The sequence below is a fragment of the Nycticebus coucang genome, chromosome 6, assembly GCF_027406575.1.
Source record: "Nycticebus coucang isolate mNycCou1 chromosome 6, mNycCou1.pri, whole genome shotgun sequence".
In the NCBI taxonomy this organism is placed as follows: Eukaryota; Metazoa; Chordata; class Mammalia; order Primates; family Lorisidae; genus Nycticebus; species Nycticebus coucang.
Window position 1 is genome coordinate 64223182 of NC_069785.1, and position 288358 is coordinate 64511539.

General features: G+C 36.8%; 2 protein-coding genes across 3 annotated transcripts; one reads left to right on the forward strand and one right to left on the reverse strand.

Moving 5' to 3' along the window:
• Positions 1 to 1561: 1561 nt before the first annotated feature.
• VPS13C (vacuolar protein sorting 13 homolog C) lies at positions 1562 to 219210 on the reverse strand. 2 transcript variants are annotated; one of them, XM_053595814.1, is made up of 83 exons: positions 219047 to 219210; positions 205938 to 205981; positions 203573 to 203615; positions 197374 to 197469; positions 195847 to 195948; positions 183458 to 183567; positions 181366 to 181425; positions 179006 to 179065; positions 178338 to 178418; positions 177427 to 177484; positions 168669 to 168796; positions 166326 to 166432; positions 165656 to 165827; positions 163789 to 163851; positions 156790 to 156919; positions 155810 to 155904; positions 142916 to 143058; positions 141878 to 142070; positions 140559 to 140673; positions 139245 to 139381; positions 137173 to 137296; positions 135958 to 136075; positions 126087 to 126216; positions 125377 to 125452; positions 124626 to 124765; positions 122019 to 122172; positions 120367 to 120446; positions 118802 to 118861; positions 117486 to 117648; positions 116362 to 116478; positions 114809 to 114912; positions 114292 to 114459; positions 113528 to 113832; positions 111659 to 111806; positions 110858 to 110966; positions 107418 to 107554; positions 105545 to 105701; positions 104249 to 104328; positions 103662 to 103721; positions 102771 to 102933; positions 100647 to 100763; positions 98611 to 98714; positions 98066 to 98233; positions 96484 to 96788; positions 95307 to 95454; positions 90703 to 90856; positions 88239 to 88351; positions 85709 to 85878; positions 83543 to 83787; positions 82359 to 82588; positions 80783 to 80875; positions 78419 to 78784; positions 77907 to 77993; positions 75413 to 75562; positions 74981 to 75245; positions 73713 to 73873; positions 72591 to 72712; positions 71314 to 71608; positions 69215 to 69604; positions 67587 to 67691; positions 66654 to 66818; positions 64957 to 65085; positions 64545 to 64678; positions 62811 to 62937; positions 49547 to 49782; positions 41978 to 42119; positions 40877 to 41017; positions 40049 to 40130; positions 39857 to 39926; positions 39182 to 39293; positions 38956 to 39069; positions 30723 to 30862; positions 28368 to 28449; positions 26047 to 26160; positions 25173 to 25248; positions 19687 to 19850; positions 18443 to 18488; positions 15956 to 16079; positions 15481 to 15595; positions 10036 to 10124; positions 5370 to 5493; positions 3843 to 3926; positions 1562 to 3516 (listed from the first exon to the last, which is right to left on the reverse strand). In XM_053595814.1, exons 1-83 carry the CDS (start codon positions 219144 to 219146, stop codon positions 3415 to 3417), a joined length of 11130 nt encoding a protein of 3709 aa, XP_053451789.1. In that variant the 5' UTR covers positions 219147 to 219210; the 3' UTR covers positions 1562 to 3414. The 2 variants fall into 2 exon arrangements, with proteins under 2 accessions (XP_053451789.1, XP_053451790.1); XM_053595815.1 differs by lacking the exons at positions 1562 to 3516; positions 3843 to 3926; positions 5370 to 5493; positions 10036 to 10124 and adding an exon at positions 10132 to 14684 and having other exon boundaries at positions 219047 to 219170.
• A 6593-nt stretch (positions 219211 to 225803) lies between these two features.
• On the forward strand, positions 225804 to 228661 carry C2CD4A (C2 calcium dependent domain containing 4A). Its single transcript, XM_053595965.1, has one exon. It carries the CDS (start codon positions 225804 to 225806, stop codon positions 226935 to 226937), a length of 1134 nt encoding a protein of 377 aa, XP_053451940.1. The 3' UTR covers positions 226938 to 228661.
• Positions 228662 to 288358: the final 59697 nt, after the last annotated feature.

Genomic DNA, 288358 nt, shown 5'->3' on the forward strand with positions numbered 1-288358 from the left:
TATCAGTAGAACTCTGTAATGGTTTACAGTTCAACTCCATGCATTTTGTTCTTAGTTCTGGTTGTGCATTAGAATAGAGACAAGTTGTATGTCTCATCATCAAGTTTTTATTTTCTCACTCCTACCAGGAAACTGTCACAGTAGTATTAGGCCATATGTAAGACTTCTCCAGCATAAAATCAAAAACAAGCCTAAATTCTTCCAGTAGAGGCACAATTACCCAGAGAAATGTGCTCCCTCTGCTCCAGTAAGTCTCAACTTTTCTCAGAGCCAAGACACATGGCATAGAATGTATTTCCACCAGGACTAATGGTCATTCTGGCAGTGATTCACAACCAAAGGGCTTACATGATGGGACAGATGATCCAGATATGAATAATCTGCTATCCTCTTAAGAATCTTTGGGTTTTCCCCAATAAAATGATTCTTCTACTTCTGGCAGTAGTTACAACTCTACAGAGGGTGCCAAAAACATGTATATACATTTTAAGAAAGGAAAAAAACTGTATGAAATTGTAATACTCAACAAAAGATGAATACACGTCACAGCAAGCACTTTTTATAATTGAAGAAGTCAAATGGGACTTATTACAAATTCAATATAGATTTTTTTCCTTTCTTAAAATGTGTTTACATTTTTTTTACACCCTCTGTATATTTTAACTGGCACTGACATCTGTAGAGCTCTTTACAAGTCTGACTATTTTAAATCCAGAACATTATTTTTTAGTCCTGGCTGTACCTTAGAAATGCACATGGAACTTTGTTAAAAATACATGTCCAAGCAGCACCACGTCAACGTGCTTAGAAGACCCAAAGCACCAAAAAGATGACAGTGTTCCCCTTCATACATAATTCAAAATAAAAACAATACTAACTTATAAAACAAATCACAGAAGTTCACCCCAGACTGAACTTTACTTACAAAGCTTGGTTGAACCTTCTTCCATTTTTTGTTCTGTTTTGATTTTGATGCCCTTGTTTTGCTACAGTCCTCAGTATGCACAGCCTTCCCCACTGGATAAGTTTCAGGCCTGAGTGAGTTTTCAGGCTTGTAGTCTGAGCCCGAAGAGGATGACAGAGGGGAGGGGGAACAGAGGGACAGAGCGAGTGACACTGGGTAGAAGCATCCCAGACTGCCATGCAGTGCATACTGTTTAAGAAAGTTCTCCAAGACCACTGAAGCATCTTCAAACCAAAGTCAGCTGTCAGAGAAGTTCTGTGTCTCCCAGGAAGGGCCTGTTAAGTACACCTGCCACGCTCAGTTAGTGGCAGAGAAATCATGGAAGGCCTGGCCTCAATGCAAATGCAGCAAAAGATTTCAAAGCGCAGCTGGGCCTCTGGTCAACTGCGCTCTCGGCACTCCCCTGTACTGGAGGTCTGTGCCACAGAGCTCCAATGTGCTAAAGGGGCCAGTATCCCTGGGAAATAGCTTTCCTTGACTAGCATGTTTTAAAGTGCTCCATAACTCTTAATCTAGCTTCTGACTATTACAGGATCAGAAGAAGAAAAGGGAAAGACAAAGTAAAAGCAAATGTTTCTGAATTACACAAACGCACAACATTTCACACCTGTGAACGATGTATCACAGGTTTTATTTCTCTCAGTAATACAGATGCAAGTAATCCAACTCTCAAAGCATTTTTCAATAAACACAACAGACATTATTACACTTTACTCATGAATTACCTCTGTCCCAGGAGATTAAATCAAGTAAAAATGAAGGCATGCTTGAAAGTTTATTTTTAAATGAACTGAAATGAGCTTAACAATTTCTATACTTTTTCTTAGTTCAATGTTTTATGCATGCATTTTATGCATTACATTTTAAGCCATCAGTGTAATATAATTTCTTAAATATCAGTACATTTTCAATCGCTGTGATTCCTATGAAAAATATAATTAGATATCCCAAATTCCTGATTAAGTCAGTTTTAAAGACACAAAATAATAGAACATTTGTTATGAAGCTGTTTATAGTGATCATTTTAATAAACTCCAATTAACCACTAATATGGTAATTTGGTTTACAACAACAAGTTTTATATATGATACTTTTCTTCAGAGAAAAAAAATGACATTAAAAAGGCACTGATTACCAGAGATAAACATTTGGGGCATTAGTTATCACATTCCCTTTTCAGATTGTACGTTAAATAGCATTAGGAAAATTTTTAAAGTTTTATGGCTAGGTCTTTAAAAACAGGAAGAACAATGACAGAATCACCACCATAAATAAACAAAAATAGCAGAACAAGTGTGTCCACCTTGTCATCTCATTATGAATTCAGTGATTTGAAGTAAATGCCATGTTAAATACCATTAGCAAATATGAAGTTTCATTCAAAAAAAATTTAATAATTTTTAGTACTTTTTAAAAGTTTTAATAAGCAATGTATCTCTGATCAGCTAAGTGAGAGCAGAAAAGACTACAAAGTACTGCAGTGAACTGATTCTCACGGGCCTGCTCCCTCAAAGAACACATCTAGCACTTATTTTTCACAGCCTTATTTTACTTATATATAAGGCAACTAGAAAATTTTCATTCTTCTTGATAAGTATTTCGAATACATTTCTACGTATGCAATATTAATTCATGATGCCCTTTAAAGCCTTTCAACTTCTAAGAAACAATTCTGGAAATATAAAAATATGGAGTCTTACATATTTCTGAACCTTGAAAAACTTAGAATAAAATATTTTCATATATCAGCAAATCATAATTATACCACAAGTTCATCTTCAGTGAGCATGTAAATAACTTCCAAAATTTTGTGAGTGCTCTAATACAAAGAACAAAATATAAGATATTTTAAAGACTGATTGTCCACGTTCCTTTTATTATAATGCAAGGAGGAAAAATATGCACGAAAGTAAAAACATTTGTCTTAGGAGAAAAACAATGTTTCCATTAGAAAAAGTAGGAAAAACACCATTTCTCCTCTACTGGCTTTTCTTCAGTCAATTACTTCTTTTACCAAAAATGTTCTCTCAGTTCAATTACTGAACGAATTACCCTTAAACAAAATGTCAAAGTGTCCAACATCTGCCTACTGGTAAAACTTTTTAAACAACACTAGTCATTCTAAGCTCCTTTCTTATTTTCCAGTAAGTACTTTAATTCAAAATAAGCCTATTGCCCTTTGTTTACATTTTAATACTAATGAAAATTTCCCTCTGAGTTTAAAGTGACGTTCCTTCAATGTCCTGACCCATTCAGGTGGCATTGTACAAGTGGATCACTAACATAAGCATGGTTACAAAATTAGAGTAAAAACGAAAGGGGAAAAAAGTAGAAAACCCAATCCTAGGAAAATAAAACTATGAGTTCTTGAAAAATTCTCTTTAGCAATAGAAGGCAGAGTGATTCATAGACAAGACAGATGGGTTGTAGTTTCTCCCCTGAGATCTGTATTAAGATGGTATCTGGGGCCTGCAGAGTTTCAGTGAAGTCTGATTCCTCAGCTTTTGCTGGTGTCTTGTGGACTGTGCATCCTCAATGGCATTACATGCAATCTGTAAAGCAAAATACTTATCATGACTTGTAATGAGAAGTATAGGCTCTCTTGGTGAAGAGAAAGGAAAGGTTCAAAAGCAAAAGTTGGAGCCCTGTACACAGGCCCCACACCTGAGGAGAAGGGTACAGTCCAGACACGCGATCGAAAGTAAGCCCATTCTCCCTACTGAGTCCACACTGTACTGTTATAAGCTTATAGATCCACCATAAGTTATAACTGAAAGAGCTTTGGGGATAAATAAAGGGTATTGCTAACTGTAACAGGAGCTTTTGGTTTTTAATCTTTCAGTTAAAAAAAGTGAAGGGTGCTGCTTAAATCTTTTACCTCTGCTGTGGCAGTATCGTTTAGATAAATCTTCCGAAGGCGGCCTTGATTGGCACTGTCTTTCTTGTGGAACAGACCCTGTTCCTGTTTCAAAAGGACAATGACAGATAAGAAATTATTCTGAGGAAGAAACGAATCGTAACCTTTAATTAGATGTTTAAATGTCAACTCTATTTTATAATCAGTAGACTAACCAAATACACATATTCAAGGATGACATAAAATGAATCATCTTGGATAAGGATGCTGGCCCCATGTGTGAGTTGTTAGAATTTATAAAATTGGATGAGTATATATCAATCTGTATAAAAGGTTATCATAAACAGACTACAAAAACACTACTTGATAACACATCACAGCTGACAAATCAAAAAACCATTCCTTCATTTCCTGAGCTCACAGATACAATTTTTACACAACGTAAAATACAGAGTCAATTCTCACCACTGATGTGAAAGAAAAGTCGTAACTGGGAAAACTGTAAAATATATGCATAGTGACATAGTCTTTCTTAGTTTGAAAATTACGTTTCATATATCAAGGCACTCTTTAAATTTTGACACTATACAATGAGGAAATCCTGAAATACCAATAGTAGGGTGACAGAGTAGTTCTTTTATTTGTAAATTTCCACAGAAAGAAAAATTAACATTAATTAAAGGATAACAGTACTCGTACCTATTCAATTTTATGTATGTTTTTCAGATAGTTTCAGCAATGGAAATAACATTATTGTTTAAGAAAAACAAATATAGATAGAAACTACAAAATTTATAATGACAATGTATAATTTAATGGCATTAAAATAAATTTATAAAATATGTAATAAATACATGTTCCAAAGTTAAGTTCATGAATCTGAGAACTAAAAACATGGGGTATCATTTTTGCTAACTAAATAAAGTTCTTTCTTAGAAAATCATGAGGATAAAAGGCAAAGTATTATTACATATTCTATAAATGTGAAATACTATAAAATATGGATAAATTTAGATATACTCTTTGTTTTTACCAAATCTCTTAATACCCTCCTAAAAGCCTAAAGAAGAAACTTTTCTAGAAATGTCTTAGATTATAGCAAAATGAGTATCCATATGAAGTACAAACATTTTCTATTTATTAATGCTTAATTCATCAAAAAGGAAATATCAACATATCAGAATTCTTTGGGTGAACAGACTGATATTTCACACTATGCAATCGAGGACTGTTAGAAAATAAAGTACAAGGGAGGTGCCTGTGGCTCAGTGCGTAGGGCGCCGGCCCCATATGCCGAGGGTGGCGGGTTCAAACCCAGCCCCGGCCAAACTGCAACAAAAAAAAAAAAAAAAAAAAAGAAAAGAAAGTACAATTATACAAATAAACTAATTACCGCTTCCTTTACATCTCAGCATTTAATAATAACAATAATGATGACATTAATCCTTCAAATGTTTTGTATAGTTAACTGTAAAACTGTCAGAAAGCATTGGTTTCCACTCATTTAATAAATTCTTAGCCCTAAAGATGTGATTCATGTTTTCTTACCTTAGATGAAATTTTTAGCAAATTTTCATCAATGCTAGGAGGATATACAAAATCTTCAAATGGACACTGCCAGTCTACGGACATATGGCCTAAGATTTCCACTTCCTTTATATACAACACTCGCCTATTTGGCAAAAGAAAACAAAAAATGTATAGGTAGTGATAAAGACAGGCAATTATTCTCACTAATATTTTACTTTCCTGAAGAACACAGGTAGCCGTGGCTTAGTAAACTGCCACTGGAAAAAGAAAAGTGCTTCACATTTTTAAAAAGTTTAGATAACTGTCAAATAAAGGGCAGATATGATAACTACTCAAGGAACAGAGCAGACTTTCAAAAATTTCCCTTCTGCCAATCTTGCAGAATTCAGAAAAGTGTAATTGTTTGTTGTAACTAACCAAAAAACTGATAAGGAAATCCATCTTTGAAACACATAAGGAACAGGCTGTACTCTAACCTAGGAAGTAATAAAGGCAAAACCCCTGAAAATGCTTTGCCTGGAAAACTATTAATTGCTCTTTACTCTCCAGTCATTTATGCCTTCCAGTCAAGAAAGGAACTAAATGCTGCCAACATCAAATGAGCTTGGAAGTGAATTCTGCAGTGATCTGTTGTGCAGCAACACAGAACTTAAGCGGTCTCTAACTGGCCTCCCTGCCTCCTATCTGATCCGCTTCTAATCCAGCACCCAAAATGCTACCAAGGTATAAACCTCAGTTTAGTTTATACTTCACAGTATAAACCTCACCACATCCCTCCTTGTTTACAAGTCTACAGTGTTGGAAGAAAAAAGAGAATACTTGTGTGTGTACCATGTGCACGCGTGTATCTCTATGTGAGAAGCTGTGATACGGAATAATAAAATAACAGATTACACCTTAAAAACACTGATTCTCCATCAAATTAATGACTAAAATCTAAACCATTAAGGTCTCCTGAGCAGCCACCTATGACTCTTGTTTCATCTCCCAACAATTCCCCATTAACATCCCACCCTCCAGGAATTCCAAATTCATCATACAGGTCAAAGTGTCATAGTTTATGTCTCTGCTTGCCCCTTGTTTACCTATGTGACATTATGTACTGTGTAAGACTCAGCTCAAGTACCCTCTCATCTATGTGCAGGGTGCAATGGTACATTTCAAAACCATTAAGAAATGAGTATAATTGTGACAGATGTGTTACTTAGTTCAATGTAAGCATTTCACATCGTATATTGAAGCAGTAGCCTGAATCCCATAAATGCATCAATGTACAAAGTTATGATTTAATAAAAAATAATTTTAAAAAAGTATCCTCTCATCTAAAAGGCCCCCTTGTTACCTGCCCCAAGACATTTTAGTCCCTACCTTTACTAGACAAAGAGTTTTTCTATGTCTTCAGAGTCTCTGTGCATTACTTTTTTTTTTTTAGCAGCTATCACATTATGATGTCACTGATAATTTGTAAGTTGCCCCTTTAGATGAAGGGAGAGAGATGTAGTTTTCTTCTTTGTGTCCCTGTATCTATCATATATTGATTGTTAAAACGATTACTAAAATAAATTATGGAGGAGTTCGGAGCAACTAGTGGAGCTATCGCCTAAGAAATTTAGGTCATGAGAACATATATTTTGTTTCTAAAGACTCATAAAGAAAAAAAAAATGGGATTAAATTCTAGATGAAATTCAATATGGAAAAATTAAAGTGACATATATTGGAAAACTAATATATAATTATTAGCATGTCAATGCATTGGATAAAAAGTGCAAATATCATTAACTTGCACAGTGCTCTTTAAATTCATTAAATAAAAGACTAACATATCAATAAAAAATGAGTAAAGGAAAAAAAATGAGTAAAGGATGTGAACAAGTAACTCACAGAATAAAAAGCATAAGTGGATATTGATATATTAAAAATTTTCATACTCATTGGTAATCAAAGAAATGCTAATTAAAACAAAAAATCATTTTCCACTCATTAAGATAGCAAACATAAAAATTTAAATGATAATACCAAATCTTAATAAAACACAAAAGAAAGCACACTTTCATATATTGTAAGTGGTATGTAAAAAAGTGATATAACCTTTCTGAAAAACAACGTAGCAATATACTGAAAGAACCTCAAAAATCTTCACTTTTAAATTATAAATCCCATTCTTAAGAATTTTTTCTGAGAAAAGACAGAAAAAAGAACTGCAAATATAAAAAAAATAAAATACTGGGAAAAGGAAAACTGAATGTCAAATAGTAAAGGAGTATTTGAATAATTTATATTCACAAAAGCAATATTATGTAGTCACTAAAAATGTAGTCAAAAACATTTAATGGTTTGGGAAGAATAATACAGTATATTGTTACGTGAAAAACTTAACATTATTAAAATGTATGATTTTTTCCAGATAGTTTTTATGAAATATGTTAAATATATATTGCAGAAATATGATATGCCAGCTAAGTGGTCTGTGTCTGGATGGTGAGATTGCTGGTAAAAGATGTTTTTAGGGATAATATGATTTGTTGTTCTAACCAGGACATTTTTAAGAATGAAAAGGGATAACTATTAATAATTACCTTGGGAAAAATGGTAGACGTGAGAATGTATAATTACTTAACTTCATCTTTTGAATTATCTATATTAAGATAGGCGAACTATGGACTATGAGCCAAATATAGGTCAAGGGCTGTTTTAATAAATAACATATAACTGGACACAATCATGACCATTCTTTTACGTGTTGTTCATAGCTGTTTTCCCACTGTGAGGACAGAGTAAAAGGTTCAAAAACACAGCATGGCCCTTGAAGTCTAAATAGTTACTGTCTGGCCCTTTAAAGAAAGTTTGCTGACCCCTCATCTACATTATCCACAATGAATAAGCATAGCTTAAGCAATAAAAAGGTTATTTTTAAGAATACTGAATTTAGGCTGGACGTAGCGGCTCACACCTATATTCCCAACACTTTGGGAGGCTGGGGTGGGAGGACTGCTTGCTTGAGGCTAAGTGTTCAAGACCTTTCTGAGCAACACAATGAGACTCTGACTCTGTCTCTACAAAAAGTAAAAGCAAAAATCAGCGGAGTATGGGGGCTTGTGTCTGTAGTCCCAGCTCTCCTGAGGCTGAGGCAGGAGGATCACTTGAGCCCAGGAGTTTAAATCTGTAGTGAGCTTTATCACACCACTGCACTCCGGCCTGGCCAACAGAGCAAGGCCTTGTCTCAGAACAACAAAACCAACCAACCAACCAAACAAACAAAAAAATCCCTGAGTTTGGAAAAAATGTTACTCTTTTTTTTTTTTTGGCCAGGGCTGGATTTGAACCCCACCACCTCTGGCATATGGGGCCCGCACCCTACTCCTTTGAGCCAGAGGTGCCACCCCAGAAATGTTACTCTTTTCATGTAACAGTTCATTGAAGGCCAAATGGATTAGCTAACAATTACCTCACACATAAAAAAAAATTTTGTTAGAAAGAGTTTACTTAAGCTAGCAAGAAGACTAAGTCTTATACTGGTCAGGAATATTATTTTACTAATCGTCTCCTAAAAACTCCATCAGTGACTAGACTTAAAGTTATTATGCTTTCTCGATTTACTTGAAGGAAAACCAGATGCATGATGTATATAGTAATATTCCCACAGAATGCCATGAAATCAAATAAATATTAATCAGTATTACAAAACACTTGATTTCCACTGCCTAGTTATTTCAATTATATATAAGGTATTTGAAAATGAATTAATACATTTCTACTCTCATCTAAATGTAATATATAATAAACATCTTTTTTGGTTTAATCTAATGGAGACAATATATAATTAAGGGCATAAAAATAAGTAATTACTTGTCAAATTTATAGAATCTCCCTGTTAGATCATTTTGTGGCTATATCTGCCTCTTAACCAAAGGGCAAATCAGGTAATAGGATAACTCTCTCTCATATGACTGATTAACCTTTTCTTTGAACAAACTCACAGGTTTAAAAGTCTGAATCCTCCTATTCAGTTTTCCTTTCTTTCCTTCTCATCCAAATACTATACATTTAAAAACACTGTAGTGACAAACCTATGCAGATTTTGCCTATTATAAATAGTAATTTGTCTTAATCCTACAAAGCACACCACTTACAAAGTTCTGAAAATTATTAATCTATAATTATCATTTGGGATATAAAATGTTATATATAGCCTTGTTATCTAGGGCAAATCCCAGGAAAATAAGCTTGGTAGCTTAGTCCAAGTTCTTTTATTTGGAAAAATTATCTACCATTTCCAAAATACTTACACATGGAAATAATGCTATCCTTTAAAAGGGGTATGCTAATCACCTCAAATAAAAGAAGAAAAAAATGAATCATGAATTAACCCCCTATAACTGAATTTGAATTCATATATAATAGTATCACTACTGCAAGTCGGAACTCTACTTGTCTCTCAGAAATGATATAATTGGATAAGCTCCTAAACCATATTGAATCTCAGTTTCAGTATTTCTAACATGAAGGACTTGGAATACATGATCTCAAAGGACATATTTAGATCTGTATTCTTGTGATTCTATGAAAATGAACATTTTGCCACTGAAGGATAGTTCTCTAAATCCTCTGCCATTTTAGCCTTCAAGATTCTTATGATCTACACAACTGTGTCGCATTTGAAAAAAAGTCACTTCAAGTTAATACCTATTAGTAACCATAAGGATTGTCGTCTTGCCTCCAGGAACAGCACAGTGGTATCGGTAAGTCTCTCCTTCCAACTTTTTGATATGATTCTGAAAGGGAAACAAGACTGGAGATTTGGAAAGTATGTGCATTCAAAAAGTATTTACAATGCCATATATTAGCCAATTACGAAAAAGTTGGGAAAAAGTTTATTAGAAACCAAGGCACACTGGCACCCGAAACTAGAAAAACATTCATAGCATGTTTATAAATTAACTTCCATAGTTGCATGAAAAGAAAAAGGAGGCTTAAATGCTTACCAAGTTATCTTCTTGTAAAACTCATTTTGTTCTATAGTAACTTAGAAATTTTAAAATATCTACCAGAAATAATCACACATTTTAATTAAATAACAAACACATGCTAATATAAAACTACCACGTTAACATTAAAGGAGTTCTCAAAGAGGGATCCATGGTAGGACTATGGAGTGGGTCTATACACCACCTAACCTAGAATATAAAATTTTGAAAATGTGGTTCTCCAACTTTTTTCAAAGGACAGTACACACTTTTCACCAGATTGTTTTGAAGGAGTCTGTGATCCCTCTCAAAGATTAAGAACCACTGATTTACATAGAAATAGATATTATACATAGAATAAAATTCCGAGATAACTAATGTTTAATGTTCTGAACATTTGGTCTTATAAATGAATCATGCATTCAGAAGTTTATTTCCATATCAAATTATATTTCTCATAGAAAGGAAAATATAATGAGAATATATTCCTTATGTGGACATAAAGAATTTCTAAGATTTCAAAATAGCTGGTACAATTTATTTTTAAAGACAAAGCATAAAATAATTCAAGTATAAATAGCAGCCCATTAGAATACATTTATTTTCTTTTTCAATTATCTCAAAACTATTGTGACTTGAATTAAGTCAATACCATTAAAAACCAACCGGAGTTTTTATAATGAATATTATGAAATATATTAACATTATCTATACTGCATGATTGATAATCAGACAATAGATAGGAAAATACAGAACATAAACATACCAAATACATTAAGACTTTAACATTTTATAACCAAGGCAATATTATTATATTAAAAGGATAATCAGTATGATCACAAGCAGAGAGAGTACACTTGATGTTATTATTTCAGTGCTTGAATGTACAATTTTAGAAGATGCTTGGTTCCCAGTCATCCTGTGACAATTCCTAAAAGCCACGAACAAGGAAGAGGAATCCACAAAGAAGTGGGATCTCCTTAGAACGAGTCTCTAAAGAAGAGAGGACTGCAGATTTCATAGCAATAGTTACTTGGTTCACAGTTCACCTGTGTGAATTATCTAAAATCTTTTAACATTTATGTCTCCATTTCTTCAAAGAGAAAATGAGAAATTAACATAATAATTTAGTTCATTCTTTAGGTTGAAATTTAAATATGTTAAAATATTTAGATTTAAGATGCAAGTACCAGAAGTACTACCCACTTCCTACCTTGCATACACTTTCATTAGCTGTCAGGCTATTATTGTGCTTCAAAACACTGAGAGTTTGTAAAGTACATTTATCACCATAATACATTTTATTCATTCATTTATTTATTTATTTTTAATTGAGACAGGGTCTTACTTTGTCACCCTTGGTAGAATGTCATGGCATCACAGTGCACAGCAACCTCAAACTCTTGGGCTCAAGAAATTCTCTTGCCTCAGCTTCTCTAGTAGCTGGAACTACAGGCGCCCACCACAATGCCTGGCTATTTTTTTGTTTGTTTGTTTAGCTGGCCTAAGCCAGGTTCAAACGCCTCGGAGCATGTGGCCAGCGCCTTAACCACTGAGCTATAGGCACCCACCATAATTCATTTTAGAGAACCTTGCTTTAAGCACTACCAAAACTCCACTACATCCCGAGATTCAGATTAAGATATTCTGTCACTGACAGCAACAGACAACCAGATTACTTGATAAAATACAAATAAGGGATTCGATAATACTCTGTAAAAGCCTTTTACCCAGCAATTCAATGTTTTCAAATAAATTCTAAAGAAATAAATGCAAGATACAGAAAGGCAAAACATTTAATGATGCTTACCATAGCATTATTACTATTAGTAAAATAGCAGAAACAATTTTAATGTCAAGAATTAAGAATCACCAAAAACAGAACATAACCTCAACAGATGGGAAAGCAAGAATTAAAAATGTCAATGAAGCATTTCTAAGAACATAGAAAAATTTAACTAAAAATTAAAAGGAAACATTTTATTAATAATTACCATATGATTACAAGTATGTGAACCAAAATGAATGTTAAATAAAATACTGGCGCTCTCTCTCTCTCTCTATATATATATGTAAAACATATGTATAGAGAACAAAGGATAAATAGAAGAGTATATCCTAAAAACTAGTATATAATTTAGTAACTCTCAAAGCTGAGTATTAAAGAATACAGTGAAATATGCAGGGGAAAAAGAAAATGAAGATCCAAAGATCCCCCAAATAAATTGTTTAGAATATGCTCATACTACATTAAGGGTGAGGAGGACATAATTATACATGTTAGTGCTCTTTCCTATTTATACATTTTGTTATGTTTAGACATTTAAGGGTAGAAGGCTTATTACTTTTGTATATCCAGCACAGTCTAAGGCATGTCCAACCAGTGGCCCAAGGGCCACCCCTGATTATTGGAGGACTGTTTTGCTTATCTATAGTATAAGATATCAAGAAAGGTATACACAGACCTCTTTGTTTGGTCATCAGCTTTTGTTAGTTGTCTGTGTGTTTAACATATGGCCCAAGGCAACTCGTAATTCTTCTAATTTGAAGCAGAGAAGGAAAAGTGTTGGACACTCCTTAAATACGTCTTACTCAATTAACTGATCACAGCAAGATGGGCAAAAGATGAAATAGCCTAATTCCGTAATTATCCATGTCTACGCTTGCTACCCATGGAAAAAACTACCAAGTCCTATACATTATGAAGTTTAAAAAGTGGTCTGGAATCCTACCAAAAATTAATAAATCAGACAATATGACTATATGTTGCTAAAGTAATAAAAATTTTCTTGATGTTTTGTGCTTTTTGACATACAGTAGTTAAAAAAAAAATAAGTAAAAGGTTACTAGCATGAATAGCTTAACAAAAAGTACATAAAAATAAGGAAAAAATCTTAACAAGTCATTGGAGTGCCCAAAATTAAGTCTCATTAAAACAGCAATATACACAGGAAAATTTTAAAAATATTACTTCAACCTAAGAATCTGGGAAAGAGTACTTACTAGTGATGACTTAAGACAACATCTTAAATTATTGTTCTCGATTCCCATAGAAAACTATCCATGCAATGACATTTTTGCCAACCACAGATTATGTAGGCACAAGACAAGTTCATCAGTTCCTCTTAATATTTACACATTTTGTTACACTGGGTCCCTTAAGGACAGAGTTGTTTCTTTTATATATCTAGCATAGGCTAGTCTTTGGATGTTACTCTTTCTTCTTTGAAGTGCTGGCTTAAAGTATGAACAACTCAATTTATTATTTTGATAACTGTGGTTTTCAAATTATATAATGTAACTGTGTAGTTGTATTTTAACAGTTTCATTTTCTTCAACTATACAACATATTCTGTCTTAAGCTTAGACCTTGGTTTCAATTTTTGGGAGAAGCATGAAAGTTAACTAGCTAAGACACTGCTAAATTTAACATTTTCATTATTTATTTTAAAAAAAGAAAGGAAAACATAACTAACTTTGAGAATTAACTATCGGCACTAATTTCAAGATAATTATTTTTATTCTCATTAAGATAATGAATATACTCCAAGGATTTCTTCTTTAAGGATTTAAAAGCGAAAACGTTTAGTTTACAAAAATAAAGACATCTATATGTTCAATTTGCCTAATTACACATCCAACTTCTATTTACATTAATTAAAACTAATAATTATGAAATAACAATAACCAGTAAGGAGATTCAATTTTTCAAAAGCATAAATACTAAAGGCTTAGAATGAACATAATGTAATTACAAAATTACCAACAGGTTAAAGAAAAGAGAGATTGAAGACGTATACTCCAAATTCATGTGCTATTTGTACTATTTGAGCAACTGACACTTCAATTATTAAAACATATGCCCAAATTAACAGTTTCATAGTTTGGGCATATTTAAAGTGATCTGTGAAACAGAAAGCTATGTAATTCCATCACTGGGACTCACAAACATAAAGAACACATTCATTAGACTGGGCATAATAACCGTTCTGTTCTTCATCTTAACCAGAAATGCACATGAGTGACACAGGAAAAGATAAAATGTGCAAAATGATAGTAAAAGTATGTTTCTGAACTCAATAGTCTTTCACCCACTAAATAAAGGAAAAAACTGATTTCCTACATCCTTTAATCTTTTATACTCATCTTATTCCTGGTACAGTATGACTAGGAAGCCACCATTTTTATTTGTCATCAAGACCCTATAAAAAGCTCAGATGGAAGTGAGAGTTGTAAAGAAAATTTCATTAAAATTGACAGTCTCATCGACACACAAGTCAATAAATATCACAGTTTGTTTTGATTTTTAAGGATGAAATCAAGTAGTAGTAGTATAGGAAACATTTACTCCTGTATTTCCAGTTCTTGCTGTGTAGGCAGAAAAACAAAGAAAATAAAGTTAGAAGTGTGCAAAAAAATAAACTGTAGTCATATACGATAAAAACCAAAGGCTATGAACAATTAAGAGTTACTTTATTTTAAAGTTCAGGTAGAAAAATATTAATAAATTTCCTTGGGGAGAAAGCCAGTCGTGAGAGAGTAGCAATTTACATATATATATATAAAATATATTATAATATATTATAATATAATTATATATATAATATTATATAATTATATATTATATATTATATTATATATTATATATATATAAAATACCTCAATATAATAAAGTTAAAACTAAAATAAAAGCCAAAAAAGCCTTACTTTTTAAAAGGTTTAACCAGATTATAAGTGCTTATCATCTCTTCTTTCAGTTCTGTTCACCAAAATAAATCTAAATTTACAAATTAGGGCAAATTAATTTAGTTGGAAAAAATGGAAGCAGTGAAATTTTAATAATTAACTACAAGGCAGGAAGCCAAAATTAACTATGTAAACTAAATGAGCTATCACAGAAACAGTGATATAGCCTATGACTTCTTTAATAACTATCTATTCTGCACAAAAAGGGCTTTGCTCCTATGCAGAAAAAATATTCACGCTTATTTCTATTGAACATGTTATGCTAAAATAAAAAACAAATAATCAGATTCTACTCTACAAATCATGTGTAATCCTTGAAAGAAGTTCATGAATCAGGAACTTAGGAGCTATTTATGAAATCCTGGACCTAGTAATTTTTAAAATTCAACTTCATTCCTGACCAAGAAAAACAACTTACCTCAAACAAGTCATAGCCCTCTGACTCTTGTCTGTCATATGGACGAATGATGCCATCTTCGCGGATCAGGCGAGGGGGTCGCAGGCTAGACACCTCTTCAGTTGATTCTGCTACCCTAAATAAGGGATCAGTTTAAATGTAAGAAAATGTGTGAGAATCTGACTCCAAGACTCCCACCCTTTCCTAAAAGAAAAGAAAATACCAAAATAAGAAAAACAAACAGTAGGTCATGTATTCTTATACAGTGCCTGGCATACGGTAGACACCAACAAACATTTGTTGAATAAAAGAGAAATTAAGCCACAGAAAAAGTCTTTTTTTATTCATTTCTGGTGGCATTCTACCTTGTGAAACTATAGCTTTCAATTAGACTTTATGATCTTTAAGAGCAGGCAAAGTTTCTAAACAATTTATGCACTCCCAGCAACAATTAGCCCACAGACACATACATTGCACACAGTATGTACCCAATTACCTCTGAATGCCTTGGAAAGTACTGCTGGCCATATCTATGATTCCACCAGTTGGACGAGCCACAGCACCCACAAGTCCTTTTCCAATCCCTTTGAAGAATCCAGCGGCTCCCTCCTTTTTGGCACCTTCAGAAAACCAAGGACAATGAATATGTAAAGATATTTTAACATGAGCAAGTTTGAACTCTTCGAAAACTCTTCAACAGGCGGCGCCTGTGGCTCAGTGAGTAGGGTGCCGGCCCCAGTGGCAGGTTCAAACCCAGCCCTGGTCAAATACTGAACTGTTTTACCTAGGAAGCGTCAAAAATTTGGCTTTCTGAAGAACTTAAATCCTATCATGATAAAATTGTTGTGCTCAAAGTGTGTCAGAAATGCACTTAGACATGCACCAGAACTGCTGAATCCCAAATTCTGGCTATAAGGCCAACATTGAATGACTGTTGCAATCCGTGTTTTAATAAGAACCCCAAGTAATGCTAAGACAGGGTTAACTACTAATAGGAGTTTCATCAGTACCTGTAACTGGATAGTCTAACGAATGACCAGAAAGCATTCTCTTTTTCTAGGCTAACCATCAGAAGATTTTTCAAGCAGTGTACTTTTTTAAAAAATTAACATCTGAAACATATTGAAATATAGCTCATGTACCATAAAGTTTACCCATTAAGGTGTATAAATTAAATGCTTTTTAGTATATTCACCTGTACAACCATCACCACACAATTTTAGGAAATTTGTATCATCTCAAAAAAGAAACCCTATATATATATTTAGAATCATTCCCCATTTTTCCTACCCCCTGCCCATACAATCCCACCCAATTTACTTCCCCTGCTGACACCGGATCCCATACCTAGACAACCAACCTAGAGATACTTTCTATCACTACGGATTTACCTATTCTGGACATTCCACACCAATGGAATCATATAATAATATGTGGTCTACTGGGACTGTTTGTTTTTTCACTTAGCATTATATTTTCAAGGTTCCTCCATTTCATAGCATGTACCAATATTTAATTCCTTTTTATGGCTGAACAATATTCCAGTGTATGCATATATCACCTTTTGTTTACTAATGCATCAGGTGATGGACATTTGGATTATTTCCATATTTTGGCTATTTTGAATACGGCTGCTATGAACATTCACATACATGTTTTTGTTTAAACACCTGTTTCCATTCTTTTGGGTATAGGTATGCAGCTAGAATTGATGGGTCATAGGGCAACTCTACATTTAACCTTTTGAGGCACTACCAGACTGTTTTCCTCAAAAATGGCTGTACACTTTACATTCTCCCCAGCAGTGTACGAGGGTTCCACTTTCATCATGTCCTCTTTGACAGCTGGTTATAGCCACCCTAGTAGGTGTGAAATGGTATTCCATTCTCATTTTGACTTGCATTTCCCTGATGCCTACTAATGTTGAGGCCTTTCATGTGCTTATTGGCCACTTGTATGTCTTCTTTAGAGAAATGCATGTTCATATCCTTTGTCCATTTTAAGGTGGGTCATTTGTATTTTTATTACTGAGTTGTAAGAGTTCTTTATATATTCTAGGTATGTCTTTTCTTATCAGAGGTATGATTTGCAAAATTTGTCTCCCATTCTGTGGTCTATTCCTTTTCTTAACGGTGTCCTTTGAAGCATAAAAGTTTTAAATTTTTACCTGTCACTTGTGCTTTTGATGTCCTATCTAGGAAGGCTTTACCTAACACAAGTCATGAGAATTTACTCCTATGTTTTCTTCTTAGTTGTATCATTTTCCTCTTATATTTAGGTATTTAATCAATTCTGAATTCACTTTTATATATGACGTAAGTAGGGGCCTAATTTCTTTATTTTGTACATGAATATCAAGTTGTCACAGTATCATCTGTTAAAAACTATTCTTTACTTATTAAATTATCTTGACACCCTTGTCATAGATCACTTAACTACACATGTAAGAGGTTCATTTAAAGACTCTTAATTATATCCCACTGATTTATGTCCATCCTTGTGCCAGTACCACACTTAGTTACTGTAACGTTATAGTAAGTTTTAAAATTGGAAAGTGTTAGTCTTCCACTTAGTTCTTTTTCAAGATTGTTTCAGCTATTTGGGGTCCCTTGAATTTCCATATAAAATTTAGATTCAGCTTGTCAATTTCTGCAAAGATACCAACTGGGACCTTGATAGGAATTATACTGAACAAGCAATGTGCTTTTTTAAAAACAAACAAAAAAGTGAATTAATTGCTATTGAGGGTCCAAAGAAATCTATTACAGCTTATCGATGGCCCTGCTGAAAATGACATTCAAAGTCTGAATTAGTCTATTATTTAGCCTCTCTACTTTCTGAGGAAAATGTATTCATTAAATAATTTAAGACTATGAATAGAAAATCCAGCCAGTAATTCTCTCAAATATCCAGTAGCAGTAACATCTATGGTTTACCATGCTTCAACTCTTCTGTGTAAAAGAAGGAAATATTCTCAACCTACCTTCCACAGGTTTTGTTATTATTCCAGTCACTCCACCAACAACTCCCTGAAAGAGAAATCAATCATAAAGTCTCCACTGAATGGATGCTGCTTAATTTTAAACCAACCACTAGAGGTCTCTACAGGCATACCAGAAATAACTTAAAAAAAAAAAAAATTTAGGACTTAATAACATATACACATAAGAAAGCACTATGATTTCATAAATACTATATCATAGAAAATTTTAAATGAAAGCACAGTACAGGAGCAAAATTGAAAATTTTATAACAGAAATGAGTAAAGTAGGTGAAAATATTTTAAATCTGGCCTTGGTACCAATCATCTATGTATGGGATCATCAGTAGTTGACACAATCTCTATAAGCCTCAGTTTCCACATCAGCAAAATTAATAAATTGAGCCAAATAGCTCTAAAATCAAATTATAAATTTTAATGAGATAACTTAGTGAAAATGTAGAAAATTTAAAATAAATGGAACTCACAAGGACAGCAAATAAAGCACTTCAGAGAATACATCACACATTATAAATCACTGTCACACACAGCAGTTACAGTTGCCCAATGTAAAACATAAATCCATTAATACATTCTTAAGTGTCAAGTAACAGTAGTAACTAAAACTACCTGCATATTCTAAAACACACGTAAGGAGAACTGAAGGATATACACTAAATTGAAAGATGACACAGCTCTGGAAAGAGAGGAGGGCTGAGTAAAGAGTACTCCAGCCTTATATTATTTTACTTACTAAAAGGAGAACTTATAATTTTTCATAATAATAAGGAGAATATCATACATTACCTATATAATTAAACAGGATTCATACATAATTTCAAAAGTACTAAAAAGTAATAAAAGGCAGTTCCTGGTTTATCAGCATTTAACTCTCACATGTCCCTTCCACAGAAGTGTTCTGAGAGCTCCTCATCCCTCTAGTTACTGTCATTACTACACATCCCTGCTCCTCATGTCCTCATCCTCCACACTAGTGCTAAACTGCCATCATTATAATTTACTTTAGCCCATCTCCAAACCAAGTCCGCAGATGTAGTGGAAAGATCAAGTGGTAACGAGAGGGAAGGGGAACAAAAAGAAACCAGAAAGCCCACAATTAATCATTACCGCTACTCTGACTAACCTAGTCTCATAAATAACATTCTAAACTTCCGACAAGCTAGAGTACTTATCTTAAAGTGCGTTTAAAAGTTAAGGCTTTCTTAAAGATTTAGCAGGAGACTCACTCGCAGCAAGCCCTTTCCTCCTCTGGCCAGGCTGTCTCCAAAATCTTTGGGCTGTCGACTCAATTCTTCTCTTCTTTTTTGCTGATATTCCTTGTCCATTGTAATAGCTGCCAAACCTTTCCCCACAGACCCAGTGATTCGAGATACAACTCCCGCTGCACCACCTATCAAGAGATAAGGGATTAATACCTAGAATATATAAGGAACTCAAACAACAGAAAAATAACCCCATAAAACTATTAAAAAATGAGCAAAGGATCTGAAGAAACATTTCTCAAAAGAAGATATACAAATTTCCAACAAGTATATGAAGAAATATTCAACACTGATTCTTCAGGAAAATGCAAATCAAAACTGTAAGATATATCAGCTCACCCCAGTTAGAATGGCAGTTATCAAAAAGACAAAGGATAAGGAAGTGTTGGTGAGGATATGGAAAAAAAGGGAAACTTACACACTGTGATTGGGAATGTAAATTAGTATAGCCATTATGAAAAATGGTATGGAGGCTCCTCAAAGCAGTAAAAATAAAACCACCATGTGATCCAGCAATCCCGCTACTGACTATATATCCAAAGGAAAGAAAATCAGTACATGAAAAGGATATTTGCCCCCCATGTTTATTGTGGTGCGATACGAAATCAACCTAACTGTCTATCAACAGGTGAATGGATAAAGACAGTGTGGTGTATATATGCACTGTGGAATGCTATTCAGCCATAAAAAATGAAATCCTCTCATCCTCATTACACCGATGAGCCTAGAGTACGTTAAGTGAACTAAGTCTAGTGCAGAAAGACAAATACCAAATGTTCTCACTTACGTTGAAGCTAAAAATGTTGAGATTACAGAAGCAGAGAGTAGAATAATAGGGGGAGAGACAAAAATGAGGAGACACTGGTTAATGGATACAAAATTACGACTTGGGAGGAAAAAGTAGTTGTAGTGTTCCACAGCACTTCAAGATGACTACAGGTTAACGATTTATTGTGTATTTTCAAATAGCTAGAAGAGAGAATTTTGAATATTCCCAACACAAAGAAACAACAACTGTTTGAGATGTGGATGTGCTAATTACTTTATATGATCATTACACATTGTATACATGTATCAACATTTCAGTCTGTACCCAAAAATATGTACAATTACAACATGTCAATTTAAAATAAAGTAAAAGATTTAACAAAAGATTCAGAGAAGTTGGTCACATTTTGTCCTTAAAAATCTGTCTTATCAGTTTCAGAATCCCAGCAAGACTCAATCCAAATACAGCATTTCCTAGACCCATTGTGATTAACTTTGCCAAAGTTAAGACAAAGGAGAAAATTCTGCAAGCATCCAGATGTAAGAAAAGCATCACCTACAAAGAGAGAAGTATCGGAATGACTGAAGATGTCTCAGCTAAAACGTTTCAAGCCAGAAGAAAATGGTCATCGACCTTCAGTCACCTAAAACAAAATAACTTCCAGCCCAGGATCCTGTATCCAGCTAAACTTAGTTTCACTTGTGAATGGAGGAATCAAATACTTTAATGACACAGACATGTTGAAGAAATTTGTCATAACTAAACCAGCTAGCCAAGATATTCTCAGACCCATCCTCCACAACAACCAGCCTAATGCTCTATCTCCAAAGTAAACTCACCCAGAAATTTTTGAACAAAAGCCAACTTCCACAGTGGTGAAAGGATTAAAAATGTCCACTGGACTTCCGAATATCATGACACCCAAAATATAACTAGGCTTATCAATTCTCTCAATTAATGTGAATGGTTTAAATTGTCCTCTAAAGAGGCACAGGCTGGTTGACTGGATACATAAACTCAGAAGGAAATTTGCTGTATACAAGAATCTCACCTTACCTTAAAGGATAAAAATAGACTTAGGGTGAAGGGATTGACTTGTATAATACAGGCAAATGGAAACCAGAAAAAAGCAGGCGTTGCAATTTTAGTAGCAGATACAATTGGCTTTAAACCAACAAAGATAAAGAAAGATAAGGTCATTACCTATTTGTCAAGGGAAACACTCAACATGAAAAGATTTCAATAATTAACATTTATGCACCCTACCAGGATGCTCCTAAATTCATAAAGCAGAGCCTAATGCTTATGAACAACTTGATATCTTCCTGCACTATAATAGTTGGAGATTTTAACACCACTTTGACAATTTTGGATAGATCCTCCAAGAAGAAACTAAACAAGGAAATATTAGACTTAAACCCTAGAACAAATGGACTTTACACACCTCTACAGAACATTTTACCCTAGTAAAGCTGAATATACATTCTTCTCATCAGCCCACGGGTCATCCTCTAAAATGGATCATATCCTTGGACATGAGTCTAACCTCAGCAAATTTAAAAGTATAGAAATTATTCTTTGTATCTTCTCGGACCACCATGGAATAAAAGTTAAACTCAACAGCAACAGGAATTCTCATATTCAAACTACGTCATGGAAACTAAATAATCTTAGGCTGAATGATAGCTGGGTCAAAGATGAGATTAAGAAGGAAATCAAATTTTTGGAACAAAATGATAATGAAGACACAAATTACCAAAACCTGTGGGATACTGCAAAGGCAGTCCTAAGAGGGAAATGTATAGCATTGGAAGCCTTCATTAAGAAAACGGGAAGTGGGGCAGCGCCTATGGCTCAAAGGAGTAGGGCACCAGCCCCATATGTCAGAGGTGGTGCACTCAAACTCAGCCCTAGCCAAAAACTGCAAAAAAAGGAAAAGACAATGGAAAGAGAGGAAGCCAGCAACTTAATGGATCATCTCAAGAAACAAGAAAAGGAAGGACATTCCAACCCCAAATCCAGCAGAAGAAAAGAAAATAACCAAAATTCAGGCAGAATTACATGAAATTGAGAACAAAAGAAATCATTCAGAAGATCAACAAAACAAAAAGTTGGTTTTTTGAAAAGATTAATAAAATTGATAAACCTTTGGCTAACCTAACCAGAAACAGAAAAGTGAAATCTCTAATATCATCTGTCAGAAACGATAAAAGAGAAATAACAACACACAGTTCAGAAATTCAAAAAATCCTCAATGATTACTACAAAAATCTCTATTCCCAGAAATATGAAAATCTGAAGGAAATGGACCAATACCTGGAAGCATGCACCTTCCTGTACTCAACCAGAAAGAATTAGAAATCTTGAATAGACCTGTATCAATCACTGAAATAGCATAAACAATACGAAATCTCCCAAAAAAGAAACATCTGGGACCAGACGGCTTCACATCAGAATTCTAGCAAACCTTTCAAGAGGAACTACTACCTATATTACACAATCTTTTCCAAAACATAGAAAAAGAAGGAATACTTCCCAACACATTCTATGAATAAATATCACCCTGATACCCAAACAAGGAAAGGATCCAACACAGAAAGAAAATTAAAGACCAATATCATTAATGAATATTGATGCAAAAATATTCAATAAGATCTAAGCAAACAGAATTCAATAACACATCAAAAAAAATATACCCCATGATCAAGTTGGTTTTATTCCAGGGTTACAGGGTTGGTTCAATATACTCAAATCTATAAATATAACACATCACATCAATAAAATAAAAAACAAAGACCATGTTATTCTCTCAATTAACTCAGAAAAAGCCTTTGATAACATCCAGCATCCTTTCATGATCAGAACACTTAAGAAAATAGGCACAGAAGGGACGTTTCTTAAACTGATAGAGGCCATGTATAGCAAACCCACAGCCAATATCATATTGAATGGTATAAAATTGAAAACATTTCCACTAAGATCAGGAACGAGGCAAGGACGCCCACTGTCTCCACTGCTATTCAACACGGTAATGGAAGTCTTAGCCATCACTATCAGGCAAGAAAAGGTGATCAAGTGTATCCAAATAGGGTTAGAGGAGATCAAACTCTCACTCTTTGCTGATGATATGACCCTATACCTGGAAAATCCCAGGGAGTCAACTTCAAAACTCTTAAGAAGTGATCAAGGAATATAGCAGTGTCTCAGGATACAAAATCAATACTTACTAGTCAAAAGCTTTTATGTATGCCAAAAATAGCCAAGCTGAAAAAACAGTCAAGGACTCTATTCATTTTACAATAGTGCCAGAGAAGATGAAATATCTGGGAATTTACACAACAAAGGACATGAAAGATCTCTATAAAGAGAACTATGAAACTCTGAGAAAAGAAATAGCTGAAGATGTTAACAAATGGAAAAATATACCATGTTCATGGCTGGGAGAATCAAGAATCAAAAGAATAAATAACCCCATTTCTATGTGGGCAAAAGACTTGAACAGAAACTTCTCTAATGAAGAAGGCGCATGGCCCACAAACACATGAAAAAATGCTCATCATCCGTACTCTTCAGAGAAATGCAAATCAAAACCACTTTGAGATATCATCTAAGTCCAGTAAGATTAGCCCACATCACAAAATCCCAAAACTACTGATGTTGGTGTGGATCTGGAGAAAAGGGAACGCTTCTACACTGCTGGTGGGAATGCAAGCTAATACAACCTTTTTGGAAAGAAGTTTGGAGAACACTCAAGGAACTAAAAGTAGACCTACTGTTCAATCCCACAATTCCTCTACTAGGTATATACCCAGATGATCAAAAATTATTTTACAACAAAGACATCTGCACCAGAATGTTTATTGCAGCCCAATTCATAATAGCCAAGACATGGAAACAACCCAACTGCCCATCAACCCATGAATGGATTAAAAAATTGTGGTATATGTACACCATGGAATAGTATGTGGCCATAAAAGAGATGGAGACTTTACATCTTTTATGTTTACCTGGATTGAGCTGGAACATATTCTTCTTAGTAAAGTATCTCAAGAATGGGGAAAAAAATATCCAATGTACTCAATACTACTATGAAATCAATATATAATCACCTACACACTCACATGAATGGCAAAATGTAACTATGGTCCAGAAAGTAGAAGGGAAGAGGAGACAGAGGGGAGGGGAGGGGAGATATCAGAGGAGGAAGGGTATTTGGGGCGACCTCACCTAATGTGCATGATGCAATGAGATTTCAAAACTATTAGGAAATGAGTATAATTGTGATGGATGTGTTACTTAGTTCAATGTAAGAATTTCACATTGTATATCAAAGCAGTACCCTGAACCTCATAAATATATCAATGTACAAAGTTATGATTTAATAAAAAATAATAGAAAATAAAAATAAAAAAATCTCTTATATACAAAAATGTAAAAATTAATTTCTCCCATGTATGAAGAATAAAACTATTTAAAGTACCTTGGCTTAACACTACAAAGACATATAAAAACGAGAAGGCCACTGTTAACTTATTTTCCATTTAAAGCAAGAAAACATGTCTTTTAAAAGGTATTATTAGGAAAGTAATTGCTTTTTTATTAAATATAATGATTTTTTCATAATGAAGCATTTTGTCACACAATAAAAATATATACAAATACACAAACACATGACACATACCTACTGTGTGTCCAAAAAGACTTCTTACTCCAATTACTAACCCCTCAGCAAATTCTTCGGGGCCTTGAACAGCACCCTGGTCAAGAAAAACAAAAAGTTACTGTTTAAAATTTAAATAAGTTTAAAACTTTTAATCATATATTCCAGGGTATCCATAAAGGCACATAATCTGCAAATATCCATAAACATTGTGATGAAACAATTTTCACCATCTACTCCAAATATTGATAGAACACTTTCGTGTCTGAAGATACTTTCAGCCTATGTTATCTTAGCAAAATCTCTATGTCAAAAATTAGGTTAAGTATAAATCACGGATTTTAATCACAACTTGAAGTTGGCCTCCCAGTACAAAGTTTCATCAGACTGGTTAAGCAAGCTGCACTAGTAATAAGGCTAGAGCCAATAAATTTTTTTATCTCTTGTTCTCCCATTTATTCTCTCTGCTTTATTGTTCTGAAACCCTGATACAATGAGCTCTTAGATCCCTTAAATGGAGGTGGACAGGTTAGATAAAAGCTTGAATATGAGACTGAGTTTTCTTTTAATGCCCCATTAATCCTTTGCACAGTGGTGGAAAAACCTTGACACCGTCTTAATTTACCTAGCACTCAGAATATCTTTACAATTACATTAAATCCTGGAAAATGTGGGCATGTTTTATTGCCCAGATACTAGAAATACTCAATTCTAAACAATATTTCAATATCATCTCACGTTTTGAAATAAAAATATAAAACTGATACATTTTTGGTGTTTCAACATTCGACTTAAGTACCAAAATACATTTAAAAAACAAATTATTATCTGTCACTAAAAGACAGAACATCCAGTTTTCTATACCTATTCCTTAAAATAAATGCAAGATAAATACCTGGAAGGGTTCATAAAATAAAGCTTCAACTCCTTCAGACAGACCTCTAATTAATCCAAATGGGTTTCCAAGCACATCTAACCCCAATACAAGGACATACATCTGTTTCAAGAACTAAAAAAGAAAAATTAATTAAACTAAGTAATTTACAACTGTTGTAAGAAATAACATCAAGATGAAATATTTAAAAAGGGGTTTACTAGTTAAATTTAAGTTTGTGCTAATGAAAAGCTATGTGGCATAACTACTACCTCGTCCATTAAATGATGATCATTTAGCATTAACCAGGAATTTTGCTAACACTTTCCAAGGAGCTTTCAAATTAGAAAGAATTAGGTTTGAGGCACAGTCTGCCATTTGGCAGTTAAGTTATCTTAGTCAAGTCACTTAGTAACTATGAGCCTCAGTCTTCTCATATATAAAATGGGAGGTTATACAAACTGTGTATGGATGAGTAGGCAGATTAAATGAACACATAATTCAAAGTTGTTAGTTGTTTTTATCACCTTTTCATGACTACTGCTGTTAAACTATATGAGAATAATCAGTAATTAAAACAAAAAATAAGGAAAATACATCCTTATTTGAATATGTAATATAATGTAACATATTACATAACATATATATAATATGTAACTGTAATGTCTATACACACCATAGAAGAATGGGTGTTCTCACAGTGGAAGAAAGAAAAATGTCACCCTGCACTCCCATGGTACAGCAATGGCACCCAAGTAGCCTACAATGACTACTCTGCACATGAGGTTTGACAATTAAGTTTGTGAACTTGCCACTGTGTGCTTACTGGCAGCACTACACAAACAACTCGGTAAGTTTCATAATCTCAGTGTATCAGTGTCTCACAGTTGTGTTCATCTCAAGATGTGGTGGTGTCTTGCTGAGTGCCATTCATTAATCCTGTTGTGTGTTTTTAGGTGCCATTGTGAAAATGTCAGAGCTTGAATTAGAGCAACAAGCAAACATTGTAAATTCCTTCGCAAGAGTAGAAGTAAAATTGGGGACATGTTAGTCCAAGTCTAGGGGGATGATGTCATGAAGAAAACAGCACTATACAAACAGATTAAATGTTTTCTAAGAGGAGAGAAAAGTGTCACTAATAAAGAGAAGTCAGGGCAGCCAGTAATGAGCAGAATTGACGAAAACATTAAAAATTCACCCAATTGTGTAAAAATTGTTGGCTGACTGTGTAAAGCACAGAAGGCCAAGTAAACATTGATAGAGAAATGGTTAGGGATGTCTTAACTCAACATCTTGGCCAACAACTCAGGGTTCTTGCATCACGACATGCATCGGCTCCAACAGCACTGACTGTGAGGGAGTTTCCAGTCAATAAACAAGTAACTGTATTAGAGGACCCTCCTTCCTCATCTGATGTGGGGCCCCAATGACTTTTTTCTTTACCAGAAGATAAAGGAAATATTGAAAGGAAGACATTTTGATGACATTCAAGACATCAAGTGTAATAAGACAACAGCTTTGATGGCCATTCCAGAGAAAGGAATCCCAAAATTGCTTTGAAGGGTGGATCAGGCTCTGGCACCAGTGCATAGCTACTCCCAAGAGGAGTACTTCAAAGGTAAACGCAGGGATCTTCAGCAATGAGGTATGTGGCACTTTTTCCAGGATGAGTTCACAAACTTAACTGTCTATAGAAATTAAGAATAACTGAAGCACAGGGAGGAAAATGGCTTAGAATTTCTCTCATAATACACAGGAGACTATAATCACTGATGAAATCAAGTGTACTGACTCTAAAATCACTATTCTTCCCACAGTGGTGAAAGTATACTCACAAAGGAAAAAAGGAACTGGAGGAAATTTTAAAAAGGCATATATAGGCTTGGCACCTGTAGCACAGTGGTTACGGCACTGGCCACATGCACCGAGGGTGACAGATTCAAACCTGGCCTGGGCCAGCTAAACAACAATGACAACTGCAACAAAAAAAATAGCTGGGCGTTGTGGTGGGCACCTGTGGTCCCAGCTATTGGGAGGCTGAAGCAGGAGAATCACTTGAGCCCAAGAGTTTGAGGTTGCTGTGAGCTGTGACACCACGGCACTCTACTAAGGGCAATGTAATGAGACTCTGTCTCAAAAATAAATAAATAAATAAACAAAAAGGCATACATACTTTTTTTCTACTAAAAAAAGTAGAAATTAATTATTCAAGAAAACCAAGTAACAAGATCACAAACTGAGGTAAATTAGGTAAATATTACCACACACTACACAATGACGTACAAATGTCTCATCTTTATATTTTGTGAAGTATATTCCTTACTACTATGATAGGAAATTACCTGTTCACTGTAATGCCTAACAACGCTCCACATGAGCTGATCTCGCTTGTAAAACTGATACCGGATTTCATAATAAGCAAGCCTGGAAGGAGAAAAATGAAAGATTCACAGACACTAAAATTGTATGATGAAAAAAGGAACTTAAAATTTCAATGATCGCTAATTCTAATCATAGCTAATGCTTTCAAAATTAGCTTTGCACATCTGCCATATATAATTTATGGTTGACATCTCAAGAGCATAATAACTGAATTATTAAAAAAGTGGTGTATTTCCATACAAATTTTCATAAATACATAAAGAATAGAAAAGGTTTTAAAAAGTCAACCATAAGCTGGGCGCAGTGCTCATGCCTATATGGGAAGGCTGAGGTTGGAAGGTTGACTGAGGTCAGGAGTTTGACACCAGACTGGGTAACACAGTGAGACTTTATCTGTACAAAAACTTTTAAAAATTAGCCAGATGCGGTGGTAGATGTCTATAGTTCTAGCTACTTAGGACACTGAGGTAGGAGGATCCCTTGAGCTCACGAATTCCAGGTTACAAGTGAGCCATGAACATGCCATAGCATTCCAGTCTGGGCAACAGAGCAAGACTCTTATTTCCACAAAATAAAAATAAATTTTAAAAAAAGTCAACCACAATTCTTGCCACACAGTAGATTTTAAAGTGTTTTCTTCTCCTCATTTCTACCTGAAGTCTTTCCTTTTATAGGCAATTATAAAATATTTAAAACACTGTGTATGCTATTTTACATGTAACATTATGGATAAGTATTTCTATATGTTATTTAAAATTCTCCATAACCATTTTTAATGGATGCATAGTATTCCAACCATGTGGCAGCGTTCTAACAAACAATTGTTCCACTGTCAAACATTTCCAATTTTTGCCATAATAATGAATGATGCCAGGTGTATACTGAACTCTCTGATTGCATTCCAAGTTTATTTTTTGAAAAGAATTCCCAAAAAAGAGAATTACTTAGAGAAAAACAACAAAAACATGTAAGGTTCTTGGTAAACTTTCCCACTTAATGTCAAGAATATAAGAAAGTGCCTGTTTCTTAGACTCACCCTCTCAAAACTAGGATTGCTCATATTTTGACATTTTTAACAACTTGCTTTAATTTGTATATATTCTTTGATAAATAACAAACTGAACATTTCAACTATCAGCTGCTGTATCTTCCATTTTGTGAATTATCTTATTGTCCTCTGGCTGATAAATCAATGATATCTTTAGGTTTTTCTTACTAATGTTTTCTAAATTCTTATTTCTAAATTCTTTTTCGAATATTTTCTAAATTCTCTTTTTGTTTTGATTGATTTTGTTGTAGTGTTTAATATTTACATAGTCATATCTACCTGTATTTCCCGTGGGATATTTTTTTTATTGCTTTTAAACTTAGACATCTTCTATTCTGAGATTTGATAGCAATTAACTTGTTTTTAGTCTTCTCAATTTGAATTTTATCTTTTATCCTTTGTTTTCTCTGAAACTTGGTAGTGTACATGTAAGGTGAAAAGGATCTAAATGGGGTTTTTTTCCTCCCACTAAACTACTTGTTCAAGTATCATTGTTGAAAATTCAATTGAATAAACATTTACTTAATTTATATGTATCTGGCATACATATGTGTTCTCATATTAAGCGTAGAAAATTCTTCCTATTATCTATAATTTACCATACGATTACACTGAAATCTTATCCCACTGCTACATATTTATAAATGTAGTTCTATTTTAAAACACGGTCAATTTATGATACACAACTAAAACAATTCAATTTTATTCTACATTCATGTATATATAAGTAACCAAAGAAAATATGACTCCCTAGCTTATCATTATGAATAAAGTAAGCATACCTAAAAAGTATAATTAGAAATGAGCCAAAGTCTTAAAATGTGTATAGAAAGATAAGTTATCAGAGATGAATCACAACTATAGCACAGGATGAAGGAGAGAAGGGGAGAGGGATAGGAAGGGAAAGGGTGGTTCGATAGAGGGAAGGTTAAATGGTAGGACCTCACCTATGAAACATATTGCAAGGGTACAAGTTGAATCTATCAAATATTGAACACAAATGTCTTAACACTATGATTAAATAAATGAGGTGAAAGCTATGTTAATTAGTAGTATGTAAGCACTCCAATTTGTACGAATAATCAACACATTGAATCCCACAAAGGCATAAATATATTCATGATCTATGTATATATGACTTAATAAAAAAAAAACAAAGATAAATTATCATTTTTCTAAGCTAATATTGCATAAATTCAGAGAACTAATATCAAGAAACACGACCTTGGTACACATGCTTTCCAGTGTGCTCTAACAGAAGTCTTACTTGAATATAAGGTCATCCACATCAGTCAGAGTAGCACCTATGCTTTTCAACAGCAGGTTGACAGAATGTATTGCGATCATTTCCTGTTTTTCTTTGTCCGAGTCTTCACCTCCAGAACCCAAAGAAAGACTCAAATGCAACTGAAAGAAAAACAATGTATAATAAGTGAAAGCTAAAAACAAAAGAATTATATACACAGGAACCAGGTCTTTCAGATACAAAGAGTATTACAGTCCTCATGAAAGATATTATTTGTCACTCTACACATTATACAAATTCACATCTGATTCTCTTCACTTTTTCATAAAATCCAAAACAGATCCAATTTTATTAAAAGTGTGTAAGTAGCATTGTGTTCATATGGAGGAGACCAACACACTTTACAAAAATGGCATGATGGTTTTAAGAAGAAAAGCAAGTTAACTGACATACAAGCAAGTCTGCTAGTCAAAATAATGTATTATCATTTATTTTCATCTAATAAGGTAAATTACTGTGGCAACAAATAACAATTATATAATTATAATAACAAATGGCAAACAGGCAACAATAACAAAGTTTCCAAATAAATATTATAATAATTTTTTTATTGTTTGGGATTCATTGAGAATATAACAAATTATGTTATACTGATTGCATATGTTAGATAAAATCCCTCTTATAACTGTGTCCCACCACCCAAGAGGTGTGCCATACACAGTGACCCCCCCTCCCCCTCCCTACTTCCTAATTCCCTGACCCCCACCCTTGTATTAGATCATCTACTGCCTTCATATTAGAATAGAGTACATTAGATTCTTGCTTCTCCTTTTTTGTGATGCTTTACTAAGAAGAACGTGTTCCACCTCCATCCAGGTTGACACAAAAGATGTTAAGTCTCCATCTTTTTACTGGCTGAATAGTATTCCATGGTATACATATACCACGGCTTGTTGATCCATTCCTGGGTTGGTCAGCATTTAGGCTGATTCCACATTTTGATGATTGTAAATTGAGCTGCAATGAACAGTCTAGTGCAAATGTCCTTATAATGAAAGTTGTTTTGTTTTTCTTTCTTTCTGGGTAGATGTCTAGTAATGGGATTGCAGGATCAAAAGGGAGGTCTAATTTGAGTTTTTTGAGGATTTTCCGTAATTCCTCCTAAAAAGGTTGTATTAGTTTGCAGTCCCACCAGTAGTGAAAGTGTTCCCTTCTCTGCACATCCACACCAGCATCTGCAGCTTTGAGACTTTGTGATGTGGGCCATTCTCACTGGGGTTAGCTTATTATCTCAGGGTAGTTTTGATTTGTATTTCTCTGATGATGAGGGATGATAAGCATTTTTTTCATATATTTGTTAGCCATTTATCTGTCTTTTTTAGAGAATGTTCTATTCATCTCTCTAGTGCTGTGATTGATGGGATTGTTGGGTCTTTTTTTGTTAATTTGTGTTATCTACAGATCCTAGTTATCAAGTTTCTGTCCGATTCATACTATGCAAATATCGTTTCCCATTCTGAAGGTTGTCTGTTTGCTTTGGTTGTTGTTTCCTTAGCTATACAAAAGCTTTTCAGTTTAATTAAATCCCATTTGTTTATTTTTATAGTTTTTGTTGCAACTGCCACAGAAGTCTTCTTCCTAAAATCTTTCCCAAGGTCAGTATCTTCAAGTGTTTTCCTCACATTTATCTTTGAGGATTTTTACTGTTTCATGCCTTAGATTTAAATCTTTAATCCATCTTGAATCAATTTTTATAAGTGGTGAGAGGTGTCGGTCCAGTTTCAGTCTTTTACATGTGGTTATCCAGTTCCCCCAGCACCATTTACTGAATATGGATTCTTTTGCCCAGTGTATGTTCTTGTTTGATTTCTCAAAGCTCAAGTGGCTGTAAGAGGTTAGTTTCATCTCCTGGTTTTCTATTCCATTCCAAATGTCATTTTCTCTATTTTTGTTCCAATTTTTGTGCAGAGGAGGTCAATCTCTTGCTCACTGCTAACGATGTAATCTTATACTTACAGAACCCCAAAGACTCAACCACAAGACTCCTGGAAGTAATCAAAAAATACAGCAATGTCTCAGGATATAAAATTAGGATATTTCAAAATTTCATGCTATTTGGATGACTATGGCCTTGTAGTATAGCTGTAAGTCTGGTAGGGTGATATCCCTGGCTTTGTTTTTATTACTAAGAATTGCCTTGGCTATATGGGATTTCTTCTGGTTCCCAACAAAACAAATAATTATTTTTTATAAATCTTGAAAGTATGATGATGATATTTTAATGGGGATTGCATTGAATCTCTAGATTTAACATTTTCACAATGTTAATTTTTCCAAGCCATGAGTATGGTGTTACTCTTTCATTTGTTGATATTTTCTGTTATTTCTTTTCTTAGGGTTTTGTAATTTTCTTTGCAGAGGTCCTTCACCTCTTTTGTTATGTATATTCCTAGGTATTTCATTTTGTTTGAACCTACTCTGAAGGGAATTGTGTCCTTGATTAGCTTCTAATCTTGGCTGATATTGGCATATACAAAGACTGATTTGTGGACATTGATTTTTATATCCTTAGACATTGCTGTATTTTTTTTTATCACTTCCAGGAGTCTGTGGTTGAGTCTTTGGGGTTCTCTAAGTATAAGATCATATAGTTGGCAAAGAGTGAGAGCTTGACTCCTCTGTTCCCATTTGGATGCCCTGTATTTTTTTCTCTTGCCTGACTGTATTGGACAGAACTTCCAGCACTATGTAGAATAGTAGTGGTGACAGAGAACAACCTTGTCTGGTTCCAGTTCTAAGTGGGAAAGCTTTCACTTTTACTCCATTCAGTATAATATTACCTGTGGATTTGTCATAGATGGCTTCAATCAGATTAAGAATTGTGCCACCTATACCAAAATTCTTAAGTGTTCTAATGAGAAAAGGATGCTGAATGTTATCAAATGCTTTTTCTGCATCTATTGAGAGGATCACATGGTCTTTGTTTTTGCTTCTGTTGACAGGATGAATTACGTTTACAGACTTGCATTATGTTAAATCAGTCTTGCATTCCTGAGATGAAATCTACTTGATCATGATGGTTTTTTTTAATGTATAACTGCTAGAATTTTATTGAGAATTTTTGCATCTATATTCACTAATGAAATTGGTCTGAAAATCTCCTTTTTAGTTGCATCTTTTTCTGGTTTTGATATCAAAGTGATGTTTGCTTCATAGAACATGTTGGGGAAGATTCCTTCCTTCTGAATTTTTGGAATAATTTCTGTAGTAAAGGTATAAGCTCTTCTTTGAAGGTTTGATAGAATTCTAGTGTGAAGCCATCTGGACCAGGGCTTTTTTTGTTGTTGGTAGATTTTTTTTAATTGTTTCTGCAATCTCAGTTTTTGAAATCAGTCTGTTCAAGAGATTTCTTCTTGATTAAGTCCAGGGAGAGGGTGTGACTCCAGGTATTTAGCCATTTGCTCCTCACTGTCAATTTTCTGGGCATGGGTTTCTTATAGTACTCAGAAATAATCTCTTGTATCTCTGTGGCATCTGTTGTTATTTCCCCTTTCTGTTTCTGATTGAGGTTAGCAGAGATTTTACTTTTCTGTTTCTAGTTAATCTGGTCAAAGGTATAACGATTTATTTTTTTTCAAAAAAACAACTTTTTGAAACACAACTTTAATTTTCTGAATGATTCTTTTGTTTTCAATTTGATTCACCTCTAACTTAATTTTGTTTATTTCTTTTCTTCTGCTGAGTTTTGGATTAGATCGTTGTTCTTTTTCCAGTTGCATAACATGGTTCATGAGTTTATTGATGCACTCTCTTTCAGTTTTTTGAATGTAGGCAACTAATGTAATAAATTTCTCTCTGAAGACTGCTTTTTTTTGCTGTATCCCATAGGTTTTGGTAACTTTTGTCTTCATTGTTGTTATGTTTGAGGAATTTAATGATTTCCTCTTTTATCTCCTCCTAAACCCAACTATCATTCAGCATAAGGTTGTTTAATTTTCAAGTCTTTGTGGGGAGGGGGAATGAACATTTTTGTTGGAGTTGAGTTCCACCTTTATTGCCTTGTGGTCTGAGAAGATAAAAGGTATAATTTCTATTCTTTTAATTCTTCTGAGGTTTGCCATGTATCCTAGGATGTAGTCAATTTTAGAGTACGTACCATGGGCTGATGAGAAAAAGTGTATATTTCTTAGCTTTGGGATGGTGTGTTCTCTATATGTCTATTACTCCCATTTGTTTTAGGGTCACATTTAAGTCCTCTGTATCTTTGTTTAGTTTCTGTTTAGAGGATCTGTCCAGTTCTGTCAGAGGGGTGTTTAAGTCTCCGACTCTTATGGTGTTATGGGATATCATATTGCTCAGACCTATCATGGTCTGTTTCATGAATCTGGGAACATTTAAGTTGGGTGCATAAATGTTTAAAATTAAAATTTCTTCTCGTTGTATTATTCCTTTGACCAGTATAAAGTATCCATCTTTGTCTTTCTTAACTTTAGTTGCTTTAAATCCACTTGTATCTGAATATAAGAATGCAACCGCTCCTTTCTTCTGATTTCCATTTGCTTGAAATACTGTTTTCCATCCCTTAACCCTGAGTCTTGATTTGTCCTTCAAGGTGAGGTGTGTCTCCTGGAGACAGCATATGGATGTCTTTGCTTTATTATCTAGCCAGACAGCCTATGCCTCTTCAGTGGTGAATTCATTCCATTTACATTTATTGAGAGAACTGATAAGTGTGGTGGAGTTCTACTCATCTTATTTTGTGGAAGTCTGTTGTGTAGTTTTATCCTTTGTGCCACTGTTGAAGCTAAGTTTTAACCTTTAGCTTTTGGGTGTTTACTTCGCAAGTGGTCCACTGTGGTGGTCAGTGCTGTGAATAGGTCTAAGTATTTCCTGTAGAGCTGGTCTTGTGGTGGTGAATTTCATCAGTGCTTGTATATCTGCAAAGGATTTGATTTCTCCATCAATTTTGAAGCTTAGTTTAGCAGGATACAGAATTCTGGGCTGAAATTTTTTGTTTAATTGTTGAAGGTGGATGACCTTGTTCTTCTGGCTTAGAAGGGTTCAGTTAAAAATTCTGCTCTTATCCTAATGGTTCTGCCTCTGTAGGTCAGTTGGCACATACTGCTGCTTGCAGAATTTTTTCTTTCACCTTGAATTTGGACAGGGTCATTACAATGTGTCTTTGAGAGGCTCTGTTTGAGTTGAGATGACCCAGGGTTTGATATCCATCTGAAAGTAGTGTGTTGGGGTCTTTAGTAAAACTTGGTAAGTTTTCATTTATGATAGTCTCCAGTAGGGCTTCCATTCCTTTGGGACAATCTTCTTACCCTTAAGGAATCCCTGTTATTCTTATGTTTGAATGCTTTGTGGAGTCTCACAGTTCCCTAAGTGCCTGTTCTCCTTTCTCTCTTTTGTTTTCCGCTTCTTTAACAACCTGGGTTAACTCATAAACTTTATCCTCTAGCTCTGAAGTTCTTTCTTCTCCATGGTCTAACCTATTTTTTATACTTTCTACTGCCTCTTTACATTCCCCGATTGTCTCCTTCATTTCCTTAAGTTCCACCATATCCTTTCTATATTCTACATATATCCTGTTGGACTTTTGTTTCTGTCTTTCCATTTTCTCTTCCATTCCTTTCATTGTCTTTATTATCTGTATTTTAAATTCCCTTTCTGTCAATTCCATTAATTCTTTATAGGTGGACTCTTCTGCAATAGCTGACTCATGGTCCCTTTGGGGGAGGTTTCTCTGTTTTGGTTTTCATGTAGCCTGAATTTTTCTGTTGGTTCCTCCTCATGCATTCTTTCTTCTTGTTCACCTTCTTGTCTCCCTTTTTACTTCTCACTGCCTCCTTTGTTTCAAACAGAAGTCCTTATTCTTGATGACAATATGTTGCAATATGTCACTGGGACATCAGGTAGTGCTATAGTTTTTTTAGGGGACAGAGAGCACAGCCAGCAATTTCCATGGTCCTTATTCTAAACTTAGACGCCTTTGGTAATTGCCTGATTGTGTCTTGAGCATTCAGACCCTGTCGGACTGAGATCTTAAAACTCACAAGAATCCTTCAGGGGCAGGTCTCACAATGCTCCTGAGTCTAGTCCCGTGGGATGTGGAAGTCCTTCAGCCTGTCCCAAGAGTGGAGTTCTGATCCTGGCAGGCAGAATTCAGGCCCCTGCTAAGACCTTCTCATGACCTTCCCACAATGACAGCCTCCTGCCCATGGAGACCTCAATATGACTGCCTCACCAACCCACCTATGGCAAAACCAGTCCAAATGGCATTCAAATCTGGATGCTGTTCAAGTCCACCCACTCTTCCGAGCTTTTCACTCAATGCGCAGCTTCCCCCAACAACTGAAAACTCTGGAAAGGCTTCCTCCCATCCAAGACCTCTGTGGGCAGCTAGCCAATCCCAGCCAATCACAATCAGTTGCCTAATTCATCAGATTTCCACCACTCGAGATCATATGCTGTATTTAGCTTACCACCTTGCTGTGCTCCTTGAGCTATGACTCTGGGTAAGGTCCCTGCACTAGGTATTCTTCTGGTCCATCACCTTGCTCCACCCCCTGCCTGGCTCCTCTCTCCAAATAAATTCTTAAAAGGTTTTCAGTTTCCATGGACCCTCCAATTCAGTAAATATGAGATTTTCACATTCTCATTAGCTTTTAATTAGTGCAACAGTGAAAGAAGACACAAAAGGCAATTCAACATATGTAAATAAAGCAGATGACGCTGCTTTTCCATTTTGTCATTTCACATATTAGCTAACCAGTATATAGCTCAAGTAAAGTAGACTTGGGGCAAGGCCAGGAGAGCCTGGCTGTTCACTGTTACTTTGTTGTGAACTTCTGACCATGTGCAGAGTCAAGGTGTGTTGGGATCCAGGGAAGGCAAACACAGGTAGACAGAGATCCTACCTTTCCCTAGGACAAAGTCACCATGCACTAAAAAATAACTGTGCCTCATCCTCTTCATTATTCAATTTCATGGCACAAATCCCAGAACATGAATAAATTATCAAACTTTAGTACCCACCACCAGATTATAGACTCAATGAAGTCATTTTATTTCTCCACAGCAACTTTGAAAATAGGCATTCAGCAAATATTTGTCGAAGGTATTATTCAATCCCATAACTGATTTTCACTTAATAATGAGAAGGAAACTATGTGTATAGCCTATCACATAAAACAGTATCACTGTTAAATCTAACACTATGAATGTCTAATATCATTAAATTAATACAATATTTAAAAATAACTTGATTTTATAAATTTATTCATTTAGCTGAATAGATTAGTGAATGTAATTGAAAATAATGTTCTGGGGCGGCGCCTGTGGCTCAGTGAGTAGGGCGCCAGCCCCATATGCCGAGGGTGGCGGGTTCAAACCCAGCCCCGGCCAAACTGCAACCAAAAAATAGCCGGGCGTTGTGGCGGGCGCCTGTAGTCGCAGCTGCTCGGGAGGCTGAGGCAAGAGAATCGCGTAAGCCCAAGAGTTAAGAGGTTGCTGTGAGCCGTGTGACGCCACAGCACTCTACCCGAGGGCGGTACAGTGAGACTCTGTCTCTACAAAAAAAAAAAGAAAATAATGTTCTGTAAACAGTTTTTGAGAATGTAAAGGATCATCAATATTTTAAAGAGTTACTTAATTGTAAATCTGGCCCACTACACAAGTTTAGAGCATTTTAGTTGAAAGCATTTGTAAATTTACTTAAGCAGTGACCTTTTCCTACAAAAGCTAAAAAGAACAACAAAAGGGGAAAAGGAAATGGATTCATAAAGCACAAAATCAGGCAAGTGAAAGGTATCCAATTTTCCACTCCCTTAGTTACAATCAAATTTTGGAAGGGGTAAAAACACCGCAGGATAATACCTACTTCAGCGTTTTCACATTCTGGTTAGGACACCCATTATAGCTTTCTGTTTAGACAGTGATAGCAGTTACTGAGCATAACCAAAACATTAAACGTTGGCAAGCACTTCTACGCTTAATTAAGAAATGCTTTTGTCAGCTCCTTCTTTGAATAAAGGGGTTATTAATTCAAGACTAGAGAACATGCTCTAGTGGTTTCTCTGTGGGCATTAAAGCTGTACATATGTTACAGAGAATTGTCTTAATTATTTCAATTAATCAAACAAAATTCTCACCAAATATGTGATGTAACAAATCAAACATTTGGACACAAGATTGTTTGAAAATTCCACAATTATTCCACTAAATTTTGAGAATAATAATTACCACAAACCTTAACAGGAGAAATATGGAAATGTTCAAAGAAACTAAGAATTGACATGTCAGTCATTGAAGTCTCCATTAATTCTGTGTTTAGAGCATCAATATCTTTTTGGATTAGCTTTGTCTGAAAAAAATAAATCAAGAATTTTTGGTTTAATATTTTTATCTACTACGATTAGTTCAAAAACAGTTGATTTTTTAATTTTATATTTTTCCAAAGAAATAAAAATTGTTACCCGTCTTCTTTCAGCTTCAGGGTCAGTTGTTGGGGTAAATAGTCCTACAATGGCTCCTAGAAACCCCTGATCAACTTTTAAGGCCATTTCCTGAATGAGGACCATAAAATACCTAAAGAAATTTGTTTTTAAAAATGGAAAAGAATTTTTATTAAACATTGCAATTTTTTATGTTAAAATTGATTTTAGTCAAAATCCACAGTTAAGACCTCATTCCTTCATCTCTTTAAAATTATGTTAGTAAGATCAAAGCCTACTCAGACTTTTTTCACTAGAGTAAAAGCTTGACTCACAATAACACTGGTACATTAGCACATAAGTCCCAAATGTCCACATACATCACCCTATAGACAAGACAACTGGATGATGTAGCAAGTATTTTTCTGAATTGTTAAAGTTCATAGCAATTGCTTTAAAAAACTTAAACACGTAATTTATATTTCACTTACTATTTTATATTCTAATTGGAGTTACAAAGGCTGAAGGAATTCCACACTTTAAAATATGTGCAAACTATTATTAAAATAAGTTGAAGCAAAAAGATCATTCGACTAAAAATAAAATAATATGTTCAGCTGGAAACTAATTAGGTCACTTTCGAAAAGAGTAAAATTTATTTTCAAAGTAGATTATAATTTTACATTCCTTTAGCAAACAGGGAGAATATTTACTTACTTAAATTGTAAGACTTTACTGTACTCATTAAATCTTGTGATGACACTCACATCTATAAAAGGTTTGGGCTCTACAAGGAAGAAGGAGCACAATGGGGAAAAAAAAACATGGTTTATTTATACTACATTAAACTAATGTCTATTTCATTTTTATAAATATGGCGTATCTGTATTTCAATTTAATGTTATTTACCGGAATCCAAAGCAATAGATTTAGGAGGGGCAACGGGATGAAATACAACAGGAAACATTGCACCTGGTAACTGATTATCAATCTGAAAGAAAAGAAGACCAACTTTGAAAGGTTTAAAATAAATTACATTTAAATTTTGAGTCGCAAAGATAATGTTATTAAAAAGTCATTAATTTCATCATAATTATCTACATGTATATGTGGTACAATTAGAAGTTTCATTTTAACTCTATAAAACTTCTTCCACGCCTCATCAAGAGCAAGCCTTTGAATAAAAGAATACATAAATACTCTCATAATTGCATTACCACTGCACAATATGTAAGTCATTAATGGAAATATTCATACCTGTAGATTACGTGAGATTTCAATTATCTATGGTTTAAATAAAATGCAAGTAGAAACTAAATATGAAACTAGAGGACAGGCAGAAAAAGAATAAAAATGCTCCAAATAGTATTTAACAGTTAAAGGGAAGGAAGAGAAAGATGCCCAGAGGGAGGAAGCAAGCATCCAGAAAGAACCTTCAATAAAAAAGCTCTGCTCTTTGCCAGGAAGGATGTCAATAGAAAATCTTATTTAGGTATCCCATGACAAATTCAAAGAAACATTTAAAAATATATAAGCTCAAAGCAAAAAAACACTTTTCATGCCAACTGATCAAACCAATAGTCTCAAGTCTCAACAGACACTCTGGACTTAGATTGTAAGGTACTCAATCCATAGGATATGAGGAAGGAGGAAAAAAAGCAATCACAATCAGAAATTTCATTCTCAAGATTCCCAAAGTGATGAGAAATACTATTTAACAGAGGATGGCAATGTTACCTGAAGCCAGTACAACCGGGCCCTTAAACTTCTCTGGTGAGGAGATTGTTTAAATTCAATCTGAATTCCTGATAAAAAATCTCGTTTTATAGGGCACTGAATAGGGAGGCGCATTTCCATTGGAACTCTGTCAAAATTGACCTAGAAAAAAAAGTACACGGCTTTGTGATGAGCTGGTATTAGCACAGTAGGTATTCCATTTTAAATATCTGTTTATTTATCAAATTAAAAGAAACAATAATCTTTATCTCTTTGTCTCACCAAGAGATATCTCTTAAAGTGATCTACAGTTGACATTTTTGAAGCAGAAGCATAAATTTTCTAACAAAGCTATTAGAAAAGTAAGAAAACAATTGTGAAACTTTTTAATTATAGAAATGTTTCTTAAAATAGCACACTTTATGTAAAACAAATTCAATAGTAAAGGATAATTCCAGACAGTTGTTAAACTATTTTACAATGAATAGTTAATTGCTTGCTTATGTGGAGACACTAATTATGTAGTTTTTCTCATTTAAACACAGCTAACTTTGGTGGGGGCAGGTAGGGAACTTGACTGACGTCCAGTGCAAACTAAACCATCAGACACAAAGAAAAAGAGTAAGCAAATTGCATAATTATACCACAGCAAGCTGGAAACTTAAGAGGGACTTAGACCTTTAACTGTGTAAAAGCCCATCTAGAGCACAACTTTATTTGTGGATGCCTACTCATGTCCTACAATTACTCACATTTAATGAATTTAATTGAGCAGGTTTTTGTATATATTCCATCAATGAACTACATTTAGTCATAAATACTAGTATAATTCAAAATATGAGAAACAGTTTTAATAAGCAACCTTAACTTCTCCATAATCTTACTGAAAACAAAACAAGTTTCATGAAACTGATTTGTAAATAGAACACATTATAAAAATATAGAAGAAAACCAGGCTTAAATCCTGTTTCATGTATATATGATTTAATAACTGTTTTAACTGAAAATAGACAACATATTATTAGTTTCTGCATGTCTTTACTTTGGCACTAAAATTTTACTAACATCTCCAACACAACAAAATACACATATAAAAATCAAAACAAAATAATTTTAATATACCTCAAAATTGTGTTCTAGCTTAATCCAGCCATGCCCTCTTGAACCTTGATATTTCTGATAAGATTGCTCCAATAAAATTATCTGCTTTTGACTAAATGGCTTCCATTTCTGTTTTGGTTTCATCTCCCAAACAACACCAGAACTAAAATAATTCACAAAGAAAATTAAATCAAGAATACATATTTAGGACTTTTATCCAACTCCTGATTATTATAACTATCAATCTTCTATAAAAATTATATTGATATAAGAGATTTTTTAAAATAACAAAAACTATATCTGTGTTGCAAAGTTACATAAAAACAGGTCAGGGAAGAAAATATTTTTCTATCACACAGTGACATCAATCAATTAAGGGATTGGCAAATATTTTCTGCAAAGGACCACACAGTAAATGTTTTAGGCTTTGCACACAGAGACAAAATTGAGGTTATTATACAGGTACTCAGATATGAAAGAGAAAAAAATCTTTCATAAAATTTTAATTAATGAAATTTAAAATACAAAATAATACTTGAGTGCAATTTTTAAAAACACAACTCTATCAAGAAAAATAAACTTCTGAGAACAAGTGACATTTCACCCAATTACTGCTACTTATTATCAAAATAAATGGCAGTACTGGCACAAAAATACAGACATAGATCTATGAAACAGAATAAAGAGCCTAGAGATGAAATCAACCACATTATCACCATGTGATCTTTGATAAACCAAACACAAGCATTAACTGGGAAAAGAATCCCTTTTTAATAAATGGTGCTGGGAGAACTGGTTAGTCACATGCAGAAGACTGAAACTGGACCTATGCCTCTCACCACTTACAAAAATTGACTCTCGCTGGATAAAAGATTTAAAGTGAAGACACAAAACAATACGAATTCTAGAATAAAGTGTGGGAAATACTCTTGATGGTGTTGGCCTGGGGAAAGGTTTTATGAAGCAACCCCCAAAATAAATAAATGGAACATGATCAAGCTTAAAAGCTTCTACGTAACTAAGGGTACAACAACTAAAACATGCACACAACCTTCCGAATGGGAGAGAACATATTTGCATGCTATGAACCTGACAAAAGGCTGATAACTAGAATCTACAGAGTCAACAAGAAAAGTGCAAACAATCCCATCTATCAATGGGCAAGAGACATGAACAGAAACTTCTCCCAAGAAGACAGAATGGCCAAAAAACACATGAAAAAATTGCTCATCATCCCTATTCATCAGAGAAATGCAAATCAAAAACACCCTGAGATGTCACCTAACCCCAATGAGAACAGCCCATCTCACAAAGACACTAAGACCCAGAAGCTGGCGTAGATGTGGAGAGAAGGAAACACTGTTACAGTGCTGGTGGAACTGCAAACCAATACCACCTCTATGGAAAGAAATATGGAAAATCCTCAAAGAGCTGAAAGCAAACCTTTCATTTGATCCCGCAATCCCATTACTAGGTATCTACTCTGAAGAAATAAACTCATTTTACCATAAGGACATTTGCATTAGAATGTTCACGGCAGCTCAGTTCACAAATGCCAAGATATAGAATCAATGCAAGTGCTCATCAACACTTGAATGTGATACAAGGTACCCTGTTCAGGGCAGAACAGAGAACCCCATTTTATAGGGCTGGTGAACTCAGGAATCAGTCTCATCAAGACCCCCATCTCTAGGCACAAAAAGACCCTTTCTAAGCCCATTCTCTGGGCCCTAGCAAGGTCACAAAATAAAGCAGCCTCATCAGTATCTCATCTGGACAGTGGCTGCTAGAGTAGACAGCACACACTCTTATGCCTTGCCTGGGCCAAGGACTGCAGAGATGGTATTCCTTTGCTAATTTTTGGATTATTTTCTGTCTGCAGGCCCCTGGCCAACTGTGACATGTTCTGGACATACATTCTCCAAACGCCCTGCCTGCAGGATAGGAAAAGCAGTATATAAAACCCTAGACAGGAAGAAGCCCAAATGCCCAGAGAACCATGAATGTATCAATAAATTGTGGTATATGTACACCATGGAATATTATACAGCCTTGAAGAAAGATGGAGACTTTACCTCTTACATGTTTACATGGATGGAGCTGGAACATATTCTTCTTAGCAAAGTATCTCAAGAATGGAAGAAAAAGTATCCAATGTACTCAGTCTTACATTGGATACTGATACTTGAGTGAAACATTTTCTCAAGCTTTGCAAATCTGTCCAACTGCTCCACACACATTTTCCCCACAGTCAGTTGTAATGTATCTTAGAAGATTACACTTCAGGTTACACTAAAGTAGTGTATCTTCACCCTGTTTGAAAATACTCTTACCTGCAGTTGTGCTAGGCTGACTTCTCACAGAAGCTAAATTTTCACTCACTTCAAACTCAGCACTGACTTCTCAAATGCACAGCTGAGTGTTACTGGTAACATCTTTTGACTCATCAGGAGCCAAGGAAAACCACTCAATATCATATGCCTTATTTTTTTAATTGACTAGTGATGTTGGCTCTGAATGTCCTCCATTTTTCAAGCAATTCTTTAAGGTAGTAGCCTTAAACAAGTTTATTTTCTAAGGATACATTTCTTTTAGCTGCTGAAATAACAAGTGATTCAATAAACTCAGCACTGGTAAAACGTTTTTGTTGCTTGACTAACAAATGAGTCACTCAGAAACTTCCTTTCGTTGCAGCCTGAGGGAAAAATGCAGGTTCCCCCCAACATAGGGTGTGGTAGCCTAGAGTGCTCAGCAAAATTGTTATAAAGCAGAGTAGACAGGTGCCAAAATAACTACTCAGGTCAGGAAAAGTGCCCAGCACATTCTTGGGTGCCATAGTACTTTCTTGCTCTGAAACAGCCGCCAGAAATGGCCCTGAACTGTTTTGGTTATCCTGTACTACCTTTTAGCCAACTGTAAATGCTAAAATACACACTGAATGTACCCTTAATATTACACAGATTACATGTCATGATGACAGTATTACATGTGTGTGGCCCTGTTTCATTGTGAATAATCAATAATACAATGCAGAAGCTCTACTTTACTCACCTGGAAGAGATTTAAGGCCGCAACACATGGTGGGCAGATGGGGATTTTTGCATGAAAGCAAGTTCTTGTAGAAGAAATTCCTATGCCACCCAGGAACAAGTGCCCTTGTAAGTAACCTCTAATAAGCTCATGAAACTCCACAAGTTGGACTTGGATGAGCCACTTTTTGGTCTTTGGGCTCCCTCTCAGTTAGAGGGGTGATTTTTCTACACTGGGACGTAGCCAGAATAAATCCTCATTATTGTTTTATATTTTTGTGAAGAAATTCTACTGTGATGAGATATTGTGCCTTAAATTTCCTAATTTTTCTGGGCATCACTTTCCTATGGTTTGGAAATGTGATATTGCTTAGTTTATAAATATCAACTCTAATCTCATTACAAAATAAAACAATGCTTTGCCATTTAATTTGACAAACAGATAATCTACATTCTATTAAGCCCTTAAAAAGTGAATTCAAAGTCTACTTTTCTCTCCTTGTTTTGAAATGATGGGATACAGTAATAATAAATAAATACTGGAGCACAGCAATATACATATGTGACACTCAAACACTGTGATTTGTGGTGCACTGAGCAGTGGCACAAAGTAGCCACAAACAGGTAAAAGAGTAAAAATAGCTGTGCCAGTAAGACTTCATCAGCAAAAAACTTTGAATTTTATAACTTTATATTACAAAATGTTATATTTACCTTCTGATTTGTTCTAACATTCAAAAATATAAAACATCATTCTTAGATCAAAGCTGTATGAAAGAGGCAGCAGAGCCTAGATTTGACCTATCGGCAATATTTTGCTTACATTTGAATTAGAGAGTATTTCTTACTAATAAAAAATATAAATCTATAATATCTTAATATAGTTTATTGATATTAGTCAAGGTCAGTGTTAACAACATCCTCAACATATAATGTGTTTGGGGGTACCAGACAATAAAGGTACTGAATAAAGTATCTATTATAAATTGCATAAATCTAATACCTATTCACGATAAAAACTCTGAGCAATAGAGGGGAACTTCCTCAACCTGATAAACAGCACAACAAAAAACCTATAGCTAATATCATACTTCACAGTGAGAAGCTACACATTTTCCCACTATGATCAGGAACAAAGCAAGTATGTCCATTCTCACCACTCCCATTCAGCATTGTACTGGAAGTTCTAGATAATACACTAAGACAAGAAAATAAATATGAGCAGGAAGAAACAGTATCCTTGTTAAAGAGATGATAGTGTCTACAGAGAACATCCCCCAAATCAACAATAACAACAACAACAAACAGAAAACAAAAACATAAAGTCCCCCAAAAACTGCTGTAACTAATAAGCAATTATAACAAGGCTAAAACATACAAGGTCAATATATGCCAGCAATAGACAACTGGAATTCGAAATAAAAACACAATACCATCTACATTTGCACCAAAAATTGAAATATTTAGGTATAAACAAAAATTTAAAAAATATGACCATGGTCTATGAGGAAAACTTTAAAACCACGATGAAAGAAGATCTCAATAAAGACAGAGATATTCCATGTACTTGGATATGAACACTCAGTATTTTCAAGATGTTAATTCTTCCCAAGTTGTTCTACAGATTCAGTACAATTCCAGTCAAAATTCTGACAAATTATTACATGGATATTATCAAGCTGATTCTAAGTTTCTATGGAAAGGCAGAAAACCCAAAAGAGCCAATATAATACTGAAAGAAAGAAGAACGTTGGAAGATTGATACCATACAACTTCACAATTTACTATAAAACTACAGTAACGAAGACAGGGTGGTATAGAAAAAATAGAAAAATAAATGGAATAGAATGCCCAGAAATAGATGTAAAGAAATACAGTCAACTGAACTTTGAAAACTGCAGAGGCAATTCAATGGAGAAAGAACAATCTTTTCAACAAATGGACATGCGAAATATATATAGGATAAAAGACTGGTATCCAAAGTAAACAAAAAATTCTTAAAATTCAACAATAAGAAAACAACCCAATTTAAAAAAGGGCAAAAAATCTGAACAGGCAGCTCATGAAATAAAATATACAAATGGCAAATCAGCATATTACATTTTATATGATCAGAGAACTACAAAATAAAATAACAATGAGATACCACTATATACTTATTAGAAAAGCTAAAATCCAAACCACTGACAACATCAAATGTTAGCAAGGATGGAGAGCACTCTCATTTCTTGCTGATGAGAATGCAAAATGGTACAGTCACTTTAGAAGACAGTCTGGTAGTTTCTTTCAAAAACTAACATAGTTTTATCATCTGAACAGAAATCATACTCCATGGTATTTTCCCCAAACAGGTGAAAACTTACGTCTATGGAAAAATCTTAACACAAATGTTCTTATCAGCTTTATTTATAACTGCCAAAACATAGAAACAACCAAAGGTGACCTTTAACAGTTGAACAGATATTTCTTCAATGGCATATTATTCAATGAGAATAAGAAGTAAGCTGTCATACTGTGAAAAGAAATGGAGGAATCTTAAAAGCATATTGCTAAGTGAAAAAAGCAAATCTGAAAAGTTTACATATTGTACGATTTCAGCTATATGAAATTCTGAAAATGGCAAAACTTTTGAGATAATAAAAAGATCAATGGTTTCCAGAGGTTTAGGAGTAAGAGAAAGGGAATAACAGGAAGATGACAAGGGACTTTCAGGGCAGTGAAACTACTCTATGGACCACTGTAATAGTGAATATACACAAAAATGTGCAGAGAATTTTATCCAATATCGACAAATTTAAGGTAATTCATGTGGGAGTAAAATAGTTTAAATTACTTAACAGCTATGATTACTTGGAATTAGTTCTTCTCCAAAGAAATGTGTTAACTGTGGATAAAAGCAAAGCCTACTTGAGGTTTCATGATATAAAATTAGTGCTGGGAACTTGCTAGAAAAAGACAGAGGCGATCTAGTTTCAATGCACAAACGGGTAGCAACTAAGCCTGAGGTTACTTGGATCGGTTCTACTAAAAAAAGTTTTTTAAGGTTTAGCCTGTAGGAATAAAATAGGATTATATAAGTAAGCATAAAATAATGGTACATTTGATGAAGTATATGGACTAATACAGAGCAGGAAAAAAATGATAATTAAATCCAAACCATAAGACCTGGAGCCAGGCAGACATGTTTGACATCCTAGTTTTATTGTTTACTATCTATATAAATTTTATAAATCTTGATTTTAATGCTTGAAAAAAAAATAGTGAATATACATTACTATACATTTGTAATTCATAGAAAGTATAACACAAAGAATAAACTTTACTATAAATTGCAGACTTTAGATGATACTAATGTAGTATCAAATAGTAACAAATGTATACCACTGCAAGATGTTAAAAACAGAGGAAACGGGGTTGTGGGAATATGGGAACACCATACTAAATTTTTCTCTAGACCTAAAGCTGCTTGAAATAAATAAATAAATAACCTGGATTTTATTGAATGTGTACCATGTGGGGAAAAAGGCAATCGAATTCTTTTAGATGAATTTTTAAATGTCCTTTTAAGTAAAGACCAACCTGACAAGATACAGTAGCATATATAATATTAAAAAGAAGTTATATCAAAGAAAAAAAAGGACAAAAATCAGACCTATATGACTAAAATGATTTTCACGTTTAGTTTAAAATACCATATTATATTGAACTGTATAACCAAGAGAAGATATCACTTACATACACATAAATATATTAATGTTATACTAACAGTACGTTATGACACCACTTACAGAACCTGTAATTTTTAAGGTGTTATACAAAGTGTATTATATAACCTATTTACTTAATTTTCTCCTTAATTTGTTTTTAATTCCCTAAACACATGATTATTGATAGATCTCATGCTGGTTACATTTGGTACTATGTTAACTGTTCTACCTATCAGCCTCCAAAAAAAGAATGAAACTTCTACCAAATTAAGTGTGATTTTAAAAACCAAATAAATATACAAATATTTTTGTTATTCAGGTATCAATGGAACCAGAGAAAAGAAGTGGGGTCCCATACAAAGTTCTGAATGACCACAAATTACAGATGAAATCCTCGTATCAAAGACTGTATCCTTTATGAATCTTTTTTCCAATTTATTTCTGTTGCTTTCCCTGACCCATGCCATTTTGTCCAACTTCTACTGCAGGAAACAAATTACTTACTTATAACCTCTATATTTCCACTGCACATGTACATCTTTCTTTGTATAGTGTATAGCTTTTCAGTGTTTTTATCATTCATTTTAAAAAAACACATTCAGACAACAAAGAAAGAAGCAGACCACTTTCTTTCCACACTAATCAACAAGAAGTATTGTGAAGGCAAAGACAGTACCAGTATCTCAGTCATCTTTCTATCCGTGGGGCTTTTCAACTAGTAGTTCACACAATTATTAAGTTTTACTAAATGAATGTAGAGCACATCAAATTTGGGACAGGTATCAGTTTGCTCTCATCAAACTGGATATCAGGAACTTTCAGGGTTTCTGATGCCTATTTTCCTTCTTACATACCTGGTTATCCCAATATATGAAACTTCCTGTTTGTTTTCATTGTTAACCAGTGAAAGTCCAAGACTGTGGAGAGACAAGATTACTTCATGGTTGGACTGTTCCATTTCTTCTGCCTGCAGTGCTTTGGAAACCAAGGCAACATCATCGGTGAAAAGCAAAACTCTCTGGCGCCCATCCAGAAACGATACCCAGTGTATTTGAATGTTTGCATCATAGGGAAACTGTCCACAATCATCCTGAGAAAAAGAAAGACTTTATTAAACCCCCAAATTGTAATGTTTTATTACATGAAGTTGAACTATAAAAACACAGTAAGATTACAAAAGTTTGAAAAGCATTAACTACAACTGAAAAATTTTAACCATCAAAATGAAACATATAAAATAAAACTACAATATACTTTAAAACATACTCACCAATGATTTTCAAACAATGCCTAAGGTTAATAGCGATTAGTTTTGTATACTTCAGTTTGAGTTACCCAGTTAGTACTCAGAGGGCACTGAGCAGGTACAAGAGTATCATCTGGTGATAACAAGGCCATAACATGATAACCTGACTCCAAATTGGAGAACAGAATGGTTTGCAAATTTTTTAGAAAAGTAACCTCAGGCAAAACTAATTTAGTTTATTTTTATGCTGTAATAATCTACAACAAAGGAAATATTTATATAAATCACAATGCCAAATAAACTATGTGGATCAGCTTCTCCTATCTCTAAGAATAGCCTTCTTGGCTGGGCGGCGCCTGTGGCTCAGTGAGTAGGGCGCCGGCCCCATATGCCGAGGGTGGCGGGTTCAAACCCAGCCCTGGCCAAACTGCAACAAAAAAATAGCCGGGCGTTGTGGCAGGCGCCTGTAGTCCCAGCTACTCGGGAGGCTGAGGCAGGAGAATCGCAGAAGCCCAAGAGTTAGAGGTTGCTGTGAGCCGTGTGACGCCACGGCTCTCTACCGGAGGGCGGTACAGTGAGACTCTGTCTCTACAAAAAAAAAAAAAGAATAGCCTTCTTGGATGAGGGTTACATAGAGCACTTAATACTGGGCTTGATTTGGTCACTGTTTTCAGAGACTAAAATAATAACAATAAATTCCACTTCCTTCTGCGCTTAACAGAAACATAATAGTATTTCGTTTCAACAGGCAGTACAGCACTTACTCTGTACTTTTCATCTCACGCTTTCCTAGGGGAAAAAAAATAAACAACTAAGATCATAGGAATAGCTAAATGTTGTTATTTAAATTTTACTATTACTTGTAGGGTATGGTCAAGGTAGTCCACCTTTTTTTTACTCTAATACACCATCAAATTTTAAAATACCTTTTAAGGTGAATTTTCTTTGTAAACTAAAAATTTTATATGTATCTTGGTCCAAGCTCAGTCATTATTCCAATACTCTGTAATTCTATCTGTTATCCATCTATTTGATCCGTTGAAAATTAAATCAGATATGTTCAAATATCCCTTATGAATTATATTTCAGCATTTTAAGTTTTATATGTTGCTGTGATGCTATTCAATGCATGAAGGTTTATGGCTATCATTCTTCCTTTGTCAAAGTATCATAATCTATTTAATGATTTTGCTTTAAACTACAATTGGTGAGAAATTAAATTCAACAGAGAGAGTAACATCACCAAAATGACAATGCGGAAACAATCAACCTTTCCCAAAGAAATCCAAACACAAACCCAAGATTATTACCAACAACATCCCAGAACTCAAATCTGAGGTTAAGATGTTCCTTGATAACACGAAGAACTGAAAAACTCCAAGTAGACAATAGGAAAAACAAACTTCTCTATCTGTTAAGCTCCTCCCGCTGTATGTCAGGCACCATATGTAGAAAATTCCTCCTGGATTCATATTTTCTACACTGGAAAAAATGAGATCAAGGTGGACAGCCAGCTTTCCCCAAGATCTTGGGTTCCCTTAAAGAAAAAACATCACTGCCTAGACCAGTGGTTCTTAACCTTCCTAATGCCGCGACCCTTTAATACAGTTCTTCATGTTGTGGTGACCCCCAACCATAAAATTATTTTCACCACAACATGAGGAACTGTATTAAAGGGTCGCGGCATTAGGAAGGTTGAGAACCACTGGTCTAGACCCAAGGGATGGTATTACCACTGCCTGCAAGGAGGGAAACTCCTGAGGGCAGGTAAAAACAAACAGGAGAAGTTGGACTAGAAACCCAACACCACAAAACTCTGCTCTTTATTGCAGTTAAAGGAGATGCCAATTCAGAGTGGCTATTCAGCAGCACCATATTATGGAAGGCACAGTCCCTGTCTTCTTCTGGGTATGAACCCGTAGCCAGCCTTCCTGTACAGCCAGGGTATCCCTTTTGGAATCCCTTCCACCCAGAATGGGCAATGTGCAATAATTCCAAAAGCCAAGGCAAACCTGGGTTGAAGGCACCATCTAGTGCCTAAAAACAGGTAGTTCTAGGAGGAAGGGGACCCGTGGACAACTGCAGAGGACCTCTAAGTAAACATAATCTAGAAATTCTGAAACAAGTCAGAGAGCAAAGATTGGGATAATTAATTCTTCAATTAGGAGTCACAGAAGTATGTCCACACAAAACAACAGCAGACAAGGAATCATGAGCTCCCGAAGTGGACAAAGAGCCAAGTAACCAAAATAAGACAGCAATGTGTGAACTCTCAGATCAAGAACTCAAAATAGTTCGAAAGGAACTCAGCAAACTCAAAAAGATAACAGAGAAAACAATTCAGAATTTCATCAAAGAAATTTAACAGCAATTGAAATTTTAAAAATCAAACAGAAAAGCTAGAACTGAGAAATATATTTGCTAATGGGAGTGGTCTATGAAAGAAAAGGTTGCTAATGTATGAAAAGAAAACATTTGGGCTGGTCTTAGTACACTGGTAATAATAAATAACTGATCACACTACTTACAGATTTCTTTTTTCCTTCTCCACTCCCATTACTTTACTTAAATAACTTCAAAAAAAAAAAAAAAAAAGGAAAAAAGAAAAAAAGAACAAAAACAGAAGGGAAGAAGAAAAGAAGAAATTAAAAAAGACATTTAAAGTTATAAAACTCTAAAACTCATTCATAAAAGTATACATATAAATTCAGAATACTCCACTACTGTAATTATGATATGTAATTTACTTATGTCTCTAGAGTGAAGACTAAAAGATTAATTTATCAAAATAATAATTAACAGCAATCTGCTAGGAGATAGGCACTATAAAAAGATGTAAACTGAAATGATAAAAAGCCAAACTGGGAGGGGATAAAGTTAAAATGTAGAGTTTTTCAGTTTGTCCTTTGTTTCTTTTTTTTCAACCAAAGTTAAGTTGTCATCTTTTTTAAAATGACATGTTATGTTTATAAATTGTGTTTTGCAATCTTCATGGTAACCACAAACCAGGAATCTATAATAAATACACCAAAAGTAAAAAAGCAACAAACCAAAACATAGTACCAGAGAAAATCACTGAACCAGGAATGAAAAAAAGAAGGGAGAATTAGAAAAAAAAAAAAAAAAAGAGAAAACAGGTAAAAATTGCAACAGTAAGTCCTTAGGCATTAATAATAACATTGAAAGTTAATGGACTAAATTCTCCAATTAAATGAGACAGAGTTGCTGAATTAATTAAAAAAAAAAAAAAGACCTAACATTATACTGCCTACAAGAAACTCATTTCACCTATAAAAACACACATGGATTGAAAACTATGGAAAAACATATATCACGTAACTGGAAATCAAAAAAGAGTAGGAATAGTTAATACTCAGATAAAACAGAGGTGGGAGCAAGATGGTGGACGAGTAACAGCTTCCCTGCAACTGAGCACTGTGAGTCTGGGGAGATAAGACTCCAGGCATCTCTGGCAGGTGGGATCTGCCTATAATCATCCCTTTGAGGATACAGGGAGTCAGCAAGGGACTTCTGGACCCCAAGAGGAGGACAAAAATAGTGGAAAACTGCCAAATGGTTGCGTATGTTCGATCAACCTAATCCCGCCGGCAGCCGTAAGTACAAGCAGCAGTGAGACTGCTAACTGGAAAGGCCTTACCTGTAAACTGTTTCAGTGTTTTTGGACTTCACACTCAGTTAAACTGCCTTGGGAAGAGCTTGAGCAGGAGTGCGGAGAACTTTGGGCATTGCCTAAGGTCCCAGCCTGAGCAGCTGAGCCGGACGGACCTAATAGTGTTCGGCTGTGGGTCGCAGGGAGCCATTGTGAGAGAACTGCCCCGGCAAACTCCGCCCTCAGGGTCCCAGAGTAAGGATGGGGCGGGAGCTAGTAACCTAGTGACTAAGCAGCCTAAAGGCGGGGACTGAGCTGCCTTACAGCCTTAACCCTCAGGGGCAGAGTGAGACAGTTTTGGCACACTGCAGCCTCGGGCTGTTGCCCTGGGTACAGTGCTGTAGCGTCGCAGCTCATAGCAAACTCAAACTACTGGGCTGGGCGCCGTCCGGACCTCCATAAGAGCTGTGCCATGACCCTGGACCCACAACCCGCGCCTGCCAGGCCTCTGCATGACCTGACCAGGAACTACGGGAGCAGCACAACCCTGCATCCTTCCTCTTGTACCCTCCCTGCCTCCACACTGGCCCGCTCATCTGGCCAGGGACTCTGGTAGTCGTGTGCTCTCCAGAGCCCTCCCTGACTCTGTGCAGAGCACTGCTCCTGGCCAGAGACTGCTGGAGCCTTGGGCTCTCTGTGCCAAAGTTACTGGGCACCAGGAACTCCCAGAACCATGCGCACCACCTCCCACCCTGTTGCTGGATACGAGTTTGTCACATGCTGGAGCTGCTTCCACAACCAGAACTCCCCGGCTGGGGCAGGCCCAGAGGAACTACACAGGGTCACTCCCTACAAAGATCCCGCTGGGGTGTAATCTTGGAGAGACACCTCCCCAACTCTGAGGACGGCCATAAGCAACGGTGAAAAACAATCATGAGGTGAAAACAACAGAAAAACTCTGGAAATATGAATAATCAGAGTAGATCAACTCCCCAAAGGATCAAGGGGGCAGACACAGCACAAAGGTCCCATGCACAAACAAATAGCTGAGATGTCGGAAATCGAATTCAGAATCTGGAAAGCAAATAACATCGAATTAGAATTCCAAGCAGTAACACAAAAGATATCTCAAGAATTCAACGAATGAAAAGAACAAATGACCAAAGATTTTGACACACTGAGACAAGAATTTGCAGCGCTCAAAGATCTGAGAAACACAGTAGAATCCCTCAGTAACAGAATGGAGCAAGCAGAAGAAAGGATTTCTGATATTGAAGACAAAGCTTTCGAACACTCCCAAACTCTCAAAGAGGAAGAGAATTGGAGGGCAAAAACAGATCACTCTCTCAGAGAGCTCTGGGATAATTCGAAGAAAATCAATATTCGTCTTATAGGGATCGCCGAAAGTGACAAAGTGCCTTCACAAGGCACAGAGTCCCTTCTCCGTGAAATTGTGAAGGAGAACCTTCCAGACATGCCAAGAGATTCTGAAATTCAGATAGCAGACAGTTTCAGAACTCCAGCACCACTCAACCCAAAGAAGACATCCTGCAGACACATCATAATCAATTTCACTAAAGTTAATATGAAGGAGAAAATTCTGAAAACATCCAGACAAAAGAAAACCATCACCTACAAGGGGAAGAATATTAGAATAACTGCAGATCTCTCTGCTGAAACCTTTCAAGCTAGAAGAGGATGGTCATCGACTTTTAATCTCCTAAAACAAGATAACTTTCAACCCAGGATCCTGTACCCAGCTAAATTGAGTTTCATTTATAATGGAGAAATTAAATACTTCAATGACATTCACATGTTGAAGAAATTTGCCACAACTAAACCAGCTCTCCACGATATTCTCAGACCTGTGTAAAGACCAGCGTAATCCTCCACTACAAAAGTAAACCCACCCAGAAAATTTTGATCAAATTCCAACTTCCACAGTCGCAAAAGGATTAAAAATGTCCACCGGATTCTCGAAAGGCCTATCAATATTCTCAATTAATGTGAATGGTTTAAATTGTCCTCTAAACAGGCAAAGGTTGGCTGACTGGATACAAAAACTCAAGCCAGATATCTGCTGCATACAAGAATCGCATCTTACATTAAAAGACAAATATACACTCAAGGTGAAGGGATGCTCATCTATACTCCAGGCAAATGGAAAGCAGAAAAAAGCAGGCGTTCCAATCCTATTCGCAGATGCAATAGGCTTTACACCAACCAAAATAAGGAAGGATAAGGATGGATACTTCATACTTGTTAAAGGTAATACTCAACATGAGATTTCAATTATTAATATTTATGCACCCAACCAGAATGCACCTCAATTTATAAGAGAAATTCTAACAGACATGAGCAACTTGATTTCCTCCAGTTCCATAGTAGTTGGAGATTTTAACACCCCTTTAGCAGTGCTGGATAGATCCTCCAAAAAGAAGCTAAGCAAAGAAATTTCAGATTTAAAATTAACCATTCAACATCTGGACTTAACAGACATCTACAGACCATTTCATCCCAACAAAACTGAATACACATTCTTCTCATCAGCCCACGGAACATATTCCAAAATCGACTACATCCTAGGCCACAAATCTAACCTCAGCAAATTTAAAAAAATAGAAATTATTCCTTGCATCTTCTCAGACCATCATGGAATAAAAGTTGAACACAATAACAACAGGAACCTGCATACCCATACAAAAACATGGAAGCTAAACAACCTTATGCTGAAGAATAGATGGGTTATAGACGAGATTAAGAAGGAAATCACCAAATTTTTGGAACAAAACAACAATCAAGACACGAATACCAGAACCTCTGGGATACTGCAAAAGCAGTCCTAAGAGGGAAATTTATAGTACTGTAAGCCTTCCTCAAGAAAACGGAAAGGGAGGAAGTTAATAACTTAATGGGACATCTCAAGCAACTGGAGAAGGAAGCACACTCCAACCCGAAACCCAGCAGAAGAAAATAAATAACCAAAATCAGAGCAGAATTAAATGAAATTGAAAACAAAAGAATCATGCAACAGATCAATAAATCCAAAAGTTGGTTTTTTGAAAAGATCAATAAAATAGATAAACCTTTGGCCAACCTAACCAGGAAAAACAGTGTAAAATCTCAAATTTCATCAATCAGAAATGGTAACAATGAAATAACAGATCCCTCAGAAATTCAAAAAATCCTTAATGAATACTACAAGAAACTCTACTCTCAGAAATATGAAAATCTGAAAGAAATTGACCAATACCTGGAAGTACGCAACCTACCCAGACTCAGCCAGAATGAAGTGGAAATGTTGAACAGGCCTATATCAAGTTCTGAAATAGCATCAACTATACAAAATCTCCCTAAAAAAAAAAAAAAGCCCAGGACCAGATGGTTTTACGTCAGAATTCTACCAAACCTTTAAAGAAGAACTAGTAACTATTTTACTAAACCTCCTCCAAAATATAGAAAAAGAAGGAATATTACCCAACACATTCTACGAAGCAAACATCACCTTGATCCCCACACCAGGGAAAGACCCAACAAGAAAAGAAAATTATAGACCAATAACACTAATGAATATTGATGCTAAAATACTCACTAAGATTCTAACAAACAGAAACCAACAACACATCAAAAAAATTATACACCATGACCAAGTGGGATTTATCCCATGGTCTCAAAGCTGGTTCAATATATGTAAATCTATAAATGTAATACAGCACATAAACAAACTAAAAAATAAGGACCATCTGATTCTTCAATTGATGCAGAAAAAGCTTTTGATAATATGATCAGAACACTTAAGAAAATTGGTATAGAAGGGACATTTCTTAAACTAATAGAGGCCATCTACAGCAAACCCACAGCCAATATCGTATTGAATGGAGTTAAATTGAAATCATTTCCACTTAGATCTAGAACCAGGCAAGGTTGCCCATTGTCTCCATTGCTCTTTAACATTGTAATGGAAGTTTTAGCCATCACAATTAGGGAAGAAATGGCGATCAAGGGTATCCACATAGGGTCAGAAGAGATCAAACTTTCACTCTTTGCAGATGATAGGATCGAGTATCTGGAAAACACTAGGGATTCTACTACAAAACTTTTAGAAGCGATTAAGGAATACAGCAATGTCTCAGGCTACAATATCAACACCCATAAATCTGTAGCCTTTATATATACCAACAACAACCAAGCCGAAAGAACAGTCAAGGACTCTATTCCTTTCACGGTAGTGCCAAACAAGATGAAATATTTGGGAGTATACCTAACAAAGGACGTGAAAGATCACTACAAAGACAACTGAAACTTTAAGAAAAGAAATAGCTGAGGATGTTAACAAATGGAAAAACACACCACGCTCATGGCTGGGAAGAACAAACACTGTTAAAATGTCTATACTACACAAAGCAATATATAATTTTAATGCAATTCCTATTAAAGCTCCATTGTCATATTTTAAAGATCTTGAAAAAATAATACTTCATTTTATATAGAATCAGAAAAAACCTCAAATAGCCAAAACCTTACTCAGCAATAAAAACACAGCAGGAGGAATCACACTACCAGACCTGAGACTGTACTATAAATTGATAGTGATCAAAACAGCATGGTATTGGCACAAAAACAGAGAAGTAGATGTCTGGAACAGAATAGAGAACCAAGGGATGAATCCAGCTACTTACCGTTATTTGATCTTTGACAAGCCAATTAAAAACATTCAGTGGGGAAAAGATTCTCTATTTAACAAATGGTGCTGGGTGAACTGGCTGGCAACCTGTAGAAGACTGAAACCGGACCCACACCTTTCACCATTAACTAAGACAGACTCTCACTGATCAAAAGATTTAAACTTAAGACATGAAACTATAAAAATACTGAAGAAAGTGCAGGGAAAATTCTTGAAGGAATCGGCCTGGGTGAATATTTTATAAGGAGGACTCCCCAGGCAATTGAAGCAGTATCAAAAATACACTACTGGGACCTGATGAAACTAAAAAGCTTCTGCACAGCCATGAACATAGTAAGTAAAGCAAGCAGACAGACCTCAGAATGGGAGAAAATATTTGCAGCTTATACCTCCGATAAAGGTCTAATAACCAGAATCCAACAGAGAACTCAAACCTATTAGCAAGAAAAGAACACATGATCCCATCTCAGGGTGGGCAAGGGGCTTGAAGAGAAACTTCTTAAAGAAGACAGACGCATGATCTACAGACACATGAAAAAAAGCTCATCATCCTTAATCATCAGAGAAATGCAAATCAAAACTACTGTGAGATATCACCAAACCCCAGTAAAAGTAGCCCACATAACAATATCCCAAAACCAGAAATGTTGGCGTGGATGTGGAAAAAAGGGCACACTTCTACACTGCTGGTGGGAACCTACACTGCTGGTGGGAATGCACACTAATACGTTCCTTCTGGAAGGATGTTTGGAGAATACTTAGAGACCTAAAAATAGATGCCAATAGATCCTATAATTCTTTTACTAGGTTTATACCCAGAAGACCAAAAATCACAATATAACAAAAGACATCTGTACCGGAATGTTTATTGCAGCCCAATTCATAATTGCCAAGTCATGGAAGAAGCTCAAGTGCCCATCGACCCACGAATGGACTAGTAAATTGTGGTACATGTATATCATGGAATATTATGCAGCCTTAAAGAAAGATGGAGACTTTACCTCTTTCATGTTTACATGGATGGAGCTGGAACATATTCTTCTTAGTAAAGTATCTCAGGAATGGAAGAAAAAGTATCCAATGTACTCAGCCCTACTATGAAGCTAAATTATAGCTTTCACATGAAGGCTATAACCCAACTATAGCACAAGACTATGAGGAAAGGGCCAAGGAAGGGGAAGGGAGGGGGGAGGTTATGGTGACGGGAGGGTTATGGGTGGGGCCACACCTACCATGCATCTTAGAATGGGTACAGGCGAAACTTACTAAAGGCAGAATACAAATGTCTACATACAATAACTAAGAAAATGCCATGAAGGCTACGTTGAACAGTTTGATGAGAATATTTCAGATTGTATATGAAACCAGCACATTGTACCCCTTGATTGCACTAACGTACACAGCTATGATTTAACAATAAAAAAAAAAAATACTCAGATAAAACAGACTTCAAGTCAAAGTGTCCATAAAAAGAGACAAGGAAGTTCACTATATAATGTTAAGAGGGTCAATTCTGCAAGAGAATATAAAAGTTGAAAATGTATATGCACCCAACACCAGAGCACCCAGATAAATAGAACAAATATTAACAGATTTAAAGGGAGAGATAGACTTTAATATAATAATAGTAAGAGATTTCAATAACCTCCTCTCAGTAACAGACACATCATCCAGACAGAAAATCAATAAGGAAACATTAGAGTTAAGCTATACTCTAGACCAGTATTGTTCAACCTTTTTTTATCTCAGGGCACACTTAAACTATAGTTAAACTTCCATGGCACACTTAAGTCATGTTGATCCAGAAAAAGAGTTAAAAAAAGAATATATTTACTATGCTTTGAACTTCTTTTGAAAACTATTTAATTAATGACCTTTAAAATTTTTTCACAGCACACCTATGATCCTCCCAAATGTTCTGTACATGTCTGTGAGGTCCTTTTGGTCTAGAGCAGTCTGTTCCTGAAGGACCTACCAAGAAGGACTTTGGAAACTATACAAACATGGAAATCAAACACGCCCCTGAACAAACAATGATCAATGAAGAGATTAAGAAGGAAATTTAAAAATTTCTTCAAACAAATAAAAACATACAACATACCAAAGTTTAAACACTACAACAAAAATAGTATTAATGACAAAGTTAAACACTTACATCAAAATAGTACAAATATTCCAAATAATCTAATGATACATCTTAAGAAACTGGAAAAGCTAAGAAGAAATCAAATCCAAAATTAGTATTAAAAAACAGCAACAATTAGAGCAAAATAAATGAAGTGTGACTGAAAAGTTACAAAAGATCAGTGAAACAAAAAGTTGTTCTTTTTTTAAATAAGCAAAGTCGACAAATCTTTAAAGAAAAATAAAAGACCCAAATAAATAAAACCACAAATAAAAAAAGAGATACAAAAAAAAAAAAAAAAAACCAGGCTGACTCTAGAGACCAGCATCCATCAGATCTCCACTTGAAACCTGCAAGTTCACTGTTGCAAAAGACTCCTCTGATGTTTTGTCCAGTTTCCATCCAAATAAATCTCATTTTGCTGATGTCAAAAAAAAAAAAAGGTAAAATGTAAAAGAATAAAAGGTTTCAAAGTGTAAAAAAAAAAAAAAAGAAAAGTCCACCAAGTTTCTATTCTCAGAATATTAATTTGAAAAATCAAAGGTCTATTACTTTGGGGAGGATAATAAATAATATCCATTAAAGTAAAAAAAAAAAAAAGAGATACAACCATTGCTATTACAGAAAGATAAAGGATCATGAGATTCCATTATGAGCAACTATACATCAACAAAACCTCGAAGAAATGAATAAATTCCTGGACACATTTAGCCTACTCAGATGACACGGAGATACCACGAAGACATGGAAAACCCTAACAAACCAATAACAAGTACCAAGATTGCAGCAGTCATAAAAAGTCTCCCATCAAAGAAAAGCCCAGGACCTGATGGAGTCGATGTTTTAATTCTACCAATCATTTAAAAAACTAATACCAATTTTTCTCAAACTATTCCAAAAAACTCATAAGGAGGGATATTTGAGGTGATGGATATGCTAATTACCCTGATTTGATCCCTACATATTACATGCATATATAAAAATATCACAGTATCCCCAAAATATGTACAACTATTGTCAATAAAAAAGAAATTAAAACCAAAAATTTTGCTTTCTTTTTACTTAATTTGCCTGTTAAATCTTTACTATCTCTTTATGGTTATAATATTATGTATTAGTTTAGTTAAGGCAGATCTTTTGTGAGTGGCATATAGTTAGATATTATTTTTTAACTTAATCTACATGTATTTGTCTTTTAATAGGAAAATTCAAACTATGTTTATTTGCTGACATAGTTGATAGAAAGCGTGGTCTAGCGGGGAAAATTCAAGGACTATAGAAGTCAGGCAGATCTGATTTTTAATGCCAACCAGAAATCCTAAATTCCTATCTTAAGAATGAGTAATAATATGTGAAATTCATTAATATATGATATATAGGATGCACTCAATAAAATATTATCTGTCACTTACATACATTCTTAGGTTTGCTTCTTTTAAGGAAAAAGTTTTCTTTATTTTCACTGTCTCAACTGTTTTGAAATTCCTTTCTTGCTAACTTTAGTTCTACTAATTGAAAGCTTTAAGAATGTATATAATCTTTATAATTTCTCTAATTAAAATTTAGGATTAAATGGGATATATTCATACAGTAACTAGATGATCTATCACTAATGCAGGAGGAATTCTTGTATCAGATGGGAGACTGGCAGATGAATTCTTAAGCCTATTCCAGAGATTAAGACTCTAAGAAATGACATATTCAATTAATTTGGCTACCTAAACATTGTTTTCATAAATATTTCATTAAATGGATTATGTGAGATAATTTACATATTATCTGACTTCACTAATTAATAACACATATGCCTGGCTTGGTGCCTAAAGCTCAGCGACTAGTGGGCACCAGTCACATACACTGGAGCTGGCGAGTTAAACCTAGCCTGGGCCTGCCAAACAACAGTGACAACTACAAGCAAAAAATAGCCAGGCAATGTGGCAGGTGCCTGTAGTCCCAGCTACTTAGGAAGCTGAGGCAAGAGAATTGCTTAAGCCCAAGAGTTTGAGGTTGCTGTGAGTTGTGATGCCACAGCACTCTACCAAGGGTGACATAATGAGATTGTGTCTCAAAAATAAATAAATAAATAACACATATGCCCTTGCTTAGGAAAACATGCTGTATTCCAATGTTCAAAATAAAGTTATTTTCAATTACCCTTAAAATTCCCTCCTTTTATAAAGGTTTACAAAAAAAGGTATTTTACTGATCTTGTCTTGGTCAAGATAAAGTAAGCCTATTTTTGAAAATTGTAAGTAAACTATTTGGATTAATCTAAGTTAAATTATTGCTTTCAACTACAGTATTTGTGATCTAAAGTCGAAAAGTAATTTATCAAAAAATACTTCTAAATAGATTTTTAGTTCAGTAAGGACAAAGAAGACTTGGTAAGGTTAGCTTGTCTACTTCCCTTGCAAGCAGGTAACTCACACAGCACCATTCACAACAAATAATACCTTTAACAGATCGTGTTCCCCAACATTTGCTGCATATCTCCATGTAAGTTTTCTGGTACCAGTAGGATCTGCCCAGGCAAAAAGCCGAACTTGTCTTGGCAGCAATTCCACTTGTTCTGGTGACCCACTAAAACACAATTAACAGAGGAATAACTGGAATATCTTGGCCTTGAGAAAGGTAGACTGATAGTTTATTGAAGAGAGGATTGGCACAAAAGTCCTATGAGCTTGCCTTAGTTAATAAAACACTGCCTAAAAATAAGTACCCTAAAAGGTCCACTAACTAGTAATGGTTTTTAGATTGGGGAAACAGAATACTGCCCCTTCCAAAGCTTCCATGCACTCTCAATTGTTCCAGGCAGACTCAGACCAATGGCATTCATCAGATAAAGAAACTGGTACATCAGAGTCTACCTGCAGAAATGGCATCAATAGTAAATATCTTTAGTAGCACAATTTCGCTTAGTGCTTAAACTGTCTGTTAAAGAGACAGGGTCTTGCTATGTTGCCCAGGCTCAGTGCAGTGACTGTTCACAGGCAAGATCATAGAGCACTGTAGCCTAGAATTCCTGGGATCAAGTGATCCTCCCATCTCAGCGTCTTGACTAGTTAGGACCACAGGCGTGTATCACTACACTCAGCTAAACTTTTTAATCAAATAAGATTATTGATTTAAGATATATTACGAGTTTTAGAAAAAAAAAAAAAGGGGGGTCCATACCATTACTACACAAAGTATGGTCTATAGACCAGCATCATCAGCATTACCTGGGGGCTTGTTTGAAATGCAAAACCCTGGACCCCATCCGAAACTTACTAAATCAGAATCTCTTTTTCAGTATCTTAACAAAATTCCTAAAAAATTTTTAAATTGATCATTAAAGGTTAAGAAGTATTTGTCCACATACTAATACAAAAAACATTCCAGAGACCTGGAAAAAAAAGTAATCCAACTAGGATCACAAAACAACATTCCAGAGATTCCAGAGATGTGGATAAAAAGTAATCCAACTAGGTTTGAAATCTCTTTTATCTGGGTTTACTTCACAAGAGTTAAGAATAGGAAAATCTTCAAACATTTTACATATATGCATGTATGTACATGTATATATGTGTGTATATATAATTATTATTATTATATACTTTAAGGCCTTAAATTATCTACCATCACATAGTGACATCATCTAAACCAAATGACAGCAGAGACAAGAGAAGCAAAACTCCTGTCAGCCTATACTGTACATTCAACACCACTGTCTACTCATCTGTTTTCTTATTTAACCAACTCTGCTTCTAGCCAAAAAACTAGATATGGTTTACAGATAGAAATTCACTGAGCACTACCAGATTACAAGGGAAAAGTAATGCTTAACCAGGCTTACTCCCTTATCTGCCATTCTGAAATTTTTAAAGCTCCAAAAGCCCAAAGATTTGTCTGGAAGTTTGGTGTTAAAAGTCATTTGATAGCAAAAGCTAATCTGAACCAGAGACTATTACTGGTTCCTATTTATCCCACTTGGTGTGAATATCCCTCAGTTTTTCTGCAGCAATATTAACGTGCTTGTTTATAGAGTACCATCTCAAAACACGCTGAGGATATTAGTACAAGCAGCATGTCTGCCATATTACCCTCAGAAAATCTAAGAATATTTGAAACATGAAACCCAAGTATTTCCCAGAAGGGACAGTGGACCAATAAAAACAAATCATTTTCCATTAATTTTTTTTTTGTACCTCTGTTTGTATGTGAGGATGTCCCATGGCGTATGATTTATTATCAGGGCAGGGGCAGATCCCTCATGGTAATCAGAAAAAGTTATGACAGTCGAATGTTCGGCAGTGTTTATATCCACCAAGATACCGCAATTCTATTGTAGAAAAAAAATTTGTCTGATGTATTGGTTTAAACTTCACCTACATACGGAATTTTAATCAGTTACATACACACGAAAGCTTTGTTTTCTGAAGTTCTGAATAAAAACCAAACTGGCTCTGAACCCTCACACATGTATATATGGCATTTTATGTTAATACAACAGCACCTTCAAATAATTACCAGTAGAGATATTTATAGCATGGTTTAATGAAATATTTAAGGTAAATTTTAAAAGTCAAAAACAATTTATTTTAAAATATGAAAACTTACCAGATCTTCTAAACTTAATAAAGTGCCATTATCCTGGCGGTTATAAAAGAATGGTTTGGAAGATCCTTCACAGCCAACCACTCTCACACAAAGTTTGCCTGACAAATTTTCAGGCCAAAATGGAAGGCACTAAAAATATAAAAGTGAGTAGCAGTCATAAAACAATACTGTGGTATATATAAGACATTGCCTAATTAAGTTTCAATTAAAAAAAAAATAAATCTCATCCTGATTAAATTATCACTAAGTTTCTTAAAATCAGCTCTCTGTATCTCATATTAAGATTACTGACAATATAGTGACTACTTATGAAACCAAAGAAAGTTCATCAGAAAAATACAGACATATGAATATGTATGCACTTGGTATATTTATACCATAAGAAATGAAAGAGCCTATTGATTAAGAATGCCTCAAATACCTTGACTACTTAAAAAATATAATCTTAATAACATTTGCTTTGGTGCATATTCTATATTAATAAACTAATACATGATTAATTCTTCCACAGAGTATCCTACCCTAGATGAACCAGAAAAAAGGCAGCGGAGAGACCACCGCACATCTTGCTGGAAGTCCTTACACTATCATCTAAGCCAGTGGTTCTCAACCTTCCTTATGCCATGGCCCTTTTAATACAGTTCCTGTGGGTCGTGACCCACAAGTTGAGAACTGCTGATCTAAGCTATTTGCTCTTAATCAAACCATATACTACTTTTGCGTTTCAGTTTTCTTGTCTATAAAACTGGAAGTTTAGTTCCTAATACAAAACATCCTTTTGTTAGAGAATACCGGGTAAATCCTATTTCTGAATAAAAATACTACTATTATCAAACATACATTAAAATAGACAATAAATTCTATGGAGATCATCCTAAGGGCTTTGAAAAGAGCAAAAAAAATTTAGAGCTCTGAATTTATTCATGTTGGAATCCTTTCTCTTAAGCCTTTTGCTAAGTATTTTTAAAAATAACTATACAATCTTTTTTTATAAGAATAAAGAATAAAGAATGACCTTCAGCTATCTTGAGGGTTAGCTGGCTTGCCTGAAAACTCAAAGTCAAGTACTAATGCTTATCTCTGCACCTGTCTTCTTCTACTCATTTTCTAATATTCTTCACTGCTTCAATCTTACTAATAAGTTTAGCTCAAATCCCATTTCTATGAAACTTCACGTTTTGATCTAGAACACCATCCCAACTACCAATGACTTTATTAATTTTGGAAAAGTCTGAAACTCAGTTTTTTGTAAAATGGGAGGAATTTTAGTTAATTTTCAAGGAAATTTCTAGCTCACTTATTTGGAAATTCTACAACCACCTTTCTCTCCATGTATTGATTTATGAGTCTTAGGCTCTTCCAACAAAATTATAGCTTCTTGAATACAGACAGTATGTTGACTACTGCAAAATTTTCTCTGTATACTTTTTATACGACATATATATGTTCTACACATATAGGAAGAACTAGAAGATTATTAACCACCTAGGACTAGGAGAATGACAAATATCACTAAAAAGAATTTTTTTTAACCTATGGTCACAGTGTAAAAGAAAAGTCTTTCAAAGCTGGCGGTCACACTTTAACACATAAATATGAAAACAAAGTGAGTATGATGAAGAGGTATATACAACTCTTATATGTCAATATTTATTTCTATATTTTAGGAACCAGTTATATTAAAGAAAAAATTTTACCTCTGATGAACCAATATAGTTCCATTTACTAGTGGGCATTGAGCCATCAGATGCAATTTCACCAACTTCCAGTTCTAATGATGACTTGTTTGCAATAGTACAAAAGGGAGTCAGAGTAACTATTCGTGAAAGATTAAAACTGCTCATTTTGATGCTAACACCAACCTGTAGAAAAAAAACAAACAGTGCTTTATTCAATCTCTTTGAAAAATATACACAAACTTCTTAAAATACTTTAAAATAAGAATTTTAAATAAAGTAACTACTTACTATAAGCCATATTCTAATACTACCTTCTGAGAAAAAAAAAAAATTTAGTTCTTTATTCTGGCTCCACCACAAATCAATTCCAAAAATATCAATCAGCAAATTAAACTAATAAGGAATTGCAATGACAAATTTAATTTGGCTAGTATTTCTTACTTTTTAACATTCCAAACATAAATTGCTTTGTAATTATTGTAGAGGCTCAGGTTTTTCTGATTTTATTTAATATTTATTATTTAAAAAATAGAAATTTCAAATCAATAAGAGAGATCAGCTGGCATTATTATTCAAATTTTTGCAGTAGTCTAATGTAGGATTTAAGAAATGTTTGGCAGGGGGTGGTATGGAACAAGGATTCTAGTACACAGTTGCTCACTTAGATGAGTGGTTCTCAACCTTCCTAATGCCGTGGCCCTGTAATACAGTTCCTGTGGGTCGTGACCCACAGGTTGAGAACCACTGCCTTGGATGGATTCAACCACATTTAAACGCAGGAAAATTCAGATTTTACTTTGATACCAGTGGCCGTAAAAATCTGAAGAGGTAACAGCCCTCCACATAATACTGTGAATTCAAATTTCTCTACCCTTTAGGAGCCAACTTGTTTACTGAACTACATAAAAAGGCTGAGTAGAGTCAAAGATGAATAAGCAAGCAGAATCTTACCAGGTATTCCATATTATTGGCAGGACACTTCACGCACCCATAACTTCCCACTGTGTCCAATGAGAAACTATTGGACCAAGAGCTAGTTGAAATTTTTAATTGTACCTATACCAGAGAAAAGATACCATGATATGAGAAACCTAAAAGACTATAATAATTTTATTTGATGGAAAGTTGCTAAATTACTAAAACTTTCTTTAGTATCATGGGACACAGAAAAATATTAACAAAGCCATGTTGGAAATGGGTAACGGCCATAGAAAACTCTTGGGAACAATACAGCAAAAGTTTTGACCTTCCCATTCACCTGTGCAGTAAGTATAGTGAATTTAGAGATTTGTAGCAATGAAACTTCGTGTTATTTTTAAAGAATTCTAATGCAAAATGATATTTCCCAGTGTTAGACTTATAGAGCTAACAAACTCTTAAAATTTTAGCACATAGAAAAAGTGTATCTTTAACTTTATTCAGTGGATACAGTATGAAAGGTATTTGATAGGTAGAAGGGAAGACAACAGGACATATTTCCTGTTTCCAGTGAGTTTCCAACTAAACAGAGAAAAAAGGAAATAGCAGTGATTACAATGCAAGGTTCAATGTGGTAAGAGCTATACAAGAGGTAAAAAATGCTATCAGGATGTAAGGGTAAGAAATTTACTTCTGGCTCTGGGATTTAGATAAAGTCTTACAGAAGAGGTCTAACTGAGCCCCAAAATAATCCTACCTCTATCAATCCAATTAGACTATTTAAAACCTGAAGACAACCTTAGATCCAACACATAAACAAATAACTACAATACTATGTATTAGTCAATACCCGAACACAGTAATTCTCAAAAGTGGTCCCCAAACTAGGTGCATTAGCATCACCTGGGAATCAATTTGTCTGTTAGAAATCTAAATTCTCATACCCTGCACAGACCTAGTGAATCAAACTTTAGAGGCAGGACCCATCAATCAGTTTCAAATTCCTTTTAGATGATTCTGATGTATGCTGAAATTTAGGAGAACTACTACTCATGGATAAGAAATCCAGACCCATTGTAAATAGTGAGAAAATCTATACACATACCAAGTTTGAGCAAAATGCCAAAGGATGAATTGCAGACACCCAAGAGGAGGCATTCTAGGCAGTGGGAGCAGCATAGGCCAAAGTCTAGAGGTGAGCACTCAGGAAAGCATGTGATGAGAAGTAACAAGACATGAACCTGAAGAGCAGAGAAGGGACCAGAGCACAAAGGACCAGGCTCGGGCAGGAGGTTTTTCTCCCAAAGGCCTGGCTTAGTGTTTCCTTCTAAGGAAGGCTCAGTTAATGTAAGCTAAATTCAACAGTTGCATCTTTAGAAATGCCATTTAATCACTGATAAAATATGTAAAATCAAGCTATTCTGACACTACTTCAAGAACAGAAGTAATTTTACGGGCACTGGAGAAAAGGGTATAACGCAGCCTTGAGAAACTGTTGTCAGTTCCTAATAACCCACTTTATTATGCAGTCCTCAAGAGAAATCGGACCTAATTCATACCAATAGCACTTAGCAAACAAGAAAGCATCGCAGGGCAAATAATGCCCAAGTTTCTAGATTAGAAATTTATCTATTTTATTTGGTACAGAAACAAAAACATACCTTATTTTTACTAAAAATGTTCTTCTTCTTGAAAGAGAATAAAATAATATCCCTGAAATCAGCTGGATGTTTCACATGAATATCTTCTGAACGATACTGGAGAACCCGGGAAGTCTTATTGATTAGCCAGTAGGGACTAAAGACAGACAGCACCAACCGGCTGCCAATTCGCCTGACATGTACTGACAAGTCAACTGTCATCACTTCTCTGGAGTCAGAGGAAAAACACACAAGAAAGAATTCAGGAAGTGTATCACTTATGCGGAAATGTCCATGCCAATTTTTGCCCTGGTATTTCACCAGAACTAATTCCATTATTTCTCCGCTGATTCTCGACTGTAGAACATCGGCAGCACTGCCTTCTGCTAGCTCATGTGTTTCTGCTGTTCCCTAAAAACAAACAAAACAAAAACTAAGTTTGCTTAGTATTTCTGAAAACGTCTGAAATAACAAAATCCGTATTTTATACAAATGCTAAATAATTAATCAAATGCATGTTAACTGCCAAGTCTTCCCTGAAGTACCTTGTTTATATACTATGAATGTCCAATAACAACTAAAAACTAAAAAGAAAAATCTATGTCACAGCCACAAGCAGAAATCGACTTTGGACCATTAGTCAGCCAGTAACCAAAATGAGATTTATATGAACCCTCACCATTATCCATTCGAGCTATGTCATTAAATGAACCATTTGTCTGAGCTTCAGTTTTAATCTCAATTCACATGCCATGCCTAATGGTTCCCATATGAATGGAATAAAGAAAGTGATGTCAAATAATTCTGACAAGCAAAGTAAAATGGAATTGTTTTAAAAATAAGTAACAGCAACATACAAATCTGGCTTCTTTATCAAAAACTTCTCTTGTGTAAATACTGTAGGATAAAGCTTAAGTTAAAAGTCCTAGGCACTACAAGCAGGGAAATTTGGGAAAAAGCCAAGAATCACTGCTGGCCATGAGTACTCACTAAACACAGCATACTAAAACAATACTCACCAGACACGGCATACTGTCTCAGCCCTAAGTGGTATATTAGCAGTGGTAAGATGAGGGCAAGGCAGGAGTGCAGTAAACAGGATATGTTAGGAGTTCTATCATGCAGTTAAAGATAAACTACTTGTTTATAACCTTAACTCTCTCTTTGAAGCTTTCTGCTATATTTTCTCATGCCTGAGATTTCAATAAAAGCCAGTGAGGAACACTGCAGAAGGCCACACTCTTGTCTCTCCTTGTGAAGGGCTTGTGGGTGTTGACCTCCCCAGGTCCCTCAGTTCAGTGCAAATGGACTGAGTAGGTGTTATCTGTTTTGCATCAAGTCACACCAACAAAATACTATTTAGTTCATTTAATTAACTTTCGTCTCCACAACTCAGGCTCATTATTAAATAATGAAAACAAATTATGTAGGTTCCAAACACTTCCCAGATTTTTGTGTTTTATAATTAGGCAAGACATGTACTGACAAGTCAACTATTATCCCTGTGTTTTAAAATAGTATGGTATGCAGAACATTAAAAATATTTATCTTACCTCATTACTAGAAAATACTCCCTATTATTTCTTAAGAAAGACAATAATTGTTTTTATTTTCAATAGAACCTTGGGCCAATAATCATAATATTAATATAACATGAAAATTTCAAGATGAAATATTTTTTCATTGCCTTTTTTCTATCATTTAATTAATGAAATTTTACCTAATAAAGAGATGGTTATGGTTCTTAATTTATGGCAGACACAGCAGAGAAAAGTGGTAGTGATCAAGGAGCCAAACCCTCTAGGTCCAAACCCCAGCTGCACTAGTCACTACCCATGGGACCATGAGCCTGTGACTCAGCTTCCTCATATGTAAAATGAGTCTAATGATAGTATCTACTTCAGGAAGTTAATGTAAGGATGAAATATGTTAATCCATGTAAAGTACACAGTATAGTTCCAAGTACATAATAGATTATATGCCAGTTTTTGCTATCATTATTATTATTAAAGAATTACACATATGCTCTTCATGACACCAACCTTAACTAAAAATACCAAAAACCAAAATCAGAATTAACTGTCCAACAAGAAAACTCAAACAAAATTCAAGAGATATACCTCAAGTAAATATCTTAGAGAATATGGGAGAAGATTCCGCAAAGTGAGAGGAGGATAAAGGTGAATGATGTAAGCTGGATCCCAGTCTTCCCCATGTGCACATATATAGCTCAGTTCATCGGGCAGAGCAACTGTATTCACTATGAGAGGCAGGAAGCTGACTTCGGCTGATGGACACTGCAACACGCATTGGACTTCCTTGCTTCTGTGAAGTTCTTCCTTCCAGGAAATGTAAGTGGTGGATTCTTTGTACTGATGCTCTAAGATTCCAGCTGGCTGAATAAACAAATGGCATCTACAAAAATGAAAACAGTGAGAAAAAAACTTTAATCAACAACTTAAAGAATCTCATTAAATTGTCATGCTAATTCTACAAGGTAGGTGCTATTATTCCTATTTTGACAGATAAAGAAGACATGGCCAAAAAAAGTCACATAACTTAACACATGAAGGAACTTTCTGGAAAAAAACACTCTATAACCAAAGCCAACTTAACAACTTTTTTCCCATTCCTGAGTAGGCGTGATGACTCACGCCTGTAATACTAGGACTTTGGGAGGCCAAAGCAGGAGGATAGTTTGAGCTCAAGATTTCAAGACTACTAAAATTAGAAAAAATTAGCTGGGCACAGTGGCACCTACGGATAGTTCCAGCTACATGTGAGGCTGAGGCAGGAGGAGGATCATTTGAGCCCAGGAGTTTGATGTTGCAGTGAGTATGATGACACCACTGCACTCTAGCCAGAAGGACAGAGTGAGACATTTTTTTCCTCAAAAAAAATTTTTTTCCATTTAAAATACAAAGGCAATCTAAGAGAAAGAGATCTCAGAGAATTCTAAAACATCAAATATACAGTAAGGAATTTTTGCCTGGTAAATTCAATAATATAAATGTATTTCCCTACAGAACAGTAGTTCTCAACCTTCCTAATGCCATGCCCCTTAATACAGTTCCTCATGTTGTGGTGACCCGCAACCATAAAATTATTTTCCATGCTACTTCATAACTGTAATTTTGCCACTGTTATGAACCGTAATGTAAATAGCTGACATGCAGGATGTATTTAGGCAACCCTTGTGAAAGGGTCGTTCAAACTCCAAAGGGGTTGCAACCCACAGGTTGAGAAACACTGCTATAGAAGAATAAATGATACATGCCTTAAATCTGACTTCTGCAACATAAGAGGTTTTTATCCAGAATATATATCCTAAATTCATAAAATTAAAAATACATATTGTAAGTTTTTTAAAGCTTAGTATATTCAGAGAAGTATCTACCTATATGAATCTAAAGGAACATGGAACTCCTCTTCAGGTCTGGCTATTCCAATGCGCTCCAAGAGCTTAACATTCTTAACAAATTTATAGATGATAAATTCAATGGAGAAATGGTTTTTAATCTGTTGGAATAAAGAACGTAACAAGTTGTTAAAAAATACGTAAGTGCAAAAGAAAAATGTGATTTAAATTACTTTTCAAGTACTTAAAAAGTTTCAAACTCAGTATTGGAAGATACTTTTATAGGCAATTGAAAAATTTTAGGGTAGGTAAGCATCATATATATTAAATTTGATATTTAAGTAGCAGTTAAAAATTAGTAAGATATTCACAGGCTCTATATATTATACACTTATACTTATTGTCAATATTATCTTTCAAATATGTATTATTCTTTAAAGATTTCAGCTATATTTTCTCAATTACAACTTTTTCTCAATGAGTCATATTACTAGACAGAAAAGGACAGCAAAAGAAATACAAGAAAAGTAATACAAATTTATGTTTGTGTGTTTACTTCAATCTAGAAGTATATGCTAGAACTAATAACAAGGAGATAACAATGGTCAAAATTTGAAACCTTTCATTTTATCTTATGTTATTAGCAGGAAAAATATACTCTTTTGCTGACCATGTACTAAAACTTGTAGTACACAGAAAAAGAAAATTCTTGATAAAGCCTTCAAAGTAAAAAAGAAAGTATTACATAAATTAAGATAATTTTTTCCCAAAGGAGTAGATCGTTCTAATATTCCTTTACACTTGAAAAATACTATTCCAAGTGATATGCAGAGAGAATGGAATGTAATGCTATTTAACAACTAAGTACAATCACAATATTTCTCATTTCTGACTATTTAAGGAACTATACAAAAAACTTCATTAACTTCAAATCCAGAAGACAAAAAATAATGAGCTTTAAATGAACAAAACTATAGATATTTAAAATAAAAAATATTACTAAAGCAATTTGGATAGAGAGTAGAAGCCGCTTCAGTTTACTATTTATTTCTAAATAATCCATATTGACTTAAGGAAGTTTTACTATGCTCCTACATATATCCAAATTATTTACTATTTCTTAATACACTCAAAGGGACAGAATCCACTATAAAGTATTACCTGTAGAGGAGAGCGAAGGGTAATTACTTTATTCCCTTCAGTTGCATCAATCTGTACCAAGACTGAGTCAGAATGACTGGCATTGGGATTCCGTACATTATACAACTGCCGTCCAGGTCTGGCAACAGGGATATTTGCAACTTCTGTATATCCATGAGGTACTAAAGCAGAGCGTAAGTGAAAAGAATTCCAAATGTTAACTTACCAATATTTCTTTGTAACAGAAAATCATCAGCCCCTCAATATAACAATAAGAGAATTTTTCCTCATGACTAGAAATGATCACTATAAAATGCTTTTCTAAGACACAAAAACTAATAAAGAAAGGAAAGCAGTTATTGATATAAAATTGCTGACCCAAATGATTTTTCTTAGGGTTTTGAAAATATTAAAACAAAATTCAGGCCAGGCACAGTGGCTCATGCCTGTAATCTTAGCATTCTGGGAGGCCAAGACAGATACACAGCCTAAGCTCAGGAGTTCAAGACCAGCTTGAGCAAGATCCAGACCCTGTCTCTATTAAAAATAGAAAAACTAGCCGGGTATCGTGACAGGCACCTGTAGTCCCAGCTACTCAGGAGGCTGAGGCAAGAGAATTGCTTAAGCTCAGGAATTTGAGGTTGCTATGAGCTATGATACTCTACCGAGGGCACAGAGTGAGACTCTGTCTCAAAATAAATAAATAAGTAAGTAAAGACAAAATTTAATTTTTTCTTATTCTCTTAACTATACAGCAATTATGTCCTTTTCCTTGTAATAATAATAATTACTGTCACTATTTCAGGACTTCTGAATATAGTTATTTTCTCTCCTCATTGAACTCTGATCCTTTTAAAGGCATGTTATGTTATATAATATAATATAATAACATTGTATTACAGTAGAACCTCTGCAAGTTGACCACCCAAGGGACTGCAACAACCTGGTCAACATAAGGAACCAGGCCTACTGTACTGATACATACATGTGGTACATGTCCAGTCTATGAAAATTAGGTTGACTTAAGGAGGTGGTCCACTACTCAGGTTCTACTATATTAAAAGCCATATAAATAATCTAGCTTTGTAAGGTACTTAAATTAAATCAGTAAAGTTTAATTGTCTCAAGTTTAGAAGAAAACGAGACAAGTTTCAACTATACGTTTAAAACCTTTAGAAATATTGTATCCTAAGACATTTGCAGGAAAATAGTTTCTTCATATTTTATAAAAAATAAGCCCACATCAACAATCTCCAAGATGCCCTTAAAATAAAATAAATGTAGCTTACCAAAGGTCAGAGTGAAGAGGGAGCTTTCTTGACGGCTCAATATGGATAGTTTCCCTTGACGTGAAGGTTCCATGCCAGCATATTCCAATTCCAAATTCTGGCCAGTATCAATATCAAAAATTTCAGTCTTTTCTGGGCAGCCCATTACTCTGAGATTACAACTGGGTTGAACCTTAACGGGAACTCCCACGGCATTTTTTATTGTAAAAGGAGCCCTATCTTTTAAACAGTAGTCAAAAGTAGAAGCAGTGCCCTCTGAAAAACCCTAAAAAAGAACATAACATCACATTATATTTCTGCAAAATGTACATTCTTTCCAAAAACATACTGTGACTATATTTTTCAAACAGTAATTCTGATGACAAAAAAAAATCCATAGACGTTTCATTTTTAAATTCTATTTGAAATATTCCAAGCAAGAATCAAACATACTTTTGCTAAATTGTTGAAAACATTAAGACAACTTTTAGATATTGTCATATTCATTGTATCTCCTGAAGAAATATGAATTGCCATTTGTGGCTCAGGAATAAAATCGTCTCCTGGCATCAAACTTTTATCCTGGACTGGGTTTTTCTTTACCTATAAAAATAAATGACATAACAAATTTAAGTTATTAGCCAATTAATAATAAAATTAAAATTCTCAATAGATTTAAGTTCTTCTAAATTGGTCACTTTATATTTTCAAAAGTCTTATTTCCAGAAATATTCACTGCTTCACTTTGATTTCACACAGATATACATTCCTTTGTTCAGTGCATAGTCTATGCATATGTTCAAAATTATGTCATGAAAATAATCAAACTCAGCTACAATATTTATCTCTTGTGCATTCTCCAAAGCACAGCTGTTTATTCAGTATCACCTAGTTGGTAATTATGTATTGATGAGCAATCTAAGATTTCTCTGAAATATAAACTGATCCTTACTGAGATCTGAATAGACTCTTACACTTGTCAGAAGACACACAAAATGGCCAACAGATATAAGAAAAAAAGTTCAACATCATTAGTCATTAGAGAAATGCAAATGAAAACTACCATGAGCTGTCATCTCACCCCAGTTAAAATGGCTTTTATAGGGTGGCGCCTGTGGCTCAAGGAGTAGGGCGCCGGTCACATATGCCAGAAGTGGCGGGTTCAAACCCAGCCCTGGCCAAAAACCAAAAAAAAAAATGGCTTTTATAAATAAGACAAGCAATAATAAATGCTGACAATGTTGTGCAGAAAGGGGAACCCACATGAACTGTTGATAGGAATGTAAATTAGTGCAACCACTACAGCGAATAGTTGAGGTTCCTTGAAAAACTAAAAATAGAACTACCATATGACCTGGCAATCCCATTGCTGGGTATATATCCAAAGGAGGGGAAATCAATACATTGAAAAGATATCTACACTCCAATGTTTGTTGCAACACTATTCACATAGCTAAAGGCCCATTAATGGACAAATAAAGAAATTGTGTTATCTATGCACATGGAATTATATAGCCACAAAAAAGAATAAAATCCTCCCATTTGCAACAACGTTGAAGGAACTTGAGAACATGATCTTAAGTAAAATAAAACAGGCACAAAGAGACAAATCTCACATGCTCTCACTCATATGGGGATGTTAAATTTTAAAAACAATTGACCTCATGGAGACGGCAAGTAAAATGATGGCTGCCAGAAGCTGGGAAGGGCAGCAGGGAGGAAGGGATAAAGAAGGCACGGTTAGTAGTGCAAAACTAAACAGTTAAAGATGAATGATATTTGAAAGCACAATAGAGACTATAACAAACAATAAGTTAGGATAGACTTTAATATGGTAGAACTGTAATGCTCCTAACACAAAGAAATATTAAATATCTGAGGTGATGGATATCTCAATTACCTTGATATGACTAATTCACATTGTATGCCTATATCAAAAGATCAAATATATCCTACAAAGACAGATGACTATTATGGATCCATAATAATTTTAAAAATTTTAACAGAAAATAAATAGAGATAGATAGATCCTTCCTGAAGGTATCATCTAGAAGTAACAGTTTCTTTCCTTCTACTTTTTACCAATAACACCTACAGATAAGTAATATATTAAGTTTTCAACTAGCTATCAGATTCTATCAGAGTTTTTGTTCTAATAGAATTTCAAAAGCTTTGTAGAACATCTTTTGTTAGCCTATGTCAGAAAGAGATAGGTCAAAATTTAATTTCTACTTTATTCAGACCATTTTTCTACTTTACTTGGGACACAAAGTTAAGTGATTCCTCTAAAAAAATTTGTGGATTTAATTTCAGAGCCTAACTCCTCAAACTGCCCCAGAGGGGTGTGATATGACAATTTGTTCACACTTCCCTGTTAATCTTAAAAAATGTGTTTCAGTATCTAGAATTCTGCAGTGTTCTCAAGAAATAGCATAATAAGATGGCACAAAAGAGTGAATGAACTACAACAGCAGTTCTCAAATATCCTCACCCTAAAAAATCACCAAGTATCTTAAAGAGCTTCATTTATGTTTTGCATCTACCAATACATACTCTTACTAAAAAATAACATTGGCCACATTTTTTAATATTCATTTAAAAATAAAAATTATGTGCTAATATAAATAACATTTTTAATAAAAAATAACTAAAGTATAGTGAAAGGAGGGGCATATGCAAATCTAGTGACTGCTTTAAAAGAAGACAGATGAATGCCCAGTTTTGCTCTGCATTCAATACATCTCAATATTATATTCACATAGTCTCTGGAAGACTCCACTGTATGCTCATGAGAGATACATCAGGTCTAAGAATTATTAAAAAAGAGTTTTCTGACCTTATAGACCCCCTTCAAGGATCCTGGCTCACATCTTGAGAATTACTGAAGTAAGAAATATTAAATATACACAGTATTACTCTATATAAAGATATTTTAAGATTTCCTTACATCAAGCCTTAAATTCCACTGTCTCTTCCCTTCTACTTTTTCAATCAGTGGCTCCCAGACAGCATGGATCTCATTATAATAGTGAACCTGGGAAGGCACAGAATTATAATGAGCAACTTTCAACTTAATGACATATTTCTGTAACCAGCAGGAAAAAGTATTAAGTGATTAATGTTATACATCAATAACCATTTTTAAAACCCACCTAAACACACAAACGAATATATAGAGAGTATTTTCCTTTACTCTTTTGACTATATTGTATGAACAAACTATTCTGAAAAAGAATCTTTTAAAAAAATGTGAAAAAGTAACACTATACATCAACAAATTAAACGCTGGAATACATTATCTATTTATATAGATACTTTTGGTGGCCATGCCCAGTCAAAGGAGCTCATATCTTTTTTTTTTTTGTAGAGACAGAGTCTCACCCTATGGCAAAGGAGCTCATATCTTAATTCTGTAATTACACTTTTAGATTCTGGAAGTATTAAATGATGTAGGCATACCTCTAGGGTCATATCAGCTGTAGCAGCCATTAGGGAAGTCCAATTTTTAATATTTCCTGAAAACCTAGACTCTGCCAATAATAAGGGCACAGTCCGATGGCCAAGACCACATTCTAAGGTAACTTGAACTGACTCCACAACAACAGCACAATTTTCCTCAGTCAACAGATGTTCAATGTCTTGGAAATTTTCTGTTATTTCTGTTGCCATGTCAACACCAAGAAACCAAGAGTTATAATCATTAATGGATCTCACGCCCCAAAGATTTTCCATTTCCTTAGATGTGTCTTTGGATTCATCTTCTTTTGTCTTTGGAGACATAGCAGCCATGATGGTCATCACAGTATTAAGAATTATGGGTGAAATCTTAAAAAAGCAGAAAAATATTTAAAATAAAGTATTTCCCAGATGAGAAGAATTAATGCATACATGATAAAAAAGATTAAAAGTAACTCGAGTGGGAAGGTCAGATTGAGGGAGGCTGAATGGTGGGATCACACCTATGGTGCATAATGCAAAGGTACATGTCGGATCTATTAAATATAGAGTATGAATGTCTTAACACAATAATTAAGTAGATGACACAAGGTATATATTAACCAGTGTGATGTAAACGCTCCTAATTCCATATGAAATCAGCACATTGTACCCCATAAATGCATTAATGTATACATGATCTATGTGTTTATGATTTAATAAAAAAATTAAGTATATTAAATTCATAACTAAGAAAAACAAGTGAGAACTCAAAATCATGTGTCAAGTCAACTAACAACATATCATTATTTTCTACTCAGGTTGCCTAAAATCAAGTAATTAATGTCATTATGTCGACAGCAAAACCTAAAATTAAAACAGTCAATTCAGAGCAAAATAGTGTTAGGTAAATAGACAAATACAGACTGAAAATGAAAATTTCTGTTACACATCCGCTGCATAGGTAAAACAAAGTGTGTGCTCCTCACCAAGACACACACAGATGGGCTTCCATTTTTCTTACTGAAACGGGAAGGCTAGAAATCATAGACCTCTTTTGACTAACCCCAAGATCTGTAAATTCTCTCTCTTCCTGTCTTTCAATAGTGGTACCTTTGCTCACTTTCCTTATTCCTATCACCAGACCTTAGTTCTACAATGATGTTATCTTCTATGTCCAGTAAGCACCCTCTCAGCCTACTCGCCACACTGCCAGCAGCATAATTTTTCTAAAATCTAAATCCAGGGATGGAATTCCTATGCTTTTTTTAATCCTCAGCAACTTCCATAACTTTCAGGATAAAATTCAAATTCTCCTTAATTTACTATACAAGCTCTTTGTAGCCTAGTGCCTATTAATCGGCTTGCCAGAGTTTCCCCACAGTTTGAGAAATGTTAAATTACATAAATGTATTACTTTATTGTTTGCTTCTGATAATTCTTCCTTACTTAATATGCTAAGAAGATATAATTACATCACCAAAAGGAGGCTCTAGTATGCATTACTTTCCTAATTTACTTCTCAACTGAATACATTATTTTTCCTTGACTTATTTATATCACCCATAATTAATGCTCTCAGTCCTACAACTCCACCACACCATTTTCTCATATAGGATCACTTCTCTTACGTTTTTAAGCCTGTGTGCTTATTGTCAGTTCTGTCTGGATAACCCTTTGCCTCCTTCTCCATCTACCTTCATTGAACTTTCAAGACACAGTTCAAGTGGCCCTGCTTCAAGACGGCTTTCCCTGATGTTCTGGTCTGAACTAAAGGCACCTTGCCCATGCTACCAACTGTACATTTTGTAAGTCTCCAGCACTAAAAGCTGTAATTGTTGATTTATTTCTTTCTCCAACATAGGTCATAAGTTTTTGGAAGGCAAGGACCATCTATACCCAATGTCTTGTACAGGACATTTTATAGTCATAGTAAAAGCTCAAAAAATGTTTGTTGAACCAATAAATAAATGTATGTACAAAAAAAATGCAAAGTCCCCCAGCATCCATCCTAGTGCCTTAGAGAAAATACACGCAAATTCAAGAGTTTTGCCTCCATTTAAGACTATATCTTAAAAAAGCAAATCTATTAATAAAATATAATCTAACAATTCCAGTATTTTAACATATTGAGGAAAAACCTACATTACTATTTACATGGTATTTCAAATTAAATGAGTTTGAGTTGTAGCTCAATCACAACTGGTCACAACCTACATAAGTAAAGACACTACCATTATTGACATTAACCACCTCATTTTGGACAGAGAAATAGATTTCAGCTTGATTTAATGTCAGAGATCTAAAGACTTTGTTATGAGTAATGGAAAATATGCAATATTGCTAGAAAAGTAAGAATAAGAATTAAAGAATATGAGAGGCACTAACCTTAACAATAAATTCTTTAACCATAATATTTATATTTTGTTTTCCCGAAGCCCATGTACATTTTTCCATAAATAAAGAGCAAGGCTGTAAGACCTAGAAACAAATAAACGAATCCACATTTATTAACAGATCCATTATATACATAATGCACACTCACAAGAAATACATATTAAATTGGGACTTCAACTATCTTGTCTACTACTAAAAGCAAAACGATATTAAATTAGCTGAAAATCTTATGAGAGCTCTTCAGAACTGTGACAAGTCTGTGAACACTGTAAAAGAATTTCAGCAGTTCTAACAAATCTCCTCTTGCCAAAACCTTAAGTACTAATAAACATTTACTATCAGGAGCTTAAAAATGTTTCCTTTTGCTAAGATAATTTAAAAATGACACCCTCTATAAAATATATTTTTGAAATATCTATAAAAATTAGCTAAGGCCAGGTGCAGTGGCTCACACCTATAATCTAGCACTCTAAGAGGCCAAGGTGGGTAGAATGACTGGGCTCAGCAGTTCGAGACCAGCACGACCAAGAGGGAGACCCAGTCTCTCTTTTCTAAAGCTAGAAAAATTAGCTTCGCACTGTGGTGGGTGCTGTAGACCCAGCTACTCAGGAGGCCGAGGAAAGAGGATCACTTGAGCCCAAGAGTATGAGGTTGCTGTGAACTATGACACCACTGTACTCAACTCAGGGTGACAGAGTAAAGTAAAAAAAAAAAAGCTAAAGAATATGGTAAGGTAGGTAAATGCACAGTTTCCAGATGATTAACAGGTCGTTTTAAATATCATATAAAATTGATATTTATAAAATAAATTTCAAAACTCCAAAGTTGATGATTTATTAAAACCATGAAGTATGCATTCTTATATATCATTAAATATATAAATTAAATAATTTTACACCTGAACTGATAGTTTTCCAAAACTGTCATTTAAAAAATTAGAATGACCTTTTAATGGAATAATTAATATAAGCTGTGACATGTCAGATGCTCCTATCAAAGAATATTTCACAATAAAGTATAAGTGAAGGCTAGACTGCATTTCTTTATGCAAGTTATTTTGCCCACAAATTTTTACCCCTGCAAATGAGTCACATAATATAACTGAGTCTCTTTCAATGACATCATTGATGTTCAAAAATAATTGCTATGGTAATTAAGTTAAATAATATGAAAACAATTAAAATTAACCTTTAATAACAACAGAATAAATCTTTTTGTCACTTGATTCCAATTTTTTTTTATTCAAAGCCTAAATATTCATTCAATGGATATACTATGATGAATGAAAGGAATCAACTGAAAAAGAATATTGATTTATACTAAAATTCAAATACTTTTTAACAGAACATGATATACGAAAACCAATCTGGAAGTAGTCCCCAGTTCTGCCACTAGTATCCATGGCTAAGTCATTTAACATCTTTGGAACTCAACATCCTTATCTGTAAAATTCCAAGTTTGTTAATAAATAATCCCTAACATCCTCTAGAGAGTTCGTATTCTAGGATTCTATGAACCAACCATGTCTGAAGTTCAATCCAAGATTAGGATACACGGTAATTCTTACTGTGGTTATGTTTGTCCCTCTCTTTTCTCTAAGAAAAGGGCAAGCGAGCACTTTCAGATCTCTCACAGAAGCTTCCATCATCTGTTCCAGTTTGGATGTTGATAGAGAGAGTTTACACTGGAATGAGGCTGTCAGAGCAGGGGCATCAGCCTTTTTCAGGTTGGCAACAAATACCACTTCTGGATCTATAATCATGGCCTTTAAAGTCATGTTTGGTCTTACAGAGTCCTCTGAAGAAACAAAACAGGAATCTTATAAATTTCAAGTAAATTTTGTCACTTGACTACCCCTTATCTGCATGTTGCTAAGTTGATTTCAATTTACGTGAGTATATATTATATTGCAGGGGCAAAGAGGAGAAAAGTGTAGAAGGGAATATCAGGAAGAGGAAAAGAGTCCCTGATAAGTAGACTTATTGTTTACTTTGGTTTCACCCAAAGTCCATCATCAGTGTCATGTAATCTATAGTATAAATATACACATTCAATGCATATATGAATACCAAGTTACCAGATATGATCACTGTTTTCAGAAACATTAAAGATAAATAACAATACAACATTCTTACCTTGTGAGTAAACATTAGTTTTCCAGAGTTATTACACTCCAAATATGTTAGTTTGCAGATATATATTAGAAAAATGTCTGACCTTAGACAATTAACATAAAAAAACCCCACTAATAGTCTTAGTAATGCTGGAGTGAAAGAAAGAACTGAAAGTGGCCTCAGTATACACCTAGACCAGAAATTTGCAAACTACTTGACTAGTTTAGGGAGTTAAGGTGTGCCCAGGGGAGTACTGCTGGGTTCTCCAATGTCTCCATCTTCCGCTTTTATATTTTCAGTTGCTCTTCAAATATGCTAGAATTTTCAAAATGTTTTCTTTGAATAAAAGTTTTTCCTCCTGTAAAATAGGCTGTCAACTACTGACCCAGATTAGCTACCTATATTTCTGGATGAGTAAAGAGATGTTAATGGCAACCAGAGCAGAGTTTCCTGGTCCCTAATCCAATTTCTACTATTTCTCTCTCTTAAAAACATTTGCTTACTAAAGACTCTATATAAAACATGTTTAAATCTGAAAGAAAAATTAATGTTACATTCTTAAATTCTCATTTCTTTTTGTTTACAACTTTTGTTAAAATATACAAGTTGTCACCTATGACAGATAAATTCTGCTCACCTTTATCTGTCTTAACTTTCCCTGTGGCAGTCTGTCTTGAGATCTGTGTTTCTTTTGCCGTATTTTCTGGACTCTGAGGCACAGCTTTGATAAAGAAATCTGCCACGGTCATCAGAAACTCAACACTGGCACATACATACAGCTTGCAAAGAACAGCATCAATTTGACTTCCATTTTTGTCTTGTTTATAGCTTATATCAATCATAGAACTTTTGTTATCTTGGTCATCCTTTTTGTCAATCATTCTGAAAAAAAAAATGTATACCATTTTTTATTTCATTATTTTATTTCTGCTAAAACAGTTATAAAAATTAGAATTTTCCTATATACAATTATCTTTCTTTCACCATTCAGTTCTAATGTGAATAGAAAACAAATCAGTGTTAACTGGGATCAAATTACTCATTAGCAAAGCAAGATCCATGTTATTAAGCAATTATAGAATATAATTATAATGCAATACTTGGAAAACAAATCAATGACTGCTAGAAAAGAAACTGAGCAATTAACAAAACATGTGGTTATACAAAACGTAAGAAAACTTTTTTACATTACTTTCTGAAATAAAAGCTCCCCTGAAGGACTTATCTCGAAATATTATTCTATAAAATTTGAGTCCAAAAGTATTTAATGAAACTCAAATTAGCAAGCATTTTTCAAGTATCCCCAACGATAATCCCCTTATTGCCTGGCATGTGCTGGAAAAAGCATGCTACCAAAGAGCTAAAGAGCTGTGACAGCTACCTGAGACATGCAATCTACAAACTGGAAAAGCTAGTTGCATGAGAGCACTCTTTCCTCATTTACTAATCTTTCAGAAAAACAAAGGGTTCAGAAATTCCCAGTATGCATTCATAAATGGAGTCCAAATTTAAGTAGCACATTGTAGGATAGAGCATAGGGCTGAAAGTGCTAGGAACTAAGGACAGAATAATCTGAGGAAAAGCCAAGCATCACTGCTGGCCCGGAGCACTAAGAACTATACTCACTAGATACAGCACACTGTCTCAGCCCTAAGTCATATATTAGTAGTGAAAAGAAAAAGGCAAGACAGAATGTGTTAAGATAAACTCCTTGTTTTGTAAACTTACCTCTCTTTGAACTTTTTAGCTGTGCTGTATTTTCTCATGCCTGACTACAATAAAAGCCTGTGAAGATGGTCAAGGGGGGCCACACCCTTATCTCTCTATGCAGAGGGCTTGCTGGGGTCCCTCAGTTCAAAGCAGATGAATTGAGTAGGTGTTAATTATTTTGTGTCAAGTTGTACTAACACAATAGTTCCCCCCCCAAAAAAAAATCAAGTTTAAAATATCATATATCTCATTATTTGAAAAATAAATAAAAATATAATTAAGCTATTTAAATTACATATTTCCTACTTTATGGGGGGGAGGTAATAACCATGTATAAGCTACTTTTCCAAAAATGGGTTGATAATGTGAATAAGCTTAGGATTCTATTAAATTTTTAAAAGATATTTTGCAGAACTGTTTTTAAAAAACTTGAACAAAATAGACAAGGGAAATATCTATAACCTCAAAGCCTTTTTTAAAAAAAATCTTCTGCCTCCTGGGGAGAAATATAAAAAATATATTATCAGCATATCATCCCATGTGGATTTAACTATTAGAACTCTTAGGGCGGTGCCTGTGGCTCAGTGAGTAGGGCGCCGGCCCCATATGCCGAGGGTGGCGGGTTCAAACCCAGCCCCTGCCAAACTGCAACAAAAAAACAGCTGGGTGTTGTGGCGGGCGCCTGTAGTCCCAGCTGCTTGGGAGGCTGAGGCAAGAGAATCACATAAGCCCAAGAGTTAGAGGTTGCTGTGAGCCATGTGAAGTCATGGTACTCTACCCGAGGATAGTACAGTGAGACTCTGTCTCTACAAAAAAAATAAAATAAAATAAAATAAAAAATAAAGAACTCTTAAATTCTTTTAGTTTCTATTTTTAAGACAATACTTCCTTTTGTTATTAAACTTCCCTTTAATGTAAACTTTAAAACAGTTGAATCTACTTATTAGCACTTTTTTTTATTTAATTCAAATGAGGAAGTCTGACCAAAAGACAGAAATCTCTTTTGATGATCCCTCGCCTAGCAATGCCTGGTAGCAACACCACATGCAACATCAACTTTAAATAATGTGTAGCAAATTCAGAGCTGACAAACCTTGATGTTGCTCTCTCAATGCCTTCTCTGAGATCATCAAGGGTACAAGTCTTAAGTTTAATGCTGACATTCATTGAACCATCCTTAAACATCTTCCCCGAGGAGGCCATAACATGCAGTCTGAGTTCCCCAAGCCGGAAACCGTCATTATGTAATGAAAGTCTGGACTCCTATGAAATATTTTTCAAGCAAATGAATTCAAGCAAGTGAATTACTTTTACACATATTACTTAATTCAAAGCTTACAAGCAAACTGATCTCACAAATTTTAAAAGTATGGGTGCTAAAACAAGTCAAGGGAACAAAGGATAATATGTATGCATGTTTATGAGTATATATGTACATACAAATACATATATGTGTGTGCAGGTATTCAACAATGGTTAATATAAAAATCCATCTTATTTACAGTTCAACACAAATGAAAATAGTCAGAAAAGATTTTTGTCACTCAATCTAACTAATCAATATTTAATGATCTCTTCTGCAAAAACTACTGCATTAGAACTATGGAGTTTATGAGAAAGGATAAGACATAGGGAGTAGTATCAGTGAGCATATATGCTATCCAAGAAAACAAAACAGAAATCCATTTGTAAGGAAATGCTCTAAGTTGCTGTAAATGACCAAATACTTTGTGATACACAGTAATTTATTTATTCGTATTTAATTCTTCTCACATTCCAAGAAGGATATTAAGTAGTTAAAAAAAGAGCAGACTAGTAAATCAGAGAGTTCAAGTACATCAGCAGTTCTCAACCTGTGGGTCACAACCCACAGGAACTGTATTAAAGGGCCACAGTATCAGGAAGGTTGAGAACCACTAAAGTAGATCATCGTGCTGGGAAAAACTCATGAAGAAGATGAGAACTTCACTGAGCCGCAAAAGCTGAGTAGTGTCACGCAGGCTAAGAGGGTGGCAGAAGACACACTACATGGGAAAAGACACAAACAAACAATTGATGGTCTGAGAACTCAGGTACAAGGTGATTAGGCTTGAACATTGCAATTAAAGAATGGTGGGGAATAAGGCTGGGAAGAAATATAGAGGCCTAATCAAGATCTCAAACCCCAAACTAAATATTTAAACTTTTATTTATAGGAAAAAGAACCTCAATCTTTATTCCACCAGAACATGTAATTCCAAATTCTCCGGGTATGCCCAGATCCAACCAATCAACAAACAAAAACCTTTAGAGTAGTAAAAAATATCAATCACAGTTGCACATTTGAGACCATGACATCGATAAAACTGTAGTAATGATGTGTAATCTCTAGGACAATGGTTAGAACTTCATAATTTCTCTCCCTCAAGATAGTATATTGCCCCAAAGTGGGTCAGAATGGCATTATTACTGGGAAACTTTGAATCCCTTTAATTTATAAAAACAGAAGTAATTCACAGATTTCTCTTCTGTAGCCATTAGTAGAAATGACCTGAGACACTCTACTGATCACGACACACTAATGTTTTCCTGATTTGATTACAGACAGCATATCCTCAGGTAGACAATTTAAAGCAATTAATTTTTTTCATGAAATGAAATTCAAATAATATAATATTGAATTTTTTAAGGAGACTGGAAAGTTAGAAATGGCTGTTTGAGATTCATTTAGGAAACTGAACTTGTGCCAACATCTAGGATGGACGCAAGCAAAAGGAGCCACAAATGAGGAAGTCACTACAGTACTCCAAGCATGAGCTGAGAGCCTCACATAAAGTATCAGTGAGAACTGACAGAAAAGAACAAACGTCATTCAAAGAGAACTGACAGCACTCTGTATGTAAATGAATAAGGTGGGCAAAGAAGGAAGTAAAAGACAGTAAAATTCTAAGGCTAAGGAACCATTAGAATGATGGTACCTTAAGTAAACTGAAGAATGCATTTAACTGGTCACTCCCTATAATGAGTATTAAACATAAGAAATTAAGGCAGTTCATTACACGAATGACATTTACTAGACCAAAACTCAACAGTATCAATGTATGAATATTATATATGTTTTAGAAAACAAAATGAAATCTGAGTGAACATATGCAAGTGAACTATAACAGATGATCAATACAGATTCATTATGGCACAAGACTTAAGTTCTTCAATTCTTAAATTGGCATCCTTAACACATACTTACTACATGTAAATTTATTCAGTACACGCATAATTAATACTTATAAGTCATGAATGATCATGAATTTTAACATAATCATCTAAATTATTTGTTTTAAAACAGTAAAATGTACATATGTATCTAGCTATATAATTAATCACTATTAGTGATAAATCAAAATGTGTTTTGGTGCTGATGTTATGTGGAAAGAAATAAAACCCTGAGTGCTTTCCCTTAGCTTTATAAGGTTTAAAACATCAATAAAGTAAAGACAGAGAGAAGGACCACTGTGTGTCCCACAGGCTATGTAGAATTTTATAGATATTAAAATTATTACTAATAGTCACATTTACAAAATGTCAATATTCTAAAATTGTATATTAAGAGCTTAGAACTTAAACTATAAAAACTTATTACATACCTGGTTAAAATCATTGTTATAAAGAATAATAGAAAGAGATTCAAAGTGAAAGTCAAATTGTAGCATGACATTCTGGTCCACAGAAAGGTTTGAGTCTGTCAAATCTTCCTGTTCTGATGGTTCAAACATAAATATGAAAATTAAAAAGCTTTTCAGTAGGTATGTAATGTTCTATATACTTAAAAATCTGGGGTAATTCATTATTTCAAATTTACATCATGCTTTTCAGGATTCTATAAATCATATTACAAGCAATTAATGAAAATGGCAATGATTATTCCATATATATTTACTTTAGTGCAAAATGGCAGAGACAGACTATCTACCTTATAAACAACAACAACAAAAAGAGGGATCCTTGCAAAGTGTATAAAGACAATTTAAAAGAAAATCCCTGCCTAGAAAGATTACTTTACTTACTCTAGAGCATAGTTTATAATGACCAATGCATTTTCACCTAAATGGTTGAAGAGATGATGAAATTAGAAGCAGTGAAAAGTCATCCCTTCATTAGATAGCTAATCTAACAGATTTTCTGCAGGCCTGGTGTACTTCTCACTGTACTTTAATTACCTATCGTATTTTGCTGCACATAATGAGCACTTTTTTGCCCAAATTTTTGAGGAAAAAATAAGGACGTACATTATACATGGATAGTACTATTTGTTACCAATACATAAAATTTCTTGCACCTTGTTATCTGTTCTTGTTTTGTAATTATTTGTTACATAAATTTTTTATTCTATAATGTGTTAAAAAAACAATGCTAAAATTCCTTCATAATACAAAAACACAAATATTTAATATTCTGAAAACATGATTTCCCTTAAAAAAAAAAAAACAAATAAAAAATTAAATTAAAAACGTAAGTTTTTTTTTCCTGAAAGTTTGGACCAAAACATGGATGTACATTATACATGGGAACACATTATACGTGGCAAATATGATAAATATCCAACTCATTTTAAGAAGGACAGAAAATAAATCAATAGCAGAGTCAAACACAACTTAAATATGATGAGGTGGGAGAGGCTTTGGAATTCTGAGATGAAAGAAACTTTAGGAAACAACTGTGCCTTTTCTTTCACCTATAGATGGAAGAGTGAACTGACCTTGCTTTCAATCACTCTAACAGTGATTCTATAATCTTTCTGGAGACTGATTCTAATTTTTAGTCATTCTATAGGAAAATCTGTTTTTACAAGTTACTGGAATAGCAAACACTGCATAATTATAACCATGAAAGGCTTCTCCAAGTTAGAAAACCCTGAGATTTTCTTCCCCACTTATCCTACAAATAATTTATATTCAGTCTTCATCATCTTTATAGCTTTCATTTGTACTCAACAAAGTTTCCCAAGGCCACATTAACCAAAAAATAAGAAACAGATACACGAATGTGATCACAGTTCTATGTATTGAGATCATTCATCACATAAAGGTTGCTTGTTACAGTTTATTTAATCTCTACATAGTTCCAGTCTAACTGTAACAACAACCTGCTCATCTAGTATTTGCCTATACAGTGGCACATGGGGAAGAAATACTGGCCTCATAAAGCACATACAACGTTGAAGACTATTCACTTAAGCAAGAAATACTATTTTCCACATTGTTCTAGTCATTTGTATGTATGGTTTCAAAACACACCCAGCCTAAATTCAGAATAAGCAATGTCAATATGCTACTACATCTTAGTACCTGGCAGTTTTATCAATGTGAGAATTAATAGCTGGTGGTATGACAGCATTATAAAAGCACAGCAGTCTGAGACTATTTATTATAAGGACATCATCTCTTTTTAGCCATGAAGATATTAACCTGTTTATAGGCTAATAAAACATGTGATAGTCACATCTATGACTTTAAGTGATGAAAACACACATGAAATTGTATTTCACATAATCTGTTTAAGAAAGAAGAAATCTTGTATTTCAAAAGGTTCAATGCTTTTAATAGGTTCAGTTTTAATGATCTGAAAATTTACATATCTGACTGCATAATTCTCCAATATGGCCAGATAAGTAAAGCTGTTACTATGTAAGAATATCTTTCTCATGGTTGACTCATCTGAGTACAATATGTGGTACCAAGGTCGTTTTCTCTCTTAATTACCCTGAGACCTTGCTACACTGCATGCTTACTTTGATTTTTCTCTTACAGTACACCACCTCGGTGTCTAGTGTATTCAGCTAATTTGACTTTCATAAAGATTAAACAAGCACCATGCAGGCAACAAGGGACCGTCCCCACCCACCACAGCAGTGCATACCTTTCTCCCTGGGACATCTGAGAGGCAGCCCCAGCCCCAGCCCCAGCCCCAGAAGACTTCCCACAGTAAATAGTACAGAACTTAAGACAGTTGGTGCCACATCACACTGGACAAACGCCCACTAAATATAAATGTGACATTAATGCTAAGTTTTCTTCATCATCAAAGCAAACCATCTTCATCAATTTATACCTCTAAGGTGGTCAAGTCCACTTGGGGCATCTATTTTTCTCATTCGCACAGCTTCCTGCACAGACTGTGTAAGGGTTGACTGTGAAGAAGCTTCTCCAAGATTTTCTAGCAAAATTTTCATTAAAATTGTCAAGTCATCTTCACTGAGAGCAACCTAGAAACCAATAATTAGTTGACACAAAGTGATAAAAAGTACAGACTATCATATCGAAGCATCAATTTATATTGGTTTCTCAAATTAACAAGTTTTTCATCTATTTTAAAAAGAAGGGGAGGGGCGGCGCCTGTGGCTCAAGGAGTAGGGCGCCAGTCCCATATGCCGGAGGTGGCGGGTTCAAACCCAGCCCCAGCCAAAAACCAAAAAAAAGAAAAAAGAAAAGAAGGGGAGAAAGAGAAAGCACAAATACAAGGCAAGAAGGACTTCACCTTGTCTCCCACGGCTAAGCACACTTCTGCTTCGACCTGTATCCAAGCTCCCTCTGGCCTCCAACCTCCCTGCCTTATTGGTCACTGTGCCGTCCTCCTCCCGGACCTGTGCCTCTCTCCCCTTCCCTATCACCCATCTCCATTCAGACTCTCTCTCAACTCACCCAACTAGAAGCGCTAGTTCTCCCCTTTCCCTATCACCCATCTCCATTCAGACTCTCTCTCAACTCACCCAACTAGAAGCGCTAGTTCTCCCCTTTCCCTATCACCCATCTCCATTCGGACTCTCTTTCTACTCACCCAGCACTAGTTCCTTCTTCTATGTTATTTATTTCCCTTTAAACTCACTATAGGAAGAACGCTGTTTGGTTTCTGGTCTCTACCAAAAAGTAAAAAGATTCTCTCCTGCCATGTAGCTCTTCATCTCAGTACACACGCATCTGGACATACATGAAACATCTGTTAAACTTATCAAGAATAACACTTCATACAACAATAACAAATGCATCTACAAAGAAACAAAAAAACTGAACAGGAAGGCAGTATCTTCTTCATCCTCTACCTTTATAAAAAGGTAATGTATGGCAAAAAGGAAAAAAGCTAGAGATTCTGCATAAGGCAGATCTGTCATTCTACCACCCTCAAGCTGTGTTGGCGGCAAAATTTTTTAGCCTCCTGAACTCAAATTTCTTAATCTTTAAAATAGAAATAGTAACATCTTCCTTGTACATCATGAAGAAACTAGATTGGAAAAAGCTGTTCTTGGCTGCTAAGATCCACTGAATCAGTACTTTCTTTAAAGGTTCTCCCTTTTCTGCCTTTTGTAAATTTCCACTACATTTACAGTGGACCAAAGGGCCTGGCTCTTACACACAAATTCACACTAGCATGCATGTACAACAAATCACCTCTGTATGCCACGGTACCCTGTATCTTCCAAATTAGGTCCCTATCACCAGGGAAATTGCCTGGTTCCCAGCCTAAATGAAAACAGAGAGATATTTTAGCACAAGACAATGACCAGGGATTTCCTGTTTGTTTGAGCCCCAGTCCTAAAGTAACAGGTGCAATTTTACCTTCTTGTAACTTCCTTGTGGGTCCATTAGTACTGCCAGTCAAGATACCACAGCTGCCTGAATAGAAAACTTTACCACCTCCTTCAGTCTGCTGTGGGTAAAAAAACCAACTGTACCATACTAGATTGACCCACAGTAAGTCTGAAGGACAATTTTGATAGGTGGACCCAAGAGTTCTTTAAGAACTGTCAAATTGGTTTACCCAAACAACTACCTGATGCCCTTTCTTAGCTGTACCCCACACGCAGAAAACTATACAGACTATGATCAAAGATGGGGCATTTAGAGTCCCAGATCTCTGACAAGGTAGGCAGTGTAAACTTAACCCACTGTGGCTACATTCTGTAGCTACATTCTTAACAGAGATCCTTCTGGTGGAAATAATGATTATATTTTGATACTAAACTGTCAGACCTGTCATTTTTTTCTTGTTTCTTTTGAAATACTTCAAGCATAAAGGAAAAGAAAAGAGATTTCTCTCTGTGAATCTACCATCTAGCTTTGTCAAGTCTTAACAAGTTGCTATCTTCTTTCAGATTATGTTTCCCCATTGCAAACATGGCTGAAGCCCAATGTGTACCTATATGAGATTCCATATCCTTCCCCTGTAATCCCCCAAAACACTATCTTAACACAGTGTTGACTGGCAATTTCACACAGAAGCTAGCCTGTGTAATAGCTATTATTCCATAATTGAATATGAAATAATCTAAATTAACTTCAATATAATTTATACATAACAAATTGAAATAAAACTTTGTACCTATGTTCTAATTTTATAAAGTCGTCTTCATTAGATACAATTTGTGAATTAACACTAAGATGAAAAAATTCAAGTATTTGCTCGAACTTCATTCGGGTCATAGTTTTTAGAAATATTGGTGTTTCCAGTAAAGGGTCCGTTGATCAGTAATCTCTCCAATGTGATTTTTTTTTATTTGTCCCATCAATATCCATAAACTGAGAATCTTCCTTATATCCCTAGTGGTAACTTCTGTCCATGGTAAAGTTTTGGCAGAGTTTTCATAAAATTTTTCCCTTTGGTGGTAGTATAAATTGGTTTGTAAAACAACTAAATCAAAAACAATCACTATTAAAAAGTAAATCCACCACTTTGCTATACTCTGTGGATCACTAAATTCAACAGTCACACCCAAAATATTTGTGTAATCCTCCAAGATTAATGTAGCATCATTTTCAATCCACTCTTCTTCAAAATAATTTTCACTATTAGATACTGTTACATTTCTATTTTGCCATTTTGGTAGTCTAACATCAGATTTATAATTGTCTTCCAATAAAATATCATTTTCCAGATCACTACAAAATACTTTAAAAATCACTCAATCAGATGATCTGCATATAATTCATTGAAAAATTCTTCACTGTCACAAACTATCGTGGTTGAAATGTTTGCAATACTAGAATTGTGATAAAAACTTGATTATCTAGAAAAATAATCTTTTTATAAAAAGTGAACACAACTGAACATGATTAAGCTTTTTCAATCTCCTGCATTATAAATTGCAATAGCTAATGCAAGTGCAAACACGAGTTAACTCATGATCAGTCAACAACGTTTGGGCATGAAAACACGAGTTAGCTTGTGACTGGTCAACAATGCAGGAATTATTATTCCCGTGAATAGTTTCTTACATTTACTACTATTGCATCTCTAAACAATATATTAGCATTGTCTTGCCAGTTAAAAAATTTGAAATAATAGAAAACTATACTATCATTTTACAACTCACTTTTTCCATTTTTACATTTCATTTTGTTTCATTTAGCTCTAGTTCATTCACTTTACCTGCTTTACAATGTCCATTATATAATATACCACAATTTCATCCACATTCTGCTACTAACAGACATTTTGGTTTTTCTTTTGCTTTCAGCAAACCTATAACCACAAAATCCCTAAAAGAAAGAATCGAATATTATAGCCGGGATCTTATCTCTTTGCAACAAGGTAGAAATTAAGAAGAAGTATCCATATTCTGGAAAAGAGCCTACTCTATTAACAACTCAAACAGATATAATTCAGTAATTTTTCCTCATGTAATACATCCACCAGTACAAATGAACAGAACTCTTCCATTTCCACAACAAACTTCAATGTTAACTTCTTCCCTAGCAGCACTCTTCTCCTTTAACCCTTCCTATTTTATCTCAGAACCAACTCTGCAATCATCACAGATACCAAAAATCACTAAGGGAATTTCTATTTGTTCTTCAGGCTGTCTGTCTGTTTAGCCTCGCCTCCTTGCTCCATCTCCTGCTGTTTGCTTTCAACAGTTTCACACATAGGCAAACACAAGAAATCACAGGATTCTTACACTTCTGTGACTACCTTTAATCAGTCTCACCGCCTCCTGTGAGCTGACATGTAACCAGCTTACCATACTAGTAAAAACAGTGCTGCATTTATATGGTGACCAAATAAATACATTTACTTATTCAAAATTATGTCCACTTTTCTACTTAAAAGAAAGTTTCCGTACATTAAAAGACTAAGGTGCTTTGAATGTGGTATCTAAACACCACTTTGCATTGTCTTACAATTAAGCTATATTAAAACTTTAATATAATCTTCCAAAATTAATATTTTCAGTAGACTCCAATAGGTTTTATTTCAGACTTCTTGCTGGTAATACCAAATAACTAACTAAAATGAAATAAAGAAAAGTGTGGGAAATAAGGATGATCTCATTTGTGGTTAACAAAGTTTTCTCTTTCAACATGGCACCACTTCTGATATATACTAGAACTGCATTATGAACATAACAAAAGCCTATCAAACAACTGTCAGTTTTTTTTTTTTTTTGTAGAGACAGAGTCTTACTTTATGGCCCTCGGTAGAGTGCCGTGGCCTCACACAGCTCACAGCAACCTCCAACTCCTGGGCTTAAGCGATTCTCCTGCCTCAGCCTCCCGAGTAGCTGGGACTACAGGCGCCCGCCACGACACCTGGCTATTTTTTGGTTGCAGTTTGGCAGGGGCTGGGTTTGAACCGGCCACCCTCGGTATATGGGGCCGGCGCCTTACCGACTGAGCCACAGGCGCCGCCCAACTGTCAGATATTTTGTACTAGACATTTACCTGCATAGGTTTTAGTTTTCCTTTTATCTCCATCCCTGGAATTTGCACATACCATGTTGCTGATAAATTTCGCCGTATGGACAAAAGCATATTGACTGGTTTTAAAATTTCAATGTCATGTTGTGGCAAATCAGCTTGCAAAATAGTTCTGAAAAAAAAATAGAATTCATTTACTTATTTATTTATTTAAAATCTATATTTTAAAATGAGAACTATCGGGCGGCGCCTGTGGCTCAAGGAGTAGGGCGCAGGTCCCATATGCCGGAGGTGGCGGGTTCAAACCCAGCCCCGGCCAAAAAAAAAAAAAAGAGAACTATCATAATGTTTAACAGTTTCCACACAGCGTTTTCATAAACGCAAAAATCTGCTACCAGAATTCTTCTGGAACATACTTCTTCTTACAAATTAATCTGAACCAGAAATCGTTTATATGTAGAACTATCTAAACTTTAAAGCCTATATTACACTGATCTCAAAGATATCAGTGTATGACCACTACATTATTTATTTTTCAAAAATACTATCTGATACAGCAACTATTACAATGTCATACAAATACTACATTCTCCTTAAACTGGAAGATAAAGAAAGTGATCGTATACTTAGCCCTTAATGTGTTATTGGTACTTCTCCAAACTCAAAGAGGGGAAACTCACCAAATCTAATCCTTCCAGCCAATCATTTCCACAATCAAGAAAGTATTCTCCTTATTTAATAAATCCAAATGGGAAAGTGTTGGCTTTATTTAACACTTTCCCATTTGGATTTGATAATTCTTTAGATACCGCATTGAGAATTCCCAAATGTAACAAATGAAAATTAGAAATAAATCTTAAAATTTATTGTGTTTTAGGAAGTTTTCTCTCTCCTAAAGAAAAGGAAATAGCTATGTACAAAGTGAAAAAGTAAATTTAAATTATGTATTGAGTAAATTATAATTTTGTTAATAGGTAATTTTTATAAAATGGAAAACAATTACATTATAAATTTAGTTAAGACAAAATACAGATTCTGTGAAGCACACTATTATCAACCACTGACCAAAAATACAGTGGTCAAGTTTTCATAATTAAAAGAAATAAAGAATGAGAATCACAAATTATTAGAGTATTCACCTCAAGTAGAAACAAAAACCCTACTTCTAACAAGCAGTGCACAATGAGTTTACATGTTATACCTGGACAGCTTCAACTGGGTGAGCTGAATGTTCATTTCATCAATCACAGGGGGAAGAGAAAAACATTCCATAGAAACCAAGCTAAATTTGTTTTCAACTCTGATTAAACCCAAATCTGCTATAACAGCATTAGGTGATACTGAAGACTGAGGAATAATAATAACTGGTGCTTTCAAATTGATATCCATCAACAGGCGGAAACTTTTTTGAGCCAAGTCTTTCATGCTAGAAGCAGCTCTCTCGGCAGCCTGGACTGTGGCTGCACTCAAAGCTTCTTTAGTAGTTTGGAAATTGTTGAGGAAGTTCTGTTGGAAGAAATATATAAATATTTAGAGAGTTCTTCCAAAAAGGTATTTATTTTTAAAAGTAAAAACTTTAAAAAGCATTTATTTAAAAAAGAAAAACTAAAGACATTACTATAGAAAGGATGTTATTTATGATTTCTACAGAAAGAATAAAGTCTAGAAATATACACTCTGAGCTATTAACAATTGCTAGATAACAATAGCTAAAAAGAGCTACTAACAATAGCTATTAACTATACCTATTTACAATATCTACCTAGAGATAATACTTACCTCTAGGAAGAAAAATCTCTTTTACTTTCATTTTACATATTTCAGAATTATTTTATTTTCATGGTAAATTTTTATTAATAATTCTTATTTAAATATTATTTTTATTAATGAATTCATTTAAATTCAGATTTAAATGAAGTGCTGGAGGCGAGAGAGAACTGTATTTCTCCAAAAGTAGGTTCAATTCTATACTGCTGGATCACAGAAATAAAGTTTACTCTTAGAAATTAAGGCTCTGCCAGCTTATTTCTGAAGATTTTCTAAAAACGTACTCATGCATGAGGAAAAATCGCTGTCTATGACCTTATAATCAGTAATAAGAATAAAAAGTTTTCTTTTTCTAGTTAGATGCACTTCATCTCACTTTCAACTAAAAATTGAAAGATATTTCCCAGTGAGAAAAAGAAATACAAATGCAATTTAATCTCCCCCACTCTGCTTCAAATAAATTACTCTCTAGCAAAATGAACATGATGGTTTAAGAAAAGAAATTCATCACTTGTAAGTTTTAATTAGCATTCCTGATATAGGTATAGGCAGATTTAACTCTTTAATCCATGACACTTATGGAAATAAATAATAGAAGAAAAGAATTTCATGGCCTTGTTGATCACAATTTTAACCAAAAGCTGCAAATTCCAGTGTTAGTCCTCTGAATGCCTGTGAGCTTCAAGTAGCTAAAATTATTTTAGCTAAATACTCTAAATAAGAGTATTTCATCAAACAAGTTAATTGAAAAGCCTAAATTAAAACATAAAAGAATATTTCAGAATGCGTAACTATGGATATGTCGGAGAATGATAGTACACATATTCAAAATAATAATTCGCGGAACTCAATTGGTTATCCATCATGTAAAGGATTTCCTTCACTATAATATTCTGTTCAGCCTTTGTTTATCATACAGCCCTATCAGGGAAGATTTTTACTATCTAGGTGCAGTTGTACAGGCAAAAATATTTAGACCTCAAGGAAAAATAAGTACATTTAAACAATAAACTTACCAAAAGAGACATGAAGAATTTATGAACATAAATGATCTGAATACAACCCACTTTGAAGCAAAGTTTGCCATCTACTTTAGACATATCAGCATAGGCCTCTCCTTCTGTGGCGTCAGGATAAAGAGTCAGTTGGAACCTAAAAACTTCATCTCCCAAAATAGAGACAGCCTAAAAGTATTAGATTAACTTGTTATTATATCAAAAGAGCTATACAGCCTTATCAATGTATTATTAATAAGTTCCCATATTACAGAATCTGATATATAAAAAAGAAATATATAAATTCAACCTTAAAAATCATTAAAAATATTTTACTTGACAATAACTTTTCCTATTTCTATAAAAATCATTTGATCAATGGAAATATCAATAACTTAACTGTTCAGAAATAACTTTTATAAATCATTACTTATCAGGAGGCCTAATATATAAACGATGTTCAACCCATGACAGACAACTAATAAATGTATTCTGAACAAATGAATAATGGTACTTCAAATCTAAAGAACAAAATCCATTTAACACAGAAATGTATTTTTAATCACCTTTTTGTGAATGGACAGCAAATCTACATTTGTAACTATGATATCCTTAAGTCTGGCAAACATATCAGTCTGCTTTGGCTTCACAGAAATTGAGGCATCCAATCCTACGAGAAACATAACATTTACAAACTGTTCACCCAATCCAAGTGAACCAATTCAATGATATTTAAGTTAAATAATAATACTGACAAAATACAGAATAAATAAAAATTACCCATTACTAGACATATTAATGGTATCAACCTCCATGTATTAAGATACCAAGAAAAAGAATATAACACCTTTAAGGGATACAGGTATCTTCAACATAACAGTTAATAGAAATTTAAAAACGTACACACCAAATTTCAGAGAAAATTAATACCATTTCTCAAAACACAAATATCCTATCCATTGTCAAGACCAGAAGTGGACCTTTAGGAACACATATTTGTTAAACAGCTATCTCACAAAAGTGTATTACATTTTTAAAAAACTGTTATTTCAATAACTAAAAGCAAATGAATATCATTGGATAAATTAGTACTTTTATTTCTATAATAAACTGTATCTAGAATAGAGTCATCTAAGATTTCTTTCCAAAAAAAACTGTTACTCTGCCTCGGCACCTATAGCTTAGTGGCTAGGGTGCTAGCCACATACACCAGAGCTGGCAGGTTCGAATGCAGCCTGGGCCTGCCAAACAACAATGAAAACTACAACCAAAAAATAGCCGGGCGTTGTGGCGGGTACCTGTAGTCCTAGCTACTTGGGAGGCTAAGGCAAGAGAATCGCTTAAGCCCAAGAGTTTGAGGTACCTGTGAGCTGTGATGCCACAGCACTCTACCAAAGGAAACACAGTGAGACCCTGTCTCAAAAAAAAAAAAAAAAAAAAATTGTCATTCTCATAATTTCTAAAAGATAACGATTTCTACAACTGCTCCTCAATACAGAGAGAATACCCGAAGCCAAGACCCAGTAATAAGCCCAGACCATTGCCACGTCTCCAATAAAATAAACACCCAGTAATTTTTAGCCTATTTAAAAACTGCTTACTATATACCAGGCACTTTTCTAAATATAAACAAATGTGTAAACTTTATTTAATCCTCACAACAACCCCATGAAGAGTTATTAGTACCTCCATTTTACAGAAGAGAAAACTAAGGTATAGAAAGGTTAATTGGGGTGGTGCCTGTGGCTCAGTGAGTAGGGCGCCAGCCCCATATACTGAGGGTGGTGGGTTCAAACCTGCTCCCGGCCAAACTGCAACAAAAAATTAGCTGGGTGTTGTTGCAGGCGCCTGAGGCAAGAGAATCGCCTAAGCCCAAGAATTGGAGGTTGCTGTGAGCTGTGATGCCACAGCACTCTACCAAGGGTGACAAAGTGAGACTCTGTCTCTAAAAGAAAAATAAATTAATTAATTAATAAAAAAATTTTTAAAAAGAAAGGTTAATTAATTTTGCACCAAGGTCAGCCAGTGTTAGAATGTGAACCCTAGCAAGATGACTTTAGGACCTATGACATAATCCGAACCTTGTTCTTATAACCAGCTAATAATGGGAAAAGCTTACAAGATTTCTTACAGAAATATAGCTAGAACAACTAGACATTAAGACTTAGATTTATTCTGAAATTCTTTAAATACATAAAGAATGTCGCGAGTCAGCAATGAATCATAACAAATTTACTTCTAGCATTTTTTAAGCCTTTTATTTAAATTATTATTTATTTATTTATTTATTTATTTTGCAGGGTTTTTTTGGCCAGGGCTGGGTTTGAACCCACCACCTCTGGTATATGGGGCCAGCGCCCTACCCCTTTGAGCCACAGGTGCCACCATACTTCTAGCATTTTAAGGTATACCTTTGAAAAGTTTGCATAATATAATAAACCAAATATGATATAATTGATAAATTATATCAATTTTATATTGATATAATATCAATATAATAAACCAAAACATGACTCATGAGAAATCTATGACATGTTACAAGCTAATTTTTCCTGAGTGTCTAATAAAAAAACAGAAATACCTACAATAAGGAATAACTTACCGTGTATTTTAATATCTGCAATGTTACACTTCTGATCACAGATAAAGACATTAAATGCATTTAATTCAGCTGTGACCTTTAAATCAAACACATCCATCTGTGAGGCACTGCTAGATACTGAAAAGTAATAGAAACTTTGTGATTAGCAAAGAGCAAGGATGATATAACACACACAATAACGTCAAATCCACTAAAAGAAAAGCAAACAATGTATTATGAAGAACCAAAAAGGCCTCGATTAAGGTAACATGAAATTAATATGGATTTTGAATCCATTTTCAAATGCCAGTCAGACAAAAACTAGCATTTTCCCCTTCAAATTAAGAATAAAGGCAACTACTTTTAATAGCATCTTGAACATACAATTTGCTACATGGAAACTTTACTATAATTTTTACTCTGGAGAAAAAAGAAAACTATATTAGAATTCTAGAAATCTATTATTCTAAAATTTGATTCTGAATTCCTTTTCATATATTATATTAAAGATAAATCCATAAAAACAGAAAATACTGATGAATAGTTAATAAAATACATACTATTTACTATGGCAGTTATAATTCATGTTATGAACTATAACCAATTTCTCTAGATTATAGCCTGTTGCTCCACGAAGAATCCTAAAATAAATTCTATGATAAACGACATAATGGGCTAAAGTTTAAAATATATATATATATATATATATATATATAATTATAGTTTGTGTACATAAAAATCATAATAAAATGGATTCCCTAAACCTACTTTAGTCCAGGTCCTGATACATTTTCCTAGAAAAAAGACCCTTCTGATAAAACTACAAAAGTGTGAAGAATACCAGTCCTTAATCACCAATATGGCAACAGGCTTTTTCTCTAAATATTTATTGCAGCACAAAGACCAACTATACAGCAAAACTGGAAGATTGCTTCTTTGGATTAGCATTATTTGTAGTTTCTTGTGAGTTGGGCTCTTTCATTTATCAACTGTGTACTGTATGTATTATATATTATATAAAGAAGAGGTGTTTCTAAGGATATTAATATAACAAGTACATTAAAGGCAGAGAAGGTAAAACTCTTTTATTCCAGTATATAACAAAATTAGTGCTCTGTTCCACAGTCAAAAAAAAATCAAATCCTTGTATCAGAGCTAATAGTACTGGCCAGGCGCACTGGCTGACGCCTGTAATCCCCTAGCACTCTGAGAGGCCAAGGTGGGTGGATTGCCTGAGCTCACGAGTTTCAGGCAGCCTGAGCCAGAGCGAGACCTCATCTCTAAAAAATAACTAGGGCAGCAAGCGCCTGTAGTCCCAGCTGCTCAGGAGGGTGAAGCAAGAGGATCACTTGAGCCCAGGAGTTTGAGGTTGCTGTGAGCTAAGACACCACTGCACTCTACTGAAGGTGACAAAGTAAGACTCTGTCTCAAAAAAAAAAAAAAACAGGGCTAATAGTACTGCCAGTTTTGCACTGAAGATGCCATTAATACAGATATAACTAGATGTTAAATTACTGGAAGTTAAATATTTATATCATATAATATGAAAGAAAGATAATTAAAATGATACTTGGCATAAAAACAGGCACGTAATCTTTTCCTACTCATTCTTCAATACTTTGTATCCAGTATTTCACCACGTAAGTAAGATGCCTGAGGAACATGTGCCTGTATCTGTGAGTGATCTAAATAACAGTTTTGTTCAGAAAAGAAATCTCTTCCATGAGATTCCCTCCCTTCAATGTCTCGTAAAGCACCTAAAATTGTTGAGCACTATACTTAACTAACTGACATGGGCCTTGCTACCAAAGATGACTGCATCCACAACTGAACTTCTTTATAAGCTTCACTGTACACTGTACTAAAGACTACAAAGAAACCTCAGCCCAAGGTAGATACAACTTCTGTTTTATGTATAAGCTAGATGGTGAAATCAAATATAAATAACATCATTGTTATTAAACAAAATGTATTTAAACTGCTCTACAATCCCATGGAGACAAAAGCTGCTTTCTTTTGAAACTAACGTAGTCTGTCAGAGCAACAGCAATGTAAAGGGCCTATATCTTAGCTTGAAAAAACAAGTTATTATGTGACTATTAAAGTTCAGATAGAAAATATTAGACATGACTCAAAAACTAATACCAGCTTTGCCAACAATACTTCTGGATTCCCCCATGAGGGGTTTCAGCTCAGATTCCTTCTCAGAAGAGGACGGTCCAGAAGATGGAAGAGCAGACGATAAAAAATCCATGAAGGAAAGTAAAGCTTCCAAATGAAGTACTAAGTCTAAAGATGAAAATGAAACCTAAGACAATAAACAATCAGAGAGGCAGATTTCAGCTACAGTAACATTTTTATGTTACACTTCAACAGATACAAGTAGCATAAGAATAGTTCAATTAAGGCCCCTTTAAAAAATTTTACTTTTTTAGGAAAGAAGTCACTATTATGATGTTAATTCCTACCAGACAATAAACCAATGCTCTACCCACTTCTGTGACCCCAACTCTAACCTCCACAGAACTTAATGAATTTTAAGTAACAATATAGGAAGTATTATCAGGCCTTAATCCACATTTCAGATGGTTCTAAAACTGATTATGATGTGCTTACATGGACTGTAGGCAACATCTACACTAGGCCCTGCTTTATCTTTGTCATTAATCTTTTTCTAATCCTAATGCCAACGTGTAATTCAACTCTTTAATGCATCCATCAACACTAAGCCAAATAATGAGAATGGACTAAAGTGAACAAAATTCCCTGTCAGTGTATCATTTTTATACTTGTCAAGCAACCATTAATTCACATAGGAAACAAATACTCCTTTAGAAAATCAAATCAACTTTTTCTAAGAACTTTATTTCAATTCCATATCCATGTATTTTATCTACAAATTAGACCTATTATAAGATCTATTATTATTCCCACTCTCATTCTAATTTTAGAACTCACATTTGTACAACCGAAAATGGCTATGGGGCTAGATTTAATCAATACAACCAGACTTACAATAAATTATAAAACATTTACCTTCAGTCTCTGTTTGGTATTGTCATGAATAGTTTTAAACTCTGGTCCATCACTGTCTGCCTATAAATTGTAGAAAATTAAACCACTGGGTTATAAGCAATAAAAATTCACACACTGAAAATGTACATATTCTTTACTTTTTAAAGTATGTTATTAAAACAGTATAAACATATTTCCTAAAGGCAAAAAGAATATGCCAAAAAAAACTGACCACACAAGCATTTCTCACATGCCATATAAGCAAAAATTCAAATTCCTTATTCTATTATGGAATAAATCCTGGTATATCTGGAATCGGTATACTAATCTAAAAAGTGGGAAAAATGCTAATGTATCTAGATTATAATACACTTTCCTTCCAATTACAACAGAACTTTGCATCACCCCAATTTATTCAACAGTATACTGTACTCAGAGGTTAATAAAAATATCCACAATTTTCAAATGCATGCATAATTTACTATAACTGAGAGCTCAGAATAAAAATGTTTAGGAGAGGAAATCAAAATATTATAATAAATATGAGGGTAACACATCTGATTTCATATAGTCGATTATTAAAGAATCCTAGAAATTAAACTAGGTACCTTGGTCAATAACATTTTCAGAAGAGGTTCATCAGTCACATTAGAAGAGTTAATGATATGAAGAGGTTCTCCTTTAGAGTCTAAAAGAAAAAAAGACAAGTTAAGCCATCAAGTCTCTTAAACATTTTAAACATGTTTTAAAACAGGACCAGTTAGTTAGTTACAGAAACGTATGTTTGCCAAAACTCACAGAATTACATACTAAGAAGGGCAAATTGCACTGTATATAATCATACCTCAATAAACTTGGCTTTGGACCAAAAACAAAAACACTCCATAAAAACAAAAAAACTTGGTACCAGCCAATTACAACTGGTATAACATTTGGTACTACTATATTACTTTCATTTAGACAAGTCATAAAGAACGAACTTACAAAATACATAAACTAGGAATTATTCTCAATACAAGTTTACTTAAAGATATGCCATAGTGTTCTTATAAACTTTAAATACTCATAGTAACTTTAAGAGATGGCTTGTTAAATTTAAAAGTGAATTTAAAGAGCATCGAGAATGCCTACTAAATAACGATCTAGTATTTATTTTGGGGGAAGAAGTAAAACTGGAAAGTGAAGTTAAATTTTTCCCTCTATTCTAAAATTAAAAAATAAAATGTTCCTCTATATCTTCCTTTATTTAATTACTACTGTTCACAAGCACATATTAATGTAATTAAGTACAAACTTTAAAACATACATAAAAGACAAATAAAAGTTATTATCTCCTAGTAAATTATTTAATTTGACTTTTCAAAAAGGATCCCTGGACTCTGTCCTCAGCTGTTGTACCTGGCTTATAACTTCCTAACACATCAGTTCTCATTGCGCAGTGAGAACGAAACGGTGCTTTTACAGGTACTGAAGTGTTATATATTAAAACGAGCACATTAAAGAAATATGCTTTTTTTAGATATATTCTCCCAGTTAAATATTGAGATAAATTCACAGTGTATGAAACAACTACATAAGAGAGTAAATTTTTTTAAATATCAAATTCCTTTTGTCAGTATAGTAATTTTTTAATTTTTTTACTTTTATTTTTCTTAGAGACAGAGTCTCACTCTGTCACCTAGACTGGAGTATAGCTGCCTGACTGTAGTTCACTATAACCTCAAACTCCGGGCATAAGCAATCCTCCCACTTCAGCCTCCTGAGTAGCTAGGACTATAGCCGCAAGCCACCACGGTGTAATAATTTAACCAAATAATCATGGTGACACACAAAAATGTTTGATGTTGACAAAAAGGTAGGGACGTTCTTCCTAAGGAAAAATTCACATAGTTTTTCTCACTTACCAATGAAATCAAAACATCGCATACAAATCTTTTTCAGATAAGCTTCGGCAGTCATGTCATAGGTTTTAACTCTGGCTTCCATTCCAAGCTGCAAGATATTTAGTTCATGTAAAGGCTTTCCTTGCTTTTCAGCTTTTTTCATCAGAGTAACCACAACCTAAAAGAAGATAATAGTATTACCACAGACTGTGTCACTAATACACAGTGAAGATAAGTCAAAATGTAACAACCATTAGGATATGAGAAATCCATACATGTAAGGGGATTTACTTCTACTGAGCCTGAAAACTGCCTACTATTATCTACCTCAGAAGGCACATGTACTTGTTCAGACTTTTGAAGTATCACTACAATATGCTGATAGTTTTCAAAAATAAAGTACCAAAATAAAAAAAAAAATTTTTAAATACACACACACACATATATATATACATGTAGAGAGAAAGAGAGGCAGTTTAGCCTAATTCCTCAAAGCCCTAGTCTGATAGAGACTTCCATCTGGAAATCTGAGAGACAAACAGCCAATTTTTATACCACCCCTAAGGCAAGCTTTCTTAACCTTAGCACTATAACATGTTGAGCTGATAAGTCACTGCAGCGGGGGGGGCTGTCCTGAGCACTGCAGGGCATTTAGCTGCACCCTGGCCTCTACCTACTTGTTGACACTAGCACATTCTCCAACCCCCTAATAACAACCAAAAATCTTTTGGGACAATGCCAAATATCCACCTAGGGGCTGCAGATCACTCCCCCTTTACTCCAACCATTATCTTGAAAGAAGGCAGCTATCATAATATGTATTACAAATAATACTAAAAAGGATTTAAAGAGTTTTCTATGTACATATAATTTGCAAACAGAATGATTCATCTATCAATATTTCAATTACCAAACCCTAAAAACTTTACTAACTCTAATATTAACTAAGAAACTCCAAAGGTTTAACATAAAAGTTAATTTCAAAGCACGCATTTCAGATCAAAAAAGGAGAACCCATTCATTTAAACAAGTTTATTATCTTTAACTTGGAAAAGAGCACCGCCTCCATATAACTGTTTATGATCAAGGGATTATGAAGGAAATTCTTGCAAGTCCCTGTACCTACTATGCTTCCTTACATACTTAGACGCCTGCTTCTCTTTTTACCCTGACACAGTGCCTCTCCTAATCCTCTTTTCTCAGATGATTTATTTTCTTTAAAAACTTGATTTCCTTCTTCAGGAAATCTTTCCTGAACTTCTGGGTCTGCTTAGATGCCCCTCCCTAAAATCAACATCAGAAGCTCCAACAGTACACTGAGCATATTTTTAATGAGAGTACATATAAGAATTTTAATTGTTTTCCTGTTTGAATTCAGAGTCTATGCCTTCTACTTTTATATACTTAGCACCTAGTACATCCAATAAATATTTGTTAAATGTGTGAATAAAGAGGAAAATTGAATTAATCAATCCTCAAGAATCTGTAGGTGAAAAACATATATTCACAATATAACATTTTTTAAAAAGTAGACATATTGCATTTTGTTCTATTAAGGGTTTCTAGAATTTGCAAAGGATTTCTTTGTCACTATTACCCTTTCCTGACTTTCTTACATGAAATCCAAAGAAAGGTACATTCCAACTGTCCTAAAATCATTAAAAAGCATGTTACAGGACATGCTACCATTTACTCTATTAAATATTATATCTCCCAAATATAATTCACCCTAAATAACTTTTCAAATTTTACAATGTCACTGCTAGATGTAAATAGCCTATGTAAGATATTTTTCATCTGTATTAATTGTCTACAGGTTTACTTTAGTACAGGTAAATCCAAATATCCATTATTTATTCACCTAACTTTACAAAAATAGATGAAAATTACACACCTCTTTAATTTCAAAATTCAGCAGCATATTAATGATGTCTAAAGATCTAATTTCTTCCACTCCAGTTGTTAAAGTATCATTTGAAGCATGTACATCTTGTTGTGATATAGAGATTGCGAGAGACTCTTTAATTTCACCTAAAAATGTTTAAAAGAAATTCATTCACTTTTATTCACACATTTCTTCCACAAATACTTATTGTGGGCTTATATGAATACTCTAGACCTCATGCAGGCACTTAAAATCCACCAATCAGCAAAAGCTCTTCATGGCTTAGTGGAGGAGACATACACATTTAAAACACAGATAAAACAAGCCAGCCATTCCCAGTCACACTGAGTGAACAAATGTTAACAGAGTCTATACACAATGCACTGAAAGCACAGAACAAGGAATGACAGTGTTACGGGGAGGTCAAGAAAGGCTTAATGGAGGAGACATCCTACAAAGAAAGCAGAAAAACCTCCTCACCCAGAGTAGAAATTCCAAGAAAAGATAAGGAAGTGTGGGAAACCAAAAAACAATAACACACAACATGTTTTGCAAATAGAATGGAATTTGATATGGTTAAATAATGAGAGAATAACAAGAAATAATGCTAAAAAAGAGAAAAAAGGGGGTAGGAGGTTAAGGCCTCTATGCCATACCAAGAAACAAAATTACAGCTATATAAAAACAATGCTGTTTTTCTGAAATTCACACACTCTGAAATGCAATAAAATTGCTTTCTCTACTACAATACACAAAAATAGTAACCATCACTTACAAAGTGCTTACCTGGCTGCTAGACACTGTTCTAAGGGCTATCCATGGGCTGTTCTATATAATTCTTCTGGAATCCCTTTGAGGTAGAACTTTATTGTCTTTTATTTTTAATTTTACTAATGAGAAAACTGAGGTTCAGATAGATTCAGTACTTCGCCCAGTGTCACACAAGTGGTAGAGTCCAAATTCGGAAGTCTGAATTTATAGCCTTCACTCTCTATTACCCCTCAGTACCATTAATTATTACTATTGTTGCAGTTAGCATTACGTGGACCAGTAATACAACACCTGGGAACTTTGCACTTTAAACCATACCACAAATCAATATGGAAAACCACTGCTGTTGATTACCACAGGGGAAATGATTTAAGCAAATATTTTACTTTTAAAAACTGATTCTTGGAATAGGGAAAGATTTCTTAACTAGAAAATAAAAAGCACTGAATATTCAAAGTGACAGTAAATTGAAATTTATTAAAATTAATGAATCCTATTCATCAAAAGACCCGTTCGGAGTGAAAAGGCAAACCACAGACAGGGAAAAGATATTTCTACAAACACACCAACAGACATGCATATAACACATATATAACCAGCAGAAGGCGCACATTCAGAATAAATTTTAAAATACCTGTATGTCAGTAAAAAAGTCAATAGACTTAAATAGTTATGCCACAAAAGAGGATATCTAAATGACCAGTAAGTGTAGGAAAAGTATAATGTTCACTTTCATTAGTAAGTTAAATAAATAAAAACTGGGCGGCGCCTGTGGCTCAAAGGAGTAGGGGTGCTGGCCCCATACGCCAGAGGTGGCAGGTTCAAACCCAGCCCCGGCCAAAAACTCCAAAAATACATAAATAAATAAAAACCATATCAAGATACCACTACATGTGCACCACATGAATGCTAATTTTTTTTTTAATTGACAATTCCAAATACTGATCAGAATGTGAAACAAATAGAACTCTCATATACTGCTAGGAGGAAAGTGAGTCAGTACAACCACTTGGAAAACTGCTTGGTATAATCTGGCATAAGTTACTGATGCTAAATGTAAATCTAACATATGATCTAATAATTCTACTCCTACATACATATCCAAAAAAAAAAAAAAAAAGAGTATATAAGTACATCAAGAGACATGTACAATAACATTCACAGCAACTTTACCCATGACAGCTAACTGGCAACAAATGACCACCAAAGACAGAATGGGTAAAACAGACTGAGAGACATTCATGTCAATGAGTATCACACAGGAACAAAAAGAATGAACTACTGCTCCATACAACAGCACGGAGGAATCTCACAAACAAAATGTTGGAAAAAAGAAGCCAAACACCAACCAGTAAACTCTATATGATTCTATTCATATGAAATTCAAGAAAAGGCAAAACTAATTTATCTATTGCAAGTTAAACTGATAATTACCTCTAGGTAGATATACAGACTGGGTATTTGGTACTGACTGGAAAGGAGCAAGAGGGGGGCCTGTGGGGTGCTGGATATATACTATATTTTGATCATGGTGAACTCTTACGTAAGTGTGATTGAACAGCACACTTAAGATTTGTGTACTTTATGCATTAAAATACAGTAAAAAGGTTTGTAATAATAAAAAATACAGTGGGATAGTGTCTTTCTCTTTACAAATGGATAAAAATGTTAAAATCTAATAATATACTATGTTATAAAGGTACAGAAAACAACCTGGTGGGAGTGCAAATTTAGTACAAGTTCTATGGAAGGCAATCAGCATGAACTGTCAAAATTTTAAATGAAATTAATCAGATTAAGTTTATTTATTGATTTAATGAATGTAGATTGACTTTTGATTAGATTAATAAAGATACGCATGCACTTGTGAAAGTGTATGTACAAGGCTATTTGATGCAACATGGTAATAATGAAAGATGGGAAACAACCTGAAATGTTTATCACTAGGGACTTGATAGATAAATTATGACAGCTCAGCAGAAATTTACACCAGGCAACCATTAAAAAGAATGAAGCAGATCTATACACAGTGTATCTACAGATACGGAATGGACGCAAAAATACTTTGTTAATGTTTTAATAAACAGCAAAGTGCATAAACACACACAAATGCATACATATATAGGATACCATTTGAAAAAATTAAAAATATATATATACTTGTGTGTACATATATGTGATATATAAATATACATATATAGCAGCTTAAAAAATAAGTCTGGTAATTACTTTTGTCTTCAGGTCAAAAATGGTCCTCTAATACTTTGCATTTTTATTGTAGCACAATTTTTCAGTATCTTTGGGAAATGATAATTTATCACCATTTCAATTCTTACAGGTATTTTGCTACTAAGACTTATTTTAAAATCAAATAGTGTAGACTACTATAGCCTCATGTCAACTCAAAACGTTTTTTTCTATACATGCAAATTCAATGATTATTCCAGGAATCCACAACTGATTTGAAACCGTTCTTTACAGCCTCCTCGATAGTGTGAAACTATAACTGACTGTTGGCCTGACTATAAAATGTCAATTATCTCCAACTATTTGTTTGTTTTCTTGTCATTTGTAAGTGACAATTTATAAATATTTGTTTACTCTGTTTTTATTGTCTGCCTCCCTAATCAACGGTAAAACAGACACGTGTATTATGCCACCTACTGTCAGCCTCTTACCTGCCTCTTGTACCACTGGTTTTACTTTATCCATGTCTTCAACAGCCTCACCAAGATTTTCTGATAGTATCCTAAATAAAAGATTGATATCTTCTTGATTTAGACTAACCTGTAACATATTATATTGAAGAAAAGATAAATATATTACATTTTAAAATGAAAGAATTTTAATACAGAAAATAAATTCATAGTAACAAAACACAAAGGACAGGAGAATAATTAACATTGATTGAAAAGTTAATACCAAATACTCACTTAAGTATTTTCCTACTTATTTCATGTTAAAAATTTTATTTTCAAAGATAAAATATTGATGGAAAAACAATGTAATTTATGATTCAATATTAGCTCCAATGTTTTATCTTTACTAAAAATTAATTATAATCAAAAACTCTGATCTATTTTAAAAAGTGGCAAATTCAGACAATGCCTAACTTCTACTTTTATAAAAATAACAATTTCAATGAAATAAAAAGTTGTCTTCAATATTAAAAACTAGACATTTCTTTCAATTTTGTAGTTATCAATATAAAAATGTGTCTACAAACTACACAGTATGAGATATAATTTGCTAAAAAGAAATTTGCATACCAATCTCTACCAGTGTGTCTGTATAGCAAATTTAAAAGTTAAGTAACACTTAGCTGAAGATTAAATTCTCCTGAAAATAATAAGGATCTTGTTGCACAATGTCTCACTGAAGTTTTTCTTATACCATACAGTAAAAAAACTCTACATTTCATTTGGATTTATACTGAGAAAGTCCTCAGAGTTTAAAGTTTTCTTCTCTCATATACTTACATTCAATGAATCAAGATGACCTTTAATTTCTACAATGGGCACCTTGTGGTACCAAGATGCAGCTAGATTCCGATTAATAAAAAGCTCCAAGTTAATTGGATGCAACAGTTGAATATCAGGATGGGATCTACCTGGCTGGATCACTGTCCTAAAGAAAAATAAAAATGATACATATATAGAAAATAAATACTACATGTTTTAAAAAACGAAGTCTAGCACTTATTTACCAGTCTAAACGCTGATTTGAAACAGTGCTGCTGAGGGTTTTCCAAACTGCATCTATAATTAACTTTATCTATGATCCATTAGGAGAGACGTGCTATACAGTGAACCATTCAGAAAACCTTTTCTTTAACTAGCAGATAGGTAACAAAAATATAACAAATTTTAAAAAGAAATTCACGCTGTTGAAGAGAAGGGAGAAGTCATCAAATGTACAGAGACTGAAGACAATAATAGTAAAGTGAATGGTTAGCATTTTCTAATGTGTTTCATAAAGCCCTCGTCCAGGACAATTTTCTGTACTTGCCTTATAACCATTATTTTTATTCTGGATAATGAAATCTCCTTGGATGGGATAGATATTCTGGATAATGAAATCTCTTTGGATGGGATAGAAAAAATGAACTGTGTACAGACTTCATGTGTCCCCTCGCGTGAACACTGAGGATAAAAATCACTTATACATAATATTCCTGCCAAAATGTCTAAGATCAACCAAAGCATGAAAAAATCACTCAAATTCAAATGAGAAGAAGTCTATGCAATTACATTTTATTCTTTAAAATTCAACACAGTAAATACCTCTGAACATAAAAGACTAAGAAAGGCTAAAGAACTGCTCCAGAAAACATTTCTATCTTTATAGAAATTCCTCTCAGTGTTACAGAATGCAATTGAATGGCACGGCTGATTCTGGATTGGGGGTGGGAGAGGTTACTACAAGAAACGTTGTTGGAATAAGAGTAAAATCCAAATAGTGACTGCATTTTACACCATAATATTATATCAAAATGAAATTTCCACAATTTTGATAATTACATTGTGGCTAATTTAAGAATGGTCTTGTTTTCAGGAGACATAAAGTATTTAAGGGGCAAAGGGTCACAATGCGTATTCTCAAATAGTTTAGCAAAATATGCTTTAAATAATATTAATATGTATATACATAAATTAAGGCAAATGTAAACTGGTGAATCTGCAAGCATATACAGAAGGTGCACTTATGACGCCATTTTTGTAATTTTTCTGTAGGTTTAATAATCTTCAAAATAAAGAGTTCCTTAAAAGTTAAACTCTTCTGGCCGGGCATAGTGGCTCACACCTGTAATTCTAGCACTCGGCTAAGGCAAGGGAATCACTTGAGCCCAAGAATTTGAGGTTGCTGTAAGCTATGATGCCATAGCACTCTACTGAGGGTAACGAAGTGAGACTCTGTCTCAAAAGAAAAAAATAAAAAATAAAAAACTCTTTAGGCTAGGTGCAGAAGTTCACACCTGTAATCCTAGTACTGTGGGAGGCCAAGGCAGTAGATCACCTGAGCTCATGAATTCAAGATAAGCCTGAGCAAGAACAAGACCCTGTCACTAATAAAAATAGAAAAACTAGCCAGATGTTGTGGCAGGCGCCTGTAGTCCCAGCTACTGGAGAGGCTGAGGCAAAAGGATCACTTAAGCCCAAGAGGTTGGGGTTGCTGTGAGCTATGACACTATGGCACTCTACCCAGGGTGACAGAGACTCTGTCTCAAGAAAAATAAAATAAAATAAACTGTTCTGTGTAATAGAAGTATGTTAGGTATCAAGTTCAATAGTCATAAAATTCCATGGAAAATATTAATACTTAAATCCATAATTATTGAAAAAGCATACCTAGAAAGCATAAGCTTTGTGAGCTGAACATCCATTTTATCAATTACTGGAGGATTTAAGTAGTCTTCACCAGACACCAAACTGAACTGATTTTGCACCCTGATTAACCCGAGATCTACCACTACTGCACTGGTGGAAATGGAAGACTGTGGGATGATTATAACTGGTGCTTTCAAATCAATGTTGATGGAGACACGGTAACTCCTCTGGGCAAGATCTTTCACACTTGTGGCAGCCTTTTCTGCAGCCTGAGCAGTGGCAGCACTCAGAGACGCTTTGGCTGTCTGGAAATTGTTCAGAAAGTTCTATGGACACAAAGTTAAAAGGAGAAACTCAAACAGAGCACAGGCACATCAATAATAATACCATCCTCTTTTTATATGCTATTTTTTTCCAGTACGTAACTTTCAGTTATTTTTCTAGGGATAGGAAGAAATTACTAATAATCTATTTATAGTTAACAGCTGCGTGATCATGGCAACATCATATGGCTAAGGAAAAGAGAAAAAATATTTTTCAATGATTTCTGTATTCAAGAATTTAGCTTCATTATGTCATAGCAAAAATACATTGTTCTCGACAAAAATTATTAAATGATTTGGATTTCAACTATGAAAGTTTTGACTTCTATATTCATATATGAATAGCATCTATAATCAAAATAATGCCCACTCTAAAATCCAAAGTTTATAATATCTGCCATTATAATTATCAAAGTTATGTAAGTAGTTCTCAGTTTCAAAATACATAAATAATGACTTTACCAGAAGTGACATAAGGAATTTATGAAGGTAGACAATCTGAATACAGCCAACATGCAGTGACAGTACACCATCCACTTTGGACATGTCAGTATATGAATCTCCCTCAGTAGCATCTGGATACAAATCCAAGTTAAAACGAAAAACTTCATTTCCCATTATTGACACAGCCTGAAAAAGAGAGAAAGCACCCTATTCAGGAAGCTAATGACAAATAAACTCCCATTTAGGAAAGGGATTATATACATAAAACAAATATTATTCTATTGAACCACATTTCATTAATGGGTTTTAATATAAGAGATACATTTTTATAGTAGTGCCTCATAGTCAATTATCAAAAAATATTAACTATTTACTATCACCTACTTCCTTTTTTTTTTTTTGTAGAGACAGAGTCTCACTGTACCGCCCTCGGGTAGAGTGCCGTGGAGTCACACGGCTCACAGCAACCTCTAACTCTTGGGCTTACGCGATTCTCTTGCCTCAGCCTCCCGAGCAGCTGGGAACTATCACCTACTTTCTTATGAGCTGTCTTAGGATCAACATCTGTGACAACAATATTTTCCAGTCTGGCAAAAAGTGACTGTTTTCTTGACTGAAGAGAAAGGGAGGAATCAAGGCCTAAAAAAAAAAAAATTGTAGTATTATAATTCCTAGAGTATAGAACTACAATTGATAAAAGCTTTCTTTCTACTGCATGATTTTATTCTGGAGTGATTTTTTCAATTTTAATAATATGTAAACTCTCATTTGATAAATAAATGGTAATATTAGGATTTTCAGTTTTATAGACACTGAAACCTAGTAAGTTCGTTAAAATTATCTGAATTTCTAATCTTCAAAAAAACACATCTGGTGCAAACAGATTATGTTAGGATTTAAGTAAGCCCTTTATGCCTTTTAGCTAGTCATTAACAGGGAAGCTATTAAAGTTTCACAAATCAAATTCAATCTAGTAGAGCCCCTGCCAATGTGGAAAGGACAAAGGAAAAAAAAGACCCTAGTATTCTGGTTTTAAGTTCTTAAAGAATTTCGTTAAACATATTAACATATTCTTTACCTTCACCAGATCACAATAAGCTGGTGAAAATAAGGCCAGAGGAAAAGTTGGCTGAGTTTTAGCAGTTTTTGCCTAAAAAAAAATATAAGGGTTTAGGTTATAACTGGGTTATAGCTTTCATGTGAAAGCCATATCTTACAAGGGTATATGTGAAACTTAGTAAATGTAGAATATAAATGTCTTAACACAGTAACTAAGAAAATGCCAGGAAGGCTATGTTAACCAGTGTGATGAAAATGTGTCAATGGTCTATAAAATCAGTGTATGGTGCCCCATGATCGCATTATTATACACAGCTATCATTTAATAAAAAAAAAAAGGAAAAAAATATATAAGGGCTTATAGATTTTGTTCTTCATTATAAGGTAGTTTTGCATAAAGATAAAGCATAAATTTAAAAAGGAAAATATTATATAATTATATTTATATGAGGGCTATCCAGAAAGTATCCATCCATGTATAGTGCATAGCTGCATACTTTCTGGACAGCCCTCATATAAATATAATTACATATAAAAACAATACAAATATAATATATAAAGATAAGAGTATATCTAAGAAATTTTTTAAAATAAAAATCCTAAAGTAAAAGGCTATATCTAAAAAGTGTTTTAAAAATTAAGATAATACAAAAGTAAAAAACTTAAATAAATTTAAAAAATAAAATATTGTAAAGATAAAGCATTTCCATAGACCTTCGCCTGAATTCTTGACTGACACTTCTAATCCACCAGTGGCATTCCTACATTGACATTAGTATCCCTTTCCACCTCCCAGACAACTCTGAGGAAGGTCTCAAACACCAGGATAGTGTATGGCTTTGACCTGGATGGTCAGATTCTAACCAACATCTACGGCCCAAAGAGAAGAAAGCATGCCATTCAATCAGGTCCTTTCAGCTTTCACAGCTCAGAGCTCCCCATTTGTATTATATATTCTTTGGCACTGAGAGAGAGAGAGAGCGCGCGCGCTTATCTTTTCACCAATTTTAATATCATGAGAACTTTTACCTTGAATCTTGATTTCAGCAATATTGCTCTTTTCATCACAAACAATGACACTGAAAGCATTCAACTTGGCAAACAGGCTGAAGCCAATAATGTCACTATCTTTAGAGGATACAATCACTAAAAATAAAGCAAAAGTATTCCATCACAGTGAGATTCCAGTAAAGCAAGTTCTATTCAGGTTTCTTCCCTACATTAAGTGATCTACTGTTCTGCTTAAAAAACAAATTATAAAATTCTCAAACTCTTTTTTTTTTTTTTTGTAGAGACAGAGTCTCACAGTACCACCCTTAGGTAGAGTGCCATGACTTCACACGGCTCACAGCATCTTCTAACTCTTGGGCTTACGCGATTCTCTTGCCTCAGCCTCCCAAGCAGCTGGGACTACAGGCGCCCACCACAACACCCAGCTATTTTTTTGTTGCAGTTTGGCCAGGTCTGGGTTTGAACCCGCCACCCTCGGCATATGGGGCCGGTGTCCTACTCACTGAGCCACAGGCACCACTCTCAAACTATTAAAAATTTCAAATACTGTTTTGTTTTTTTTTGCTTTATATATGTAAAGTTAGCATTTTTAATAGTGAAGACACATTACTCTGTAATTTGACAGCAAGAAAAAAGCTAAAATAGATAAAAAAAAGAACACCAAAACTCAGAGACAGTAAATAAGGTACCTAAGACCACACAGTTCAAGTAGCAGAATCAGGATTTCAATTGAGTTTTTTCTGATCCAAAATCTAAACTCTTGCCCAATTAGATGCTACCCCTAAATGCCTACCTTTGTGCCTCTGGATCTTAATTTCTTTATGTGTAAGTTGGAAAAAAAAGACGAATCCTCCATAAAGCTCCTTCAGGAGCCACTGAGAGGATATGGAGAGCTCAGGATTAACGCAGGACTTCCTGCACTATCTACCCACAGGCATCCCTGCCACGACCGGAATAAGAACAAACACAAGCGTCTAGGGCTGCCTTGTATACCAGGCACCTGCATACAATTTAATTTGAAGAAAAGGTGAGAAGGGGGAAATGGCATTTAAATGACTGAATTAGATGATGTCTAATATTCCTCACTGAGCACTAGAATTCTAAAATCCTTTGAAACAAGCAGTTAAAACATGTTTTCATACCTTTTTGTAGAGTTGAATTTTTTTGTTGTTTTTCAGTTGGAATTTGTATCTGCTTGGCAACACCTGTGTTTTGATCATCTGATGGAATAATGGTTGTCAGGTAATTAATAGAAGAGAGAAGAGCTTGTGTTTGCAGCAATAGATTTAATGATGAAAAGGCCACCTAAAAATGTTTTAAAGAGAAAATTAGTTTTCCTCACTCAGTTGCACCCTGTCTCGACAATGGACCCAAAAGGCTCCCTCAGCTGGGCTCGCCTCATGGCATCCACTGCTGGGAAAGATGACAAGGGGGATTCACGACCCCTCAGATGGGGATATGTGGATAGTAAATCACACACGCTTCAAGGTTGCTGCCACTCCATCCCCAACACATGATGGTCATGAGTATAGAATCTATTTCTCACGGTCATTCTAACATTCAACATTCAGATGACTTCTTGGATCTTCAATGGACTATTATGATTACGTGAAATGCAGAAGTCAAAGACACAACTCCAGAGAACTACCATGGGCTACTATATTATATCTAGAAATGATTTCAAATGCAGCATCCACGAGATTTAAGTATCAAAAGAACAATATGAGTGATTTCTCGGTTGCTAAATGATCTGAAATGATAGTAATTATGCAATGATATAAAGAGAAACACAAAATAAATAATTTACAAAAAAGGTACTGCATTTTTTAAAACAGTGACTCTAGGAAGCTAAGACAACAACATATCATTCTCAAGAATGAGTGGTTTTCTAATAGGAAATTAAAATAAAATAAAAATCTATTTATAGAAAAGAATTTATTTTCATTTCATCAAAATATTAAATGAATATAAAAAAGGTTTACAGTATTCTATAAATACAGTATTCAGAATACAGGTTAACAGATTCTCCTATCTCTCGAAACTGTGATCTAAAATTCATCTCTCTCATTTTCCTGTTAATGTAACTTATAAGTACATTTTACCTCTTCTTCCACTAAACTACTGCTTAAGTAACATAACTTCAAAAGTACTCAACATGTCTCCTAGACTCGGCAGAATTCACTTTTTGCCCCTTTTGTTTAAAACCCTATTAGTGCTTTGTAAATCAAACTTACTTTGTGTATAGCCTTCCCTTATTTAGAAATACTAAAACTTTTAAGACATCAGGCTATGATACAGTAAGTCAAAACAACAGCTTTACTAAGTTAAATCATAAACAGAAAGCATGGTAAGTATCTATAAGGCCAAACTACCCAGCCAATATTCTTCAAAGGATTTAGGAGGCTTCCAGAGTGGTTTATTTTCAAATAGGATATGTTCTTTTAACAGAATTTCTTACCTTAAGTGTTTGTTCAGTTTTTCCAAAGGTAGTTTGAAAACTAGGTCCATTCTTATCAGCCTGAAAAAAGAAACAAAAATTCTAACGAATGAATTAAGATCACAGTAAATAAATCACTTCTTTATGATCTCTGGTTAATTTATTTATATTCATTATAAAATTATTTTATATACACTATATATTTAATGTTATTATCATTATTTTAAAGTTGTATCAGATAAGTTATTTATTGTAATAGTGCAATGAATCGTGTCATTCTCTTCTGGGGAACTGCGGCCAGGACCAGAATGATAAACTCTGCAGGCTGGAAGGTATAAAGGTCATCTAGTCTGTCTATCACCTAATGCTTAAATCTTAAACAACACCTACTTTCCTATAAAGGAGCAGTTCTCAACCAGTGGGTCATGACCCACAGGAACTATATTAAAGAGCCCCAGCATTAGGAAGGTTGAGAACCACTGCTATAAAGTCTTTAGTAAGTCTTTTTTTTCTTAATCTCTAGTGAAAGAAATCTCATTTCCTTACAAATCCAATCTTTAGAGAACTTTGATTTAATGAGGTCCAAGTTCTCTACCTTGGGAATAAATATAATAAATTCAAATTCAAACGTTTACCTTTTGTGAGAAGCTTTCTAGCCTGGCCAGTTTCCCTGCTTCTCTATTCCCACAATGCTTTGAGCTTTTCTTTATTAGAAATTTATGATATTTAAAAAAAAAAAAAAGAAATTTATGATATTTTAAATGTTGTTTATTTATCTATCTGTAATTTCTTTGAGGACAGCAAATGTTTTTCATCTCTATATCCCAAGGGCCAAACATTACAGACATTCAGTAACACATAAAAATACTCGGTAATAGTTGTTACATGATTAAACAAATTTTTGTTTGTTTGTTTTTGAGATAGAGTCTCACTATGTCACCCTCAGAGTAGAGTGACATGGCACCTTAGCTCACAGCAACCTCAAGCTCTTGGGCTTAGGTAATTCTCTTGTCTCAGCCCACCACAACGCCCAGCTACTTTTTGTTGTTGTGGTGTTTGTCATTGTTGTTTAGCAGACCCAGGCTAGATTCGAACCCACCAGCCCTGGTTTATGTGGCTGACGCCCTAACCACTGAGCTACAGGCACCGAGCCCAAATCAACTCATCTTAAATGAAGCTTAATACCGTAAGTTCCTTCCGTGTTTCCCACATATTTTAGAATCCCTTCCCAATCCTGGCAGTTCTTTTCTGAACCAATCTAATCTGACTTTATCCTTTATGAGGCAGGATACTCAGCCAAAAGCCAGCTACATATGACCTGTCATCGGTGCAGGTATGCGAATACGCCCTAGAAGACAAAAATAGCACCTACTTCATTCCCAGGCTCTAGGAACAAGACACTTAGTAATATGTAATAGCCCTGAAATTAAGTCAAGAGAGAAGGTCCATGGATGGAAAGAATCTATAGATATCCCCATAATTAAAAACTGGGATACACATCCAGAGCCATTAGTAATATACTATTATCCTTTTCCTTCCAAGGGTACAGTTTGGAGTATGCAAAAAATATATTCTATGGTCCTTACCTTAATATACTCCACTTTTAATAGATCTAATACAGGTTTATCAGAAGAGCTAATCAAGTGAAGGGGTTTCTTTTTGGATCCTAGATAAGGAAAAAATATATATTTCACATAAACTAATCTCTTTATATTTTGAAACTTTCTGTATTTGAAAAGAATTGCTAATTAATCTTTAAAAGAATATCTGTGCACATTGTCCTGGTTATTAAATACTGAGGCCATCACTATTGAAAAAATAAACCCCTTCAAATCCTTACCTTACTTTTGGCACCCAAATTACTTAAAACACACATATTTATTTTCACTTGAATTCACATTTGTGTTCAAAAATACACAAAACTTCTCTAGCTACTTTTAAGGTCTTATTTATATCTGTAGAATAGTAGAATGATTAAAGGTATACTCAGGAAATATGAACTACAGTTCATCTCTACTCTTATAAAAGTTATTTAACTTTTTAGTTTTCTCAAATATGTAACAAGGAGGTTGGACTAAAAAATTTATAATATCTTGTTAAGCTCTAAAATTCTAGAACAAATAATTTATTTCTATTGGAAAAATTTAAATAATTTTCATTTGTTGAGATTGAGATAACTTACACAGGAGATGAAAGATTTTTTTCTAAGGGAGAAGAATTTTAAACTTCTTTCTAACTTAAAAACAAAAGGCACTATCAGATTTCCTCTTTATCCTTATTCAGATGTACAAGGAACCACATCTAAAAGCTGGGGTGGGAGAAATTATTTGCCCACATTTTATCCATCTTTTCTCATTAACTCTAGCTGATATGTATACATGGCAGGTGTTGGGTCTATGAAAATTAGATCAAGTTACAAAGATGGTCAGTGTAGAGAGGTGGTCAGCTATGGAGTTCTACTAAGTATGGAAAGATCTGTGTAGGTTAAAGGCAAATGCTATGTTATTTTACATGAAAGGGTTTGAATATCTGCAGATTTAATATCCAGAAGAATCCAAGAACCAATCTCCTACAGATACCCAGGGATGACTGTATTGTACCACAGCATTAGGCAAATATTATAGAATTTTAATTACTGTAGGTCCAATCATTCCTTCATGCCTCAAATATCTGAGCTTACAAGATATACGGTATAATGAATAAACTGTAAAAGCTTCTGAAACAGCTGACTTCATATCCTATCATGTTTATTTTTATAAGCTGGTGCTTCTTGTGATCTGTGAACACTATTTAATAGAAAGAACAAAGCCTTCAATATCATAAAACCAGGGACAAACCCTAGGTTTTCCATTCAAGAGACAAGTCACTTAATCTTTATTTAGTCTTCCTTTGGAAAATGGGAACAATACTCCCTCTATTAAGGACATTTCTAAACTTTCTGAAATTTAATTTCAGACCCTAGGGCCATATTTCCAGCATTTTAACCATGGTGCAGCCAGTTATAGGTTGTATGCGTATAGTTAAATTATACAACCAACCTATGCCTTACCTTACTTACACGTAAACCAGAGATAACAGTACTGCCTACCTCACAGCATTGTTGTAACCATTAAATGAGTTATTACTTGTAAAGTATTTAGAACAGTGCTAGCTATTATTTATTATAAATTAAAGTGTTTCAGAGAGTCAAAAGTGATATTCTTACTATTGGCCATTATTGCTAGTTTTTATGGCTTACCTTGAATTTCATGGTAATCCAAGCTGATTTTCTTTAAATAAGATACTGCAGTTAAGTCAAATGTTCTCATTGTAGACTCTGTTCCTAACTGAGTAACATTAAATACTAGAATTGTATCTTCTTCTTTCTGTTGTTTAGTAAATTCCAAAATCACCTAAAAGAATTAGCACAGCCAGTGAAAAGTTGATAAGTCTGAATCATACTTAAAAATAACACAAACAAAATCTTTTTCCACTCATATCACTATGAAGACTTTGTTCATACTCCTCTACTACCATACAGTTGTTTAATATAATCAGAAAGTATCATCTTAAATTCTACTGAGGACCCAAATACATCTATAAAAAACATGATGAAGGGCGGTGCCCTTAGCTAAGTGGGTAGGGCGCTGGCCACATACACTAACGCTGGCAGGTTCAAACCCAGCCCAGGCTAGCTAAAACAACTGCAAAAAGAATTCAAAAAATAGTGGGGCATTGTGGCAGGCACCTACAGTCCCAGCTACTTGGGAGGCTGAGGAAAGAGAACTGCTTAAGCCCAAGAGTTTGAGGTTTCTGTGAGCTGTGATACCATGGCACTCAACCCAGGGCAATAGCTTGAGACTGTCTCAAAAAAAAAAAAAAAAGATGAAATTTAACTCCATTATTGATACACATTTTTTAATTTAGTAAAATATGAATGTATAGATTCTTCTTTAAGATGATTTTTCCAAGAACAAAAGTCATGTTTAGTGATTTAAAAAAAAAATCCACATTAGAGCAAAAAGTAAGATAAGAATGTTCACTATCATACTACTATGTACGGTAATTCTAGAAATGATAGCCAGTATATTTAGCCAATAAAAAATAAAACATATACATAACAATTTTTAAGACACAAGTTCTTTTATACTCCAATCAAGAGGTGGAGGCCTTTATTCTCACTCTTTGAATTTGGCAGGCTTATGAATACTTCAACGAATGGAGTAGAAATGAATGATACTGTAATGACTCCTGATGTCGAAAAAGGCCATGAATCTCTTACCTAAAACGCTCACTCTGCAGCTGCAGTGTAAAACATTCAACTACTCTGAGACTGTCATGCTGGGAGGCTATGAGTAGGTGTTTTGGACAACAGTGCCAGCTGAGCTCCCAGCCAACAGCCAGTATTAACTGGCAGCCTCATGAATGAGCCTCCTGGAGTCTAGCTCAAGGCTTCAGAGAAAAGCCAGTTTATTTCTCTTACAACCCCAAAGATTTCACTGAAACCAAATGAAAGACTATATACAAAATTACCCAAGTGGGTCATACCAGAATTCCTAAACCACAAACTGTGAGCAAAATGAAACAATTCTTTTAAGCTACCAAGTTTTAGGGAAACTTCATAGGCAGCAACAGTAACTAGAACAACAGATTGATATAAATGCTGAGAAAAAAACAAAAATTACTATTATTAGCAGATCACATAATTATATACTTAAGAGGAGCCAGGAGTATCAACTGTAAATAACAGTTGATGCCATAGCAATCTACCGAAGGCAACAAAGTGAGACCTGTCTCTAAAAAATAAAAAAAAAAGGAAGAAAGAAAAAGATCACTTTGGCAACTGTTAGGAGAAGAGTAGCTGGTGGAAGCAGAGACAGTTAAGAAGCTACTGAAAGAATCAGGGAAGAGATGATGGTAACTTGAACAATACAGTAGCAGTGGAACGAAAGAGCAAACAGCTGAAAGCATTTTGCAATTAGGGTCAAGGGATTTATTCATATTTTGGGTGAGAGTATGAGAGAAAGAAGTCAAAGAAGGCTAAAAGCAGAGAACCTGCTTTCTCTAAACAAGTACCACTCACTACGGCTAATGTTTGTATACGCAATTAAAATCTCACATTTCTGACATTAGATTTCAGGACATCCTCTCACTTTGCGATATAAAACAGTCAATAATAAACATCTCCACTTCACATCTTTTGTTTTATTATCAAAGAAATATACATTTATTATAGAAAATGTACAATATATGGAAAAGTAAACAGGCAAATATGAAAAACTGTAATAACACCACCTAGAGATAAATACTGTCATAATTGATCAAAGAAAAAATATATATAAATATATTCCTTTAAATGGAATCATAACATCTTTGTTATTATTTCTTTTTTCCAAAATAATGATATACATATTGTGAACATCATTCCATGCTTCCTTTTACTACATGACTTAAAGGCTGCAAAGAACATGTTGGAAATTTAAGTTGTTTATAGTTTTCGAAATTATAAACATAAAAATGACCAATATTAGCTTAAAAGTGAAACGTTAAAAAAAATTAAACATGTGATAAAAATTTTCTGCAGAAAAGCAAACCCTCAGAGTTTCAAGCTCTTCCAGAATAAAGTACATACTCATATACCATGAATCATTATTATATCAATTTTTAAAAACTAACATTTTTTCCTGAAAATGCGTGCCTTGAGTGTGTGCATATATACAGGTCTGTGTGTATGCACAGATGCCCTGGGCAGTAGGGAAGATAGAGCACCACATTTTTAAGATACTTAACTTTAGATCTAGCTTAAGATAGTTTACAAGATAGTGACAACACGAACATTTATTTATGGATAAAAGAATACACATACCTCCTTAATTTCAAACTTGAGTAAAAGATTAATGAGCTCCTCATTTGGGGGCTCTGAAGCTTTTTTTAGTTCTGATCCTCTCATACTTTTACTAGTTTGTGAGTCTCCATCTTCAGCATCAAAATACTCATCATCAGACTCTAAAAGAAACAAACATTCATTTGATGTGACTTGAACCTGCATAAAACACTGGAATCTAAATCTCCCAAAAGTAAATTTCACTTATTATATATAATCTTCATATTCAGCATCAAAAGAGTTTTCTTTTTTAAAGTTCCACAAAGGCTGGGATGTGATAATTCTTCCTTCATTAGTTCCATTTTTCACTTAAGCTTATGCATTCAATGCACAACAAAATATTGACTGGGCATCAATGACCAGGCATCAAACTGTGCAGGCCACTGAAGACACCAGAGTGACCAGGAACAACAAGGTCCTGTCCTCATGAAGCTTCCACTCTCATCCAAAATTAAAAGCAATAAATTAGGACAGAACTAGAGAAAAGGATCATCAAGAGACTGGGACAAAAGAGAAGCACTGTCAACCACAAAAATCTCTTCAATTTATCCAATGAAGAAGCTTGAGTTTAAAGAAGTGACTCATATCACACTACTGGTTAGTAGCACAGCAGGAACTATAACAGAACCAGTAAATTACTATAGCCATTTCAAAATTCCTTTATTTTTTGAAAACTTTATGTAATAAGTTATAGGCTTGCTTTAATAGAGAAAGAATATTTTACTTTCCTTACCTGATTCCACTCCATCTAGTAACAGTGAAGTACTAAGTAGTCCTTTTGTCCCACTTGTTATAACAGTTGAGGACACCTAGCAAAGAATACAAAAAGTTTTCTTAAAAATACCATCAGAATTAAATGTGAATAACTGAGAGAAAGACTAAAAAGGAATACCCAGTGAAAATGGAAAGAGACACACATAATACATAAGTCTTCCAACAAAACACACTATGCCACCAACTAACGATTGGCTGAATTTGTAAATTATTAAGACTACCACTCCATTTACAAGGACAAAACGACGTACGAGTGTTGTAAGTTAGTCTATTTATCATCATGTATAATTTACATGCTGTCTATTATGATATTACCTAACATCTTTACTTTAAGTCCCTAAAAAACACTATCAGGGCTCTATCAAATTTAATTTCAAAGGAAGTGGAAATCCAACTTTTCTTTTATGTTGTCAAAATCAATTCCAATTAAAGTGACCTAGAACTTTAAGCCTAATATATGAGGAAATTTTACACCGTTTTATCTGCAACATTTGAAACAAGGTATCTATTTCTATTTAAAACATCTTTTATAAATTTGAAAGATATTTTCCTTTCATTTCTGTATTTCTGGTCCTTTCACAGAAACTTTGCTCTAAAACTGACTTTCTAGCACTACTCTAAAACAGTAGTGAAAATAAGAGATTTAGCATTTTTATTATATCCATTTACCTGTCTCTCTGGAGACTGTACAGATGATTTCTGTGGCAAAGGTATACTATTAATCAAACACAGCACATCTTTCATCTTCTGATCAGAAATTCTCACATGCATCAAAGGAAGTCCTCCAGATACTTTAAATCTAAAAACACAATGAAGCTGTAAGGTGTTAAGGTCAGCTTCTCTATACTACAGTAGAGGGGAGGGATGGGAGAAAAGGCAATATAGTACAATCAAAGTTCCCTTAGGTAGGTTTTAATCTAATCATACCACTGCATCACTTAGTCACTGTCAAGAAATAGAAAGTTCTATGCAAGCCACACTTCCAGATTATTTACTTATTTATTTATTTATGTATGTATGTATTTATTTTGAGACAGAATCTCTCTTTGTTGCCCTCAGGAGAGTGCCGTAGCGTCACAGCTCACAGCAACCTCCAGCTCCTGGGCTTAAGTGATTCTCTTGCCTCAGCCTCCCAAGTAGCTGGGACTACAGGTGCCTGCCACAACGCCCGGCTATTTTTTGTTGCAGTTGTCATTGTTGGTTTAGCTAGCCCCGGCTGGGTTGGAACCCGTCAGCCTCGGTGTATGTGGCTGGAACCGTAACCACTGTGCTACGGGCGCCAAGCTAAACTTCCTAATAATTTAAACACATTCTTCTTAAGCAGTCAAATCTTTTTAAGTTAACTAATTTCTATGAAAATCTTAACAAATATAACTTTCTCCTTTTTTAAAACTAAAAACACCATAGAAACTTTAGTGCCCTACATCAAGAACTGTTCATAACACCAAAGAGTATCTACCCCATCATTCTCTGTTCTTGGGCTGTTTTATTTCTTTTTATATAGAGCACGTGGGAGCACCTGACATGTCATATACAAAGGATGCCAAAAAAAAGAAACATATACACAGTTTAAGAAAGAAAAAAATCTATATTAAAATTGTAATATTCAAGTTATGTTTGACTTCTGTAATTATAAGAGGTGTTCAGATGTGACTCATATCCATCTTGTTATGGGTATAGTTATTACAGTACAGCTTTTTTCTTTCTTAAAACAATGTATATATTTTTGGCACCCTCTGAATATACTTGCTTATTTTATGTCTCCTTGATTAAAACGTAAGCCCCACCAGGACATCTGTTGTAATCATTGCTGAATCACCTTCAACCCTCTGTGGGTCACTCCCTTTCTGACAACTGTTTCTATTCTGCTTCCCTACTCAGCGTCAACGCCTCAGGTCTATTTGTCTCAACAGTTTTGTGCTATCTATCTGCTGCTCATAAAGCTCTTTTAGGTTGTTTATCTTTGGCTTCCTGACTAAATGGTGAACAGCTCAAGTTGACAGATGCACTGCTAGGAAATAGTAAAGCAACATTTAAAGAAAAATTTATAGCACTAAATGCCAATATTGGAAAAAAATAAACATCTCAAATAAATGACCTCAACTTTCACCTTAAGAAACTGGGAATGAAAAAACAATGAAATCCAAAGTAAGTAAAAGAAAGCAATAATAAAAATCAAAGTGGAAATCTGCAAAATAAAAACATAATGATACAGAAGATAATTAAAATTAAGAGCTGGATCTTTCAGATAAGATCAACAAAATTAATAAACCTCAAGTCAGAGTGATCAAGACAAAGAGAGAAAAAGCACAAATTACTAATATTAGGAGTGAAACAGATAACATCAATAGAGATCCTTCAGACACAGGTAATTTATACTAATAAACGTAACAACTAAGACAAACCAATTCCTAGAGTCACACAAACAGTAACTCAAAATCTCATTTAAAACACTTCATGTGTATATCCAGCATTTTGGAAGGCCAAGACAGGACGATCACTTGAGGCCAGGAGTTCAAAACCAGCCTGGGCAACATAGCAAAAACCCATCTCCAAAAAAATGTTTTTCATTTATTTGGGCATAGTAGTACATGCCTGTAGTCCTAGCTACTCGAGAGGCTGTGGTGGGAAGGTCACTTGAGCCCAGGAGATCCAGGCAATCCAGCCTGAGCAAAAAAGTAAGACCTTGTCTCTTAAAAAATAAGAAATAGAGTGGTGCTATGGCTCAAGGAGTAGGGCACCAGCACCATATGCCGAGGGTAGTGGGTTCAAACCCAGCCCCAGCCAAAAAACTGCAAAAAATAATAATAATAGTAATAAACACTAATAATAAATAAAACTAAATAAACATCTGAAACACATAAAAGATCACTCAAAAGAATAAATAACCTAAATAGCCCCATATGTATTAAAGAAATCGGAGATGTAGTTTAAAACTTCTGCAAAAACAAAATTCCAAGCCCTGACAGCTTACTGGTAAATTCTATCTAACACTTAAGGAAGAAATAATTCCAAATCTACACAACATCTTTCAGAAAACTCATTCCATAAAGCCAATATTATTATTCTGTTACCAAAACACGAAAAGCACAGACTAATATTTCTCTTACAATATTTCTCTTGCAAGGTTGACTTAATGTCCACATGGTAAAACAACTGATACATATACAACATAAATGAATCTCAATTATGCTGAATGCAATACAAAAAAATTGAAATGCTTTGATTCCATTTATGTAAAATTCTAGAACATTCTAACAAATCCATAATCTCATAAAGCAGACCAATGTTGTGCAAGGAAGGAATATCAATGTAATAAGAAAATTTTTGAAGGTGATGGACTTGTTCATCATCATCACTATTTTGCTGACATAGATAAACAGAATAGGTCAAAACTTATCATATATGGTTTAAGGAATGTCAATTCTACTTCAATAAAGCTGTTTTTAAAAAGTAGCATAAATATTTCATAACTGTCTACTAAAATTCTAAATTGGGAGGTAGAATAAGATGGTGGCCGAGTAACAGCTTCCCTGCAACTGGGCATGGTTGAGTCTGGGGAGATGAGACTCCAGGCATCTCTGGCTGATGGGATCTGCCTATAATCATCCTTTTGAGGATACAAGGAGGCAGCAAGGGACTTCTGAACCCCAAGAGAGGTACAAAAACAGTGGAAAACTGGGAAGTGGTCATGTGTGTTCAATCGACCTAATCCCGCCAGCAGCTGAAAGTACAAGTAGCAGTGAGACTGCAAACCAGAAAGGCCTTACCTGTGAACTGTTTCGGTGCACTTAGACTTGGCACTCAGTTGAACTGCCTTGGGAAGAGCTTAAGCAGGACTGCAGAGAATTTTGGGTATTGTCTAAGGCCCCAGACTGAGCCGCTGAGCGGGATGGAGCTAATAGTGTTCCGCTGTGGGCCGCAGGGAGCCATCGTGAGAGAACTGCCCCAGCAAGGTCCGCCCTAGGATCGCAGTGCAAGGATCGGGAGGGAGCTAGTAACCTAGTGACTGAGCAGCCTAAAGACGGGGACTGAGCTGCCTAACTGCCTTAACCCTCAGGGGCAGAGTGAGATTGGTTTTGGCACACTGGAGCCTCGGGCTGTTGCCCTGGGTAGAGTGCCATGGCGTCACAGCTCATAGCAACCTCAAACTCCTGGGCTTGGTGCCGACCGGACCTCCATACGAGCTGCGCTGCGACCCGCGCCCGCCAGGCCTCTGCATGACCGGAGCAGGAACTGCCAGAGCCGTGCAACCCTGCGTCCTCCCTCCTGTACCCTCCTGCCTCCACACCAGACTACTCGTCTAGCCCGGGTCTCTGGTAGCGGTGTGCCCTCCGGAGCCCTCCCTGTCTCTGCACAGAGCCCTTCTCCTTGCCAGAGATTGCTGGAGCCTTGTGTTTTCTATGCCAAAGTCACTGGGTGCCAGGCACTCCCAGAACAGTGCACACCACCTCCCGCCCTGTTGCTGGATCCGGGTGTGTCACACGCTGGAGCTGCTTCCACAACCAGAACTCCCCAGCTGGGGCAGGCCCAGAAGAACTACACAGGGTCACTCCCTACAAATATACAGCGACAATAGAGTGATCCCGCTGGGGTCTACTCTTGGAGATAAACCTCAGCAACTCTTGAGGACGGCCAGAGGCAACAGTGAAAAACAATCATGAGGCGAAATCAACAGAAAAACTCTGGCAATATGAACAATCAGAGTAGATCAACTCCCCCAAGGATCAATGGGGCAGACACAGCACAAGATCCCATGCACAAAGAAATAGCTGAGATGTCAGAAATTGAATTCAGAATCTGGATACCACATAAGATCGAATTAGAATTCCAAGCAGTAACCCAAAAGATATCTCAAGAATTCAACGAATGAAAAGAACAAATGACCAAAGATTTTAACACATTGAGACAAGAAGTTGCATCCCTCAAAGATCTGAGAAACACCAGCAGAATCCCTCAGTAACAGAATGGAGCAAGCAGAAGAAAGGATTTCTGACACTGAAGACAAAGCTTTCGAACGCTCCCAAACTCTCAAAGAGGAAGAGAAATGGAGGGCAAAAACAGATCACTCTCTCAGAGAGCTCTGGGATAATTAGAAGAAAACCAATATTCATCTTATAGGGATCCCCAAAAGTGACGAAGTGGCTTCACAAGGCCTGGAGTCTCTTCTCCATGATATTATGAAGGAGAACTTTCCAGACATTCCAAGAGATTCTGAAATTCAGATAGCAGACAGTTTCAGAACTCCAGCACGACTCAACCCAAATAAGACATCCCCCAGACACATTATAATCAGTTTCACTAAAGTTAATATGAAGAAGAAAATTCTGAAAGCAGCCAGACGAAAGAAAACCATCACCTACAAGGGGAAGAATATTAGAATAACTGCAGATCTCTCCGCTGAAAACTTTCAAGCTAGAAGAGGATGGTCATCGACTCTTAATCTCCAAAACCAAAATAACTTTCAACCCAGGATCCTGTACCCAGCTAAACTGACCTATATTTATGATGGAGAAATTAAATACTTCAATGACATTCACATGTTGAAGAAATTTGCCATAACTAAACCAGCTTTCCAGGATATTCTCAGACCTATCCTCCATAAAGACCAGCATAATCCTCCACCACAAAAGTAAACCCACCCAGAAAATTTTGATCAAATTCCAACTTGCACAGTCGCAAAAGGATTAAAAATGTCCACCGGACTCTCGAAAGGCCTATCAATATTCTCAATTAATGTGAATGGTTTAAATTGTCCTCTAAACAGGCACAGGTTGGCTGACTGGATACAAAAACTCAAGCCAGATATCTGCTGCATACAAGAATCACATCCTACATTAAAAGACAAATATAGACTCAAGGTGAAGGGATGCTCATCTATACTCCAGGCAAAAGGAAAGCAGAAAAAAGCAGGCGTTGCAATCCTGCTTTGACACAATAGGCTTTAAACAATACACAATAAAAGACACAATAGGCTTTAAACCAACCGAAATAAGGAAGGATAAGAATGGATACTTCATATTTGTTAAAGGTAATACTCAATATGATGAGATTTCAATTATTAATATTTATGCACCCAACCAAAACGCACCTCAATTTATAAGAGAAAATCTAACAGACATGAGCAACTTGATTTCCTCCAGTTCCATAGTAGTTGGAGATTTTAACACCCCTTTAGCAGTGCTGGATAGATCCTCCAAAAAGAAGCTAAGCAAAGAAATTTCAGATTTAAAATTAACCATTCAACATCTGGACTTAACAGACATCTACAGACCATTTCATCCCAACAAAACTGAATACACATTCTTCTCATCAGCCCACGGAACATACTCCAAAATCGACCACATCCCAGGCCACAAATCTAACCTCAGCAAATTTAAAAAAATAGAAATTATTCCTTGCATCTTCTCAGACCATCATGGAATAAAAGTTGAACTCAATAACAACAGGAACCTGCATACCCATACAAAAACATGGAAGCTAAACAACCTTATGATGAAGAATAGATGAGTTATAGACGAGATTATGAAGGAAATCACCAAATTTTTGGAACAAAACAACAATCAAGACACGAATTACCAGAATATCTGGGATACGGCAAAGGAAGTCCTAAGAGGGAAATTTATAGCACTGCAAGCATTCCTCAAAAAAACGGAAAGAGAGGAAGTCTATAACTTACTGAGACATCTCAAGCAACTGGAGAAGGAAGAACACTCCAACCCCAAACCCAGCAGAAGAAAAGAAATAACCAAAATCAGAGCTGCATTAAATGAAATTGAAAACAAAAGAATTATACAACAGATCAATAAATCCAAAAGTTGGTTTTCTGAAAAGATCAATAAAATAGATAAACCTTTGGCCAACCTAACCAGGAAAAAAAAAGTAAAATCTCAAATTTCATCAATCAGAAATGGTAACTATGAAATAACAGACCCATCAGATTTCAAAAAATCCTTAACAAATACTACAAGAAACCCTTTTCTCAGAAATATGAAAATCTGAAAGAAATTGACCAATACCTGGAAGTACGCCACCCACCAAGACTTAGCCAGAATGAAGTGGAAATGTTGAACAGGCTTATATTAAGTTCTGAAATAGCATCAACTATACAAAATCTCCCTAAAAAGAAAAGCTCAGGACCAGATGGCTTTACGTCAGAATGCTACCAAACCTTTAAAGAAGAACTAGTACCTATATTACTAAACGTCTTCCAAAATATAGAAAAAGAAGGAATATTACCCAACACATTCTACGAAGCAAACATCACCTTGATCCACAAACCAGGGAAAGACCCAACAAGAAAGAAAAATTATAGACCAATATCACTAATGAATATTGATGCTAAAATACTCATAAGATCCTAACAAACAGAATCCAACAACACATCAAAAAAATTATACACCACGACCAAGTGAGATTTATCCTAGGGTCTCAAGGCTGGTTCAATATACATAAATCTATAAATGTAATTCAGCACATAAACAAACTAAAAAATAAGGACCATATGATTCTTTCAATTGATGCAGAAAGAGCTTTCAATAATATCCAGCATCGCTTCCAATCAGTGTAACTTGGCTTATTGTACCCTCAATGAATCCCCAACAACAAAGAAAAAAAAATTTAAAAAGGGACATTTCTTAAACTAATAGAGGCCATCTACAGCAAACCCACAGCCAATATCGTATTGAATGGTGTTAAATTGAAATCATTTCCACTTAGATCAGGAACCAGGCAAGGTCGCCCATTGTCTCCATTGCTCATAACAAGTTTTAGCCATTGCAATTAGGGAAGAAAAGGCGATCAATGGTATCCACATAGGGTCAGAAGAGATCAAACCTTCACTCTTCGCAGATGATATGATCGTATATCTGGAAAACACTAGGGATTCTACTACAAAACTTTTAGAAGTGATCAAGGAGTACAGCAATGTCTCAGGCTACAAAATCAACACCCATAAATCTGTAGCTTTATATATACCAACAATAACCAAGCCGAGAAAACAGTCAAGGACTCTATTCCTTTCACAGTAGTGCCAAAGAAGATGAAATATTTGGGAGTATACCTAACAAAGGACGTGAAAGATCTCTACAAAGAGAACTATGAAATTTTAAGAAAAGAAGTAGCTGAAGATGTTAACAAATGGAAAAATACACCATGCTCACGGCTGGGAAGAACCAACATTGTTAAAATGTCTATACTGGGCAGCGCCTGTGGCTCAGTCGGTAAGGCGCTGGCCCCATATACCAAGGGTGGTGGGTTCAAACCCGGCCCCAGCCAAACTGCAACCAAAAAATAGCCGGGTGTTGTGGTGGGCGCCTGTAGTCCCAGGTACTCGGGAGGCTGAGGCAAGAGAATCGCTTAAGCCCAGGAGTTGGAGGTTGCTGTGAGCTGTGTGAGGCCACGGCACTCTACCGAGGGCCATAAACTGAGAGTCTGTCTCTACAAAAAAAAAAAAAAAAAAATGTTAAAAATGTCTATACTACCCAAACAAATACATAATTTTAATGCAATTCCTATTAAAGCTCCATTGTCGTATTTCAAAGATCTTGAAAAAATAATACTTCGTTTTATATGGAATCAGAAAAAACCTCGAATAGCCAAAACATTACTCAGCAATAAAAACACAGCAGGAGGAAGCACGCTACCAGACCTGAGACTGTACTATAAATCGATAGTGATCAAAACAGCATGGTATTGGCACAAGAACAGTGAAGATGTCTGGAACAGAATAGAGAACCAAGAGATGAATCCAGCTACTTACCGTAATTTGATCTTTGACAAGCCAATTAAAAACATTCAGTGGGGAAAAGATTCCCTATTTAACAAATGGTGCTGGGTGAATTGGCTGGCAACCTGTAGAAGATTGAAACTGGACCCACACCATTCACCATTAACTAAGATAGACTCTCACTGAGTAAAAGATTTAAACTTAAGACATGAAACTATAAAAATACTTGAAGAAAGTGCAGGGAAAACTCTTGAAGGAATCAGCCTGGGTGAGTATTTTATAAGGAGGACTCCACTGGCAATTGAAGCAGTATCAAAAATACACTACTGGGACCTGATCAAACTAAAAAGCTTCTGCACAGGCAAGTACATAGTAAGTAAAGCAAGCAGACAGACCGCAGAATGGGAGAAAATATTTGCAGCTTATACCTCCGATAAAGGTCTAATAACCAGAATCCACAGAGAACTCAAATCTATTAGCAAGAAAAGAACACGTGATCCCATCTCAGGGTGGGCAAGGGACTTGAAGAGAAACTTCTTAAAGAAGACAGACGCACGATCTACAAACACATGAAAAAAAGCTCATCATCCTTAATCATCACAGAAATGCAAATCAAAACTACTGTGAGATAACACCAAATCCCAGTAAGAGAAGCCCACATAACAAAATCCCAAAACCAGAGATGTTGGCGTGGATGTGGAGAAAAGGGCACACTTCTACACTGCTGGTGGGAATGCACACTAATACGTTCCTTCTGGAAGGATGTTTGGAGAATACTTCGAGACCTGCCGAAAAGAGACCTGCCATTCGATCCTATAATTCCTTTACTAGGTTTATACCCAGAAGACCAAAAATCACAATATAGCAAAGACATCTGTACCAGGATGTTTACTGTAGCCCAATTCATAATTGCTAAGTCATGGAAGAAGCCCAAGTGCCCATCGACCCACAAATGGACTAGCAAATTGTGGTACATGTATACCATGGAATATTATGCAGCCTTAATGAAAGATGGAGACTTTACCTCTTTCATGTTTACATGGATGGAGCTGGAACATATTCTTCTTAGCAAAGTATCTCAGGAATGGAAGAAAAAGTATCCGATGTACTCAGCCCTACTATGAAGCTAAATTATAGCTTTCACATGAAGGCTATAACCCAACTATAGCACAAGACTATGAGGAAAGGGCCAAGGAAGGGGAAGGGAGGGGGGAGGTTAAGGTGGAGGGAGGGTAATGGGTGGGGCCACACCTACGGTGCATCTTAGAATGGGTACAGGCGAAACCTACTAAATGCAGAATACAAATGTCTACATACAATAACTAAGAAAATGCCATGAAGGCTACGTTGAACAGTTTGATGAGAATATTTCAGATTGCATATGAAACCAGCACATTGTACCCCTTGACTGCACTAATGTACACAGCTATGATTTAATAATAAAAAAAAAAAATTCAATTTCTATGTTTTTTTCCTCAGGTTTTTTTAGGATTCTACATAATTGCATGATCAAAAGAATTTCAAATTTTTCAGAAGATTTTATTTCATTAATAGTTAACTTTCAATTGAATACATTCAGAAAACATGGATTACCAACTTCTAAAGAATGTAAAAGTTCAAATACTTCTGAAATAAGACAGGAGATTCGTAGTTCAAATATGTATTTTGTTAAAAGTTTCTACTACAAAATTGAATAGTAATTCTTTTTTTGTCTCCTACAGAAATCTATCTTTCCTTCTTTAAAACTGATTAACCGATGCATATATATTTCACCTTGTTAATTTTCTAATACAAAAGAAACTCATACATTACCTGGCCATTCTAATGTCTTTTTCTACCATTGCCTTGGCCAACTCAACATGAATATCCATGGGATGCAATATATGCATAGTTGATGGACGCTGAAATCGACACTTTTTCCAGTTTTCCTCTTTAGAAAATCATTTAAAATATTAAATTTTTAAATTATTAGGTATTCTGTGGAAAACCATTCTATGTTAAAACAGACTGATTATCAACTTTTACCTCTTTCACAATACAAGTTAAATAACCTGGTTTTATAATATCAATAGGCAAGAATCAAAGACTGTGACATAAAATTAATTCTAAATATTTGCATAATGCTCATATAAAATCTTGCATGTCAAGTAAACAAGAAAAAGTACAACGAATTTAGTACTTTGATTCTAGGATTAGTGATCAAAGTGAATGGTTACAGTGAAAAGTAGGGGGACAAACAGAGGAAAGAGTGGGTAAAAGAGGTATATGAAGCTCTTAAGTGAAATATTTACATTGGCTTAGCACACAATTCCAAAGGAAAAATGAGTTCTATCAAGCAAGATTTTATGACAAATAAAAGTATAATAATCACTTCTCTTCCAATAAGAACGTCTCAGAGACAAATTTTCCAATGTTAATGAAGTCCTATGCAGATCTCTACTGACGGCAATGATGAACACCTTCTACCACTTATAATTCAAACAATTATGCTTAAGTATGTGAAAGAAAATGCCATTTTAATGGTCTGCATAAATACTTTCCTTCAAGGAATTCATAAATTCCTAGGATATAAAAATTAAGTAGAGCATTTTATATTAAATTTTAATAAAGCTCATTACTCTTACTAGAGAATAAACTCTGCATACAGAGATTATGTCTGTCTTTTCCTCCAGTAACCTTCCCCAAAGTGATAATAAATACTTATTGCTCAATGATAATTAATAAATACTTATTGCTTCTAGAAACTAAAGAAGTCTAAAAAACCACCATCTTAGATTAGGCAGAATAAAACCAAACCTTTGGGGAAATAATTTAATTAATTGCCTTTAAGGTTTTTAGACTGTATCTACTATATGGTGACAATGATTTACACTGACAGACTCCTACTTGTTTCCTTAAGTGACCAATGGGTATGTGTGCAAAATCGCTGTGCTAAAAGGCTGATATACATGCACACATATGTACGCATGTGTTACCAAAGCTACTCAACATTAATTTCAAGGTTCTAGAAGTTGAATAATGCTTTACCTGCTCTTGCAAAGAGTAGTTGCACACTTTTTATATCAACATCAAACTTGTCATATGCCTTATCCATTATTTCTTCCAGAGATGAATTAGTAGTCTTCTGTAAACCTTGATTTTTACTATTGAGCTAAAACAGAGGAAAAACTTCATTTTTTTTTCCAAAATAGAAATGTACAAACATCAACATACTTTAGTTATGTGTCTTAAACCTAAGTTAAAATGAAATTATAGTCCCTAATGAATTCACATTTTGCTTAATATCTTGATAATTATTTAAAAATACTTTGTTAGAAATATTTCACCATACCTCTCCATTATAGTTGAGAAATAAGTGCCCAGCACATTAATTAGGAGATCATTTACACAGTTCCCTGCCTCAAATAACCTTTCCTAACATGCAACACCTCCCTCACCAGGCTTTCAAGAGTAATAGCTAGTTATGGCTCAGCAATACAACAGCCCACCCTACACCCTTCACACAAAATAGCACGGTTTTGTTCCATCTCTCTACTATACCTATCAGAATTCAGCTCCAATCTCTAATTCATTTTCCCCCTTTCCAGTAGCAGCAAAGATCAATTCAGGACTATACATGTACAAGGGGTTTTCAAAAAGTTCATGGAAGATGTGTATTATGAAAAACTATGCATGGATTTCAAAATTATTTTAAATCAAATAAACTCATTCTAACTTGTTACAACATGTCTGAACAGGATCTAGTTTGATGCAATAAGAAGAATAAGACATGAATTTGTAAAGACCCCTTATCAGAGCAACATCAATTCTGTTAAAACTGAATCAAGAACAAACCTTGAAATTATGGTGAAGTGTGAGTGGAGCAAGGGTGAAATCACTGATTTTTACAAAAAAGTATATGGGAACGATGACCCAGAGAAATCAGCATTTACGAATTTAGGATAACTCTTGTTAAGAAGGAACTAGTGATGAAGATGACCATCACATCAATCTGAGAGGAAAAAGTTAATCCTATGCCTGTGCCCTAATTGAATAGGAGCAATAATTAACAGTAGAAGCAATAGCCAACACCACAGACATCTCAACTGGTTCAGCTGACACAATTCTGACTGAAAAATTAAAGTTCAGCAGACTTTCCACTTTACCCTGGGTACCAAAACCATTATACCCAGGTCAGCTGCAGACAAGAGTACAGCCTTCAATAGAAATATTAAACAAGTGGAATCAAGATCCTGGAGCATTTTGTTAAGAATTGTTAATAGGAGATAAAACATGGTTTTACCAACACAACCCTGAAGACAAAGCACAAGCAAATCATGGCTATGGGTAGTGAGGTGGGAGTCGTCCAGTCAGAGCAAAGGGGACCCATCAAGACCAAAGGACATGGCAACCGTTTGGGGAGATGTTCAAGGTATTTGCTCACGGACTTTCTGAAGAGCCAAAGAATAATAACATCAGCTTATTGTGAGAGTGTTTTGAGAAAATTAACCAACGGTTTAGCAGAAAAATGCCTGAGAAAACTTTACCAGAGTCCTTCACCACAACAACTCTCCTTGCTTCTTCCTCTCTTCAAACAAAGGCAATTTTGCAAGAGTTTTGATGGAAAATCATTACGCATTCTTACAGTGTGATTCACCTAACAGTCCTGATTTGACTCCTTCTGAATTCTTCCTGTTTCCTGATCTTAAAAAATATTTAAAGGGCACAGGTTTTTCTTCAGCTAATAATATTATAAAAGACTGCCTTGACACACTTAGATTCTCTGGACCTCAGTTCTGTAGGGGACTAAATGCCTGATATTATCACTTACAAAAGTGTCTTAAACTTAATGGAGCTTATGTTGAAAATAAAGTTTATATTTTTAATTTTTATCTTTTAATTTCATTTTTCCATGAACTTTGTGAAGTCCTGTGTAGTTTGAAATATTTACCTTTAACAAAGCTTTGAATTTCTGCAAGATTAAAAATCCAAAATCTAGATGTTCTCCTCTTGCTGTATTTAGTTACTGACAACGCTTTAACAAATACACATTCATATATCTACAATTTCCTATTGTCAAAACATTAAGTGAATTCTGAGGAAAAAATGAATATACATACCTGAAATGTACCAAAATCTAAAATCAGAAGGTTTGACTTTCCATAATAGAAACCTGTCTGTGGAACTACTAGATAGGAAGGCATCAGATTTATCCTTAAATCAAAGACTTTTCGAGTTTCAATAATATGTGTAAGTCCTAAAGAAGGCAAAGACACAATGAAAGATTACGTGATGAAGTTGAAATATGTGATCATTCTATTAACAACGACAATAAGAATTTTACCTGATAAGTATTATGAAGAAATGTCAGTTTATCTCACAAATGAGATTCTCAATTCCGTAAGTAAGGTGAAAACTGCATATAGTCCATGGGAAACATATCATAGCACAGTATAATAAACCTATCATAGCTAGTATTTTATCCAGGAATAGAAGAATTTATTATTTCCTTAGTAAAGCAACCAGATAAAATAGTTGGCCTGAGCTTAGAGGACACATTATATAAAAGTATGTATTCTTAAAACTAGATTCACATACAGTGTTGTGAGAAAATTTCTTAAAAAGTGAGATGGATGACCCATGAATAGATCGATAAATTGTGGTATATGTACACCATGGAATATTATGCAGCCTTAAAAAAGATGGAGACTTTATCTCTGTCATGTTTACATGGATGGAGCTGGAACATATTCTTCTTAGCAAAGTAGCTCCAGAATGGAAGAAAAAGTATCCAATGTACTCAGCCTTACTATGAAGCCAATTTATAGCTTTCATATGAAAGCTATAAAACAACTATAGCCCAAGAAGAAGGGGAAAGAGGAGAGAGAGGGGAGGGGAAGGGGGAGGATGGGTGGAGGGAGAGTAATTGGTGGGACCACACCTACGGTGCATTTTACAAGGGTACATGTTAAATTTACTGAGTGTAGAGTATAAATGTGTGAACACAATAACTAAGAAAATGATGTGAAGGCTATGTTAACTTTGATGAAAGGTTAACTTAACAGTTTGATGAAAATATTTCAAATGGTATATAAAACTAGCACATTGTAACCCATGATTGTATTAATATACACAGCTATGATTTAATTTAAAAAAAAGAAAGTAAGATAGAGGGATATTTTCAATCTTAAGCTCATCCTGAGCAGAGTTCTTAAAAATAATAGCAGGCATCATCATCTGCACCTCATATTATTCTCTTTCTCACCCAATCTGACAGGTATATTTGATTTCAAGTAAGCCATGTCCACTCTTTAGTTCTTTGCACTCTTTTGTTCTTAAAATCTATACTATTTTAAATATAATGTTTATATCAGAACAGAAAAAATTTTTGAAGTTTAGTTGATACTTATGTAAATGGTCATTTTTTTTTTTACCTGTAGCTGTTCTCTCTTTAATTTCTTCCAGCTTCATCAATGTAGCTGATGTTATTTGTTCAAGATCCAATCCCTTATTTGACTGAAAGAATTCAACCACTGCATTGATGGTTTTCTGTAAAAGAATTTTAGAACATAGCCAAATTATATATAGTACCTTCTATATTATAAATTTTAAGGTTCCACTTCAATGCTAAATAGGTGTGGCTCTGAAATGAGAAATAATAAAGATATTGTGTCCCACTACATCTTTTAATGGAGTAAAAGAGAAACTGTACTGAGTAAAAAAATGAAACCAAGGAAACTTATTGGAGAGACAACAAATGTGTGCATGTCATTAAGTTGCCAAGCACATCCTCCAGTGTTCACATGGATGGAGCAATGGAGAGTACTTCTAGTTTTAGTCTCCAATTAGTCAGAAAGTGAAATTCCACTTCTCTACACTGTTACTGGATTCCTTTGCACTTTGAAGTTTAAAGATAAAATAGGGAAACAGCTGTTCATCTTTTGTCTACATGTAAAACTTGAACTTAAGAAAAAAACAGAAATCTTTAAGAGTTCTGGAGATTGGTGTACAACAATGTGAATGTTCTTAGCACTACTGAACTGTATACCTGAAAAGGGTTGAAATGGTAAATTTTGTTTCATGTATTTTACCACCACCAATGAGTTCCGGAGTCTTTATATACTTCCTTCTACATACACAATGAACCCAGCTCTATACTGTTAAGTAAAATTAAGTCAAGGATCTCAACAAGAGAGTGAGGCCAATCTCTAAGTGATGGGACAAATAGTGAACTACATCCATCTTGGTAACTACACCCATCAATCTGAGATGATGGATAAGACAGCCTGAGTAAAAGGTCAAGGCACAGATACAGAACTTGAAGAATCAGCATTTGCAATAACATATAAATGCTGAATATTTTTTCTCATGTGAATATTTAAATTTCTTTTCATTAATCCTAAAGCTCTTTGGATCAGTTCCAAACACTGAAGACAAAGGAAGGAATTGAAGTAGCAAGGCAGTTTATAACTATTTGGGAGTAGAGTTGGTATAATAAACATGGATTTTTAAAGGTATGTCACATATTTTTAATTTAATGTAAGCACAACCATTACAGCAGAAAAAAATTATATCATATTAAAAAATCAAAATTAGCAGCTAATCATATGCTGCTTTTGAAACAAGAAAAACTTGTTGTGAAATGTAGCTGGTAAGTAAATAAATGTTAAAATGAAAGGGGAGAAATAAGAAAAAAACAAATTCAGAAGCATAAGGTGATTTTTTGAAAGAACTGCTTTCTCCTTGTACTTACAGCATCATAGATGACCTCCACAGGCTGAGACTCAACAACCAGAGTCTGGTCAGCAGGACTATTCTCCGGATTGGTTTCAAACTCTATTTTAAGCAAGGATGATGTAGTATTACCAATTGAAGCCACGAGTGATGGCACAGTATCTTGCTGTCTCAGACCTGTTATATACCAGTGTTCTAATTTTGCTTCCACCCTACAAAGCAATGAAGAAAATGGAAGTGATATAAATAATGCCCTTTGTAATATAATAGGTTAAAATATAAATTTCCCTTAACAGGCCTTTGAGAACCAGGATTATGCTCATTACCCAGAGCCAAAGTTCAATCTCCTTAGCCTGGCATTCTATTACCAACACAATCTAGTTTGTTGCTGTTGTTGTTTCTAATTCCTCTTTATCCAGACAAAAAACCCATTTTACTTAACTCCAGAATACTGCAAGTTCTGAATAAAAGCTCATGCAACATGGAGGAACTCCTCTCCCTATCTCCACGCTGCCCCCAACACGCTCCCACCTCTCCCTGCTTCTAGTCCTTCTCCTTCAGCTGGCGTAAGCCTTCTAGCCCGATTATTGTCTTCCTGAGACAATAGTAGTTGATGCTACTGAGCTCGTGTAGCATCAACTACGAGGTCGCATCGACTACGAGTTTCACAATCCTTTTTTTACCTCTGAGTTGTCTAATATGTTATATAGTTCTTGAATTACTAACTTTTTGCATATCCTCTAACCAACAGTAACACAAACTTTTTGAAAACAGAGAACTTACTGTCCCTATCCAAATCTTTCGCAGTATTTATCCTATAATCCGAAAGGGTTTCCAACAATTATTTGTGAAGGAAAGGAGGGAATGTGGAACAAATGATGAAGTTTCCAAATAAACACAACAAAAACAAAAATAAAAAGACTATCTTGGTACACACAAGGAAAACAAATTAAAGAAAAACTACTACTAATAAATTTTTTTAATGTTAAGACATCATTTTTGTGCTAAAATCATAACTAGAAACAAAAATTGAAATAACAAGTTTTTTAAAACTTACTTAAGTGCTTGTGCTCCTGGTCGCTGAGATACTTGAGTGCCCAGGCCAATTATCTGAATTTTTAGTATTTCTGGAATATTTCTGTCTTCTCTGATTGTAATAGAGGTGCTTACTAACTTCAGGGTCATTATATGGGCGACATACTATATAGAAGGAATAAATGGAAAGTTTTAAAGCTTAAATAATTACCTGTTTTTATTTAAATTTGTTGAATGGTAAAGTGATCTAAAAAATACAGCCTAGTACATGTCAGCATCCAGATGCTCACCACAAATGACAAACATTTTAAAATTCAATATAGAACTCCTGCTCAAACAGGACATTGGCAGAAGACTAAAAATTCATTTCTCTTAGTTGTACAGGTCATAATAATGAAAAATGACAAAACATTTGGGGACATAAAAATTCAATTTGCAGCTTTCACTAAAGCAAAGTTAAGTATTTCAGACCAATCCTCTGGCAAAGGAAAAGGAAAACTATACAGAACACCTGCTTGATGGCTGAACAGAGTTAATGGAACACTGAAGAAAAGATCCTAACCCAAAATTTGCTGGATGAAGACTGAGAGTAGGACAGAGAACCTGGGAGACATGTTTCTCCTACAGGAATTTGGAGATTTAGGAGAGGGAAGCCCAAGGGCTATGAAGTTAGCATGAGGTTTAGAAACTAGAAACCAGGTCCCACCAAAGGGTAGCAGCACTAATACAACACCCTCTCCTTTGGTTGGGAAAGGCTATATCCTAGAAGAGGTAAACTGGAAATACAGACTCCCCGGATCCACAGCAAAGTATCAAATCATCACACTCCCTAAAATAAGAATGAACAGACTCCAAGTGCTGGTGGCTACGTACACTAGGAAGAATCAAATAAAACATCCCCTCTGGAGGAAGATATTAAATCCCACATTTCTAAAAAAATCCAATGTCCACTATATGTACGTATACACATACATACCTGCATTTTTTTAGATTTCAGAATAGCAGGGTACAAAGGATTAGCTTACAATGTTTGCATTTGTTAGGTAAGGTCCCTGTTACAGTTGTGCCCCTCACCCAGGAGGCGCGCGCGCGCACACACACACACACACACACACACACATTCCCTCTCATACAAACAGGCTCACAGGATTCAAGATGAGTTGGAACAAAACCCAGAAGAAACAACAGAAAACAGAAACAGGTTCACACAGGTTCCAGACATCTAGTTTTAGACTTAAGTTCAAAGGCGTAAAAAGAAGATAAAACTCAGTGTGTTAGCAAACAATGTGGAAGATAAAAAACAAAAAAGACCTAACTGAAAATTCAATAGCTAAACCCAGAAGAAAAAAAATCATTTTAGGGTAAAGAAATTTGCACCAGGTTTCACAGTTCAATTTACAATTACCAAAACATGGAAATAACCTAATGCCCACCAACTCAGGAATGGATTAATAAGCTGTGGTATATTATACCATGAAATACCATTTTGCCGTGAGAAAGATGGAGACTTGGCATCTTTTGTATTAACCTGGACGGAGCTGAGAAACATTCTTCTTAGTAAAGTATCACAAGAATGGAAAAACAATTATCCAATGTTCTCAATACTAACATGAAGCCAGTATACAATCTAATTCACACCCACATGAGAGAAAAACCCACATCAATTCAAGGTGGGGGGGCAGGGTAAAGAGGGAGTGGGAAATGGTGTGCTCCCAATTACTGGGCACAATGTTAGGATGTATGGCATACCTTTTGGGGGAGGGACATAATTATAAGAGGGACTCTACTTAACAAATTCTTTGTACCCTCAAATTAACCTAAAACAATAAATAAATAAATAAATAAAATTCAAGAGCTAAAACATACAAAAACAAATTACAAATTCAATGAGTAAGTTTAATATTAAAACAGAGGTAAAGAGAGAATGAAAGGAAACTATCTAAATCAGGGGTCCTCAAACTTTTTTTCTTTTTTGTAGAGACAGAGTCTCACCCTATGGCCCTCGGTAGAGTGCTGTGGCCTCACACAGCTCACAGCAACCTCCAACTCCTGGGCTTAAGCGATTCTCTTGCCTCAGCCTCCCGAGTAGCTGGGACTACAGGCGCCCGCCACAACGCCCGGCTATTTTTTGGTTGCAGTTTGGCCGGGGCTGGGTTTGAACCCGCCACCCTCGGTATATGGGGCCGGCGCCCTACCGACTGAGCCACAGGCGCCGCACAAGGGTCCTCAAACTTTTTAAACAGGGGGCCAGTTTACTGTCCCTCAGATTGTTAGAGGGCCGGACTATAGTTTAAAAAAAAAAAAAGAACTATGAACAAATGCCTATGCACACTGCACATATCTTATTTTGAAGTAAAAAAACAAAAAGGGAACAAATACAATTCACACTGCCTCATGTGGCCCGCAGGCCATAGTTTGAGGACCCCTGATCTAAATGAAGAATGAATAAAGAACTTGAAAATACATAAGATCCAACTATGTAATGTACATTAGATGGCCCCAAAAAAGAAGCAAAAGAGAATGATACAACAGAAATAAAATTTGAAGTGATCATTTTCCCAAATTGATGAGACTTCAAATTACCATTCTCCCCAAAATAATTTACAAATTCAATATAGGTAGTCTCTAACAAAACTGCAGCATGTACTTTTGAAAATATTGATAAGGTAATTCTAAAAATATATGTAAGTACAAAGGGTACAAAAAATAGCTAAAACATTTCTTAAAAAAGAAAACAAGTTTGAGGTCATATTTCAAGACTTACAGAACTATAGTAATCAAGATGGGGACCATTAGTGTAAGGAGAGACAAAGTTCAAGAGTTCAATGGCACCAACTCTAAAAATAAACTCACAACGTACAGAGGCAATTTATTTTCAACCAAGGGGCCAACTCAATATAACAGGAAAAAAACAAAAGTCTTTTATATATACTGTTCAAACAAATGGATGTGCACATTGGGGGGTGGGGTAACCTTGACTCCTATGCCCTTCTAAACACAAAAATTAATTTAAGATGAATTTTAGACTAAGTATAAAAACCCAGAACACCATGAAGTTTCTAGAAAAAAAGAAAACAGGATATCTTTCTGACTACAAAGTAGGCAAAGATTTCTTGAATAGAGCTAATGTTAATACTAACCATAAAAAAGACAGAACATCAAATTTAAATTAAATTTTTCTCTCGTAAGTAACAATTACTTTATAAATAGGCAAGCCACAGACTGAGATATGACAAAAGACTTGTATGCAAATATATAAAGAACTCCCACAAACAACAATAAAGGACAAACTCTATTTTATTATTTATTATTTTTCTTAAGCTGGTATTTAAGAAAAATTTTAATTTTCCATCAGCGTTATTTCCATCTTGTTGAAGAGCTTGTGGAAGAACAGCTGAAGACCACTCAGTGGTCTGAGCAGTGGGAGCTGCAGACCAGTCTCTGTGGCAGGCTTGGCACTGCAGTCTTCAGTGGGGACCTGCTGCCTACGCACAGAGGGCACCTGCAGCCTTCAGACCAGTCTGCAACCTCAGGCTGAGAACAGTAAACTCAAGAGCTGGAGCAATCCATTTACCCTAAAATTCCTTCTTGGTCACAGCTTTCTCAGCAGCAGCCTGCTCTTCCTTTGCAATCTCTTCAGGATCTCTGTAGAAGCACAGATCAAGCATGACCTCCTATGGGTGTTCACAGGACATGGTGCCATGCATGCAGAGAAATTCCCAAGCCAACATCCACCACATCAGACCTATTGAGTGAGAGCCTTCGTTGTTGCATGGGACAGCGATGTCCCCATAATGCAGAGAGAATCCGAGTTACACAGAGCAATGGTAGGCAGGTTAACATACAACATCTCTGTGAGACGCTGGTGGTCAGCCCTGGGATCAGTAACCACTAGAAGACGAGGCTCCCGGAAGGCTGCCTGAATCTGGTTAGTGAAGGTTCCAGGAGTGAAGCGGCCAGCAATAGGAGTGGCTCCAGTGGCAGCAGCAAACTTCAGCACAACTCACTGGCCAGTATTCCTGGAGGATATGACCCTGACATCAACAGGGTTTCAATGGCAACAATGGCACAAGCTGCCAACAGAAGCTTCTCCCAGGTCCTCTTCAGATTTATAATGTAGATGCCATCACTGTTCCTTTTGTAGCTGTACTGTTCCACCTGGAAGTCAAGGTTGGTGCCACCTAAGTGGGTTCCTACTGCAAGGAATTTGAGGACATCTTCCTCCTTCATTTACAAGACATCAAGGGCTCCCGACCTTGTGAAAGTTTCCCTTTAAGTTACAATAGGAATCCAGGACAATGCCACGCGGACCCCTCCCTGGGTAACGTGGAAAAGCACAAGCCAATTTTAAAATCGGCAAAAACACTTTAATACACACTTCATGAATGAACATTATAGAGATGGACAATAAGACATGAAAAGATGCTCAGTATCATCAGTGGTCAGGAAAATGCAAATTACAATCATAGTAGAATAATATCATATCCACTGAAACGGCTAAAATTAAAGAGCCTGACAATATCAAATGTGATGAGAATGTGAAATAACTGGAATTACTGGTGAAAATATAAAATATTACAAGCATTTGGAAGAACTGTTTGCCAGTGTTTTTAAAGGTTATATGTAGTACATACATCTACCTTATGACTCAACAATTCCATTCCCAGATGGAAGCCCAAAAAAAAAACCCTATGTCCACTAAAAACTTGTCCAAAATGTTCATAGCAGCTTGATTCAAAAACTGAAACAACAAAAATTGATATATTCACACAATGAAATACTTTTCAGCAATGAAAAGAAACAACCTACTGATATTGTTCACACATAACATGGATGAATATCAAAAACATTATCTCAAGCAGAAGAAGATAGAAAAAAAATGCACAAATAGGAGAACATAATCTATGGCCACATAGTCATAAAGTAGTTGCCTTTATCAGCAGGAGAGGAAAAGTTACTGGAAAAGGTCACAAGGGAACGTTTTGACAGGATGGAAATGTTTGCTATCTTGTTTTGGATGGTCATTATATAGGTGTATTCAACTGTCTAACTTCATCAGAATGAATCTTAAGGTCTGTGAACTTTATTGTATATAATTTTTTTTTTTTTTTCCGTAGAGACAGAGTCTCACTGTACCGCCCTCGGGTAGAGTGCCGGGACGTCACACGGCTCACAGCAACCTCTAACTCTTGGGCTTACGCGATTCTCTTGCCTCAGCCTCCCGAGCAGCTGGGACTACAGGCGCCCGCCACAAAGCCCGGCTATTTTTTTATTGCAGTTTGGCCGGGACTGGGTTTGAACCCGCCACCCTTGGCATATGGGGCCAGCGCCCTACTCACTGAGCCACAGGCCCCGCCCATTGTATATAAATTTTATCTCAACAAAATCTTAAAGACATCATTCATAATAAAACCAAGAAAAGACAGAGAAAACTACAAAACATTATCAAGGAAATAAAAGAGATAAATAGAGAGGCTCATACTATATTAACAGTTAAGAAGATTCAATACTGTAAGATATCAATTTTCCCAAAATTAATTTACAGATTCAATAAAATAAAAATCTCAGTTTTCTGTAGAAACTGACTGGCAGATCCTAAAATTTATATGGAAACTTAACGGGCCAAGAATAGATACAGAGGTTCTCAACTTTCCTAATGCCGCGACCCTTTAATACAGTTCCTCATGTTGTGGTGACCCCCAACCATAAAATTATTTTCACCGTTACTTCATAACTGTAATTTTGCTACTGTTATGAATAGTAATGTAAATATCTGATATGCAGGATGTATTTAGGCGACCCCTGTGAAAAGTTCGTTCGACCCCCAAAGGGATAGTGACCCACAGGTTGAGAACTGCTGGTATAGTCTCCAAGACAGCATACTACAAAGACAGACAAATGGCCCATGTAGTTGAATGCAGATTCAACAGGAATATGAAGAATTGACTGATAAAGGGGTAAAAGGACAGCAGCAAGAATGCATGGTCACTTTGATAATAGGTGCTGTGTCAAGTAGACAGCCATGTAGACAAATCAAATCTTAACCTCACTTCACACCATACACAAAATCAATTCTACATGAACCATAAATCTAAATATATAAAGTAAAATAACATAAAGCTTCCAGAACAATAGTTCCACGATCTTAAAGTGAGGAGAAACTTGTTAAACAGGACACAAAAAAAAGCACTAACCATAAAGGAAAAGATTAATAAATAAAAATTAAAAATAAACTATCTAGCCATTGAAAGATACCATGAAGAGAATGAAAATGCACTTTACATCATGGGAGAAAATATTCACAACATAATTAAAAACAAAAAGCCAAACCAGACTGTGTGGGATATAATAACGATACGTCCAACTAGCAAGGGCCTCATAGCCAAAATATATAAAGAAATCCTACAAACCAATAAGAAAAAGACAAACTAATAATAGAGAAAAGACACAAAAAGGCCACTTCACAAAAGAAAAGTATCTGAAAGCTAAAAAATACATAAGTGTAGTAGTCACCCAGGAAACGAAAATGAAAACCATAATGAAACACGACTATGTATCCCCATTTTGAATGGCTACAACTTAAAAGATTGCTAATGACTATTGTCAGTGAAGATACGCTTCAGTAAGAATCCTCCTATGCTCCTGCTGGAAATGTCCTCCACCTTGGACACCATTTAGTAGAAACTAATATTAAATGAACTCGCATCCTGAGACCCAGTAATTCTACTCCCAAGTAGATAAAAAAAAAAATTTACATATACATACTAAAAGACACTTAGAAGAAGTTCGGAGGGCATTATCCATTATAATCAAAAAATCGAACCCAAAAGTTCATCAACAAAAGCACAAATAAATAAGATGTGGTTATTTTCAAGTAACTGAATTCTATACAGCAATGAAAATAAGCAAAACACACCTACTGCACCAGAGACAAATGTCACAACAACAAAGCTAGACACACAAAATACATATTTTATGAGTCCATTTACAGAAAATAATGCAAAACAAAATCATAGTGTTTGTAGCAAAAAACAAAATGAAATCAAAGACACGATTCCCACAAAAATCAGAATAATGCTTACCTTTGGAGAAGCAATAATGGGGGATACAGGGGTTTCTATACAGGAGGTAATATCCTAAATCTTGACCTTAATAATAGTTATACCTGTTCCCCTTTTTCATCAAATGAGCAATACATTTTCGTTTTGCTCATGCTTTTACACATGAGTTATATTTCACGATTTTAAAAATATTATTTTTAAGTTGAATCTTTTTAATTTTTATTTTTTTTTTATTGTTGCGGAGTCATTGAGGGTACAATAAGCCAGGTTACACTGATTGCATTTGTTAGCTAAAGTCCCTCTTGCAATCATGTCTTGCCCCCATAAAGTGTGACACACACCAAGGCCGCACCCACCTCCCTCCTTCCCTCTGTTCCCCCCCATAACCATAATTGTCATTAATTGTCCTCATATCAAAATTGAGTACATAGGATTCATGCTTCTCCACTCTTGTGATGCTTTACAAAGAATAATGTCTTCCACGTCCATCCAGGTTAATATGAAGGATGTAAAGTCTCCATTTTTTTTAATGGCTGAATAGTATTCCATGGTATACATATACCACAGATTGTTAATCCATTCCTGGGTTGGTGGGCATTTAGGCTGTTTCCACATTTTGGCAATTGTAAATTGAGCTGCAATAAGCAGTCTAGTACAAGTGTCCTTATGATAAAAGGATTTCTTTCCTTCTGGGTAGAGGCCCAGTAATGGGACTGCAGGATCAAATGGGAGGTCTAGGTTGAGTGCTTTGAGGTTTCTCCATACTTCCTTCCAGAAAGGTTGTACTAGTTTGCAGTCCCACCAGCAGTGTAAAAGTGTTCCCTTCTCTCCACATCCACGCCAGCATCTGCAGTTTTGAGATTTTGTGATGTGGGCCATTCTCACTGGGGTTAGATGATATCTCAGGGTTGTTTTGATTTGCATTTCTCTAATATATAGAGATGATGAACATTTTCTCATGTGTTTGTTAGCCATTCGTCTGTCGTCTTTAGAGAAAGTTCTATTCATGTCTCTTGCCCATTGATATAAGAGATTGTTGGCTTTCTTCATGTGGATGAATTTGAGTTCTCTATAGATCCTAGTTATCAAGCTTTTCTCTGATTGAAAATATGCAAATATCCTTTCCCATTGTGTAGGTTGTCTCTTTGCTTTGGTTATTGTCTCCTTAGCTGTACAGAAGCTTTTCAGTTTAATGAAGTCCCATTTGTTTATTTTTGTTGTTGTTGCAATTGCCATGGCAGTCTTCTTCATGAAGTCTTTCCCCAGGCCAATATCTTCCAGTGTTTTTCCTATGCTTTCTTGGAGGATTTTTATTGTTTCATGCCTTAAGTTTAAGTCCTTTATCCATCTTGAATCAATTTTTGTGAGTGGGGAAAGGTGTGGGTCCAGTTTCAGTCTTTTACATGTAGACATTCAGTTCTCCCAACACCATTTATTGAATAGGGAGTCTTTCCCCCAAGGTATGTTCTTGTTTGGTTTATCAAAGATTAGGCGGTTGTAAGATGTTAGTTTCATTTCTTGGTTTTCAATTCGATTCCAAGTGTCTATGTCTGTGTTTTTGTGCCAGTACCATGCTGTCTTGAGCACTATGGCTTTGTAGTACAGACTAAAATCTGGTATGCTTATGCCCCCAGCTTTATTTTTGTTACACAGAACTGCCTTAGCTATACGGGGTTTTTTCCGGTTCCATACAAAACGCAGAATCATTTTTTCCAAATCTTGAAAGTACGATGCTGGTATTTTGATAGGAATGGCATTGAATACGTAGATTGCTTTGGGAAGTATAGACATTTTAACAATGTTGATTCTTCCCATCCATGAGCATGGTATGTTCTTCCATTTGTTAATATCCTCTGCTATTTCCTTTCTGAGGATTTCATAGTTTTCTTTATAGAGGTCCTTCACCTCCTTCGTTAGGTATAGTCCTAGGTATTTCATTTTCTTTGAGACTATGGTGAAGGGAGTTGTGTCCTTAATTAGCTTCTCATCTTGACTATTATTGGTGTACACAAAGGCTACTGACTTGTAGGACATAGATTTTATATCCTGAAACATTATTGTATTTTTTGATGACTTCTAGGAGTCTTGTAGTTGAGTCTTTGGGGTTCTCTAAGTATAAGATCGTGTCGTCAGCAAAGAGGGAGAGTTTGACCTCCTCTGCTCCCATTTGGATTCCCTTTATTTCCTTGTCTTGCCTAATTGTATTGGCTAGAACTTCCACCACTACGTTGAATAGTAAAGGTGACAGAGGACAACCTTGTCTGGTTCCAGTTCTAAGAGGAAAAGCTTTCAGTTTTACTCCATTCAGTAAAATATTGGCTGTGGGTTTGTCATAGATAGCTTCAATCAGTTTTAGAAATGTGCCACCTATGCCTATACTTTTCAGTGTTCTAATTAGAAAAGGATCCTGAATTTTATCAAATGCTTTTTCTGCATCTATTGAGAGGATCATGTGATCTTTATTTTTGCCTCTGTTAATATGGTGGATAACGTTTATAGACTTGCGTATGTTCAACCAGCCTTGCATCCCTGGGATGAAGCCTACTTGATCATGATGAATGACTTTTTTGATGATAAGCTGTAATCTATTGGCTAGAATTTTGTTGAGAATTTTTGCGTCTATGTTCATGAGTGAGATTGGTCTGAAATTCTCCATTTTGTTTGGGTCTTTTCCTGGTTTTGGTATCAGGGTGATGTTTGCTTCATAGAATGTGTTGGGGAAGATTCCTTCTTCCTCAATTTTTTGGAATAATTTCTGCAGTACAGGAATAAGCTTTTCCTTGAAGGTTTGATAGAATTCTGGAGTGAAGCCATCTGGACCAGGGCATTTTGGGGTTGGAAGATTTCTTATTGTTTCTTTGATCTCAGTGCTTGAAACTGGTCTGTTCAGGAGCTCTATTTCTTCCTGGCTGAGTCTAGGGAGAGGGTGTGATTCCAAATATTGATCCATTTCTTTCACATTGTCAAATTTCTGGGCATAGAGTTTCTGGTAGTACTCACAGATGATCTCTTGTATCTCTGTGGGATCAGTTGTTATTTCCCCTTTATCATTTCTGATTGAGGTTACTAGAGATTTTACTTTTCTATACCTCATTAGTCTGGCCAATGGTTTATCTATTTTATGTATTTTTTCAAAAAACTAACTCCTTGTTTCATTAATTTTCTGAATGATTCTTTTGTTTTCAATTTCATTGATCTCTGATTTGATTTTGGATATTTCCTTTCTTCTACTGAGTTTAGGCTTAGATTGTTCTTCTTTTTCCAATTCCATAAGATCTCTTGTGAGATTATTGATGTGCTCTCTTTCTGTTTTTCGAATGTAGGCATCTAAAGCGATGAATTTTCCTCTCAAAACTGCTTTTGCAGTATCCCACAGGTTTTGGTAGCTTGTGTCTTCATTGTTGTTATGCTCAAGGAAGTTAATGATTTCCTGTTTTATTTCTTCCTGCACCCATCTGTTATTCAACAGAAGATTGTTTAGTTTCCATGCCTTTGGGTGGGGTCGAGCATTTTTGTTCGAGTTGAGTTCCACCTTTAGTGCCTTATGGTCTGAGAAGATACAAGGTAAAATTTCAATTCTTTTGATTCTGTTGATATTTGTTTTGTGTCCCAGGATATGATCAATTTTGGAGAATGTTCCATGGGGTGATGAGAAGAATGTATATTCTTTATCTTTGGGATGGAGTGTTCTATATGCGTCTATTAAGCACAGTTGTTCTAGCGTCTCATTTAAGTCTCTTATATCCTTGTTTAATTTCTGTTTAGAGGATCTGTCCAGCTCTGTAAGGGGAGTGTTAAGGTCCCCTGTCATTATGGTATTATCAGATATCATATTGCTCAGACTGAGTAAGGTCTGTTTCAAGAATCTGGGAGCATTTAAATTGGGTGCATAGATATTTAGAATTGAAATGTCTTCTTGTTGTATTTTTCTCTTGACCAGTATAAAGTGACCATCTTTGTCTTTTTTGACTTTAGTTGCTTTAAATCCACATGTATCTGAAAATAAGATTGCAACTCCTCTTGTCTTCTGAATTCCATTTGCCTGAAAAATTGTCTTCCAACCTTTGATTTGGAGCTTTAATTTGTCTTTTGAAGCCAGGTGTGTTTCTTGCAGACAGCAAATGGATGGCTTGTGTTTTTTAATCCAGTCAACCAATCTATGTCTCTTCAGTGGGGAATTCAAGCCATTAACATTTATTGAGATAATTGATATGTGTGGTAGTATTCTATTCGTCTTATTTTGTGAGAGTCCATTGCTTAGTTTTATCTTTTGCATCAGTGTGGAGGTTTGGTTCTGTCCTTTAATTTCTGAGTTCTTACTTTGCTGCTGATCCATTGTGGTGGTCAGTGTGCAGAACAGGTTGAAGTATTTCCTGTAGAGCTGGTCTTGTTGTGGCAAATTTCCTCAATGTTTGTATATCCGTAAATGATTTGATTTCTCCGTCAATTTTGAAGCTTAGCTTAGCAGGGTACAGAATTCTGGGCTGGAAATTGTTCTGTTTAAGTAGATTAAAGGTAGATGACCATTGTCTTCTTGCTTGGAAAGTTTCATTAGAGAAGTGTGCGGTCACTCTGATGGATTTGCCCCTGTAGGTCAACTGGCGCTTACTCCTGGCAGCTTGCAGAATCTTTTCTTTTGTCTTGACTTTGGACAGGTTCATCACAATGTGTCTTGGAGAAGCTCGGTTAGAGTTGAGGTGACCTGGGGTCCGATAGCCCTCTGAAAGCAGTGTGTCAGAATCTTTGGTGATATTTGGGAAGTTTTCTTTTATAATATTCTCTAGTATGGCTTCCATTTCTCTGGGGCATTCTTCTTCCCCTTCTGGAATTCCTATAACTCGTATGTTGGAACGCTTCATAAAGTCCCATAATTCTGACAGTGAACGTTCTGCTTTCTCTCTCTTCTTTTCTGCCTCTTTTACTATCTGAGTTATCTCAAAAACTTTGTCTTCTACCTCTGAAATTCTTTCTTCTGCATGGTCTAACTTGTTGCTGATACTTTCCATTGCATCTTTAAGTTCCCTGATTGACTGTTTCATTTCCTTCAGCTCTGCTATATCCTTTTTATATTCTTCATATGTTCATCTCTGATTTGATTCTGTTTTTGGATTTCCTTTTGGTTATTTTCCACTTTATTAGCAGTTTCCTTCATTGTTTCCATCATTTCTTTCATTGTTTTCAACATGTGTATTCTAAATTCCCTTTCTGTCATAACTAACATTTCTGTATAGGTGGAATCCTCTGCAGTAGCTACCTCATGGTCCCTTGGCGGGGTTGTTCTGGACTGGTTCTTCATGTACCCTGGAATTTTCTGCTGATTCTTCCTCATGAGTGATTTCTTTTATCTGTTTCCTTGCCCTAATTTTCCTTTCACTTCCTCTTGCTCTTTAAGTTCTCGTGCCTGTGGAAGTTGCGGGCGGGTTTAGACGGATTGAACACACGCGACCACTTGCCGGTTTTCCACTGTTTTAGTCCTCCTCTTGGGGTCCAGAAGTCTCTCGCTGACTCCCTGTATCCTCTCAGGGGTGATGATAGGCAGATCCCACCAGCCAGAGATGCCTGGAGTCCTATATCCCCAGACTCACGGTGCCCAGATGCAAGGAAGCTGTTCTAAGTTGAATCTTAAAAAGATTTTATCTTGACACTGTAATAAGTACTTTTTGTCAGGTTATTCTTACATTCACTAAGCAACCAAAGAGAAAACTTTAACTGTTAAGGCCTGACTAGAAGTATTCAACAATTAAAGTAAAACTAATAATATATTTTTGTAATTTAAAAAATCAGTAACTTTAACCCAACTCAATTTAAGACAATAAAATGACACAAAAATACCTGTTAAACCATGCCATAATTACCTGTTTGGGTAAAGTTAGGTTGTGGGTACTCTCACTATAACCAATGGCAGTGAAGAGCTTATCTTTTTCCTCTGGAGTCATAAGGTCATCAATAGCTACATAGAAAAGATAACATTTTAAAAAATAAATTATTCAGTTTTACAGATATGATTGAAAAGTCAAACCAAAGTAATATAGGTCCTAAAATCAACAAAAAGAAATGGTAAAGCAAAATTCACCTGGTAATTTTCTCCAATATCCTACAACTTTGACTAGTTAAAGAAATATCCTATACTGGCTTATTTAGGTCAAGAAAAATCAAAGTGATACCCATTAAGGAAATTCAGTTCTCACATAGGATTTCAGAATTCTCTAAGTATATATATATATATATATATATATTTTTTTTTTTTTTTTTTTTTTTTTTTTTTGTAGAGACAGAGTCTCACTTTATGGCCCTCGGTAGAGTGCCATGACCTCACACAGCTCACGGCAACCTCCAACTCCTGGGCTTAAGCAATTCTCTTGCCTCAGCCTCCCGAGTAGCTGGGACTACAGGCGCCCGCCACAACGCCCGGCTATTTTTTTGTTGCAGTTTGGCTGGGGCCGAGTTTGAACCCGCCACCCTGGGTATATGGGGCCAGTGCCTTACCGACTGAGCCACAGGCGCCACCCAGAATTCTCTAAGTATTTTAAAATTTAAGTAAAAGTTGGAATTAATAATAAAAAATGCTAAATGTTGAGAGCTCTAAATTTAAACATTTTTAATCTGACATAATTTTTCCCAACAAAATCAAAATTTTGTTTTAGTTAGATAATCACAGGAATGTTCCAGCCTCATGTATTTGTTTATATGTTTATTACACTGAAATAATTTTATTTTAAATGTATTTTAAAACAAAATTCAACAGGTATGATATAATTTATAATAATTTATAATTTACAATATGATATAAATGTTTCTTATCAGTATACAATAAATTATCTGACTTGGAACTCACTTTCAGGAATCAATGATTCTTCATCTTTTTTCTTAGATTCTTTTTTACCCCAGAACCCACTAAACCAGCCTCCACGTTTCTCGCCTTTGTCAGCAGACTTTTTCCTCAATTTTTGCCCAGATCGAATCACCTAAAAAATAAAAATTTTAATTGAGAAATAATGCCCTCTTCATTTTCAAGTGTAGGCAGGTAAAAACAATGCTTAACTTTATTTTTTTTTTTTTTTGCAGTTTTTTGCAGTTTGAACCCGCCACCTCCAGCATATGGGGCCAGTGCCCTACTCCTTTGAGCCACAGGCGCCGCCCAAGGGTTAACTTTTTAAAACATCACATGAGATTAAACCAGTCTTAAATGATGCTCACAACATGGTTTGGTTAACATAGCCCCCCCAGCTAATTTACTTGCTGCACCACCTGATAGCATTTTGATGAGGCTGCATTTTGTCAGCAATGTAGTTATTTCGAGTAAAATTTTTCTGAGCAATAAGACTTCCAAATTTTTAAGTTAAGAAGCCACTAGACCTGCAGGTTTATAAAGTGTAAAGTTCCCTGCAAGGGAACACACCCCAAAAAAGTATTAGTTTAAAACAATCATATTTTGAGTTAATACATATTGCAGCCTTGCTAACTATGAACGTAGCAGAGAAGGGGGGTGTAAATCAAAATACATAGTCCTCAAATCTCATTTCTATTGCTCCTCTCTTTGCCTACTTTTCAGTAAAGCATAGATGAATAACCAAAAAGCAGAAAACAGAAAGATAAAACATTTGTGTATGATAAAAAGTGCAGTGATCCAAAAAAAGAAGTTAAATGAAGACAATTGAATCCTATAGTAAAGAGAATAGGTTTGATTAGAGAAAGTAAAGGTTAACCAAGAGGAAAATGTTAAAATTTCATCCCAAGCCACAGCTGAGTGTCTACATTCAAGCCCTGTTTCAATTTGCAAATCAAAGTGCATAACAACTCAGCTACTGTGGATATCAAGCTCAGTGGTACTCAATCCTCGCTATATGTAAGAATCAGCTAGAAGCTTTAAAAAACAAAATTGCCAGTGCCAAAGCCCCACTACACAACAATTAAATTGAATCTTGGGAGTGGATTCCAGGCATCAGTATGTATTTTTAAATCCCCTGGTAATTCTAATGTGTCACCAGGGTTCTGAACGACTGAGATGACAACAATTTTCTTTCAACAACAGCAGAGATTCATCAAGCAAGGGGTTTAACTGCCTCAAGAGTTTTCCAAATAGATGAAACGAACTATTGTGGAAATGACATCAAACTACAGAATCTCCTAGCAATTCTTCTGAGGAAAATGCAACCAGAGACTGCAAGTTCAAACCTCTCTTTGACACTTGGACTTAATAAACAGTTGGATTTATAACAGTTCTTTATAAATCCAAATGCAGGAAGAACTATAAAGCATTTGAATTCTTTATTAAATACTTTTTATGTAAACTGATAGTTTTAAAAGAGCAGGCACTAAATTGGTTTTTCAACTGTTACCATATTTTTAGTCCCCATAAAAAATTTACTGTATGATGACAGATAATATTTTTTTTTCTTTTTTTATTTATTTATTTTTTTTTTTTGTAGAGACAGAGTCTCACTTTATGGCCCTCGGTAGAGTGCCGTGGCCTCACACAGCTCACAGCAACCTCCAACTCCTGGGCTTAAGCCATTCTCTTGCCTCAGCCTCTCGAGTGGCTGGGATTACAGGCGCCCGCCACAACGCCCAGCTATTTTTTGGTTGCAGTTTGGCCGGGGCCGGGTTTGAACCCGCCACCCTCGGTATATGGGGCCGGCGCCTTACCGACTGAGCCACAGGCGCCGCTCCGACAGATAATATTTTTTAAACATTTGAGGGAAATCTATTTATTTTAAAAATATGAAATAACTGAAATTCACCATTAAGGTATTTAAAAAATATGTTGATAAGAGACATCGAGATAATGTAATGACAAACACCAACTCTCCCCTTCCCAAGTCTCTACCTAAATGTCTAAGAATATTTAAAAAGAAAAGATAAAGCTCCATGATCTCCCACTCCTAATGTTCTTGCCCCTGGTTAGTGCTCGGCCCTGGAGTAGGACGTGACCTGAAACTTGATTATTACCAATAAAATACAGCAAAGGAGATGAGATCTATGTCATTTGCAAACAGCACATACGTTACTATGTGCATAAGACCGTAGCAGCCATCTTGCTGGAGTCTCCCTCTCCCTACGAACAAGAAAGCTGCTATGCTGTGGCCTATGTTGGAAGGAACTGACAGTGATATTTATGAGTAGCCTCTAGCCGGCACCCAACCAAGAACTAAAGCCACGTTCTATTCCAAAGCCACAAAGAACTGAATGCTGCCAAGGAAAGTGGATCCCCCATCACATATACTTCAGATGATACCACAGTCCCTAGCCAGCATCTTGCAATATTTAGAGACCTACAGTAGAGGATTCAGCTAAGCCATGCCTAGATTCCTGACCTATGGAAACTTGAAAATACTATGAAACTGTGTGTTGTTTATAATCATAGAAAACCCCTCCACCTGGCTGCCAGCTCTGCCCAGTGATGAAGCAGCACAGAAGCACATGCAGCACAGTTGTACAGCAGCTGAAACCCTGAGAGAAACACTGTATTTCTGGTCAAGGAACCAGCAAATGGAGTTCAGGAAAGCCAGAATGTATATGGGGAAATGCCACAGGCCGAAGAGCCACAGAAAAGAATAGCTCTTAATTCTGTACAGAACCTGTCCAAATACCCGTCTAAGCCATGCTTCATATAGTATATAAAACTGACCCACGCCATAGCAGTGAAGGTTTACAGAGAAATGAACCATCTGCATGAGTCTCAAACTAAACTCTGGGCCAGTCATGAGCAAAATAGACCCAAACCTATATATGGAAGGGTTAGAGACCTGACTTGAGATTTGAAACACCATCCACAGAAGGCAAAACACAACTTAACATCAGAATCTAAGGAGGTGGTATGCCAACACAAAATAACATTTTCCAGAGACCACATAATATAATAATTATAATGTCAAAAATACAATCCAAAACTTTTTGACATACAAAACAAACAAAAACCAGGAAAATGTGACAAATTCTTTAAGAAAAGATAATTAACACATGCCAATGGTCACATAGCCTAGATGTTGGAACTACCATAGAGCCACCGCAAGTAACTCTATGACCTAAGGTAAAGGGAAATACCCTGGAAATTAGCAAAAAGATTGAAATTTTCAGAAGAGAAATTTAAACTATAAAAAATAGCTCAAAAGGAATTTGGGAAATGAAAAATATAGTACTTGAAATTGAAAACTCCCAGGATGGGCTCAATAGAAAAATGGAATGACAAATAAAAAAAGAGAACTTAAGGACAGATTAAAAGAAATTATCCAATCTAAAAACAAACAGAAAACAGACTATAGTAAAAAATGAACACAGTTTCAGCAATCTATGGTATAATATTAAAACATCTACAAATATATATGTATATTATAATACAGTATATATATCTAACACATACATATACACATAATACACAAACACACAAACATACATATATACATACACAGTGGGTGCCAAAGAATTTTAAGGGAAAAACTATATTAAAATTTCAATTACTAATGTATACTGATAACCTTTGTTATCTTATACATTTTATCTCTATCTTGTATCACTTGTAATTACAGAAGTCAAACATGACTTGACTATTACAATTTTAATAGTCTTTTCCCTTCTTAAAATGTGCATACATTTTTGGCACCGTCTATATACAAAGTCCAAGGAGAGAAGGAAGAAAAAGAAATTGTGGCCAAAAACTATTTGAAAAACTTATGGCTAAAATTATCCAAAATTTGGTAAATTTAATGAACAGTTTTTGCTAATTTCCAGGGTAAATCAGGAACAGCTGTCAAGCTGACCACTCTTGTTTGAAATACTGATCCACTTGGATGTGAAGGTGTGACTCGTATGGCTTCTCCTACATCTCTGGCCATCCCTCTGTGGTCACCTTTGCTGGCTCTTTCCCATTGTTCTGAGCATACCCGTCACATCTTTGGAACTCTCCTCCTCTCTAGCCACTCTGATTATTCAGGTACTCTCTTCTGATCTCATGGCTTTAAATGACATCTAGGTGCTAACCCTTCCTAAAAGTATATATAAAGCACAGACCTCTCTTCTGAATTCCATATTCATGTACCCAATTGCCTACTCCATATTGTCCCTTTGATATGTAAGAGATAATTAAACCTCTCGTGATTGGCCCCAAACAGAATTCCTGATCTTTTCCCACCTCACACAAGCATGTTCCCTTCCGTCTTCTGCATCTTATTTGATAGCAACTGCATCGTCCCAACTACTCCAGGCCAAAATCCTTAAAGTGAGCTTTGACTCTCTTTCTTACAACTGACACCTATCTAATTAGTCAAGAAATACTGGCTACCTTCAAAATATACACAGAATCTGACCAGTCATCATCACCTCCAATGTAACCACTCTCAGGCCAACTTACCATTGCCTCTCACTTCAGTTATTTAAAAAAGTATTCTAACTGATGTCCCTTGTTTCACCATTACCCTCTCTCTTATACTATCTTTTCAAATCACCCAGAGTCTTTTAAAACAAGTCAAGTCATATTATCCGGTTCTCAAAACATACTATAATGGCTTCCCAATTTGGAGTAAAAGCCAAAATTCACACAATGGCTTATAAAATGCCACACAATCTAGCATCCTCCCCAACCCCCATAAACACCTCCTCTTTATCTGCTACCTTACTTCTCTGACCCCATGTCAACCACCACTCTTCCCTCTCTCATGATTACAGTTAATTTCCTGAGTGACCCAGACATGTTCCCGACTCATAATCTTTGAGCAATTTATTCTTTCTGCCTGGTTATACTTTTCCCTTAGACAGCTTTCTGGCTAACACCTTCATCTTCTTCAGGTCTTTACCCACAGGTTTCCTTCTTAGTGAGGCTTTCCTTGACTACCCTGTTTAAAACAGCAACTATCACCTATCTCCGGCACTCTCTATATTCCTTACTGCTTTATTTTTATTTATGTATGTTTTTTAACTTTTTTCCTATTCAAATATAAATTAAGGATTTTTGTCTGTTTTGCTCATTTCTCTACGCTAACAGAAATGATGACAATGACCAAGAAAAAGTTATTACTTATTTAACAATTACTACATTCTAGGCACCTAATAGTTTAAGTGCTTTATATGAATTATCATGAACTCCTCACATTACCCATGATATAGGTGCTATTAATTAATTTTATCTTACAAATCAGGAAACCACGGCACATACAGGTTAAATAACCCAAAATCATACAATTAGAAGATGGCAGTTAGAGAGCAAGGCTGGGATCAAAATCCAGTCCATCTGACTCCCAAGTCCAAACTCTTACCCCTAATGCCAGAATAAAAAGCACTCAGTAAGTATTTGCCAAATAAATGAATAAGTACACAGCTGACCCACGAACAACATGGGTTTGAAATGCACAAGTCAGCTTATACACAGATTTTCTTCCACCTCTGCCACCACTGAAACAGAAAGGCCAACTGCTCTTCTTCCTCCTCCTCCTCCTGAGCCTACTCAATGTGAAGAAAATGAGAATGAGAACATTTATGATAATCTTCTTCCATTTAATGAACAGTAAATGTATTTTCTCTTCCTTACAATTTTCTTAATAGTATTTTCTTTCCTTCAGCTTATTTTATTATAAGAACACAATAACATTCAAAATATGTATTAATCAACTGTTTATATTAACAGTGAGGCTTTCAGTCAATAAACCTATTAGTAGTTAAGAGTTAAGTTCTTTTTTTTTTTTTGTAGAGACAGAGTCTCACTTTATGGCCTTCAGTAGAGTGCCGTGGCCTCACACAGCTCACAGCAACCTCCAACTCCTGGGCTTAAGCGATTCTCTTGCCTCAGCCTCCCAAGTAGCTGGGACTACAGGTGCCCACCACAACGCCCGGCTATTTTTTGGTTGCAGTTGGGCCGGGGCCAGGTTTGAACCCGCCACCCTTGGTATATGGGGCCGGCGCCTTACCGACTGAGCCACAGGCGCCGCCCAAGAGTTAAGTTCTTAAGGGAGTCAAAAGTTAAGCACAAACTTTAAAAACTGCGTGGGGGCGTGGCACACCTAACCCTCACGTTGTTTAAGGGTTGACTGTATACGCTTTAATCGCATGTAAAAGTATGAGTATGAAGATCTACAATCATAGAAAGGAGTAAAAAGACATATAGAAAGCTACTAACAGTAGTTACTATTAGTGTGGGAGATATGTGTTTCTGTTTTCTTCTTTTGTTTATCTACATTTACTAATTTTTCTATAATTTTTCTACTGCATTTGTATTTTTTTAATTACCAAAAAAGTCATGCTACAGACTCTTAGAGATGACACTGAACAACGTACACAAGGAATCAATAAATAAGGAGCTACAAACCACCAGAAGCAGACTGATTCCAATCATGGAAAAAAGGAAAAGAGAAGGAGAGAGGAGGAGAAAGTAGAGAAGAAAGGAGGAGGAGAAGAATAGAAGAAAGAAGAGAGGGAGAGAAAGAAAAAAAGCATGAGGAGGAAGCAAAGGAAGGAAAAGTAAAAGAAATATAGGGGCAAAGGATAAACAAGTAGGTATACCAGCCTGGGAGAAAAACTGGAAGCCTACAGGCCAGCATGTTAACAATAGCATTCTAAGTTGTTAAGATTATGGATAATTTTATTCATCTCCTTTTGGGAGTTTTTCACTTGAAAATATAAATAATATTATTCATAAAAGTTTATTTATTGTTGTGGTCACCTTAAAAAAATTTTTTAAAAAACCAAAGTTTATAAAATTTTTTGTTTTTCCCCCTGCGTGTTAATGGCTTTTTTCCAGTATCCCATTTTGTTTTGCACTGAGACTAATCAATAAAACTCAGTCATATTCCTAGAGGATTTGCATTAACATATTTAAAACATATAATCAGCTGATAAAAATGATTACCTCAACTTGCGCTTGTTGCCTTGCTAAAATTATGTTAAAAACATCTAGAGTCTTCTCCAAGTCCTATAAAACAAAGAGATACTTGTAAACAAGTGATTATTAGATGAAAAAATTTTCTTCTATCAGTTGTAGGCTTACCTAGTCCATTACCAGCACTTGTGATTTAATGAAAGTATTAATTTAAATGTATACTGGGTTTTGAACTTTTTTAAATTGTGTGTGTGTATGTGTGTAGCGAGGTGTGTGTCTCTCTTTATCACCCAGACTGGAGTGCAGGAGCATCATCACAGCATACTGCAGCCTCTAATTCCTGGGCCCAAGCAATCTTCCCACCTCAGCCTCCAGAGTAGTGCACACTACAAGCATATGCCACCATGACAAGTAAGTTTTTTACTATATATATATATATAGTAAAATATATATATATATATATATATATATATATTTTTTTTTTTTTTTTTTTTTTGTATAGACAAGGTCTCACTGTGTTGCCCAGGCTGATCTCAACTCCTGGCCTCAAGTGATCCTCCTGCCTCAGCCCCCAAAGTGCTAGGATTACAGTTGTCAGCCACCATGCCAGGCCACATTTTAAAAATTTTTACAATAAGAGAAAAAAATATTCCAAGAAAGTAAACTCTCATTAAATATAGTATGAAAATAACAATTTTTCTTATTAAATATAGTATGAAAATAAGAATAAGACCATTATAATTCAGAGACAGCTACATATGCACATGAAAATAAGAATATTTAAGAGAGAAATTTGTTTTAGGTATTATCCTTAGGTTCTTACTTCTTACTCTCCTCTTCTTCTGTGTTTTATTAAAACCACTATGATAAAGGCACCATTATAAAACACACAAAATTTAAGAACATAAAATTCTGTAAGTTAATAAGTGAGCTAAAGCAGACACTGACTTGAGGAATTTATATAAAATTTGTACAGGGACTCTAACATTAACTGGGTGACCTCTGTTACAGGTGCTTTATATATTATTTCATGCAGTTCTCACAATTCTGCAAAACAGATATTATTTCCATTTTACATAGGAGAACACTAGACTTGTGAGGTTAAGAAAGTTAAGTCCATAGTCAGAAGAACACTTGGTAAATATTCAACTTGATACCTGAACCCAAATCCATCTGACTCCAATACTGATGCCATTTCTTTTTTTTTTTTTTGGTTTTTGGGTTCAAACCCAGGGTTGGGTTTGAACCTGCCACCTCTGGCATATGGGGCCGGCACCCTGCCTTTGAGCCACAGGCACCACCCACTGATGCCATTTCTAATATACGATGCTGGTGATTGTCATATATTTCAGAATAATAGAAATCCAATTCATTCTTCACATGATGAATCAGTGGCAGAAATAGTTTATAATCTAGATCACATTATATGAAGCAAATTATGGACTTAGTGTGTGTTTTCAATTTTTTAAAAGGGGATAAATGAGATTCCTCTCTTTTCTCAAGGAGTGAAAGCTATTGTATATAAGTAAAATATTGAAGTCTTTAAAAAAGCCACTATCACATAAATATAGGGCTTTTATTAACAAACCAAGATACAGATGGCTAGCACACTGATTTTCTAAGAAGTATTTAAAAAAACAGACACATTTCCCCAAATAGTTTATAGTAACCTTATTTTATCTGGTATTAGGATGAGCAAAAAAGAGTTTTGCTTTTTTTTTTAAGAACCTGTAGAAAAATACTCTGCATTTGCCCATAAAATTCTCTCTCAAGAAGAATTGTTCATTCTAAAGAATTTGTTCTTTATAAAATCATACTCTGATTCAAATTAAAGGCAAAAGAATACTGAAAGATGATTAGACAAATAACAGCTCTCTCTAATACATGCAAGATATACCTGTATTTGTTTCTGTACTTCCTCTGAGACTTTAGTCTGGGTTAATTTGGTTTGGAAGGCAATTTTATAACTCTTGAGTAGCTGCCTGTGCTTTTTTATGTTACTCCATGACCACATCTGTGTATACCTTCTTATATGAACTTCAAGAACAGAATCAATTGCATATTTCCACCTGAAAATCAAAAATATTGTTAATGCAATCTGAATATAAAGGTTTAAGAAAAGGCAGAAAAATGGCTTTGACTTTTCAGGTTTTATACTATTAAATTTTTATTGCTCTTGATACCAAGAGCTTGGCAAAAGTATTTCAATTCCCCAGTACAATTCTCTGACTTAAACAGATTAAGGTATTAAACAAACCTCCAAGAAAATCATAAAGGCACAAAATGACATAGAAATTAATAGTATTCCAGTATAGTTATGACACTGAATCTATGTGAGCGACTGTTGAGAAACAAGATTCTTTCTCTAACATTGAAAGTATTATATGCTAAGTTAAGAATTTGGGAATCCAGGAGCAGGATTCCAACATGGACATATAAAAGATACCACACTCTTGTCCTCTTTTAAAACAAAGTGGCTGGATTACATGGCTTTAAAGTATTTTTAACTCTGAGAGTCCCTAACTGTATACTTTTCTTTTTTAAATAAAAAACAAAGTATAACTTACCATTGTCGACAATTGGTGTGAAGTGGTAAATAAGGCTTATATTTCCTATAAGGGGCATTTCTAATCATACAATCCACTGACTCCAAAAGGTCAATCATACTTAAGTACTATTAAAATAAAAATAAAATTATATTTACTGTATTGGACACATGAATAAAGACCAAATTTTATTCTATTTTTCAGTCCACTGAGACTCCAAATTCCCTGAAAATTGCTGCCTGACAACTCAATAATATACTATATTTCATCACACTTAAGACACCATCAATTATTAAGTATAACATAATTTTTAGATTCCATTACAAAAGTAAACTGCTGCCAATTAAACTGTCATACTACCAGTAACATATATCATATCTTGATATGTTAAAATGTAAATTAAATGTATATCCTACAAACAATGAAATATGGTATATACAACTGCTAACATGAAACATGCCTGTTTTTCAAACTGTATACTTTTCTACTGGGCCATCACTTCACCAGTAGCTATCTATGAGCTAATTTTTAAACTGTTCCGGAAAATTACTGTGTAACTAAAGCAAGATAAAGCTATCTAAGCACCTCTCTTACAACAAACACAGCAACTCTGTGGGGATCTGATGAACAGCTCAAAAGGAGAAAAAAACACACACACTTAAGAGGCAGCAAGTCTGCAGGCAAGATAAGGGCAAGCCTACCTTCCTCGTCTCTAATTTTTCTTAACGCAATTCTAACTAAGGGTTACCTGCCATGAGGCTATTCAGCACTTGAAATGTACCTGAACTTGAATGTACTACAAGTGTAAAAGATTTCAAAGACTTAGTAGGGGAGGAGGCAAGATTGTAAAATATCTTGTTACAATTTTTTTATGTTGATTACATGGTAAGATTGTGGTAGGTTAAATAAAACATATTATTAAAGTTAATTTCACAGTTTTCTTTTCACTTTGCTAATTAGCTACTAGAAAAACTAAAACTATAAAACAACTTGCTTAACTTTGTTTTTGAGACAGAATATCACTCTGTTGCCCTGCCTAGAGTGAGTACAGCAATGTCAGCCAAGCTCACAGCAATCTCAGACTCCTGGGCTCAAGCGATCCTGCCTCGGCCTCCCAGAGTGCTAGGATTATAAACATAAGCCACTGCAGAGGGCCTGGATTACGTTTTAATTGGACAGTACCCTGCTAAAATCTCAATTATCTAAACTTGCTGTTCCCCTTTCACTTCTAATTCTCCAGGTCTGTTATCCAAATACTCTGAATAGACAACCATGCTTAGAAAACAAATGAAGAAAAAGCTGCTTAATATAGCTGTTCCAAAAATCAATGAAACAATATTTAATATAAGAGTATATAGGCTGGGAATCTGTGCTCAGTGGTTAAGAGCACCAGCCCTGTGTACCAGAGGAGGTGGTGGGTTCAAACTCGGCCTAATAAAAACAAAAACAAAAAAATATATATGTATATATATATGTAAAAGAGCATTTGTTATTAAAAACCAAGGAGCGAAAATCACATTAAAATCCTCCACCAATTACAACAAAGACATTTGCACCAGAATGTTTATTGCAGCCCAATTCATAATAACCAAGACATGGAAACAGTCCAAGTGCCCACTGACCCATGAATAGATTAACAAATTGTGGTATATGTACACCATGGAATACTATGCAGCCATAAAAAAAGATGGAGACTTCACATCTTTTATGTTTACCTGGATGGAGCTGGAATATATTCTTCTTAGTAAAGTATCTCAAGGATGGAAAAAAAGTATACAATGTACTCAGTACTACTATGAAATCAATATATAATCACCTACACACTAATATGAATGGCAAAACGTAACTATAGTCCAGAAAGTAGAAGGGAAGAGAGCGAGGGGAGGAAAAGGGGGATATGAGAGGGCGGAGGTTATTGGGGGCGACCTCACCTAATGTGCATGATGCAATGGTACATTTCAAAACTACTAAGAAATTGATGGATATGTTACTTTGTTCAATATAAGCATTTCACATTGTATATCGAAGCAGTACCCTGAACCCATAAATGCATCAATATACAAAGTTAAGATTTAATAAAAAATAATAATAAAGAAATGAAAAAAATCCTCTACCAACAATTTTGAATTAAATGGAAATAATGTCATTTACTATAGCCTAAAATGATTCTCCACAATTTAGGAAAAAATAAGGTAAAAATGGAGGAAATTACAAATTTGAAATTTATTTTTTTATTAAAGAGTCAAATCTCAAAATAATGAACCAAAAGAACTGCCAGACCATAAAAGAAGCAATAATCACAAAGAATAAAAGCAGTGAAAATTCAAGGTTAAACAAAGCTAGAAATGCCCAAATGAATTGTACCTGAGGTTTGGTCAGTTCAATGGCGATATTTTGTACTTCTATATTCCAGTCCAGTTTGGGTGTTTTGAGGTCTGTTTCTGCATAAGGATTCATGTAGAGTTTTGCAGAGGCTGATATTGGCTGAAAAACTTACAGCACATGGGAAGATACAACGTATGTTTATATGTTCTTACATGTAAACAGTTGTAAATAATTATGAGAACACTTGTTCTTAAAGTAAAGAAAAATAATCAAAGATATGTGTAACAAAATCACTATCAAAAAACATTTAAGCATCTACTTGGTAAAGCGGAATCTCCAAGGAAGAATGTGGAGTCCTATCCTTCAAGGTAAGAAATGTATAAAAGAGACAATCTACTCTTAAGTTATGCAGAGTCTGTATAAAATCAGCCTTCTCCTCCTTACTACAAAGTATTTTATGATTTTATTAGTCATTAAAAATACTAATACAAGGAAGGAAATCTGATTAATTCCTGTCTTATTTAATCACTGACAGAATTTAGGAATATAATCAGGAATAAAATTCACTCCAGAAAAAATATTGCTCACCACTTTGTGATTTTGAGAATTACGATTATATATATAAAATCTCAAAATCAACTATAGAAAATATTCTTCAACCAGTGTTATGAAAATGTGTCAAAAGGGGCAGCACCTGTGGCTCAGTGGGCAGGGTACCGGCCCCTTATGCCGAGGGTGGCGGGTTCGAACCTGACCCTGGCCAAACTGCAACAAAAAAATAAAAGAAAATGTGTCAAATGGTCTATAAAACCAGTGTATGGTGCCCCATGATCGCATTAATGTACACAGCTATGATTTAATTAAAAAAAAAAAAGGAAGAAAATACTCTTCAGGTTAAGGTAGTATAAAAAGATATAGCAGGCTTGGCGCCTATAGCACAGTGGTTATGGCACCAGCCACATACACCAAAGGTGGCAGGTTCGAGCCCAGCCCAGGCCAACTAACCAACAATGGCAACTGTAACAAAAAATAGCCGGGCGTTGTGGCGGGCGCCTGTGGTCCCAGCTGCTTGGAAGGCTGAGGCAAGAGAATCGCTTGAGCCCAAGAGTCTGAGGTTGCTGTGAGCTGTGATGCCACCACATCTACTGAGGGTGACATGGTGAGACTCTATCTCAAAAAAAAAAAAAAGGTATAGCAGGGAAGGAAGAACAGAGAAAAGTAAGGTGAACTATGAAAACAGTATTAAAACTATAAAAATTATAATACCGTATGGTAATTACAATTTGCATAAGGTGGTACAAAAAATTGTAACTGTACAGGTTATTTCTAAATGGAAAATGCCTAAGATTGAAGTTGTAGATGTTACTGAACTACTTCTATTATCAATGAAACTAAATGCTTTCACAAACTAGCAGCACTTAAAAATTTTGTCATCATTAAATAAAGAGGTCTATGAACATAAGATAAAGTACCAACTATCATCCAAAGATGATTAACTATAAAAGAACATGAAGAAAACAACAGTGCGCCAGAGTACTATGGAATAGCATGGGTATGAAAGATGAGAACAAATAAAAATAAATCAATAGCTTCTTTAGAATAAAACTGAAATGAAGAAAATAGTAGGAAAAAATAAATAAATAAGCAGGTAGCTTTGTTAGAAATCTACTTTAGAGGCGGAGCAAGATGGCAGCCGAGTAACAGCTTCCTTGCATCTGGGCACCGTGAGTCTGGGGATATAGGACTCCAGGCATCTCTGGCTGGTGGGATCTGCCTATCATCACCCCTGAGAGGATACAGGGAGTCAGCAAGAGACTTCTGGACCCCAAGAGGAGGACTAAAACAGTGGAAAACTGCCAAGTGGTCGCATGTGTTCAATCCGTCTAAACCCGCCCGCAACTGTAAGTTCAGTAGCAGCAAGACTGCAAACCAGAAAGGCCTTACCTGTGAACTGTTTTGGTGTCTTTGGACTTGGCACTCAGTTGAACTGCCTTGGGGAGAGCCTGAGCGGGAGTGCGGACAACTTTGGCCTTTCTCTAGGGCCCCAGTCTGAGCCGCTGAGCCAGACGGAGCTAATAGTGTTTGGCTCTGGGTCACAGGCAGACATTGTGAGCGATCTGCCCCGGCAAGCTCCACCCTCAGGGTCGCAGAGCTGGAATTGGGTGGGAGCTGGTAACCCAGCGACCAAGTAGCCTAAGGGCGGGGTCTGAGCTGCCTTGCAGCCCTAACCCTCGGGGGCAGAGGGAGACCAGTTTTGACACAAAGGGTAAGTGGATAGCCACTTCAGCAGTGATTCCAGTGACAAGCACTTCCCTGAGAAAGCTTCTGCTCAGTAAGTGAACAAGTTCGAACTGCCTTTTAAGTGGGCTGAAGAGAGATTTAGGGTATCTACCTGCTGGGGTTTGAGAAACTAGCAGCCTCCAGTCGTATGAGAACTGTGATTAACATCTCATACCCCAGAAGACCACGTGTTGCCCAGACAATATTCAATAACATATACATACTGCTTTGCTTTTGGTTGTTTTTTTTTTTTTTTTTTTTTGGTTTGGTTGTTTTTTTTAGTTTATTTTGATGTTGTGGATTGTTGTTTTGTTTTTTAAGTTCAACCTTTTCCATACAGATCCTTTTTCTTTATCAATTTTTCTAGTTTAATTGTAATTTCCCATTGCTGCCTATTTCAATAATTAGAACTTCATTTTTTTTAGTGTTTCCACCACTATTATTTGGTTTTTCCAGCCAATTTTATCCCGTAAAGTTTTCTGTTTGCTTGTTTTGGTTTGATTTATAGCATTTTTGTCTTTCCTCTCTACTTGGTGGAGGTAGGGTAATGTGTCTGATCAGGTTAGCAAAGAGCTGCTGACCTCAAGGGAACCACCCCACTGGGCACCCCCAGAAGGTGTTTTTTTTTTTTAAGGTTGTGTCAAAGTACCCTACTGTACACCTATATTGCTCTGTCTCCCTCTTTCTGTGCCTCTCTTCTTTTTGTCAATATTCCTTTTACCCGCCCCCTCTCCTTTCTCTATTTTTCTTTTTTTTTTTTCTTATCACTCGGTACTCCTTTCTTTCATCCCATTTTTGCTCTTAAACCTTCTCACCCTTCTGGTCCTAAAACCCTTAGTCCACAGGCATGAGAACTTGAAGAGCAAGAGGAAGTGAAAGGAAAATTAGGGCAAGGAAACAGATAAAAGAAATCACTCATGAGGAAGAATCAGCAGAAAACTCCACGGTACATGAAGAACCAGTCCAGAACAACCCTGCCAAGGGACCATGAGGTAGCTACTGCAGAGGATTCCACCTATACAGAAATGTTAGGAATGACAGAAAGGGAATTTAGAATACACATGTTGAAAACAATGAAAGAAATGATGGAAACAATGAAGGAAACTGCTAATAAAGTGGAAAATAACCAAAAGGAAATCCAAAAACAGAATCAAATCAGAGATGAACGATATGAAGAATATAAAAAGGATATAGCAGAGCTGAAGGAAATGAAACAGTCAATCAGGGAACTTAAAGATGCAATGGAAAGTATCAGCAACAGGTTAGACCATGCAGAAGAAAGAATTTCAGAGGTAGAAGACAAAGTTTTTGAGATAACTCAGATAGTAAAAGAGGCAGAAAAGAAGAGAGAGAAAGCAGAACGTTCACTGTCAGAATTATGGGACTTTATGAAGCGTTCCAACATACGAGTTATAGGAATTCCAGAAGGGGAAGAAGAATGCCCCAGAGAAATGGAAGCCATACTAGAGAATATTATAAAAGAAAACTTCCCAAATATCACCAAAGATTCTGACACACTGCTTTCAGAGGGCTATCGGACCCCAGGTCACCTCAACTCTAACCGAGCTTCTCCAAGACACATTGTGATGAACCTGTCCAAAGTCAAGACAAAAGAAAAGATTCTGCAAGCTGCCAGGAGTAAGCGCCAGTTGACCTACAGGGGCAAATCCATCAGAGTGACCGCACACTTCTCTAATGAAACTTTCCAAGCAAGAAGACAATGGTCATCTACCTTTAATCTACTTAAACAGAACAATTTCCAGCCCAGAATTCTGTACCCTGCTAAGCTAAGCTTCAAAATTGACGGAGAAATCAAATCATTTACGGATATACAAACATTGAGGAAATTTGCCACAACAAGACCAGCTCTACAGGAAATACTTCAACCTGTTCTGCACACTGACCACCACAATGGATCAGCAGCAAAGTAAGAACTCAGAAATTAAAGGACAGAACCAAACCTCCACACTGATGCAAAAGATAAAACTAAGCAATGGACTCTCACAAAATAAGACGAATAGAATACTACCACACATATCAATTATCTCAATAAATGTTAATGGCTTGAATTCCCCACTGAAGAGACATAGATTGGTTGACTGGATTAAAAAACACAAGCCATCCATTTGCTGTCTGCAAGAAACACACCTGGCTTCAAAAGACAAATTAAAGCTCCAAATCAAAGGTTGGAAGACAATTTTTCAGGCAAATGGAATTCAGAAGACAAGAGGAGTTGCAATCTTATTTTCAGATACATGTGGATTTAAAGCAACTAAAGTCAAAAAAGACAAAGATGGTCACTTTATACTGGTTAAGGGAAAAATACAACAAGAAGACATTTCAATTCTAAATATCTATGCACCCAATTTAAATGCTCCCAGATTCTTGAAACAGACCTTACTCAGTCTGAGCAATATGATATCTGATAATACCATAATGACAGGGGACCTTAACACTACCCTTACAGAGCTGGACAGATCCTCTAAACAGAAATTAAACAAGGATATAAGAGACTTAAATGAGACGCTAGAACAACTGTGCTTAATAGACGCATATAGAACACTCCATCCCAAAGATAAAGAATATACATTCTTCTCATCACCCCATGGAACATTCTCCAAAATTGACCATATCCTGGGACACAAAACAAATATCAACAGAATCAAAAGAATTGAAATTTTACCTTGTATCTTCTCAGACCATAAGGCACTAAAGGTGGAACTCAACTCGAACAAAAATGCTCGACCCCACCCAAAGGCATGGAAACTAAAACAATCTTCTGTTGAATAACAGATGGGTGCAGGAAGAAATAAAACAGGAAATCATTAACTTCCTTGAGCATAACAACAATGAAGACACAAGCTACCAAAACCTGTGGGATACTGCAAAAGCAGTTTTGAGAGGAAAATTCATCGCTTTAGATGCCTACATTCGAAAAACAGAAAGAGAGCACATCAACAATCTCACAAGAGATCTTATGGAATTGGAAAAAGAAGAACAATCTAAGCCTAAACTCAGTAGAAGAAAAGAAATATCCAAAATCAAATCAGAGATCAATGAAATTGAAAACAAAAGAATCATTCAGAAAATTAATGAAACAAGGAGTTGGTTTTTTGAAAAAATAAATTAAATAGATAAACCATTGGCCAGACTAACGAGGAATAGAAAAGTAAAATCTCTAGTAACCTCAATCAGAAATGATAAAGGGGAAATAACAACTGATCCCACAGAGATACAAGAGATCATCTCTGAATACTACCAGAAACTCTATGCACAGAAATTTGACAATGTGAAAGAAATGGATCAACATTTGGAATCACACCCTCTCCCTAGACTCAGCCAGGAAGAAATAGAGCTCCTGAACAGACCGATTTCAAGCACTGAGATGAAAGAAACAATAAAAAAGCTTACAACCAAAAAATGCCCTGGTCCAGATGGCTTCACTCCAGAATTCTATCAAACCTTCAAGGAAGAGCTTATTCCTGTACTGCAGAAATTATTCCAAAAAATCGAGGAAGAAGGAATCTTCCCCAACACATTCTATGAAGCAAACATCACCCTGATACCAAAACCAGGAAAAGACCCAAACAAAAAGGAGAATTTCAGACCAATCTCACTCATGAACACAGACGCAAAAATTCTCAACAAAATCCTAGCCAATAGATTACAGCTTATCATCAAAAAAGTCATTCATCATGATCAAGTAGGCTTCATCCCAGGGATGCAAGGCTGGTTTAACATACGCAAGTCTATAAACGTTATCCACCATATTAACAGAGGCAAAAATAAAGATCACATGATCCTCTCAATAGATGCAGAAAAAGCATTTGATAAAATCCAGCATCCTTTTCTAATTAGAACACTGAAGAGTATAGGCATAGGTGGCACATTTCTAAAACTGATTGAAGCTATCTATGACAAACCCACAGCCAATATTTTACTGAATGGAGTAAAACTGAAAGCTTTTCCTCTTAGAACTGGAACCAGACAAGGTTGTCCTCTGTCACCTTTACTATTCAACGTAGTGCTGGAAGTTCTAGCCAATACAATTAGGCAAGACAAGGAAATAAAGGGAATCCAAATGGGAGCAGAGGAGGTCAAACTCTCCCTCTTTGCTGACGACATGATCTTATACTTAGAGAACCCCAAAGACTCAACCACAAGACTCCTAGAAGTCATCAAAAAATACAATAATGTTTCAGGATATAAAATCAATGTCCACAAGTCAGTAGCCTTTGTGTACACCAATAACAGTCAAGATGAGAAGCTTATTAAGGACACAACTCCCTTCACCATAGTCTCAAAGAAAATGAAATACCTAGGACTATACCTAACGAAGGAGGTGAAGGACCTCTATAAAGAAAACTATGAAATCCTCAGAAAGGAAATAGCAGAGGATATTAACAAATGGAAGAACATACCATGCTCATGGATGGGAAGAATCAACATTGTTAAAATGTCTATAATTCACAAAGCAATCTACCTATTCAATGCCATTCCTATCAAAATACCAACATCGTACTTTCAAGATTTGGAAAAAATGATTCTGCGTTTTGTATGGAACCGGAAAAAAACCCCGTATAGCTAAGGCAGTTCTCTGTAACAAAAATAAAGCTGGGGGCATCAGCATACCAGATTTTAGTATGTACTACAAAGCCATAGTGCTCAAGACAGCATGGTACTGGCACAAAAACACAGACATAGACACTTGGAATCGAATTGAAAACCAAGAAATGAAACTAACATCTTACAATCACCTAATCTTTGATAAACCAAACAAGAACATACCTTGGGGGAAAGACTCCCTATTCAATAAATGGTGTTGGGAGAACTGGATGTCTACATGTAAAAGACTGAAACTGGACCCACACCTTTCCCCACTCACAAAAATTGATTCAAGATGGATAAAGGACTTAAACTTAAGGCATGAAACAATAAAAATCCTCCAAGAAAGCATAGGAAAAACACTGGAAGATATTGGCCTGGGGAAAGACTTCATGAAGAAGACTGCCATGGCAATTGCAACAACAACAAAAATAAACAAATGGGACTTCATTAAACTGAAAAGCTTCTGTACAGCTAAGGAGACAATAACCAAAGCAAAGAGACAACCTACACAATGGGAAAGGATATTTGCATATTTTCAATCAGACAAAAGCTTGATAACTAGGATCTATAGAGAACTCAAATTCATCCACATGAAAAAAGCCAACAATCCCTTGTATCAATGGGCAAGAGACATGAATAGAACTTTCTCTAAAGACGACAGACGAATGGCTAACAAACACATGAAAAAATGTTCATCATCTCTATATATTAGAGAAATGCAAATCAAAACAACCCTGAGATATCATCTAACCCCAGTGAGAATGGCCCACATCACAAAATCTCAAAACTGCAGATGCTGGCATGGATGTGGAGAGAAGGGGACACTTTTACACTGCTGGTGGGACTGCAAACTAGTACAACCTTTCTGGAAGGAAGTATGGAGAAACCTCAAAGCACTCAAGCTAGACCTCCCATTTGATCCTGCAATCCCATTACTGGGCATCTACCCAGAAGGAAAGAAATCCTTTTATCATAAGGACACTTGTACTAGACTGTTTATTGCAGCTCAATTTACAATCGCCAAAATGTGGAAACAGCCTAAATGCCCACCAACCCAGGAATGGATTAACAAGCTGTGGTATACGTATACCATGGAATATTATTCAGCCATTAAAAAAAATGGAGACTTTACATCCTTCGTATTAACCTGGATGGATGTGGAAGACATTATTCTTAGTGAAGCATCACAAGAATGGAGAAGCATGAATCCTATGTACTCAATTTTGATATGAGGACAATTAATGACAATTATGGTTATGGGGGGGGGACAGAAAGAGGGAAGGAGGGAGGTCGGTGGGGCCTTGGTGTGTGTCACACTTTATGGGGGCAAGACATGATTGCAAGAGGGACTTTACCTAACAATTGCAATCAGTGTAACCTGGCTTATTGTACCCTCAATGAATCCCCAACGATAAAAAAAAATAATAATAAATAAAAGAAAAAAAAAAAAGAAATCTAGTTTAAAAATACAGGTTGGGCTGCCAAGAAATAGAAAAGCTCTCCTAAATTAATCTCTATGTATACAGTGGTGGATGTGTCTTAACACTACAATAGTAACATGCTAGGGATGATCTAAATACCAAGATCACAGAGATTTAGTTATTTAAAAAAAAGAAAAGAAAGAAAGAAAACCTAAATCTTAAAACAAAGACTACAATAACAAGGAAAGAAGAACATACGGAGGTCAAAGGAGGCTGGCTATTCAGAGTGAACTCTTACTCTCCTCTGGTGTAGGTGTTATGATCTATTCCTAAAGAACAATGTATAATCCAAATATGCTGTATTCTAACACTAAGGTATAAAATAATAGTGTTATTTTAATAGTGATAAAGTAACTTTATCAGCAAATGTATGTTTAAATATTTAATTTCATGTTTTTCCTATAACATGAATTTTTACCATTACTTACTGCATTGATAATTTGGGAGTATATTTCCACTTGTTAGAATTTCATTTTTCAGCTGATCCTAAACAAAAAAATGTGAACGAGAATGAAAACAAAGATACATATTCAGCCATACATACCAAAAAACTTGGTTCTTGACATCAATATTTTTATTCCTCTATTTTTCTAACTAGCAGTCCATAAGGAACAGTATTATTTAAGTATTATTTAAAAATGTATTGCTTCAGTATAAAGATGCAGAAGCAGATCATTTTTTAATATTCCAAATATATTGAAAAATATTGTAATATCATGTTTTCCCACTGAGAAAAAAATATGCACATATATGTACATCCATTAATTGGGATCCCAAACACATTCTAGTCAAAGGCAAATTATTTGTCAGAGTTATCGTTCTGAGAAATAGATAGAATCTTGAAATTAACCACCTTCAGAAAATTCAACTGTTCTTTCTTTCTCTCCTAAATAAACTACATGACTTAGTTTAGCCTACAGAAGTTTTGAATTAATCCACTATTCAAGAAATCATCACCACAATACCTAAAACATTTGCCAAAAATATATACTTGATATTTGAAAGTTATCACCCTTCTTATAACACTCTTAATCATCCTCATATGAAATACCACAAAATGAGAAAATGCCATCAAAATGAGTGTAAAAAACCATGAATGAACTTTTAATTTACTCCTATAGGTTTTAATGTCACTATCTAGTGAATGATTATACCAAGATATTCAAAAACAAACATGCTTTTTTGAAAATGTAGTGGATTTCGAAAACTTTTTTTTACATTTCTGACTGAGTGACATAGAAGATAAACAATGACTGATAATCTGTCTTTATTAAGGATCTCTTATATTAAACAAATTTAGGAAGTGTAGTTAGTTCTTCCAGGTATAAATTTAAATTACCAAAATCTGTTCCCTCGATCCCTGGTAAGACATTCTGCAGTTCACATTCCAGTAGGCACTGAGACTATCAAGTCGTATAAGCTGTAAAAGAAAAATGAGAGGTCAAGCAACTAACACACTGAAGTTATGAATCCATATTAAAATATTATTCTCATGTTTATTACTCTAAAATTACCTAATAGCAATTCCGAAATTCTAAAGGAAATAATGCAAAAATGGGGAGAGACACTGATCTCTCCAGCAGATATCAAAGATGTTTCCAGAAGGGAAGTGGCAGGAGAGGAGTGTCAACAAGGTGATCAAAAAGGTGGGGGAAGCCACAGGCTAAACGTCCCGCTGAGAGATGTGCAATGTTTATTAGCACATTTAAAGTATTGTGAAGTCCTGTAGTTTAAAAGAAAATGAACCATACCTGTTTAATTCTGTGTAGCTTAGTACTTTTATCAGTAATCTTACTTGACCAGAAAAGACATGGTGGACATAAAGTTCATGTGCAATTTAAAATAGTTCACTATTTACAAGGTCACATAGTAAATAGGAAAGCCAAAACTAGACACTTTCAATTCACATTCCAGTAGCACTTCCTGCTTCATCAGGGTTTCTCCAAGAAAAAGCATGAAGTGTTTGTACCTAGGAAACTAATAAAAAAAATTTTGTTTTAATAATACCTTGTATATAATTTTTTCTGCTTCATTTAATATGCATGGAGTCCAGTGTTCATTTGCAGTCTAAAAGAAAAAAAAAGAAAAGAACTGAAATGTGCTATAGATGTCATGCAATGGTGCTCTGAAGCTTATAAACTGTTAACAAAATAACTTAGGAAGAAAATCAGTGATTCTCAACCTTCCTAATGCCAGGATGTATTTTCATTGTTACAAAGGGGTCGCGAACCGCTGAAAGCTAACGTTAGCTAATGTCACCTTGTATTATGGTGGTAAAAATCAAAAAAATGGTAAAATCAAAAAAACAATGAAAACAGAATTGAGGAGGTTGTAATTTAACTGACTTCATTTGTTCATAAAATAATTATTGGGCTACTGTGTGAGGGAACTGTGGAAAGAAGTGGGTATAAATGAAAACAAGGAGCCAGCCTACACACTATTGAAGAGTATACATTCTTTAAAAAAATAAAACAAACAAGTAAAATAATTACCATAAAAGAGGAAGGCAACAAGGAAAGTATGGAAATCACTGCACAGACCATATTTCCAAAAAGACACTGTGGTCAGCAATGCCCTATACCAAACTTACTCAGCAGTGAGGGCATTCCTCATCAACTTGTTACGAACAATTCCAGTGCAGTGAGTAGAATCGCAACACAACAGGTATGGAGTCAGTAAGATGGACAAGATGAGATTCACATCAGAGGTGGGAAAGTAAGATTTAAAAGGGAGATTGCATAATATTCCATGGTTAATTGGAAAAATGGAAGAAAGGAATTGTATGGAAATAAAAGCAACAGATTTACTATTACTGTCACTATAATAGCCATGGTAGTAAGTGAATCAGGAAATAATTGAGCCAATGTGTCAAGTGTTTTACACAAAGCATTGTATCTCATTTAATCATTACAAAACCACTGAAAGATAAGTACTATTACATCACTGAATGAACATAATTTAGACAGGAGATCAGCATGGTTTAAGAAGTACAATAATATATTGCAGGTCTTTGATATTCTAAGAGAATGAGAAAGACAAGGTAGTGTATCACATAAGTATTAAAACCTCAGCAGAATCATAGGCAGACAAAGGGAAGAGAGTAATACAAGCAAATAATTAAGTATAAAGAGTCTGAGCAAAGGATCAAACAACAGCAGAGACCAAAAAAACTGGTTTTACACACTAGTACGCCTATTAACAGACCATAGGAAGTACAAGACTATTCTGTATTTTCTGTTTTGTCTTCTAGAAGCTCAAAGTTATAAACTGTGTTCCCTTATGATAACTATTATTAGTCCAAGTTTTCTGGAAGAATTCTCTCTATCCTTTAGAACACAGATTCTGGTAGCTTTAAAGGTGTTAGTGTACACTTCTTTTTACTGAGAGCTACTTCCAATTCATTTTGGAAATAAGTAGAGATTAAACACTGGCTTCCTTGACTGCCTTTGTTTCTGTAGGTCTCTCTTTATTGTTTCTGCTCTGTTCTTCAACTTGATGCCTCTTTATACTTCTCTATAAGCATAGATCATTCTTAAGTTTTCACACAACCGTTTTCTTTCTCTCTGTTTCACTACCAGTCCACCTCCCTTCCATTTTTCTTCCTCTTCTCTGTTGAGGCCTTCTCTATATAATCATAAGGGAAGCCTCTACCTCAGTGGTTCTCAACCTTCTAATGCTGCAACCCTTTAATGCAGTTCCTGTGGGTTGTGACCCACAGGTTGAGAACCCCTATTCTACCTGGTATGATTTATGGTTCACTGCCCTTAACTTTCAAAGTATATATGTGAACCACATCTTTTTCTCTATAAGAAAAACCTAATTTAGCTATTTTTCTTCACTGAAATGTCCCCAAATATTTCCTACTAGTGCGTTATCTGTAACAGAAAAAAAAAAAAAATGTCCAGCCTGTATATACACAACTTTCTACCCTTAAAGATCTTTAAGAGAAAAACTGTATCAAAAAATACTTAAAGTGAATTATCTTATATCCCTCCCAATTTAACACACACACAAGTATAAGAAGCTATTTAGAAGTTCCATCTACCTCTATCAAAGGATGATTACATGATGCTACAGAAATGTATTTTCTTCTTTCCCTACATGTTTAAAATGTAGCTTTTATTTCTTTCAAATTTTTTGATAATGATGTTTTGATACTTGTTACTTAGAAAGACAAATCAAAATAATTAGAAAATTTAAATTAATCATATCACTAAAAATGTAAAACTTCTAGAAAAGCTATAGCAGGATAATGCATATTTTGAATTAAAAGCTCTCTGTAGCAATTTTTGATTGATTTTAGGCAATTTACCCTATAACTTCAGAATACTCAGTTCCACAGAAATTATAAATTAGGCCAACATTACCAATAGACTAAGTTCTCCCAGTGTGACACCAAATGAAAGAGGCCGCTTTGGATCAGTGATCTACGAAAGAAGAACAGTGACATTAAAATATACTGATGGCGAGGGCGGATCCGTGCCCTGCCCTTTACAATAGTCAGCAGATAGAAATGTACTTACATGTAAATCAAACAATTCAACTGGATTTTTGGAAAAGAAAGGGAAGGAAGGCTGGGATTATCTATTTTTTATAGACATGATACTTCTACGACACTTATATGATACTTTCTCCATGGAATTCTTTCCTTACTAGAAGATAACACACTATGACTAAACAGACTTGTGTCTAGATAATTAAAAAGGGACGATCTTTTTATGTGTATCATTAAAGATGCTCTTCATAGATAAACTTAAAAAAGTGGCACAGATACTATGCCCCTAAATCATTTTTAAAACATTTAAGGTTTTCAGACTTGGAAATGAGAACTGTGTATTTATGACTTTAATATTCTTGATAGCTCAAAAATCTTTTGTTCAGAAAAACTAAATTTCCTGTTTCTCTATCCAAAATCTGCCTATGTTAAATTATTGTTCTATTTCTGCTTTATTTATACAGTGCTTTAACTATACCACAAGGTGTACAGTGTCAGTTTCAGACATCTTAAAGATGTTCAGATGTCATAGAGAATTTTTGGTCATGATAGAAACTAGGGAAACTAGGGAGATGGGATAAGTACAGCCTTCTAAATCCTCCAACTAAGACAGTGTAGTTACATGGACCCTTCTCAAATAAAAAAAAAGCAGGCTCTGATATAGTTGAAAAACACAACTAGCTTTGTGAGCCTTATTTTTAATTAGTGTAAGATATATAGTAAGTTGTGGCCAAACATTTTACTTTATTTCCACAATTATTTTTGTATACCTACAGACAACTAGCTCAAAATAACTCGTAGTTAATTAAGAAGAAATAAATTTTCACTAGTTTAAATACAACTTGATTTAATGCACTTCCTACAAATGACTGCTGTTAACCAATAATAAAGTATTATACGTTCTCACACTCATTTCTTACACTGTATTTCTCATTATTTTTCTATATACAATAATCAACACATTAACTGCTGTGTGAGTTGTATTTAACTCACACTAGTTTTGAACCTGGGGCCCATGAAGCATATAGTTATGGATAGACAAGAAGGTCCATGACATGCCTGCACCCTCTGAAACTTCTGCTCATTGTTTTCACGGTCAGTCCACATGTCTCCCTCATCTCATGTTGTCTTGCTCCCACCCACCCAAGCACATCACACATACTAGACTATGTTCTCCAATTACTATAACTTCTGACTGTGCACTTTCCCCTGAATGTTTGCCTGGCAGCTCTTGGAACAAAATTGATATGCTGGTATGTAGCAACATAAACATTATTGCACTAACTTAGAAGGTATAATTGAGAGGTCATTTGGGACCACCCAAGGTCCACTCCAGACACACGTAAATTCTTGTGGGATGACAAAAGACTCAATTCTCAGAAACAAATTTAGTAAGTATGTCATGAGTCACATACAACTCACACAGCATGCAATGTAAAAATTGATTCTAGCCCTGCGTGAGCTGCATATAACTCATGCACAGCAAACAATAAAAAATTACAAATTGTTCGTTAAATTAAAAAGGATAGTTTTGTTTTCAAAGTTTCCATGCAATTTTCATAATTGTCAAGCGACAGGGTTTTAGTCGTCTTCTGGCTAACGACTATCAGCATTAGTTCTCTCATCACCTTTTGGAACTAATTCTTTCCTCAATAAGAAGCAAAAATTAGTCCCTCTTGAGTATTAACATATAAAACAAAATTCAAAAAAATAAGAAGACAATCCAAAAATCTCTTAAATCACCTTCAGAAAGGAGCAGATGGTAGTTTAACGATATTTACATATTTAAATGCCCAATAAAAGTAGCCTAACACAGGAAAGAAAATATGGTAGTGTACTCATCAGGAAAAAAACAATCTTGAATTTGAAAATGGACACAGATAATCCATATATAGGTAATTCAGGAGTATCATAAAACACACATTTAATTACTAACTTCAATCAAGTAAATAAAAGTTACTTACATCATCCTCATATTTAACGTGAATATCTGTGATTTTTACTTGTACATTTTTTATTACTTGCGTTGCCAACTTTTCCAAAAATGTATCCTTTTTGGCTTCTTTTGGCTTATCTATAAAAAATTGAAAGACACACACTCAAGAGTTGAAATTCTCACATATCTCACAATTAATGACCAAAATATGAGTAAAGCACTACTCAATGGAAATTACAGCCTATTCTAGTGTCTTTATTTTAGATTTAGTTTGGATTTTAATATGCGCATTCAACTTTAAACTTATTTATGAAGTTAACGTGTACTCCAACATTCATTTTACCTTCTGAGACAGAAATCAAGCGGCAATGTGTATAAGCAACACATGGCATAAAATCTACTTTACCTACCTTTTGAGCGATCAAGACCTTTAAAAGGTTTCTTAAAATGTTTTTTGTGCTTTTTACGTTTACGTCCTTCTCAGTGGAAGCATTTTAGTGAGAAAAGGATAAAATTCAAGTTAGCAGATAAGAGGACAGAAAAAAAAATAAGAGAATTCTTCCTGACAGCAAATTTTGGTACAACTCCCTCACCTTATTCTAAACTGACCTACTATTTCAATACAAACATAAAATCACAAACCTTCTTTAATCTAGAAAGTAACTTGGTAGGGACAATTACACTAAAATTAGAAAAATACACATTTCTCAATGCCCTTTATAATACTGACTTTACAATAAAAAGTTTCACTTTAATTTCAATATTATTAATACCAAAATATTGGAAATGTAACAATGACAAATTATAAAACCTTCAGAGAATGGTTTTGATAAATGTATGATAGGAACATAGGAACACAAATGAAATGAAAGGGTAAGTTGCAGACAGATGAATTCCTCTGGATGATATACCTCACAAGCAAATTATTTAGCAACTTAAGGTTATAAAAAAATGTAAAGAAGGCATAACATGTACCTTGAACTATACTCGGGTTAGCTTAGTAATTCCTTGAAAACCTCATCTTCTCTTATTTGGCACCACCTTACTGCACGTTGGCATTAACTGACATCTGTCCCATACAACTTAGAATCACCTGCCAGGCATCACCTCTAGTCTGAATTCCTGAGGCGGTCTCCTGGCTTCTAGTCTCCACCCTCACCTCCTACTGTAGGTCCTTCTATACTACTACCAGAGAGATACCTTCTAAAATTCTAATCACAGCCTGTTAATCTGCTGCTCAAAATTAAAGAGTTTCTGCAGCCTGCCAGATAAAATCAAAATGAATTTGCATGACATAGAAGGTCTTTTTATAATGTGACCCCTATGTTCCTATCCTGTTCTAGCTCCTGCCACTCATCCTGGACACTACAGAAATGCTATTATACATTCCAAAACAAACCACACTTTCTAATGCCTAATGCCTCTAATACATGTTATTTCCTGAACTTGGGTTGTTCTCCCTGAAATTCTTCATCAGGCAAACTCCTATGAGGCTTCTAAATCTCAGGTCCAGCACTAATTCTGGTGTGAAGTCTTCTTTAATTCCTTTAACCAGCTCCAGGGCCTATACCTTACACAGAATTCCATTAAACGGTGACTATATTATATTTGAAGTATTTTCATAATTATCTTGCCATCAGGCAGGAGGTTTCAGTAGGACAGGGGTTATATCCTCATACCTGGGTGCAAAGCACACAGTACTTATCTGTTCAAATGATTTTAAGAAATCCACATTTGAATATTTTACAAAATATATAATCAATATTATATAGGAAAGAATATATATGAAATTTAGCTTGAAATTTTTAATTTGTTCTTCTTTGATATTTTAAAGCTAATTGTCCTGACACTAAAAAAAATCAAGAACTAAATCCTAGATTACAAGAAAACCCTGGTTTCAAGATAAAAATACTTAATAAACATAGCAGAATGTAGATAGTGCTACATATCAGCAGTATTTTCGCCACAATGATGGTCCCTTTTAATTCATAAATTAAACATACAGAAAAAGACTGCATTCTCAAAGAAATAACACTTGAAAAGGAACAAGAAAGAAATCCAGACTAACCCTGAAAACCACTTCACTTGGCTAGAACAGCTTTTAGGACAGAGGTTCAGCGGTCTGGGTTTTAATTCTCTTCTTACCTAACCAATTATCTTTCTGGTTTCACATTTGTTCTAGCCCCATGTTCTGTCTTTGATCACAGTGTTAGACGAATCATGTTTAAACCTCTCCAAACAGATTCAAATTTAATCTGAATGCTGCATAGTTCTTTAGAAAAAGATTATAATTGGGCGGCTCCTGTGGCTCAGTGAGTAGGGTGCCAGCCCCATATGCTGAGGGTGGCGGGTTCAAACCCGGCCCCTACCAAACTCAACAAAAAAATAGCCGGGCGTTGTGGCGGGCGCCTGTGGTCCCAGCTGCTCGGGAGGCTGAGGCAAGAGAATTGCGTAAGCCCAAGAGTTAGAGGTTGCTGTGAGCCGTGTGACGCCATGGCACTCTACCTGAGGGCGGTACAGTGAGACTCTGTCTCTACAAAAAAATAAAATAAAATAAAAAAAAATAAAAAAAAAACAGAAAAAGATTATAATTAATCCAATATTAACAAATTCATGTTTCTCAATTGCACTTCTAAAGCTATTCTCAAACATTTTGGACTTGGGACCCCTTTAATACACTTAAAATTTGAAGACTCTAAAGAGCTTTGTACTTACATAGGTTGCAAATATTTAATATTTACCACATTGAAAATCAAAATTGAAAAAATTTAAAAGCGTTTATTAATTCATTTTAAAATAATAAACAATTACATGATAACATATATAACACACAGTTATGAAAAATTAGTGTCTGGAAAGTATTTTCCAAACAAAATCTTGTAGCAGGAAGAGTGACTTGTTTTACATAATTACAAATCTCTTTAACATCTGACTTAGTAAACAATAGATCAGTGTATCAGCTTCTGCCTTCAACCTGTTGAGATACTGTTTTGATTGAAGTATATGATAAAAATATGATCTCACTACAGATACATAATTGGAAAAAGGAGTTACATTTTCATGGCTTTTTCACGTAATAATGGACACTACACCCAAACTCAACAAGGGTAAGTTTCTTAAAGATAACCACATCGAGGAATCTGAAAACCTATCACTAAATGTTTCATCCAAATTAAAATCAATTGGTCTATCTTGTACTTTAAAAGGACCTTTTACATATGTATGATTTTTTTATCATGCATTGGTAATATGGACATATTGCTTTATTAAATTACAAAAATCTTCCAAACATTGAGTCATTTCATTCTTTAATACCAAGAGTCACATTTGTTAATAGCACCACCAATCTCATTAGAAAAGTACTAAAGTACTACCAGAAAGCTGTCAAGCTCAAGGTGGCAAATACAAGTTTTCCAAAATTCTAATTTTTGTTCAGAAGATCTATTGGCAACAAATACTGCAAATTGAAGTAAACTGCCATTTTCTTATTGTTATTGTTGAAGTGTCTACCAAACACTCAAATTTGAATAACATCAGTCTTTCATTCTTTCAAGTAAAAATAGTATTCTATGAAAAAAAAAAGCAACTAGTTCAGCTCACCACCCCAATGACTGAGCAAGTCGTTTTCCTTGAGATAATCGCCCTACCTCAGTTATACATACTTCCTCTTTTTTTTTTTTAAGAGTCTTATTTTGTTGCCCTCAGTAGAGTGCTGTGGCATCACAGCTCACAGCAATCTCTAACTCCTGGGCTTAGGTGATTCTCTTGCCTCAGCCTCCAGAGCAACTGGGACTATAGGCACCTGCCACAACACCCACCTATTTTTTGTTGCAGTTTGGCCGGGGCTAGGTTCGAACCCGCCACTCTCCGTTAATGGGGCCAGCGCCCTACTCACTGAGCCACAAGCACCACCCATATACTTCCTCTTTTGTTGCACAACATATTAAAGAGATATGTGCTCAAACGTTGAAGTTTATTAAAATTAAGAATATCCTACTTCATCAACAAAATTCTTATGTAATACTAGCCACTTTTCTGTTTTGCTTTTTACTGTGAACACATGGCAGTGAAGAGTACAATGACTTCTAGCACAGGTTGGTACTGCTGGCTGGGATCATGCTAAGGAAGCCAAGCAAAGCAATTTTACACACCAGTGCTTTTACACCAGCAATGCAAATGTCAACATAGTGAAAAATCGCTAATGCCTTAGTATGATTATGAAAATACAATAGTTTTGCCTTTTTGAGAACCATTGCAATAGAATAAGAAGAAAATTCAAATGAGGAAAGAATATACCTCAGAAGCTGAAAACAGGAAAATAATCATGAAGCACACAGGAAGTCCTAGCCAGATTGACTAACATCAACCAAACTGTTCTCATTTCAGAAGCACCAATATTTACACCTTATTCTTTAACATGGCTAATGCACTTAAAATAAATAAATAACCTCAATTAACTAGGATGTCCCTTTATCACGGCTGTTACAGTTTGGTATTTTTTTAACAATGTTGTCCAGACTACAGAAAGCTGGTTCAATTATAACCCAGAAAACTAGATAGTGAAACAAAAATACCTTTATACTATCTTTTACAAAGTAAGAAAAATTAATATAGTCAGTCAGTCAGACTTACTAAAGGACTAGATTTGATAGAAGGGAAACTGCTTTCAGGGTAATTTCACTTAATGCTGTGAAAGCTGTCACACGAATTCTTCTATTTGTAGTAATGAACTAACATATTAAAGAAGTTTCTAGCTGCAGAAGAAATTCTTCCATAAGACTTACTGTGTCTATTTCAAGGTACAGACCTCCATTAGTAATTTAATCCAAATATGTGGTAACCGTGACTGAGTTTATGTAATAAGTTCCTAAAGTGTTACATAAAGTATAAACTTTAATAAATCAAATTACTTAAAATATTAAAATTATTTTAATGTTTTTTGTAGATTTCCTAATATATAAACAGATCCTATTATAAATCCTATAGTAAACAGCCTTCAATGTGCCTTTTGTGACGCTTCAAATTCCCATACTCTGTTCAGGACAGTCTCTAGAGGGGCTTCCAGAACCACTACAAGAGTGAAATGAAGAGGATGTAACAGGCAGCTTAGGGGAGCACCTCTTCTGAATAAAGTCTCGCTCAAAGAAAAAAAAGTTCCATTTGACTGCTTTTACAAGTTTGAAAACATGACAATAAGAGAGATTGCTCAGCTGAAAACCTACTGTGCTATAATTAAAGTCAAAAAGGTCGTCTAAATTTGAAAATTATCAAGTAGATCAAATTCTAAGCCTTACAAGGCAGAGTGAATTGTCACAAGACACTCAAGTATTTAGTGAATGAATAAATGAGTATAGAAGTAGGAAAAAGAAAATGATGGTAACAGGGAAAAATACAAATTACATTTCCATATTTTCTAAAAAGGATAGTACATCATCCCCTAAAAGCATAAGTATGTATAACAATATAATTTTTATATAGGTTAATATAATTAACCATGCATACCCACCAGGCTTGATGTCCTTGTAAACAAAGTTTTCCAAGCCATATATGAACTCCCCTGAATGTGCGCCTGCATCCGCACGGCAGCAATAACCAAAATGCAAACCATTTAAACGACATCTTTAATTTCACATGTGAAATATGCCTAGACTTAATTTCAAAGAATTAAAAATCAAGTAACAGGAAAATAGACATTTGATGACACCAAACCATTTAATTTTAAGGAAATAGTCACAGACATGCCATTTCATCCTTTCAACATATGTATTTAATTTATTTAATATTAAAACAAAAGTTCTAAATTAAAATTATAATAATCACTTTAAATTAAATGAGGCCAGCAAATATTAATTACGGTTACTCTCTCACTGAAATACTTGATAAATTTTCAAACAGAGCAAAAATCTGCTATTTTGGTGCTTTTTACCTACTGCTTTGCCCATTTTTAGAATGAAATATTTTGTGATATTCAACACCAATTTTCTGTATTTATTCATTCATTCATTTTTGAGGCAAGTCCTCACTCTGTTGCCCAGGCTAGAGTGCAGTGGGGTCATCATAGCCAACTGCAACCTCAAACTCCTAGGCTCAAACATTCCTCCTGCCTCAGTCTCCATATTAGCTAGGATCACAAGCACAAGTCACCCTGCCTGGATAAATTTTTTTTTTTTTTTTTGGAGAGACAGTAACTTACTATGTTGCTAAGGCTCATTTCAAACTCCTGGCCTAAAATGATCCTCCCACCTTAGCCTCCCAAAGTATTATGATTACAGGCATTAGCCACCATGCCCAGCCAGACACTAACTTTAGAGTCAGATGAATGACCTCATCTTACTTAAGTGTGATCTGTTCCCACTAGATATACTGTCCGAATCCTTTATATCCACTCTCGTTAACAATGGCTACATAGCACCAACTTCCATTTCCCTTCCCAAATCCAGCCCATCCTAGACAACACTTCAAGTTTAACCTCCCTAAACCACAACTCTGATCATGTCACTCCTTAGATTTTTAAAGAAAGAAAAAAGAAAATGTACTGTCCCCACTGGCTACAGATTAATGTTCATTACTGCATAAGCTTAAGAATATAAAATATAGAACACTTACATGGAGCTCAAATTTTAGCTCTACCATTTTCTAGCTATGGAACAAGTTATTAACTTTCAGCTTCCTCAATTATAAAATGGGAACAACAGTAGCATCTATACGATATAGTTGTTGACTATTAAACGAGTTAATTCATATAAAACATTTTGAAGAGTGACTGACAAACAGGAATGCTCCATAAATGTCAGCTGCTATCATTGTCATTATTATATCATCATTCAGGCATTCAAATTTCTTAAAATTGACCTAAACCTAGCATTCCAAGTTTATAATCAACTACACTCCATCAAACTCCCAAAATGTTAGCTGTTTCCCCATAGATGGTCTATACTCTTCCACCTTTACTATTCCATCTATCTAGAATGCCCACTCGCCTTTCTGCATACCCATCCTTTAAGTCAAAAATATACACTAGCACCATCTTCCCTGATTTCATTCGCTGAAGATGACATACCCATTTTGAACTCTAACACTCTGTCTGTACCTCCTGGACAGAATTCAACACTTTCTCCTGATTACAATTATGCAAATGTCTTGTTTGCCCAATTAAAACGTAAGTTTTTGACAGGAAGATCTGGGGATTTTCTAACTTTTATATTTCCAACAATGTGTAGAACAGATTAGCATCAGACTTTTCAAAAGCACCTAGAAGCTAAGAGATAATGCCTTCAAAATTCTAATTTTCAATGTAGCATTCTATCCTCAGACAAATCAAACAAGTGTAGAAACAAAATACAAAGATATTTAGCATTGAAAGAATTTTAAAAATTATATCCAATGAACCCTTTCTTAACAAGTTACTATATGTGCTCTAGCAAAAGAAAGTAGTAAACTAAGAAAAAAAAAGTCAAGGGACCCAGGAAAACAGTGAATTAAACACAGAAGAGCAATAAAGACCATTCCCAAGATGACAACAACCATATAGCCAGCCTAAAAAATAACCAGTTCAAAAGGAGAACTCCAAGAGAAAACACAATAGATAGAAAGTTTTGATAAATGGGTTGAAGCAACTGGAAAATAATGCCAATACTTACATAACAGACAGATTTCATGTGGCATGCGAAAAGAATTAAAGGCACGTTTATATAGAAAACTAAGCAAATGAAAAAAGAAGTATTTAGAAATTCAAGAGAAACAAGATTGTTTAGGAAAGGAAATTTAATCACAGTACATAATTTGACCTATGCAGTAAACAATAATAACACTGTCGCAGTAATGTAAATATTGACAAGTAATAAAAAAAGTTAAGTTTATGCATATATATATATCCATATTACAAGAAGATGCAAAGGGGAATTTAGGGTGAAAGGTGATAGTAACTGAGAGGTAAACGCCTTGACTACAGTAATAAACTAGATAATGACAAAATATTGATGTTGATAAAAATATGGTTCCCACTAAGGAATGGGTTTGAAGGGTAGCAAAGGGTAGAAGAGGAGATTAGCTTTTTCATCATGTCTTTTTTGGTAAAACTATTTGGTTTTGAAGTGTGCGTATATAGAAGAACTCTGCTAAAGTCAACATTTTAAGAATCTAGCATTTGAAAATCTTCTGGCCTTACTAGGAATTTACTCTTTCCCTTTATATTATGATAGCCCTCACCAGAAAAATAAACCCACCCCAATGAAATAATAGGAGAAAAATAAAAAAATTAAAAATAAAAGGAGAAAAATACCAAAAATTTATTTTTATAGTTAAGCAAATTTTCTAGAAATGAACTCAAAGTTATATTCAATTTTCTTTTTTTCCCACAATAGTGGGAAGCACTATTTTTTTTATCAAATGACACAAATTGTGTAAAAATGGAATTTTATTGAGCAAGTAGGCCTGAATATTTTATTTTGATTTTTATCACACTGCTGCTTACAAATGAGTCATCTTTTCTCCTTACCTCTCTGAGTCCCTATGTACAATGGTGCTTTTATGCTTTTAAAATCAAGAAATAAATGGAAAAATAGTAACTCTCAAAATAAAGTAATAACTCTTAGTTAATAATGGCAAAATGTGAAGCACCCAAAGGCCAGCGTTGTTTTTACTCACTCACAAGAATAATATTATATGAAGATGTGATTCATATCCATAGACTAGAAAAGAATATTTATATGCAGTCAAAATAATTAAATACAGTAAAATTTCTGTTAAGTTCACCACCCTAGGGTGAACACCCTAGGTGTAACAAACCGGTCAACATACCCAAGTCAACATAAGGAACTAGGCCTACTTCAATGGTACACACATGCGGTGCATGTCTGCTCTATGAAAACTACGTCAACTTAAGGAGGAAGTGGTCAACTACGGAGGATCCACTGTATTATTTCTTTTTGGTTTTTCTGTTTGTTTGTTTTGAGACAGAGTCTCACTTTGTCACCTCAGGAGAATGGCATGGCATCATAACTCAGAGCAACCTCCAACTCTTGAGCTCAAGGGATTTATTTTGCCTCCGCCTCCCTGGAAGCTGGGACTATAGGCACTCACCACAAAGCCCAGCTATTTTTAGAGACAGGGCCTTGCTCTTGCTCAGGCTGGTCTCAAACCTGTGAACTCAGGGCAATCCACTCACCTCAGCCTCCCATAGTACTAAGGATTACAGGCGTGAGCCACTGTGCCTAGCCTACTGTATGTTTCTTAATAGTTAAAGAAAAACAATTATTTTTGTTTTTCTCCACGTATTTCCCAGTTCCTGAATTCTATCTCTTTTGTACTCAAAACACTTTGACAAATATAACACAGTATATTAAAAGTTTTATTTTCTGAATTTTAATTCTATTGTAACATAACCTAAACTTTACCATCCAAGAAGCTACAATGTAATTATTATATATCACATATGCCTAATAGTTCAATTTACACAAAATTAATACTACAGATGTACACCCTGTATAGATAAATCAAGTCGTCCACAATAGCCTTTCTACCAAACCTAAATGTGTCAGTTTCTGCAGCACTAAAGACCCAGGAGACAAAATTTCACATGCACTCAGTACAAAATGTTATGTATAGCAGGTTACCATTTTGCCAATTAAACTGTCGATTACTAAAACAGTTGAGGCTATACCACACCTTTTCTTACACGACTAAAAACATTGAAATATTTCTTAAACAATCCTAAGTTATTTCTATCCAAAAAAAAAAAAAAACAAAAGAAAGAAAAGAAGTTTGGGGTTTATATCTCAAAAAACCCACAATTATACATATATCATAAATCATAAATATAAAATTATATCAATATATATAAGTATGTCAATAACCTATTGATTAATTTATTACATGTTGTTAAGAGAATATATTAAGTCTACACAGTTTCAAGAAAGAAATGAAATTCTAGAGCTTTCCAACTTTCTCTTCATTTTTATAATACTATGTCTATAAATACAAATTAAGTAAAGCAGAAAATAAAGAAAAAACTCACACTTGAATTGTCATAAATCCATTCTCAGCTTGCTTTATTTGGCACACAAAATAATGCAAATTAAAAAAACTGCTAAAAATACAGATACTTATACTTCAGCACGAAGACAAAATATGCTTAAGTATGAAAAGAGAAAGGGAGGACCCAGCACCCGTAGCACAGTGGTTACAGCACCGGCCACATACACGGAGGCTGGCGGGTTCAAACTCAGCCCGAGCCAGCTAAACAACAATGACAACTGCAACAAAAAATAACTGGGCCTTGTGGTGGGAGCCTGTTCTCCCAGCTACTTGGGAGGCTGAGGCAAGAGAATCACGTAATCCCAAGAGTTTGAGGTTCCTGTGAGCTGTGACACCACAGCACTCTACTGAGGATGACAAAGTGAGAATCTGTCTCAAAAAAAAAAGAAAAGAAAGAAAGAAAGAAAAGAGAAAGGGAGAAAAATGTAGGCTTTTAAAAAAATTCATCCATTATAGTAACTTCCCTGTATTTTAAGTTTAGTAATTTTTTATAAAAGAATTAATATTTCTTAATAAGAAAAAAAATACAGTCATCTACAGCTCATGTCTACAGTCCCCGATACTGAGGAAGCTGAGGCAGGTGGATCTCTTGAGCCTAAGAATTCAAGGCTGCAGTGAGCTATCATCATGCCACAATACTCCAGCTGCCATATCCTGTCTCTTACCAAAAAACAAACAAACAAACAAAAAAATAAAAAAAAACCTTGGGACAAGAATTAGAATCACTAATGAAGAATTTTTAATGAGCAAAATATTTTTAAGACAGATTTCTCACTGATTCTATCAGATGTCCACAGCCTAAGCTATGAAAAGAAATCTTGTTATATTTAAAGACAATTTTTGCCATTTCTAACCCAATACTTGCTTTCTTTTTTAAGAACATATTCCTTCATCATAAAAATACACATACGCCACTAAATGACACAAAAATGATGCAAAATGCTAATAACTCCTGGGGCGTGATTTGACTTAAAAGAGACAAGCAAGTCCCTCAACTCATTCCTCTACAAACTACTCTTTTACATCTTATCCTTGTTCTTGTTCTATCTTGCTGAAATCAAAATAGTCATCCACTTTTTATTTAAATAAAAACAAAAATTAAAACTAAAGGCAAGATGTTACAAAGTTGAAACCTAAAGAATCAAAAAAAAAAATTATTTTTTTTTTTTTTTTTTGAGACAGTCTCACTATGTTGCCCTGGGTAGAGTGCTGGGGCATCATTGCTCATAGCAACCTCAAACTCTTGGGCTTAAGTGATTCTCTTGCCTCAGCCTCCCAGTAGCTGGGACTACAGGCGCCCACCACAACACCCGGCTATTTTTTTTGTTGCAGTTGTCATTGCTGTTAGCTGGCCGGGGTCCAGTTCGAACCCACCAGCCTGAGTGTATGTGGCCGGTGTCCTACCCACTAAGCTATGGGCACCGCCAAGAATCAAATTTTTTAAAATATCCCATATTTTATAAAGAGAAATACCTAGGACTAGAACAGTAACATCATTTCCTCTAAACATCATTTCACCTAGTAATATGTTTAACCTCATTATCTTGTAAGAACATAGGTAAAAATGCAAAGAAACTACGAACATTTGGCCAAAACAAACAGGCCTGTAAAAATTCAAAAGTATTCTTTTAATTTCAATAAATTTTATTATTTTAATTTAAGATTGACATGAGGATGCAAATATTTAGGTTACATTGTTGGAGTTTTTGGCCAGGGCTGGGTTTGAACCCACCACTGCCGGCATATGGGGCCGGCGCCCTACTCCTTTGAGCCACAGGCAAGTTGTACCTGAGCCCATCACCCAGGGACCATACTGAACACCCTCTCAAAAGAATTTTAGGTTTCCGGGCGGCGCCTGTGGCTCAGTGAGTAGGGCGCCGGCCCCATATGCCGAGGGTGGCGGGTTCAAACCCAGCCCCGGCCAAACTGCAACAAAAAAATAGCCGGGCGTTGTGGCGGGCGCCTGTAGTCCCAGCTACTCAGGAGGCTAAGGCAAGAGAATCACGTAAGCCCAAGAGTTAGAGGTTGCTGTGAGCCATGTAACGCCCCGGCACTCTACCGAGGGCAGTACAGTGAGACTCTGTCTCTACAAAAAAAAAAAAAAGAATTTTAGGTTTCCTGAAGTAGCATAATAAAAATGACAAGTTAAGAAAAATGGGAGAATCAAATAGGCAATGAGATAAAACAATCACAGAAAAAGGCAATTATTTATTTGTATATATGAGTCATTAACATACATACAGTCAATATTTTCAGATTTTTTTTAAAGATTCCTTGCAACAATAGCTTATAAAAACTTACAAAAGCATACTCTTTAAAGAAAATTAAATATATCTACAATGTAGTTATCAAGGTCTTATCTAAAACATAAACTTACTATACCTTTTTCTGCTGCTTTTTGAAGGGCCTCTTCAATTCGAGATAGTTCTTTCTGTTTAATATCCTGCAACAATTTTTCTTCTTTTTCAGCATCATATTTAATACCTAAAAATATATAGTTAATACACACAAAAAGAAATGGAATTAGTAAATGAGAAAAGTTCAGCCTTCATACAACTGTGTATGTGTATGATGTAAGTCGTTAGTCATTTTTTAGTAATACAAGAACACTTCTGCATTCTTTGAATTAGTTTTACAAAAAATTTAAGCATAATTCCTATTCACTTAGAAAACTTGTATCAAAAAGGCAGAGGGAGATGAAGGAAAATAAATGTAAATAAAAAGGAAGGTAGGAAAAAAGGGAAAAGGGAAAAGGATGAATGGACAGGTAAGAGAAAAGCAGAGAGGCAAAAAAATATAGCAGAAAACTGCCAGTTACTATCTCTGAGAGGTAAAATTTTGAGTAATCACAAAAAATTAATATCTAATACCACTTGGTATTAATGTAGATTGATAAAAGGACTTTCAGAAGGTAATTCAGAAATATACATTAATAATCATAAAATATATATATATATAACCTTTTTACTTAGTAATTTCATTTCTGATAATGTATCCTAGGGAAATAACACAAAAGAAAAAAAATCTATAAAAAGGAAGAAGCATTTATAGTATTCACTATAACAGCAAAAACGAGACTGTCATATAACCTTGCAAAATTCACTATCACCATGAAAACTGTGAAACATATAAAAATGTATAGATTAAGTGACAAACCTAGATCAGTCTTGCATATATTTGAGAATCGCTACTTAAAATCAAGTATACAATACATGGTAAAAACTGAAAAGCAAACAAAATTATATTTATATCATGGTTGAGAAATGATAATAATCTTTTCCTAACACATCAAACTTCTCTTAACATGAGATTCATCTTATGACTGAAAAAAATTAATAACGAAAAACAATGAACATCATCCATCAGGAGAATTAAAAATCAGAAAAGTATAAAAACTACTGTCTTACTCTGCAACCATAAATAAGCAGTTAAAAGTAAATAAAACTTAAAAATACCAAAATTTCTAGAGAAAAAAATTGCCTACTTTACACACATTTTTAAGAGAATATTCACTCAAAATCAGAAACAACAAAATGGGGAGAAACTTTCCAATCTTGAAATATGTAGATTAACACATCAGTTTTTTTTTTTTTAAAACATATTTCACATTATTCCTCATCAATAAATGTGCCTAATACATTTCAACTTAACAGGAAAACTTAGTTGCAAAATAATTACTCATAGAAGATAGAATAAATTTTTTAAATGGTTATTCTTTCTGACAATGACATAAAAATATTTTATATACAAATATGGTATATATACACATAAAATGTATGTATATATGTGCATATATGTATATGAGTAGTTTACTTAAGTTATGTTCTGTCTTATAAATACCTTAGCATACTAGAGTCAGGTAACAGTTAAGTTTCACTGTGATATTACTAAGTACTCAAAACAACATACTTGCTCCAGGGACAACAAGAAGGTATAATCCCTCTAAGGTCGCGACAACTGCTTCTCCATAAAGGTTTTTCCAAGGAATCTTCAGAGTTAATTTATCTAAAGAAATACAATTTCAACTTTAAACTCTTATTTGACTGCTCAAGAATATATAAATTTTTCATTTACCAGTAAGAGAAAAGCTTTTCATGCATACAGTATAATAACATTCAGGAAAAACAAGAAACTCCAACACTAAAGTTTACAAAGATCTTTTCCATATAATGTTACTATTAGAAGTGAATATTCACCTTGTGCCTTTTACTTTTCAAACTTTTTGATAACCGTCATCTCATTTAATATTCCAAAATGATAAGACGGATGAGGCAGCTATTATTTTTATTTTGGAAAAAAAGAAAACTCAATCTCAGAGAAGTTCAATTAATTGCTTAAGTCCACCAAGGTCATCAGTGGGAATGCTAGAACCAGGTTCAGTGCACGGCCACAGTTAATGGTTATTAATATTGCCAATACTGTTCTATCCACACGAATGACTAAATCTCTACAGATAACTGCAAAAAAAATCTGCACAGGATACCAGGAATTAAAGCAGCAACATGGAGAAGAATCCCTAAGGAACAGAACTTTGACAGTATGCCAAACTATCACGACTGGAAAAGGCTAGCTCTGACGGCAAGGCATCCTCTTTTAGGAATAATAGTTTGAGTTACAGGCAACTGAGACCAGTTACATTCTAAATATCTACTTAGAAATCACTTGGAAGACAGAAAACATTTCTTTCTTGGAAACAATGGTGTTAATGGCAGGACCTTTAGCGATAAGCCTGCAAAAATTTCCACTCATAACACAGATGAACTATACTCTTAATATTACTAACCCAAATTTGGGGTTTTATAGGGAAAAGGCCATACAGGGCAGAAGAGAAAATTTGAAAATGGACAAAATCTATATTTTGGCCAGAAGCGGTAGCTCAGGCCTGAATCCAGGTCAAAGTAAACGTGGTGAAAACAAGAGGGAGTCTGTCAGGCTAAGGCCACCATGACACAGCTGGTCTGGTCAGTTCAGGTCCTAAGTGACCTTTACCTCCTGTCTCCCATTCTTATTGTTTTTAAGGTTAGCTCCCACCCTAAAAATGCCTATTTTGAGGAGCTTAGGAGGACTCATTTAGGAGATTAACTTTCAAAACAGAATGTTGTTTGGGTCTTGGGTTACACTGATTATTGTTGCTTAAGATAAAGATTAACATGGTTTTTACTTTGAACTTTTATGTATAAAACTGTGATTTTGGAAAATGGAAGAAAAGAACAGTCTTAGAGAGGCTACTCTCACTGTTCTCCAGAACCTGACAAGGTTTAGTTGACCTATCCCCATCTCCGCATATTGGCTGACAGTAACAGGCAGCCGGATCCTCTTCATTTGGTTAACACCAGCACTCTGGGAGGTCAAGGCAGGTAGATTGCTTGAGTTCACAAGTTCAAGGTCAACCTGAACAGAGCAAGACCCTTTCTCTACTAAAAATAGCAAAAATAATCTGTATTTGGTATTTCTTTTCTTATCCTTTCCCAATCTTTAGTAATCCCACTTTCCAGACCTCCAGGCAGCTAATTTCCCACCTCACCCTCAACATTATTACAGCAATTCTACCCAACTCTATCCTACCTCTAAAGTTTTTCATGTTCTAAAATACCTTCTTTCATCATAATTTTAAAAAATAATGACACTATAAAACCTATAGTTCTCTCAGATCAGAACTGCTGATTAAGACTTAAGATTCTCAGAGAAGAGAATCTGATTCAAGTAAGCCATGCTAGCACATGAATGATTAATTCATTCACACAACCAGAATCACTGGCATTTTTGAATAAAGATGCTCAAAAGTCAAGGAATGGATAAAATGGATAAAACGTGCTGAGAAGGAAATAAAATAATGTGATATAGGGGAGGATATTCTGAGTCACCTGGAATCTATTCCAGGTTTACCTAGCAATCTATTCCTGGGGTTAAAATAACAAATTATGTTTCCATTTAAATTTTCATTCCTCTTCAGCTTAAAAATCTACTGACTTTCTAAAATGACTCCCATGTCAGAGAAGTCTAGAGGAAATACCAGTATACTTGTGGATCATATCTAAGTCTGGTGATTTTATTAGTGAGTACCACCTGTATTTAAATGAGTACCATTACCTTGATAACTCATAGTCTCGTAACAAAATGTATTTGATTGCCTTCTTGGTGCACAGAAGACTGAAAAGGTAGGAAATGCCTCTTTAACTAGCATACCTAGAATTATTACTAATTTCCCAAACCTTTTTCTTCTCTCCATTTACCCTAACTCATTATCCCCTCCATCTCTCAAAAAGGTCCTAGAATTCAGTTAGTTATATCACGGCTTCTTTTCATGGATCAGGATATTTTTTAAATTTTTATGTAAACAAATAACCCAGGGGCACCCACAAATATATCTAGCTCTTAAAAAAACAAATTATGCTTTAGCTTGTTTTGCCACACTGATTCTATAGGTTAGGTAGAATATTATTTAGCTGTTTTATTTTGTTTCTAGAGACGAAGGTGTCTCAATGTTGCCCAGATTGGACTTAAACTCTTGGGCTCAACTAATTGTCCCACCTCAGTCTCCTGCATAGCTGAGAATGAAGGTGAGAGCCCATGTGGTGAAAATAAGATGGAGTCAGGCAGGCTGGGGCCAACAGGACACAGTCTGGTAGGTTTAGGTCCTAAGTGACCTTTAACTCCTGTCTCCCATTCTTTCTGTTTTGTAAATTTAGCTTCCATCCTAAAAATGCCTATTTTGAGGAGTTTAGGAGGACTGATTTAGGAGATCAACTTTCGAAATAGAATGTTGTTTTAGGTCTGAGGTTATGCTGATTATTGTTGTTTAAGATAAAGATTAACATGGTTTTTACTTTGAACTTTTTTTATTGTTAAATCATAGCTATGTACATTAGTGCAATCACCTGTATGCATTCTAAGATGCACCACAGATGTGGCCACACCCATTACCTTCCCTCCACCCAAACCTCCCCCCTCCCTTCCCCTTCCTTGGCCCTTTCCCCATAGTCTTGTGCTATAGTTGAGTTATAGTCTTCATGTAAAAGCTATAATTTAGCTTCATAGTAGGGCTGAGTACATTGGATACTTTTTCTTCCCTTCCTGAGATACTTTGCTAAGAAGAATATGTTCCAGCCCCATCCATGTAAACATGAAAGAGGTAAAGTCTCCATCTTTCTTTAAGGCTGCATAGTATTCCGTGGTATACATGTACCACAATTTGCTAGTCCATTCGTGGGTCGATGGGCACTTGGGCTTCTGCCATGACTTAGCAATTATGAATTGGGCTGCAATAAACATTCTGGTACAGATATCTGGTAACTTTTGGTCTTCTGGGTATAAACCTAGTAAAGGAATTATAGGATCGAATGGCACGTCTATTTTTAGGTCTCTAAGTATTCTCTAAAACATCCATCCAGAAGGAACGTATTAGTGGGCATTCCCACCAGCAGTGAACTTTTATGTATAAATACTGTGATTTTGAAAATGGAAGAAAAGAATAGTCCTGGAGAGGCCAATCTCACTGTTCTCCAGAATCTGACAAAGTTTGGTGGCCCCATCCCCATCTCTGCATACTGGCTGACAGTGACAGGTGGCCGGATCCTCTTCATCCAGTAACAAAAGGGGTACGCCATGAGGTACAATATTTTAACCTAAGTAAAAATTTAATAACTAATACTACTTATAAACACTCCATAAGCCAAAAAATGGATAAATATAAAGAAAATATGGTTTGCACCTTTATATGTAAAAGGTCTCTTGTAACTCAAAGAGTAACCCTCAAGGAAGTCATTAAATCCTTATAATATATTAATATTTAAAAGAATGTGTTCTGAACCATTAGAAAACCTCCTCCAAAACAAAAATCTATTTGTAACAATATAATAAATGATGCAAAATTTCTTTAGTCAACTATAACTAATTGAAAATAGGGGCGGAACCTGTGGCTCAGTGGGTAGGGTGCCAGCCCCATATACTGAGGGTGATGGGTTCAAACCTGGCCCCGGCCAAACTGCAATAAAAAAATAGCCAGGCGTTGTGGCGGCTGCCTGTAGTCCCAGGCAGGCTGAGGCAAGAGAATCGCCTAAGTCTAAGAGTTGGAGGTTGCTGTGAGCTGTGTGATGCCACAGCACTCTAGCGAGGGCAATAAAATGAAACTCTGTATCAAAAAAAAAAGAAAATGCTGAAAATATAATTTCAACCTATGTCCTAATTTCAGATCTTTCATCCTTGCCTGTCCCACAGGTACTTGCATAGTCTTATATATAGCATATGTACATAAATCTTTTAAAGGTAAACAAATAAATGAATAACTCCAACTTCTAAACTCCATGGTTTCAATTAAGCATGTAGGACTACAACAATACTTCTACAGCACTGCTAGACACCACCACCACACTCAGCATTATTTCACAGACAAACAAAAATGATGCCCTAGAGCAGTGGTTCTCAACCTATGGGTCGCGACTCACAGGAACAATATTAAAGGGTCGGGATATTAGGAAGGTTGAGAATCACTGCCCTAGAGATGTTTTTAATCTAAAGAATTATCTCCTATTTCAAAAGACAAAAACACAGCCTGTAGTCCCAGCTACTCAGGAGGCTGAGGCAAGAGAATCGCCTAAGCCCAGGAGTTGGAGGTTGGTGTGAGTTGTGATGCCATGGCACTCTACTGAGGGTGACAAAATGAGACTCTGTCTCAAAAAAAAAAAAAAAAAAAAACACAAAAATGTTGTTTAATAATAAAAGAACTCATATATGCGACATAAAATGAACCCAAACAAACAAAAGTAGTCAAGATACTGCTAAGAGGGCTCAGCACCTGTAGCTCAGTGGTTAGCATGCCAGTCACATGCACTGGGGCTGGTGGTTTCGAATCCAGCCCAGGCCTGCTAAACAGCAATGACAACAGCAACAACAACAAAAAAAAAAAAAAAAATGGCTGGGCATTGTGGGGGGTACCTGTAGTCCCAGCTACTAGGGAGGCTGAGGCAAGAGAATTACTTAAGCCTAAGAGTTTTAGGTTGCTGTGAGCTGTGACACCAGAGCACTTTACCGAAGGCCACCTAGTGAGACTCAGGCTCAAAACAAAAAAAAAAAAAGAGTAAGATACTGCTAAGAGTCACCAGAGTACAAGCAGACAATCCTTCCTAGAACACAGAATACTGACTGAAGATGAAAACTGAGGTGCTCCAATGGCAGAATGATAAGAGGTGGGAGGAAAGGTGTGGCATTGATGAAAATTCTAAAATAAAAGTAAGCCATCTAGGGTTTTATTTGATGCATTTTTCTTTTTTTTTTTTTGTAGAGACAGAGTGTCACTGTACCGCCCTCGGGTAGAGTGCCGTGGCGTCACACAGCTCACAGCAACCTCTAACTCTTGGGCTTACGCGATTCTCTTGCCTCAGCCTCCCAAGCAGCTGGGACTACAGGCGCTCGCCACAACGCCCGGCTATTTTTTTGTTGTTGTTGCAGTTTGGCAGGGGCTGGGTTTGAACCCGCCACCCTCGGCATATGGGGCCGGCGCCCTACTCACTGAGCCACAGGCGCCACCCGATGCATTTTTCTAAAAAGTAAAAATCAGGTAACATGGACTAGTTGAGAAGACTTTGTAAATTAAATTTCCTATTGAAAGTTTTCTTCAACAAAGATACATGCTTATTTATAGACGGTCTTAGTGTAAGAGTTTAGCTGCAAAGAAAGACTTTGTTCTTACCAAAACATATCCTCTACCATACTGCTATATAATATATCAAGTGAAAACAGTTGAACAAAACATGACGGAGATAAGCTACATTTAAAGTTTATTTGCTAGAGTTTGCAAATTATACTACTTTCACATATAGAGAAAAAGTACAAAATTTAGATATCAGTTTTGAAAATGGAGATATATTTTGTTTGATGGAACCAAAACCTGAAGAACATAATTACAGTTCAAGTATCCTTCCATTTTAGAGGGTAATTATGTGTTATATATATTATACATTAGGCTCAGAACACTATAAGCTCTAATTAATGTGATTCTAAAATCTCTCACACTTTTGGTCAAGCTATAAAAGAGTTTTTTAGACTAACACAAGCAAAATAAATAACTAAAAGGACTAAGAATAATTCCAATAAAAACTGAAGTACTTACCAATTTGGCCAGCCTTGACTTTAAATGGAACATCCAATTCACTCTTCAGAAAGAAGAAAAAAAATTAAAGGAAATCTTAATCTAAAAACGCCCAAAATCACTTTTGTATCATTTAAAAACACTTATCTCTAAGAAATAACAAAATCTAAATTTAAACAGAGTAACTCATCAAGGACACATTTTATGGCCAAAAAAAAAAAAAAAAAAGAGTTTAATCACTTGATTGTTTTTATTTTTTTTTTTTGGAGACAGAGTCTTGCTCTTTTGCTTGCACTAAATAAAGTTAAGTAGCATCATCATAGCTCACTGCAACCTCAAACTTCTGGGCTTAAATGATCCTCCACCTCAGTGTTCTGGGTAGGTAGGACTACAGGCAAGGGCCAGCATACCCAACTAATTTTTCTATTTTTTGTGGAGATAGGGTCTGGCTATGTTACTCAGAGGGATTTATTAACTTAAACTTTGACTTTGAAGAAAGAATTCACAAGAGAAGCAAAATTATAGATAGGAAAAAGAGAAAAAGTCTGTAGTTAAAGTAATTGAGTAAACTGGTTATTTCAATAAATCAAATTGAATAAAAATTCAAGTCAAATGAACTTGAACAGATGGATATTGCTTATTTGAAATACCAGAAGAAGAATAGAATCCTTTAACATAAATTAGTTGAACACAATAACTGAATAAAAATTCTCTCTCAAATATTTAGTAAATTTTAAAATGCAGATTTCTAACATACTATTTTACTAGTTAGCACCTCCTTTAGGTAAGTTACAGACAAGTACCAACAAATAATAATAAACTTTCACCCATCTAGATTCCAAACCTTAGAAAGTTCACATAACTTTTTTATCCAGTATACTAAACAATAAGTGATATTCATAATGATCACCTGAGTCTTTAGAATTATTAAAACTAAACCACTCAGTACTTCCTTTTTATATGTGTACCTTAATATATACTAATAGCATAAAAATCTGACCAATGAAATATAGTACTTTAGGTAATAAAGAACTAAAGTCATTAATTTACCTGATAATCTAAGTACTCATGCATTCTAAGTAAACAGGAATTGACAAAAATACTAGCTCTTCACAAAAAGTCTTTTTCAGACCAAGAAAAACAAAAAATCATCAATGCCAGTAAGAAAGAAGCTCAGCCCCCCTTAAAGTACAGAAAAGATAAACTCAAGGGAATTCACATTATATACTACATAAACTGTAAACCACACACTTCTAAAAAGGCAGCCTCAAGTTCATTTATCAAAATCACCTTCTGAAATACTTTTCATATAAAATAAATGTAAAGAATTCCATATCAAAGTAAAAGCTCACCAACTGGGAAAGGAGGCTAGTTTGAATTAAAAGAAAACATAAATTACAAAAAATTTCATTATGTTTAATTACAACAGAATTCAAATTAGGCTAACACAAAGTTCAAACAATTTGTCTCCTAAGTACATAAGATATATACCCTGTCACAATTCTATTTATATTTATTTTCTTATAAGACATTGTCATAGAGAAAAAAGTGTTTATTTCAATCTCTAGCAACAGAATCCTAAGTTCTAAATTTCTATATAAAATGTTTGAATTTATAGCATCCTATACTACACATACGAAGAGAAGGAAAGAAAATGTTAAATATTTTGAGTATCTACTATGAGACAGACTCCAATTATTACCTTATTCAAGCCACAAAGACACAAAAATATTACACTGCTTTATAATTAACTTCCCTTTAAGATGATTAACTGATGCTCAAGGACACTAAGAAACTAGAAATTAGAAACCTGAAAAATTAAATAACAATAAACTCATTCTTAAGTGACTTCATAAACTCAAATTTAGCCTGATAAGCTAAATATAACAGGGATGAGGGGGAGAATGTCATTCTGTTTTTAGTTCAACAGTAAATGACACAGATTACTTTCTGGCACTACAGTACTAAAAAATTCTATTTTACCTCTTAATATTACTATACTATTATAAGGCTAGTATATACTTCGAAATATACTTCCAAAAATGTCATTTTTCATCACATAAACTGTTAAAAAAATCAAGCCCTATCTACTTGAACAATATGTAAAGGTAATTCTGAAGAAAAATATTTCTGTAAGAAAAATGTCAACTACAAAGCTATACAAATTAAGTTAAGAAAAAACACTCTATTTTCCAAGAGAAACTATTTTAATAATTAGAAGAAAAAAGTTCCAAATCTTTAATCTCAGATTTTCTAACAGCAAATACTGTAGTTAAAAAAGTAATGCAACTTTGACTCAATCACTTTATGTGGTACAAGGTACCAGATGCCTAGAGTAAGCAAACTTAAATTAACTGGGTTACTAGTGTAGTTTAAAAGAACTTACCAGGGCATTTTCTTTTATCTGTAGATTATCTAAAGCCACATTACCTTTGAAAAAAAGAGGAAAAATATAACATTAACACGTCAATTAGTATAAACTATCATAATGCAGGACCAAACACTAAGAAACTGCTAAGTGCTAAGAATACAATGGCAAACAAAGTAGACTGAAAGAATGGCTGGAAGAAAATAGTTGCTATACCTGTATTTAGACTAGAGTTATTAGTTGTAACATATTTTTGGTTAGCCCAATGTAAAAGAAATTACAAAATAATTAAAGTAGCTAACATTTAAGTAAAAAATGAGAAAGAATTTGGAACCTTTCGGACTGAAGAACTTTACAGCCAAAGAAAGTAGCCAGCAATTTGAATAATAAAGCCAAAACTCTCAAAAGGAGGACATAAAGAGGTTACAAGAACACATCAATTACCCTGGATTTCTTAATACGGCATCAACTAGTTCGTCTTTCATGACCCCAAACATTCCACTTCCCAAAGACTGCTGTTTATGGTTCTAATATTCTTTAATTAGTCCAACCTTTCTATACCTATTCAGATGTTGTTATAAAAACTAAAGTCAGAATGATGCTATTACATGACTCAAAAAAAAAAAAAAAAAATTTTTTTTTTTTTTTTTTTTTTTTGCAGTTTTTGGCCAGGGCTGGGTTTAAACTCACCACCTTGGGTATATGGGGCCAGCGCCCCACTCCTTTGAGCCACAGGCACCACCCTACTTGACTCAAATTTTATGATACTTAAATATTTGTGTGTTCATACATGTATAAAAACTTAAGCTAAAGTTTTTATTTTGCATAAGTTCTATAAAGGTTAATAAAACTATAGTTTCAATATTACATGTAGCACATATTACCTTACATATTTTCTTAATCACTCAGGATATTTATTTAAAGAATACTATCGTATCTATCCTCTCTATTAATATATTTCAATCAAATAACTTTTTCTTCATGGTATCTTAGAGTGAATTAAAAGCTATATTTAATTTGATTAGGCCATTTTAGAGATCTGCTTTTCCCCAGACTTCAAATTTATGCAAACATTTATTAAGTACCTATCATGTGTTAGATGCTAGAAAAAGAAAGATTGCTAGAAGGATGTCCCTGCTATTGAAGCACTCGCAGCCTAAATTTTGGAAATTTTAGAAATGCTCTATTAGCATTCCAACGGGCCAGTATACAAGAGGCAAAGGAGGAACCACCTAACTGCCTAGGTAGGTCAAGAACACACAGAGGTTTAGGCTGGAAGTCTGAGAAGTGCTCACTATGCAGATAAGAAAAGCAAACAGAGCCGGGTAGTAAGGCACATTAAGAAAGCCATGTGGTGTGGTGTAGCTGGAGGGTGTGAGCAAAGGATAGGAGATAAAGTTGGAAAGGCAGGCATGGGCCAGACTAACAAAAAGCTTTTAGGATGAAAAGTTCAGACTGGAGAGACAAAATATATGTAACACAGATGACAATATTTTGGAACCATTACTCTACTATACTGAGGAATAATCTCTGATTTGTCCCAAAAATATAGCTAAAAGGATACTGCAATATTGTTGAGGGAAGGAAGGAAGAAGAACCTTAAGACTTAAATGTTCAGCAAGCAGGCATAACTCTTGATCCATCTATGTTATAAAGCAAAAAGTAAAAAAAGTAGAAAGACATGGGAAAATGTTCACAGATTATAAAGGGATTTTTTTAAGGTTAAAAGGGCAGATACAGTGACTTACACCTGTAATTCCAGCACTTTGAGAGGCCCAGGCAGGAGGACACTTGAGCCCAGGTGTTTGAGACCAGCCTGAGCAACACAGTGAGATACTACTCTACAACAAAATATAAAAATTACACAGGTGCACACCTATAGTCCCAGCTACTCAGAAGGCTGAAGCAGTAGGACTGTCTGAGCCCAGGAGCTGGAGGTTGCAGTGATCTATGAACACCACTCCTTCTCCTGCACTCCAGCCTGGGCAACGAACTGAGATAGGAAAAGGAAGGAAAGGAAGGAAAGGGAAGGGAAGGAGGGAAAGGAGAGGAAGGAAGAGAAAGGAAGGGAAAAGGGAAGGGGAGGGGAGGGAGGTGGGTTCAAGCCAGCCTGGGCCTGCTAAACAATGACAAAAGCAATTAAAAAATAATAATAATAACCAGGCGTTGTGATGGGCGCCTGTAGTCCCAGCTACTCGGGAGACTGAAGCAAGAGAATCACTTAAGCCCAAGAGTTTGACGTTGCTGTGGGTGCAACGCCACAGCACTCCACCCAGGACGACATAGTGAGACTGTCTCAAAAAAAAAAAAAAAAAAAAAAAAATCCACAGTACCTTCAGGGTCAAAGAGGTTGTCACAGTAAAGGATTATTTTGCAGGCAGAACTGACATGATGTCATCAACTGCCCCACTGTAAAGATAATAAAAAGTCATAGAAGACATGTGTTTGGCAATTGGGGGAAAAATGTCCACTGAAAGTACATCAAATAGAAAAAGATTCCTGGATTTAATCCTGTCACATAATGAACTACACAAAATTACAATCTGGAACTCTGTTCAAGTTGATAGAGTGATCTGCAAAGATACTAATGCATGCATGAAGCCATTCAAACTGGTTTAACAAGATGTAAGGTCCACATGCAGACTTGCACACCTGCTTGTAAATTCTCACTGTTCCATCCAAACACTCAGTTGGTGGATCATCAGTCACGAGGAGTGCACAGAAGTTAGTTGCATTAGAGCTGAAGTTTTTATAAATAATTCTTATGGTACTAACATAATGTTTGTAAAAATGTAAGTCTCTTAATAAAAAGTGGGCTATTTCTACTGCAGTGACATTTGGGTTCTTTGATGAAGTAATGAGTGGTAGGTAAGGTATAAAATACTGAAAACCATCAGTATGGCTAACCGAGTTAAACACGCATATACAGAAACACCGACAGGTAACAAGAGATTTCAGCGATAATCACTATGTAGTAGGATTAAAGATGGCTTTTTTATTAATGTGTTTCAGTATTTTCTAGTTTTTATTATAACTAGATATTACTTTCATATAAAATTATTTTACAAATTGTAATAAGGGAAATGGGGAAATAAAACAGGTCAATTCTAACGACCTCAATATTTTTATATAAATTCTTTGTATATCTAATATCTACCCTAGATACATAAAAATAACAAAGAAATATCTATTTCCACTACCCAGAGTATAGCAAACAGATCCATACTTCCTCTTTGAAAATGTAAATGTTGTCTAACAAACAGTAACTGTAACAATTAAATAGAGTGCTACATCCCATAAATTATTTGCACTGAGGGAGAGCCACTAATCCTAATACTAAGAAAAGGGGAGGAGTAGCAGCAAATTTCAGATTAACAGGAGGTAAAAGTGCATTTATTCATTCAACAGTAGGTAAGTGCCTTATCTCCACCCAGTTTCTTTTTTTTTTTTTTTTTTTTGCAGTTTTTGGCCTAGGTCAGGTTTGAACCTTCCACCTCCGGTATATGGGGCTGGCGCCCTGCTCCTCTGAGCCACAGGCGCCAGCCCATATGCAGCAGTTTCATTACACAGCCTATGAAATGCTAGAAATACCATTTAAATAAAAATTATTTGTAAAACAGAGATTAAAGCAGATCCACTCCCTAAAAATTAACCATTTTATACTTAACTGAATAAAAAGGTTTTGTTTTCCTTTTCTACTTTAAGATAACATCATAATTCTATATATAAGTAAATAACTTTATTGCTATAGCCAAATCAACGGGGATAGGAACATACTGAGGCCAAAGAAGTTCCTGAAAAATTGAAAGAAGGGTAAACATTTGTAATCTTTGTAAGCAAAAAAAAACAAGGACAGAATGACTAACTGACTAATGATGGGACATGAATAAACTTAACTCTGCCAGCAAGGAAAGCACTAAAGTCAATCCCACAATTAGGAGCCTCTAATCTCAGAAGATCCAGAGACTGAGGAAACAGACTACAAAATTCAGAGAAGTGATCTGCACTAGACAGGCCTATCGGAGGAGGGTAATCAACAGGTACAGACTGTGCTTCAGAAGAGACCCTGTCATTCTCAGTAATAAGCTACAAAAACATGGCTAAGTACATACTGAAGGAATTGGCTAAGTACATACTGAAGGAAAGCAAAGTTGCAAAGCCAATCCTGACAGATACTTTAAGTACACTGAAAGGATGTACTTTTATTATTATATTATTATCATATTTAATATATTTAATATATTTATTATAAATATATTTATTATAATAAATTTTTATAATTATATATTTTATGTATTATAAATTATTATATATTATTATAATGATAATTATATAATATTATTATTATTTATTATTTATCCTACCGAGGATCAAAATGTATCTAATAATCTTTGTCAATGAACCAGAAAAATGGAAATAAAAGCAAATCCATCAAATTAGCAAATAACACCAACAGTCAGAGTCATCTCAGAAAATAAATTAGAAGCCAGGTGTGGTGGCTCATACCTGAAATCCTAACACTTTGGGACGCCAAGGCATGTGACTGCCTGAGCTCAGGAGTTCAAGACCAGCCTAAGCAAGTGCAAGACCCTATCTCTAAAAAATAGCCGCGCATTGTGGCAAGCTCTTGTAGTCCCAGCTGCTTAGGAGGCTGAGGCAAGAGGATCACTTGAGCCCAAGGGTTTGGGGCTGCTGTGAGCTAAGGGTGAGGGCACTTTACCAAAGGTGAGGGCAACAAAAATGAGACTGACTCTGTCTCAAAAAAAAGAAAGAAAAGAAATTAGAAATCGTTGCTAAATTATAGAAAACAACCAAACTGGTACATTTATGAATAAAAATCAAATATGGAACAAGTCTGCCTAAGTCCAAGAATAGCCTTTAAAACACGTAAGGGCCAGGTGCAAAACATTGGGAGGCTAAGGCAGGATGATCACTTGAGGCCAGGAATGTAAAACCAGCCTGCTCAATACAGTGAGACCCCATTTCTCAAAAAAAAAAAAAAAAAAGCTAAAAAATAATTAAATGGACATAGTGATATGCTCCTGTAATTCCAGCTACTAGAGGCTGAAACAAGAGGATAGCTTAAGCCTAGGAGTTCAAGGCCACAGCGAGCTATGATTACGCCACTACACTCTAGCCAGGGCAACAGAGTGAGACCCTGCCTCTAAAACAAAATTCTAAAAATTAACAAAACACATAATGTCCTATAAAATAAGTATAAATATAAGTGCTAATGTTATATACTTCCAACTGGAAATAATCTCTCTAAACTTTTTCACAAGTTTAGACTATGGTATTTAACCTTATGTAAATCCCCAACCTGATTATCTCTCCTTACAGCAGCTACTAAAGAAATATTGATTTAATTGATTGGCTGTTTCTACCTCAACACAATATGCATTCTCAATTCTCAATGCATATTGTATTGGGGTAGAAACAGCCACAATAACATAAACCTTCATATTTTAGAAGATACTTTCAGACAGACCTATTGCATTCCTCAATCTCACAGCCTGCTGGGTAGAAGGCAAGACACGCATGTTAAGCAAGAGAAACAGGCTGAGCGCAGTTAAAGGACCGAGTTAAGAATCCTGTGCCAACCTGCTAAGCAGCAGTACTAAGGCTTATTGCTTACGGTGCTCAATACTACAGTCACAACACCATTCGGCACAGCAGAAAGGGTACAGAATTTTAATTCAGAAGGTAAATGTAAATCTACTTTCCTTGAAAAAAAAAAAAAAAAACCCACAAAAAAAAAAATTAGACTCAGTACTGATAGGCTCTTGTAGTTGCTGGTTTCACTTTTGGTCTCTGCATTTTAAAAGAGAAATCAAAAAATCCAAAAACAAAAAGGGGAAGTAAAATTCCACAACAAGGGCATACACAGAACCTTGAGGATTATGTTAGGAACATTACCAGAAGAAAAGACAGTGCCAGAGGGGAAAACAAAATAGCAGTTTTAGTATTTGTAAAAAAAATCAATGTTTTTCCTCAAAACCAAAACACAGAAATTCATAATCTAGGATTTAGAACTATATGGGACATAAGGATCTTTAAATCTAATTTCCTCTCCCTTTATGCATAAATTAACAGAACTATAAAGACATTCAGTGGTTTACCCAAGGTTACACAATTCTTTTTGTGGCAGTACTAAGAATAGACTCTATGTCTCCTGACTCCAGAGTCAATACTCTTAATATAAAAAATAGAGAATAATACAAAACTGTTATCAAAAACAAAAACCTACAAACAAAAATGTCATGCTATAATCCATGAAGTTAGTTTTAACTATCATAAAATAGTGCAAATACATAGGGTTGTGTACTTACTTTTTAAGATTTCGTTTATGTATCTATAACATAAAACATTATTTATTTAAAAGTATATTAAAATGTTCAGACACATTCATTTTCCAAGGAAGTGAGCTAAAGTAAATAGTTTTTTTAAAGCATGAATCAAATGATTTTAAAGACTGATGTTTCAGGTAAAGAATACTGAAGAAAATTTACAGCTATTCATTTCAAATGAAATCTATTTACTCAACACAAATATACCAGTCTAGACCTCTTTTAATAGGAGTTCGCAATGACTTTGTCTTAGGAGAGGAAGGCGGAAGAGAGAAAGGAAAGAAGAGACTCTTACTCTTTCCATTTCCCTATTAAAACAGGAAGCCTTGGCAAAGAAGGTGGAAAGCTGCAACGTTACCACTGAGCTTTCTCCCTTTCCATACAACACAAGAATCTCCGATGGTGAATGGTGTGGCAGAGCTTCCTAAAAGAATGGTGACCAAAATACCAACTTTAAGCATTATTTCTAGAAAGGAGTACATTTATAATTAATAATGCTATTTAAATACATGGAAAGGGATTTTAAGTTTTTAAGCATTGCTTTAACCAAAAGTAACTGAACCTGCAAACATTACACTACAGTATGATCTTCTTGGTCTTATTTTATATGCTACAGGACAAACATGAAAAATGTGGACTCCCCTATACCAAGTGATGGCTAGGAGGAAAAAAACAAAACAAAACAAAAAAAATCCCTCTACACAAGTTTAGTAAATCACTTAGACACTACCATATTTTATATGTCAAGGGAAAAAAGCAAAGACACCTGCTTTTCCTTTCATTCTCAAGCTGCCCTATAGGTACCTATTAAACAAGGTAATACCATATATTAGATTTGGATCTGCAAATAACCTGGAAGTTCATCTATCTTGTCATAATTCATGGCTGTGAGCAAAGACTGGCTCTTTACACACCAGTATCGTAAGACGAACAAAAAGGAGAGAGAAAGATACATCTACCATTTCTCACTATGAACACAGAGAAAGTGGCAATACCATTTTTCTAATGAAAGATCTCCTGCTGCTCCAGCTTGTTCAAGTCACAAATATTTAAAGACAGAAGAAACAAACTGGGCTAACCCTTTCTTTGACAAATAAGAAACCAATGGTCACTGCTCAGAGACTTGGCAAAAGGCACACAATGGATAGCATCAGAGATGGAATTAGGTCCCAGTTTTGCTTGTTCCTGCTCCAGTGCTCATCCCCCTTCCTTGTGCTGTGCTGCTCCAATGGGGCGAAGGAAACTGCAGTACACAGCACAGGCTCAGCCTGCTTTGCAGAGCTGCACACTTTAGGGTACTCCACCTGACTCCTAGGCCTGGTGCCCATGGCCACCCTTGTATCTATCTGCACATCACAGTCTCTGTTTATTCCCCCTATCCAATGGAAGTCAGAGCAACAGAGTTCTGAATGGAGGACTCTCCTGGTGACTCTCCATAGTAAATCACTTTGAAAAATCAAATTGGCACCATTGACGCTGCAACAACACTACTTAAGCCAAATTGCAAAAGATTTAGCATTTCAACATAACTTGTCAAGTACACGTTATTCTTAAAACAATTATATCCCTGAAAAACCTCAAATAGCCACAGGCTGTGCAATTTATCTCTGGATACCAGTTGGTGAAGAACAAAAATCTAGATAAACCCTCCTACCTACTTGGGCAGCACATGTCCACGGGGCACTATTTTAAACCTTTGAAAATCTAACTTACAAACTAACTGGCAGGTAATACCATTAAGTATTATAAGTGTAAACTCAAAGGCAAGTAAGTTTTATTCCAGAAATGTATTTGGAAAATAAGAAATATTTAGATATGTAACGTTAGTTCTACATGAAATTAAAGTCTAATGTTAAAAGAAACACACGAAAATGAAATAAAACAAAGCAGGAGGTTTTCCACCATTCAGCTAGGTTTGTTAATCACTACTACTAGCAATATTATTAACAATTACAAAAGATTTTCACATAATTTGTCTCACATAGTGAGTGTTATAAATCCATTTTATAGATTAGGAGGCTGAGGCTTACAGGATTAAAATACTTTTCCCAGAGTTTCACAGCTAGTAAATAATCAGGGTCTCATTTTTCTACAATGGCAAGAATTTTTTAAAGGATACTGTTTAAACTACTTTAAAAATTAGGAATTGCTTAGCATTTTTTTTCTTTAAAAACCCTTTTTTTAAAGAGAAGAGAAAATAGCCAGCTTGGGGCCGGGGGTGGGGGGGTAGCAGTTCATTGTATCTAGAATACACTTCCTGATGCTAGACATTTTAATAATTCTTCCGTCTCTCACTTGACAATTTCTTGTTTATTGTGCATTTCATTGCGAATACCTATATATGAATATATGCACAGCACAATCTTTTGCAAATCATGTTAACATAATATTTTGATTCTTAATACGGCTTCCTGAGTTAGGCACGGTGGCTCATGCCTGTAAATCCTAACACTCTGGGAGGCCACAGCGGATGGATTGCTTGAGCTCAGGAGTTACAGACCAGCCTAAGCAAGAGTGGAACCCGCTTCTACCAAAAACAGAAAAAAGTAGCCAGGCATTGGGGTGGGCATCTGTAGTCAGTGCCCTCCAGTCTGGACAACATAGTGAGATCCCTCTCAAAAAGGCTTCATGTATCTGATCTTACTATTCTTTGGAAACCAATGATAAACTACATTGCTACCTCATAAGAGTATTGGATTCCTCCCTGACTTGGGAGGCTGAGGCAAGAGGATCGTTCAAACCCACCGGTTTGAGGTTGCTGTGGGCTATGACACCACAGCATTCTATCCAAGGTGATAGAGTAAGACTCTGTCTCAAAAAAAAACCTGCTTTCTGATATCATCCAAGCAAAAATGATGTATGTATTTTTTACTGACACGATACCTTTCAATCACTTAAGACATGTTTCCCTCTCTGAGTGATAAATTTCATAAGAACAATATATTTCCTCTAAGTCCTTTTTAACTCCTCACTACAATTTTTTTTCAGCACCCAGTAGATCTCCCCTAAATGCAAAAGTCATTCTCAGTCTGCTCCTAGACCAGAGTTTCTTAGGGAACATTTTGGGCTGGATAATTCTTCCTTGCAGGGAGCTGTCCTTTGCATTGTAGGATGTTTAGAAGGACCCCCTAGGGCAGCGGTTCTCAACCTGGGGGTCGCGACCCACAAAAACTGTATTAAAGAGTCAGGGCATTAGGAAGGTTGAAAACCACTCCCTAGGGTCTATCCACTACAAGTCCTTGCACTACACATCTCTGCTCTCACTGTGACTACTCAAAATCTCAGACATTGCCGAGTATCTCCTTGGTAGCAAAGTCACGCCTGGTTGAAAGCCAGTGCTTTAGACTAGCCAAATACTCTTAAGATGTAGCAATGTAGTTTATCATTTGTTTACAAAAGAATAGGAAGGTCAGATAGGTGAAACCTTTTTGAGAGGGATCTCACTATGTTGCCCAGACTGGAGGGAACTGGCTATTCACAGGTGCGATTATGATGCATGACAGCCTCAGACTCTTGCCTCTAGTGAAATTCCTGGCTTAGCTTTCCAAGTGGACTACAGGCACAAGCCACCACCGCACATGGCTAGCTCTGTGAAATTTTTACACAACGAATTCTTCCCTTTTCCAAGACTTGAAAATTCAACATAAAAACTGCTAAGACCAAACTCAGTAAACATGTAAACCTTATCTGCTAAGCAAATAGTTTTCAAATAAGGTAATAACAAAATTATCTATGCTTCTTAAAATTTGTCAATACCATGGATACCATAAATATCAGCTATTTTATTAAATTAATATTCCATTTACTTACACTAAAATGATTAAGACAAACTTCTTCAGTAATAATTTTAAAGGATAAAAATAACCAATTCAGATATTTTGCCTATTTTAATGAGGAATTAGGGTTACAGATGATATATTATGCAGTAACTATAAAAGCTCCTAACCTCTAGCTATCTTTATAGCAACCACAAAAGTTAAAGGCAGCAAAACTTTATAGAGGCAGAGCTATGGGCTGATAAAACTGAGAAAATCCTGATTGGATGTTCACTGTACACAAACTGTGAAAGAATTGGGCTTATTTGCTCAGGACTATTAGAAAGTTAATACCAGTAAGTGGCAGAATACTTTATTCTAAACTAAAAAAGAGAAAGCAGGGTAAAAGAAACCAAAGTCTCCTTTTCTAGATTTCACCAAAAAAGACAAGGGGAAAATGAATTTCAGTTGTGAAAAGTTCAAAATCTTCAGGAAGCATACTCCTCAATATCATAGGAGGTAAAAACATTTACCACAGAGTACTGGTACTGGAAAGACCCTTAGCTGGGTATCAAGTCCAACTTCTAATTTCAAAGACAAAGAAGAGTAAGATTTGGTGGTGAAAGAACCTTCAATTGCATCCATACATTATCTCTGGTTTTTTTGTTTGTTTGTTTTGTTTTGTTTTTTCTGACACCCTGAATAGTGCCAGGGCATCACAGCTCACAGCAACCTTAAACTCTTGGGCTCAAGAGATCCTCTTGCCTCAGCCTCCTGGGTAGCTGGGACTATAGGCACCCACCAAGATGCCCTGCCAGTTTTTCTATTTTTAGTAGAGACAGGTCTTGCTCTTGCTCTTGCTCAGGCTAGTCTGGAACCCCTGAGCTCAGGTGATTCAGCCTCCCAGAGTGCTGAGATTATAGGTGTGAACCATTAAGCCTCACCCATCTTATCTCTTTTACAAAGAAAATGAGGTAAATAAAGTACATTATAACTTACTAAAATTTGAGTATTTACATGGAAATAATATATTGCCCAGTATTACTAAAAGTTTAAGAATACTTTTTCCATGAAAGTTTAAGATGAAAAAACGAGTAAGATAAAGAACCATTAACACCATTAAGATGAAGGCCCAGTGAGGCAAATGATTTGTCTAACACAGAACACCATTCATAAGGCCTAGAACACATTAGTTTTCAAAATTTCAAATGTTTTCAATGAATCCCCAACAATAAAAAAAATAAAAAATAAATTTCAAATGTTTATGAACTATAAGGAATAACAGGAAATAATATTGTCAATATTCTGAAAAAATATCTGATCTCTGCAAAGGCACTAGACATTTAATTCCTGGAGTGTTTGTTTCTTTCTTTTGCGTTACACTTAGTCTGGTGGGAGGGAAACATAAAAGTATATACAGTGGGCCCTGCATATTGAAAAAGTCAACCAACTGCAGACAGAAAATATTTGTGGAAAAAAATGAAAAATAATATGATAAAAAACGCCAGAAAGTAGAGTATATCAACTACTGATACAGTATTTACACTATATTAGGTATTAATAAGTAGAGACTCTAGAGTTGACTTAAAGTATACAGGAGGGTGTGCATAAGATATAAACTAATGCTAAGCCATTTTATATTACATAAGAGCCTTTAGCATCCTCCAATTTTGATATCCTAAACTGGGTCCTGGTATCAATCCTCAACCCCCAGGTATAACAAGGGGATGCCACCAAGTTCCACAAATCACAGTAAATCAATCAAATGGTCAATGACCTATTAAAAACAGGCTCCTCTACAATTCAGGGCAAAGTTCACACTTCTGTAACAGCACTGCCCAATATAAACAGGTAGGATATGGTCCACATACGTGATTATAAATTTTAGAAGCCAGGCTTTAAAAAAAGTAAAAGAAACAGGGGAAATGAAGTTTAGTATGTTTAACTTAGCCCAATATATTATCATTTCAACACATAATCAACATTAAAAAATCATTAAAGAAGTATCATTCTTACTCTTCTACTTCATTAGGAGAAATATTTATATTCGAAACAGTACGCATGTCACAGTAATAGCACGAATCAATTCCCACTGATAACCTTTCAAGTGCTCAATAGCTACAGTGGCTCCCCCATGGGCAGCTATCTGTTCCCTCCACAGGAGTAGTTTTCCAGATTTCCCTCAAAAGCTCACAAAATTTGCAAACCTCTACTGGAGGGAGAAAGTACCCGCAACGTCCCCAAAGCTTAACACATAATTCGTGCAAATAAGCTTTTTGAAGAACGTGCAAGCATATTTTTGTCTACCTCTAAACAATCTCTTTGGATAAAAACGTTGACATCAATTACTGGGCATGCAACCAAGCAGACAATGCTGGTCCAGGCTTGACTTTCTCTCTACTGCTCCCCCAAAACGCTGAAAAAGTCCTCTTCGGAGGAGTAAAAAATCACTTTCTCGGAAACTGAAAGCATAATGGGGAAGAATAAAGACAGACCTTTCTGAAAGATCTCCTGCCTATCCTCTCCAACCCTAAAGAGAAGGACCCCTGTTCTTGCTCGCTAAAAAATGAGAACTACAAGACGCAATTTCCTTTTTCTTTTTCCCTGGTGCCACCTTATTTGAGCGTATGTAACAGACAAACACGCTCACTCCGCGCAGTACTAAAGCAGAAAGGGCTTTCGTTTTAATGCTGGGGAGGTAGAGGGGCCATTCTGAGTACGGAGGAGAGGGGATACCCAGAGATGGGCAGGGTAAGGGCTTGGCCTCCGGGACAGGAAAGGTGTGGACTTAGCGCGGGCGCGATCCCGCAGCATCTCCCCACCCTGGGCCGGGACTCCGGCACCCGGGAGTTCGCGGGCGAGCCCAAGCCCCCTGCACCCTACACCCTGTGGCTCCACGAGGGGGCCCCGCCGGGAGCCCTCCCGGAGGCGGAGTCTCGGGCGGCTGACAGAGCCGGGCCCCGCAGGAACCCCCGAGAGGAGTCCGCGGCGCCCGCAGCCCACCGGCCGCGCCTCTCTCGCTTACCGCCCCAGATCCCCAGCTTCAGCTGGGATTTGTTCAGGTTCTCCACATAGTCCCCCAGGAAGCGGTTCAGCAGGTCCGCGACCACCGACTCCAGCACCATGGTGTGACTGAGGCGGCAGGAGGAGGAGCCGGAACCGCCCTGCGCCGCTGAGGGCGGCGACCCGCGCCGCGAATGACAGCCCCTCGGGCGCCGGCCCGCCCTGCGCCGTGCGCGTGACCCCGCCAGTGCGCAGGCGCGCCGCCGCCCGGGCGGGAGGGGTGTGCGGGCCTGCGCGAGTCCGCGTGGGTCGCGGGCCTGGTGCGCAGGTGGAGGCGCGTCCAGACAGCCGCGCTCGAGCGGCCTGCACCACAGTTAAGGACATTAAAGATAAAAGGGGAGAGCCGGAGTTAGTAAGCGCGGGGACATCTACATGGCCGCTGCTTCCTCGACGTCCCTTGCAGTGAACCTCAGATCCGCCGAGCCCACCGCATGGGTGAAAATAGCGTGCAGCCCCTGCCCGGAGCCGACCCGGCGGGGACCCAGCTATCCCTGGGCTCGCGTCTGCTAAACGACCACCCCTTCACCTGTGGATCGGGTGGGGAAGGGAGATTCTGCATTCTTGTCTTGCAAGAGATGGACTCCGCCTGGGACACGGTCTCCGGAGCTTTATGCTGATTGAAAACTCACTAATAATTTAATTGGGGGGAGGAGGAGAACTGTACCGCATCAAAATGGCACATAGAACGAGAACTGAATACGCATGTTGTTGGAAACTTCTTCTTTTGCAACCTCTTCTAAGATTCGCACTTAGTGATTTCACAGGTCACTAAATAGTTAACTACCCCCCTGCGAAAAACATGAATAAGCATGGTAGTTCTTATTTTTCCTCCTAAGTATCCTGGTAGTTATATAGCACTTTCTTCCATGCTGTCAATGAATTGTCTCTGATGCTTTCAAACTTGGTGAGGATTAAACACCCAATGAAATGTGCTTCTTTAGAGAACTGGCAATTTTTTCTAAAATATATTTCAAAAGTTAAATATATATATACAGAAATGTAATCATTTGTAGTCACAAGCATCTATTAAATGCTTTGCTAAAAAGTAGAGTCTACGAGACTATTGTTTTTAAACAACGACTTAGGGTTGTGCAGCATCATACACAAAAAAAATCCTACCTTAAGGCAGCGCTCAGTGGCTCACACTGGTAATCCTAGCTCTCTGGGAGGCGGAGGCAGGTGGATTGCCTTAGCACAGGAGTTGGAGACCAGCCTGAGCAAGAGCAAAACCTGTCTCTACTAAAAATAGAAAAACCAGGGCGTTGTGGGGTGTCCAGAGTCTCAAATACTCCCGAGGCTGACACAGAATTGGCTTGAGCCCAAAAGTTTGAATGGAAGAAAAAGTATCCAATGTACTCAGCCCTGCTATGAAATTGTTTTATGGTTTTCGTAAGAAAGCTATAACCCAGTTATAACCTAAGAATATGGGGAAGGGGGAGAGAGAGGGGAAGGAGGGGGAGGATGGGCGGAGGGAGGGTGATTGGTGGGATTACACCTGTGGTGCATCTTACAAGGATACATGTGAAACTCAGTAAATGTAGAATATAATTGTCTTAATAACTATGAAAATACCAGGAAGGCTTTGTCAACCAGTGTGATGAAAATGCGTTAAACTGTGCATAAAACCAGTGTATGGTGCCCCCATGATCACATTAATGTACACAGCTATGATTTAATTTTTAAAAAAAGTTTGAAGTTGCTGTGAGCTATGATGCCCAGACACTCCACCCAGAGTGACAGAGACTATCTCAAAAAAAAAAAAAAATCATAAATTTGAAGTCTATTGAAGAAAAAAAACCAAATGGCTATAATTGGTCTTACGTAAAGTTGAAGGTACAAAAACCAGTACTAACCATGTATCAATATCCACTTTCCTCTTAAACTCTTGCACACAGAAAATAAATCATTTACCCTTTATTTATTCTAGCAGGTCTCAGACAAAACACCTTGGACGAACTTTAGACTTCTTCACCAACCACAGCAAATTAACAACCAAAGCAATTTTGCCTTTGCTGTATTTCCTAAATTCTACTGGTATCCTCTTCCCTGGACCATGCAGTCACCTTGCAACTGGCCTCCTCCTACACCCGTTTTTCTTCCTCCAATCTATTCTTCATGCTGTCACCAGACTTAGTTTCCTAAGCACAGATGAGCTTAGGTTAGTCACCTCAAAAACACCCAGTAACTTCCCACTGTTTAGAACACCCTCTTCAATCTGTCCCCAAGTTCTTTCAGTCACTCCTCACAACTCCCCCAGTCACTCCTCACAACAATCCCTCTTTCCCCATAAGCTCACACTGAGATGAATGTAAAGGAATCCGTTCTGGTTGAGATACGGCACGCATCCTAAGAAATAGACTGTTGCAAGGATGTATGAATAACAGTGCAAGACAATTTCATAAACAGCACAAGCACTATGACAACATCAAGCCAGGGGAAATGAAAGTACAATCTTTTGGGAGAAGTGAGTAATACCAATGCTTTGTGTAATACAGTAACTCCTTACGGCTCTATGGCTTTTTTTTTTTTTTTTTTTTTGAGATAGTCTCAAGCTGTCACCTTGGTTAGAATACCATATCACAGCTCACAGCAACCTCAAACTCTTGGGCTTAAGCAATTGTCTTGCCTCAGCCTCCCAAGTAGCTGGGACTACAGGCGCCTACCACAACTCCAGCTATTTTTTTTTTCTTTTTTTTTTGCCATTGTCGTTGTTTTAGGTGGACCAGCTGGGTTCAAACCCGCCAGCCTGGGTGTATGTGTCTGGCGCCCTACTCACTGAGCTACGGGCGCCACCCTCTATGGCTTTTTCAATGTTGAAAATGTATAAATGTGCTTTTATATGTATCATTGAATTTTATTATGTTTCAGTTATACCTCATGAGCTACCTTATGTCAAGGTAGGAACTTTCATGTAATCTTCACCAAAGACCTATGAGGGAAGTAATGCAGGTAGCAGTATTGTTCCCATTTTATAGAAAAATTAAGCTAAGAATGTTCAGAGTCTTACCCAGAATCACCCAGCAGATATTAATTTCCTTCGTTCCCTGAGCACTCCATTCTCTAGTTGTCTTGAATGCAATACATATCAGAACACCAGTAGTTTATTGGTCTTAAACTCTATTCTTGTTCTCCTTGACCTTCAACTGCCTATATAATGCTTTTGTAAGTCTGCTTTAAAGTACTAAGTCTCCCTTTACACTGCGAGCATTTCTGTCTTGAAGGTGTGTGATCTACTTATACGTATGTACTCACTTCACAGAATTGTTTTCCAGCTCCATTACCATGGCAACACCTGTGAGTTTGGAATGAGCAGTCTTCCTCTGAGCAGATTTGTGTATTCCTGACCCTGTTACACCATCCTCCCAAGTACTGGATTGCTTATGCTTTGAAGTTAAGTAAAACATAAGGCTTAATGTGGTTACAGGAGACCAACCGAGCAAGGGCACATCTCTGCTGTTTTCGAGGTATCATATACAGGAAATACTATTAAGGTGTTTCGGAACAAGGTGAATTGTTAATAAAAACAAAGCAAATCTGCTTCGCTTGGCTAAGTAGAGAAATGTTTTTAAAGGAAGCCATGTGTGAATCACCTAATCCTTGGCCAAACATTCATAATAATAATAATGGTAATAATAACAGCTGACTGTTGGCCAGCCCTTAACTGTCTGGAAAGCGTCTTTCAGGCATATCTTTTCAACACCCACAACAATCATATATGATAGGTCTTATTACCACTATTTCATATCTTGGGCCCAAACAGGTTTATTAACTTGCTTAACAACTTATCAGCCAACTTAACGTATGATCTCTGATCTGTGCTTCTCATTATTGTAACCAAGGGCAATCTGCACTCTCACAGAGCTAATAGCATCCTGTCTCCTGAAAAAGATTTAGTCAGAACACACACACATGGCCTCAAGTATACAATTTGGTAATCACAGTCCCATAGATTTAGGCCTGGCCCAAGAATTTTAGCAAGGAGTGGAGGTGATATTAAGACAAAGAAGTAGCTAGTGACAGGTGTGGTAAACCCAGAAACCCACCAATCCTATCTCCTAGACTAAATATATAAGAATGTTCAATAGTCTCTTCTCACTCCTGCTTCACCCAGATGGAATTCAAATATTTAATCCTAATCGTTTCATTCCTCTTCTGATGGATTTACACAGCCAATATGATCTCGTACAGCCTGGATACACCTATCATGGTGGCTGGAACCCAGAAAGCATTCCATAAATACTGTCTTGAATTAATTATTTAATGAGAATTTGCTCTCTTCTGTAATAATAATATAATATCCAACATTGCGCATTTCAGGCTCTATCCTAAACTCTTCATATGTGTTATCCTATTTTATATTCATGACAACTCTGAAAGTAGATACTATTACAAATGTTACACTGGATACTGAGGCTTAGAAAGTTTAAGTAACTTGCTCAAGGTCACATAGTGAGCTACCGTTCTGGAATCAAAGATAGATCTGACTCCAGACTCGATTTTCTTAACCACTATACTCTAAAACCTCCCTTCTATCTTTATTATTATTATCATTAATCACTTCTATGCATTCAGCACTCACTGTGTTCCACGCACTGTCCAAATATTTTGCAGTATTAATTCAATTCTCAGAACAACTCATTTATACCAATTAAGGGGTGTTACTTCCTCCATCTGCCATTAAGATAAGGTAGTTGATCTCTGAAACTCAGTTTTTCATCTATAAAATAGGAATAATAAGAATTTGTAAGGTTTCTATAACAATTCTTAAAACTATGAGTAAATCATCTAGCAGTGTCTGTGTGTCCTAGAAAGAAAATGTACAGAACCTGTCACAAATTCAGTTTAATTCATCAAACATTATTTAGCGAAGGGTCAATGCCTGTAGCACAGTGGTTATAGCACCAGACACATACACGGAGGGTGGCGGGTTCCAACCCAGCCGGGGCCAGCTAAACAACAACAACTGCAACAAAAAATAGCCTGGTGTTGTGGCAGGCACCTGTAGTCTCAGCTACCTGGGAGGCTAAGGCAAGAGACTCGCTTGAGCCCAAGAGTTTGAGGTTGCTGTGAGCTGTGACACCATGGTACTCTACCTAGGGCGACATAGTGAGACTCTGTCTCAAAAAAAAAAAAAAAATTATTTAGTGGAGAAATGAGTTTGCAAGGCAGTATCCTAAGCAGAAATATCATACACTGAAACCCTAAACAAAATACCTCAGATCTTTTCCAGCCTGAGCTAGCTGGAAGCAACTCTCTTACAGAATGAACACAGTTTAGTCTGCAAAAGGAAAAAGAAAGGTCTCTTAGATGGGCACATCCTAGAAAAGCCAGATGTAGCCAAGGTGCCTCCAAAGGATGATTCCAAAAGCCCAGACAGATGCAAGGGTAGATGTTCACATCAAAAAGTCGGCACACATAGCTTAAGAAGTAGGTTGTGATTTTTAAATTGAGGTATAACATACAATAAAGTGCCCCAATCTTAAGTGTAGCACACTATGTGATGTTTTTTACAAATCCACTCCCCCCACATCAAGATAAGGAACATTTCCAGCACCCCATGAAGTTCCCCCTAACTGAGAGTGGTTTTTAATCAATAGAGAAACATCTAAAATCAGAACTAAGAATCAGAAAGCAAGTAAAGCACTTAGAAAGGTGCCCAATGGTTAGGCCACATTGGGGAAAGAGTATTAGGTAGGAAAAAGACAAACCCAACTTTTGTCTTCATTTTAAAGTGGATGTAGCATTCTTCTATGCATTCACATGGATTATGTCCATTGATCTTGACAATGACTCTTAGATATTATCAAGGCTTAAAGCTTTTTTTGCACGAAAGGAAACAAACTTGTTATGAGTTTCCAAGGTTAATACCTCCACCTGAAGCAAAAAGGTTGGAGGGGTGGGGGGGAAGGAACTGGGCCTTCTGAATTTGTTCCGCAGATCCAGACACGTGGCAGAGGGAAAGGGGAGGGCCTGGCATCAGGTTACCAGGCAGCGCCGCGCCCGCGGACTCATTGGCAGGCGCTCCCGGCAGTGGGTATATAGACTCAGACCAGCTGTGTTGAACGCGGGTGCTGAACCCCACCACCGCGCGCGCTTTGAATTTCCCGAGGCTACGCGGCTCTCGGCGTCAGGGCTCCAGGAAGAACCTTGCTGAGACCCATCAGCCCGCAGACGTCAGGTACTGTAGGAGGGACCCGTCGCCAATCTTAATTCCCTGGGGGTTTCCTCTCAGGCGTTTTGCCTCTGAAAAAAAGAGAAAAAGCCACAGTTTCCTGGAGGGGTAAATAGTTATTGTTTTAATTCTCACTGGACGGCCGGCAGTGCTAGGATTCAGGAAACCATTGCACAAAAAGCTTCTTCACATCGAAAAATGTTGGTTTATAATTTTGGTCGTACTCAAACATTTTGAGAGTCTGTGCCTTAGGCCGGCGAGGGCGGGTGGAAACTAAAGCAACAAGTTCCGCAGTGTACATGACAAGGGGTTGAGAAAGGACAGAAGAAAAACAATTGTTTTTGAATCACTGCGAAATAGTTTGCAATAGGGGCGTGAGGTGTCCTTTGCCTTCTCCCGGGGGGACAAGAGGAAAACCCCGAAAGTAGAAGAAAAAGGATAGTAATTACTGCACCCTTCGGGTCTCACTATAACGATCAGCCTGTTCGTGCGTTGCAGGCAGACAAGATTCAGCAGAGGGTCGCCCTGATCGCGCACCTGTCGCCAGATGTGGTGCCTGGAGAAGCTCTGCTTGGGTCCTGAGCGCCTCCGGCGGGGCGGGGACTGGCTGCTTCTGGGTTGGGCCCGCAGAGCAAGGGTCCGCACCACCGCCGCGTGTGCAAACGTGCTCACGCCGGACCGCATACCCGAGTTCTGCATCCCACCGCGACTCGTGCCCGGCCTGCCTTTGGCTGCGATCCGGAATTCCCGGGGTGAAGAGGCAGAGATTGACCAGGGTGCGGGCCGCACCGACTGGGACCCGCGCTCCCAGGCGGCGCTGTCGCTGCGGCACTTGCCCCGAGCGCGCACCGCCTACGGCTTCTGCACGCTGCTTGAGAGCCCGCACACCCGCCGCAAGGAGTCGCTCTTCCTCGGGGACCCGGGCGCCACTGTGCTCCTCCGGGCCCCAGCCGCCCGGCCCGCGCCCCGCCCCCAAGCTCACACCTACAACTGCGGTGGTCGAGAGTCTCCCCTCTTAACCCTGAGACCAGACCCTGCTGTCACCTCCGCAGTTCTCTGCAACACCAGCTCCCGGCGGGACTCACTCTCCCCGCCGCCCGGTGACCGCCGCCTCCTGCGCGCTCCCGACGGGCTGCTGAGCCGCGCGCTACGGGCCGGGAGGAATCACTGTCTGGTCCGCGCCCGCTCGATCTCCAGCCGGGACCAGGACGAGGAGCGCGGCGCGTGCTCGGGGCCCCTCGCCCGAGCGCCCTCCGAGTGCCCGCCGTCGCCTCCTAGCCCGTGCCCCGAGCGCCTGGAGGCCGTGGGCACCGTGGCTCTGGGCCGCGCCGGGGCCGCCCTGCACCTGGCCGCCGAGTACTGTCCGGCCGGCGGGCGCCTCCGCATCCGGCTACTCCGCGCTGAGGGCCCGGCCGGGGGCGCCCCCGAGCCCCGCGCCGTCGGCTGCCGCGTCAGCCTAGTCCTGCAGCCTCCCCGCAGCGCGCGCAGGCAGCGCGGCTCGGTGCTGCGGCGGAGCCGCAAGGCCGCCCTGGACCAGGACTTCTGCTTCGACGGGCTCACGGAGGACCAGGTGCGCCGCCTGGCCGTGCGGGTCAAGGCCGAGGGCAAGGGCTGCGGCCGGGAGCGCGGCCGCCTGCTGGGCCAGGGCGAGCTGCCGCTGGGCTCCCTCCTGCTGCTATGAGGGCGCCGGCCTCCCGCCTGCCGGGGACTCTGGGAGCTGGCTGCTGCTTTGTACAAAATAAACGTGTATTTTTTCTCCTTCATCAGGCCTTTTTTTTCAGCCTAGTATTGGCAGAGATGATACTGGATTAACTGTCACAGTAAAATGTGGTGTTTTGAGAAGATACCTTCAAAATTATTTCAGCAACTAGAGTGGCGTTCTGTGGTGTTTCCCAATGTAGATAATCAATTGCATATCTTGTATTCCACAACCTCCTGTTGAGAAATTATTATGTGAAGTATTAGAAGTAGGAGGTGCCTTAGCAATCTATTTGCTCCAATATCCTCATTTCAAAGTTGGTTCATTCCAGGAGATCCACTGAGCCATTTTAGAGCACTTACTATTTTTAAGGCATTAAGACCCTGGATGAGAAAATGAGGCCTAGAGAGATGAAGTGATTTGTCCAAAGTCAACAGTGAATTATTAGTAGAGACTTCAATCTGATTCGCTAAGCTACATCTTGCTTAGAGAAAAGCGTTGCAAAAAATGAAACCATTTTAATGTTCTAAGTTTAAATAATCGTAATAGTTTTATAAATTTTAATCTGTTTACTTCTTTTTTTAAATCTTTATATGCTCATTTATTTTATTTTATTGTTTTTCAAATTATTTTTTAGAAACAGAGTCTTAGTATTACTTCTTAAACAACCCTAAAAAGTAGGCAGTGTTATAACCCCTTTTATAGATGAGAATGTTGAGGCACAGAATAAAGACCAGAGTTAGGATGTGCTTACCCAGGCAAGCACTATTTCACTCATTACTCATATTAATACCACATTTTCTAAAGGGCTCATCTCATTAAAGCTGTGAGATTGTTCAAGCTGAGATTAAAGCTGAAATTGTTGAGGCTGAGGTTGGTGTCTTTTCACATTCCTCACCCTCTAGTGGAAAAACAAATAGTTTGAAATGAGTAATTTATCACCTCATGATGATAACTTCAGGCCTTGAAATGAGCTGGTGAGTCTGACTCTGTGGAGTAAGCTAACAGCCCTCACATTCGTAGAAACAAGGACACCAGCCTTATCGGCACCAGGAGAGTTAATCTGCTGGGACTGGCAGTCTGGGATGTACACAGAACATTGTTCTACCTTTGGCTTCTGATGATAATAATAATAGATCTAATAATCCTATGTTTTAACAGATGAATGTCCTTCATCCCTCACACTCATGGCCAGCCAGGCATATTTCCTCCTTTATTACGCATACAGGAGGAAAATGCGTCCTAAATGAGGGTTGGAAAAGTTGAAAATATTTAAGCTTGTGGCACATTACCAGTCTGGATTCAGAAATGGTTTCTCTTTCCACTAATCTTGTTGACAGTTTTATCCAGTGGTGCTCATAAAGAATGCGATTTAGAAAACAGTTCCAGTTTCAGTAACAAATCAGATATAAACTGAGTAAGAAGTATTGCGATGAGCATTTACAGTAATGACAATTGAACAAGTGTGAACAATATTATGAATTCTTTGAGTCTATCAAAATCCAGAAGCTTGCAGTGGTTGACCACATGAATGATGGCATACAGTTGTTCAGAGCTAATAGACTTTTCTATCTACTCAGTCACTATTTCTTGGCCCTCAAGCCAACATTTTTTTTTTTAATGTCCAACCCACTTCATGATTTTAGAATTTTGGTTGAGTAACTACTACTGACTTCAAAAATGTAGTACTTTGAGAAGAAAATAAAGAGAGAAAATAACTTGACTGTGTATAACATCATTGGGGGGTTTTATTTTTCTGGATTTTTTTAAAGTAAAAACACATTGCACTGATACTTTAGATAGCAAAACTTTATTCCATAAAATGTTGCAATCGCTATGGTCACTAGATTATATACATGTCATTTTATTAAGTAGATTTTTCCAAGAAGGTTAATCAGCACATTTTGGGGGCTTAAATTTTCCATGAAATAATGGTGGTTATTTCCAAACAGAATCTCCATTAATGCCAAATTATGGTTGATCAAATCAAAAGGATTTTTAAAAGAACTGAAATTGAATCATAAATCGTAAAATCATGGACGTTTAGAATTGACAAAAACTCTAAGAATAATTTAGTGCAGCTCTGTACCCGTGGCTCAAGCGGCTAAGACGCCAGCCACATACACCAGAGCTGGCAGGTTCGAATCCAGCCCGGGCTGCCAAACAATGACAGCTACAACCAAAAAAATAGCCTGGCATGTGGCTGGCGCCTATAGTCCCAGCTACTTGGGAAGCAGAGACAGGAGAATCAATTCAGCCCAGGAGTTGGAGGTTGCTGTGAGCTGTGATGCCATGGCACCCTACCCAGGGCAACAGCTTGAGGCTCTATCTCAAAAGAAAAAGAAAAAGAAGAATTTGGTGCAAATTTATATATTATAGATGTGTATCAAAGAGGCAAATTTTAGATTGCCCTAAATCACACTGTTGGTAAAAAATCTGGTACTAGACCAGTTCTGTTCTCACTTTCCCCTTCAATCTCATGAGTCTTTGCCCTATTATTTCCAGGAAAGTAGAAACATTTATACATCAATTATTTTACGTCACTGAACTCATTGGAATTTTTTGAGTTTATGAAATCTTATTTGTAAGGTACATTTTGCAATCAGCCTGAGTCAAATGTAAATTTGATTTACATTTTGCTGCCCTCTAGTGGATCTCTCAAGAGTTTTGCCAGTGGCTGTATCACCTCAGTATTAGACTATCTCAACCACATAAAGACCAAGCTAATGTCAAAACCCTATGTTCTTAGAAATGTTTGCAAATATTAAATTTGGTGAAGTTTCAGATCTCAAAAACTAAACACAGCTATCTAAGAGCAGAATGTGCCAAAAATATTTTAGATCAAAAAAGAGAGAGAGAGAAGCCAGGTGTGGTGGCTCACACTTGTAACCCTAATACTTTGAGAGGCTGAGTCAGGTGGACTGCTTGAGCTCAGGAGTTCCAGAGCAGCCTGAGCAAGAGTGAGAGACACTGTCTCTACCAAAAATAGAAAAAGAACTAGCTCAGCATGGTGGCACATGCCTGTAGTCTCAAGCTACTCAGTAGGCTGAGACAAGAGGATAGCTTGAGACCAAGAGTTTAAGGTTGCTGTGGGCTATGATGATGCCACATCACTCTACCCAGGGCAACAAAATGAGACTCTATTTCAAAAAAAAATCCCAAAAAGAATTTAAAAATTAAAATTAAAATAAATAAATAAAGAGAGGAGAGTTCCCAGTGATAATGAAGTTGGGAGTGTGTGGCAATGGCCTGTTGTTTGCAGAACCATCTTCTCCACAAATGATATGGCATGATCTTTCCTCTTTGTGGGTTAAGCATCTGAACATATTCAAAGAAAAATCCTACATAACAAAAGAAGGAATATGCCAGTATAAATGGCATTAGCTGAGTAAAAATTTAAAAATCACTGCATTGTCACTTGGTTTTACAAAGATAATATATTCTTACATACTAGGTTCAGTTTGGCCCAAACATCCCTAAAAGATTATTCATTTGAATTTAGATTTTTAATACATACTTTAACAATTCACAAACATTCTCCTCATATTCCCAAGACACTTGAAAGACAAGGCAATAAGTGGGGACTATGTGTAATATAAAATATTACTCTGTGTAATATTAAAGCAAGAAAAATAGGCAAGTGAATGAGAAGGCATTCAAAGGGTTGGTTTAGAACATCTGTTATGGGACTTAAACTGTTCAGGATTCTAGATTTACAACTGTACACAAGACACACAAAAGAATCCCTGCTCTCTGGAATTAAATTTTCAAAGGCAGGGGAGGCGATAGATAATAAACGATCTGAGGGGGCACCTTAGATTGGGAAGTTAAGCAAGGCCTGTGTGAAGACCTAATTTGAGCCCTTCATCGATGTGTCACTTACATTTGCCATTGTAGTTCAGTCCCATGAGCTGACCTAGGTACTCCTAGCCTCCCAGCATCTTCCTTTTCCTGGGAAGTCCACTAGTATTTTATTGACATATGGAAATATTCCCTGGTGTAGGGTTCAGCCCTGGTGTGTAAGAAACTATTCTGCCTCCGGGCTTGTGAGTTCAACAGATGGAATAGACCTGTAGCAGCCTATTGTGTTTACAAATCAAGTGCTTACTATTATGTACATGCTAATGGCAAAAATATCCTTAGCTAAGAATTTTATTATGGGTCAATGGCTATTGCAGTAATTCGAGAGGATGCCAAGCTCTGCTCAGATTAGGCCTTCTGGGGCATTAGGATTAGAAAACAAATACATCAATAAAATTTTCCTTCTTTCTTTCCTTCCTTCCTTCCTTCCAACACTTCATGATGTTCACAGAAAACTTTCATCCTTCGTGCCCTTAACACTTTTCAACCACTGTTTGGGCTAGTTACTCTCACTGTACCTGGTACTGATGCTCTAGGTTGGCTCCTTCCACACTCAATGCAAGCACTCAACACCCAAGAGGTCAGCTGCTGGCACCCCTTCTCCCTCCTTCCTCCTCCCTCCTTCCTCCTCCCTCTTTCTACTGGAATATACAAATTGCTTGGACTTTGGACTTTAGATTTTTGAGTTCATGCTGGCATGAGTCAATATTTGGGGGAGCTATTGGGATAAATGAATGTGTTTTGTATGTGAGAAGGACTTAAGTTTTGGGAGACCAGGGATGGAATAAAATGGACTGAAATGTGTATGTCCTCCCAAAATTCATGTTAGACTCCTACCCTTAATGTTAGTATCAGGAGGTGGACCTTTGGGAGGTAAATGGTCCCAGCACTCATGAATGGGATGAACACCCTTACAAGAGATACCTCAGAGGGATCCCTCACCCTTTCCAACACGTGAGGTGACACGGAGAAAGAAGTCCACCATCTATGAGAAAGTGGTGGGCTATCACTAAACACCGAGTCTGTCAGCACCTTGATCTTGGACTCCCCACACTTCATAATCAGGAGGAATAAATTTCTGTTGTGTATGAGCCACCCAGTCTACAGCATTTTGTGATAGCAGCCAACACAGACTAGGACAAGGAGCAAGTAGAAAACATGATCTGCTTTGTCATTTTATGGTTTTCACAGCAAATTTCTCTGGCACTGCCTAGGGTAGTTACTCTCATATACCTGGGGTATGTAATGTTGGCTCCCCAACACCCAGTCCAATCCCTTACTGCTTTCCATTCTGTGCTATGGAGACTAGAAAACAAAAACTTGCCTTTCCAAACCATTTTACAGCTTTGGATAGCTATGTGACTCAGCCACGGCCAATGAAACATAAGAACAAGTCAGTGGGTGATGCCTCTTCCCCTTCCGCATTGTTCCTGCTGGAATATACATCGTGCCTGAGGAAAGGAGGCCATCACTGAGGCAGGCAGGGGGACCTTGGCTATGACATGGCTGATTCCACCCACCAGCTCTGGACAAAATACACCCAAAATTCACATCCTTGAGACAAATACATCCTTCAGTGTTTTCAACCATTGTCAAGTGTTCAGATATGAATGAATGCAGTCCTAACTGACATAATACTCATTATACAGACAAGAACACTTAGATCCAGAAGAGTTGAATAAATTGCAACAAGTAAACCATGAATTTAATCGCAGACCTCTCAGACCTCCATGCTCACCACTTTTTCCACATCTCACTATCCTAAGAGACTCTCTTCATGTAAGCCCATTTTTTTGAAAACTATTTATTTGAGACAGAACTGACATGCAATAAATTTCACTTCCTTAAAGCATACAGTGTGATGAGTGTTGACATACAGATGCTGTCATAAACCATCACTTCAATCACGATACTGAACATAGATTAGTTTGCATTTTATAATATTTTACATAAATGAAAAAGTAAAGTATTCATTCTTTGAGAGGGGCCTGGCTTTTTTACTCAGCTGTATTATTTTGAGATATATCTGTTGCTGCCTATATCAATAGTTTGTTCTTTTATATTGCTGAATGTATGATCAGTGATTTTTAACCAGTATGCTGTGGAACACTGGTGTGCCATGAAAATTTTTAAAAATTAATTAAATTATTTTCAAAAGAAGTTCAAAGCACAGTTAAGTATATTCTTTTTGTTAGCTTTTTTTTTTTTGGACACAGAGCCTCACTCTGTCACCCTGGGTAGCTCGCAGCAACCTCCAACTCCTGGGCTCAAACAATCCTCTTGTCTCAGCCTCCCTAGTAGCTGGGACTACAGGGATGTTCTACCACGTGCAGCTCTTTTTTTCTATTTTTAGTAGAGACAAGATCTCACTCTTGCTCAGGCTGGTCTCGAACTCCTGAACTCAAGCAATCCACCTGCCTCAGCCTCCCAGAGTGCTAGAATTACAGGCATGAGCCACTGTGCCCAGCCTACTCTTTTTTCTAATCACAATAATTTAAGTGTGCCATGAAGTTTATCTATAGGTTTAAGTATGCCATGAGATAAAAAAACAGGTGAAAAACACTGGAATAGAAAAACCACAACTCTTTTATCCATTAGCCTGCTCATAACAGATTTCTATGCCTTGCACTTGTTTTTCTTTCTCCTTTTTTTCCTTTCTCCGCTTTTTCTGTTTTCTCTGGTTTAAATTGAAATTTTGTATGATTCCATTTTCTCTTCTCTCTCAGCATATCAATTGTATTTCTTTTAAAAATGTCTGTGAAAACAGCATGGTACTGGCACAAAAACAGAGAGGTACATGTATGGAACAGAATAGAGAACCAAGAGATGAATCCAGCTACTTACCATTATTTGATCTTTGACTAGCCAATTAAAAACATTCAGTGGGGAAAAGATTCCCCATTTAACAAATGGTGCTGGGTGAACTGGCTGGCGACCTGTGGAAGACTGAAACTGGACCCATACCTTTCACAATTAACTAAGATAGACTCTCACTGGATAAAAGATTTAAACTTAAGACATGAAACTATAAAAATACTAGAAGAAAGTGCAGGGAAAACTCTTAAAGAAATCACCCTGGGCAAATATTTTATGAGAAGGACTGCCCCCCACCCCCCACTGCCAGGCAATTGAAGGAGCATCAAAAATACACTACTGGGACCTGATCAAACTAAACAGCTTCTGCACAGCCAAGAACACAGTAAGTAAAGCAAGCAGACAGCCCTCAGAATGGGAGAAGATATTTCCAGGTTATGTCTCTGACAAAGGTTTAATAACCAGAATCCACAGAGAACTCAAATGTATAAGCAAGAAAAGAACAAGTGATCCCATCACAGGCTGGGCAAGAGATTTGAAGAGAAACTTCTCTGAATAAGACAGGCTCACGGCCTACAAACATATGAGAAAATGCTCATCATCCTTAATCATTAGAGAAATGCAAATCAAAACTACTTTGAGATATCATCTAACTCCGGTAAGATTAGCCCACATCACAAAATTCCAAGACCAGAGATGTTGGTGTGGATGTGGAGAAAAGGGAACACTTCTACACTGCTGCTGGGAATGCAAACTAATACGTTCCTTTTGGAAAGATGTTTGGAGACCACTTAGGGATCTAAAAATAAACCTGCCATTCAATCCTACAATTCCTCTACTAGGTATCTACCCAGAAGACCAAAAATCACATTATAACAAACATATTTGTACCAGAATGTTTATTGCAGCCCAATTCATAATTGCTAAGTCATGGAAAAAGCCCAAGTGCCCATCGATCCACGAATGGATTAATAAATTGTGGTATATGTACACCATGGAATATTATGCAGCCTTAAAGAAAAATGGAGACTTTACCTCTTTCATGTTTACATGGTTGGAGCTGGAACATATTTTTCTTAGTAAAGTATCTCAAGAATGGAAGAAAAAGTATTCAATGTACTCAGCCCTACTATGAAACTCATTAATGGCTTTCATATGAAAGCTATAACCCAATTATAACCTAAGAAAATGGGGAAGGGAGAGAGGGAGGGGAGGGGAGAGGAGAGGATGGGCGGAGGGAGGGTGATTGGTGGGATCACACCTACGGTGCATGTTGCAAGGGTACATGTGAAACTTACTAGATGTAGAGTGTAAATGTCTCAACACAATAACTAAGAAAATGCCAGGAAGGCTATGTTAACCAGTATGATGAAAATATGTCAAATGGTCTATAAAACCAGTGTATGGTGCCCCATGATCGCATTAATGTACATAGCTATGATTTAATTATAATAAAATAAAATAAAATGTCTGTAGAGGTTACCCTTATGTTTGCAGCATGGATTTATAACTAATCTAAATCCACTTTCATTTTTATTTGTTTAGGATATAAAAGTATAACTTTATTTTATATTAGAGAAAGGCAAGAGAGTGGGAGGAAGATAATAAAGCAGGGAGTGAGAGTCTAAATCTACTTTCAAATAACATCATACGTCTTGTGGGTAGTCAGGTATGTTATAAAAGTGAATTCTCAATTCCTTCCTCCTATCCCTTAAAATATTGTTGTCATTTATTTTACTTGTCTGTTCTTTGGTGTCTATCAATTATTTGGGGAAACTATCACCCATTTTTACTTCAAACATTTCATTTGCTTTATTCTCCTCCCCCCAGTTCCTCATGTGTTACACCTTTTGAAATTATCACACAGTTTTTGGATACTCTACTCTGCATTTGGATGGGGGGATTTTTCATTTTTTTCTCTTTGCATCTCAGTTTGGCAGTTTCAATGGGCACATCTTCATGCTCACTGATTCTTTCCTTGTCCGTGCCCAATCTATTAAAGGAAACCCTCAAAGGCATTCTTCATTGCTGTTGGCATATTTTTCATTCCTAACATTTCCTTTTGATTCATTTTTAAAGTTTTCATCTATCTGTTTACTTTACTCTTGTTCTTGCATATTGTCTACTTTCCCCATTAGAACTCTTAATATATTAATCATAATTATTTTAAGTTCTGCACCTGATCATTCCAAAACCTGTGTCATGTCTGAGTCTAGTTCTGATGCTTGCTTTGTCTCTTCAGACTATTTTTCCCTGTCTTTCAGTATGCCCTGTGATTTTTTATTAAATGCTGGACATAATGTATTTGATAATATGAACTGAGGTGACTATGCCTTTTGTGTGAGGATTTATGGATATCTGGAAGAGTTATCCTGGGGTTACTTTTTGTCATAGCTGTAGGTGTCTGAGGCTTTAGTTTCCTTCAGTGTCCTTGTTTTTATATCCTCTGTTGTCTCTAAGGTTTCCCTAAGAAAATCTTCTTAAATAGAACATCTGCCTTGCAGCTCTTTTAGCTGTTATCTGAGATGTCCCAGACCCCTGTCAATATGATAGCAAATGTTGGGGAGGGGAAGGAGTCTACAATCCTATGATTAAATTTCAGCCTTTCAGTGGATCTTTGCCTCTAGTTTGTGGCCTTCACAAAGGTTCCTCATCTTTTTTTTCCCTTATGTGAGATGGGAAGGTTAGAGGGCTGGAGTTGGATAGTTACCATTCCCCTAAGTTGGTAAGATTCTAGTAAAGACTTTTTATCCTGAAGAACAGGTTTTTTGAGGTCATTTCAAAGTTATTACTACTAAGTGTTTTTCTTAGCTCTTCACTATGAAAACCTCTTGGCACTTCTGGAGAATAAAGCATGAAAGTGTGCCACCCACACGACCCTCATCCCACATCAAGACTGTGCGACCCCAGAGTATCTCATGCTCACATCGGCTCATACTCAGCCTCCAGAAATTTGTCAAAATAGCCATTCAAGTATTTCTATCAGTTTATGTCTCTGCTTCAGATAAGCTGGTCTGGGGTAGATTCTCCAGATTAGTCTAGCTCTCTAGATTTCAGGGTGGTGGTTTGTTCTGCTACCTCAAATTTAATAGGCCCAAGAAAAGTCATTGATTTTTAGTTTGTTCATCCTTTTTTCTTATTGTAAGAAGGGATCTGACAATGCCCAAGCTCTTTACATTTGGAAGCCCATTCTAAGCTTTAAGAAGGGAAGCTGACCCTACTCAGGAAGCTAGATTCTAGAATGATATCTATTCACCTGTTCATAGCTATTTAGATTATGTTCAGTTTGGGGCTATTGTGATCAAAGTTGCTATAAATATTCATGTATAAGACTTTGCATGGACATATTTCATTTATCTTGGGTAAACACCTAGAGTGGAATAGCTGGATCGTCATATGGTAGGTGTATATTTAACTTTTAAAGAAACCGATAAACTCTTTTCCAAAATGGGTGTATCATTTTATTTTCCCACTGAGAAGATATAAGAGTTCTGGTTATTCTGTATCGTCACCAATACTTGCACATATACGGACATTTTGAAGGAGATAGATGCAGAAGGCCCACAATTTACAATAAATAGTTCAACTTAAGATTTTTCAACTTTATGGTGGCGAAAAAGAGATACACATTTAGTAGAAACCATACTTCAAATACCCAACGACCATTCTGTTTTCATGTTTAATATACTGATCAATGAATTACACAAGATATTCAACACTATATTACAAGGAGGGCTTTGTGTGACATGATTCTACCCAACTGTAAGCTAATGCACATGCTCTAAGCACATTTCAGGTATTGACAGAAAGGAAGCCATACTCTGTAAAATACTTCAAAGCAGTTTTTTCTGAACCAATTCGAGGACCACGGCCTGGAGCCACACTCAAGAAGCCTTAGGCAAGTGACCTCCCACTGCCAGGGTTACAGCTTTGTTTTGTATATTTCAGGAAGACAGGAATTACAGGCAAAATCATAAATCAATACATGGAAGGTATACATTGGTTTGGCCCCCAAATGTGGGACATCTCAAAGCAGAGCCTACAGGTTACAGGTGGGTTTAAAGATTCTTTGGCTGACCATTGCCTGAAAGGGTTAAGCTCTAACAGACCTGAAGTCAGTGAAAAGGAATGCTAAGTTAAGATAAGGGTCTGTTCATCAGAGCAAACTATAGAACACATGCCCAGACTCAAGTGGTTTGTTGTGCATATTGAGGACCTGTAGGTATGTCTTACATAGCCTCAGACCAATAAATGAGTCGTAGAGAACATCTGGAAGAAGGGGAGTGGGCTGTGATCTTCTTTCTCATGGCTAGAAATTCAGTTTTAGGGATCGCCTTGGCCAAGAGGGTTTCCAGTCAGTCGCTGGGGAGGAGCCTTAAGATTTTATTTTACAAAAAAAAAAAGATTTTATTTTACTTCACAAAGGTAGGCTAGGCTAAGCTATGACGTTTGGTAGCTTAATTATATTAAATACATTTTCAACTTAAACAATGGATTTATCAAAACATAGTCCCATCATAAGTCAAGAATCACCGTATTTAAAGGGCCCATTTTTTCTTACGTATGTATAATTACAACCATGTACTTCAGTCCCTTCAATGATTTTGAACACAACTTTTGTTTTTTTATTTCTGAGACGGAGTCTCACTTTGTCACCCTCAGTAGACTAGTGGTATTGCAGCTTACTGCAAAATCAAACCCTTGGACTTAGGCGATTCTCTTGCCTCAGCCTCCCAAGTAGCTGGAACTACAAGCACCTGCCATAACGCCCAACTATGTTTTTAGAGACGGGATCTTGCTCTGGCTCAGGCTGGTCTTGAACTGGTGAGCTTTACCAATCCACCTGCCTCAACCTCCCAGAGTGCTAGGATTATAGGCATGAGCCACCACACCCAGCCCACAGTTTTACTTTAATAATCAAAAAGTAGCAATAACAATTAAGCAAAGGCCACATTTGAGACAGAATTTCGAAGTAAATGTAACCACCATTATCTTGGTATGAGATATCCATAAAATATCTGGATCCATTAAAGAATCCCAGAACATCGGGATTTTAAAATATTTAGTGCTGATTCAGTAGCTTTAGCATTCAGTAAAAGCTATTGTGTTTCTTTTCAAAAGCCATTAATTTAGCCATTTAAAACCAATACAGATAAAAGTGATCTCTCCTAGAACAAGATCAAATTTTGTGAGAGTCAATTGAAGGAGGTAACAATTTCATCACTAGAGAAAAGTCTAAATAGAGACAAGGCTCAGGGACTCTTATTTTTCTTCTGGGTAGGTTAATAGAATTCACTTTTGTCAAGGAGCCGACAATCCCTCCTTTCCTTTCTGTATCATGTTGCAGCTGGTGGAGCAGAAATATGAGCTATCTAGTGACATCAGAGCACTGTTGCAGAGCCAGTTTCTAACAGACATTAGTCAAAGGCATCACTCCATCTACAATTCTGGGGTTGGGTGCTGGGCTCTGGGTACTCTGTAGCAACTCTGCAAGTGTTGTTGATAATAAATTCATTTTTAAAGAATAACTTTTTTTTTTTTTTGAGACTGAGTCTCACTGTATCACCCAGACTAAAGTGCCCTGGCACCACCCTGGCTCATAGCAACCTCAAACCCCTGGCTCAAGCGATCCTCTAGCCTTAGCTTCCTGAGTAGCTGGGACTATAGGCACCCGCCACAATGCCCGGCTATTTAAAGAAAATTTGAATTCAAAAATCAAAGGGATTTGGATTACAGATTTTGGGCTATCATTTAGTATTTGCGTCTCTTGGTCATGACATTTCTTCATTAGTAAAGAAGGGTAACATTCCCTACCACGTGGAATTTTTGTAAGGATCAAAGGAGACGATACATTTATCAATCCTTAGCAAAGTGCCTGGTGTGTAGAACCACTCAGTAAACATTATTGATAGCTTTGCTTTTGCTTCTTCATAATGGTTGATGTTATTGGACTTTCTCTCAAGCATCTAGCATATTCTATAGATGTTTGTCTTAGACCTGGGACTCTACATCTAAGAGAATTAATGGACAATTTACAATCATATGGGTGGTTTAAGGAACAATATGAGGGGCCAAAGTAAGTGTTATAACTATATATATATATATATATAGACAAGGATTCTGTTTTTATTTTTTTAATTAATATTAAATCATAGCTGTGTACATTAATGCAATCGTGGGGCAACATACACTGGTTTTATAAACAGTTAGACATATTTTAATCACACTGGTTAACATAGCCTTCCTGGCATTTTCTTAGTTATTCTGTTAAGACGATTATATTCTACGTTTACTAAGTTTTACATGCACCCTTGTAAGATGCACCACAGGTGTAATCCCACCAATTACCCTCCCTCTGCCCATCCTCTCCCCTCCCTCCTCTCCTTCTCCCCCTTCCCCGTATTCTTAGGTTATAACTGGGTTATAGCTTTCATGTGAAAGCCATAAATGAGTTTCATAGTAGGGCTGAGTACATTGGATACTTTTTCTTCCATTCTTGAGATACTTTACTAAGAATATGTTCCAGTTCCATCCATGTAAACATGAAAGAGGTAAAGTCTCCATCTTTCTTCAAGGCTGCATAATATTCCATGGTGTACATATACCACAATTTATTAATCCATTCATGGATCGATGGGCACTTGGGCTTTTTCCATGACTTAGCAATTGTGAACTGGGCTGCAATAAACATTCTGGTACAAATATGTTTGTTATAATGTGATTTTTGGTCTTCTGGGTAGATACCTAGTAGAGGAGTTATAGGATTGAATGGCGGATCTATTTTTAGATCTCTAAGTGTTCTCCAAACATCTTTACAAAAGGAATGTATTAATTTATATTCCCACCAGCAGTGTAGAAGTGTTCCCTTTTCTCCACATCCATGCCAACATCTCTGGTCTTGGGATTTTGTGATATGGGCTAATCTTACTGGAGTTAGATAGTATCTCAAGGTAGTTTTGATTTACATTTCTCTGATGATTAAAGATGATGAGCATTTTTTCATGTGTCTGTAGGCCGTGTGCCTGTCTTCTTCAGAGAAGTTTCTCTTCAAGTCCCTTGCTCCCCCTGCGATGGGATCACTTGTTCTTTTCTTGCTTATACGTTTCAGTTCTCTGTGGATTCTAGTTATTAAACCTTTGTCGGAGACATAAACTGCAAATATCTTCTCCCATTCTGAGGGCTGTCTGCTTGCTTTACTCACTGTGTTCTTGGTTGTGCAGAGCTTTTTAGTTTGATCACGTCCCAGTAGTGTATTTTTGAAGCTGCTTCAATTTCCCCAGGGGTCCTCCTCATAAAATACTCACCCAGACAGATTTCTTCAAGGGTTTTCCCTGCACTCTCTTCTAGTATTTTTATAGTTTCCTGTCTTAAGTTTAAATCTTTAATCCAGTGAGACTCTATCTTAGTTGATGGTGAAAGGTGTGGGTTCAGTTTCAGTCTTCTACAGGTTGCCAACCAGTTCACCCAGCACCATTTGTTAAATAGGGAATCTTTTCCCCACCAAATGTTTTTAATTGGCTTGTCAAAGATCAAATAACGGTAAGTAGCTGGATTCATCTCTTGGTTCACTATTCTGATCCAGACATCTAATTCTCTGTTTTTGTGCCAGTACCATGCTGTTTTGATCACTATCGATTTATAGTATAGTCTGAGGCCTGGTAGCATGATTCCTCCTACTTTGTTTTTATTTCTGAGTAATATCTTGGCTATTCGAGGTTTTTTCTGATTCCACATAAAACGAAGTATTGTTTTTTCAAGATCTTTAAAATATGACAGTGGAGCTTTAATAGCGATTGCATTAAAATTGTATAGTGCTTTGTGTAGTATGGACATTTTAACAATGTTGATTCTTTCCAGCCATGAGCATGGTATGTTTTTCCGTTTGTTAATGTTTTCAGCTACTTCTTTTCTTAGTTCTCTTTATAGAGATCTTTCACGTCCTTTGTTAGATAAACTCCCAAATATTTCATCTTCTTTGGCACTACTGTGAATGGAATAGAGTCCTTAACTGTTTTTTCAGCTTGACTATTATTGGTATATATAAAGGCTACCGATTTATGAGTGTTGATTTTGTAACCTGAGAATCTACTGTTATCCTTGATCACTTCTAAGAGTTTTGTAGTAGAATCCCTGGTGTTTTCCAGATATACAATCATATCATCTGCAAAGAACGAAAGTTTGATCTCTTCTGACCCTATATGGATACCCTCGATCACCTTTTCTTCCCTAATTGCAATGGCTAAAACTTCCATTACAATGTTAAAGAGCAGTGGAGACAATGGGCAGCCTTGTCTGGTTCCTGATCTGAGTGGAAATGATTTCAATTTAACTCCATTCAGTACGATATTGGCTGTGGGTTTGCTGTAGATGGCCTCTATCAGTTTAAGAAATGTCCCTTCAATACCAATTTTCTTAAGTGTTCTGATCATGAAGGGATGCTGGATATTATCAAAAGCTTTTTCTGCATCAATTGAGAGAATCATATGGTCTTTGTTTTTTAATTTGTTTATGTGCTGAATTATACTTATAGACTTGTGTATATTAAACCAGCCTTGAGACCCTAGGATAAAACCAACTTGGTCATGATGTATAATTTGTTTGATGTGTTGCTGGATTCTGTTTTTAGGATCTTTTTGAATATTTTTGCATCTATATTCATTAGTGATATTGGTCTATAATTTTCTTTTCTTGTTGGGTCTTTTCCTGGTTTGGGGATCAGGGTGATGTTTGCTTCATAGAACATGTTGGGTAATCTTCCTTCTTTTTCTACATTTTGGAACAGGTTGAGTAATATAGGTACTAGTTCTTCTTTAAAGGTTTGGTAGAATTCTGGCGTGAAGCCATCTGGTCCCGGGCTTTTCTTTTTAGGGAGGTTTTGTATGGTTAGTGCTATTTCAGAACTTGATAGTGGCCTGTTCAACATTTTTACTTGATTCTGGCTAAGTCTTGGAAGGTGACGTGCTTCCAAGTATTGGTCAATTGCAGTTTAGACAAGGATTCTTAAAGGAGAGAAGCAGGAAATGAGGAGGGTCCCAACATTTATTTAACATTTATTTAATATTCACCGTGTTCCAGGCCCTATACTAAATACATTATTAGATCTCTGCCATGGCGACGTAGTGAAGAACTTTCTAAGTCAATCTCGATGCACAGAAAAGAGCATAGTCACACAGCTGAGAAAAGGACAGGCCGTGATCTAGACTCATGTGAATGTGACCACAAGTCTCTGGGTCCCCAAAAGGTGGGCTGGATTTGGATGTGAGAAGACAGGGAGAAGGGCAACTTTAGAAAAGGAACTAGATTTTGGAGGCAAGATAAGTAAAATCTGTACTAGGAAAACAGCTTCTTAGGTCTCCAACATCCTCCTGGGAGCACTTTTAGGAAAGACTCTGTTGGTGATCATAATGCCAACTGCTAGGAACTTCAACCTGCTGACTTCCCAGCACATAAAACTAAAATACAGACACCACTCTATGTTGCACCAGCTAGAAGAGGGCAAACTTCCATTTATTAACTTACAATATATCAGATTTCCCTTGAATAACACTATTTCTCCATCTTTCAAAGACTTTTTTTCTGCTTGACTATGTAGTTAGCAGCAGGTTAAATGTATGAGCCTTGCTGAAAAGTGGGCAAATTGAATTTTTATGCTAAAAAGTGACTGCTTTTGAGATAAGACAGATAAGTTACTTTTTATTTTATGTAACCCCTTTCTCTAAGTTTAAAACTGAGACTTGAGAATTTCTTTACTAGACCAAGACCCTGAAATTTGACAAATACTTACCATTCTTAAATATTTTTAAACTTTTTTTTTTGAGACAGAGTCTCACTATGTTGCCCTTGGTAGAGTTCTGTGGCATCACAGCTCACAGCAACCTCAAACTCTTGGGCTCAAGCAATTCTCTTGCCTCAGCCTCCCAAGCAGGTGGGACTACAGACACCCACCACAACACCCGGCTCTTTTTTGTTGTACTTGTCATTGTTGTCTAGCAGGCCCAGGCCCTCGGTGTACATGGTTGGCATCGTAACCACTGTGCTATGGGCCAGCCACATATACCAAGCCATACTTTTAAACTTTTAAACATAAACTTAAATAAAAAAGAAAGTCCATGAAAGGTGATAGAATTTAAAATTCACGTTATGCATGAAAAAAGTAAGATAAGAAAGTAAAAGAACTTATATTGCTAGTTAGTGGTATTTTCTGACTCCCAAGTTCGTGCCCTTGCTGTTTTCCTATGCCATGGGGCTAACTACACTGGTATTGATTTTTTGTATTACTAAACAACATTTTTTAGGTGATCATCACTAAAACACAACCATTCTTCCGCCACTCTGATCTAAATTATTTTTGCCTTTGTTCACTACTTTCCATTCTTTGCTCAAAGTACATCTATATTTATACAATCCCAATAATAATACACATATCCATAAGATTTTGTTTTCCATTTATGATTATATAATAATCATAAGATTGAGAGTTCATGTTGCTATTGGTCTTTGGTATCATAGACTTTGAAACAGATACATAATAATTATTTTCTTCTTCTTGAACTTTTTTGTTCTTTCCATCTCATTATTATTTTTCTTTCTTTTTTTTTTCTTAGAATAAATTCTAGGTAATAGGATTTCAGCATCAAAGCCTATGAACATAGTTATGGTCCCTATTACATATTTATAAATTGCATTTTCTGGTTGGCTATATTTTCTTTCCTAAAATGAAATGAGGAAAGAAAGGACCGTAGGAAGGGGAAGAAAAATCCTAAATTTAATAGGTTTATGACTAAGAACTGAATCTGTGGATTGCACAGTACCCAGTGTTTTCACAGACATAGCAAAGCAAGTGAAAAGGAGTGATGGCTTGGTGGCTCTGGTAAGTCACAACTATTATTGTTATGTGCTATGGATAATAAGGACTCTTTCTGAAAGGATTTGGTAGTCCTTTTCTTGTCCAATTCCCTCTCTTACTCCAGAGTTTGGTTTGCAACCACCACCTCCAAACAGCAAAAATGCTATTGGCCTTGAGATTTTAAAAAAGAAAAAAAAAAAAAACCTACTGCCTTTAATTATTGGTTTGCTAAGTGCCCACTCAAGTGCCTGGTGAGAGAAGTGGGAGGAAAACTTAGCTTAGATGCATCTAACTCAGTCTTCAATTATTGGGAAGAGAATAATTTCAGACAAACGTGTTTTTAGACTTACTGGGGTTTTTTTTTGTTTGTTTGTTTTTTGGGGACAGAGCCTCAAGTGTCGCTCTAGGTAGAGTGCTGTGGCATCACAGCTCACAGCAACCTCCAACTCCTGAGCTCAAGTGATTCTCCTGCTTCTGCCTCCCAAGCAGCCAGGACTACAGGCACCCATGACAACACCCGGCTATTTTTTGGTTGCAGCTGTCATTGTTGTTTGGCGGGCCAGGGCTGGATTCAAACCCACCAGCTCAGGTGTATGTGGCTGGTGCCTTAGCTGCTTGAGCCACAGGTGCCAAGCCATAGACTTACAGTTTTTAAATCAATTTTTCATTATGAATGTGATCGATGTATTTTTCCCTTGACATAGTCAACCAGGAACATTTGTGCAATTACAGTTCCAGTTGTACAACTCATGTAAATGTTGGCAAGCAGTGAGGTGGGGGAATGGGGTATGCATGTTAGCAGATTTGGGGTATCCTCTGTGGATCTCATTATAGAAGAAAAAGTGTTTGCAAACTACAAATCTGAACTGAAATGTCAGATAATTCATAATCATGAATTAAGCTGCCACCCAGGAAGACCCGACAATATTAAACTACAAAGTCAGCAGTATGGTGGAAATGATCTGCTCTCCAAATACCTGAGTAAACTCAGCCCTGAGAAAGATAGTCACAGATGTTTGTTGAGCTTGTGGTATGACCTCAGCAACTGTGTCAGGGACCTTGGGGGTATTAATAGAGCAGTATGTTTAATGATATTGAATAAAGAGTGATGATGAGAAGGTATAGGAGACATGGGTTCTTGTTCTGGCTTTGCACTCCATGGGCCACTTGCTCCCTCTTTGGGCCTTAATTTCCTGTTTTGGAAAATGAGAGGGTTAGAATAGATCCACTATAGTGAGTAGATTTTATGTCAGGTGTAATACTGCTGAACTCAAAATGGCTGCCTGGAGTGCTATGGGGAAAAGCGCTCTACGACTACGTCTGGCTCTAGGGGACAGGGTTCCCAGTTGATTAGCTACATCAATGGAGTGGGGATACATGTGCTACTTTTTATTGATGACCCCTGAGCTCTCCAGTTCTGATATTTATTGATGTTGATAAGGACAAGATTTTTTGGGGGGCGGGGGGAGACAGAGTTCCCTTGGGTAGAGTGCCCTGGCTCACAGCAACCTCTAACTCTTGGGCTTGAGCAAACATCTTGCCTCAGCCTCCCAAGTAACTGAGATTGCAGGTACCTGCCAAAATGGTAGGCTAGGTTTTCTATTTTTAGTAGAGATGGGGTCTCACTCTTGCTCAGGCTGGTATTGAACTCATGAACTCACCTGCCTCAGCCTCCTAGAGTGCTAGGATTACAGGTGTGAGCCACTGCACCAGGGGAGGACAAAATTCTTACCTTAGGAAACCTAAAATCTTGTTGGGGAGGTAAGACTGACAACAAGAAATTACAGTGACTATATCAAGATAGGATCATTATAAGGGCTAATTTTTGCATCAAAGATAATAAATGTCAAAACTAGAAAACAGGAAGACCAATAAAAACTTGAGTAGTTCAAGATTTTTTAAATTTTTTAAAATTATTATGAGTACATAAGAGTTGTATATCTTTATAGGGTACATGTGATGCATTCAGTATGAATTAATCAAATTGGAGTAATTGAGATAAACATCAACTCAGGAATTTATTATTTCTTTGTGTTAAGAAAATTATAACTTCACTCTTTATTTTAAAGTGTACCCTAAATTATTGTTTGTGCTATCAAATATTGTTTATTCTATATAATTAACTAACTATATTTTTCCATCCATTAACCACTCTTCCTTCAGCCATTGTCCTACTCTCCACCTCCATGAGATCAATTGTTTTCAATATTAATGTCCCAGTTATGAGTGAGAACGTGTAAGATTTGCCTTTCTGTGCTTGTCTTATTTCACTTAACATAATGTTCTCCAGTTCCATAGAAATATTTTCTTGTTTTTTTTGTTGTTTGTTTGTTTGGTTTTTTTTTTTTTTTTGAGACAGAGTTTCACTTTGTCACCTTGGTAGAGTGCTGTGGCATCACAGCTCACAGCAACCTCAGACTCTTGGGCTCAAGCAATTCTCTTGCCTCAGCCTCCCAAGTAGCTGGGACTACAGGTACCCACCACAATGCCCAGCTATTTTTAGAGACAAGGTCTCGCTCTGTCTCAGGCTGGTCTCCAACTCATGAGCTCAGGTGATCCATCCACTTGGGCCCCCAGAGTGCTAGGATTACAGGTGTGAGCCACCATGCCTGGCCAACATTTTTCTTTTCTTGTTCATATTGGCACCACTATTATCTTGAAATAGACTATGTACTTCAGCTGCCACTATACTGCTACTACTATACAACATCAGATGAACAGTTTAAAGTTGTTTGAAAAACAAAAGGAAAGCAAAATTGACATAGTAAGAAAAAAGAGGGTTGGATTTGTTTTTTTGTTTTTGTTTTTTTTAAGAGATGGAGTCTTGCTATATTACCCAGGCTGGAGTATGGTTGCAATTCATAGGCAACATCATTGGACACTGCAGTCTTGAACCCTGGGCACAAGCAATCCCCTTGCCTCAGCATCCCAAGTAGCTGGGATTACAAGTCATGCCACTGTTCCCCACTAAAAAACAATTTGACAGAGTTAAAAAAAAAAATGACAGGTTGTGCCATATTATAAAAAATAACAACTATAATAATAAAAGAGAAACTTGAGGACAGATAATAATTGCAACTGGTATTTTGGGATCATTATCAGAATTCAAGTTTATTCTCTGTGATACAGCACCTACACGTTCAATAGATAGAATCTACTTCCAGACAAATTGTACTGCAGCTCCAACTCATTTTTAAATCATAGCTGACCTGTACGTGAGAATACCTACACTATACATGAAGTCACCAAAAACAAATCGTGTTTGCGGAATACATTCAAAAGACTTTGTGGAGGAGACAGATTAATCAGAGCAGTGGACCATAATAGTCCAAACTAATTTTTCCTAGATTATTCAAACCTCTTTTGTTATATAATCAAGGCAAGGTTAGGCTGAAGCATGCTCTAAGGTTAAGAACTCAGCAATAAGGCAAACATTGCCCAGTAGTGAATCAGCTGAAACATTTTCTAGATTTATACAAAACTTATAAATATATGTTACTACATATAATCAACCTCTATTGCTAACAGAAAGTACCCAACCTTTTTCTACTAAGTGCTAAGCTAATTATGAATTATTGTTACTTTTTCATTCTAATTATACTGGTATAATATTCTTAATCCAGAAACTTCATCCATAAACACGTATGATCACATGTAGAGTTCCATCATTATATTTCTGGAAGTCTAATAAAAGTGTTCATGACCAGAAGAAAACTTTTGTACACTTGAAGTTTCCCCCCAACTGGGTGGTAGCTCACGAGCACTCTATATTGTAGTGGATTCACTCTGGAGGTATCATAAAGCAATCTATGTGAAAGCTAAAAGAAGTAACTACAAAAATTATTTGAGGTAGATGCAGGGAGCTACTGGGACTTGTCGTTGTCATTGTTTAGCTGGCCCAGACCAGGTTTAAACCCTCCAGCCTTAGTGTATGTGGCCAGCACCCTGCCCACTGAGCAACAGGCACAGCCCAGATAGAAAATTTTAACTAACTGTTCAACTATTTTCTTAAAGATATTTCTTCTATTGCCAGATCTTGCATAGCTTCTTGGTCAATCACCAAAAAACAACTCTTCACATAATTGATGAACTTGGCTTCTATGTTGAGAAGAGACTCACCTTTTTCTATACTTGATTGCAATTTTTCTTTAATGTATTCTACAGAACTAGGTCCTTTTGGTGTTTTAGGAGTATCTTCTCTTTTTTGAGGGATTCTTGATCTTTTGATCATGGTGGTTTTGAGTCTTTCCCACTCTGGTTTGATATACTTTTTGGGCTGAAGCATCTTGTATAGACTTATTCGCTAGAGCTTTTTCTTAGATTTCCTTGTCATCAAAATCATTATCATCTTCATCATCATTTTTTTCTTCTTTTCCATCATCTTCATCAGCAGCAAGTTTTATTTTTTACTGTGGAAACTTACTACTACCCCCAGGATGGATCTTGCTTTCCAGATAGACTTAAAGAGTTTCATAACCTCCCCTTCTTCATCTTCTGACTTTGCCTCTTCCTCCAAAGCTACTAAGGATGCACAGGTTCTGAGTCACACTTTAACCACAAAGGTGATGTTATTTCAAAGCTCCCAAGGGAAGCTGCTGGCTGTACAGACATTTTCCAAGTTGCCAGTGTTACTTTAATTGTACTGCCTCTGTTTCAACAATGTAAAATTCATTCTTTGCACCAGCCCCTGAACTGACCATTCTTAAAGATAACTGGTGCTAGGCTGGGCACCGTGGCTCATCTATAATCCTAGCGCTCAGGGTGGCTGAGGTAGGTAGATTGCCTTAGCTCAAGAATTCGAGACCAGCTTGAGCAAGAGCAAGACCCCATCTGTAAAAATAGTCAGGCGTTGTGCCGGGCGCCTGTAGTCCCAGCTACTTGGGAAGCTGAGGCAGGAGGATCACCTGAGCCTGGGGGTTTGAGGTTGCTGTGAGCTATGATGCAACGGCACTCTACCCAGGGCAGGAGAGTGAGACTGTGCCTCAAAAAAAAAAGCTAAAAGATAACTTGTGTTTACTTCTATCATTATCCACCTTAAAGTGATCATCTCTGTCACCCTTTAGTTCACAATTAGAAAGGTAGTTATGGGGCCCTCAGGGGTTCATGTCTGTGTCCACTGAACCTTCCATGGGGTGGCGGCACACACTTAGACGGGAAAGAAGGCAGACAGAAATAAATGATGACTTCTCCAGGGGACAGCCAGGCAGAACAGAACCTCACCAGGCTCTTTTTCTTTGATCTTCTTTTATAACTTTTCTTTTCCCCTTCCTCTTTTCTTTTCTTTCTTTTCATAACTTTTCTTTTCTTAAAAACTGGAAACAGGATAAAGTCCATAAAGTATGTCTCCAGCTGGATGGTTGGCCAACTGTTTCCCTGTAAAATCCCATAAACAGAAAAAGAAGGGGGGAAAAGAAAACACCTGTTGGAAAGGAAAATTCGGAACAGATGGTGGTGTTTACCACTTCTGCCACCTTTGCATATGTGAGAAATGCTTGCGAAACTTCTAGGAACTGGGTGTTGCCAGAAGAAAACATATATATAAAAGCTACTTACTAGTAATAACAGCATCCATAAGCCTAATCACACCTGGGTTGGTTGAGCTGGAAATAGAAAACCCGGGCTTATTGCCTACTTGCAAACCTGTCACTTGTGGTAATCAGAGCTTAAAAAGAGGGAGAGGCTTTTCAGAGGATAGCTCCTCTGACTGTTTCTCAGCAGTGACCCTCTTGATTAGACTAATTGTAAAATGCTGCTTCTTTAAAAGCACATATAGAGATTTAAGCCCGAAATAGGGGGAGGATTTAAGGTGGGGATAATGAGTGTGAAACAGACTGCAGGAGGCTGTGAGTATACATCAGGAGAGATGGGCCATCTTCCAGTTCTGCTCTAACCAAACGTGTGACTCCTCTGGGTACAGTGTCTCCCATCTGTGAAAAGGGAGGATTGGACCAGAGTGGTAGTCTTTAATTTGCTGCTGAGTCTTTCCTTCAAATGGTATCTTTTACAGAAGCCCAACATCAAGGCCATTTTATTGTTAGAGACAGTCTCACTATGTTGTCCATGCTGGCTACAGATTCCTGGGCTCCGGTGATCCTCCTGAGTAGCTGGGACTCCAGATGTGTGCACCACCACACCTGGCCCTAAATTGAAAGATGAAATTACTGTGGTTTATGAAGAGGTGGCAGACCTACAAACCTCTTCATTCATTCATATGCCAATTCCACTCATTTCGGTGGGGTGGGGGCTTGTGTCAGACAATTGTTCTTACTGTCCAGGAAACATCAATGAACACAACAGGCAAATAGCTCTTAGGGGACTTATATTCTAGCAAGGGGAGGCAGACAATAAATAGCCAGAGTAAGTCAACAAATTGTTTGATGTTTTAGAAGGTGATGCATATTACACAAACGAGGAGAGTAAAGGGGTGAGGGGATCCAGAGTGCTCCGCTGGTATGGAGGAAACTCTGATAAAGGCAGTCAGGGGAGGCCTCGAGGAGAAAGTGAAGGTTGAGCAAAGACTTGAAAAGGAGATAAGGAAACTGCCAAGCAGATATTGCACATTGGAGGGACAGCAAGGAGGCCAGGCTGGCAGGAGTGCAATTTCCCAGGGTGAGTCAGGGGAGATCACTGGAGAGGTCTAGGGGCTAGATGGGGCCAGGTTGGGCAGAGTCTTGTCAGCAATTTGGCTTTTATGCTGAGTGAAGTGGAGAATCACAGCAGGGATGTAAGCAGAGGGGACAGGCTTGCTGTTGCTGCTGCCTTGAGATCAGACTAGATGTCGATGAAGATGGAAGCAAAGAGACCAGTAAGAAGGCTAGTGCCTCATTCAGGCCGGAGATGAGGTAGCTCAGACCAGAGAAGAAACAGGCAGCGAGCAAGGTAGCATCAGGGTCTGGATAGAATTTCAGGGCCCTTCATACCCCTTGGCCTCTTCCTCACTCCCGCAGCTGCTTCTGGGGATCTCCTGGAATGCCTCAGGCTTCTGGGAGCAGACTTTGCAAATCCACGGGCCTGATGACCTGCAAGTCTCCCTGCTGACTCTGGGCTCTAGCTGCAAGATAGCCAGAGTACTAATATCCAAGTTGCTGCTTAAGGGATGGTATGATCTGCTGGACCCAACTTTTTGCCCAGCTAAAACACTTGAAGTTTGGATACTGAGAAAAATTTTGACTTATATGTCATCATCAGTGTCCAGCTCAAGCCCACCCCAACACTAGCAGCTCTGGCTTCAAGGGCAGCCTCATGTGCCCCTGTGCAGGCAGGATGTCCATTGAGGGTCTTACATGTACAATGGCCCCTATGGTACGTGTTCTATCCTCCTCTGGATAACAGAGAGGAACCAGCATCCCCTTGAGATCCCCAAACCCAGATCCTTCCCCAGATGACCTCTGTGCTGACTGCACTGTACATTCGTAACTTGGTGTATCACATATAGTGAGTTCTCAAAGGAAACAGGATATATAAACCCATGCCAATATCTCCACATAAAAATAATATAAGTAGCAAAATTGCCAGGAGTTACAAGGTAGATGTATGCTTGTTTCTGTCTACTTTAGCCAAATGTTATAGGTAGCTGCTTATGATATGATTGGACAGTACACAGGGCCCACATGCCCAAATTATCTACCCCCATATCCTTCTATTTCTGGAATTACCCATATTTAAGACAGGATGCCAGATAGGATTCATCGCAAATACCAAATGTAATCAATGAATAAAAGCTATCGGGAGCAATGTGTTGAGGATAGCGAAGCCACATCCAGCTTCAACATCAACAAAAGAAGAGCTATAATTGATTAGTAATGTCTGCCATGGGCACAGGGTGACAAAATAAGGTCATACATTTCATCCCAGTTTTAATCCTTTCTCTTTTACATTAAAAGGACCAATTAAAATATAAACATGAACAGCAAGTTACCAGTAAGAAAGCCAGTTGAATACCCATGCAAGTGGTAGTCATGTTTTGAGGAGTAAGCTCTATTTCTTAGTATGTATCTGAATCCATAATTATATGTTGCCCGGCCCAGATCTGCTTGGTTAAAAAGTAATCAGTGTATACAAATCTGGTAACATTCCTCCCAGCTGCTTGGTCTATTGCCTGTTGGCATGAGACCTTTCATGAGCAAGGCACAATCCACTGTTTGCAAGGCACAATCAGGCCCTTCCCAACTGGTATCTCAAATTCTCACCACAATCCAGCAAAGTAGGTATGATTTATCTCTATTTTCCAGGGAAGTCTCTGGACTGTCACTCCTGCAGGTGGCAGATAATGGATCTGAATCCAGTTCTGCGCACCTTCAATACCTGGCTCTTTCCCTCTTTAAAAAATTTGGAATTGGTCATCTGAGCTCAAGCACAGCCTGCTGAAGTGGGAGATTATCTACTACGGGATGTCAGCAGCTGACAAATAATGAAGCTGTTCATCTCAAAGAGGACGCTAGTAGCTTAAGCCTGGTGATCTTGGTGATTTCACTAAGTAAAGCCCAAAGGCAATTAACACTGATTCAATAAAGGCCGAAGCCCTTGCCCAATCATTTGTTTGCAGCTCTTCAATAAAATGGAAATGTCGGCTGGACGTGACGCGCCTCATTCTGCAGGTGATATTTTGAAAGAGATGACTGTTTTCACAGAGCTCAGACTTCCTTGGTGGCCCCCTCCCTTCCCAGCTGCTCCCCACGCCACCTCCTGGCAGAGTGGTTGCTGGGGAAAACATCAGGGTTCCACATGCTGAGCCAGGAGTTGGAAGTTCCCCAGAAAAAAAGCACCTAATTTTCAGGTCCGTATTTGTGATCTTTATAGGGCAGAAACATTTCATTACAGGTTTCTGCTGGCATGGATATTATGAATTTAAGGTGTAAGAAGCAAATTTTTAAATGAGCATATTTCCCTTATGGGTTCTTAGTAACGCCTGTGACGGGATATACTGGCAGGCTTCACTCACAAGCATTTAACCCACAAGTGCCTACTGTGCACACTGGGAGGTCAATGTGGCCTCTGTAATTAAGGAGGGCTTCATCCTCTCTCTCTCAAGCCAATGACAGACTGACTTAACCGCCTCACTTAGTCATGTGACCCTCCCAGAGCCAATCACAGTGGCCGAGGGAAGGGGATACTCTGTTGTCCAAGCATCAACCCCCAGCGTTGTGGGGAAAGGGGGCCGCTGTTCAGGGGAAGAGGCTGCTGTCCCAGAAGGAAAGGTACAGGGATGCTGCCAAGAAAAAAACAACAGATGTTGGTCTTCCAACACCTACCCTTAGTACATAAAAATAAGCTTACTTGAGCACACACGAGTACATGACTTAATTAATAACCAAATAACATTCTTTGTGATTAAAAAAATGTCATGTGAACCAATTTGGAGCTTAAAGCCAAGAATAACCAAAAAAGTAATATATATAAGCATATTCACAATAATTCTGCCAAGATGTGTAAATTATTTAGTGTTAATCAGATCATCATCAATTTTATAGTTTTCCTTTTTCAGCTTCCTAGGTTTTTATCCTAAGTTGTGGTAACTTGTTAAATTTTCTCCTCCTGTAGAACTCCTTAACCAGTCTTTGATTTGTTTCTGTTTGGGAAGAGAGAACACATTGTGCTTTAGGTAAAGTCATGCAAGTTGTCAGAAATAAAATTTGTAAAGAATGTGCTTCAAAACACCTTGCCTTCGTTTCATGGTAGGTAGGGCTGTTTTAGCAAATTTACAAAACATTTAATTTCTGTTTTTGATGATTTGGGGCAAAGCAGTAATAAAATGCAGTGACTTAAAACTAGTTACTGTACCCTTTGTAAATTTTTTTTTTTTTTTTGCAGTTTCTGACTGGGGCTGGGGCTAGGTTTGAACCCACCACCTCCAGCATATGGGGCTGGCGCTCTACTCCTTTGAGACACAGATGCCGCCTCCGTTTGTAACTTTTTATTCATTGATTCCATAAATATTTCTTGAGGTTCTACTCTGCTGGGGTTTTTTTCTTGGGGGGGGGGCGGTGGGTTTTGTTTTTGTTTTTGTTTTGTTTTGTTTTGTTTGTTTTTGGCTGGGGCCACGTTTGAACCCGCCACCTCCGGTATATGGGGCCGGCACCCTACTCCTTTGAACCACAGGCGTTGCCCTCTACTATGCTGTTTTTACCAATTTGAATGAAAACTGTTGGAGGAGGAAGTCCAAGCACTGTTCCTACTCCTCTGACTTGAATCCACTGGGTAGTCCCTTCAGTGACTTCAGTCCCTTTAACTGAAGGGACTACCAGTTAAAACACTGCCAGACTGGATTTAAGCATATCAGTAAGACAACAGTATGTAACCTTTTGAGACAAGCTTCTCCCACCTCCCAGAATGACTTTTACGATTCTTCCAAGTTGTTCCATGTAGTCACAGCTAGTTCTGTGTTATTGCTGAGTAGCATTCCATGGTATGGACACATCACACCTGGTTTATTTATTCACTAGTTGAAGGACCTTAGTGTTTCCAGTGTTTGGTGATTATGACTAGAGCGGCTATTAATATTTGTGTATAAGTTTTATGTAAATACTTCCATCTCTTGACATGGGTAGTGGGCACACAAGTTAATTCGCCTTATGATTAATCATTGAGCTGTATATTTTTGTTCGTTTGTTCATTTCCCTACGCATGTTATATTTTACAATAGAAAGGCCTTTAAAATATCGTTGAGTCTGGTAAATGTCAAAAAAAGGAAGTTTTCTGTTGGAGGAAATGTTTGAAATGGAAAATAAATTTCCATGTTGTCTTGGAACAATAATACCTATACAGTCCAACAAAGACCTTCCCATCTTCTTGACTAAAAAGAGGCTATATATCAAAGAACTATCACTTATTGTGACAGGTCTTTATCTTGTTTTTTTTGTGACAAAAACTTCTGAGGCCTCTGCTTAAAAGAATGGCAATGATCAAAGCTCTTTCATAGAAGCTCTGGACTTACTGGTGAAACTGATATATGGTCTCTTTGAGCATCGTAATAACCCAAGTGGACTATACTCTATTCCAATAACCTGAGAGTAACTAGTGAAAGAAGCCTTTGGCAGAAATAGAGGAGGTCTAAATTATACAAAGTGATACAGTGATGTGTGTCCATGTTCACTTTTTAATTAGTGCTATATAATTTGATCTTACAACTGCTCAGCTGTTTAGGAAGTAGGAAGGGAAGACTTAGGTTACCATGCAGCTGACTGGATGATTTATTGCCTGTAGGCCACTGGAGTAGAGCATAGATGTACTTCCACATATATGGTGTTTTCCCTCTCCATTGTCGTGGTAGAACAAAGCCAAATCAAAATGTATTCAAAAGGCCATAATGCTATATGCTACGTAATGCTGTATGTTCAAGAAAATCTAACTAAAGTTGCTATTTACTCAAGAACAGTTTTGTTTCAGAACTAATATAATTAATGTAATACTCAAAAATGCAGTAACACTTTCAATGGTTGTGATTTACACAATTGAAACATCCAGAGCAAATGCACCTTTCTCAACCTTTAGGCTGAGGCTCATGTGTTGGCTTGGGGTCATTTCTGTGGCCCACCTTCCTTTGGGAATATGCAGAAGAAAGCTCCTGGAGAGTTCCCTGATAGAACCAACTCTTCAGCATGTAAAGACCAGTTTAACGCACAGTCTTTCAGTGAACTGATATGTTTCTTTCCATTCATTCTATGGCAGGGTGGCCTGGTAGAGCTGGGTGCCTGTTGCAAAAAGATGGCAGGTGCTAGGGAATCACTTTAAGTTCTTAATATAGGGAATAAAGTGATGAAAATGGAATGCTGATAAGAAAAACCTTTGTCTCATGTACTATCTTGGCTTCTTAACCAAGGAGAAAAGACATTTATTTCCAAACACAAGCTTTTGGGGAAACATAGAAAAAAAATGATACTTGGATTTTTTTTTTTTTAAGAAAAAAGAGAATGAAGAATTAAAAAGCAGGGTATCAGTTCAGTAAGATAAAACATACCCATCTTCCAATTGCTCCCCGAGTCATTCCAAAAAATGTTTGCTTGTCTGTAACTGCCTCACGTCTGGACTGTGTGTCTATGCTTCAGAATTCCTTCAAGTCTGAGGTGGGGTAGGACTAGCTCTTGCTACAGAAGCTGAAAAGGCCAGACTCATTTCCCCAGCCTTCCTCATCACGAGGGCAGAAGCCCGTGGCACAGCTTGGCCAATCAGTTGTCCCCAGATACAGACTCAGAGAAGCAGCACAGGGTGACAGAGCCCTGGCTCTTCATGGCAGCAGGGGCTGCGGGGGCTGCGGCAGCCTGGCCACTCTTAGAGCTGACAGTGGATGCATCAGCATCCTGGTGGGGCTGGTTTACTGGCAGATGTGTTCAGGGCTCCTTTCCGACTATATAAACTTCCTGCCTTTGTTTTCCCCATTTTCCAAGCCTGGTCCTTGAGCCTCTTCTAGATCCCCCGAGAAATCAGTATCTTGGCAATAAATTTCTTTTCTGCTTAAATGACTACAGTCATTTTCAAATGCTTGCGACCAAGAAAGAACCTGACCTGGTACAATGAAGGACTGATTTCACAACAGTATTCCTGAGGACTTTTGCATGATTGGCTCATCTTTCTATGATGGGGACAACTTTATTAGTTCACTTTAATTACAATAGCAGGGTAGAAGAACTCCTAGAGGAAAAATACGGTTATTGCATTTATGTAAAAGGGGTAATTAAAGCCATCGATCTTTTCTTATTACAAGTCCATAGTCTTCCCCCGAGAAGGGCACATTCTATGTGCATTATCAGCTAAAACAAGAAAAGGAGCTCACCAGGAAATCACTTGAAGAAAATGCTCAGTAGATACTCTAAAAAGTAATGCATCTTCCCACTGGCCTTCCTGTAAAATTGGATCTCTTAAAGGCAAAAGGTTACAATATCTTAGCAAGACTCAGATTCCAAAGCAGTTAGGTAGAAGGAAGTAATGTAACCCTGTATTTTTAAAATGTCTACAATGCCTGTATCTTTCTTTGACTTATCCCATCCCCTACAATTACTGCGACACTGGTAGAAGAATGGTCGGATGCCTATTTTAAAACCACCTACAACAAGGTTAAGCAAGTTATCTAACCTCAAGTTCCTGCTCTGAAAGTAGCATCCAGGGCAATAGACAGCACACTTTCTTTCTACAGACTTAGATGGTACGTTTCTCAAGGGGTCATTTCCTGATCCAGTTGTATTTCCCTCTCAGGGCTGAGCACATAGCTTTACATGTAATAGATTATTAATGCGTGCTCATTAATTTAATTGAGTCAAAATTATTAGCATCTTCATTGACCAGGATGAGTACATTGGGTACTTTTTCTTCCATTCTTGAGATACTTTACTAAGAAGAGTATGTTCCAGCTCCATCCATGTAAACATGAAAGAGGTAAAGTCTCCATCTTTCTTTAAGGCTGCATAATATTCCATGGTGTACATGTAGCACAATTTACTACATCATCTTTGAAGTACTTCCCTTGGGAAGCTATGCCTTGACACCAGAGCCTAATTCACCCTTCAAAGCAATTTTGGAACTCTTTTTCTGGAATGGCCATCAGAGCTGTCATCCTTGTATGAAGTCTGACAAGTTTAAGAACTCATTCTAGAAAAAGTGCTTTGAAGGGTGGACCAGGCACTGGTGTCAGTGCACAGCTTCCCAAGGGGAGTACTTTGAAGGTGACTGTAGTGATACTTGCAATGAGTACTTTTTCTAGGATGAGTTTGCAAACCTAATTATCGAAACTCATATTATGGCATTTTCATACAGAAGTGTCTAAGATGGGGTCCTTTTAGTAATTCACATGAAGGCACTGTCACTACCTTGGACTAGCAGCAGCCTAGATAGCACCTGGAGAGAGGAATTGACAGACAGGCACTCAATCTTAAAGAGATCTCAAGTCCTTATATTACTGGGAGGGGACTGGGGCAGCAAGAAAAATTCTGCTTAAGAAACAATGATTCTACTCTGTACGTATGTGGTGGGAGGTTTAGAGTCAACATGTCGCATCATCTCTGTGGGGTACGTGATGAAAACCTCTGCTCTTTACTCCCTAGCTCACATTCTGGCCAGTGGACTCTGTGCCATTTGCTACTAGAGGGAGGGGAGAGGCAAGAGACTGGGCTGTTAATGAAGTGCAGAACCACGGCAGCTGGGTCACGCCCCAAGAAAGCCACATCAGCAGCAAGGCGCCGGGCAATGCCATCGGCTCAGTCCCTGGGGTTGCATCCAGCATAAGGGAGTGGAGGGGAGGGGGATTCTGGATGGAACAGTTGATTAGATCATTTCATGGCTTGAAGCAACGGCTCTCATGAGCTGATATCGTATTTCAGGGAGCATATCAGTAATTTGAGGGGAAGTATTTGGTTCGCACAATGATTGTAGGAACATCGTGCACATTTTAAAGTAGACTATGGATGCTAAACAACCTGCAATGACCAGGACAGTTCCATATAACAAAGAATTTTCTCAGATCTGGTATGACTTTTGAATATTTCAGCAGGTATTCACATAGTGGAATAATTATAGGAGCCTTTTATTATTCACATAGTGGAATAATATAATTTGTATAATTATAGGTGCCTAGAATCTAATTCCACTTTACATATAACATAAAGTAGTGTTTGCATTGTTTTAATACATACCCTGATTTTCCAAGAATATAGTTACTATGCAAATCGGGGACAGATTGAACTTTGTCTGAATATGTACCAAAAGTTCTTCATCATGGTAGGGCATCATGCCACATACTTTGGGCTGCACTTGTAGTTGTCCTGTGTAAAAATGTAACAAACATGAGACTCCCTTTAGAAGACTTTTTAGTGGATTTAGATCCAAATATTATTTAAAATACTGATGGACATTAGGTGCAAGAACCTTACTGTAGTTCCTTAATAAAAGTTTTTACATTCAAAATTTTGCCATCACTTATTTCTAATTTTAGAACAGTGATAAGAAATCTAGTATTGAAATCATATATTTATTTTATAGCTGACTGTTGTTTTTCCATCTTTACCAATGTCTACTCCATGGCCTCTAGAACGAATGCTCTTCTCCAATCCATCCTTAATTCTGTATCACCTATTGAAATATATATTTGGGGACCACACACACACACACACAAATATACGCACAAACACACATAGTCTCTAAAGCCATTTTAGACATCAGAGACGGGATTTAAAAACTTGACATTTGTAGGATTTCAAGATAGGAGGTATGTTTCCTTGAAACTCTGTCATTCTTCAAGTCATGTCATAACAAAAGCAATAGTGAGGAGGGGGAGACAAGATGGCTGACTGAAGCCAGCTTTCAACAAAGGCTCCCGTCCAGAAGGAGAGTTAAGGGACAGGAATTTAGTAAGTATCCTGGTGGACTTGAGCCTCACCAAGAGAGAAGGCTGAAGAACGCACATCAACACCGCTGAGGCAAGTTGTGATCACAAGGACGCAAACAAAAGGTACAAAATCCACCACCAAGCGGACGGGAGTCCCCCTCCCCCATGAGACCGGCTCAAGAGCCCCACAATTGAACAAGCGGGCAGAAATTAAAGGCCCTCCCACTACACTCCACGGGAGAGACCTTCTAAAAACTGGACCTACCTCCCCTACTGGGGTGCCGTGGCGTTCTCCTGCTGGACATAGTGCTGAATAAAACTTTGGGAATCCTTTGCCGGCAACCCTGAATCCCCGGCGCTCCCCTCCCGCCCACTGAGGTCTGGAGGCCTGTCCCCCAGGACTTCGGATCCTTGGGTGATTTCTCAAGGGGAGTGGACAGTCCCCGAGTTGCGACTGGTCAGCATTGACTCTGAGGCGCGCCGAGTGAGGAGAGGGCACCGGGCTGAGGGGGAGTCACGCCTCACGGCACTTCCCTGCGGTGCAGTGCACCAACCCTCCCCGGGCATAGGGGGCCCAAGACTGAATCAGACTCTGGCCTCCCCGCTGAGAGCTGAGAACCCCTACTCTCACTCGGGGTCTGAGGGCCTATCCCCCAGGAGTTCGGCTCCTTGGGTGATTTCTCGAGGGGAGTGCACAGTGCCTGAGCTGCATCAGGTCAGCGCTGACTCTGGGATACGTGAGCGAGGAGAGGGCACTCTGCTGAGGGGAAATCAAGCCTTGGCGGCACTTCCCTGCGGTGCAGTGCAGGAGCCCTCCCCGGACCATAGTATTGCGTAAAACTGAATGAAACTCTAGCTTCCCCCCGCCCCACTCCCAATCGGGGTCTGGGGGCCCATCCCCCAAGAGTTCTGATTCTTGGGGGATCTCTTGAGGGGTGTGGACCCAGCACAAACTGCGGCCGCTCAGTGCTGACTCTGGGGCGCGGGACAGAGGAGAAAAGGGTCGCCTGAGTGCCCACACCAGAGCAGCAGTTCCCTGGAGGTAGATCAACAGCCGTTTTTTCTTTAACGGCAGAATGCTCACTTCTGGATATTCTGAGGCCACACCCCCTGTCTCCCTGGACAACCAGAGGAGGCCACCGGTGACACGGCTCACAAACCCGGGAAGCTTCCAGGGCGGGGCCGACCCAGAGAGGTGTTCAGATGCAATTCTCCAGCAGCAAAGACGTTTGAACTCAAAACAGCCCGTCTTCTGTAGGCGACGACAGGAACAGAGACAGAACCTCACAAAGTTGTCTGTTCTGTTCTGTTCTGTTAGCAGCATCCATCAGGGACGGGGCTAAGCCTGAGTGAACACCTCCTTCCCATCACCTGCATCAAACACTCAAAGATGTCAGGCCCCATCTCCTCCTGCTAGATAGCGGCAGTCTGCGGGGGCCTGGCAGACTTCCTTGCGATTCAGGCAGGTGCAAACCCCTGGAGTGTCTGTTCACTGCAGGCAACTGGGTTAGCCATCTGCAGAGATACCAGTGACTGGGTCCGACGGAGGGGCAAAGTGGGGAAGGAGACGTCAACCTTCCCAGACTGCTCTGTTTTCTGGGTGGCTCCTCCTGACTCCACGCTGCACTGGGGTGAGCTGTGTCAGAGGAGTCACCAGGCCCCTGTGATCCAGTTCCCAGAGACCTCTTGAACCCTTCCACCCGAGACAAGTGCCGATTGAGACAGTTGATTCGGACCTTTTGAACTGGGCTAATAGACTGAGGACTTCTCAGGCGGTATCCTGGGTGTACGATTGTAGGAAGGTTTGATTCTCCTTTTCCAACTGGGGCCAGAGGTGGGCAGGCAGGATGACTTAATTGCTGATTTTTCCACACAGCTGAGACTTCAAGCCAGAGTAGAAGTTGCAATAGGATCGAACAGAAACCAGCTGAAAACAAGACAGAACCACTTTGCTCCACCACACCAGACAGGGCCCCAGTTTCTCAGGCCACAACACTGTACGGGCCCTCGATAAAACCCCAGGGGAAAAACCAAAGGGAGTAAACCATGGGGCGGAATCAGCGGAAAAACTCTGGTAACATGAATAACCAGAATAGATCAACCCCCCCAAGAAAAGATACGGCAGATGTGATTGAAGATCCCATTCATAAACAACTGGCTGAGATGTCAGAAGTCAAATTCAGAATTTGGTTTGAGGACAAGATTAATAAAATGGAATTAGGAATTCGAGGAGAAATTCAAAAATTGTCTCAAGAATTTAACGAATTTAAAGACAAAACCACCAAAGTCTTAGACACACTGAAACAAGAACTTACAGCCCTCAAAGATATGAAAAATACAGTAGAATCCCTCAGTAACAGAATGGAGCAAGCAGAAGAAAGGATTTCTGACATTGAAGATAAAGTCTTCGAACGCTCCCAATCTCTCAAAGAGGAAGAGAAATGGAGAGCAAAAACGGATCACTCACTCAGAGAACTCTCAGATAATTCGAAAAAAAAACAACATAAGGGTTATAGGAATTTTGGAGAACGATGAAGTGGCTGCCAAGGGCACAGAGGCCCTTCTACATGAAATTATGAAAGAAAATTTTCCAGACATGCCTAGAGAATCTGAAATTCAGATAGCAGACAGCTTCAGAACCCCAGCACGATTCAACCCCAATAAGCCATCTCCCAGACATATCATAATTAGCTTCACTAAAGTTAACATGAAAGAGAAGATTCTCAAAGCAGCCCGGCGAAAGAAAACTATAACGTACAAAGGTAAGAATATTAGAATAACTGCAGATCTCTCTGCTGAAACTTTTCAAGCAAGAAGAGGCTGGTCATCAACTTTTAATCTCCTAAAGCAAAAAAACTTTCAACCCAGGATCTTGTATCCAGCTAAACTGAGTTTCATCTATGATGGAGAAATTAAATACTTCAATGACATTCATATGTTGAAAAAATTTGCCATAAGTAAACCAGCTCTTCAGGATGTTCTCAGACCTATCCTCCACAATGACCAACCCAATCCTGTACCACAAAAGTAAACTCACTCAGAAACTTCGGATCAAACTCCAACTTCCACACTGGCGAAAGGATTAAAAATGTCCACTGGACCTTTGAAAAACTCGATACCCAAAATTCCACCAGACTTATCAATACTCTCCATCAATGTGAATGGCTTAAACTGTCCTCTAAAGAGGCATAGGTTAGCTGACTGGATACAAAAACTCAAGCCAGATATTTGTTGCATACAAGAGTCACATCTCAACTTAAAAGACAAATACAGACTCAGGGTGAAAGGATGGTCATCCATATTTCAGGCAAATGGTAATCAGAAAAAAGCAGGTGTTGCAATTTTATTTGCAGATACAGTAGGCTTTAAACCATCAAAAGTAAGGAAGGACAAGAATGGTCACTTCATATTTGTTAAGGGTAATACTCAATATGACGAGATCTCAATTATTAATATCTATGCACCCAACAAGAATGCACCTCAATTTATAAGAGAAACTCTAACAGACATGAGTAACTTGATTTCCTCCAGCTCCATAATCGTTGGAGATTTCAACACTCCCTTGGCAGTGTTGGATCGATCCTCCAGAAAGAAGCTGAGCAAAGAAATCTTAGATTTAAACCTAACCATCCAATATTTAGATTTAGCAGACATCTACAGAACATTTCATCCCAACAAAACTGAATACACATACTTCTCATCAGCCCACGGAACTTACTCCAAAATTGATCACATTTTAGGTCATAAGTCTAACCTCAGTAAATTTAAAGGAATAGAAATTATTCCATGCATCTTCTCGGACCATCATGGAATAAAACTTGAATTGAGTAACAACAGGAATCTGCATACCCATACAAAAACATGGAAGTTAAATAACCTTATGCTGAATGATAGCTGGGTCAGAGATGAGATTAAGAAAGAAATCACCAATTTTTTGGAACAAAACGACAATGAAGACACAAACTATCAGAACCTCTGGGACACTGCAAAGGCAGTTCTAAGAGGGAAATTTATAGCACTGCAAGCCTTCCTCAAGAGAACGGAAAGAGAGGAAGTTAACAACTTAATGGGACATCTCACGCAACTGGAAAAGGAAGAACATTCCAACCCCACACCCAGTAGAAGAAAAGAAATAACCAAAATTAGAGCAGAATTAAATGAAATTGAAAACAAAAGAATAATACAACAGATCAATAAATCAAAAAGCTGGTTTTTTGAAAAGGTCAATAAAATAGATAAACCTCTGACCAACCTAATCAGGAAAAAAAGAGTAAAATCTCTAATATCATCAATCAGAAACAACAAAGACGAAATAACCACAGACTCATCAGAAATCCAAAAAATCCTTAATGAATATTACAAGAAACTTTATTCTCAGAAATATGAAAATCTGAAGGAAATAGACCGATACTTGGAAGCATGCCACCTTCCAAGACTTAACCAGAATCAAGTGGAAATGTTGAACAGACCCATATCAAGTTCAGAAATAGCATCAACTATACAAAACCTCCCTAAAAAGAAAAGCCCGGGACCAGATGGTTTCACATCAGAATTCTACCAAACCTTTAAAGAGGAATTAGTACCTATATTACTCAACCTGTTCCAAAATGTAGAAAAAGAAGGAAGACTACCCAACACGTTCTATGAAGCAAACATAACCCTGATCCCCAAACCAGGAAAAGACCCAACAAGAAAAGAAAATTATAGACCAATATCACTAATGAATATAGATGCAAAAATATTCAACAAGATCCTAACAAACAGAATCCAGCAACACATCAAACAAATTATACATCATGACCAAGTTGGTTTTATCCCAGGGTCTCAAGGCTGGTTCAATATACGTAAATCTATAAATGTAATTCAGCACATAAACAAATTAAAAAACAAAGACCATATGATTCTCTCCATTGATGCAGAAAAAGCTTTTGATAATATCCAGCATCCCTTCATGATCAGAACACTCAAGAAAATTGGTCTAGAAGGGACTTTTCTTAAACCGATAGAGGCTATCTACAGCAAACCCACAGCCAATATCATATTGAATGGAGTTAAATTGGAATCATTTCCACTCAGATCAGGAACCAGACAAGGCTGCCCATTGTCTCCATTGCTTTTCAACATTGTAATGGAAGTTTTAGCCACCGCAATTAGGGAAGAAAAGGCGATCAAGGGTATCCATATAGGGTCAGAAGAGATCAAACTCTCGCTCTTCGCAGATGATATGATTGTGTATCTGGAAAACACTAGGGACTCTACTACAAAACTCCTAGAAGTGATCAAGGAATACAGCAGCGTCTCAGGTTACAAAATCAACATTCATAAATCGGTAGCCTTTATATACACCAACAACAGTCAAATTGAAAAAGCAGTTAAGGACTCTATCCCATTCACAGTAGTGCCAAAGAAGATGAAATATTTGGGAATTTACCTACCAAAAGATGTGAAAGATCTCTATAAAGAGAACTATGAAACTCTAAGAAAAGAAATAGCTGAAAATGTTAACAAATGGAAAAACATACCATGCTCATGGCTAGGAAGAATCAACATTATCAAAATGTCCATACTACCCAAAGCAATATATAATTTCAACGCACTCCCTATTAAAGCTCCACTGTCATATTTTAAAGATCTTGAAAAAACATTACTTTGTTTTATATGGAATCAGAAAAAACCTCGAATAGCCAAGACATTACTCAGAAATAAAAACAAAACAGGAGGAATCACACTACCAGACCTCAGACTTTACTACAAGTCGATAGTGATCAAAACAGCATGGTATTGGCACAAAAACAGAGAAGTAGATATCTGGAACAGAATAGAGAACCAAGAGATGAATCCAGCTACTTACCGCTATTTGATTTTTGACAAGCCAATTAAAAACATTCAGTGGGGAAAAGATTCCCTATTTAACAAATGGTGCTGGGTGAACTGGCTGGCAACCTGCAGAAGACTGAAATTGGACCCACACCTTTCACCATTAACTAAGATAGACTCTCATTGGATTAAAGATTTAAACTTAAGACATGAAACTATAAAAATACTAGAGGAGAATGCAGGGAAAACCCTTGAAGAAATTGGTCTGGGTGAGTATTTCATGAGGAGAACCCCCCGGGCAATTGAAGCAGCTTCAAAAATACACTACTGGGACTTGATCAAACTAAAAAGCTTCTGCACAGCTAAGAACACAGTAAGCAGAGCAAGCAGACAGCCCTCAGAATGGGAGAAGATATTTGCAGGGTATATCTCTGACAAAGGTTTAATAACCAGAATCCACAGAGAACTCAAACGCATCAGCAAGAAAAAAACAAGGGATCCCATCGCAGGCTGGGCAAGGGATTTGAAGAGAAACTTCTCTGAAGAAGACAGGCGCACGGCCTTCAGACATATGAAAAAATGCTCATCATCTTTAATCATCAGAGAAATGCAAATCAAAACTACTTTGAGATATCATCTAACTCCAATGAGACTAGCCTATATCACAAAATCTCAAGACCAGAGATGTTGGCGTGGATGCGGAGAAAAGGGAACACTTCTGCACTGCTGGTGGGAATGCAAATTAATACATTCCTTTTGGAAAGATATATGGAGAACACTCAGAGATCTAAAAATAGATCTGCCATTCAATCCTGTAATTCCTCTGCTGGGCATATACCCAGAAGACCAAAAATCACAACATAACAAAGATATTTGTACCAGAATGTTTATTGCAGCCCAATTCATAATAGCTAAGTCATGGAAAAAGCCCAAGTGCCCATCGATCCACGAATGGATTAATAAATTGTGGTATATGTATACCATGGAATACTATGCAGCCTTAAAGAAAGATGGAGACTTCACCTCTTTCATGTTTACATGAATGGAGCTGGAACATATCCTTCTTAGTAAAGTATCCCAAGAATGGAAGAAAAAATACCCAATGTACACAGCCCTACTATGAAACTAATTTGGGACTCTCACATGAAAGCTATAACCCAGCTACAACTTAACAATAGGGGGAAGTGGGAAACGGGGGGGGGGGGTAGAGGGAGGGGAATCGGTGGGATCACACCTGTGGTGCATATTACAGGGGTATTTGCGAAACTTGGTAAATGTAGAATGTAAATGTTTTGGCACAGTAACTGAGATAACGCCGGAAAGGCTATGTTAACCACTGTGATAAAAATGTGTCAAATGGTTTATGAAGTGAGTGTATGATGCCCCATAATCATATCATTGTATACAGTTATGATTTAATAAAAAAAAAAAGCAATAGTGAATATTGTACTTATAAATAGGTCTTAAATAGGTCCCAGCCTATTAATACACTGAATCCTGCTTCCTCACTTTCTTCACTATATCAGTGTATAGTTTATCTTGGTATGTTAGTCCAACTTCAAGTAAGATTACTTCCTGCATTCTTTTATCACAGATAAATGACTCTGGTCTGCTATTACACATCTAAACACCAGTTTCTGTTACACTTTGGTGTCCTCCCTGGGTACCATTGCTCTTTCACTTTCCTTCACATTTTGTGTATTAAATGGTACCTTATCTGTTTCCTTCACTTAAAGCCCAACTCATTTATCATGCATAAGTGCAACCACCAGACCAATTCGTTATGTCTTCTAATGAAATCATACCTTACCACTTACATGTTGGAATGCATTTGGTCATCATTAACTTTATTTTATTCCTCCATTTTTTTTATAGTTCTGGCATTGTACTTATTTTTATAAGTTACATGTGCAGGTAGGTCTTATTATCTATAAATTTTATTTTAAGATATAATTCATTTTCTACAAAATCAAGATAAACAAACTGCCAAAGGCCAGATGAAGAATATACTTTAGCTGGAAATCCCTGGCTACCTTGAGTCTTTGTCATTCTGAGAGTCACAGGTAAGATTCGTTCTCTTTGGCCTACAGTCACTGGGGAAAGGGAGGAGGCGGCCTTTCTTCCCCATTTTTAGTAAGGTGCAGCTAGCCCTGTGCCCCAAGCAGAGCCACAAGGCCACTGCTCAATCAAACCTGGAGGGTATGGTGATGCTGTTTATATTAATAGAAACAGATCACTCAAGATCCAGAGCCTTCATTCTGTATCACACCAGCCTGGCAGTTATTTTTCAGACATTTCATTGATTATTATCCATTCCCTCTGCCATGGGCATTTGTCTCCAGGTAAATACGTGGGAAGGTGTTCCATCTGAACCTAGCTGGGATTTAAAGAATATCTCTGGGCTGGTGTCCTACCCATCCCACCGTATTAATCAGGGTCTAACCAGGAAAATAGCATTTAAAACCAAGGGACTTTAATGCAGGGAACAAATTACTCCAGTATTGGAAGAGCAAGGAACTAATAGGAGGGGACAAGGCAACTCAGAGATGAGCAACACAGACAAATGCTACGCCCCTGGACCAGAGATTAGCAGGAGAAACTGCAATCATGGGAGGCCTGTCGGACAGGAGCTGGAACCACAGAGAAAATACAGTGGCTGCTGAAGATACTCCCAAAGCAGAGGGAGGGGAAGGCATACTCAAGCTTCTCCCTTTCACCTACCAACCCCCGAGCACCTCCATCAGTGGCAGCCAGCTGACGTGGGAGCCTGGGGAACACAACACGACCTGCAGGGATCGGCTTCCCTTCCTGCCCAGGATCTGCCCCTTACAGCCCTCCACCCTGATGCAGAGCTGCAAAGGGGAAGAGGACAAGGAAGGGTGCTCAGAACAAGCCATCCCAGCACATGCAAACCCACCCTGGTATCTGGTTGTGAGATGCATTAGATGAAAGGGCTCTGGGACACTAGAGCTGGAGATGGCAGCGTATCAAACCCTCTCAATGAAGGAATGTCTGAGCCGGGCGGGGGGGGGGTGGGGGGGTTTCAGCTTAGACTTTCCATGACATCTCTACTTTCTCAGAAAAGAGAGCTGTGACCTGCCCTTGTGATTACCTCTGACAGATATTCCTCCAAGCCTACCATGTAGAGGACACCTCCCTCTAGTCCAGTGGTTCTCAACCTCCCTAATGCCGCAACCACAGCCTGTGGGGGTCACCTCAACATGAGGAACTGTATTAAAGGGCCGCGGCTTAGGAAGGTTGAGAACCACTGCTCTAGTCAGACTTGGCATGCATGGCTTCCTATTCTTACCTCCCTTATGTCATTTGATTCAGTTTGGGGAAAGTGTAGGCAGTTTCATATCTATTCTTTGGCTTCTATCTTTCTTAGCATTCTCTCAAAAGATCCAGATCTTTGCAGGGGGTGGGGGGATACAAATTCCCAAACAGCCAAGACCTAAAGTTTTAAATCTCTTCCAAACTCAAATCAACAGATTTTCAAAAACATCTCAACTATTATGAAAATGGTGTGCTTTATTATTTTTTCAATAAAATGCTGTGTGCTTAAGGAAAAAACTGACGAGCCTAGAGTGAGATATTTGCTAGTGGTATGGGAGTGGACATAATAATGAAGAGTTTTAAACTCTACATTCTTCAATGCTAAAATAGGGATATTAAAGCTTACCTTGAAACAAGTTATGAGGAGCATCTTCTACACTGTCAGGGATGAAGTAGGTATCTAACAAATAGTAAGTCTTATTACCAAAATGAGCCATGACAGTATGTAATTTTCATGGAACTAGGTGGCAATAGATGTAGACAAACAACTTAAAAAGAAAAGAGTGAGGCCAGGCGTAGTGGCTCATGCCTATAATCGCAGCACTCTGGGAGGCTGAGACAGGTGGGTTACTTGAGCTCAGGAGTTCCAGACCAGCCTGAGAAAGAGCAAGATCCCATTTCTACTAAAAACAGAAAAACTAGCCAGGCGTAGTTTCAGGCACCTATAGTTCCAGCTATTCAGGAGGCTAAGGCAAGAGGATCCCCTGAGCCAAGAATTTGAGGTTGCTGTGAGCTGTGATGCTACAGCACTCTACCTAGGGCAACAGGATGAGACTCTGTCTCAAAAAAAAAAAAAAAAAGATATGGCACCCGTAGCTCAGTGCGCAGGGCTCCAGCCACATACACCAAGGCTGGCTGGCTGGTGGGTTCGAACCTGGGCCGGGCCAGCTAGACAACAATGACAACTGAAAAAAAAAAATGTCTGGGTGCGCTTGGGCCCAGGAATTTGAGGTTTCTGTGAGTTATGGCACCACAACACTCTACTAAGGGCGACATAGTGAGATTCTATCTCAAAAAAAAAAAGAGAGAGAGAGAGATTGAAGAGTCTTCAAACCCATTGGATTTATCTATATTTTTTTTCTTATCAGAACCCACAGTAAGTAATACATTTATATCACAATACATTTCATACATGAAACTGAAACAAAAGTTGCTGAGAATATCCCTTACCCTTACTGCGTAGGTTAGACACATATTAGCTATTTCTATGTCATTCCACTCCATTTTAATTTTTTTTTAAATCTGGTCATGACCTAATATGCTCCATATGAGTGGAAAATTCTAACTCATTAAATTTTTTTTTTTAATGGGTTTAGAAGGAAGTCTGCCTAATTCATTGACGTCAGAGGAAGTCAGGCAACCATGGACAACACAAAAGGAAGTGATTGCTATCCAGGAGCTTAACATGAATGTAAGCCTCAACCTGGGATATGTTTACCACTGGAATATGTGTTCAAAATCATGCTTTACAACTACCTGTAATGTGGTAACATTTAGGCAATCTCAGAGGAGTCCCACCTACATGGACTTGCCTCTCGCTGAGTCATTAAAAATAGCTCTATGTCCTAACATCTCTATTTGCAACCTTCAGGAAAGCATTAGTGATTTTTCTATTTTAAGCCATCAAGGATGTGCCTTTGCATTCTGAGGCTATTTCTGAGCCATCTAATTGCCAATGGGTTTGATACAGTAGGTAGGCATCTAGTGAAGCCACATTATAAAATGAGTTGCTCAAATATTTAATCAGCTGCACATAGAGCACAGCCACACATTTCCTTCTGTGTAGAGTTTTATCCCCCATGGGTTACAGCTTTCTCATCACACGCAAAAAGGCTAGATTTGGAAGATGAGTTCCAAGAAACATCCTCTTGACATAAGAAAAATTGACATGTAAGATTCTTGGGCCAAAAGTCCAAAAGTCATGAATTCTTGCAATACCTGTCCTTACCAGTTTGCTGGGAAATAAGTATCAATCTTTTCTTCAGCTTCATTCATGCAGAGGGAAGAGCACATACTCTTCAATGAGCATATACTAAGAGTGTTCATAAAGGTTAGAATAATTTTTACAAAGATAGCCAGTCAGCCAGGGAAAGAACTGAGATTGTGCATGTAAGTCTATCAAACTGATTTGGCCTTTTGTATGCCAGACATTGTTGGGGAAAATGCAACATACACTTGACCTTCGCCAAAAGGCTAAGAAGTAATTGGAAAACTGTCATAGAAGCAGGATCTTTTGAAGTAGCTTGAAGTCTAACGAGAAAGAAAGATCTGTAAACATACACTGACATAGACTAAGAAAGGGTTGTCAAGATCGGAATGTACAAAGTACCATGACAGCTGATAAGGCTAAATAATTAATTTTGTCTTGGGCTATTATGCTATCTATATATAGTTGGAGATTACCAGTGTCAGGGGGGCTTGAGAAGCAGGATCAATAAAAATTAAAAGTCAGATTTGCATGAAATATGAAATTTAATTTGTGATAATGAAATCCTATTATTTTCAAACCTTACCTTTTAAGAAGAAGCCTCCTAATTCAAATGTATTAAATGTGACCTGAAATAGATGGGTCACTGATTAATGTTTATAAAGTCTTTGTGGCCCTAGAGAGACCTTGTCTTGCCTGTGACTGGGCCCATCACTTACTCTTTTTTTTTTTTTTTTCCATCATTTACTTTTAAAGGTCAGAAAGCCAGATGCCTCCTCCTTCCTAAGAGAATCAAATTCTGTTTTTCATACATCCTCCTCAGTTCTTCTCTTCTTTCTTTTGGCACTAACCTTGACATCTTCAACCTAAGCATAAGACATAAATTCCTTTTCCCTAAACATTACAAAGGTAGCAAAGAAGGATAAATTTAGCTTAATTTTCTCTCTCTCCCAACAACTCTCACACATTTCTGTGAATATTTTTTACACTTTATCAGACCTCACACCTTTTCAGGAGAGAGCAAACATCTTTTTCCCAAAAGTTCTAACAAAAGACTAATTGAGTATCTTGGACTTTGACTGAGTCTTATGCCCAACCCAGACACAACATTATCACTAGTTTTGAGTATAGTATACATGCTCCAATCCCGAATTTCAGAGATGGGTCCTACTCAACTGCGTGGATTAGTAATAAGGGGAAAAAGAAAAGACTGTGAATTCTGTTAGTGGAAATACGGTGAATAGAAGCTGGTTGCCTTGAAATATCTACAGGATGTCCCAAAAGTCACTCTTAAAGTCACCATACATAGGGAAAATGGGAAATTATAGCTAAATGTACCATTTTTTACAAAATATTCATTACAAAATTTTACAAATAGGTGGCCAAGAAGAGAATATTTTGTAAATATTTTGTAAAATTATTTTTTTAATTAATGTTAAGCCATGAAAGATGTGCCTTTGCTTCCTTTTTTTTTTTTTTTAGAGACAGACTTACTTTGTCACCCTTGGTAGAGTGCCATGGCATCACAGCTCATAGCAACCTCGAGCTCTTAGGCTTAGGTGATTCTCTTGCCTCAGCCTCCCTAGTAGCTGGGACTACAGGTGCTCACCACAGTGCCTGGCTATTTTTTTTTGCAGTTTGGCCAGAGCCAGGTTCAAACCCATAACCATTGAGTGTCCTGGTGTCAACCTAGCTCACAGCAACCTCAAACTCCTGGGCTAAGGGGATCTGCCTGCCTCAGCATCCCAACTAGCTGGGACTACATAGTTGGTCTCACTCTTGCTCAGGCTAATCTCAAACTCCTAAGCTCAACCATCCACCTGCCCCAGCCTCCCAGAGTGCTGGGATTACAGACGTGAGCCACAGAGCCTGACCTGTGCCTTTGCCTTCTGAGCCTATTTCTGACCCATCTAATTGTTCTAATTAAATAGGCACTTTTGTGCTTAATTTTATACTTGTAGTTATGTATCTTCTTAGAGTACAAAAACAGCATATGTTTACAAAATTGTATGAGTTTACAGACCTTACAAACCTACAAATCCATCCCTGAATTCTACTTCTTTGGCAGTGCCCAGGGGGTGGCCCAAAGTTTTAAGCTCACTTCTTATGGTGCCAGGAGTTCCTGGACTTACATCCTCACACCACAAACCCAAGGAGGAGAAAGGGTCTGTGGCCCAGCTTAAGTCCCAAATTCACTCTTCTCTGTTGACCAGCTTAATTGACAGCAGAAAGAATCAACCACTGTGAGCTGGAGAAAAGGGGTGTGTTGAGCTGTTCAGCCAATCAGGCAGCTGGGGCTGGGGCCTCTTCCCCCAACGCCCCCTTTTACACGTGGATTTCAAAGGAAACATGGTATAGCGGTGCCTTGGTAGAGGTGAATAAACGCTGGAAAGGAAGCAACAGGTATCTCAGAGCTGGGACTAGGCTGGGTCAAGTGAGGCGCTTCCCTTGGGTGTGAAATTTAAGGGTGAACCCAAAACTCTGAAACAAGATAAATAATATTTTAATGTAATATTTTGAAAAATTGAATTGGCAAACTACAACCTGCAGTCACTTGCTTGTTTTTGTAAGTTTTTGTAACTTGTAAGCTTTTGTAACTTTTCTTACAATGGCTGGGCTAACCTCTTTGGGAAATAGGCCCTGCCTCACAATTGCCTACAGAAATATACTAATAAATGTTTCAGAAGAAACTGGGCCCAGAGGCCTCTTTTAAGCCAGGAATTGTGAAACTTATGCTATGACTCAGGTCTAAGTTGGCCTCCTGATGCTGGGAGGTGTGGAGAGGGCAGAGGATGTTCCATTTCAGTAACAAGACCATCCACCATATTAATAGCATAAGCTGTTGACTAACAAATGATTTAGAAGAAGCAGGAAGGGTGTAGGAAGGTCCTGGGACTCAGGCTAAGCCTCCCACCGTAGGCTGACCAGAACAGGCCAGGCCAGCTTGCAGGGAGGGCCTGTGAGGTGTGCCAAAGACAGAAGGATGAAGAGGCAGCCCCTCCCCAGCCTGCTGCATGCCCAAGGCAGCCCTTGCTATTTTGTGTGGGCATGTTGCAGCTCCAGCTACTGAGCCAGGCTTTATCCTTTGTGACAACTCGTAAGAAGTTTCAACCCACTCTCCTGCTATTGAGGGCTTGTGCCTAGAAATAGCCCCAGGCATTGGTGAAAAGGAGAAAGGCATCTTCCCAACACATGTGTGTGATCAGATAGCCAGTGTGTCATTAACAGGAGAGAGAGAGCTAGCCAAAAGAAATGACTAGTAACTCATAGGTTATCCAAACACATCATCTCAAACCGTTTGTTTCCTTTCTACGAAGTGCGTCTCTCGGTTGCTAACAAGAGTCACAACAAGAAAGGCTATGTTAACCACTGTGATAAAAATGTGTCAAATGGTTTATGAAGTGAGTGTATGATGCCCCATAATCATATCATTGTATACAGTTATGATTTAATAAAAAAAAAAAAAAAAAGAGTCACAACAAGTCACGGGTCAGTCCCCTGGACGCTTAACTATTTGGGTACCCAGTTTTCCCATGTGTGAGATTCACAGCTGGTCTTGAGTGATCACCTCATATGTTAGAGCCAAAAAGGACCTCAGAGATGAGGTCTTCACCCTATGTTCCCCACAGCTGTCTCAGGGCTGCCCCTCTTGCTTAGGAAGGGGGGGGGAATGACACCCCAGCTGATAGGGTCCATAAAGGCAGGGCCAGAAATGCAGCCTCACCTGTCTATACTGGCAAGTAGAACATAGATTTGGACCTAGTTTTCAAGAACTTTACCACATAGTATTAGAATTAATTTTTTTTTTGTCAGCACATTATTGGATTTTAATTTTCATCACTTGTTTATTGTCTAGTTTCTCCGCTGTGTACCTGTTTCTCCTTTTGTAATTAAAAGTTTTTTTCTTTTCTTTTTTTTTATTGATAAATCATAGCTGTGTACATTAGTGCAATCGCCTGTACCCATTCTAAGATGCACCATAGATGTGGCCCCACCCATTACCCTCCCTCCACCAAAACCTCCCCCCTCCCTTCCCCTTCCTTGGCCCTTTCCCCATAGTTTTGTGCTATAGTTGGGTTATAGTCTTCATGTGAAAGCTAAAATTTAGCTTCATAGTAGGGCTGAGTACATTGGATACTTTTTCTTCCATTCCTGAGATACTTTGCTAAGAAGAATATGTTCCAGCTCCATGCATGTAAACATGAAAGAGGTAAAGTCTCCATCTTTCTTTAAGTCTGCATAGTATTCCATGGTATACATATACCACAATTTGCTAGAATACTTAACAAATTGGTTTGGAGAATACTTAGAGACCTAAAAATAGACCTGCCATTCGATCCTATAATTCCTTTACTAGATTTATACCCAGAAGACCAAAAGTCACAATATAACAAAGACATCTGTACCAGAATGTTTATTGCAGCCCAATTCATAATTGCTAAGTCATGGAAGAAGCCCAAGTGCCCATCAACCCACGAATGGACTAGCAAATAGAATTGATTTTTAAATAATCTCAGGAATATATCTCCAACTAATTTTTTTTTCATATTGGTAATGGTTTGGATCCTCTGAGAAGCAGATGCCAAAAGTGATTAAGTATGTAAGAGATTTTTAGGAGAACCACCTGTGAAGGAGAAAGAGGGAGCCAGAATGGTGAACCAGAGGAGGTAGAGAGAACTTGCCTGGGAAGAATGACCACTGCCTGGAAAGGGGAGGGAGGAAGAGGAAAGGGTGGGTGAGAAGAGCTTCACCTTTACGCCAGCTCTAAGAACATTCCAGCTGGGCTGTGTATTAAGTCTCCTAGGACTGCCATAACAATGGTCCACAGACTGGGTGACTTAAACAACAGAAATTTATTTTCTTATAGTTCTGGAGACGAGGAGTTCCAGATCAAGGTGTTGGTGGGGTCTGTTTCTTCTGAAATCTCTCTCTCTGTCTTGTAGATAGCCACCTCTTCCCTGTGTGGCTTCCTTCCCTCTGTGTCCTAATCTCGTCTTCTGATAGGATTGGGGCCCATCCTAACAACTTTATTTTAACTTAATTACCTCCCTGGAGACCTAGTGTCTGAATATAGCACAAGCATACCTCATCTTATTATGCTTTGCTTTATTGCGCTTCACAGATACTGTGTTTTTTACAAATTGAAGGTTTGTGGCAATCCTGTGTCCAATAACAGGTGCTTGTCTCAGGTCTCTGCATCACATTTTGGAAATCATCATGATATTTCAAGCTTTTTCACTATTATATCTGTTATGGTAATCTGTGATCCGCAGTCTTTGATGTTGCTATTGTGATTGTTCTGAAGCATCTTGAGGTACCCGCATAGAAGATGATGAACTTAATAAACTTTGTGTTATGACTGCTCCCTTGGCCAGAAATTCCCCCATCTCTCTCCCTCTCCTTAGATTTCCCCATTTCTGAGACACAAGAATATTGAAATTAGACCAAAAATAACCTTACAACGGTCTCTAAGCGTTCAAGGGAAAGGAAGAGTTGCATCTTTCACTTTAAGAAAGTGGAAGAAATGATTAAGCTTAATGAGAAATACATGTCAAAAGCTGCAATAATTCAAAAGCTGGGCCTCTTCTGCCAGTTAGCCAAGTTATGAATGCAGAGGAAAAATTCTCAAAAGAAATTAAAAGTGCCACACCAGTGAACATGTGAATGATAAGAAAGCAAAACAGTCTTGGTGCTAATATGGAGAGAGTTTCAGTGGTCCGATAGAAGATCAAACTAGCCACAACATTCCCTTAAGCCAAAGCCTAATCCAAGTAACTCTTTTCAATTCTACGCTGCCTGAGAGAGAGGAGGAAGCTGCAGAAGAAAAGTTGGAAGCTAGCGGAGGTTGATTCATAAGGCTTAAGGAAAGAAGCTATCTCCAGAACATAAAAGTGCAAGGTGAAGCAGCAAGTGCTGATGGAGAAGCCGCAGTTGGTTATCTAGAAGATCCAGCTAAGATCATTGATCTACACTAAACACCAGGTTTTTAATGTAGATGGAACAACCTTCTATTGGAAGAAGATGCCGCGCAGGATTAAGAGAAGCCAATGCCTGCCTTCCAAGCTTCAAAGGCCAGGCTGTCTCTGTTAGAAGCAAATGCAGCTGGTGACTTTAAGTTGAAGCCAATGCTCATTCACCATTCCAAAAATTCTAGGGCCCTTCAGAATCAAGCTAAATCTCCTCTGCCTGTGCTCTGCAAATGGCACAGCAAAGCCTTGATGACAGCACATCATCTGTTTACACGTGGCTTACTGAATATTTTAGGCCCAGTGTTGAGACTTACTATTCAGAAAAAAAAGATTCTTTGCAAAATACCTTTGTTTATTGACAATTAATGTAGTTACCCGAGTTCTGGTAGAGAAGTACAAGGAGATTATTTTGTTTTCAAGCCTACTAACATAGCATTCATTCTGCAGCCTAGGGCTCAAGAAGTCATTTTGATTTTCAAGTCTTATTCTCTAAGAAATACATTTCATAAGGCTAAAGCTGCCATAGGTAGTAATTGCTCTGATGGATCCAGGCAAAATAAATCGAAAACTTTCTGGAAAGTATTCACCATTCTAGATGGAATGAGTATTAGGAACTCCAGGCTGGGGAATAGAAGTGACATCTTCAAAAGCCATACACTATATGCTTTAAAAAGGGCTGCAAAAAAAGTCTCATGCACAGAATGTCAGCCGTTTGACATTTATCTCATTAAAAAATCATTAACAATTACGATCCGCTGGATTCAGTAGAGTGGTTTTGTGACTGTTGTCAATCAGTAACAAATACAAAGTTTCATGAGAATGGATTCAAGGATGCAGGCTCATCCTGCTTTGCCCTCAGTTCTCCCTTGCCAAGAACATAATCCATACTTCCTCATGGTAAACCCAAGAGACACTGTGACTCAGTTCAGATTGCTGTGCTATTCCCTGCAAAGCCCAAACCTAAATCCTGAAGAGTTCAGTCCTTTAGTTCATACCTGCTGACCTCCAGATGCCCTTGGTAGTTATCCTCTTGCTGTGTACACACAGACCTCGTGCACTCTAGGAAGCACGATCCCCTTCCAGTTGTAGCAAAAGAAAGAAAGCTATTGCCTCTTTCCTCCCTACAAATGTGGAATATATAGGAAAGACCCAGCTTCTAATCCCAACTGGCCTCTGACTGGGTGTATTCGCTTTGAACAAATTATTTCATTTCTCAATATCTCAATTTCTGATTTGGAAATAAGAATATGACCTTGCAAATTCACTGTGAGGATGAAGAGATCACCATGGCAGAATACCCCCTAGAACAATGAGTTCATAGCTGGTAATCTATAGATACTGAGTCCCCCATCCCCATCCAATCAGCAGAAAATTATTTCCCCTAGAATTAGAACAAAAACTCTTTTGTCCAAAACATTGAAGAAATCAGAAAACTGCAGTTTCCATTGTCCTTGAAAGTCCACCCCAATTTTTGTACCAGATCTTTCCACAGCAACCAAAACCTACTCTCTGGGAAGGTTCTAATACGAATCTTTCCCGCCTCCATGTGAATTTCTACTTCTCTGCATATTTCTCCAGATACATGGCATGGTAACTATCCAACCTAATCATGGAAAGAAAGGCTTTACCTCTCTGTAAAGCAAACCACATTAACAGCAGGAATTCTTCTGGTGCACCCAAATCACACCAAATAGGTGTCCCCTTTCTCAAGGGGGTCCAAGATGGGATAGCAACAGAAAAAGGAAAGATCATCTTCCTCGGGGATTGGGCACATTCTCAGGTAGAAACACCTCTTCTTTTGAATTAAAATTTTCCCTGGATGCTAGTATTTATAAAACAGATACATATCATATTTTATTAATATACATTTTTTGTTACATTTAAAAACTTTTCCACTACAACCTGAAAAGTACAAAGAAGGGGCGGTTTTGAAAATGGGACTTTACCATACAAAAGGTATATGAGGTGATGGATTTGTTAATCAGCCTGACTTAAGCATTTCACACGGTAAACATCTATCAAAATAACACGCATCCCATAAATATATGCAATTACTTTTTGTCAATAAACATATTAGGACATTAGATGATAGTTAAATTTTTTATCATCTTTGGTAACGTACATTGTTGACATGGTTTCTGTTTTGGTGATTCAGTGTGGGGAAAATCCTACCACACATATAAGTAATCTTAATGGTTTCAGTCTTCTAACAGCTTTGTCAACCTCACGAGACATTGTGACAAAACTGTCATTTATCCTGGAATTTCTGCCTGGAAAAACAAAACCAAAAAAAAAAAAAAAAGTAAAATGCTGTCATTAAAACTTGAAAGAGTATATCATATATATGTATATCTACAAAGATTACATATGTATACATGTGTATGTATGTATGTGTGTGTGTGTGTGTGTAAAAATCTGGTAATGAAGCACCCAGACATCACAGTAATTGCTTAAATTATCTATAACATGATATTCTCACATTGCAACACATTTGTCATTTACTAGTTATTGCACAAGTGAGAATTAGTTTGTAATGAGAGTATGTGCCAAACAGATGCTTCTGAACTTGGTGTGGCCTTTAATCCAACGTTGCCCACACAAGCTCTGCTAATGCATATGCACAGCCCTGATTTTAAGACAAGAACCATGGCAACCTTCCAGGTCAATACACACTGACAAAATACTTAAATATATGCACAAGGGAGATGTCCAAGTAAGATTTTTTTCCAAAGCCCCAGAATAAATTCACATAGACATATAAATGAATGTGCTCCTATATCCTAACCAACAGATAAAAGTAGAATATAATCTATTTGATGATTCTTGCTGTTTTTTCTCACAGTTTAAAGACACTTTAATCTATTAATGAAATTTGACTCAAGAGTTTGCAGATCTCCTGAATGATTTTTGTAGAACACTTTGAAAGCCTCTGGTCTCTGCTGAATTCGAGCCCAATAGAGATGGAGAAACCAGACCCAAGAAGGTCTGGGTCTTGCCCCAGCTCACACAGCCCATTAGTGGCAGAACCACAATGAGAACCTGTCATAACAGCCTCCCAGGTCAGTGCTATAACTACTGCCCCAAAGGGCTGAAAGACTCCTGAGCCCCACAGTAAGGGCAATAGGAGATACTGGCATGTGGCCTAGCATGAAATCATTTTCCCACATGGGAGAGAAAAGTCCTGAAATGACCAGTGACCTTTATGACTCAGCCTATGCTGGAGAATTGGAAAAACAATGTTTTGTTTGGTTTTTGAGAAAGAAAGCAAGATATATCACACTAAAGTGTGAAAGTGCTGAGTTTGCCCTGATCAAGCCCCTCAACTTGGAGAAAGGAGGATGCCGGCTAGGGCCTGGGTTGGAAGCAGGAGGGTTTGGGGGCCAGGTTTGAATCTGGGCCAACAGAAGAAAAGTGAGCCCAGGAGGCCTGCAGCAGCAATCTCTCCATCTGCCAGACATTTGCAAGAGCTATTCTAAGCGCTGGCCCAAGGCCAGCTTTTATTGATTTCAGCAATAAAATTACATGTTCCAAAACTCATTTGTTTTGGACCATAAATGACAAAAAGAGCGATTACAGAACGCCAGATTTGTCCCCGTGTTTGGAATGATGTCTCCTGTATTAAGACTTGTTTGGCCTCCATAAATGATTCATTGGGGGCAGCAGAATTTCTGAGTCACTGACAGAATAATTTACTCCAATTTCTCTCATCATTGTCATGTGTGCTTCCCTGCTAGAGCCAAATACTATTCAGATTCTCCTCTGTACATGTTAATACTGATGTCACTGATGGGCTGTGCTTTCTCTCTTCTGAGCGAAGACATAGTAAACATAAATAAAACAAAAGGCATTTCTAATGATGGTGAAGTCTGTAAGCCTACATTTTCCAATCATGGAACAAAGGAATAATTATCCAGCTTTGAATTAACAAATAAATTCCACCCGACTACAACCACTTCAAATGCCTTTCTAGTGGGAGCTAAGTAAAGCCAATTTCCCCTTTCAAGCCATAGGCACCTAGCTTGTGCCTCCGGCTTAGGAAGCAACTCTGCACCTTCTCTTTGCTCAGACTCACTCCTTCCTCCAGGCAAACTCTGTCATTTTATCCCTGTGTAACATCAGAGTTTTTATCAGGAAACAAAGAACAGAAACCCTTCAGACTAGTTCAACAAAAACAGGGCCCATGTTGGAAGGAAACGGGGGCATCTCAGAGAAAGGAGGGACAGAAAGTGGGGCTGAGCTCTTGAGGAGAGGGAAGGGAGCTGCTTCTCTTAAAAGGACTGTTTTCAACCATTGAAGTAGACATGTTGGTGGGAGGATCCTTGGGTCTGCATGGTAAAGCTAGAGGAAGACGCGTGACACAGGGTTGGTGTGTCTAACAATAGCTGATGCACAATAGTCGACCAGTGGCCTATCCAGTATACGTGAATTTATGCCCCTCAACTAGTAATTCAGGCCCTGCCCTTGGCCCAGCCTGAGCTCCCCAGCAGACACTGCAGGTCAGACTCCATAATGTGTTGGGGTTCCCCGGGGTTAGACTGTGGCTATATTCTTGGCTCCAGGAATCCTTTCTTTCTTTTTTTAATTCTTTCTTAATAGCTTGCCAAGTCCCAATCTGTGAAGGGGAGGGAAGAGCAATTTTACATCTTCATGAGCAAATAGTCTCTGCTCTGTATTACCCCCAAATGAAAGACCTAAAGCTTGTGTGAGATGAGAAGGAAGCCTCCTTCATCAATGCAATGTGCATCAGTACTGTGGTGGTATGTTTTCCTCCTGTGGGGGTCAAGGGGTGACCCCTAAGTGCCTATTTTGATTTGCAGTCTTGTTTCTTCATCATTTCAAAGGATTGTTTATTTTGAAAGGGGTGTATATTTTTCCAAGGAATTCCTAAAAATATAAACCCTGGACGAGTGTGAATGGGGAAGGGCAGAAAGGCTCCTTGGCTGTCTACCAGGCAAGGATGTGGGGATAGTCTGAGCAGGGCCTGCACGGTTGCTACCACGAGGAAGACAGTCAGCACCTAAAGGCAATTTGGCTTGTAAATAGCAGACACAGACAAATCCCATCTGAACTACCTCCCCTGGAGTCCCAGGTGGTTTTCTTGAGGAGCAGGGAGTTAGGAACAACTACCATATTGATGGAGACTGCATGTCATCCTTGGATAGGGGATGTTTAACTAGAACAATGGCCCTAGAAGGACAACCATAGTGCCCAGGACCCGACAGCCAGGGGGTTGCTGACTCTGAAACCCCTTTCTCTTGGTTGGGTTTTCCTTCAGGGGTGTTTGCCCCTGACACTGCTTAGAAACAGGGCACTCTGTTGGTTTCCACCAGCCTATCACAGCTGAGAAAGTAAATTAAAAAGAAGGAAGGAACATGACGGGAAGAGGGAAGAGCCCGTACTGACTGCCTCCAAGGGCTCACTCAGTGCCAGGCACAGGCTTCCCATGGTGGGGGGCTAGAACCGCCTTCCCCCTGCAATAACAGAGCTGGTATTGTCATCTGCTTTAGATCAGAGAGGATGCAGAGGCTCTGGGAGTTAAGTGACTTGCCGGAGGACATGTGGTTGACTAGTGGCAGGGCAGGCGTGAACCCTGAGTCACCCTGACTTCAAGGCCTGCATGCATTGCTCACCGTCCGCACGTTCCTAGGGTGATCTCATCTCCCTTGTCTGTCAAGCAGTACTTATTGTTCCACTTCGAGTCTCCTCCCTTCCATTACCATCACCCACCCACATTCACGGATTGCAGCCCTGCCATCCCTTACTGGGCAGTGCTATCTCCCCACTGGTCCTTTAGTCCAAGGCCCCACTCCCCCCTGCCTCCACCCCAGGCCATGCCTGTGAACCTCCCTGCTGCCACCCACTTTTGCTCTGGGTTCACCTCCACCAGACTCCCAGCTCTGGACTCTGCAGCCTTCAGCATGGCCTCTCTTCCCCCACTCCCCACCCCCCGACTTGGTGTTAATACTGATCTCCTTGGAGTTCAGATCCAATTTCTTCTCCAGACATCAGCATGGCCCATATCTCTGTTCCTTGGGTCCCTGCTGCCATAGGACCTGATCCTATCATGAGTGCCTGGCCAGCTCCCTGCCCTGTGAGGGGCAACGCTGTTCAGCTCAGGGACTCCTGGCATCCCTAGCAGGTCCTCACTTGCCTGACCCCCACTGCTGTCTCTCGGGTACGAGGAGCGGTGGGTCCAGGAACAGAGAGAGAAGCAGAAACAAAGGCCAGGAAGCCCAGTGGTTCTCACAGATGGCCAAAGACAACAGCTGCAGGGACAAGACATACACAGTGAGCAAAGCCATCAGCCCTCCAGAAACCCAGGGGACCTGAAGGGCCAGCCCACGGCACGCTGGAGGCCATCCTGCAGGGAGGAGAGGGCCTGGGAGGGGCACACGTGCTCCTCCAGCCTTGCTCTGTCGCCTTAGCCCACTCCACATGTTCTTAGAGCTGGAGAGGACCACGCAAGCACACCACCTACCCAGTCCACAAAATCACTTTGCCACGTCCTCTGTAAGGGGTTACCGAGCCTTGTGCATCTGACAGCTCCCATGCCGGGGAGCTTACTACATACCTCGTCCGTTTTCAGACAGCTCCGGCCGTCAGAAAGTCCTTCCTTTCCTTGTGCAGCTCTCACTCCCCTCTAGTTCTGAACATCTTAGATTTGTGAAAACGCCTCTCATTTTCCCACAGGTCTTCACCTTTAGAGACTAAACACCCCCAGGACCTTCTATAACTCCTCATGGTGTGTTTACCGGGTCCCAAGTCATCCTATCCAAGCATCTGTATCAATGATATCCTTTTTAATTATCAGTGCCCAAAATTGATGCTTTCCCTGCATGTTGTCTGCCCTGCAAAAACAGGATGGGTGGAATATTTATCATCCAGACACCATACTTCTTTTTTTTTAATGTTATTATTTTCTAGCTATGGGATACTAATCCTTCTAACAAGGTTCTGAGGTTTAAACTCCATTTTCTGATAGTTGGAACACACTTGTCAGCTCTCATAGACCTACTTGTCAATTAAACCTGTAGGTCACTTGCCTGTGGAGCAAGTGACCTACAGAGCCTTATGACTCTCCCTCTCCACAAGGACATTTCACATTTAAAGCCTCGGTGCAAGACCTTGTATTCATATCCATGACACTCCACCTTGCTGAAATTGGGCCACTGTTCCACCTTACTGAAATTATTTTGCATCCTATTTCTACCAGCAAACTCACTTTTATGCATTTTCGTTTTTTTAACATAGCTTTCACCTCATTTACTTAATCACAGTGTTAAAGCATTTGTGTTTGATACTTGATAGATTTGACTTGTACCCTTGCAATATGCTCCATAGGTGTGGTCCCACCATTAACCCTCCCTCTATTGAACCACCCCCCTCACTTCCCATCCTTCTCCCCTTCCCTCCTTCATCCTGGGATTCATCTCTCATATCAAAGTGTGATTATAAATTGGTTTCATAGTAGTATTGAGTACATTGTATATATTTTTTCCATTCCCGAGATACTTTACTAAGAAGAGTATTTTCCAGCTCCATCATGTAAACATAAAAAAGGTAAAGTCAAAATAGGGGCGGAGCAAGATGGCAGCCGAGTAACAGCTTCCTTGCATCTGGGCACCGTGAGTCTGGGGAGATAGGACTCCAGGCGTCTCTGGCTGGTGAGAACTGCCTATCATCACTCCTATGAGGATACAGGGAGTCAGCGAGAGACTTCTGGACCCCAAGAGGAGGACTAAATCCGTGGAAAACCGGCAAGTGGTCGCGTGTGTTCAATCCGTCTAAACCCGCCCACAACTGTAAGTTCAGTAGCAGCGAGACTGCAAACCAGAAAGGCCTTACCTGTGAACTGTTTTGATGTCCTTGGACTTGGCACTGAGTTGAACTGCCTTGGGGAAGGCCTGAGCGGGAGTGCGAGAACTTTGGCCGGTGTCTAGGGCCCCAGTCTGAGCCGCTGAGCCAGACGGAGCTAATAGTGTTTGGCGGTGGGTCACACGGATCCATTGCCAGCGATCTGCCCCGGCAAGCTCCGCCCTCAGGGTCGCAGAGCTAGAAACGGGTGGGAGCTGGTAACCCAGCAACCAAGTAGCCTAAGGGTGGGGTCTGAGACGCCTTGCAGCCCTAACCCTCAGGGGCAGAGTGAGACCGGTTTTGGCACACTGAGTAAGTGGATAGCCACTTCAGCAGCAATTCCAGCAAGAAAGCTGGGAAAGCTTCTGCTCAACAAGTTTACAAGTTCGAAGTGCCTTTTAAGTAGGCTGAAGAGAGATTCAGGGTGTCTTCCTGCTGGGGTTTGAGTAATCAGCAGCCTCCAGTCGTATCTGAACTGTGACTAACATCTCATACCCCAGAAGACCACGTGTTGCCCAGACAATATTCAATAACATACACAAACTGCTTTGTTTTTGGTTGTGTATTTTTTTCTTTCTTTTTTTTGCTTGGTTTTTTTTTTGTTTGTTTATTTTGACGTTGCTGATATTCTTTTGTTTTTTTAATTTCAATCTTTTCCACACAGATCCCTTTTTCTTTCTCAATTTTCCTAGTTTAATTATAATTTCCCATTGCTGCTTTTTTTAATAACTTCAACTTCATTTTTGCTAGTGTTTCTACCGATATAATTTGGTTTTTCACCCAATTTTATCCCTGTAAAGTTTTCTGTTTGCTTCTTTTGGTTTGATTTATAGCATTTTTGTCTTTCCTCTCTACTTGGTGGAGGTGGGGTACTGTGTCTGATCAGGTTAGCAAAGAGCTGCTGACCTCAAGGGAACCACGCAACTGGGCACCCCCAGAAGGTGGGGGTTTTTTAAGGTTGTGTCAAAGTACCCTACTGTACACCTATATTGCCCTGTCTCCCTCTTTCTGTGCCTCTCTTCTTTTTGTCAATATTCCTTATACCCACCCCCTCTCCTTTCTCTATCTTTCTTTTTTTCTTATCACTCGGTCCTCCTTTCTTTCATCCCCTTTTTTTTTGCTCTTCAACCTTCTCACCCTTCTGGTCCTGTAACCTTTAGTCCACAGGCACAAGAACTTAAAGAGCAAGAGGAAGTGAAAGGAAAATTAGGGCAAGCAAACAGATAAAAGAAATCACTCATGAGGAAGAATCAGCAGAAAACTCCAGGCAACATGAAGAACCAGTCTAGAACAACCCCACCAAGGGACCATGAGGTAGCTACTGCAGATGATTCCACCAGTATAGAAATGTTAGGAATGACAGAAAGGGAATTTAGAATACACATGTTGAAAACAATGAAAGAAATGATGGAAACAATGAAGGAAATTGCTAATAAAGTGGAAAATAACCAAAAGGAAATCCAAAAACAGAATCAAATAAGAGATGAACGATATGAAGAATATAAAAAGGATATAGCAGACCTGAAGGAACTGAAACAGTCAATTAGGGAACTTAAAGATGCAATGGAAAGTATCAGCAACAGGTTAGACCATGCAGAAGAAAGAATTTCAGAGGTAGAAGACAAAGTTCTTGAGATAACTCAGACAGTAAAAGAGGCAGAAAAGAAGAGAGAGAAAGCAGAACGTTCACTGTCAGAATTATGGGACTTTATGAAGCGTTCCAACATTCGAGTTATAGGAATTCCAGAAGGGGAAGAAGAATGCCCCAGAGGAATGGAAGCCATACTAGAGAATATTATAAAAGAAAATTTCCCAAACATCACCAAAGATTCTGACACACTGCTTTCAGAGGGATATCGGACCCCGGGTCGCCTCAACTCTAACCGAGCTTCTCCAAGACACATTGTGATGAACCTGTCCAAAGTCAAGACAAAAGAAAAGATTCTGCAAGCTGCCAGGAGTAAGCGCCAGTTGACCTACAGGGGCAAATCCATCAGAGTTACCACAGACTTCTCTAATGAAACTTTCCAAGCAAGAAGACAATGGTCATCTACCTTTAATCTACTTAAACAGAACAATTTTCAGCCCAGAATTCTGTACCCTGCTAAGCTAAGCTTCAAAATTGACGGAGAAATCAAATCATTTACGGATATACAAACATTGAGGAAATTCGCCACAACAAGACCAGCTCTACAGGAAATACTTCAACCTGTTCTGCACACTGACCACCACAATGGATCAGCAGCAAAGTAAGAACTCAGAAATCAAAGGACAGAACCTAACCTCCACACTGATGCAAAAGATAAAACTAAGCAATGGACTCTCACCAAATAAGACGAATAGAATACTACCACACTTATCCATTATCTCAATAAATGTTAATGGCTTGAATTCCCCACTGAAGAGACATAGATTGGCTGACTGGATTAAAAAACACAAGCCATCCATTTGCTGTCTGCAAGAAACACACCTGGCTTCAAAAGACAAATTAAAGCTCCGAGTCAAGGGTTGGAAGACAATTTTTCAGGCAAATGGAATTCAGAAGAAAAGAGGAGTTGCAATCTTATTTTCAGATACATGTGGATTTAAAGCAACTAAAGTAAAAAAAGACAAAGATGGTCACTTTATATTGGTCAAGGGAAAACTACAACAAGAAGACATTTCCATTCTAAATATTTATGCACCCAATTTAAATGCTCCCAGATTCTTGAAGCAGACCTTACTCAGTCTGAGCAATATGATATCTGATAATACCATCATAACAGGGGACTTTAACACACCTCTTACAGAGCTGGACAGATCCTCTAAACAGAAATTAAACAAAGATGTAAGAGATTTAAATGAGACCCTAGACCAACTATGCTTGATAGACGTATATAGAACACTCCACCCCAAAGATAAAGAATATACATTCTTCTCATCACCCCATGGAACATTCTCCAAAATTGATCATATCCTGGGACACAAAACAAATATCAACAGAATCAAAAGAATTGAAATTTTACCTTGTATCTTTTCAGACCATAAGGCACTAAAGATGGAACTCAACTCTAACAAAAATGCTCAACCCCACCCAAAGGCATGGAAATTAAACAATCTTCTGTTGAATAACAGATGGGTGAAGGAAGAAATAAAACAGGAAATCATTAACTTCCTTGAGCATAACAACAATGAAGACACAAGCTACCAAAACCTGTGGGATACTGCAAAAGCAGTTTTGAGAGGAAAATTCATCGCTTTAGATGCCTACATTCAAAAAACAGAAAGAGAGCACATCAACAATCTCACAAGAGATCTTATGGAATTGGAAAAAGAAGAACAATCTAAGCCTAAACCCAGTAGAAGAAAAGAAATATCCAAAATCAAATCAGAGATCAATGAAATTGAAAACAAAAGGATCATTCAGAAAATTAATGAAACAAGGAGTTGGTTTTATGAAAAAATAAATAAAATAGATAAACCATTGGCCAGACTAACGAGAAATAGAAAAGTAAAATCTCTAATAACCTCAATCAGAAACGATAAAGGGGAAATAACAACTGATCCCACAGAGATACAAGAGATCATCTCTGAATACTACCAGAAACTCTATGCCCAGAAATTTGACAATGTGAAGGAAATGGATCAATATTTGGAATCACACCCTCTACCTAGACTTAGCCAGGA

Bases quoted from the DNA above. Each gene is read 5' to 3' on its own strand.
- VPS13C (XM_053595814.1), bottom strand. From the start codon at position 219,146: ATGGTGCTGGAGTCGGTGGTCGCGGACCTGCTGAACCGCTTCCTGGGG. The intron at 126,217-135,957 runs GTAATGTATGAG...TTGTGTTTTTAG, and splicing joins AAAGACATTAGAATGGCCAG to ATTTAAAGTATCTGGAGGAC. The intron at 118,862-120,366 runs GTAAGGACCATA...TTCTTTTTTCAG, and splicing joins TAAAAGTGGAGTATATTAAG to GCTGATAAGAATGGACCTAG.
- C2CD4A (XM_053595965.1), top strand. From the start codon at position 225,804: ATGTGGTGCCTGGAGAAGCTCTGCTTGGGTCCTGAGCGCCTCCGGCGG.